This window comes from Kryptolebias marmoratus, linkage group LG6, assembly GCF_001649575.2.
Source record: "Kryptolebias marmoratus isolate JLee-2015 linkage group LG6, ASM164957v2, whole genome shotgun sequence".
Taxonomy (NCBI): Eukaryota; Metazoa; Chordata; class Actinopteri; order Cyprinodontiformes; family Rivulidae; genus Kryptolebias; species Kryptolebias marmoratus.
In genome coordinates this window covers 8148469-8364058 of record NC_051435.1, presented here as the reverse complement: position 1 = coordinate 8364058, position 215590 = coordinate 8148469, and the positions used below count along the sequence as shown (strand labels likewise).

General features: G+C 38.1%; 7 protein-coding genes across 9 annotated transcripts; 2 read left to right on the top strand and 5 right to left on the bottom strand.

Moving 5' to 3' along the window:
• Window positions 1-13142: 13142 nt before the first annotated feature.
• Window positions 13143-28904, bottom strand: asmt (acetylserotonin O-methyltransferase). The gene is made up of 8 exons (XM_017423877.3): window positions 28712-28904; window positions 24858-25032; window positions 24526-24655; window positions 23506-23574; window positions 20616-20734; window positions 17376-17516; window positions 15222-15344; window positions 13143-14598 (listed from the first exon to the last, which is right to left on the bottom strand). The coding sequence occupies exons 1-8, from the start codon at window positions 28808-28810 to the stop codon at window positions 14381-14383; spliced, it is 1074 nt and encodes a 357-aa protein (XP_017279366.1). The 5' UTR covers window positions 28811-28904; the 3' UTR covers window positions 13143-14380.
• A 413-nt stretch (window positions 28905-29317) lies between these two features.
• On the bottom strand, window positions 29318-39108 carry akap17a (A kinase (PRKA) anchor protein 17A). Its single transcript, XM_017423793.3, has 7 exons — window positions 38960-39108; window positions 37989-38337; window positions 37573-37791; window positions 37043-37255; window positions 35770-35918; window positions 35309-35549; window positions 29318-31431 (listed from the first exon to the last, which is right to left on the bottom strand). Exons 2-7 carry the CDS (start codon window positions 38325-38327, stop codon window positions 30571-30573), a joined length of 2022 nt encoding a protein of 673 aa, XP_017279282.1. The 5' UTR covers window positions 38328-38337; window positions 38960-39108; the 3' UTR covers window positions 29318-30570.
• A 1923-nt stretch (window positions 39109-41031) lies between these two features.
• On the bottom strand, window positions 41032-46042 carry sowahca (sosondowah ankyrin repeat domain family Ca). Its single transcript, XM_017423886.3, has 4 exons — window positions 45524-46042; window positions 44618-45006; window positions 44148-44537; window positions 41032-43194 (listed from the first exon to the last, which is right to left on the bottom strand). The coding sequence occupies exons 1-4, from the start codon at window positions 45864-45866 to the stop codon at window positions 42727-42729; spliced, it is 1590 nt and encodes a 529-aa protein (XP_017279375.1). The 5' UTR covers window positions 45867-46042; the 3' UTR covers window positions 41032-42726.
• Window positions 46043-46679: 637 nt separating this feature from the next.
• On the top strand, window positions 46680-54315 carry sept10 (septin 10). The gene is made up of 10 exons (XM_017423887.3): window positions 46680-46835; window positions 47668-47782; window positions 48147-48342; window positions 48468-48654; window positions 51078-51239; window positions 51531-51627; window positions 51711-51879; window positions 51964-52096; window positions 52428-52606; window positions 52786-54315. The coding sequence occupies exons 1-10, from the start codon at window positions 46806-46808 to the stop codon at window positions 52799-52801; spliced, it is 1284 nt and encodes a 427-aa protein (XP_017279376.1). The 5' UTR covers window positions 46680-46805; the 3' UTR covers window positions 52802-54315.
• Window positions 54316-59579: 5264 nt separating this feature from the next.
• On the bottom strand, window positions 59580-143114 carry LOC108240384 (E3 ubiquitin-protein ligase SH3RF3). The gene is made up of 10 exons (XM_017423809.3): window positions 142433-143114; window positions 85679-85954; window positions 82774-82869; window positions 75398-75706; window positions 74318-74433; window positions 71607-71777; window positions 68933-69219; window positions 66577-66902; window positions 61780-62159; window positions 59580-60668 (listed from the first exon to the last, which is right to left on the bottom strand). Exons 1-10 carry the CDS (start codon window positions 142862-142864, stop codon window positions 60500-60502), a joined length of 2562 nt encoding a protein of 853 aa, XP_017279298.1. The 5' UTR covers window positions 142865-143114; the 3' UTR covers window positions 59580-60499.
• Window positions 143115-151950: 8836 nt separating this feature from the next.
• edar (ectodysplasin A receptor) lies at window positions 151951-189032 on the top strand. Its single transcript, XM_017423794.3, has 12 exons — window positions 151951-152154; window positions 164355-164420; window positions 167629-167748; window positions 170008-170189; window positions 173796-173881; window positions 178543-178623; window positions 178741-178866; window positions 178965-179039; window positions 182819-182891; window positions 185556-185883; window positions 185994-186057; window positions 186147-189032. The coding sequence occupies exons 2-12, from the start codon at window positions 164370-164372 to the stop codon at window positions 186530-186532; spliced, it is 1572 nt and encodes a 523-aa protein (XP_017279283.1). The 5' UTR covers window positions 151951-152154; window positions 164355-164369; the 3' UTR covers window positions 186533-189032.
• A 4924-nt stretch (window positions 189033-193956) lies between these two features.
• On the bottom strand, window positions 193957-209442 carry LOC108240392 (coiled-coil domain-containing protein 138). Of its 3 annotated transcripts, none has more exons than XM_017423823.3 (15): window positions 209295-209442; window positions 209053-209089; window positions 208588-208702; window positions 208408-208508; window positions 208065-208225; window positions 207876-207983; window positions 207093-207212; window positions 205383-205460; window positions 205073-205192; window positions 204414-204569; window positions 204162-204278; window positions 202003-202213; window positions 200202-200375; window positions 196772-196910; window positions 193957-195473 (listed from the first exon to the last, which is right to left on the bottom strand). In XM_017423823.3, the coding sequence occupies exons 1-15, from the start codon at window positions 209358-209360 to the stop codon at window positions 195350-195352; spliced, it is 1827 nt and encodes a 608-aa protein (XP_017279312.1). In that variant the 5' UTR covers window positions 209361-209442; the 3' UTR covers window positions 193957-195349. The 3 variants fall into 3 exon arrangements, with proteins under 3 accessions (XP_017279312.1, XP_017279313.1, XP_017279314.1); XM_017423824.3 differs by having other exon boundaries at window positions 204417-204569; XM_017423825.3 differs by lacking the exons at window positions 209053-209089; window positions 209295-209442 and having other exon boundaries at window positions 208427-208508; window positions 208588-208630.
• Window positions 209443-215590: the final 6148 nt, after the last annotated feature.

Below are 215590 nucleotides of genomic sequence, written 5' to 3'. Positions count from 1 at the left end.
ATGATATTCTAATTTTATGACCAGCACCTGTATATATATATATATATATATATATATATATATATATATATATATATATATTGTTTTGGAGTTGCCTTGGAGTTTATTTGAATTTTCAGATGTGTCTTGAAGCAGTCTCGCTATGTGACAAATTTAGATTTCTTTTTGTTGTAATTTTGAAAGTCAAAACTAAACCAAATAAACCAGCATTTCAACTCTGTTTGTCTTTAACTTTGTTCCCATCACTTTGCCTAGCCAAATGTTTTATTATGGTTAAAACTTCATGACGTTTTGACACTTCTGTCTTATTTTTATCTCCTTTTAACTTGCTAAATCCTGCTGCAATGACCCAGTTTCTCCCTGAAGAATGGTACATTTTCCTTGAATCACTTATTGCCCGACTTCCTGCTATGCTCAATCCCTTGCACGTCTTTGTCAGTGTGTTTTGTGATTTTGTGGCATGCAATGCGTCTTCCAACAACCCTGAACTCGCATTGGGAGGCTGAGTTGCCTCGGTTTCATAACCAACTAATGACAAACTCACCAGAGCGCCTGCAATGCATGACTCATAAGGATACGATTTTTGAAATGCTAATGAGGTGAAGATTATACAGAGTGCAAGACTAAGATAGAGAATAAAAGAGCGAGATAGAAACTGTAAGACAGAGGGAGAGATTTTCCATATCTTGCTGGGTGTTTTGCTGGGGTTCGCAGTTGTGAATTTCCGCTCAATGTATTGGATAGGTTTTAATTAATCTCCTTTTACCGGCTTTAGTGTTTCATGACTCTGCGATGAGTCAGAGCAGGAAAGAGTATTTAGGCAGCAGAGCCTGCAGCACTGCGTGAGCACTCGCCTTACTTTTTTCAGTCTTTCTCCCTCTCCTCAATGTGTATTTGTTCATCTCCTGTGCAGTGAATCAGGCTAAACCAGGTTAAGGAGAAGGTCAAATGCACATGGATGCCTTTAATCTAATTTTTGTCATTCCAGGCTGCATAAGATGTTGATCCTCCAGGAGACACTTTCCTTTGTTTGCGGAATACATCTAAGCATCTCTGTTGGTGTCTGCTGCTACGTGAGTAAATTCGGAGTAAATGTATTTGACTCATAAAAGATCAACAGGCCTATTGAGCCCATCAGTGCATGTGCAAAGCGAAGATTTATTCTGAGCATGTTGTTGCACTCATCTTTTTCTCTCCACTCCTAATTCCACTCAGCTTCTGTTTCTTCATTTGTGTCCTCTATTCCCATTTAATTTATTTTTCTCGACATGCTGTCTATTCCATCTCTCTCAACACTTATCCCTTTGTTCATTTACCACATCTCCATCCCTCCTTCATCTCTGTCTGTTCCACTCTGCCTCTGTCTTTCTCTTGTTTCAGCATGTTGAGCCAGTGAAGGTCATTTTAGTGTTAGAGACTATAAGGGGAGGGTTGATGATGCTATAAGCAACTGCTGCAGGATCCAAACAGATGGATGGATGTGTCTTTACATACAAAAGTGCAAATTGGTGCCTTAAACTACCCCTAATTTCAGCAGAGGTTCATCTTGATTGGCTCACCTTTGAATCCTGTTGATTTAAATTACAGTGCCATCATTTTTCTGCGTTACTTCAGTGCGTTAAACCTTTCTTCAAAGAGAGAGCACAGCTTTGCAGTTTTCCCATGCTGCAGACAAGCATAAGAAATGGATTACTTTTTGTTTTTGTCTGATTTATTGTCTCTGCGGCAAATATAAATGGTGCTGACATGCCTGACTGGCCAGTGGTAACAAAGTAATGTCCTTGTCAGATTCACTAGTACAAGCAAACTATAATGTTTTGTCACATTACTTAGGCAAAAGCACCATTCAGGACAAAATCAGTAGATACATTTCACCCCCACTGCAGAGGACACAGGATACAACTCTATTAAAGTTTAGAAGAGCATGAGTGTGTATTTTCTTCTTATTTTAAAAAATAATCCACTGCTGTGATCAACATAATTAAAGTAAACCTTCTTTTATTTCTTTGTCTTTTTTATATGCATTTTTTTGTGTTAATTTATTATTGCCTGCTGGATGTACATCTGCAGTGGATTAACTGTTGAAAATAACTTGATTCAAGATGGTTGCCACAGCTAATCAGATTTAAGAAAACACAGGAAATGACTATAATTCATCCAGTTTGACAGAGATTAGGCTAAAGTTTTGTGTGTTAGTAGCTGAGAGTTATCAACCATACTCTGAAAACTAACAGATCTTTGTTAAAAAAAACGTTGGCTTGTTAAGTGGTGGGAGATATCCTTTCCTTTAGTGAGTTTTTAATATTTATCCAGTTTAATGATCAAGTTTCTTTCAGGGTTAAAGACCTAACAGTTACATATTTTCCAACAAAGTACTTTGGTTTCAAACTGAATGTCTGCTGTGCTGCTCAGGGTGGGAGATTGTGTGGAAGTGAAGATTTGAAGCAATCTGCTGGTTTCCTCAGATAGTCAAATTTTTTACCTGTTGGCATTTTGTAATTTACTGAATGTAGATCTACTGTTCTGAATTGGATTTAGGAGTTGGACTTGTTGGAACATTTTAATCCTGGTGACAGTATTGAGAAATTTATTTAATTATTTAAATTTATTTAATTTCCCTTTGGGATTAATAAAGTATTTTTGAATTGAATTGAATTGAATTGAGAAATGCAACTTTAAAATAGGAAGCATCTTTTTTTTTTTGCTTTTATTTTATATGAAATTAGAGATGAAATAGTCAAAAATCTGCCCACACTGTGAATTGAAATCCATCCATCCATTTTCTCTACCCGCTTCTCCATTCCGGGTCGCAGGGAGCTGGTGCCTATCCCCAGCAGTCTGAATTGAAATATCAGACTGAAAATTCTCAGCCTAAATAAAACCTGCTGTACTTTTTGTTTTTACCAATATGTCAGGACATATTTTTTTTTCATCATTCTGACCAATGTTATGAATAAAACAGGATGCCCAAGGATGCTGATGGAAAATTTTTACCCTCAGACTAAATGTAAAACACAACCATCTTGTTAAGGGAAGGTGGATTCTGTGTTTCATTTAGCTCACATCGCAGTCAGCTCGATGAATGAATTTCTATTTCAGTATGGTTGACAGGCACTTGTGGGACTGCATGCACAGGAAGTATTGAAACAAGGACAAAGATGTCTGGTTTGCTCTGCGAGCTACAAACACTCACACACACAAAGCTTAACAAAAAAGAGGGCAAAAAGAAAACCGAAAGTGTGTGTGGATTTGCCAAAAATGTCAGTTCTCCTGCTGTGTCTTTGACCTAAACTCTGTTTCTTGCCTTTTATTCGTTGTAAAAGCTTGGTAATAAAAAACAAGCTTAAACTGGCTCACTGTTGGTTTTTGAAAAAGCTGACTTTTTTTTTCTTGCCTTAGATGAAAATAAAGTGAGACAGTGCTGCAGCTGAGCCTTAACTCTTCTCCCGCTGCCCAAACCGACACACTAAATCAACAGGAATGAAGACGGCTGATAATCTTGGGAATTAAATGACTCGGAGTCATCTGCCCTTGTGGATGTAACGTGACAGTGTGATACAGATTACTGACATTCAGTACTGAGATAAGAAGAAGAGTATCCCATCCTTTTGCATCTGAGGTTTAGCTCACTGTTCTATGAATAAAAATTAGCTGCTTTCCTCTCTTGTGTCTGTCAGGCAGACAGCTTCACCTGCTCTGATTTCCTGAGAGATAAAAACTGGGGTGACCCTGGCATTTACACTCTAATGAAAACAATCGTAGGAAATATGTTTATCTGCTCAGCTGTGGTCAACTGAAACAAACTGTGCTCTTTTAAAAAGGCCACACGCTCAAGTGAGTAATCACCTCTGGCAATGAACACCATTTAGCTGTAGCCATTACAGCTGTGTGTTTCACCCACGCATCTGCAGCCATAATGGCTCAACTCAGTTTAGAAAAATTGTGTGAATCAGAATGGAGTCAATTATATTTTATATTTAGGAACAAAAACACAAAACAGGTAAAGCTTGCTCATTTTCTTACATACATCTGCACAATGACCCGTTCCTTGTACACTTTGTGGGTTTTTTTTGTGTATATATATATATATATATATATATATATATATATATATATATATATATATATATATATATATATAAATGTGCCAGTCTCTTGAGTCTCTTGTATTCGTTTAAAATGGCTGTGAACAATGTTTTTTCAGCTTCTCTGAAGGTCTTTTCAAAATTTTACATTGGATTTTGGATCTCAAATAAGGGATGATATTTATTTAATTCTTTAGTAATCCAGCAAATTTTTTTGTCACATGTTTTGGGTCTGTTTTATCTCATTTAAATGCTACTTTGTCATATCAGTACAAATGCAGTATTGCCATCTGTTGTGCCTTCCGTTGTCATTATTCACTCTGGTAAGCTAAGCATCAGCAGTGACATGTTTTTAAATAAAATCAACTATTTTCTGTGTACTCTGATGAGGGGAGCAAGTGATGCCAAAACCATGACATGAATATATTCTCTCTGTCCTAATCCTTTTTTTATTGTGAGGGTAGGAGGGGTGGAGGGATGGTGACATCTTGCCAGGAGCAGAAGTGACAACCTTGTGGCTGAAATATGTCTACGACACAGCCACAGCATCCTGATGAATGTGTGCATGTGCGTGTATGTGCATATGTGTGAGACAGATTGTATTTAGTCATGCTGAGGGGCAGGACAGGAATACGCAAAAAAAAAAAAAAAAGCAACAGTAAGTGACAGAGAGCACGGAGGGCAAAAAGGAAGGATTAGTCATTGTCAAGTGGAGAGGGGTGTGTCTCTTACACACACACACACATATACATATATATATATATATATATATATATATATATGTATATGTGTGTGTGTATACATGTGTCCAGTCCTTCAGAATTCACATTCCACCTTTTTCCTTTTCTCATTTGTATTTTACCGCTGTTTGACAGACCTCGTTTGTTACCTTATCCTAGCATGATGCGTGTGTCATAAAAGGTGGTTTTTGAAGACCCAGAATGCAGACAAATGGAAGAGCTAAATGAAAAACATGATGAGTTATGTTTTGTTTATTTGATTTCATATATATATATAGTTTTTTGTTATTTTCTTAAGTTCTTCAGGTTGCATTTTCTCATATATTGTTACCGTAAAAACTCCCTTTTTATGTTTATTTTGTTACTGCTTTATTATAAAATTCTTCTTTATTAGGTGCAATTTCTCTTCCTGTTTGTGTTTCACACTTAGGTTTTGTTACTAATTACCATTCATCAGTATTTTATGTCATCAATATCTTAATATTCTTCCCAGGTGATTGTTGCATGTGGGGACCTGTAATTGTGTCCATGCTGATGTGTGTCCACCCACTGAAAGGTTTCAAACTGTGTTCCTCTACGTACAAGATCTGCTACTGATAGCATAGTGCCAAATCCTTAAACATACCTTCAGCAGTTACTTTGATGGGTCTGTTTTGGCAGCAAAAGGTCATAATGTTATGGCTGACTGGTGGTGTGTACATCAGCATAATATGGATAAAAACAGCAGAGCTTCAATGCCTCTCCAAATGTCTCCACCAACATAGATTCTGTTTCTGGGTTTGTAGCCCATGAACACCTTTGGCCACATTGTTTCTCTGTCTCTTTGAGTGTGTGTAGGTGTGTATAGGTGTGTGTGTGTGTGTGTCTTTAGCCTACAGGGCAGACATCTTTGTCCTCGGTTCAATAGTGCTGTCACCAGCCCATGAATTATGGAAGTGTTTGGAGGTGACAAAATACAGCTTAAAGGCTAGAGACACTTTTATTGAGTTGTGAGACGTGACGGATGTGTGCCACTTTGTGTGTGTGTGTGTGTGTGTGTGTGTTTGTTTGTAACTTTGTATGGGTGAACCCCCTTCGCTGTGGTTCTGATGAAAAGGCACAGATCTCTTTCCTCATCTCCACTTTTCCTCTCAGCCTCTGTTGAGGCAGCACTTTCATCACATCCTCTCTTATTTCTGTCGTTTACTAACGCGCAGCTGCCACAACAAAACAAACTGAGGACTGAGAGTTTGAAGGTTTGAGGTTTCCTCTCTAAAGCAGCGCGCTTTACACACTCATCCTGGTGAAACGGAATCCAGTCAATATTATGTTTATTTTAGCTATCATATTGAATTCTTTGTATGTAGAAAAGTGAGAAACTTTTTTGGAAGATTTTTTACAGCTTTAAAGCTGCTTTTATATCCCAAACAGGTCTGGAACATACATGTTGAAGTCTTATTTTTACTCGAGATCAAACTAACTAAATAGGTCATGTCACATAAGGTAAGCTACATCTTATTTAGTCTGTTTTTAGCTTTTTTTAACTGCAAAACTGAGTAATGTCAGGTTACTATAGCAACGCAGGTAGTTAAAACCCTAAGGAGACTGTTTTAAACATTGATGAGGTGATTTGAGGGGAAAATATGTGGCTGGTATCAAGGACATGAATAATAACAGCACAGAAAAGGCCATTTTTCTGTGTTTATCATGCAAGACCATTGTTACAAAACAGGTTTGTGTCCACTGGTTTGAATGGGTTCAAATTAAAACACATTCTTCATTCAAATGAAAAAAGTGCTCAAAAAAAAGAAAAGAAAAGGAACTTTTAATTTTTTTGTGAGTAAATCTTATTGCTGTTTTGCTTTGCATCCATGATTCTGACTTTTTTTTTTCTTTCTGTAGGTCAGACATAGATTGGAGAACATTAAGACATTCATTTATGATAAACAAACGGAGTCCGACTTATGAAAATGGCTTTCTTCTGATTGAAAAAGATTTGAAAAGAACTGCTCAAAACAGAGAAGGGTGGTTTAAAATAAGAGAAAAAGAGGTCCTAACTTCCTGTTTCCCGTGAAACTTCAAGAGGAAAAGCGGCAGCGGCTCTTGAAAGCACACACACACACCAACACACAAATGTGCGCACACACAGTTTTAGGCATAAACTGTGCTCCCTGTAAAGCCCTGAAGTTGTTATCTTAAAGTGGCATCCTGGAGCTTGAGGGTGGGAGGCTGCGTGACTTGTGGAGCAGATTTCCAGCATCAACAAATGTTGTGATACACCACACACTCACACAAAGGAAATATGAGCACACAGGTGAACACAACAGAATTGGAAAATAAAACTTAATGCAGATGCTGGTGCAAAGAATGGCATTAACACTCTCACATCGAATCACACAAGGCCACAAGTCATACATTTTAATTACTGTTTCACAATTAGGAGATATACTCAGGAGATTTGTATTTTTTATATTTTTTTACTTTCTATCTTATCCTGAAGGGATATGTGCTTCCAAATGAAAATTCAAATAAAAATGCATATCTTATCTTTAAATACTGTCGTCTATAGCTACATTTCTGATAAGCATTAACCTCAGTAACTAACAGGAATAAAATCCCAGAGAGGTGTGTGTTTGTCCCTGTGATCAAATAAATGTCCATTTTTAACCACGTTTCAATTTCTGCTCTATTTTAAGAAGGTGAGCTTTGTCTGGTCAGACTCCTTTGTGGTCAGACTCCAGGAGAAGACGAGTAAAACAAACGCAAATCCTCACTTTCATCTTTATAGCTCACTAACTTCCTAGAAGCATCCATATAAAACCCACTCAGGTTGAACCTGAAGCTGGGACAATAATAGCCTCATGAGAAGGAGCAGTAAATAGAACTGAAAAGTTGAGAGGAGGAGGAATGTATGCACTTTTCTCTGCTGAGGCGGAAAACACTGACCTGGGTCTAAATCATTGAAGAAAAGTGTGTGTGTGTGTGTGTGTGTGTGTGTGTGTGTGTCAAAGAGAGACTGGAAAGGAGAGACTTAAAGAGATATTCATTTTGAATTCCCTCTGATTTTTCAGAGCAATAAAAAACACAGGGATTACTCATAAATGGCTTGGGGGGGGGGGGGGTTCACAAAAGAATTTTTTCATTTATTTATATTTTTACACAATTCCTCCTCATGTAGCTCTTTTTCTATTGTCTCTTCACTGATTTTGTAAATTACCTTTCTCTTTGAAATTACAAGAAAGAGCTTTTTGTTTGTTGACCTGTAACTACTTCAACATATTTCTATTTTACCCCTCATTTATCAAAATGTTCAGCTTGTTCAGAATATTACAGCTATGGCATTTGGTTATTGTAACATTTATACTTTTTGAAATATTGAACTTTATTTACATTCTTTTTCTCATAAAAATGACAAGATAACTCAAATAATTAAAAAACTTTGTGCACTTTAAAAGTCTACTTCAGAAAACTCACCTCAATGTTAGCTTTCAGCTTTGGTTTGACTAATTTTAGTTTTTGTTATGGTTGTTTTAACTTTAACAAGTCAGCTTCAGCTCCTTCACCCAGTCATTTAGTGAAAGCAGACACTCAGTATTCACAATACATTTTCACAGGAAATGACTTTTCTCTAGTTTTCACCCAACTTTTTTCTCTCTAGAGCGTCCTTCAAGTTAAACTCTGACTAAAATGGAGGAAATGTTTGTTTTATTGTCATCTTTGCTGCAGCAGATTGTGTAAACCTGAAGCAGGGATTTTTAGAACAGGTTCAACAAGGTCAGCACCACCGATTCATTCTTATGAGCCTTTTATCTAGTCACTCAAAACTTTAATTCCACGTAAATTAAACCATCAATATTTCATTCAGTTTTTAAATGTCCCCCTAGCCCTTTTTCAGAAGATTCCCAGCTTTCTTTTCCGCGGAGCTCGTTTATATTAGTTTGGTCAAACAGTGAACGGCACACTCTGTAACAAACTTAAGGATGTATTTTATTTGCAAGTTTGAAAACATAATTCTGGTTTGAACAAAAAAAAAGAGATTATTACATAGAAATTATATGATTTATTTTACTTAAAATAATGCAACCATTTCAAAGGAGATGACACTGGGAAAAGTATGTCTGTATTTGTGTGTTAGACAGACAAAGTTACTTATTTTGTATTTACTGGTTTTACCAAATTACAAGTATCTCCTTATTATATCTAACTTTACCTGTGGTTGCACCGGGTAACAAAAGTACTCTTAAAATAAACACAGTTTAATTTATTTCATTTAATGTAATAAATACAGCATCAAAGCTCTGCTCCTTGTTTCTTCTTGCATCATGAAAATGCTCTTTTTTCATTATTTTAAGTATTGCCCAAACAAAAAAGGGAAAGCATGTAACTCCTTCTGCTCCTGTATGTTTTCAATTTTAAAAATCTTTAAAAAGAAAGCAAAATTTTTATCCATTCAGATGGAGTTTTTCATACCACTTATTTACAGTAATGTATTTCAGTATTTTGTGCATGTCACCAAAAACCAACCTTATAAAAGGGTCTTTTCTGAGACAAGCAAAATGTTTTCTTAAAACTAACTGAATGTTAAGAAAATCAATGTGAGTAGGTGCCTATACTCGACCAAAAACCCAGAGAAACAACAGCAAAAGGAAGAATAAAATCCAATAAAGTGTATGTGTAGGAAATCCACTTTCTTTCTCTTTAATGCACCTTTGAAAATTAGTTTCTGTTTCTTACTGAATGCAGCCTCCACTGGCAGAATAAAAGCCAGACCACAAGCCTTGACATGTTTGTCAACCTTATCAAAACACAGAGGAATGGACTGACGGCGAAACTGGGATTTGATCAAATCTATACGACGTGAAGGAATTACTTGGGTATTTCTGACTTGTCTAACGTCTGCTGACTGGTTGTTGCTTCCCCTTATCAGCAGCTCAAGCTGCAGTGCAACATCAAGGGCCTATTCAACATGTTACCCTCACCAGGGCTGTGCTTTAAAACACAGTCAATGTCTGTTGCTGAAAGGTAGAGAAGAGAAATGTAGCCGTCTGAGAATAAAACTGGCAGTTGGGTATTTCTGTCTGTTTCGTGGTTAAAGTATAAGCGTTGTATGTGTTGCATGGTTTCATTCTGTAAGAATGTCCTTCAAGGGTTATTAAGTCTAATTAATGTTTTGCAAAGTAGCACAAAGCTGTATCATTAATCTCAAAAGAGGCCCACCCCTCAGAAGAGAAGGTAAAACCGGCAGTTAATAAAATTTGTGCTTGAGAAGGACATTGTATTACTGTAATCTAAAGGTATTTTGATTTATACGTCAGGGACATTTGAAGTAACACCTCAGGAAATTGTTTCAACTCAGGAAAAAAGTGCACAGTGGGTCTCTTTTAAGTATCAACTTCAAGAACCAAGTAGAGCAAGTTAAGCAGCATGTAATAATGCAGCTATCCTGGTTCTTTCACAGTCGTTCGTTTCCATTAATTAGGGAGACTCGCTGTGTGTCCACATGGATTTGACATCAGTTCTAATTTGTGTCACTCTGAAAGTCTGATTAATTCACAGCTACTGTGGGGAAAAAGAAAGGAATACATTACAGGAGGCAAGGAGAATGATGGAGTCCAAAGAAGAGTTACACAAAAGTGAACAGAGGTTGAGCACCCATCTGAAAGAAACAAAAGGCTCAGACTATTTTTGTTTTTGACAGCTGATAATGATCATTTCATGTGCGAAAGACAGAAGGTAATTTGGTGTGAAACCATCCCTTTTGATGCAAAAATAAATGGTAGTTTAGTATCAATGAAACAGAAAAGAAGTCATGTTATTCAATACTTGTGTAGAATCTAATTTATCCGTCAGATGGAGAGTCTTTCTACTGACAAGCAGTGCAGCTCGATGAATTTTTCCAGCATCACAGTCGGAGCACAATCACAGTCTGAGGTTTGAAAGAAAAGGCCGATGTCTACGTTGTGAGCACAACAAATGCAACACAAAAGAGGCAGAAAGCAAAATTATAGATGGTGGAGAGAGGTTTTGAGCCATTTCCGTCATTACACAAGACACATCTCAAAGACATTTTTGCAAGGTTGTGGAAAAACTGGAGAAGCAACAACTGTTTTACACTGAATGACAAGAAGATAAAATGTTCCTGTTGTTGGCAATGACACTGACAGATTTGTACACTGTCAGAGGTTGGAGAGGTCTATATCTTATTTCTTACAACAAACCTGTGCTTCACAGCCAGCATTTACAGCAGGTTAGGCTGCAAAAAGATTGCTTATATATTCATTTTTTCCTAATTTGTTATTGCCTGCTGGATGTACATCTACAACTGCTTAACTTTCAGAGTCAACCCAGTTCAGGACGGCCACCACAGCTAATTGACATTAGCCAACAAAAAATAGCTGTAACTCAGTCATTTTTACAGATGTTGAGCTAATATTTGATGTGGTAGTAGCTGAGTCATTCACAAAATATACCATAAGCACTAACACATTCAAAGAGATCTTGCAATATTCCATGACATTGAGCATAGTCTTTTACAAAGTTTGACCACAAATGGCTTTAACTCTGTCCCTTTTTATTATAACAGTTTAAAACTCTGGTGATATGCATTCCTTCAAGGATTGATATGCTTTTAATTGTTATAATAGCACAGGTGAAAAAGTGTTTACTACTTTGGTTTAACTGAAAGAAAGTGCTGGACTCAAACTTGCTGGTTGGCTTTTTTTTTCTGTCTTGATTTCGTATGTTCTCTCTGTGTCAAAAGACATGGGTGGTGGGTTATTATAAATTCTCTGTAGGTGTGAGCGTGCAGGCCTGTCTGTCTCTTTGTGTTAGCCCTGTGTGTCTTACCTCTCACCCAGTGTCAGCCGGGACAGGCTGCAGCCCTCAGGCCTCCTCCAGCAGACACAGCTAATGGAAAGTGACAGAATAATGGGCATACAGAAAAGGTAATCAAGGTGTAAATTTGACACAAAAGCTATTTTGATCAAGACACCCACAATCTCTTTGGCAGAGTTAACATTTTTACCGCAGCTGCTCCTGGCATATTTCAGACTCTAATTGTTCGTAGTGACAGGTGATTGCTGTATAACATCTTGGAGTTTGGAAGCGGTGTAAGCTTGACATGAAGAATTTTACGAAACTGATGCAACAAATAAATTATCTTAGTTTTTTTTTACTCATACATACATACACATATATTTACTATTTCTTTCTCTATATTTCCATATTGAGCTTGGGTCTTCCCCAAGTTATCTAAATTCAGTCCTGCAGGTTTATGTTCCTTTTTGTCAGCCATTTTGTCTGGTTACTACCAACCCTGAAAGGCAGACTGAGCTCCATGAAGGTGAAATAAGCAACTAAAAAATTCTATCAGAGCTGAGATTTCCCTCTTTTCCTTCAAGAGTTTTTTTTTGAAGACTTCTGAGGGGATCTCTTCTCCTGACACCCCCAGCCCTCCAATCATCCACTTACTGTAAGTATTTACTTACTGACATCCTCTGCTTAAACTCATCAGGTCTGGCACTTCAAATATATCCCAGTTTTATTATTATTATTTTTTTAATTACTGTATTAAAGTTTAAATATGTTCCTCATTATGGTACCTTTTTAAAACAATACTAGATTCATAAAGGCTTTTAACTGGGTTATTATTTAGTTTGGTAAAAGATAAATAAATGTAGCATTCCTGGGAGGAACACATATTGCCCACTGACCTGCATGCCAAGGTTTTAAGCAAAAAACCCTTGTAATCTGTCAGCACTCAGGGTATGTCAGCATATTACAGTATCTGCTTTAGAGCAGAGCATGTCAGAATCTATGCACCATGCATGGACACAGTCTCCATCTGTGTGTGTGTGTAATGGATGGCAGAAATTTGATGCAATCTGCTGGTTTCCTTAAACAGATACTTCCTACTAATTGCGATTCATAATGTACTGTATGTGACTGTATTGCATTATACCTGAAATAAATTGACTATAATTGGGTTTGATTATAATTATAATATAGTGCCCTGAGACGGCTTCTGTTGTGAATTGGCACTATATAAATACACTGAGCTGAACTGAACTGAACAAGGATCAAACATCAGACTGTACAGAGCAGGTTCTGCAGATATCCAGAGTCATATAAATACATTTTTAAGATAACTATTTGATCTTTAATACTGATGTAATGAGCTATAGGGCACTAATTAATTTTGATGCTCGTAAAGGGCACGTTCTGTTTATCAGTGAAACAATAAACCAGTTTAAATCAGTCTCAAAATAATCAGAAGTAGACGCTTCGTTAATGAGTAACTCTGACCCCGCTCATTGAAAACCAAGAATCATCATTTTACTCAAGTTTAAGAATTTATTACCCAACTCAAAACCATACAATATCAGCAGCAGACATTCTGAATAATGAATCACATGAAATAAGACATTTGACAGTTGAATTTATAGTGAATAGTTATGGTGACTGGAAATAATCAAACAAAATGAAAAGTATCTTTAAATTTATTTTAGACAACTGTTGTTAGTACGTGTAACAAAATCGAATGAAAATACTCTTCAGACTTATTGTAGAAGAATTAACGTGACACAATGTTTGCGTTGGCATTATTGACAGTTCCATAAAGTGATAAAGACCTTTTTTCCTAAATTATCTGGTGTGATGAAAGCAAAGGAGGGGAAGGCCAAATTGAATTATACTAAAAAGTATTTCAATATCAGTATTTCCTTGTCTTTGAGAGGAAAACAAACAAAACAAAAACAATTTTAAACACCCCAAACTAATGAATAAATGATACAAATAAATCTACCACCAACTAATCCCACAGATTATTAAAAAGAACTAAAAGAAGTAACCCTTAAACAAAAATGTGACTACTTGCAACAAACACTATTAAACTATAAGTACCAGCTCCTCATTATAACACTTAGGAGTAAATAAAAAGGAAAAAGGTGACTTTGGGTACCTTGAAAAAGCGCCTCCAAGTAAAATGCATTATTATTTTTGAATGCTAAAGGAATCATTTCAGGAGTTTGACTAATATGAAAATACATCTTTTCTATAAATGTACGTTAAGTGAATACAAGGTCATGAACATAAACCTAAGAAGAAAGAAAACCCAGAAAACATGAAACCATAAAAAGTCATTGGTGATACCTTTAAAAAGTAATCTATAAAGAAAACAGTTCATTAAGCAATAACTTTTAACTTTGTGTTTGTAGACTGTGTATAAGATTAAGATGTTAATATCAGTAGAAAACGTTTGGACATAATTATGGACGTCATTCACCATAGACCACTTGTTTTTTTTTTGTTTTAAGGAGCGTAAGTAACAGCTACATGACACAACTGAATAAGTGCTCAGGGCAACATGCCCGGTCCTGGAGGGGGAAATATGAAAAATACTCCCTGTTTCTGTTTTCTTGTTTTAAGGCATTTATACCATAGGAACAGTATGGCAGGAAAATTTAGTGGTTTTGACACCATTATAACTTGAAACAGTTTATCGCCCCATGCCTAATGCAGACAGTGTGCGTAAACATGTTCCTTATCACAAGTTTCTCTAATGAGAACAGACAGCATTTATTTCTCTTTGCGACCCAGGACAGCGTCGTAGACCTTTCCGGTGTATCGGTGCTGGACGTTGGTGAAGCCGGCAGCCGTTAGCAGGACAGCGTAATGAGACCCTGTCCTCTCTTTGCCCTCTGTCTGCACCAGCATGTTCAGGGAGTGGAGATGGGCCTTCAGTGGGCCAGATCCTTCCTCGTTTAGCAGCATCTCCACCACCAGCACACCGCCTCCTGCAGCAGGAGCAATAAAAAACGTCATTCATTTTGAGCCTCTCTTTATGTCTTTTAGCTTCGTTTTTCTGAGAATGCTTAGATTGCTGGAGAGTTTTTGGCTGAACCTGACTGCAGCAAACCACTTTCAGAACAAGTCTTGAGCAAAGTTGTTGCTCAAAAAACAAAATATAGTCTCATAATAAAATGTATTGGCAATACTGTATGTAAAGTAAAGGTTCGGAGTAAGAAAGTAATGCAATAATATAAACATGATTATGCTACTGAGAAGAACTCTTAAAGTATTTCATAATTTCACACCATTTACCCATAAAATCTATCAATGGATAACACTGGGCTCATTTAAACAACAGACTGTCCAGTAAAAGTAGGACTCTCTTCTTTCATCAATGATTCGGTTTTTTTCCCCTCCTATGGCAGTGTTCTCTTATTTTTTTGTCTGATTTTGTCTGTTGGTCTGACTTTGATCAAAGCCAGAGGAACAGATTTTTCTGGGATCAGCTGCATTGTGGGATACAATCTGCCATCTCATTTCTGGCAGGGAAAAAAAAAGTACTGATCCTTTTTGCACCAAAACACACACATGCACACACACACACACACACACATACACAAACACACACCTGGTTTGCAGGCTTTATAGATTCCACGGAGCAGCTCTATGCATCTTTCATCTGTCCAGTCATGGAGGATTCTGGAGAGGATATAGAGGTCAGCTGGTGGGAGGGAGTCTTTGAAGAAGTCCCCTTAAAACACACAAACAAATACATTGAGTTTCCAGGAAAATAAGTAAGTTTACAATTTTTACATCATTAACCTTAAATGTTAAGCATTCTTTGAATTGTGCTGCCTATCATTCCAGAGTTTTAAACTAAAATGATCTTATGCTGAAAAGGGACAAAGTTATAGCTGTTTTGGTCAAACTGTGTGAATGACATTAAGCTTAATCTCCTGCAATATCGTGGGATCTGTTAGTGCTCAGAAAATGCATTGAGGATGATTCTCAGCTGCTACCACACCAAATTTTAGCTCAAAATCTGCAAAGACAGAAATATTTTAGCCATTTTTGAGACTCTTAAGGTCAGCTGACTGTGGCAGCCATCTTAAATTGTATTGGTTTCACAAGTAAATGAGTTGTAGACCCAATTATTACTTTCTGAGTTCCATTAAAATCCATCCAGTGGTTCATGAGAAACATTTTGCTAACAGGTAGACATAGTTGACTTCAACAGTTAATAGGAAAGTTTTCAAAAAAGATCTTGTGTTATCAGTTAACACTCAGATTCTGTATTGGAAATGACTCTCAGCTACTACCACACTGGATTTTAGCCTTCAGCGGCAGACAATAATGAGGCAGATTAACTTTCATATTAATGCAGTAAGCAATGATATTAACTTCCTCTTCAGTCTCTGTTAGGAATGAACGTGACAGATCTGAATTATTGTCTGAGTAGAAAAAGTCGCAGAACACAACTGGAATAAATGCACCACAGTAATAATAATACAGAGGGTGTGTGCTTGTGTGAGTAATGTGAATGTTGCTAAGGACTCAAGTTGAGCTGCCTTAAAACTGGTTCGCAGGCTTCTCTTTATCTGATTTAATTATTTCACATAATTAATAATTCTGTTGTCAAGCCCTCAACTAATGACATGACTTGATTAGTGGTTTACACGCTTAAACATAATTACCACAAATGGATGATGTCTGCTGTAATCAAATTATTCTAAATGCATGTGACCCACATTGATTACAGCACATTTCCAAGCTCTGTTAAACATTCAGTGTTGATTTTACTGGAAGAAAAACATTCATTCGCCAGTCACTCACTCACTCGCATTTCATTTTGGTCTGAGTGTCATGTCCAGAGTGGACACAAAAGAATACAATCAGACCCCTTAAAAATGTTGTGTTACAGCACTGGTTGCATGCAAACCGCAGGAGGGGAAGGAATTGACATTCGCTGCAGGTTTTTAAGAATACCTGCTGCTGCAGGCTGTTTTCTCACATCAGCAGCTGTGGTGCAGAGGCAAGCCAACGAAAGAAGTGTTGGGTACAAATAGACAGTTTTGTACGCAATGATTTCAGTCCAGCAGCAGTCAGTCAGTGGAACAAAAAGGTTAATGACCGATTGTATCAAAAGTGGAATTTGGTGTTTAAAAGAGCAGATAAGTCATGAGTTATTTTTAAGATCTTACTAATAGAAATGTTAGGTGGTCAGAATTGCTTAGTTAGTGTTGGGATTACGTCCATTTGTAATATAACTCCAGTGGTTTGTGTGTTGACTAAAATTACTGATAGAGACTCAGTTTGTGTTGAAAAAAGATTACATTTTCATTGTTTGTGAATGTCTGTGGGACAGATTTATAAGCTTCAATAAAGTCTGACAACCACACTGCAACTAATGAAAAGGTAAAAGCTAAATAGCAGATGCACCCTTCCTCCTAATAAATTAAACAGGTAACCTAATTCTGCCATCGTTTTCTTTGGCCTGGCATGTGCCAGGAGCTTATATAATTTTAATGAGACTGAGCATACTTATTATTATCACATTCAAACACAAAAAGTCAAACAAACACAGATTACGAACAGATTCATGGACAGAATTAAAAAGAAAAATCAAGACAGCATCAACATGGAAGCCTTGTTTTTGTGTGCGTGTTGTGACATTGTTCCAGTTTCTTATGCATCCTTTTGTTAAGTTTCTGTTTTCTTTTATGTACGCTTGTATTTGTTGCACTTAAACTGTCATTAATGAACACAGTTGTAATGGTGTTACCCTCAATGAAGCTTATCCTCTGTTCAGTCTCGTTGACAAAGTGTTCCCGTGACATGCGCACCACCTTGGGGAGGTCAAAGATCTTCACAGTGCATTCTGGGTAGACTGACGTGCAGAGCTTGGCTAATGCTCCAGTGCAGCCTGGAAGGAAGGACAAAATTACTTTTAGTTATGCTGTATAACCTTCAATGACAAGGTAGAACATCTATTACAGACACACTGCACCCAACCTTGCAACTAACATACAGTCACATGAGCACAGCAGATGCTTTCAAGTTCATAATTTATATCCATGATCTGTATTCAGTCGAATGTTGCTGCTTTGGGATTATGGTTCATCTAACTTCATTATTTAAGATTAGACATCCATTGCCCTAAAAGGTTAGGACATTAAATACCTGATTAGAGCTTGAGTAAGCATGTGGTTTGTGGTTATTATCTCTACAAGCTCAGGTGCAAATAAAAACTTTGTGGGCACTAAATACATGCAATTAGAAACATTTTACATAAATACATAATAAACATTGTCAGCATTCTTTTACTTTCTTAACATATTTTATTGAAGAGTGAGCTGACTAACAACCTTAAAGAGAGAGTTGCTGCTGCTTTCTCTGTGTGTTGACATGAGATTAGTGCTGTTTATAGTATTTTACTGCTCAAGAAAATAGAGCGTGCACTGAAACAACTGAGAAGTCTGCTGCTTTACAGTCTGACATTTATCATTCTCAGCATCAAGACAATCAGCTATTTGCCATCCTACAGATCCTGGCTGTACTACATGAGCCAGCCTTCACCCTTCAGCTGCATTAATAAGTCTCTGGCATGCATCACACTGTCACTAATTCACCAGTTGTCATTCCTTAAACCACTTAGATCCTAACCACTGCATAACAGGGGCACCAGTCAGTACTTTCTGTCATCCAGGCATCTTGTCTAAACTGCTCAGGTTCTGACACCTGCTCATTTTTTTCTAACTTGGTTTTCTTGCTTGGAACTTCAAAATATGACAATTCACTTGCTGCTAAACCCAACCAAACCCTAAGAGGATTATTGACATTACCTATAGGTCTTTAGTCTTTAGACTTGTACTGTTCTTGTGCCTCATATGCTTTCATCCTTATAGGTAATAGATCAGAGGTTGCACATATTTATATGAGTAGAATTTAAGGCACTGACATGTGAATTTAAACATACGCATAAGAGCAAAATCAAAAATTTAATGTGGAAATATAAACCTTGATGCTTTTTTTTTACTATAATTGTCATTCTTTGAGCATGAAGAAGAAAGTGTCAGGTAATTATTGGGAAAAAATGGATTGTGAGTAAGAAAAAGACAGGACTTGAGTGTTGCAGTGAGTCAGAATGGAGCATCAAAGGATCTCACTCTGACAAACGTATAAAGCCACTCAGCTGGGACAGTGTGTGTTTATGTGCGTGCATGCGGGGCAAGCGTTCCTCCAAGCTATCCAGCCAACATGACCTGCTGCTGCTGGATGAGTCTGTATTCTTTCAAAGCTTCTGCTTTTTACGCACAGAGAAGATACCGCATAGCTCTCACATCAAACAGAGGTCGGCAGAGGAGAAAAATCAAAGAGCAACAAGGAGGAGCAAAAGCAAACGTACAACACTGTTCAAGACCAGAAGCTTACCTAGCTGTTTCTGATAATGAGCCTCTGATGAAAGCGTAGAGATTTTCCATAGAAAAGGCTGTTGCAATACTAATGTTGTTTGTGTCTATACCTTTGTTAGGATGGTATTTTTTTTGCTTGTGTGTAATATCATTTCATTGAAATCAAGAATATATTTAGTCACAATAAACATTTTTGGAGAGTCTGCAGGGAAATTGATCTGGGCTTCTCTGCTGCTCACCCATGCATTTTGTAACTGAAGTTCCTCTGCAGCAGATATGCTTTCTGTCAAAAAATGCTGCAGACTGACGCCGTTTTAAAGCATAGAGGGCATTGGATATGATGCAAAAAAACTCCTGTATCTGTATGGATTACTTGGATTTGTTTGCAATGTGAGCAAGTGAGAGGAAAGAAAAATAAGGCAAAAGAGTATAAAGCACTAACACTTATGTGGTCCCTGCAAACGCTTCAGATGATCTATCCTGTTTAGATTTTCATTTGTGATCATATGGAGTTACCACCGTGTAGCTGGGTGAGTAATCACCATAAGACATGCTGTCACAGAATATAATTTACCAAAGTAAAATATCTGAGTACTATCTTTTTTTTGATCTGAAGATGGTCCCAGAAATATAAGGGGGAAAAGGGCCATGATATTCATCAGTCTCAGCTTAAAACCTAGTTTCATTGATCGGTGAGTAACGTGTAGATCCATACTCAAATGCAAAACTCAGGACATCTTGGATCTATGCTGCTTTTAACTTCAACATTTCTTTGTCTTCTGCTAGATTATCCATCAAGGTAACAATCATTATCTGCTGTCAGACATTATTAAGACGAATGTGAAGAAGAACAGACAGATGAATACTCAGACAAACAGATATCGGCTCATAACATATTTACAGTATAGTGCTGATCAGCTAGTTGGCAGAGTTTGACAGAAAGACACATCTTGAGCAGCAGGTGGGCGCAGACAGAACAGATGCTGTGTGAGAGACATGATCTACATGGGACACTGCAGTCACGTCCTTGAGGCTCTTGATGTTCACTTGCTCACACTTTTTGGACATGCAGCTTCATACATAAGCATGAACAGACATCCCCATGTTGAGAAAGTCACAAGGAGCAGGAGAAGCCACAAATGGACAGATTATATGCTTTTAGTGGCTCCACAGCTCCCCTGTGAGGTCAGATGAAGTGGTACACACTGCATGTGGCCCACCTGTGGGCAGCTTGGCACAGAAGTGTTGGTACTGTTTAAATGCTACGGCTCAATTTATTAGGATGGACCACTTCTGAGGCTTCTTACCCATTTTAATACAGAACTGAAAGGCACATATTAATCTGATTTTACTCCAAAATTGTGTCTGACTTAATAGCTAGCTAGTTATTTACTTATTTGTTTTATCACTACATATAGTGTCAACATTCATACTTTGAGATGGTCATTTTAATTATATAGATTGTTGCATTATAATCCTGTCAGTGTATGAGTGGAGTCATCTGGCAGTTCATCTTAAGATGCAGAATAAAGACATGAAAAATAAGAGTATAAGCACCATTTCTTTCCTTTATACACTGCCGTTCTTTGCTTGTGCTTATCAAAACTTACCTCCAATGTCACAGATGTCCTTAAAAGGTGAAAGATCGAAGGCCGTGAACACATCTTTACCACAAATGTTCCAGAAAGAATTCATCAACTCCATGAATTTCATCATCTCCTCATCCGTCCTACACAGACAAGCACACAGAGGACAAAAAAAAAGGTTTCTTTAATTCTTTAATTCCTTTCAGTTATGTCTCTCATCATTTTGTGACATGTCACCTAAGGGTTAAAGCGCAAGGAAAGCACACAAACTTCATAAAGAAAGTTTTTCCCGGTGGCTTCACCGTGGTGTATCTCTCTTTGACAGACAGGGTGCGGCAGAACAGAAGAGCCTGTGGTGAGTGCTGCTGCTCTGAGGAATCTCCACCTCATCAAGCAGAACCACCATGAGGGCTACACATACCCAAACATGCACACACGCACACACACATTCTGCATCTGCGACACCGCTTCCACTTGTAAACTTCACTGTAGCAAAGTGCTCAGTCATCTGATACTCAAACCAACTTCAGAAGACACAATGACATCCAGAGGAACTTTCAAAGTGACTCATTGTTGGCCTCAAACTCTGACTGCAGTGGATGTGAAAAAATAAATAAATAAAATGACTCTGAGGCCAAACAGAAGACTGTCAGCTTCAATTTGAAAACATTTGGGGCAACAGATACAAAACGCCCTCAAATGACAAATTCTGCTTTGTGGTTATTTTATCCTAAAAAAGTGCATTTAATTGTACACTGTATCATATCTCTTTACCGTTACAGTGCAAAACAGGAGTTTAAATGAGAGAACGTTTCAGACGTAAACGGAACGTCTTTAAGTTGAATCTTTACAGGAACCAAGTTTTTTTTTTTTTTGGCTCTTCAGGATGTTTTCGATCAAAAAGATTTCTTTTCTTGTTCTTGTTCTTGTCTTGATACTGTAGGGGGTCACTCTATTATGTATTTTTTTACATTTATGTATTTCTTAATGGGAATTATGCAGTCTGTATTGTGTAAGATTCCTACTATGCTGCTATGCTTTATTTTTATATTACATACATACTTTTTTAAGCAGCTACGAGGACAATACTTAGCCTGAAACAAATTTTCCTGGAGGATAACAAAGGAAAATTAAATTATTGTATTAATTTATTGTACTATATGTTTTATTTATAATATCATATTGTAGTGTATCATATTGTCATATTATAATGTATTGTAATACATTGTATTGCATCTATAATATCAGCCGTATTCATCATTTTTAGCAAATTACTGTGTTGGTTAAGACAGCTGCTCACAGATGATGGCAGAAATCTACACAGTGTCCCATAAATGCATGTATTCATACTGTGGAAGTGACAAATGCTGGTGAAGGCCTTTATTGTGCACAAAACAAACAGGAAGCATAGCCAGAAAAAAAGTGGAGTTGAGACACCCTCAAGGCCTCCGACTAAAACTAACAATTTACAGTCTGTTTGTTAAAAATAATGTAATGATCAAAATGTAAACTGGTGTAATAGCCATGTTGTTTCTTTTCTCAGAAATGTGAAAGATGTAGAAATGTTGTGTTTTTGTCAGTTTATGTCAGATCACATTTATGTATGTTTCATTCTTCTGCCAGGATTCTTTCCAGCAGTTTTCTGCTTTTCTGAGTTTACGAATTGAAGCTGAGATAGAGACCTGGCTGTAAATTATTTAGGTGCTGTACGCGAGCGGTTAAATGGCGAAGGGTAAACAGGAGTCTGACTCATCCATCCAGCTTTGAATCATCTTGCTCCTGCTGCAGTGCTCCAAGAACACACTGAAGGACTTCAGTGGTTGTTTTCCCTTGCTAATTTACCCACAGTATTTCACTGGGGGAATCAGCGGGGAGCAACAACTGCTTCTCCATATTAATTCAATTGTGCACAGGTGCTGAAATTGTTCTTGTATGATTCCAATTTGAATACAATAACCCTAGATTGCAAATTTATGTGCACAATATGTGCTACAATTTGTTTACATGGTTCATAGTTGGCATATTCTTGTTTTGCAAACACATTTATACAATAAAGCAGATTGTATTTAACCATTGACTGATTTCTGAAAAGTATGTTTAAAAAGCCAGAAACTCAAACAATCAGCAAAAGAAAAATGTACTTACTTGATATGTATAAGGCCCCTTTATTCTAATGAATGCATCAGATGGGAATTAATAAAAATGTGAAGAAATCCTTTGTTTTATATTTTTACTGTTACTATGGTTTTGTTTGTGAGGGTTTTCTATGCTAAAGATAGACTAATTCCGAAAAGTGTATTTTATCTTATCCTTTCATATATATGTATAATATAATAAGATTTGTTAACATGTCTGTCAGATCATTTTCCCATTTAGATCTGTTCTTTTGCAAATAGTACCGATGATGAGGAAAATAAGGAAGCATCTTTCACTTTGGATGGATTTGTGTCCTTTAGGGGCTTGTAGTGTTTTAAAGCTTGTGCCCTCAGGCAGACTGATCAAATTCTTTTAGCTAACCAAGTGTGATTTTTTGAGTGTGTGGTGACCCCTGAAAATTGCTGACCAGCAGATCAGTGAAGCATTAAAACTGTGGGCACTGGTATATATAAACACACCAGACCTCTAGGACAATGGAAGATGTTTATCGCTCTCTCTTTCTCTCTCCGCCCCAAGCTTCCTCACATCACTGCCTTCTCATCCTTTTCATTTGGCTCTCTTGATCTTATATTTTCTGCTTTTTAATGAATCCAACAAGGCATTTTTCTTTTGCTAAGTGGGACGGGAGAGCGAGTGAAAGACAGGTTTAAGATGGGGAGACAGGGATGGAATGTAAATGAGGAAGAACACGTGTTACATTTTTGTTACATTTGTGTGCTTGTCACTGTGAGTATTCAGCATAAAGATGGATTCTTACCTGTACACAGCTTGAAACAGATCTTTTGAGTTGACTCCAAAAGGCTTCTCATACTGATTTTTTCCTTCTCTGTGAAGACAACCAAATTATAGTTTAAAAAAACTAAACAAAATGGACAGTTTGTGTGGGTTTTTGATTCCACACACACACAAATCTTTTGTTCCATTTAATTTTTATTTCAGATGGACTTATCTGTGCATTCACAGGAAGTCTAGCTATGTTTCAGTATTTAAAGAAAGGAAGACTAAAGTCCATATTTAACAGGAATACACACTGATTCTGAATTTCTCACAGTCCATCACTGCCCACTTGTGGCTGACTTCATTTTAATAAAATCCTAAATTTGACTCATTGCGACACCTAAACAAGTACACCCAACAAGTAAACTCTGAGCCCCAACAGGAAGGGAACAAAGATGTTTCAACTCTCAGATTTAATCCCAGTCATTCTGCTTTAATCCAATTAAATATAGATCAAAGTTAGTTTAAGCATAATCCAATTGTTTTGAAGTCAATATATTCGAACTTCTAAAATGCCAAATTACAAAAAAAGTTGTTTTGCTGAGAAAAGCAACACGATGCATTAAATACTTAGATTCATGAGCATGCCAAGATCTGAGACAGGAGCAGATCTCCATCAGTCAGACAGACACAGGTTCGTCGCTTCTCTTTTAAGATTTTGCTGTCACTCAGTGCAGCTGTGGTTTAAGCTAAACTGTTGAATTTTATTGTTTTTGAGTATTCTGTTCTGATCACTTGATTGTCATTTATAGTACTAGTAAGTGGTGTTGCCCACCATTTTACCACACTGAATACTATAGATTTTATTTTTTTTTTAAATTAAAAAAATCTATGAACTGATTTAGAAAACAAATCGACTTTCAATATAATCTACAAGTGCCTGTGCTGCATCTATCAGTTCAGTAGGGGAGATACTGTGTGATTACAACAGGACATACATTTTGTTTTAACTCTTTGTAGGATGAATGTTTAGACTCATGTCTGTGCTGAGTGTTCTCACCTGACGGCGTCAGTGAAATATTGCCAATGAACGTATATGGTCTTGGACAAGTACTCGTTGAAATGGCTGAGAGACAGAGGACTGGAGCGAGTGAGGAAGACCCGAGCCTCCTCCGAGTTACTGTATAAAACTGAAACAGGTAGAGGAGGATGGACAGATAAGGTGAGAATGAAATGCAGTTGTGAGTTTGACCTTTTAGGTGTGTGATAGACAAGCAGACAACAGGTGTAAAATCTAAGTGAGACATGCAATGGGGTAAAATAAATCAAAACAGATGATCCCAATTAAAATCTCAATAACTAATTTGAGCTTTTTCCTGTGTGTGTTCTGACCTTGTCCATTGTCCCGGTGTGCATTGAGCAGCTCCAGGACAGCGCAGGCAGCCAGCAGCCTCTCGGTTGAGTCCAGGTTGGCTCCCACTGCCTGACTGACCTCCTCTGCTGAGAGGGGGCGCCCTGCATCCAACAACGCATCAAACACTCCCAGTTCACAGGCGGCGAACATCGTCTAGATCAGACAACAGAGACAAGACATGTGTAGCAGAACAGAGAAGAAAAGAGTCAATCAAGATCAGTCAACAAAAACATACTGGAATGTGCTGACAAGTGGATTTGTTTCAAACCCAAACAGCATGGGAAATTAAATGACAACTGCTAAACTGATGTTTTTTAGTAATCTCGGCTGGAGATTGAATAATGATTGATGTACAGTCAGGATAATAATAATAATAAACAAACATTGTATGGTCTAACCATAGTGTGAGGTAAATATAACCTGAACAGTGTGGGTATTTCACTCTGTCATAAAAGCCAAAAGTATGTAATTTAAGGGACTAACTCGTGTAAACATGGTTGGAAACACCATTAGCAATCCATCTTTATACATTTTAAAAAGTATAAGTTCATAAACAATTTTCTCCAGTTAATTCCTATTATTTATTTGTTTGATTACTTTGATCAACTTCATCCAGATGTTAAGGCCAGGCTATTTGCAGAAACTGGAGTTTTGTGACTTAAAATGTACCGATTCAGTCTGCCAGCGACAGTTTTAAAACACAACCCTGATAAATGACCAGAAGTATAGTACTAAAACATTATCTGTACTTAAAGCATCAGGTTAGATGCATTTATGTTTAAATATAAATTTATATAAAAGTATTGGGGATTGACTATATATTAGAATTAAACTGTATGAACTGGTTCTACAACATGGTAGAACTGTAGCCTGTCAAAACTCTGCCTCATTGGCTATAATAGCAATACATAGAGCTAGGTACATATCTGGTATACACACCTGTTACTTACTGTGCTAGAAGAACAATTTTTGAACATATTTGAACTTAGAACATTATGTCGATTGACCTTGAGGGGTTGAGAAAGAGCTCTCTCTGTTCTTTCCTGCCACACCCTGCTGTTGATCAGTGAATTGCATTAAAAACTGTTTTGTTTGTTTCCCCATTTCGCACTACACCCTGCGCTACCCTAGACAAAAATGTTAATGGTTGTAACAAAAACAGTGTTTTTCTTCTGATCAGTCATTGCCTTATTTCACAACAGTTCTGTCATAACTCGGGAGGTTTTGTCCAGAAGAGCGAAACCAAGACCAAACACGGAGACGGAAGTAAAGGTAAGTGAGTTTATTTACAGGGTGAGACTATATACAGTGGGCGGTATCCGGAGCNGGTCTGCAAGAGAAGGAGAGCTAGGTGAGTCTCNGGTACANAGTCTTGATCCACACAGTAGCAAGAAGGTGGTTATAATGTCTCTTTGTTTGCTTACAGATCCAGAGGGTGAATGCAGCACCGATGAGAGGAGGAGCAATTTCCAGGAGTTCCAGGAGTGACGAGTTAGATCCAGCAAGGTAAGTAGCAGCGTGGTTCCAGGTAAGTGATCCTTAGTATCCGTAGTCGTGGCGTGGCAAGAAAACCTAGGACATAGGCAGCAACAAAGAANGTNGTTAANAACTATATACAGTGGGCGGTATCCGGAGGGGTCTGCAAGAGAAGGAGAGCTAGGTGAGTCTCGGGTACGAGTCTTGGTCCGGGACGGTTGAAAGGTGGTGGTTATAATGTCTTTTTGTTTGCTTACAGATCCAGGAGGTGAATGCAGCGCCGAGGAGAGGAGGAGCAGTTCCAGGAAGTGACGAGCCAGTTCCAGCAAGGTAAGTATCCGAGTGGTTCCAGGTAAGTAGTTCTTAGTATCCGTAGTCGTGGTGTGGCAAAAACCTAGGACGTAGGCAAAAACAAAGAACGTAGTTAACACTAGGCGCAAGAGTTCAGGTTAGACGCTGAGGCGGAGAATCTAACCCAGTAGGTTCGATGCTCCAGCGAAGGTCTGATCACCACCTGCTGCTTAAATCCTGGCTGGTCTCATCAGTGGTATGAGGAACACCTGTGGAACAATGATTAGTGGTGCCGCCCAAAGGGCGGAACCAAAACCCAGATCCTCACAAGTTCTTAATGGAACAGTAAAAACACCCAATGTTTACCTGTGATGAAAAGGTGAGAGCACACAAACGTATTTCACATTGTTCTTGGGATGGAGCCTTATGCAGCTTTATTAACAGGGTCTAAATCCTGCAGGCATTTGCCCGCTGCTCCCCCCTCTCTGGGTGCTTTAGAACAAATGGAAATTTGTAGAAACTTTGGGTTTGATTACCCTTCACATCTTTAGTTGAATGCCGGTTGTCAAATGGCACACCGTTAAGGCATTTTTTACTGCCGAAGCTCAGAAAGTTTACATGACTCAGATTCTTTAAAATGGCAGCACCAGACGAGCAAAACATAATTCATTAATCTGTCCACAGAACACTCCCCCTCCCCCTCCCCTTGACAAGGTGGTCACTAAGTTAAGGGTCTAACTCATGTACACATGGTTGAAACACTGCTAGGGCCATATCAGCAATCTATTGATAAATAATCTATATTGGATTAGCCCATAAGCGATCATCCCTAGCAACGTCTTATGATTACTTTGATCAACTTCGTTCAGATGTTAAAGTCCAGATTTGTGCAGAAACTGGAGTTTTGTGGCTTGGTGGGCAAGTACTAATACATAATACAGCCCAGTACATATTAAGTACATACCTGGTACGTAGCTTACAGGACTGGGTACTTACTTACCTACATGGGACATATCAGGTATGTACCGGCTACATAATGGGCTAGTAGAACAATATTCAAACATCTTTGAATTTAGAACATAATGTTCGCTAACCTCGAGAGGCTCCCTTGTTATGAAAGAGCTCTCTGTTCTTTCCACCCTGCTACACCCTGCTGACACAGCCAATCAGAGTCCAGGCTAATTACCTGCATAAATGCTGCGACCACTCCTTTTCTCCCAGGGTGACTGTGATGCTGGCTGTTCTTTCAGAGTAGCTGTGATAATTGAATCTATTTGCTTCTGAGCTGATCCGTTTTGAATCAAAGCTTGATTTGTGAACATTTTGATTAACTCGTTATTTTATTTTGTCACTTAGTTTTTATTGGTTGTATCTTTTTGCATACATAACAGAACAGGAATATCATCAACAGATAGTTCTGTGAGTTCCGGTGCAGCGTCTCAGTCTGTTAAAATATTTCATGTTATTTTGCAGTAAAAGTTCACCCACAACTGTTAGATACAAAAATCTTAACCTAATAACAAACAAAGAAATCCAAGAGTTCTGGAGCACAATGAGGTTGACTTCCTTAAAAGTCAACTTTTTTGTTAATAAAATGGACACTTTTTTGACAATAGATTTATAATTTTTTTTAATTACACTTTAATCTCAAAACCTAAACAAGCTTTTCTTTTTTTTCTGTGTGGACCTCATACTAAGTCGTTCTTTTGTGTATTTATTTATTTTTTTCATTTTATTTTTTTGTTGTTTGAGGTTTTTTTTATTAGTGTAATATAGGCAGTAGGCAGTATAGGAGCGTGCCAGAGGGCATGGACACAGATGTTCTAAAGTAAATTGTGCATTTTGTTCAGTTTGAGCCTCGTTTTGCTCAATAATAGTACACTCATATCACAAGTTTAAAGTTTAGGAAAATAAAAAGATAAGTTCCAGACAGTGTTGCATTACAACTAACAAATATTTGCTCTACAGTTAGTTAAAACTTTGACTCCAATGTGTTGCCACACTGCAATTATGTCAGATTAAAGTTTTAAAAGCTGAATTAAATTAAAATAACATTATTTTTTACCTTGGAGATAAGGAAGCCGTCCATGTACTCCATGATTTTCTTCGGGTACATGTCAGCAGCAGCTTTCCTCTCAGCAGTCATATCTTGTTGTGCAGCCATGGTTCAAACAGGACTCGTCCAGGAATTCAGAACATCCCGCTTCTCTGAGACCTTATATACGTGTGTACCTTCCCTAAAGGTGGTTCTCAAGACACAGATATTTATGGGAGTAGCAGTGATGACAAACCCAAAGTCCCCACCCAGCTCAGCAGCAGTGGTCTAAGCTACTTACAGCCAGATAAACCAGATTAGAGCACTGGCTCAGTCTGATGAACAAAGAAACAACTCTGTAGAAACACTGCAGCCTTGTTCATTATCTCTCACTCACTTCATTAACATACCAGACCTGCTTTCTGGAGTTTAGAAGAAGCCAAACCATTTGAACCTATAACATCACGTACACCGAGACTCATATTCTATTAAATTTGCAACCATCACTCACAGATTATAGATTTTTTTTAACCTCACATGCGTCACAAACCATTTAGATGTAACATGTAAGGTTTTTAGTTCAGCTATAGTAAAATTTCCCATAAAAAAAGACAAAATTACAACAAAACCACATCATGCATTTGTCAGTTTTCCATTTTGTTTTATTTAATACCACTTGCAAGACATGTAAAAGCAAATACAGGGGGAAAAAATGAATATTGTTGTGACAAGCACTGATAAAAACTTAAATGAACTTTACCAAACTCAAATTTATAGATACAATACCAGCTTTTAACAGTCAATAAAAAGGTGAAAGACATAGCCATTACTGCGCACTAGTTTTCTTTAACTTTTCTTTTAGAGGCCAGTTAAAAAAAAAAAATTCCACAACATAAAAATGTCCTCCTGAAAACTCAGAAATCACTGCTTGTTGAGACATTAAATTATCAGAAGTCCTTCAGCAGCTTACATGTTCCAAAAACAATTCTCTAACCAAAACTAAATATTCAGCACAAATGCAGCAGCTTCTTTAGAAGTGACAGGTCAAATGCAAAAAAAAAAAAGATCAGTTTTTATTCGTTTTTGAACTTATTTCAGCCATAAACACACATGATATCTTTGAATAAAACTGCTGGCATGAATGACATTTTAAATGATTCTTATTTGGGAAACTTTACATTACCTGAACAAAAACATTTGGTTATAGTCTGATAGTATTCGAAACGTAATTGTAAGCTCTAGAACACGTACATCGGCTGCTTGTAAGCTAGGTACATCTAAAGAATTTAAAACTAGTTAAAACATGCCGAGTCTTACAGGTATTTATTTGTAATTGAGCTGAGAAAGACAAAAAGAAAGTTATTTATTTTTCTGTTCTTGTGCGTCTGTTAGTCAAGCTAAAAGCAAGGCAAAATATGAGCTTCGGTCACCAAATTTTGGGCGACATTAACCTTTATTTCAGGTATTCTAGTCACATTCTCATTGCCTAATTTCAGTTATAGGGATCTTTTTAGTGACTGTCATAAACCAAATGGTAATACCCAGTTAAGTTTACTTTTAAAGAGGATAAAATGGTGTCATTCAGGACAAAAACTGACTGTTTATGCAAATTTTAAAGTGTCAAATTTAAGAAAAGAAAGAATAATTATACAGAAGCAACTTTGTTGGATCGACAGCATTAAGTGATTTAAAAACATGCTAAACGTTTTATGTTGTTTCAAGTTAGTCTGTGAATTTAACATTGTTTTCAAGTATTATTTCTTTATACATTTTATTTAAGCTGACCATAAATGTCTAACCTTCTCCTGTAACTTTGCTGAACCTTCAGGTGTGAACATAAAAACTGTGATTACAGTATGTCACTGAATAAAAGAACTACTCTGAGGAGTTTAGCGTCGTCTGGAGTGGCTCCGATCCCTGCTGCTGCTGTGTCTTCGGTATCTCCGGCTGTGGTGACTGTGACTCCTGTGGTTCCTGCTTTTATTGCTGCTCCTGGATCTCCGCCTGCTGCATCTGCGGTGACTGCGCCTGTGGCTCCTCCCCCCGCTGTAGCTCCGCCCACTGCTGCTCCGGCTCCTGTCTCTGCTGGAGCTTGAGCTGCTGCTGCAGTAAGTGCGCCTCCTGCCTGTGCGCTGACTGTCACTCCTCCTGTGATGACTGGGACTCCTTCTGCGGCGACTTGAGCTTCTTCTCCTACTGTAACTTTGAGAGCGCCTCCGTCTCCCCCGACTGCATGAGCTCCTCTCCCTGTGGGAGTGCTCCCTCACTCGTTCTCTGCTCTGATCCAACTCTTCCCTCCTATTATCTCCTCTTCTTCTCTCTTTTGATTTAATTTTCTCCAAAGCTTCAGAGTTCACATTAGACCGGGATGCCTTCTTTTCTTTGCCACTATCCTCTTTAACTCCATTCACCCGACCCAGGACCCCCAGCATCACATCACCAAGATCAGAAGCCTCTTCCCCGGTTAGAGGGCCAACTTGGTCCGGCGTGTCTGTGGCTCCTGAAGTCTTCTTGCTGCTCTTCTTAATAAGGTTGCACAGGAGCCTGTCCCTCAGCTCCTTTTCTCTTCGTTGAAGCTCCAGTGCTCGATGTTTCTCCACTTCCACCCTGCGCAGCTCCTCCTCCTGCTTGCGGCGGCAGGCCTCCAGCTGCTGAAGGCGGGCTAGTTCCTCCTTTTGTCGAGCCTGCTCCTGCCTTTCTCGCTCCCTGTGTTCAGCTCTCTCTTTCTCCAGCTGTTGCTGCTTAAGCGTCTGCGGAAAGTCATCACACAAGAGCGAAGCGAAGATAAACGTTGAATTATTAGATGCATTAAAGTGACAAGTTCCAAATGTTTTTTTGCAAAAAGCACCATTGCAGACAAACCCTAATACAGGTTAGACCGGGGGTCGGCAACCCGCGGCTCTAGAGCCGCATGCGGCTCTTTGGCAGTGCCCTAGCGGCTCCCTGGAGCTTTTTCAAAAATGTTTGAAAATGGAAAAAGATGGGGGAGAGACGCTCATGACGAGTCTGGCCATTCTGGTGTACGTAAAACGTATGACCGGGTTCTCAGACATTTTTTTTGGCTGCGTCTTAGAAAGGATGTGTCGTCTTATGTTAAGATGTGTCATGTCTGTCAGCTCATTGCTAAACCCAATCAGGTTTTAAAACCGTTCCCATTAAGCCCAATTGTTGCCGCATCTGAGCCATTTGAGCATTTAATAATTGACTGCGTGGGCCCGTTACCTCGCTCAAAGGCTGGTTCATTATATCTACTCACTGTAATGTGTCGAACTACACGTTATCCAGCAGCCTATCCATTGCGTACAATAACTGCTAGGTCTGTGGTACGTGCGCTCACCCAGTTCTTTTCAGTGTTTGGCATCCCTAAAGTCATTCAGTCTGATCAAGGAACAAATTTTTCATCACATTTGTTCAGTCAAGTTTTGAAGCAGTTACGGGTGCGATACAGTAAAGCAACAGCGTATCATCCAGAGAGTCAGGGGGCGTTAGAGCGCTTCCACCAGTCTCTGAAATCTCTCCTGCGAGCTTACTGTACAGAACTGGCGGGCGACTGGGAGGAAGGTTTGCCGTGGCTGATGCTGGCTGCCAGGGAGGTAACCCAAGAAAGCACCGGGTTTAGCCCAAACGAACTGGTTTTTGCACACAAAGTGAAGGGTCCGTTAGCTGTGGTGGCAGACGGGCTTAAAGAGTCTGTTCCACCGACAAATATGTTGGATTATGTAAATGGTTTCAGAAGACGCTTGTATCTGGCACGGGAACTTGCTAAAGAGAAGCTAACTGAAGCACAGAGGAAAATGAAAAGCCTGTTTGATCGCCGTGCTGAGGCGCGCTCATTTCTGCCTGGTGATCAAGTGTTGGCTTTGTGCCCAGTCACGACTTCTCCTTTTCAGGCGAGATTCGCTGGTCCATATACAGTTCTGGAGAGGGTTTCCAACCAGAATTACTTAATATCAATGCCAGAGCGGATAAAAAAAAGCCAGTTGTGTCATGTTAACATATTAAAACCATATTATGCTCGTGATGATTTATTTCAGCCACAGTGTAATGGCGTTACCCCGGCGTGTGCTGTAAACAGCCTTGTTGGGGGGAGCGAGACGTTCAGCACCACGGACAGCGCACTGTCACCTGTGGGGAGTGACAGCGGCATGGATGAATTGGACAGCGCTCTGATTCATGGGCGTCTTAAAAACTCTGAAACTTTGGGTAAATTGGACACGTTGTTGGCTCATTTACCTGCAGGTTGTGCTAAACAGTTAGCAGAGTTAATAGGTGAATTTCCTTGTTTGTTTTCGGACACGCCAGGTCGTACGCATCTGATTGAACACGATGTGGATGTGGGAGACGCTAAACCAATAAAACAACGGTTTTACAGGGTGAATCTGGAAAAGCGTAAGCATTTGGATGCAGAAGTAGATTACATGCTTCGTAATGGGATTGCAGAACAGAGTATATCCAGTTGGGCATCTCCATGTATTCTGGTCCCCAAGCCTGATAACACCCTACGTTTCTGCTCTGATTTTCGCAAGCTTAACGCTGTCACAAAACCAGATTGTTTCCCGTTGCCGAGAATGGATGATTGCGTTGACCAGGTGGGTTCTGCTAACTTTGTTAGTAAGTTTGACCTCCTAAAGGGTTACTGGCAGGTGCCTTTGACAAAACACGCACGTGAAGTGTCTGCATTTGTTACTCCTACAGGCTTGTTTTCTTACACGGTGATGCCGTTTGGCCTGAGAAATGCGCCAGCGACGTTTCAAAGATTAATGAACAGAGTGGTTGGTGACATGACTGGGTGTGCGGTCTACTTGGACGACGTGGTGGTGTACTCTGATACGTGGGAAGAGCACGTGGAACGCATCCGGGAGCTTTTCACTCGTTTGGCGGGAGCGAGGTTAACAGTCAACCTGGCCAAATGTGAATTTGGAAGGGCGACTGTTACCTATTTAGGTCGTGTGGTTGGCCAGGGTGAGGTCCGCCCTGTTGCAGCGAAGGTTCAGGCGGTAGAGCAGTTTCCTGTTCCGGCTACAAAAAGGGAACTAATGCGTTTTCTTGGGCTGGTAGGATACTACAGATGTTTTTGCCGAAACTTTTCATCTGTGGTGGCGCCGCTAACAAATTTGCTGCGTAAAGATGTGAAGTTTGAATGGTCTTCCCTTTGTCAGCAGGCTTTTGAGCAGGTGAAAAGACTCCTCTGTGCTGCTCCTGTATTGGCTGCACCACATCTTAACCATCCGTTCCAGCTTTATGTGGACGCCAGTCACGTGGGTGCCGGAGCTGTCCTTACACAGACTGATGATCTGGGTATTGGCAGGCCGGTGAGTTATTTTTCAAAGAAGTTCAATAAGAACCAATTGAACTACTCTGTGATTGAGAAAGAGACATTTGCTTTGATCTTAGCCCTGAAACATTTTGATGTTTATTTAAGTGGTGGCGCTAACGTTGTGGTATTTACAGATCATAATCCAGTGACGTTCTTGTCTTCCCTGAAGTGTCCAAATCAGCGATTGATTCGCTGGTCGTTGTTCCTGCAGTCCTACAATCTGACTATTCAATACATTAAAGGGAAAAACAATGTCGTAGCTGATGCGTTATCTCGCGCTCCAGTTTAGTAGCCTGTTTTGTGCTTGTTTTCCCTCTTTGTTTCCTTTTCCTGTCCTTAAAAGAGCTTCTGAGTGCACCAGTTGCTGGTTTGGAGAGTGGAGTGAGGAGGAGAGAACCTGTGCATTACATGTCAACCTGGCTAAGTACAACTGGTGGTAAAAGCAACATCTTAATGGTGGCTGGGTTTGCTACACATGGTGAGTTAGACAGGAGCAGGGTTCCCTATAGGAACCTGTTTTTATGGGTGGGGGTGTTACGGCCCTGGGCCTTGTTGGGCTTGGGTTGCAGGGTTTGTCTGTTTTTTGTGCTCCTCCCCTTTACAGGTGCTGCTGATTCAATCATTTGGTGCAGAGTACTTTAACCTGGCTGTCTCCGTCTGCTGGGTCGCTGGTTGCCCTCAGCGTCCACTCTGCCGCTGGGATGTTTGGTGGCCAGGCCTCAGTTCCCCTCAGTTGTTTTTGTTAATAAATATTTATTTATATGCACTTTAACCACAGCGTGGTTTCACGTTTTTGTTACGGCCCTGAGCCAGTCGTAACAGTAAGGTTTATATAAGGCTTTTAATTTTTTGTGGCTCCAGACATATTTGTTTTTTTGGTCCAATATGGCTCTTTCAACATTTTGGGTTGCCGACCCCTGGGTTAGACAGAACAGAGCATCACTGTACCAAATCCAAACAGACGATACACAGTACCAGGACATACAGCTACATCCTTACACATAAAGAATACAAAAACTGTAAAAAAACAAACTTTTTTGTTTCATGAAAAAGATTATGTAACTAATTCTTCATTAGCAGAAGAAACTCATTTAATTTTTTTCTTTAGATCAAACAGATGGATTTTTTGTTTGTTTCTAGGCAACAAAAAGCAGTGCAGATATGTAAATTAATACACAACTGATGTCAGACATATGTAATATTACATGTGTTGTATTACCTGTGTCTTTCATTAGAAACTATTATACAATAAATTCATCGTCTCTAAGGTTAATGCTACTGTTCAACAGTTCACTGAATGACTTTCATACCTTTGCTCTGGCGAGCAGCTCAGCGATGAGTCGTATGGATTCCAGATTGCGCTGAGCCAGCAGCAGCCTCCTCTCCTCCATGGCGATCTTCACCTGCAGCTTCTTCTGCTCCTGCTCCTGCTGTCTCCTCACCTTCTTTAGATTCCTCCTCTCCTCTTTCTCCCTCAGCTTCTGCTCTCGCTTCCGCAGTCTCTCCTCCTTCTTCCTCTCCTTCTCCTCCTCCTCCTGTTCCTTCTGTTTCCTGGACAGGTGAAAAAACAAAAATCAGTTTCAGACTATTTTTTAAAACAGTATATAAAGACATAAGAAATGAGAAATACCTAAAATACACAGGATAGTGGCCCGCCAGGACCATGATTGGATACTACTGTTCTATACCAAAATAAAAGTCTAAATATTCTGGTTTAGAGTCTTCCAGATGTCCTGTTTTTTTATAAACTCCCTCACTACTTCCACCGTACCTCTCCTCCGCCTTCCGCTGCTCCTCCTCCTCTTTTTCTCGTCGTTTCTGCTCCTCTCTCTGCCTCTCTAGCTCCTGCAGCTTCTGCCTCTCCAGGCTCCTCCGTTTTATGGACACATCACTGAGGTGTTTGCTGGTGTCAAAGGTCACCTGACAATAACAATAATAAAAATAAAATGGTAGTTGATCATTCAAATAAATAAACACAAGTTCAAGCTGAAACAAGAGCTGCTGATATTTTATCTGTTGCATTTTTTATCAATGGTATTTAGCAACAAAAAGACATCATACACTATCTAATGTTTGAAACATTTATCGATATACAGGCTCTCTTCATTGTTGCTTCCCTCATTTAGATGACACAGCTTTATTCTGTGAACTAGAAGACGTACCTCTCCTAACGTCCATTACCTTGGAAATACTGATGATGCAGCTTCAGTTCTCATTGCCCTAAAAGCTCTTAAAGCTTCTTTGGAACTGAACACAACCTCACTGCTAAACTCAACTTATATCACTACATCAGCTGCAACTCAGAGGTCTAACTCACTTAACGAGGCAAGCAGGTCACTATTACGATCATAAAGAGATTGATTGTTCTTTGCGACGTACTTATAAATACAGTAGTCATAATCAATTTTAATCAATTTGTTCTTAAAATAAACAAAACACAGTGTGGTCTTAGTATCTAAAGGAGTTTACAGATAGGCAAAGCTATTTAAAGCTGAGACTAAAGTCACAAAGCGCACATTTTAACAAAATAAAACAGCATGAGCTATAAAATGTTAACGATCTTAAGGCAAATGTAATGTGGTGAGCTGTTACAATGTGACACTTTTGCATCAAACAGTGCCATGAACTGCACACCTTGCTTCTATACAGAGTAAAACAAACAAACAAAAACCCCTGCTGAATGTTATTTGCATCTAATAGTACTTTTTTAGGTAACTAAGGTAGCATTAATGTTGCATTAGAAGATGTAAATAAATGATTACATTCTATTTTTAAACAAAGAAGTGCTTTTTAAAAGTAGGTAAAATGCTAAAATTTAACTACTTAAATCTACTAAAGTGAGTACAACTGATTGCCTCTGTCTCAAAGTGAAAATATAAAAATAGTAACCCAAAATGCCAGACTTGAGTTACTTAGAAATTTGGAAGAATTTATAAAGTTATCTGCTTATATAATATAAATGCTTGGGGTAAAAATACATTGAAAAAAAAAAAACTATTACAAATCATGATTAAGCTGCTGGTGGACATTGACATGTTTGATACCTTGATGTTGCATGCCACTGCCTTTCCATCATCTCCTTTCAGCATCAGCTTCATGCCACGCAGAGTGTCCATGGACTTAGCGAAGCCACAGTATTCCTGGTACTGGACATAAGCCTCAAAGTTCAAATGACCCCCGAAGCTGAATGTATTGAAGTTTTTATCTAGCATTTCCTCCCTGTACGGGTCCAGCATGGGGATGTCAACATTTCGCACCTAAAAACAAATTAAAACAAACAAATTTAATCTTGGCTCAGTGCCTTAACATCAGTAATAATATGAAAACAATATTTAACAGAGAATCATTTTTATAAAGTGCAGTCTATTTATTTAAAACATGCTCATTTCATCAGATTATTAAACTTTCCAAAACTCCCTATATGATCTATAGAGTAAAGGACAATTTAGCTGTTCTTACAGAATTGTTGGACAATATGTACAATCAAAATTGAAGATAGGAACAACTATTTATAATAGGAATTCCATACAATGCACCTACGTCCGTTTACAAATAAGAACGAAGAATAAGATACCTTGCCAAATGTTTGAAACACAGCAATAAGGGCCTCCTCCGAGGGCCGATCAGGGTACTGGCTATCTTTCTGGCTAAACCAGCGGCAGGGAAGCCCTTCAAGATGGATGGTGTCAGGCCTCTCTCCTGGCAGGGTCTCATTCATGTCCTTGGCATCACGGAAAAAGGAGTCCCAGTCGTGACGCGTGGGGAAATCCATTTTATTTTCTACTGCACGAACCTGGGAAAAGAAAGACATTATTCTACATACAAAATTAGTCTAGGAATCTGTAACTTATTGATTTTTTAAAAATATGCTACCTATATTTGTGCAAAATGTTTCAAGCAGTGATTCACAGCTCAGTTTAACACAAACTACAGTGATAGAAGCAACATGACCCACACAGCAGAGCTTGAAGTAATTTTTGCAAGATTTACCTTCAGTACATCAGTAAATCCACTGAGTTTTATGGTTTTTCCATCCAGTCGACTCAACAGGCTCTTGACCACCGTCTTGTTTTCCACTTCGCCCTCAAAGCGAATAAAGTCTAAAGTGCTTTTGGAGATCCTCAGGGCTGAAAACTGCTCCGGAGCCACCATGGCCTTTACCCTCTCCATTACCTCCCAGTTGGAGATGCTCTTCCCTGGGAGCTTGAGCTGAGGCAAAGCCACACTGATGGTCATTTTGGCAATGGGCTTGAGGTAAAGGTTGTACTCCGCAGACAGGCACACTGCCTCTGATGTGTCATGGACGATGGTGGTCATTGTTGCACACATTTAAGAGGAGCTGCAAACCAAAAGTTAAGTTTTCAGATTAAATGTAGTGACTCCAAATGTTAAGATAAATTCTATGGCAAACGTCCAAAGTTATATTTACAGGCCACATGCCAGAAAAATAAAATAAACCTAACACTGCAATTTTATATTGACACAAAAGCAGCATTTCAAGTTGAGCTGACAATTAATTTATGAAGTTAGTAACTCCTTAAAGTCATAAAGGCTTTGTTTCGTTACACATTCAAGTTTCTGATCTAATATATACAAATAAATTGATTATATGCATTTTAGATGCATGAATGTTTGATTCAAAGCTAACAACACATTTCTAGCTAACAATAAGCTTCGTGACATCAAGTTACTTGCAAACAATAACATTAGCATAAAGTTAATCTTAATATTAACGCAAAGAAACTCGAGGATCGTAAAATGTACAAACAACCAGGTAGCGAATGTGGGTAAAATAAAAAAGTACCGATTTAATTTATTAACTGAGGATATGTGTGGCGAGTCGCGAAAACCACATTTGTAGCTAGCTAGCTTAGCTTTGAGGCGTTTTGAAACAAAGTCCGTTTACATTTATAAAACGGTTTGCTAACGTTAGATATAAAAAAGACGACATCGTGACCTACCAAACATCAGTGAAACTACTTCTGAAAACAGCGCCGAGGCTTTGGAGCGAGCCGAACTCTGGAGAGTAAAAGATCAGCCATACAGGCAAACAAAATACCAAAATGCTACAACATGCTAATTCAGCGAGTGAACTCTGACCTCACGCGGAACCAACGTGTTACGGCGCTGCGAAGGCGGAAATATAAAACAGCGACACCTCCTGGCAGAAAGAAGGGAAACCTCTTCCCCACAAAAAGATACCACAATTTACTCAACACAGTCTAATATAGCTTTCTAAGTAGTCATGAAATAATTAACAAACTAGAGTAGGGGGAATTATCCCTAAAAACAATACTTATCTGTGCTAAAGAGATATGAAATGACCATAAAGAAACATAAACTGAAAACAAAGTGGTGTTGAATGGTCAACAAGAAAAGTTAAATCATTAGGAAGTGACAGAAAGTCACACCTCTGAAATGTATTAACTATTGTGGGACACAATGCAGTTCTGTGCAAAAGTTTTAATGCGCACCTGTTATTTTTATTTTGCTTCAAAATACTATTTACTGTAATATTTAAAGTGGTAGCCAATGTCAACACAAAAACATTGAAAGACATGCAGGAAGCCTGAAGAAATTTTGCTCAGTATTGCATTAAAGGATTTCAAGAAAGTCTGTCTTCTTGGAAACAAAATATGAAAAATAGAGATGATTCAAGGCTTTTGACAAGTGCTTTATATTACACAAACAACACAATAAATAGAAACCTTAGCATAAAATATGCTAAAATTATGACAGATTGGCTACAAAGAGTTCCCAAACCACACAAAAAAATCCCCTAAAAGTTATCAAAAAAGAGGGATAAACACATGTGACACAGACATAGATGCATAGAAGTCAGAGCTTCTATAAATAGTGAAATGCATATATAATATCAACATACCAGTATCTACATTCCATGTTTTAAGGTCCATTTTTTAAAAGTATTTCATTAAACATATTTAAACATTTTCTTTTTTTTTAAATCTGCATCAGAATATATTTCGAAAACTCTGAGTCACTTGCCAGAAATAAAACAACAAACAACAACAACAACAACAGTGTGCATATTTGCTATAATAGCTTGATATGCCTATTGGCATCGCTGATTATATGCTAAGCTTTGTATGAATATCATTGTCACTGTGGTAACTATTTTGGCTGAAAGTGAGAGAAGAGGATGTGCCGGACACGGATTAGTCCAACAAGACCTCGGGCAAAAGAAGTTGGCACAGTTTCCCTGAAAAGATGGCAGAGGAATTTACATAACAGGCATTACTCCCCTCAGTGTGTATGTAGGTCAGTGGCTGCAGTCAGACAGCCTCTCTGTTCAGTCCTGATCAGCAGTCATCAAACAGGCATGCCGCCTGAGGCAACTCTGTTAATGAAAAAAAGGTTTATCATGAAAGATATGGAAGTCTTGTTGGAGGAGATCTGTGAAACAGGAAAAGAGATTCCAGTTTAAAAACACTGACAATGGCTTTAGTATGTAGTCTGTTTGCATGTAATTCTGTTTTTAAATGATTGATTTGATTGAGTAAACCCACCCAAACATCCTTAGATCTAAAGGTTTTTCAGTTTTAAACATAGGGTATGATTGCTGCAAATAAACCATATCTGTCTCATATGCTTTTGAATGTCAGGTCTCTTTGTCTCTCTTTAAATATTTTCCTATCCTCTGTGTTGGAGCTGTTAAGCTCCAAATATGTAAAAAAGAAATATAACTTAAGTAGTTTTGAAAATAGTATAATAAAAAATTAGAAGATCCTTATGAGGCTTTTGTGAAAGTGCTGTGCACAGACACAACCTATGGGTGCCAAGTGAAAGGTTTGAACAGGAAGTTTGAGATTTACTGTAAATGCTGGTCCAAAGCTGGTCATTGGGAGTCACCAGATCAATTATTCAGCCCCACCAGATAAGGACAATCACTGGGAGTCAACAGGATCAGCAGATAATCTAGGTCACGTTATTCAGTCCTGCTGAATCAGAAACATGTCTGTGGACATTTTGTTTTCTACCAAAGGGACGCCTCTTATTAGACTCAAACCCGATCAGCTGTTCCGTTTTAATTTTATTACTCTACACTGGTTAAACTGCAGAAATACAGTTTATATCACTGTTTAATTTCATGCAAACAATTATTGCTTTACTTCACATTCACCAACAAGAGCAAGAAGACAAAATTGGCTCATTAACAATAATTACACAGAATACAATCACAGGATTTCACAAAGAACACTGACACAAAAACAAACTTTTCACAGCATTTACATTTCACGGAGTCACGAAAGGACAACCGTTTAATACATTTCTACATGGAAAGTGTCGTTCATACAATTATACAAAGTCCTAGGATTTAGGTATAAATGCTACGGAATACAAAGGGAACATTCAGGAAGTCTAGGTTGAGTTTTTGAGGTTCACATATTTGGGAAAACCCGTCAGGGAGTCCATCAGTGCTGCTCAGCTCAACATGTAGCAGATTCTGGACATTCTATAATGCAAATATCATAAATGATCAACTGATTACAAATGTTTTGAATGGGCTAAGTTGGATAAAAAATAACTTAGAATCAGTATCACAAGCTGAAGGTTTCTTGAATATCTATTTACTCTAAAACCAATGAAGTGCTGGATATCTATGATCTGAAATCAGCGGATTCTCGGTGCCATTCTTCATCATTTTCATTGCAAATTTTCATAAACAAGAAACCTGTGTCATGTTTAAAGAAAAAAGTTTTAATGAAAACAGTGTTATGCATAAAAATGAACGTTAAAATTAACTTTTTAATTGAAATATATGTAGTGCCAAAAAAGTGTCAAAAAACCTCTCAAAGAGAAACAATGTCAGTAAATCTGAGGGACATTTAAAAAAAAAAAAAAAAATAAAATCATAAACTTTGTGCTTTGTGTGCTTCAACATTGTGAAACTGATCAGTGCTCCATAAAAATAACAAAATATCTCCCCAAATTCATTTTTGCGTGGCAACCTTAGCTTAACATCGACAAAAGGTTTAAAAAAAAACAACAACCCACAATCTAATTAGTACTTTAACTTCCACTAACTTTAAAGTGACAAGTGCAAACAGGCTGACTGTACAGGGCTGATCCTTACAAGAAATCGGAATATTAAATTCTGCTACTTAGAAAATAACCACATTAGTCCATGTTACAGAAATCTACAATAAAAAGTGTCAGCACCATCCAATTGTAGGAACTTGGAATGTAAAAACTGAACTTTATAAATATATCACTTTGTAAACAAAAAAAGTGGTTTTGGCAAAGAGTACAGAATCGATCCAAAGTGCTTTTTAAACGTAATACTATGCTACTGTGAAAACCTGCTCCAACGTTGGATGTTGGTGCGTTTGCATTTGTGTGAGCACCTTTCTACTGCAAAATACCTGATGGAATGGTTTTAGCTGCTCTTCATCAGTTTAGACAAAAAAAATAGTTTTTAGTTTAGTTACCATATTTCCGTTAGAAACAAAATGCTATGTGAACTGTGCCCTCCTCTTTGTGTTCAACAAAAATCTAATTACTAATTAGGAACCAAATAAATTACTTTGAGAAAAACATAAATTTGTGGTTCTTCCTGTAAACTTTTAAAATATAAAACATTTCAGTTATTTCTGTTTCTTATTATATGTATTGATACAATTCTGCGTGACAAATCTGACCTGTCAGATCATAAAGTAAGTAATCTACTAATCTAACTGGTTGACATCTCTACACTGCTGGTTTAACTTCATCCAAACAGGTTGGACAGCGGCCGGGTTCGGAGGGGACTCCTGGGGAGTTCCTCCCCCCGTCCCACCTCCCCCGTGTCCCTGAAGGAGGCGCTGTGGATGATCTGGGCTCGGTGGCGCCCGCGGTGCAGCCGGGCGTTCAGCCGGCTCAGGGACGACTTCCTCTGCAGGCCCCCCTTGGTCTTCTCGGCCCCCGTTGAGTCGTCCGCTGTGTCTGCTGGTGGGTTCAGGAGCCGCAGAGGGTTCAGGTTGCCCTGGAGGACTTTGGGCAGCCTCCAGCTCCACCCTCCGTTGCTGCTGCTGCTGCTGCTGTTCATGTTTTCAGCATCTGACACCGGTGAGGTCACGACGCCCTCTTTCTCCAGATCGGCGGCCAGCGGCGGAGGCAGGTACTGGATGGCTCGCCTGCCGCTGTAATCCCGAACTTCAGGGTCTGCTTCCCAGTCTGACAGGAGCACACGAACCACCTGCCAATCAAAGCACGTCACATCCACATGTCAGACACTCCAGTTTTATTATTACCTGTCACTGAAAGACAGGAGATAGTGTTTTTGTTCATGTGTCTGCCTGTTAGCTAAATATCTCATCAATCACTGGACTAATTTTAATGAAACCTGCAGTGAGTAATCATTGAATATACATGTACAACTGAATAAAAGTTAAAGTCAACCCAATTCAAGATGGCTGCCACAGCCAACTGACTAACCCTTATTCAGTCAGTTTACATATATTGTGCTAAAATTTGGCTGTCATTGTATGAAAGGCAGGGAACACCCTGAACAGCTCACAAGTCCAACGGCTACTATACAACTAATATTTGTTCAATAAAGTCAGTAAAAACCCCACTCAGATAAAAAATAAACAACAATTTTTTTCATGAACCCTATTTAAAAACTTTGTTTTGAGTTTCTGCAGTTGTCTCACTATTTAAGTTGGAATTTTTCAATGCATTTTACTGGTGGATCATGTTTATATTGTTAACTGATGCAGAACATTTCAGCTTTAAAAGCTCAAAGACCACACTAGAGAAAGTTCCTCTGATGAGAAGCGAAACGTCTTCAGCTACAGAATAGAAGTCCAGTGGTTTTTGTTTTTAACTTTTTTTTGGATTTACCATGTCCTGGATGACCGAGAATCTACACCAGCACATTGTTAAGTGAGTTTTACTTTTTATTATTGGATCATTTTGAAGATATTTAACGAGACAGCACTTAGTCTAAAATGAATTTCACTTAAGAGAGAGAAAGTACAGTGCATTGCATTGTATCTTATATCGTAATCTAGATCAATGCATTTTTTTCTAAATTTTTCACCAAATCTACTTTTGTTTTACTTCGAACTGAGCAGATGGAAAGCTGGTAATTATGTTTAGGTTCACGGAGTAAGTGCAACACATGACACCCCACTCCCTGCCACCCACCTGTGTGTGTCCATGCATGGCAGCCAGGTGTAGCGGTGTATATCCAGCACCGGATCTCACGTTTACATTCACAGGTATTGAGTTCTCCTTGGCAAAGGCCAGCAGCTGGGAGAGCAGCTCAGCTTTGCCCTGCTTCGCTGCCCAGTGGAGGCAGGTGAAACCGGTCACAAAATCTCTTTTGGCCACGAGACTCGGCTCGACAGTGAGCAGGGGCTGCAGACTCTCCCACAGGGCGTCTGAGGCACAAAGCATCCACTCGTGCTCCAGCGGGTCCAGGGTTACCGAGGCGCAGTCCTCGTCAGTGGCCGAGGAGAGAAGGGATGTCGAGTCGCCGTCGCTCCTCACAGAGTCTCGGACACGGGAGCCACGGCTGATCAGAGACCTCCGAACCTGCGGGAGGCAGAACATGCAAGAAGTTGTTTTTAGATGTGTTCAAATAGTTTCATTTTATACACATCCACGTGGCCCACCTGAGGAGAACTGCTCATCATAAGTTCTATGAAATTCCTGCGACTCCCTTTTGGCGTGTTTATTTCCCCAATAGCCTCCAGTCCCTCCAGCGCGCTGTCTTCAGAGAGGCAGCTGGTCAGCATGGCCCGCTGGGAGCCCTTAGACACCCTGCGTGCCCCTCTCACCGACTGGTTGTGGGACCCAGCAGAGGGGGCTTGATCCAGGTCTTGTATTGCAATAACCGGGGCTGACTCTCGCCTCCTTCTGTCCCTCAGCCTCACCTCTCCTCCTCCGGCCGGGGTAGAAGGCGCCGTGCTGGTCTTAGGGTGGGAAGAGGCTGTAGGTTGCTCGTTGCCATTTGAATGTTTGTCATCATTGTCCAAGCTGGCCGACGGTGGACCGTTGGCTCCTGCAGAATCATCAACCAGTGCTTCTGTCATTGTTATTAAAGCTACTCACTGTAAAGTCTAATGTACACAAATAATGTGACTTAAGCTTCTATGTGGTTTTCAGCAGATTCAACCAAGGGATTTGTTTACACTGAGTGTGTACCACATTTCAGAATTTATTCAATATATCTGGAAAAGAACTAGAGTAATCACATTCAAATTGCACTATTGGATATAGTTCAGGATAACCTTTATTATGTTTAATTTCATATTTTGAGTACCTTTAAGCTCAGTGCAGTCTGCTACCCATTATCCAGAATTAAACACTGTGTTTACATGCTTCTGTGTAAAGCACAGGTAAGAATAGACGGGATTATTTTGGAATAATTGGAATTTTGGAATGAAAAGGGCCTGCAAAACAAACAATGCTTCATGCATTAAACAAAACCAAGTGGAATAAATTAACAACCAGGCATTTAAATTTAAAATATGTCAGGCAGCAAAAAGAAATCCCCATAATGAGTGGATGTGCCTCACCTGCTCGGCCTGCTGTGCTCTCGGGGTTTCCGTTCACATGTTTGTTGTCCGGCGGCTCCTGGATGTTGCCGTTGCGCTCCGCCTCGTCGTGTCCGTCTGCCTCCGAACGCATCACCGAGTCGGCGTTCAAGCACACGAATTTAACGCCGTCCTCCACCTTCACGAAGCCCACGCTGTCAACAATGCGCTCCAACACCTCCCGATCCAGCCCTCCGTTCGACTGGTCATTGAAGCCACGCAGCGACACGAAGTGATCGATCAGCTCCATCTGTTGGACCCTCCCTCCTTTCTCTCGCAGGAACTCCTGCACGGCTCGCTCCGTGCACTTGGACGCCATCTTCATCCCGGATAATAAAACTACAACTGTCTTTAACCACCAGATTTTCACAACAAACCCACGGCCATGCTCATTAACTGAAGTCTGAGGCTGGGGATGACAGCATCTTCTTCTCCTGCTTCCTCCTCCTCCTCTCCTCCATTTAGGAAAAAAAAAAATCTGTGTCGAGATCTGACCAATAGGGGTCGCCCGCGAGCCTGAAAGAGTTACGTTGCGTTTGCGTAATTCTCGCACACTCGGATTTCTGACAACCAGTAAAAATTGATTACAGAATGAATTAAAATCACAACACTTATCAAACACAAGTTCAACATAGCCAACTAAAAGTTGTAAGTAACTTACTTAACCTTAGTCTGTGAGTAGGAGAAAACTTGTGACTTGATAATTCTGCTCGATTATAAAATAAATGATTAAATCTCAGAATGAGCTGTATAATGATAAAAGCAAAAGTCCTATGTTTCTGTCCTCTGAACAAAACAAGTCAAATAATGTACTTTTGTAAGTACCTCTGACAAAAATCAAAATAAGTTGGAATGTTGTGCTGAAATATGTAAGTAATTATAATTTTTCTGATAGCGGGCAACGTAACACAAGAACTGGGAGCGCCTGGGAAAATTAAACTGGGCTGTACCAACTGTATAAAAAGGGGGGGGTTTAACTATTTTAACACAGCAATTTCCCGTTTGTTAGCTGTAACGTTGTGTAGATATAAGTGGAATAACTTACTAGAAGTTAGCCCATTCATATCTAGAACATATTGTCTAAAATCTACGCTTTTAAACAATTTTACACTCCGCATGTTTACCCTGGATCCCACATTGTTTGAGTGGTCTCGTCTGCCCAGTTGTCGACGGTAGAGCCAAAGGGAAAAAAAGAAGTCGATCTTAGCAAGTTTTGTTGACTTACTTCTGAATCTATAAAGGTTATTACCGTCTATAAAAAAACATGGCCTCCTCGGATGTTGCTCGGCACCCGGTAAGTCTCCTTTTTTCTCTTGTATTTTACAAATAATGACTGTTCTTGACAGCAGAACAGGGAGTGTCCCCGAGGCTATCATGAAGTTAGCTACTTTGAAAAAACTCACTATAACTTCTTCCAAGTTTCAGAAAAAGTCAGTGTCTAAGTCGACAGTGTTGTTTGAATTCACATGGACATGTATGTGTCATTAACATTTGTGTTTACATTTGCTTTAAAGTAGATTCATTTGTTACATCTTCCTTAAAGAATACAGGGAAAGAGCGCTAGCTACTAGCTAGCATAACACTAGATGTTGATAGTGGGCTAATTTATGCAAACACTTGTATGTCAAGGAGAAAGAGTGGCCTGCTGCATTTAATGTGACGAACCGCGTTTTGAAATAAACTAAAGTTTAAGTCTTGTTATGTTAAATTAAAAAGTTATGTAGGTTACGCCTATGATTGAATGATATAATTGATGTGACATGTTACAAATTGCCATTAAACACTTTAAAAATTACAACTCTCTTGCAGCAAATGAAGTGTGCAACACACCTTAATGTATCTGTGTATGTATTTATGTCACAAGTTGTGCCATGCTTTTAGCTAATACACTCTAGGAATAATTTTGTTGGTTGGCACATGACTAATTTATGCCTGTAAAACTGTTAGTATTGTCATTTCCTTTTGTTAGATTCAAGTATAAAAGGAGCAAAAAGCTTTGTTGTGACAGGCAGCTATCAGTGAAATGCAAAATGTGCATATGTGTTGATGTATGTATGTGCTATGTGAATGAACGTACTTGCTACATCCTAATAATGAACTTATTTTCTGTGCAATTTGTTCCACAGGACAAAGGAGCACGGCCCTTGTCTCTAGCTGGCCATGTAGGCTTTGACAGCCTTCCAGATCAGCTTGTTAACAAGTCCATCAGCCAGGGCTTCTGCTTCAATATTTTATGCATTGGTACATTGTCAAACACATTACACAGATTTTTACTAAGATGCACACATTTTGTGACAGCATTTTTTCATATTTAACTTGCTTAGCTACATACACACACAATCCTGTGCGTGATTTACATCTGTCTCATCTGAAAGCTAATTTCCATTTGATTAAATTAAAGTTATCAAGCTGTCGTATGAATGTAAGAACGAATATAGATACATAATAAGTAGAAGCTTTAAATGCCTCACCTACTTTTAAAATTTTCTTAGAAGTTTGAGTAAGATAAGACGTATAAAAGAACACAAACGTTTTTGCAAATTAAGTAAATCTCTTCAACTTCATTTTACAAATGCATGTGTTTTGTGCCTTGTTTTTGCTCCAGGTGAGACGGGTATTGGGAAATCCACCTTGATGGACACCCTATTTAATACAAACTTCGAGAACTTTGAGTCATCCCACTTTGAACCTCAAGTAAAGCTGCGGGCTCAAACCTATGACTTGCAGGAGAGTACTGTCAGGCTACGCCTCACTGTGGTCAACACTGTTGGCTTTGGAGATCAAATGAACAAGCAAGAAAGGTGCGACTAAGATCTGTGAGGCAGCACGGACCATGACCGAGCCAAAGAGCTTTGGAGAGAATTGTTGTGTTGATTTTGTATATAGATCCCAAATTACTGACCAGCATTATATTTATGTCCTGTAGCTATCAGCCGGTGGTGGACTACATTGACAAGCAGTTTGAGAGTTATCTTCAGGAGGAGCTAAAAATCAAGCGCTCTCTGCACAACTACCACGACTCGCGAGTCCACGCCTGCCTTTACTTCATCTCCCCATCGGGGCACTCGCTCAAATCCCTGGACTTGGTTACAATGAAGAAACTGGACAGTAAGGTGAGAGAGAAACCACATCGTTTGGGTTCTCAGTAAGTGTTCAAGTTGGGGTTTATTTGCTGAACAATAAAAGTTCTTAAACATAGGAATTGCAACAGATGGAAAAGATAACTTGTTTTTGTTGTCAGTCTGTTTTTGCTCAAGACACTAGATAATATTCAACTCCAACCCAATAAATAAAAGAAGCAAACATTAATAGACCTCTGTGTGCAAGTTAGGAACAACTTAGTTGTCTGTAAAAAGCTACAAGAACTGTCATCTTAGGCATCAAACCTAGAGCCAAAAATGGAAGATGAGGATTAAGTTTGGATATTATTAATTCTATCATAAGTAGTGGAGACATTTCTATATTTTCTATATATTTTACAATAATGTTGCACCATTTAAAAAAACTAAACTAAACAATAAAACTTGTGGATACATCTTCCTAAAGTCAGTATTGACAACACTCTTTGCAAGATCTGCTGGGAATGTTTTGTTCATAGTCTGAAGATGACAAAAGTAAAACTGCATCACATATTCGCACAGAAACTCAGTTTATCTCTGCCCACCTCATAATTTGTCTTCTGTTGCCACAGGTCCAACCACAACTCCAACTTAACACAATTACATATCATATCACCTGTCATTCAGAAACTCATAGTTTCTGCTTCAGGACACACAGAGCAGGAACAAATAATTGCTATTGAAGCTGCAGGCAAATGCTGACATGCTTTATTTTACAACTTAATGTTAGTAATGGCTGTAGAAGAACTAACAATCAATACCTTTTGTGCTCTGGATAAATAGGAAAACCAATGATCAGCGAAAGAGTTTTTTTGTCTTCAGCAGATGGCAATTACAAAAACTTATACCTGTAAGAATACTATTAAAAAAACTAGATTCATAAGCAGAATTTGAAACAGTTTGAGTAAAATGACTGCGGTGGTCACCTTGAGAGAAAAACATGTTTTACCAGGGGGAAAAAAGAAGTGGGAAAAACTTGAAGACATTTTTTTTTGTAAATTAAAAGCCTTACAAACAAGCTTTCATTTGGAGGTTTTGAGTTTTTCACAGCTGAAACAAATCTTTCTTGATGCACAGATTGAAACAATATTTTGAGGAGTTTTCTGTAGACCAACAAACAAACAAACTTAGAATCAGTTAAGGAAATAACTTGTATTAAGTTGGAGAGCTCTGAAGTAAACATTGCATAAAAACTTATTTGAAATTGATCTGTGTGTGAGGGGTTTGGATTTAGCGCATTAGAAGCTATGTTGTGTTGGTTTTAATGTGTGACAGTCGGGATAGGTTCACTACACCCCCCCCCCCAACACCCTCCATTCCTCTTAAAGTGGTCAGAAACTTTCCCATGCTCTCTGTGTGTAGTGACTTGTGTTTTTTGTGTGTTTGTGCGGTTGGGCTGCTCTCGAGTGGCAGTAACACTGTATTTGCGTGTGAAAAGAGGAGAAAGAGCAGAGGAATTCTGTAATCACCTCACGCGCACTCGTTCGAGTTGTCCTTTTGTGTCACTGTATGGATACACTTGGAAAGATCCAATTGTTGAGCCTGCAGTAGTGATGGACAGTCACTCTCCCTGACAGCTGTTAAAACACATCTCCTCGCATCTTTTTGTTTCCTCTGCCGGGATCAGTGTGTGTTCAGCATGTGTGCACGGCTGTGTGGTCTGGCCCAGAAACTTGCCCAGTGGCAACAACTCATTCCAAGCCCCTCTGTGTTACAGCAAGATGACAGAAAGGAATGTGGGACGAGTTTGGCACCAGATTGAACCGCACAGCCAGAAATAACATCTGAGACATGGTTTATATAACTTGGATCTAAAAACGGGTCGGAAAGCAATTTTAGATATAGAAAGAAAACAAAGGCAACCCAAGTCTTGTTGGTGATTCTATTTTTTTTTTTTTGTTTATACAGTACTGTGCCAAAGTTTTGAATCTCCTTGAAAAGTTTTATATTTTGCTTACAAAGATCCAGACTTTTCGTCATCTTTTAAATTGGCCTTGTTCATTACTGGACTGAAGATGAGTGAAAAAGGAGGCAAAGTCCAAAGAAAACCTTTGAAAGACCTTAAGAAAGCCTGCAGACCTATTGATCAATACCACTGTCAGGTTGTAACTGGACAAAAATGCTAAAACAAAACATAATGATGTAGTTGCTGCCACAGGAAGAGATGACAGATAAAAGTTTGCTTATTTTCTTTCCTCATTGCTACAAAACTGCTCTGAGCAGAGATGTCAGTTTTGTAGATTTAAATGCACTTAGAGCATCTTTAGTTGTTTTCTTTAGTGTGTCATTTTGTTCAGTTAACAAAAATGAAGATCTGTGTTAGAGACCACAACATGTCATAATTTAAGTTTTTTTTTTTATTTTTTATTTTTATTTTTCTGTTGCATAACACAAACGTGCCTCTCATCTCGACGCAGGTAAACATCATCCCGGTCATCGCCAAAGCCGACACGATCAGTAAGAGTGAGCTGCACAAGTTCAAGATCAAAATCATGAGTGAGCTGGTCAGCAACGGAGTGCAGATCTACCAGTTCCCCCTGGATGACGAGACCGTGGCCAAAGTCAACACTACTATGAATGTAAGGATATGCACATTCAACTTCCCAGGATCCAGGAGTTTACGTACAGGTGTCTCAAAGATTTAGTGCTTAACTTGTTAAATATTCATTAAACTGACAGATGTGTTGTTCACATAAGTAAGAAATGTAATATCTGCAGACACATGGTGAGGGTGTTTGTGTCGCATGAGGAAGGATTCATAATTGACCCATAAAAGAGGAAGTGTTTACTGTAACTGTGCATGCTTTATATAGTTTTATTGTTTTAAAATATACTTAATTTACACTTTTGTTTTCTTTTTTTTTTTGTAGGGTCATCTTCCATTTGCTGTTGTAGGCAGCACAGAGGAAGTTTCTGTTGGCAATAAGATGGTGAAAGCTCGTCAGTATCCATGGGGCGTTGTCCAAGGTATCACAGCAGCATGATTGTGTGTTTTTAATCATTGAATTCAGCTCAAAGTGTAACATTTGAATTTGTTTCGTGTCTGCTAGTGGAGAACGAACACCACTGCGACTTTGTGAAGCTGAGGGAGATGCTCATTTGTGTGAACATGGAGGACCTGAGAGAGCAAACTCACACTCGTCACTACGAGCTGTACAGGCGCTGCAAACTGGAGGAAATGGGCTTCAAGGACACAGACTCGGAGTGTAAACCTGTCAGGTAAACTGAGTAAAACCAGCACTTGTATCTATTGAAGACTTCCTGCTCGCTGACGTAAAAGCTAACGTGTGTGTGTGTCCGTAGTTTACAGCAGACGTATGAGGCCAAGCGTCAGGAGTTTCTGGCAGAGCTGCAGAAGAGAGAAGATGAGATGAGGCAAATCTTTGTGCAGAGGGTGAAGGAGAAGGAGGCAGAGCTGAAGGAGGCTGAGAGGGAAGTATGTATAATGCATGGATTTACAATCCTGGACAAAAGAGCCAGACTTTCTTGGATTTAAGCAAAATTTCTTGAAGTTGATCAAAGTTTTTCTTTTTATTGTGTTTTCACTCCAATATATTTCATCATTGCTCAAAGTATATATCCACTCAGTGCTCTTTTGGTGCACTTTCCTAGATAAATGTTTATTAAGTCACCTTGTTTAACACACTCTTATTGAGTAGTATCTATTGTATTTAAAGCAATTTGTTCTTCCTAAATAAACTCTGTTTTTAGTGTGACTGTGACTCAGTTTGTTTGGTGGTAATTGGCGCCGTGGGCTGTTGTTTTAGCTGCAGGGCCGTTTCGAGCAGCTGAAGCGCATGCATGCAGAACAGAAATCGGCTCTGGAGGAAAAGAAGAGGCTTCTGGATGAGGACCAGAGTTCCTTCAATAACAGACGAGCTGCAGCTCAGCTCCTGCAGGCCCAGAGCCTCACCGTCAACGGCAAGAAGGACAAGGACCGCAAGAAGTAAGAGGCCTCTCTAAACACCTCCGCTGCTCCACAAATATTAGTAGTTAGGGTGAAAAACTAAGTGGATTCATGGGTTTAACACACAGCTTTATACGATACCATATTTAGGGAAGTGAATATGATGCAGCACCAGATGACTTGATTCAGTTTCATGTTTCTTGTTTTTTGTTTTTCAGTTCTGGCTTTATGTGAAGGCTTTTGGATCTGCAGTGCCCTTCTTTTGTTACCAGTATAACCAGTGGCATTCTGTCCACCCCCTTTTCACTGGGTCTCCAGCACCAACGAGGAAAACACCCAAAACTGCATCATGTGAGCTCCAGTTGCCAAAGTTTAAAGACTGTTTCCAAAAACCCCATGTAGGCCTTCCTCCACTGTATTTTTAATCTCTCTTGTAGCTTTTTTTTCCTTTTCTTTTTTGGCTTTTGGTGTATCAGTTTTTATATTTATCCTAATTTTTATATAAAACCTTCAGTTTGTTTTTGACTTCCTTTTTTTAATGTTTGCTGAGGAAACCTCACACATGCTACTCACTAGATGTTAATGAATCCCATGAGAGCGGTACAAACGCTGCAGTGTGGTTGACTTTTCCTCACTGATTTACACTGCTGTGTTTTTAGGATTGTTCTTTAACTTCACATAGAAGCCTTGTAGACTTGTAGAACAAATCAGCTTCACCACTTACATACACTTATCAAAATCTGAAGTCTAACCAGTTGGTTTAATGTTAATCTGACAACACTGAAATCTAAGTTGGATACCGTCTTTGTTGACACTACAGCAGCAGCAGGTTATGTTTGTGGTTAATTTTAAAAAAGGAAGCAAAATGTCATTTATTCAACGAGACTTACAATGGTTATGGAGGTTATTGTTGTGTGGCAAACTCACACCCAAAACCACTTGGAAACCATAATAAGAAGGCAATCAGTCTTCGAATTTCCAGCTTTCATTTGCACAAAAATCGAGCAAAACGCTCCAGAAAAATTACCAACTTGTGGCTGTATTTGTTAAACCACTTCACTTCAAGGTAATTAAACAGTTTGCACTGAACCTCTTTTTAATATCTTTAAAACGTTTGTTTGAAAAGGGTTTATACTGTATCTGTTTTGTTTTTTGAAAGCTGGTTAAGTGCACTCAGCAGTAAGAATTGTTCACAGTTAAAGGGCATTATGCTTCTTCATTGTTTCACTGACTTTTGTACAAAAACCTGCAGCAGCCATATTGATCCTCCTGTGGACTCATTTCTGAACGTTTTATCTCCCCAGTGCATTTACAGTAACACCGCCGTGTTGGGCCTAATTTGGGATTAGGAGCAGGTTACAGAATATATTTATATACATATCTTTGTTTCACTCCCTCATATTTTTTGTACTGACTCAGGATATTTGTAGTCCTCTCTGTCAGAAAAGAGCTGAATCATCACTAAACTATGCATCATATCGGATCATTTCTTTAGGGAGCAAAAGAACAGAAGGATATCTGTGTAACTTTGTATTTTTGCATATATATATATTTGTATTCACTTTTTTCTCTACTGTACAACTGCAAGGTGTAAATCAAAACACTGTGGTGCTGGTTTCCAAAAATGTGTGGTTTAAAAGACAACATTAACTCAATTTTACTACTTTTACTACACTTATTAAGGAATAAACAGTATTATTTGGGAGCTTTGTTTTTCCTTTTAAAATAAATCTTTGTATTTTTGTCATGATGATGTGCCTGTCTGGTTCTTCTAAGTAAGCAGATGAAGTGTGGGTTGTAAACCAGTCTAAACTACAGCCACACTAAACTTTTATTTTTAAAGTTGACTGAGATGGAGCCATTTTTTGTGTTGGCTAAGGTCAGTTAGCTGCGGTGGCCATCTTGAATTAGGTTGACTTCAAAAGTGAATCTGTAGCAGATGTAAATCCAGTGAAACTTTCATTAGAACTTGTCTGATGGTTCATGAGATGTTTTGCTTACAGACAGGGTTAATGCAAATAGCTAACGTTTAAGCTAAGTTTTAAGCAAAAAATAATGCTCAATGTGCAGCTCTCTATATGTATGTGTTGAGGATGATCATCAGCTACTACCACACCAAAGTTTAACTTAATATGTGAAAATGAGCTTTTTGTTGTTGTTATTGACCGATAACTTGAAAGAAAGATAAGCAGACACACAAAAAATAAATTATTTCACTGTTTGTTTCAAAGGATGGAAAAGAACGTGTTTTTTTTTTTTTTTAAACAACCTTATTTCACATTTGAATCTGTTGTTTCAGTACAAGGTGTTATCAAATAAAAATATTGATAAGCAAAACAAAAAAACCAAAAACAAAACTGATGTATGTCCTCTGCAGTCTTGTGTTCGTGCCTGCATTTCTTTCACAAGAATAATATTTGGCTTTCCTTTCTGCCCACCTCCTGCTTTTCCTCCGAGCGCACACACTCACAAAGAGCCTGTGTTGTAGGTTTTTGTACCCCGCAGTGTCTCACCCTCCGGCTCCGTTGCCCTTCAAGTGACTTAAACGCTGGCACACAGACAGGTGGACAGACAGGTTCTGGCTTAAAGCCGAGGAGCGCTGATTGATTTCCTGCAGGAGCCTGCAGCACCTCGCTATTATTATTATTAGGTAGGGAAGAGGACACCCAGAGGAGAACCATTTCTCTGAGGCAGAACACAGATAAAGCATGTTTGTGTGTGAGCATACATGTTCAGCTGCTCTCTGGGTGATTTCGCTAAAATCCATGGAAAAGCTGAACACTATCTCAGCTTTGCAGAGAGCTAACAAAAAAAAAAAAAGAAAACCCTAAATGGGCTGCCTGTTCACCTCAAATATAGCAGTTTGAGTGTTAAAAGTCAAGTTTTTCTGAATGGGCGTAAATCCGATAGCTGTCACACTTTTGCACACACACACACCCTCCTCGCCACCTTTTGCCAGTCACTCTAAATGCAAATGGAGGCGATCATTGTAGACAGGCCTGACTTCTGGAGAGATGAGGTTGTCATTTAAGGGGAGTGCAGGCGACGCTCTGAAATTACCAATTACACACCTCATCCATGTCAGTGTTTGGCTGGAGAGCTAAGAGGCCGATAAGAACGGAGGAGGATAAAGGAGAGAGGAGAAGATGCCAGTAGGGATGAAAACAGACATCCATCACCAACATGTCTGCAGTAATAAAAACAATAACACTCAGTGAAGACAACTAGACCTGGAGCGCTGCTCATAAGGCTTCATAAGCCTTTAATGAGCTGGCTGAGAGTGAAGATGATTATAATTAGAGCAGGATACGACTCCCAGGTTGAAACCTCTACGGGACCAAATCCAAACGGGCTCTACAGGTAACGTGTTTGTTTTGTGTCGGGGCACATAAATGTGTTTTGCTTCTCATCATTTTGTGTTTAACTGGTCTTTGAAAGCACAAACGCGCACACACAAAGGAAGTTTATTTGAAAACAAAGGCATTTATTGCGAAAAATGCACTTGACATGAAAAAAACAATCATATCAACCACGGGTCATCAGTACAAGACGATGTATAATGATCACATGGTAGAGAGCGCTGGACACGGCCAGCCCAGAGCATGACTTCAATGGCACAAAAGGCCTATAAATATTCTGCACAATATATATATGTTTATATATATTCTCTTTTTTTGTCCTCTGTTTCACTCAACTGTTTTTAACTCAGTCCTGATGAGGCATGAGGGTCCATGCTGCACCAAGGGTTTCATAAAGTTTTTTTTTCTTGTGTGTGTGTAAAGAGCTACATACAGATGCCTCTCCTCTTCCTCATTCAAGAACTCACACACTCAAGTATCCATAAGAACAAATATGGCTGACATTTACTTCAAAATGGCAAAGTGAGGAGTCAGACTTCCTGGAAGGTGGACTGCCAGAACAAGACTTAATACGCAAACACTTTGGCCTCAATCAGCCCGACTGGGTAATTATTAGAAGTCCAGTTCAAATTTGAGCTTTAAACCAGTATGAAGTGGCATTTTTTTGATCACATTTTCAAGCTGTTAAAAGTTTTTAAGTGGTGTTTATTCAACCAGGAAGCTGAGGCGAATGACAAACTTAGGTCACGTGAATAAAATACATAAATTTCTTTTTTTTGAAAAACTGGCGCTTCAAGTTATTTTATCTAAAGTGACCACCGTGCAGTGGTTTTATTCCTGACATTTTGACTGTTGTAAACTTTTTTTTTTTACCCAGAACATCAACCCCATAAAAAAAATGAAACTAAAGTAAAGATCAGCTGATCTTCAACGCAAACTTAAATTTGTGCTTAAATTAGACAATATAAGTGTGAGTTCTTGATGAAAGCAGGCCTAAAAACCCAATGAAAACAAAGAAATTCTGCTCAGGGTGGTGCAGAGCTGTTCTGGGATCTGCTGGTATTTGTCATCGGGCCTAAAAGAATTGGGTGGACTGAAAAACAATCAGCCGGCTTGTTGTACTGTCAAACATGCAACAAAAAGGGGGGGAAAGAGGGACCTGGTCTGCCTGAATTAAACTGTATGTTTACATTTGTAGGCACTAAGGCTTGACTGACAGGTTTTAAAGGCCAATGAGGATATGTTTAGCCTAAAATTCCCAAATAACTAATATCCAAAATCCTACACTGAAAATCAGTTTTGCTATTTCCAAGAGAACGAAGCTGCACTTCCATCTGACTGAACCAAAACGCCTCACAGAAACTCACACATATTCTGATTTTAAAAACTGATTAAAACTCGAAACCTGTTCTAAAACCCAACTGTCTGCTCACATTTATGTGATACTAATGGAAAAACCTGACTGTGGCTCTTTTTATGAGCTTTGACTTGCAGCAGGAAAAAGAATCCAACCTGCAGAATGTTTTTTTTTTTCTTTTTGGTTTCCTGTCTCTCTCTCTACTGGCCAGGAGATTATTTAACAAGACAGGTCATTTCCCCTTCAGAGTCCAGGAAGAACATCTATACAAATCATTTCCTCTTGCTTGCTTTTATTGTGCTTTATTATAGAATGTGCCAGTTTTGATTTATTATCTGTGCTGCCTTTTTTTTCCTGTTCTGTGCTTGTTTTCTGAATGATTTGAAGTCACCAAACTGATTAAATTCTTCAGAGTTTAGTCAATACATAGAAGCTTTTCACTGATGAAATGTGCCAGAACAGATTCTAAAATGACTAGATGCCATTTTCTGTCATCTTCTTAATGTGATATAAATGCAGAAAAACCAAAAAGGCTCAACGTAAGCCAATAACAAACCACAATATGTTTAGAATCAGGTCTCAGCTAGTTATTTGTGCGCTTGCCTTATTCTTTGTTGTGCCTAGTCTGTGTGCACATTGCCATTTAGCTGTTTGTGCTTCAGTTAGAATAAAACAAGAACTCTCCCTCTGTAGTCCACAGTCAGGCTCTGAGAGTGTTGCTGTGCTTCTGTCTTTACAAACCAGGACAAAAGGTAAATCATTCTCACAAAATAATGTAAACTAGATTGGATTCAAGGCCCAAGATCGAAAAAGGAAAGACTGGCAGTCGCATTTTTTAACCACGGACTGGCATGTATGCCGCTCAAGGGGNTTTTCTCTTACAATGTTTGTACAGTCAAACAAAGAAAAAATATATAGGAAACAGGGCTTTCTGTTGGCAACATTTGTGGTAGAAATCACAGGATTTCCAGTAGTAAATTTCCAATCAGCTCCTCTTTGTTGGTTTGAAACTGAAAAAAGAAGTTGGGATCTCTCATTCTGCCCCACTAGTTTGTGCCTGCTCACAGAAAGATCTTGTTAAAACAGGAAAAAAGGAAACAAGCAGCAGTAAAAAGAAAGACCTTTGACAGGTAAAATACATGTTTTAAATACTGTATATGCAGACAAAGAAGCAGGTTGTAACAAATATTGCCAAGTGCATTTGTTGTGTCTTATCTCATACCAAAGTTCCAAAAACAACTTCATAAAAACAGATTCTGTAAGTTTTGGTGTGACCTTCTGCTTCTGTTTACATTCAACAAGCCAGTTAATTCAGTTTAATCAGGGTTTGTATGAAAGTCAAATTTAGTAAAAGTTAAACATGTTCGACAAGTAAGACATAAATATAAAAAAATGGATGACCTAATTCAGACTTCTTTAAATTAAACCTTTTTTCTTTTTGGTGACAGATCATCACAGCAGGACAACACAAACACCTATTACAACATATTAAAAAAACAATAATAATGCTACATGCATTGTTAACATATACGGGGGCTGAAACGAAACGTGTGCTCGTTGTCACATTGTAGACGAGGAGATGTGCTTCCAAAACATCCGGGACTGGAGTTCCCACACACTTCCCTCCTCACCTGGCTGTAAAATGTTCACTTCTCTAGTAAAGAAAGCACCTGGATTCAAGTTCTGAGGTCTCAGTGGAAAAAACAAAACAAAAACAGAGCTAATCATTTTTGTGCTAGTGTGTTTGCTGGTGGACGACGCCCAGGAGAACTGGGAGGCGCGGCTCATCTCTCTGAGTCCGGGCCTTCAGTAGTCAACGCCGCGGCTCTGAAACGCGAGCGAGTGGTGAACCCCACACTGCTTACTGAAGCTGGAACTAGCTTTCCCAAAGAGCAAAGAAAAATATATGTCTGCCTGTGTGTATATTAGTGGACTCATATGGATTTCTGACTTAGCAGAAATAATGTCTCGTGTCTGCTTCAGATCTTTTAGTATTGCTTGACATGTTAAAGAGAGGAAAAATAATTCTTCAAGACCAACATGTGACAGTCCAACGCCAATTCTGACAAAGCTGGGACATTGTGTAAAGTGTAAATAAAAACAGAATACAATGATTAGCAAATCTCATAAACCTGGATTTTGTCCACAGTGGAACATAGTAAACATATCAAATGCTGAAACTAATAAATTGTACAGTTTTGTTGGAAAACAAAAAGGTAAATTAGATTTTTATAGCAGCAACACATCTCAAAAAGTTGGGAGAGGGGCAACAAAAAACTGTAAAAGTGGTACAAATGAACAGCTGGAGGAGCATTTTGACTCTGTTCTGGACATCAGGAACACTTCCACAGATCATTGTCTGTCAACACAGTTCACTGTGCCGTCCACAAATGCTGCTTAAAGCTCTATCAGGCAGAGAAAAACCCATATGTGAACAAAGATATTGTCTTCTCTGAACCAAAGCTTATTTAAAATGGACTGAGGCAAAGAGGAGAACTGTTTGAAATGTGAAGTTTGTTTTGGAAACCCTGGACGTCACGTCCTCCATACTAAAGAGAAGAGGGACCGTCCAGCCTGCCTCTCTGATGGTATGGGGGTGCATTAGTGCCTTTGGCATGGGCAGCTTACACATCTGGAAAAGCTTCATCAATGCAGAAAAGTAAATACAGGTTTTACAGCAACATCTGCTTCCATCCAGCAAAACAAAACATAGCAAAGAAGATCCAGGACTGCTGAACAACTAGAATCCTTTATCAGACAAGAATGGGTCAACATTCCCCTCCAAAACCTTCAGCAGCTGGTCTGCTTCGTTCCTAGATACTTCAGTGGTAAACACGGCCCTGCATTTTCTCTGTTTCAGCATTTGATACGTTTACTATGTTCCATTGTGAATAATATATGGATTTACGAGACTTGCAAATCATTGTGTTCTGTGTTTATTGATAATTTACACATTGTCCCAACATTTTCAAAAATTAGGGTTGTACATTATTCTCTGAAATCCAATAAAATCTATTTTTCTTGAAGGGTTAGCAGCTTTTAAGGCAGGTTGTAAAATGTATTTATAAATTGGTAAATCTTTTATTGAGCAAATAAAAAGAGGAAAACTTGGAAACCAATATTACCCCAGCCTTGTTGCGGTTGTTGCATGTGTTCGTGGAGCTTGGGTTTGAATGACTCAGAAATGGGGGGGAAAAAAAGCTCTTTTCTCGCAGCTCAAAAGCTTTCGACAAAACTGCCAGGAAACAAACCAGTCTGACCCGTCCTCTGCAGGGTGCCTTTGTACCAACCGTCCTCCCTCTTCTTATGGACAAACACCACGTCCCCTTCCCGCAGTTCGATCTCCGCCTCGCTCTGAGGAGGGTACGGAACCACCACACGGAACCTGCCGAGCAGAAAGAGACACACGGCGGCTGCTCAGTGACATTATTAACAACATATCTAAAAGAACTGAATTTGTGCAGAATGTTGTGTTTTGTTTCTTTTATATATTAAACAAAAAAGAAAGAGAAAATTGTTCAGCTTCGAGCTACAACAAAATCTAAAACCTGCTGTAACTTTCCTAATTTCTATGCTTGATAAAATTCCTGATAAAAACCTATACTGGCCCTTTAATCTTCATTGGAAAAGGATCCGATTCATGGCTGATTTATCTGCGGTGGGGCTGAGGTAAACACATAACTCTAAGGTGGACATTTCAGCTTCCATGGAATCTGCTGTACTTTGAGCTGCACAAGTGAACGCAGCCCTGAAATCGATTTTCACTCCTCCTCCACGGGGTCTGAAATTTACCAATGTATTGGTCACACATTTGATTCCTTTCTCTGCTTGCCTCTGAGGCACACATAAGAGATGAAGCAGTGTGCATCTTTTTTTCACTGCTAACCAACTAAGTAACTCAGTCCAGCAGCTTACTGCTGACAGTAATGATACATGCTACCATTAAATGCTTCATTCCGCCTTAATGTCCTGTGACAGAACCAAAGGGTGTGTCTGGCTTTGGGTTTTCTCCAGAGGGGATAAAGTTTGTGCATGTTTCAGAGCAAAAACTTAGATCTAACAGGAAAAAGAACAAACTAGACACATTACATTCCAGATAGATGTTGCGTAAGGATGTTTAGGTCACAAGTATTATCAGTGTGGACTTTAGAAGCCTTAAATGCCCGGTTCCATGTTGAAAACCATCATGTCCAGAAAAGCACAGTCCAACCTTCACTCCCAGCTGTAGTGATTTATTGCTTCTGAAAGAACCTCTGGGTGGTTCTGACTGTTTTCATCCACTTTCTGCTTAAGCTTTTGTTATGACTGACTCTCCCAGGACCACATTAGATCCTGTGGTTGAACTGCCCTCACCTCAAACTCCACACACTTGTCAGGAAATATTTGCTGTTATTTGGACGATTGTGCTCACGTGCGAGCTTTGAAAGCGTGTTTGCTATGCTTTAATGAGTCGTCGTAATGCTGGTATTGTGTGTGTGTTTGAGCTTTGGACTCACCTCTCTCTTGACAAAGGTTTGGGTTCAGGCCGGAGGACCAGAAGAGCACTGCCGGCTCGTGTAGCCGGGGGCGACAAGGGGAAGTTTGTGTCCAGGGATCCAGACTTCCTGTGCAGAGGCTCCAGCCCTATTGCCCCCGCCATGTCGCTCTCGATCGGACAGGAGCCGGCTCGGCCCTGCGACGCCATTGGACAGGAGCCGGAGCGGGCGTGGTGGTGATGGTGGTGAGGATGATGGGTTGGGTCGGCGGGTCCGGCACCTTGGCCAGCCAGCGAGGGGCCGTGGGTGGGTGGGGAGGAGGGGGGAGAGCGAGGTTTCTTTTTGGCTGCGGCCCCCGACAAGAGCTTCAACAAACCTGCAGCTTTCCTCTCCTTCTGAGGCTGGAGGGATATAAAAAAAAGATAAATAAGCTTTTCATATAGAGAATTTAGGTAGATTTTGTTGTTATTCTTGTTGTTGTTGCATAGGAACTGTGATATCCTTTCTCTCAACAGACACCAAAATAAAAATATTGAAATCTTGATTCTTAATAATATTTAACCCAGCTGAAAATATTAGTCATCTGAAGAATTATTAAAAAGTCAGAGTTAAAGAGTTCAGAGTGACTTCAGCTCCAGTGTATTTTAAACAGAGTTGTAACTGAGTGATGTGGCTGGAGAACTATTCCTCTATAACTACACGTGCAGCTAAAGAGGCCGTATTGACTAAAGACAAAGTGTTTCTCTAAAGCACCTGTTAAAGCAGATTGATGCTTTTCAAACAGGCATTTTTTTATGTGTGGTGCTTTTAAAAGGGGGCCATAGAATCCCACCTATTCAGTCAAACTCTGGCAGCTCGATGGGATTTTATGTTTTCAATCAAAACAATGTGGATCAATACGGAGCAGACCTGGGTGTGTGACAATACACACAGCTTTCACATAACCTCTATTGTGCTTTCGCTCCAACACACAGACTGCAGGCTCTGGCAGCACATGTTGGATCTTTAGAAACTGATACTGAACATATTTGACACTTGAATGAACATTTGTTTTAATCACTGATGAATGTTAAACCTTCAGTGTAATTACACTTTATTTGAGAAGTGCCACATCTCCAATCTAGACTTCAGAAGAAACTTAATAATGTTTGCATCACCTTTTATAAACCATTTTACATCAGAAGCAACAAGAACAAGATTTGACCTTCTTCTCAGGTATTTGTTTCTATAAATCAGAGTTCCCCTTTCAGAGATTTACACAAAGATATCTTCTTTGTGTTACATTACACAACAAAAATATATATATATTTATTGGTTTTGGATTATTTTGAGTTAACTTGTTTTATTTAATCTGAAATAACTTCAGCACAGCAATTGGCTGTTGCTGAACGAGCAAACCAGAATGTACCTGGAGATAATAACAATCTATATTTATAGTACAAATAATAATTATCTAATAGAATTTACACTTCAGATAATATTCAATTAAAATTCAAGGATTTCTACTAGGATGCACCACTGCTTACTGCTCACACTACATTGAAAAGCATTACTAGATGACATTATGATACTACAAATGCTTTAATAAAGCGAAATAATCAGTAGTAATGGGAAATGGTCAGGGTATTCATTTGTTGGACAGTAATCCAGAACACAAAACCCTGGAAGTTACACAACACAAACTTTATTCCATAAGTAGTTTCTTTTTTTTTTCTTGTGTCAAAACAGCCATATTAATCAGATCTACTCTTATTGATCAGTAACTCTATGTGGATGATTTAAGAAATCGTCAAAATATCTTCTTCTAGAATGACCGTAAAGCTGAAAAATGTTTGCAAAGGCAAAACACAGAACATTTTTTTCCACCGTCAGGAGAACTTCTGCAGAAACATTACTGCTACCAAACAGTATTTGATAGATAGGCGTAAAAAAAAAATCTGCAGATTAATCAGTCCTGTAAAATAATTGTCAGTTGCACGCAGCTCTTTATCAGCAGCTAAATTCAGGGAATAAACAAACACACAGCGATCTTAAACCAAAATGTGTCCCCCAAGCACTGGTGTTGTGACAACCTGCTCCAGCATTCTTCCCTGGTTCTTGTTTAACAACCTTCACAGCATAAAGGAAGATAAAGAGTGCTGGGAACAATTCACATTCCTCAAGAGCAGGTTACAGAGGAGTGACAGCACAGAAACAAGCGCTTCACAAGAACTCAGACAAACATTCTGACTCAGCAGACCCGCAGCAGGAAATTCACTGCACCCCCTACACTTTTCCTTTTTATATAGACCCTTTAGGATTTCCTACCTGTTGTATCTTTGTCACATATATCATTACTCACTACTTACACAACACATAGTTGTTTTAAGTGCACTTTGGCACGGTGCTAAAAGACTCCCCTCAGATTTTCTTCCTGTAGTGCAAACACACTAACGCAGAAATCTAATTTTGGAGATGGAGGAGAGAGCAGAAGTAAATAATGCTGAACAAACAAAGAAAAAAAAAAAGATGAAGGAATGAAAAAATAAAGGAAGGTCTGAAGAAAACGAACAAGATGAGGTGGGAAGACAGTGGAGGAAAAAATAACTGAGTGGTGGAGGCAGAAGGAGAGAAAAAAGGAGGGAGGGGGATTGAAAATGGCACAAAAAGTGAATAATCACTGCCTTCCTTCTTTCATCTGCAGGCTTAAAGGCTTAATTTGCCTCCTGTGAGTCTGCGTGCTCGTCTGTGTGTCTGTTCATAGCATGCCAGTCCGGTGTTGTTCTTTAATTAACCACCAGAGGGCAGCAGTCCCCCACATTTCACTCCGGACTTTGAGTGCAAGTCAAGACTCGTTTTGCGTCATCTGTTTGTGTTTCTGAGCTCTTGTCTTTAATCCAACATGTAAGAAACGCAACATTTAAAAAGGATACACATTATGTGAGGAAATCTGGGCTCGTTTCTCCCTGAATCCCTAACAGGATTTTAACTGTCGAACAGGAGACTGCTCAGCGGTGATACAATTAGTGCAGGCCATTCTTTTTACAGAGCAGAAATCCAATAAACTGCAGCCATGAACTGCAACTAATGATGAAGATTTTTATGCTTCAATAGTTAAAAAAAACCTTTGTCTAAAAATACAATAAAACACCTCAAGGAGTAAATTTTGCTCTGAACTTGCAAACAGGTACTTATTATGAACAACAAAAAACAGAACACAAATAAGTTCAAATTAACTCTAAGGCCTTAAAATCCCAACTCAAGTTCTTCAATATGTTTCTTGGCATTTTTTAAAAACTTTTCTGGACTTGCTGACATCCTGTAAGCACTCCTGACAGCTTTTTCTTGGCAGATTCAGCGTGAAGACAGACTTTCTGGAAACTGGTGTGCAGCATAACTCAGTGTCCGCACCAATATGATCTGTAACGCCAGCTGTGCTCCAGACAACGTGTCAAACACAGATTATCCCAATGTGAGACAGCAGAGCTGCTTTGTCATTTCCTCTGTAGCAGTGTGTGTGACTGTGTGACTGTGTGAGGCCACATTCCCCCCCGACTCCAGACCTGATGTTTCTGCTGTGCTGGACTCAAAGCAATGAAAGCATCTGCTGAACATAAAAGTTAGACTAAACACTTATTCTATTAAAAGCCCAGCGTTCTTTGAAAGAATGAATTTCGCCCACTGTCATTCATGCCAAAGCTTTAAACTAAGGAGTCATTTCCTTTTTGAAAAAAAAGGATGTCTCCAAAAGTGAAAGAGTTTATCTAGGGACTCTTTTCTGAAAGTTTCATTAGGTTCCATCAAGTAGTTTATGAGATATTTTGCTAATAGAAAAACAATTAATGGAAAATTTCCTCTCAAAAATCTGTTGCTGTGCATGGAATATGTGTTGTGGAAGTCTCTCAGCTACTACCACATCAAATTTTTGGTCAACATTTGGAAAATTAGATGGCAAACAAACAAAAAAAAACCCACTTAAAGTGGTGTTACAAATGAAGGAAAAAAAAAGTTATTTCTTTTCTTTTATTGGGTCTGATCAGGAAGGTAAAATTTTCTAACCCAACCTGATTAGTCCACATTTACAAAACAAGTCGCATCTTGCAGCAAAAGCTTATAACCGGATCAATATGCAGGATCCAGTCCTGCATGTGGCCTTTAAAATGTGAGTCGCAGCCATCTAGGATATGAATAAAGCTTCTGCACGCTGTTCAATAGCCAGTGAGCGGTTTGTCAGCCAGCCATGTAGTTAGATTAGTTGTTCCAGACGCTGAGGCCAACAGCGAAACAAATGGAGCTGAGACAAATGCAAGCTTTCTGTGCCATCTTTCACTGTTGGTGCAAGATGGCTCATTGAGCAGCTGCACCAGACCCCTGAGTGAATGACACTTGCTGAGGCGGATGAAGTCTACAGGCACAACACATGCACACTTTCACAGATATATATTTTAGATTATAGATCCAAAGATAAGGATCTATAATCGCTTGGCATGATGTTATTAAATCATAAGAGGGAAGTATTTACAGAAAAAACAGAAATATCTGGAGTCAAGAACAATCAAAGCAGCTCACTGTGCTGCCTTTTTCCTTTAACTTATTATCTGTGCTCATTAGTGTATTCTGAAAGGAAGGATTTCAGGCTGATTTGAAGTGTAGACCGAAACACTCATCAAAAGGTAGGTTTTGCAATTTCCCCGCTGAAAATAAAGTATTATTCTGGATTATATTCCGTCAGTGCTGGCAGACAGATTTATAGTTCAAACAGGTACATGATTACACAACTGGGTGATGAATCATTCAAAATTTTTAGTAGTTCTGTTTTTTTAGTAGCTCAGTTCTCACCTTCTCGGGTTTGGGAGCGAGAACGCCCTGGGTGACAATGTGGGAGGGGCCAGGTGACGGCGGCTGCAGTGGGCTGCCCGGCTCGCCGTTGAGGAATATGGCTGACACGTTCGGAGGTGTGAGACAGGAGAGAGGGGAGGAGAGGGGGAGGATGGGACGCGAAGCTGGGGATGAGAGGGGGGAGGGGCCTAAGCTGGGTCCCGGAGACACCATGGAGAGGGGACGACCTGACTGGCCCGGGCAGCGTGACGGAGACGAGCACTGAGGACGCAGGGGGGAGATGGCCACAGTGGGGCGCTCCGGGCTCCCAGCAGGGGGACTGTGGACTAAAACACAAACAAACACATGTGTTGGGTTGTATATTAGAGGGAGCTCTCCAAGAAAAGCAACACAAAATTAAAAACTTCACTCCAAGCTAAACTCATTCGGAAGCAGCTGCACTATGAAATGCCTTGACTTTGAAAAATGTGTTAAAAAATGCACAAAATTTAACAACCTCAAAAAGATACAGACATGCACGTGTTTGTAGCCACAGACATGAACCCACTCTACCCACCTGCTCTGCTACACTGCAGTACTCAGACAAAATCCTTAAAGAGGTGAACTGGTCATGTGATAAAACCACTAAATGCCAAAACTATGCACATACATTTTTTTTTGTTGTAATTGAGACCAGATGTGTGTATTTGTGTGTATGTGACAGACACAAAGCAACAAGCGTACAGAGAGAAAAAAGTGGCAAGAAGTGGGGAGAAAAACGAGAAGCCCTGTCATTACGCCTCCATAAAACAAAAAGCACAATGATGTCATTCGGCTGCGTGCTTGTCAGCCAGTGTGTTCACTTGCGTGTGAGTGTGTGCGCGTGCGTGGGAGTGCACATGTCTGTATGTGTGTTATTCTTGGCGGTCCTCTCTGAGTGTGTACTCTCCAGCCTCCCCAAAGAGACCTTCACCATTATTTTCTCAGAGGAAGAAAGAATGAATACAAAGAAAAGGAGAGAAAGGGGTACTGAAGAGATGAATAGACTCTGAGTGGAAAGCAAGGCTGATATGATCTAGACCTTGTACTGGCACAAGTGTGTCTGTGTGTGTGAGACTGCTTGTAGCACAAATAGTACCACTAAAGGATCAGAGCACAGTAGCGTCTGTGTGTTCTGTCGATGTGTGCACAGCCCGTATGCAAGTGTGAATTGAGTAACTGTGCTGTTGCTAGTTTCAAAAGATTATGTCATGTTCAGAATTTATCTAAAGTTTATACTGTATTCTGCAAAGATGGATTTAAATAGGACTCATGAGTAGAAATGTTGCCATTACACATTTTTTGGAAACCATGGATGCATATAGTCCTTAGGTTTCACTGCCCAAACACCTGCCAGGTTTATTTCATATTGTTTTACAGCCTAAACCGACAGAATTATTCTAATCTTAACAAAGTAGTTTTGATTCTCCAACACCCCATCTAAACTCAGCCTGAAGAATCTCTGCTGAGAAATGATAATATATTAAACATTCCTATGACGTTAACAGAGATAAATAAGGACAGTGAGAGACATTGGCATTCATCAAAAATGTATATTAGCTACTTTTTATATTCAAAAGTAAAGCGTTCCAACTGGAGGATAAAACATTCAAGTTCACATCCAGTTTCATTCAAGATTCACCACTTCAGTGCAGTGTTCTTTAAATAACTGGTTATTTGCATTTTGTAAATACAATCTTCTGTTTTGTTGTTTTTTTATGTCTATGCTTTTTGGTTTGCTTTACTGAAGCAAAAACAAAACGAGTGCACATGAAAAAGAGCACCAGTTGTTAAATAGGCTTCCTGCAGAACTGCACATGAATTAATGACTGTTCAATATTCCATTATTCTGTAATCAGGGGCTTAGGGGCCAAAATGCTGCAAGGTCCCAGATGATACGGACTCTGCTCCTTACAGCCAGTGGCCATGACAGTAACAGAGCACAGCATGACCGAGAAGACAACAGATGTAGCATCTCCGGGTTATCCGTTTTATTTCTTTATTAAGCTGAATATTTGACTTGCCTTTTCTTTGACTAAATATATTTTAAGACAGTTTAATTTATCAGTTTCAGCTGCAAAACAATTTTTTTTTTATCATGTTCGTCTCAGTTTATGAAGGAACAACTTCTCATTGCTGTCCTCCTAATGTGTCAAAGATAATATGCTTCCTGTAAATATCCTGTTATGGTTTGGTCATGATAAGCAAGTGTTTGTGACACGTTATGACTGGTCCAAACTACAACCAGATGCTTTCGAGGTTTTTAATGAATCAAATATAAACATGCAGAATTCGAAGCATGTTAACGAGCATTTTTGTGTGCAGGTTCTCCACTCACCCAGCTGCATTGAGGTGCGCGCCTGGTTAACCGTGTGCTGGCTGGAGCGCAGGCAGTTCTTCAGCTGGGCGGCGGCAGTTTGTGGCGAGGAGGCGGGGCTGACGCCGTTACCAGAGTTTGCCGACGTCATGAGCGGGGTGGCGGGACGAGACGAAGAGGGGCCCGGGGATCCCGGAGACGAAGGGTCTGAGATTTTACCCGCCACTTGAGTGCTCCCACTTCCTCCTCCTCCATTAACTGGGCTGGACAAACACGAGCCACGAGAGGCACTAAGTCCAAAAGGAGCCCTTTGAAGAAAACAACAGGGGGGCATAATTATTTACATTTGATTTGAAGAACTGATACACTGAAATTTTCTGAGCATGATCACTTTCGAGTTTTTATTCTTTTTTACTTCAACTACAAACAAATCAAGAGACAGCATGGTGCAGTTTTTCCCAAACGGTATCAGAATTGAGCTCAATGCACCAAATTTTATGTGCATGTATACAGCCTCGTTGAGCTGCTAGCATAGCTGCAGGGAACCTTAGGCTTGTTAAGCAAAAATTATTTATGTTGGTGCAGTTTTTCTTTCTTTGTAATAGCAGAGCGGAGGCTGCAAACAGTACTATAAAGCTCTGTCAACGTGAGTAATGTCAGAACTATTATCTGACTGGTGGATCGGCACGGCGTAGTGTCCCTGCTGCATCATATATGTTGCTGCAGGCTGCTCATGTTTCCGTCTGCAGAGTGCTGAATGGCAGAACAGTGAACTGAACATTATCGACGCAGCGGTATTCACACTCTTATGGCTGCCCATCGACTTCCCGTCAGACACATACGGAGTTATGGCTCTTTGCACGCGTGTGTGTTTCTGCTGAAAGACACAGCAAAGTTATTCACACGTTTGATTTGGAGGATTTCTGCAGAAATTCTGTATAGTATATTTCTTTTTTTTTGTGCATGTTTAACACTGATGCTTCTACAGATATTTCTGGTAAGAGTTTGAGATTTAAAGATTTCATACAGTTTAAAGATGAGAAAATTCTCATGAGATCCAGAAGTGCATTTATGCCAACGTGGCAAAGCAACCCTAAATCAGATTTATTTTTCTGGATAACATCCTGGCTAATAATCATTCAAACACTCTCATGGACTGTTTGAGTAAATCCTATCTATCTGCCATTCAAACAAATATGAGTCTCAGTCTGTTGATGTGTGTGTGCATGTGTGTGTGCATGTTTGGAAGCCTTTCATTATCATATAGAGAAATTTCTAAGCTGCACTGCAGACAAAGGAGGGGGGAGTAGTAAGGAAAGGGGGAGTGGGGGAAGAAAGAGACAGTATGCTTGCGTAAAAATAACAAATTGCTCTCATTTGATTATACGCTCATCCTGCCTTTCTCTCTCTCCCTCTCTGAGATTGCATAAGCGCAGGATGTGAAGCAGCCATTCATATCCACTAGAGAAGGAAACCTGCTGTTTTTGCAGCAATTTTATTTATTTGTAACATTTCTTTTGCTTTTTCTTCCTTCTTTATGCTTCATCCACTCTCTGTTGCTCTCTTTTATTTCTCCACTACACACATCATCTGCAACAATTCTCTCCATTCTTCACTTCTTTCTCTCCTCTTGTCTACGAGTGTCTGCATCTTAGATTGTTTATTTAACATTAGCCCACCATGCTGTCCATATCTTTTTTGACCTTGTGTTTTACATTTTTCTGATACTCCAATAATGTGGTCAAGGCTTTTAGTTTCCAGTTATCTCACTCAGTTTTCTTGACTACATTTAATGGAATGTGAGAGAAATATATGAGGAAGAATACAGATTAAATGAACCGAGACGGCAAATGTTTTATTGCACTCTAAAAAAATGAAGGTAAATAAATTGTAAGATATCCAAGTACATTTTTATTTATAACAGCTATGAGAAACAGTACTGTTATATAATTTTATATCCTTCTTTTAAATAAATTTATTCAAAAAAATCCAACAGCTATACACTGATAAATAGTTTTTTCCTCTATTTTGCATTTATAGCTTTTCAGAATTTGTCTCCATCAAGTCTAACAATGTGAGCAATTAACTGTGGCAGTTTTAATTCTCACAATGCAAAGTTTATAGCTATTAAAACAAAACTGACTAGAACTCAGCTAATTTCACAGATATTGTGCTAACATTTGGAGTGGTAGTAGCTCAGAGTCATTCACAAAATTCACTCCAAGTGCTAACACATCTCATGACATTGTGTAAGATTGCTCAACACATTATTTTCAAGGTCTGACTAAACCAACTACAACTTTGGACTTTTCTAACATAATAATATCTTAGTGTAAAAATCTGACATTAATGGCAGTGGATGATTTATATTCCATCAAGCAATGCTAGGTCTTTAATTCTGATCTGTATTTGGGCTGATTTTGAGCCTAAAATGACCCTGAAACAATAAATTACAACCACTTTCTTTCGTGGCTTTGTGTGAGATCAAAATTTAGGGTGCCACTTTTTTGCATTACACTGCTGTCAGGGCCTGATTCAAATTTATCGGGTGATAAAATGGAGCAAAAGGATTACACTTGACTGCAGACTCTTTATCAGACTACTTCAACCCATCACGGATGAAATAATAAGGCTGCTACTTTTTTATTGAACTGTGGAAATTATTTCACAGGTGTACCCTCAAACCTCCACAGACCTGGACACAGGGGTGACGTAGTTTCCCGGGAAGACACCAGAGGCAGCGGTTCTCAGCGAGGTGCCTTTGAACCATCCGTCCTGACACTTCTCTGTCACCCGGTACATCTCTCCTTTCCTTAGCTCCAGCTCGTCAGCTTTCTGAGGCTTGTAGGCGTATAGGGCCAAATATCTAAGTAACAAACAGTAAGAATGTGGGTAAAAACGTTAAACTTTACCAAACTCAGATTACTTCCCAGTTGGCATCTGAAATCATGCATGTACCAATAATGACTTGTTCAGTTTGTCAACTAACTTCAGTAAGTGAATAAACTAAATTAGAGATTAACATTAGAAATTTGAAGCATAACATATTTTTCTTGTTGTTTCATGAACATAGCTAAAGAATGGAGAACAAGAAGGATTATGATTCAAAACCTACTGTAAGTTGTTTCCAAAAGTAAAAAAAAAAGTGGTGAATAATAAGTATCTCAACATTTTCCCCCACTACTGTTTACTGAAGAGCTCAAAGAGTCAAATGATAAAAACCCTCATGTCAGTGAAGCTCCACCAACTCATTCACAAAGAACCTACAAGAGGATCTTTGTCAGCGAGTAAAGACAAACACTTCTGTTTGGGTCTCCCACCATTTATCATCCATTTTCCCACAGTGCTTCGTGTCTGTTTCCTAAATGTTTAAAAGTCTGCTCATACCAGCCTCTTTTGGGAAACAGGACATAACCGACATAAGTATTATGAATATATGTGATAACTATATTAGAAAAATATCTGTACTTGTTGAATTTATTGTTGTAGCATGTAAATTCCAAATTTATTAGACAACAGAAGGTTGTTTTTTTGTTTTTTAACATAAGAACAGAAGCAAAGTTTTCACCTATAGACTGTTTAAGTCATTAATATCACTTTAAGTCAGTAACATCACTCTGTGTGACCAATATGACCACTTGAGGCTTACTGAATGATACTCACTTCTAAATAGTTTGACATTCTATAAATGGGTGCCCCAATCAATAAGTCCTTGTTTACCTGCTTATAAAAAGAAGGTGGTATACTGTATATCCTTGTTATGGACTATATTTGACTGTGTGATGATTATTCTGCTTGTGTAAACACCTCCTGTCGAGGAGAGACATTCATATTATGTAGCACAAGACTGGATAAGAGCGCAGAGTAAACAAGCCCTATATGTGCTACCTCCCCGTTACCATGGTAACAGATGTGGGGACTGTCTCCCATCTCCCCATGGCAACAGGAATAGTTGCCAGGTCAAGATGAAAACGTCGGACCTCATCAGTGGGACAAAGCCATTTTGTGTTGGTAAGTGTGTGTGTGTGTGAGTGTGTGGTTGTGTACCTGTTAAGCTACTTGGAAGGTGATATTATTAGGGTTGACAATGCTGCTGTATTTGACTCACATCCTGCCAGAAGGACGGCGATTAATAGAGAATACACACACATTTGAAAATCTAACCTAGTGGGGACTTTTAGTGATTTAAACCACAAATCTAATTCTAACCTTGGACAGAATAACAGCTGAATACAAAGATGGAAGTTTAGGACCACAATTAAACTTCAAACTTTTTCTTTCCTCCATCCCTCACAGTTACTTAGTAAAACAAGCAGTAAAAGTGCCAAGGTCAGATTTGGCCAATCAGGATTAGGGATGCACAAATACTTTGGGCATGCACCCTTACTCGTAAAAATGTTCCAGTACCAATTTAAACCAGTGTTATTTTCACTGGTCATTAAGCTATTACTGAGCAGTCAGATGGTAGAGGAGAAGCAATGTCAGCTGTGTGGAAGTAATTTTTTTTCTTTTGAGTTGGCTGTCCTGATCCACACTCCTTACAAGTTGCCGACTGAGCAGAGAATCCTGAGAATATACAGATCTGAGTCCAAGCTTCCCAACAACCTCACAGCTCAGGCCCTGGCAGGAAAATTGTTTTTATTTTATTTTACTTTTTTTTTTTTTTTCATTTTTTTCATAAAAAAAGTGCTCAAAATACACATTTTCAACATACATATCCCTTGGAACAGATTAAATTTATAATTCAAGGTTTTACTAAATGTAAGCAGTAATAGATTTGTTAGTACTGGTATCAGTATTTAGTACTAGCAAGTACTCAAATGTAAGTACTTGTACTCAGGATGTAATTTTTGTATTCACAATTATATAATAATATCATTTGTTTGAGCCATTCATGCAAAGTTCATGAAGTCAAAAGTTAAAGCTTCCACCTGCAGTATTTGCAAGTTCTTTGTACAATCTATGTATATTGACTTCTTTCTAATATCTGCATGTAATGTTGTTTTTTTTCCCCTCACGTTTAAAGTAAAACATGACAACATCTTGCTGCCAGATTTCTTGGTGTCTTAATTCTTTCAGGTTGTCAGGTTTGTTATGAAACCGGAGCCTCACACAAATTTAGTGAACTGTATTTTTCCTCTCTGAAGGGGATTTCATCCTTGACTGGTGAAGGAGTAAATATGGTTGCAGAGGTGGTGGAACATGGCCAACATCTCTGGGCACAAAAGGAGCCAATATGTCTAACGCTGTCAGAAGGGAGTTTTGTGAAATCTCGCTTGAATCTCACATGTATTCACTCTGTTGGTGGAGAGAGTGGGCAGGTGGAAAGAGGCCTTCACAAAGAAAGAACGAAAAAAAAAAAAAAAATCACAGCTGGATAAGCTGACAGCACAGAAGGGTACTCACATGTTGAGTGGTAGCTGCACCTTGGCATGGGCCAGCAGCTCTGAGGTTAGAGATGCCACTTTGGGAGGGAGAGGCACCCCTGCAGAAGAGGGGGAGGGACCTGGAGGAGATGCATCCTAAAAACATGTAAACAAAAAAACTGAGTGGTTTGCATTAAAAAAAAGAAAAAGAAAAGCCTAAAACATTTGCTGGCAGTCCTTTCAGCATAAATGGTATTATTCAGAAACAGTAAGAACACTCTGGCCCACGTATAAATGGAACCATCAGCCTGGACTGTAAAAGCAACATGTCTCCTGCTGGCAGATATCAAAAAGAGAAATGACTTTATTTGTATCAAATTGGCAGAGAACATTATTTAGAGCAATAAAGAAACTAATGTTCCCTAGGCACCACTGTGAATACCTCCACCTGAGAATATTTATTGTATCTTTTGTTTATTTATTTATCTCACGGCTGATCCCCAACAGGAATTCTGAGCATTGATAGATTATACAAGATCTTCGTTTAATATGTTGCCATTAACTATTTGCATTCAACTCTATCTCTCTATTAACAAGTATTTCATGAACCACTGAACAAATTTTAATGACTCTTTCGGGAAATAATTATTGGATGTACATCTACTACTGATTAACCTTTTGGAGTCAACCCAATTTAAGACAGCAGCTACAGGCAAATGACCTTTACAATACAAAACATTACTATAATTCAGTCATTTTTACAGAGATTGTGCTAATTTGGTGTGGTTGTAGCTGAGAGTCATTCGCAACACATACTCTGAGCAATATAGCGTTATTTTCAAAGTTTGACTAAAACTGTCATATCTGCACACAGAATTATTTTAGCCTAAAACTTTGGCGTCAGAGTCAGCGAGTTACATGCATTCCTAAAGGAATGCTAAACTTTAATACATTCAAAATATAAGTAATAATCTCTGTTTCCATTGAACTACTGCTGAACATATTATGTTAAAAGCGTTGGAACTTCTTCTAGCCTGCTAAATTAAAATAATGAAAATAAAAGTATCTGAATCCCCAAACTGTCTGATTTAATAATCACAGCGTGTTTGTGTGGAGGCACCTGAATGCGTGCGGCGGCTCTGGGGTCCGAGGAGCTGATGAGGACTGGGTGGGAGATCTCCATGCTGTGTCTGTTGTTGAGCTGGGCGGCTCTCTGGCTCACAGATAGTGCAGAAAACGAATGCCGCTTCTTTGCGTTTTTCTTGCCCTCGCCTCTCCTGTGGCCGGAGCCATTTCCATTAGACGGGGAGGCAATGGGAGAGGGCCCGGGAGAGCAGGGGCCCAGAGGGGCTGGCTCAGAGCTGGGACCTGGTGCATTAGCTGGCATTGGTTTGTCAATCTCCATCAGCTGCTTTGCTGTTTCATTTAACTGAGGGGAGCAGAGGGCAGAGAGGAGAGAAGGAGATGGGGGAAGGAAGGACAAGAGAAAAGTAGTTCAGATGTTAGATGTCAGAACTGAGTGGTTTATGTACATCTGCTACATACACAAATGTGTAAGTGTGACCTTTTCTGGCTTGTTCTTGTTGGCAGCAGCTTAAACCTGCAACAAAACAATCATCACTTACAGCAGCTGCATCATGTAATGATCTCACTGTTTCACACACACACACACACAGGTAAGCAACCACCTCACTTATCTAATTCATTATACTCACATGATTTACCACAGCAGCAAAGCTACTGCTGATTGTGCCATTATTTACAGAAAACATATGACACGGCTGTGAAAGCTGTTCTCAGAGGAGGCGCCTCTGGGAGCAGAAAGTATGCGGTGAAAAGGAAAGAATTTGCTCATGTTAATTTATCTGGAATGATGAAGGGACTAATTATCAGAACAAAATGAAATCAAGCAAGATAATTATGAACATAACGAAGCATACATTTACAAAGAAATTACATAAGAAAGAGAATTTGAAGAAAAAAAAACACCCTCAAAAGTTGCTACAGCAAGAGATCTTGTAACTTGTGTATTATTCCTATAATATTTTATAGCTATGTGTTTCACCTATAGTATGTCTGGATTTAAAGATAATAAAAAAAAAGAGTTAAAAAAATGTTTTTTATTGCCAGGAGGCTCACTTGGCACCTATGCAGAGGTTTCTGCTCTGGACAGGCTTGTATTCATGTACCTTTTTTTAAAGATAGAAATCTTTTTCAGCCTTTTTAAGAAGCTGAGAATTAAGGAAACAATAATGATAGAAGACAGGATGTGTAACAATACATGTATTTGTAACAAAGATTTTCAGCGTGGGCCTTTTGGTTTGGCATGCAGGTGTATTGAACAAATGCATCTATGTTTTAAACCTGTACATGTGAAGATGTTTATGCGTCGAACTCTACGTTCTGGCATAATCTTTTTAAAAGGTAGCACAGGAATCAACACCACAAAGAAAGTGCAGGAAGAAAACAACCAGACCAGAGTGTAGGACCTCCCCGCTACCATTAAAGTCTTCTGTTTGGGAACACTGTGGTTTCCCAGTCAACTACTGTGACGGCAGAGAAAGAAAGGTGGATCGAAGGAAAGCTTTACGTCGGCATTGTTCAGCAGTGATAGAGTATGTGGCTGGGTCCACATAGAACTTAATTACTTGGAACTGCATCACCTGAATGTAACTGGCAGGGAGAAAAAAAAAAACTAACCAAAGTGCAAAGCCAGCTACCTGTAGCTTTCAAACAGCCCTCTGCAAACAGTTTAGACAGGACCAAAGCCAGAACAACAACCAAAGGAGTTTTCAGAACAGCATACATGCTACAATACTTTGTCAAATTTTAAACATGCTGAAAGTTAATGGGAGCTGTTTCATCAGCATTTTAGCCACAAAATTCTAGGCAAGAAACTGATTTGTCAGTTTTACAGTAAGACGCGGTGAAAGCTTCTGTCTTTCTTTAACAGTGGGAAAAAAAAAAGAAAAACTAAATAACAACAGTAACAACGCTACATTAAGGCAGCACAGCTCACACAGTTATTTTGATTTGACTGGTCTTAATGAGAAATGTGATTTATTGATGGTTGGTAATTAAGTTTTAAAACATTTGACACAAGGCAACATGGATCAGTTTGCATATGAATAGAAAAAAAAACAACAAATCTTTTTAAAAGGGTTAGGAAGTTAATAATCTGGGTGTGCAGCTTCTCATGTACCAAGTTCCCTTAGCTCTAAAAGACATATGACTTATTGGATCTAGCTTCGGGGGCTGTGTAATGGCGCAGTCATTAACACCACCGCCTTGCAGCAACAACACTCTTGGGGTTTGAGACTTTTTCCTCAATACCTGCAACAAAAAGATTTCTTGATGGAGTCTGAATGACTTCTGTCATAAACCTTGGCTGTCATTTCACAGTCATTTCATGAACATTTACCAGAGGAAACATTGATTGCAAAAAAACCCCAGCATGTGCCATTCAAATTTAATAAACCAGGAAGTTGCATTATTATGCTTAATTGTATTGTGTGCTTTGTGGCTGTAAGCACTTTGTTAATTGCACCTAAACAATTTGTTAACTTGGATGTTTTATTTTGAAGAGTTTCGGCAATCATGACAGTTTTTCTATATATTCCTCTTTTACAAGCAAACACAAATATGGAAAGCTTTAATTGTTTTTTAAATTAATGTTCATACTACGCTATCTGCTACTTATATCTCACATCCCACATTCCCAGAAAATAAAATATTACACAAACTCTATTGGAAGAAAAAAATAATAATTTTTTTTTACATTAGTATGACGTCTTTCACACCTTCTTCTGTAAAGGTCTCTGTTTATCTTAGCGCCTTTTTTCCTCCAGTGTAAATTGGATATTATATCTGCTTTACTTGAGTGTTAACTGTATGCTAAAGTTCAGTTTTGGAGTGACAGTTGTGACTTGTTGCACATTTTTTATCACAAGTATGTATATATATATATATATATATATACATATAGCAACAATTTGAGGCAAAAAAAAAGCGATAGCTAACAGCCACCACTGGCTTCAGTACCTCAAAAATTCTACATTGCAATCATATCTGCTTAGTAAAACCTCAAACCCCTGAAAGATCCCTAGAGAAAGCCAAGATTTCATTTCATTTCTTTTTTTCTGTTAATGTCTTTCTGTGTCTTTTAATGTGCATGTGCGTGTGTGTGTGTGTGTGTGTGTGTGTGAAACAGTGTATAGGGCTGCCTCGTCTGGGTTCAGTGTTGGTGATGTTGTATTTCCATATTAATATATATGCTAATTAAAGCCAAATCATATGCTAATGAGCATGATGGATTGATGCTGCAGATATAATTCAGTTCTAAACTCTCAAGAGGCTGACAAAAAGATATACATAAACAAATACACACACACATATGTTAAAAAGGTCAGTGAGGCAACACACACTCATACTGGGTCACCTAAGCACAGACGTTCCAGTTAAGTTCATGAATGCATCTAGAAGATTCATGTCACACAATACTCCCACAAACCGTACACTCTCACACACAAGTTCGCACTAATCACTACTGTCTCAGTTTCTCTACTACTATTAAATGTGCCTGATCATGCTGCAAAGGACATGAGAGGGTGTGTGTGTGTGTGTGAGAGTTCTTCACTTAGTGCCTTCTCCTGAACAAATTATCCAAGGTATTCTGTTATTGAATGAGGCGAGCTAACAGTGCTCCCAGTCTCATTTTCTTCCCAGATGTCTGTTTTTTTTGTTATTTTTCTCACTGACAGTGTCCAGCTGAAACAAGCATGTCCAAAGCTAATCTTCAAGCAGCATGAAACAAATTCTGATCTACTCAAAAGCCACAGGCACTGAACACAAACCCACCTACACTGACCTCCCTTCCTCCCAGAACTCCTAAACTTAAACAACATGAATCCAAACTACTTGCTCCACCCGCCCAAACATGCGCCCATCAGAGGCTAGATGAGATGTATTTGAACCCAACAAACACAGCTGCACCTTCACACGGGACACCATGAACCCAGCTCGCACCAAGTTCACACTCAATAAATCCACCTACACTCATAACTAAATTAAAGTAATCTCAAATTCAATTGTGGATTGCCTGCAGCTAGACAATTTGATTTATTATTTTCCTCTTATCTTTATTCTTTTCCTTCTGTCTGCAGTGAAGATGAAGAGGAAAAATGCTCTTGCAACATCTTCCAAAGGCTTTTAAAGCTGCATATGTGTCTTAGGTGCGATAACAAAAAGTATAGTTATAATGTATAATTTTAGCATTGATTATATGTATCATTTGAGGAAAACCAGACTTCCATCCAGCTGTGCAGTTGTCTGAGGATTCTCATATTTCAAAAAAGCTTTGCACCTATTAAGATGCTCAAAAGAAATCTGTTTTATTGCAGTGCAAGCTCAGCATGGTCAAAAACAGGAAGAAAAAAAAACACTGCAAAAACCCAATGGAACTAAATGCAACAACAACCAACAACAGGAAAAAAGCAACAAAATGTACAGATTTGTTGTAAAACCTGTATGAACACAAGGTGAAAAGAACTGTTTTAGTTCTTTACCCAAAGAATTCTTGGGAAATTAAGGAGTTTTTCTTTCAGTTCAGTTTCACAGAATTTTGTTGAGTTAAAAAAGAATAACTGACAATATATAAACGTACCTTTAAAACCCCTAAGTCATAAACTAAACTAAAGGTGATCGATAATATTCCTTCCTGGCAGGAAAGTTCAATGTTTGACTCCCAGCTGGAGCCTTACAGAACCAAGCCTGCACGTTCTCTCTGGGCCTGTGTGGGTTTTCTCCAGGTAGTTTAGATTCCTTCCACAGTACAAAAACCATGCATGTACGGTTATTTTGAGATCTTAATCTGACTATAGATGTGAGAGTTCAATGGGTACAGTTCTGTGTCAGAACATGAAGCTATATTTGTGTCAAAAATAGTGAAGAACTTTTCTTTTAAAGCTGTAGACAAAACAGTGCAAAAATGTACCAGATTTCAACATCCAGTTCTGCTCTTGGAGAACTTAGATGGAGTGACAATGTATTTTTAGCTTTTTCGGGACCAATGAGGGTTAATTTTATAGTGTATAGGATAAACAGACATTCATTGTAACAACTTCCACACCGGCAAGAATCCCTCACAAAGTTGTAAATCTGCTGTGGCATCTTTTCCCTGTCTTCTGAAGCGTCTACCCTGTAACACACATCCTTATTTTTTGTTTCCTAGAACTATTCTGAGAATGACACAGCTCAGCATATAGTCTCCAAATTGCCGCTCACCTCACTAACATCCCTTGTCATTTTGCCAAGGCTGTAAAATATTAACATGAGCATTAACAGGGTATTTTGTATCCACACACACACACACACACACACACAATCATACAGATCAGCAGCGGTTCCAGCTGGGTTCCCTCATTAGCTTCTTGTTGCAAACACACACACATGCATATACTCACACAGACCCCTGTACCCCTGCTGTGTCAGAGTGATGGAGAGGTTTAAATTATTGATATATCTTCATCTAATGGGATCCCCTGTGTGTCTGTGTGTTTGTCCCAACCTTGCTGAGTCTACTGCTTAATCATGACGCCTACTAAGAGAGTGGTTTGGTCAAAGAGCTAATGTCAGAGATCCATGATTGGGTGGCCTAGATTCCCAGTCTGAGTAGGCTGAAAGCCCAGACAGATTGAGAAAATGAGTTTGGTGAGAGGACTGTGAGATTAAAGGATCTTTGTGCCTGTATGTGGAGTTTCACATATTGTACAAGTAAGATTCTGCTGCTGAAAAAACATTGTACAGGTAATAAATGAACAAAGAAAACCTCCTATTATCACAAATGTTTCTCACCTGATCTTGACATCAAACAGAGTGGAAGTGTAGTCTTATAATGATTAGGGTTTGGAAGGTCAATTTGGCTGATAATAACACAGCTCGGGTTATTATTGTTTCACTTGACATCAATTTTACGAACAAAACAATGAATCGACAAAAATAGAGCAAGAATGCTGAATCAGAAGTCAGTGAGAACAATGTATTTAAGGAACTGAAGAGATTTCAGTGTATTTCCATGGGGATTAAAGTCACAAAAGCCAAATGTCATAGCACCCATCTCCTGAATGTGCTGAACATTTTCAAATATTTTTAAAACAAGCAAAAAACAACATTATTATGGTGTGAATCAGGATTCACACAATAATACTAGCACCATGGTTCAGATTGCTGCACCTGATTGGTGACCTGACAGTTGATCTCAAACTTCACTGTGACCTCACAGATGATGGGATGTACGCACCAGCAGGATTGTGCAGCCAGGTTATAAAAATTAGGACATGCACAAACAGATAAAGTAGCACCAAAGCACATCTTAGGGTTGCTGTAGTGGTGAGCCGTTTGCCTCGTGCTCCTATAAGTTAGAAACAAAAATATAAGATAAACTAAGCTCATATCCTAATAAATTATTTTAAGCTGCAGCAGAACTCACATTTCACCTCGTGCACCAGAATGACTCAATGTAATCCTTATGGAATCAGACACCCTGAAACATTTTTCACTTCGACTGAGTTTTCTTTCACTTCTGAAGGTTTTATTTCTTTTTTCTGACAGGGCCATAAATGAATCAGTAGGCTCACATATTTGTGTTGATGGGGAGAGAAAAAAAGCAAACATCTTTTCGCTAGTGCCTTTATTAATACTGTCTAAGAGCCTTAAATGTGATCCTGCTTAAACTGTGCATAATAATTCTTCACTTGCACATGGATTAAAGTAAACTATGCTTCACGTTTGACAGGCAGGGCATGATGAGAGAAGGTAAAATATTTAGGGTGTTCTAACTTTTTTTTTTTATCCCTTTACTGAAAAGACATACGCTTAATTATCAAACAGCATTGCTCATAGTTTTGGCACTTCTTGAGCTAATTATGTTCAGCTGAATTTATATGATGTTTTAGCTTTCGATGCCACATTTTCACAGCCTAATAAAGAAGAGTCATGAGGAACTTTGATGTAATTCAGCATATTCATGAACTCACTATAGGCCTACTACTCCACTGTTCCAACCTTAGAAATATCATAAATATGAGAGATTTTGTTCTCATTATATGTGAAGTGCAAATTACAGAAGATTATAGAAGAAGCAGCCGCTCCTCTGGTAACGTGCAGTACTGGAAAAGAATTACATTTAGTTCATTTACATGAGGGAACATTTTCTGTTGACAGTGTTTAATTAATCATTGATGGATTTGGTGCTAAAACCGTTTTGGTCAAACAAATTTGAATTAGTGAGCTTCCATTTCTACGAATCACAAGAAAATCTAACCGAGCTTGACTCATTTGATTGATGAGACGAGAGCACAAGAAAATCCTGATAAGATAAGACAAAGAGGATGTTTATATTTTCCTCTATCAAGACAGCAAAAAGAATAACGGATAATAAATGTATTGCTGAAACATTACAGTTGCCTTAGCAGCTCTTTTGTTGGTGTGTCAGTTTACCTCTACATAGAGAATAGGGAAGATGCCAATCTTGTCTCCCAGCATGCCTTCTGCCCAGTTCTCATCTACTCGCCTGATTACTGTCAGCACCTCATCCTGGAAAGAGAGGAAATGAGTGAAACCACACGTATCTGTACACACAGACACACTTTTCCCTGCAGGAATACTGCATTTCCACAAATAATAGACAGCTCAGTTATGTTTTGAGTCGCTGCAAGGAGATGTCTTATCTAATCTGGGTGTAAAATAAATATAAGCAATTTATAAAAGAATTCATACAATAAAATGTAATATTTTTAATAGATTGTACTGATTATTATATATATATATATATATAGCTCTACAAGTACATTTTAGATGTCCAACAAACGTTTCAGTTTGCTAAATTATGTAAATTATGTTCTGAAAAGGTCAGATGTTATAGTTGGAACCAAGTAATAACATTAACACATAATAGATTAAAAACCTGCAGCACTTTATAACACACATTTATGCTAGATTTATCCAAATTTTCCACATTTGGCATTGCTATAGGTACCAAAGACACTGTACTCTGCCCATAAGAGCACAGTCTGATTGACATAAAGTCTCTAAATAGAAGAACCTTTCCTGCTTTCTTTACATCGAGGTGATACAAATGAAAACTTAGAAAAGTATCTGTGTCCATTTAAAATTTAGGACATCGTCTCAAGTTGGAATAAAAGCTTGTATTGTTCCACACAAAGATGGGCACCTTGACAAAATAAGATGAGAGGAGCTTCAGAACCCACAGAATATGCCAGTGCTGTTCTTTTCCACGGTTATATATTTCTGTTTAAGAAAATAACTTACTAAAATGTTTTAAACTCTTTTATGCATCAATGGTCTGAGTAAATTTCAGCATTTAAAAAGAAATCAATTAAGCAAGTTTTTTTGTGCTTTTATGAGGTCAAGTGGTCAATGATAAATGCTTTTTTCAGGGGTTTATGAAAGCTGTTGACAATGTTAGAGAATTTAAGTCTTTAAAACCAGGACTTTTGTTTGGTGAGCGTAGCAAGACAACAAGAGGGAGAAGGATTACCGGGGGACAATGCTAAAGTAAATACCGATTTGTCCATTTTAGTCTTTACCTTTTTAAAGGCTCTTAATTAAAAGCAGTTTTTTATGAGCCGCTATTTACTTGAGATATCAATCCCATAGGTAACATCAAAAGTTAAAGGTATAAATTATCTTGCCTTAATGCTTACTCAGGACAAGAGTATTTTGTTGTTCACAACACACCCACATACTGCTACTTCTCTCCTCATATCAAGGTCTGAGTTTAGGCCATTACAGGATGGCAGCTATAATGCTGTTAAATGGTTGTATATTAGTCATACTGAGTAATTACCTCTCACACTGAGAAAACAATATCACACTCACTGGTTCTGCATGACAACACAAATAAAGCACACCATGTGTCTCTGTGTGTGCTTACAGCTTAATGCAATCTCCGATCATAGACTTGTTGATTAGCTTAACCCAAAGATGGGAAATAATGTGATATATTGATCATTATCATTATCTTGTTCATTTGGATCTGACTTGTCCTGGGAAGACTGCAATGGAGTCAATAGTTCAGAAAAATTTAATAACCTTTCTCTTTCTGTCACTGCAGGAAATATTTAGACAGTAAGAATGACGATCTCGAGCCCTCGGTTCAGCACAGATGAGTCAGTTTAAAGAGCTAAAACAAATGATAACCAGCACAAACAATATAAATGCACTTGGATATGTTTTGCTGAAGGACAGAATGCTGGGTTTTAATAGTTTTTCCCTTTCTGTTTGAGTCTTAATTTCAGAGATACAAATGGGGACTAATTTAAAACACAGGCTTCCGTCATTTTCTGCTTCAACATCCAAAATTATCACTGTATTATATGCTGAAGGTCTTCAGCACAGAAACATATTATCAACACTTGCATGAATTGCTTCTGAAAAAAAACAGAGAAAACATTCAACTTGAAAACCCAAAAAATTGTCTTTCGTGAGAATAATGAATTCAAATGCTGAGCGCTGGCAGCAGGGTGATATTCCACCAATTAAAGCAGCTGTGGTCAAAAGAGCAGACGTATTTTACCTTTTTCTTGGACTTTTCACAGCCTTTCTTTTTCTAACATTTGACAAACACTCATAAAACACTTTGGTTTCTTGCTTGAGGTCTCATTAACAGGACAGTCTTTAAGTAGTGGCCTCTCCTTGACCTTTGTTATAATAATAAAAAATACATGTAATGTAACTTTTACATCCAACCAGAGAAACTCAATGGAAGGGTTTTAATCTTCTGTTCTGCAGCAGTTAAAAAATAAAAAAATAAAATCTGCATCTCTCTTAAAATCAGCTTCAGCCAAATTCTCATGGAGAGCGGTAATGAGCAGCTGACTGCTAAGTGATTTTATCTCCACACTTGGAATACATCACATCAAACACATACACTGTTGAAAAATTCATTTTACACCGTCACGCTGGTTTAAAAACAAAATAACATGATACAAGCAGGCAGCTGTCAAAGAAGCTATATATAACTCATCACATTTCTGTGTGGCAAAATAATAAATCTTACTATTTCATAATTAACAGTTTGAATTAAGCTAAATAATTTTGATTTAGCGGCGACAAGATGCAGTATACAGATTCAAAATCCATCTTGCAGCATAGAGTCAGGTGTGATAAATTATTATTAAAAAAATGCAAGCCATTAGCCTTGTTTAACATGACAGGTAGGTGTGTTTCTTCTACTAAATTATTTATATTCTTGCACATCAATCCATTAAATCTCCCCAATGATTCACCATTGTAGCCTGTTTGGATCTTATTTAATGACAGTCTTTCAGGTTTTGTGTGCACAGTGTGTGTATGTGTGTGTGTGTGTGTGTGTGTGTGTTACCTTGCTGAAGGCCAGACAGTCTTTGTCCTGGTCTTTGTCTTTCACCTCAAAGTCGTACAGTGCTTTGCCCTGGGGCGGCGTTTGACTCAGGGGTCGCAGCAGCTGGATGTAACTTGCTGGCAGGAAACCATGGCAACCATTGAGCTCGCCATGGTACCAGTTGTCGTCCACCTTGCGTCGCAGGATGATGATGTCACCCTTGGAAAACTGAAGGTCCCCCGGCTCCTTGCCCTCGTACGAGTAGAGCGCTTTACCACAAGGCAGCGCTGGGATGTTCTGTAAAGCAAACACACAAACACATCATTCAGTGTTGTACGGACGCTTCCTCGAGTAAGCTCTTAAAGCAGAATCAATACAAGGCAGTAAACTTGTCTTTAATGCTGCTTATGGTAGTGAGGGCCAACATGTTGCTTCACAGCACTCCATGCTTTTGCCAGCAGCAGCCTGAAGACACAGACTTAGATCTACATTTCAGCAGATCTTGGTAAAGTTGTAATTTTACTGGAAACAAAACTGCACTGTAGTTATAAAAAAATGTATTTCACATGACTGTACAAACTTATTTAGAGGTAGAACATAACAGAAATTGCTACACTCGAGCTATCTCTGTTGCTGTTTTAAAGGCGCTTTTTATTTTGCTCATAAATTTCAACTTGAAAGCGGAAACCCATGGGAACTGGGTGATTTATTTACACTATTGTGGCCTGACAGTTATTAATTAAAAGATTAGCTGACAGGTGTGTCTTTAACATAAAAGTCTTGCTTAAAGCCACTTTACAGTAAGTGTGTTTTGAGGCCCCTGCAGATCATTAAAAGATTTGATGCCTATTATTAATGCCACAGTGGTAAAATGATGAGATAACTACCCCCCACAATCCTTGGCCTTGAAAGTTTAAGCTGTAATGTGGTTTTATGAGAGGCTGAAAACTGAGCCTTTCTAACATGTTTTGAACTGCTATGGGACTGAAAAAGTAATATTTGACATTTAACCTTCATTGTAATTACTGTGACACATTAAAAGAAGAGAAATTATAAGGTAGTGACCTGGCAGTTATTAGTAAATTAGCAAAAGGAAGAAAAAAAATAAAAAGGGGAAGAAAACAAGTTAAAGAAATACAGCTATAAATCCAAATGTGTTTCAATGTGTTGGCCCTTGAGAGTAATTTGTAGAGCATGGGTAACTGGATATTCCCCTCAGCAGTATGTGAGATATGGCTGGTTATTAAAATGTTTGCCAGGTAATTGCTGCTCCTACAGTGGGCCAAACATAGTAATTTTAAAAATGCCAGAGCTGTGTGAAGCATGACTCCCTGGAGTTTCATCAAAATCGGGTCTGTGGTGTCTCACTTATCACATGTCAGTGACAGACATGTACGGGTCCATTTACCCGCACCCTGAACAGATATATGACATTATGAGTACAAATAAATAAATAAATGCTGCAGTGAATTTTGTGAACCTCCATGTGTGGATTTTCTCAATTCTCTGCACTTTTCTCTCTATCGAATTAATCTCAATCCTTATTAATGATGGTCAAAACACATATTGCATAACTGTCCACAGTACTTAGACATGGGAAAGTCTAATTAATATAAATTTGAATTTTTTTATCAACCTAACAGAACATGAAGTCTGTGAGGCTTGTAAATCCACTCTGTGTTGTGATATATCCCAAAAGTCATAAACCACCATCAGATCTGCTCAAATTCTGCTTAAAAAACAAAACGTTCTTGTAAATCTTTTCAAGCAGTTCTATGCACTTTCCACCTTTGACTCATTTTTTTGTTGTTGTTGTTTAGTCCTTGAGCCATTTTTAGATGAATGTTTTGAATAATGGATGAACGTTCAGCCATTTGACACTGACCTATGGAAGACATCTAACTCAACAGATGATACACTGTTGTATCTACACATAACAGGCAACCTAAAAACACCAAATGTATCATTAGACACTTTGTTTTCTAGCAGCCTTCCACTGGTTGCCATCACTCCACTTGCATCTAACAGAAAAGCTAAAGATGACAGTTTGACAGACAGAAAACCAACATGATTCCCAAAGGCTTTTGGCTGAAAACTTTTCATACAGCAGAAGGATCAGCTGAAGGATGATGCAGCTCTCAGGTTGGCTGTCAGGTCTTTGCTGTTTTCTTTTTCCTATTTCTTAAAGCCAATCCCCCTCAAGTATTGTTTACTGCTGTGTACATTTTCGGCTGGCAACTGCTTTTGTCTTTCGCATGTCCAGTTTTTACACCGCAGACAAAGTTATGCTGTTCTTAGAGAGAACACCTTGGCTTCTTTTGTTGCACAAAAAAAAAATGCTTGTCAAGTTGTTTGCAGTGGAACTAACTAAATAAATTGTTTTCTGTAATGTGTAGAATCAACCTGGTTCATCCCTTGGGTTTTGTCCCCTTCATACTCAAATGTTTGATAGATATGAGTTAGGTGGATTAAAAAACAAAAACCCTGATCTGAAAATTGCCAGAGTTAAAGACTTGACTGAAGGAAGTGAAGAAGCAGCCAGTGCCTAATGGGAACCATTGAAAGATTACAATAAAAGGTCGGAGATGTCACAGTTTAGTGCTGGATGGACCTAAAAAGCAGATGGATAGAAGCAGCTCAAAGAAAACTGACTTATTTAATATAAAAAAGCAAAACAAAGAGATACCATGGAAGGCAACAAAAACTTACACAAAGCGCTATCAGGAAAACCCCAGGATAGCACATGATAGCAACAATGAACCACTGACAAGGAGATGAGCAAGACTGAATTTAAAGGCAGCTGACGAGGAAGTGGAAGCAGGTGAGTGATTACAAATTAGGGACAGGTGCAGATGGGTGCGGCCGGCTGATGAGGGAAACTACTGAGCTGAAGGCATGTGAATAATGACACAGAGGACAGAAGGAGCAAAACTACACAGGAACTAACAATATCAAACACAGGGAATAAACTAAACACAGGGATAACAGGACTCTGGGAACACAAGTAGAAACATGACTATAAAACTAAAATGAAGATTACTCAAAAATTAATTCAAATCCTGACAGGAGAATAAATTCTTAAATTATTTTATCAGATACACGTCTCACTCAGAAGTGGCAAATCTGAAGGTCTGCTTCTGATCTCACACATCAAAGATGTCAGATTATAACCACTGAACGTGAGATCCAGCTTTGTTGACGCTACAACGGCTGTGACAGAAGGCACGGCAGTAATGTTATTTGTGTCACAGATGGAACAACTGGTAGGCATCATGAAGATGAGACAGGAAGCTTTGAAACTGTAAGCCTGCCTTTGTTGACATCTGTGTGAAATCAAGGACCCATTGTTTCAAGAAATGTATTGAATTTGAGCGGCAAACCTCTCCCTGCTGTCGCAGTCAGGCGTATGTAGCAGTGAGCCAAGCTAGGTGACAGTAACTATGGGAGATGGTGAAACAAAAAAACTATAAAATCAATACTTAAAAACTTCTGATGTGGGATTCTGTTAAAAATGAAATGAAAACAATGCCGTTATTTTCAATAAAACAAACTTTGGCCACAAGTTGAGTTTTTGACAACTCTTTAATTGGCCATTCATTAACAGAAATAGATGTGAAGGGTGACCAATAATGTTGGTTCATGCAAAAACATGAAAATAATGAAAAAATGGAGATACTAGATTTTTGCCCCACAGCAACGAAAAACAAAGTTGACGGTGGTATAAAAATTAAAAAGCAGAATTTGCATGAACAGCTATGAACTTTTTCAAGATTAGAGTTGTCATGAGATGGCCGAAATCTGTTATTGTCTTGGCCTTGCTCAGACTAGTCATTAGCTCATCAATCCAGTTAAAGTTATACTCTGTTTCGCCAATTAAAGCGCCTTCTACAGCAAGTGAGATACTAATTGTTTATAACTTTTCACAGAACCTCACTTCAAAAGATTTGAACTGTTTAAGAATTAATGCAACTCACAAGTTTTCAAGTCTCCCTATTTAACTGCTCAGAAGTAAAAGGGTTAAAATTAAGATTATAGATAAATTGACTGAATCAAGTATTTGACAGAAAACAGACAAGACTGATTTTTTTTTTAAATTAATTCCGGACTAAATAAATAAATAAATTAGTTTTATCTTGCTACATTTCTCTTGAGTCACCGACGCACAGATTTTCATCACAATACAACTCAATCTCCAGATAAACCCAAACTAAGCAGAAGAGCAACACACACTACATTTATTGTGCATGTTTTTGAAGGCAGCTGGCGCTGAAAGCCCGTTTATCATAAATAAGAACCAGGTAAACAAACAACTGTAACAAAAAAAAAAAAACAGAAAGAAGGCTAAAAGAGAAAAACGGTTTCTTCTTTTTATGCAACACACATCTTCACACACACTCTTGTCATACACTCCCATATAGAGTGATTCTCCCCAGATGCTACACTGCAGAGAACAGCCCGAGGTCCCACTGTCTGAGTGAGATCTGTGTTGATGCAATAAGAGGAAACAGACTTAAAAACATCAAGAAAACACAGAATTAATGCTGCTTTTGATGTTACTACCACTTCCCCAGCTAGCACTGTTCCAAGTTACTAAGACTTGTCTGCCATGAGATCTTACACCACATCACACACTCAAAGGAATGTGAGCTAAGTGTGTGAACACCTGCACACTCCATCCAAGAGCCTGAACTCTGCTCCTTAATCCCACATTACGGCTTCCATTCTTTTGCTTTCAGGCTCTCCAGAAGATTTTTAGGTCAGGCACTGATGCTGGGTGGTAAGGTTCATAGTCTCAATGTAAACCCATCCCAAAGGTGTACACTGGATTAAGGCTTTATGCAGTTCCTTCAAACAAAGCTCGGAAAATCGTTCCTATGGAGACATCTCTTTGTGGAATGGGGATTTTGTTTCATGTCGTAACAGGAAAGAGCATTTCCTGAGCGTCTGTGACAAAACATTGGAAGTGCTGAGAGCAGGAGACGTTCTGTCTGTGTCTGCACATGGTGCATCAGATTCCTGCCCCTGTGCTTGAGAAGGGTTGTGAAAATCATACACAACCAATTAGACAATGAACCGAGTTAACTGTGAAATAGATTAGACTAGTTTTTACATTTTAGGTTGCACATGTGATAGTTATGGTTAACAAGCTTATAAAAAATGTTCAAAAATAAGAATAGTTTGTAGGTGTAAATAAAGCTTTACCACTCTGCAAAATTAAATCTGCCTGAACAAGTGACAGAAAACAAATTATGAGTTCATCAGCTGTGATTTTAACTTCCAACTAAAACCTCTGGAATCATTTGTGAAGATTAATTTTACAAGCTCAAAGTTTATTGACCGGTACTTCAGCCAACTGAGCGATGCAGCTGAAACACTTCACTGCTGGGGGGAAAAAAACACACAAACAGCACAATACATACAACCTCAGGTCACCAGTAATACAACTGCCAACTCTGAAGTACTGAGGATACAAATGATATCACAGTGCTTTTGAAGATGTTGCCTAGCAACAGAGCAACTTAGGCCCAGCCTAACTTTGACCCGCAGAACAGAAACAGATCCCTAAAATGCTCATATGTGTGCCTGTCTGTTACTGAAATACCTCATGAGCCACTGGACAAATTTTAGGAAAACTTCCAGAAAGTAATCATTGGATGTACATCTTCAGGATTGCTGCCATAGCCACTTAACCTTAACCTTAAAATTTGCAGCAATTGATTATTTTCCTTAAAATTTCACTAAAACTCAAGGTTTTAGTAAAATTTAAGGAAAATAATCGATTGACACGCCTTAAAAACTGATAAGGCTTTGGAGCCAACTCAATTTAAGATGGTCATCACAGCCAAATGGGTTTAGAAAAGACAAAAAATGTTATAATTTAATCAATCTGAACAGAAATTGTATTGAAATTTGTTGTGGTAGTAGCTGAGAATCATTTACAACACACACTTTGAGCATGCTAGGCCTTTAACTCTACAAGCTCATTGGTGAGATGAAATGTAAAAGCAAAGGCAGATCCCTGGATGTGTTGATCAGAACATTTTAAGAGTTTATAGCAGGATAAAGCTAAAAGTAAGTAATAAATCTTTACCACTGACTGTTCACCAAGCTGAAGCTCTTCCTTGATAAAAAAGACTGTAGTGAAATTAAAAACATAGGAAGTGGCAGGTGCTGTTAGTGATGGAGTGACTATAAAGGTGAGCAAAGAAAAAAAAAACAAGGAGAGAAAAGCAAAGCTGAACGCCTCCTCCTCAGTCTTCATTTCTTCTTGCAAGTCTCAATTCTTTCTTGCGTTTTCTCAGCTGCGCTCCTTCTTTCACCATTTCTTATGCCTTTAATCCTTTCTCACTCTCCAGTTATTTCCACCTTTTGTTTCCATCATCCCTCCTTTACTTTCATCTATCTTTATTTTCTTTATGTCTTCTCCCCTAAGCTGAAATAGCGGGGTGGTAGAGGCTCCTTGAGGGCCTCATCAGGGAACTGCTCTGTTTGCTGCTTGATGCTGGGAAAAAGGAGGTCGCTGTGCTCTCTCTGCTGTTAAGGACCATCTAAAACTAGAGGTAGGCTGCTGTGCTTCTCCTCACTGAGCCGGAGGCAGGAAGGTCGTGCTGCGTGTATGAGCTCTAGATTTTATAACAGGAAAGATCCCACCTGAGTCTAAACAATGGAGAAGTCCTGTTTCATATCATTTTATTCGAGCTGTCATTCTTCTTTCTCAGTGTGTGTCCTTTTAGACTTGTGGGATATCAATAGTCACAAATGGTAAACATTTTGCACCTGCATATCATCTATTCTTCTTCTGAAGGGTCTACAAAACAGCTTAGAATTCAGTTTTTTCACATCATTCATGCATTCATCCATTCACCCATTTACCCCATCACTGTTTATGCACTCCAGATTTGGTATCTTCTCTAGTCAGACACTGTTAATTATACTGAGGGAAACGTGGGGTTGATATTTGTCCTAGGACTGCCATTACACTGTTTTATTTCTATTTAATTATTGCTTTTCTTAATTCTAACTATGTTGATTTAAATTATGTTGTTAGTACACCCAGTTTTGAGCCAGTCTAAAATATTTGACAATTGCTCTGCTGTGAGGGGCACTTGTCTTAGTACATACAGTACATATTGTGAATTTATGTGGCTTTTCAATTGACTAATCAATCTTTAAACCTTCTGTCTACATCATCTGTTGTAAGGATTGTTAAAAGAGGCAAGCAATATTTTGTTACAAGACTTTCCTAAAGACAAACTCATGAAAAAAATCTTTGCAGGCTTTAGCTTGTGGTCATTTCACAAGTTTTCAGCTTTTACTGTAAAACCACTTAGTTTTGTGCCGCTTTGAAAAAAACTGTACTTTAATACTTGTTTCTTTTTTTCCCCCAAATGTCATGATTTCTTTAAACTGTTCCATCTTTTGCTCTAACTCCATTTGTGCTGCCTGCTGTGCTGCTGGTGTAATTTTAACCACACTGGTGCTTTGCTTAGTTTCTCTGCAGTGCTGCAAAAGCCATTTGACACATGGACTGCACTGTGCAAATGTAAGTTTCTTCATTTTCCAAGGACAGGGTAACATTTCTGCAACTCTGCCTTTGGAGCTAAAACACTGAAATCGACAAGTAATTCTTTCTCAGTTTACACATGTAATTATTTTTTCCAAGATAAACAGTTCATACAAATTTATAGCAGGCCAGTAAAGTAAAGTTTAATATACATTGCCCTTTTTCATTTAAAAGAAAGTTTGCCTCTAGTTTAGATTTCATAAAACAGGTCTTAAATTGACCAAGCATCTAATTAACATTTTATAAACCAAAAATAACAAAAAAAATATATTTTTACAAAAAATATTAAAGGAAGAACTTTATAGCTTACTCGTGAACATTATAACAGCAGGACAGAGGATAAATAATCTTGGCAATCAACCTCACACAACTGCATGTGATAAAGAAAAACAATCAAATTCGGTGGTACTTCATTAATATTTTACAGCAAACAATGCAAATCCAGAGAAAAGTGCTCTACTTTAAGGTTTACTCACAAAAGAGTACAACAGGAAAAAACAGTGAAGCTAAATTAAAATGCTGTGTATTGTGTATATTATCAGTCTGCTTTTGATAAACAACAAAAATGTAAATTCATGACAAAATAATATAAAATTGATGCCTAAAGATCATTGTGAAATAAGTAAGTACCCTTTGTTTATTGGTCATTAGTGTATTAGACCCAGTCTAACTATTGTATAAAAAATAAGATAAAAGATGTATATATATACATTCTTTCATTTCATGTGTGGAAAGAGTACAACAGTGGGCTGTCAAAAACAAGCCAGAATAGCAGGATCACATGCCTCACACCTCTCTAGTGTGTGTTTTTTCAGAATATTATCATTAGTCAAAGTGTGTACACACAAACACCCATTTCTTCTGTCCATTACATAAATCAACAAGCGGTAATTACTGCACCATAGGAGTAAGAGTGTGTTCTCTGTGTGTGAGCTGCCCTTGGGGAAATATTCTAAATGCACATGTCTTTCCATCACCGACTGCTGAGAGTCCCATCTGTCAAGTGTGTGTCTTCAGTACCCATAAGGTACTGGGAGGTGACTGGTCCAACATGGAACCGGCTGCCCCATTCAACCAGACCCCCGTGGGACCCAAACACACACACTCATAGATGCACACACACACACACACAACATACTGGCTAAGCATGTCCAGTTAATGGCTCAATGGGTTCCCTCGTTCTTTTTAAATTTACACTTCTAATGAACTAATTATCTGTTTTGGTGGTCTACATGAAAAATAAAAAAGGCAATTAACTTTTTTTTCTTATACTTAGTGCTCCACATTTAGAAAAAAAAAAAAAAGCTAAATAGTGTTAAACGTAAAACATTGGAATAAAATGTGGTTTGATATGTACAAATTCTGATGTAAAATCATAAAGTATAAAACAAAATAATCCCATAAAATATCAGTTCTGCCTAATTATGTCAACGCTTGTAGTTTTTATAAGCTACATGCCTGACAGTCCAATTTAAACAAGCATGTTTATCTTAATATTTACCAGCTTTTTGCCAAGTACGGTTGCAAGTCATCAGTTTAATCCATTAAAAACAACCAAAACTGACAAATTTAGTCAAACAAAATGTTAAAATACAACAAAAAAACTATAAAATATAAAACATATTAAAGATTTTCTGCTCTGCTTGAATGAAAAGCCAGTGAAATCCTTAGCAGAGACTGGACAGTGTCATTAAAAGGTAAAATGTTTTATAGATTTGGAGCAGCAAGTTTTAGTCTGATGAAAATAAGCTTTATTTTGATAATTTCCTTTTAAGTCTTGCCTTTGTACTTTTGGTTGCAATTGTATTTAAAAACTACTTTAAAAGTTGTTGAAGTTAGGAACCCTGCTACCCAAAAGGTTCTTGAATGATAGTTTTTTTTTATTTGAAAAAGCATTAGTCATTAGTTATTACTGTGTAAAACTTAAAAATGCAGCTGAAGTGAAAGACAAACCACATACTGTTTTCAAAAGTAAATAAAAGCAATAAAATAATACAATCAAATACACGAGAACCTGACAGGACTAACCTTCAGAAGGATAATCACAACAATCATGGTCATTATCACACTGCAAGCTTTAATTTCTCTGTTTTGATGTGATAACAATCAGATTAAAGGTGCAATATGATGCAAACATTTACTTTGCCGCTGTAACACGTTCCCCATTGACTCAGTCTGTTTTAGCATAACTGAATAAATCAGACAAATTGCAAATTCGGTCTAACTTAATTAAGGAACTGGAGTGAGGAATTAGAAAAAGAAACATTTATTTGTTTACATTTGACTCTGTAATTTAAAAAAAAAGACTATACACATATTTTGAACCTCTTGAGGATCCATTCTTTTCTAAATAAATTAAACAGATGACAGTGACCATAGCCTTATGTTAAATGTATTACAACAGCGTTAGAACATAAATCTCACATTAGCAGACACAATCACTGGAGTTGAGCTGCAGTGAGAAAGACTTAATGTCACACATGAGAGCCATAATCTTTATATAGCTTCTACAGTCACTATGTGCCCCGTGGGACTCTCATTACAGAGACAATAACTTTGAGGCATGGATTTTGTTTACCGTAACTAACTTTTATCTATTTGTTTTGTTCCTTAGGAGTCATCTGATTAAATGTCAGGTCACATTCAGCTGTGTAAATAACAAAAGTACATCTGCATATTTTCAGTCTCTTGGGGGTTCCTTCTTGGCTGAAGAAATTTACGAGTAGATTTAAATAACTGCATTACAGGAAACTTGATGCAACAACATTAAGACAAAATAAACTGAACAACATCCTTTTGGCAAAAAGAAAAGAGTTAATTTCACTCAAGAGCCACAATCTTTACATTGCAGCTACTAAACATTGAAGAACACAATAAAAAAAACACCACTTGCCCTCATTAGTTGGAAACATTAAGTCTAAGCTTTACAAAATGGTTCCACCAGAAGACAGATTGAATTACAACTTTAAAAACTTGAATGCTTTTGTCAAAGCAAACCGTGGTTTAAAGACAGCAGCAACTGGCACCCCTGCATTCACACATATAATGTTATGACTGATTGTCTTTTTCTGCTTCCACTCGATGGAGAACTTCTTAACCTCTGCTGAGACACTAAAGCACTTCTATGCATCCAGCAATACATTCACAACAAATAAAATGTACAAAGAATCAGTTGCTCAAACTAATTTACGAAACCCTCTGAATACTGACTCATTTGATCATTTGCAAAAACCCAAAGAAAAACCAAACTGTTATTGAGGCTGGTGTTTTGTTGGTGAGTATTTAATGGCATTTAGCCTTTAATGTCAGGCCAAAGGAACAGAGTGAGTAACAGTAGAAATTAGAGCTGTTCATCTCTGATGTGTGGCCAGTAGAACATGCATCCCAGTACACTGCCAACAATTAGATTCATTGAAGATGCACAAATGGGGAAAACCAATATAACACAATTTGATTCAGACCTTAATCAAGATGCGGTGGCACGCAGAGAAAAAATACAGAATTGCAAAGACAAAAACAGGTCAGTAAAACTGAAAATTGACTTTACAAAACAAAAGGTGCTGCAGGGCAGGAAATCCCCCCACAAAATAAACAAAGGTCACCAATCCAGCAAAATACAAGCACAGATGATCAACCAAATGGGACTCAGATGGGAATATTAAACTCAAACAGGAAGGCAAAACCACCTGGAATGTACAGAGGACATTGCACTGCAAAGTAAAACAGGTAGCCAGATTCAAGACAGCATGATCAGTATTGAAAGAAAAAATCTATAGAAGTAGAAATAAGGCAAAAACAAATTAATCAACAAACTTAAAAAAAAAAAAAAAAACTTAAACTATCACAAATATGCTGCAATTCAAGGGGTTTGATTCAACACCAGGAGATTCTATGTGCTACAAAATGACAAAGAAAAGGAATGATTCTAATTAAATTGTTAAAACTAATTCCTTTGCTGCCCCACAAACAGGTCTGTTTTAAGTTTATGACACACTTTCACAAAACACAAGAAATGAGGCAAAACTAGAAACCCTGTCAAGCAGCAGATGTGCTAAACACTGTTTTAGTAACAAAGAAGTGAGCTGCAAAATGGACTCTTTATAATATATGTATATAAAAAAAGAATAAATGTACCTTTACTCTCCTTGGAATATTAACTGATCCCTATGATCAGGGTGAAGCACACTTTCAGCATTTGTTGCCGTTTATATTGGTGCCGCTGCAGGTCTTTTAGGCATCAATAATGAGGAAAAAATAAATAAAAAATATCGCTTAACAGCAGAAATTACAGAAAATTTGGGTCTACAGGAAATATATTCTCCAAACACAAACATAACTTCACTCCTTCAACTTTTTTCTGTTTTAGATTGAATGACAAAACAAACCTGCGTGCAGACTTTTTATTGAATATTTAAATGTAATGGATTTCATCGGAGCAAAGACATTAAAACCTGATGTGTTTAGATTTAATCCCCAAACTGCATCTAGAGACCGCTCTGTCAATGCAATCACATCCTGCACGTCTGTGTATTGGTATGAATCGATTAATCTTCATATCTCTAGTAAAAAATATTCTTAGTGTCAGCACATCACAGCATAAATCCTCCTGAGTCACAGCTCCAACCTTTATGTATTCTTAAAACACATTAGGTTTGCCTCGCTTTTGAAACGTTTCTCCTTTATCTCTTTGAGTTCAGTCTTCTTTATATTTGTCCTTGTAAGTTAATTAAAAAGAGACAGCTGGGCTATCTGATAAAACAGAATAAGTATGTTTTGATATTAAAACTGGCAACACGAGGCATGAAACAGTGCAGTCAAATCTGCAGTGCAGTTGCCTCTGGAGGGGTGTCAGCAGTAGCTGGAGCGCCCTGCTTTAACAAGCATCGGACTGCTATAACTGGAAACTGCCTCGTCGTTGGTGCCGTTCCTCAGAGGAAAAGAGATACATATCTGAGGAACGATAAGCTGGTGCAGTGAACCGGATGAACTTGAACACCATATTACATACTTCACCTACTTTACAAGTAGTTACTTCTGCCTTGTTTTTGCTGGATAAACATTGTTTTGGCCTCGCAGCAGCACACATTCAGTATTTAGGAGAATATTTGTTTCATTTTGACTACTCTGGCAAAAGAAATGCTGATGCTTTGGATACACAACTCACTGAAGATTTTAAGTTTATGGTACTTTATCTTAGAAGTCATTATGAACAAAAGTGCGAAGCAAAAAAAGTAGCCGACTTGTTTCTGCTATTTCACCACAAGTCTCAAAAGGCATTTATCTGACACTGCTTCAGTAGGTTTCATTACCTCAGTGCAAGCGTAAGTGTGCAGAAAGTTATGAATAAGACCTCATTAATATAAGAATTAGTGACTTGAACTCTAACACAGACATGTTAGCATTTGAAGAAGTGGATTAGGTGACATCATTATCAGGTCACCATGATATCATCCTTAAGGCGGCAAATCAAAATATTTGGATTGATAAGTTCTGTGAGCTCACAAAGAAGGTCACATATGATGCCACCGTGTCTTCTTTGATGTTGCCAAGCAACAAGGCAGGCTGAGATTATCCTGTAAACCTCACCAACAAAGCAGGATTGTCTTTTTAAAGTCAGCAGTTAAAGGGCTACAGGTAACTGGGTTTTCTCCACACACAGATTAGAAAATATCACACTGAGCCTCTCAAAAAAAGCCAAATACTATATAATTTTCTATATTTACTTTGGTAATATAAAGTTGTTAAATGTGATTCACAAGTTGTTGCTACATCACTTAAATTAACACTGCAATATGCTACTTAGTTACAGAAAAAGAAAAAAAGGCTCGAGTAATTCCATATTACTTTATATTTTGCTTCCAAGAAGACAGATTTTCTGTAATCTTTGAAGGTGATCTTGATCAATATTTTACAGGGCTTTCTAAAAGTTTTCCAAAGTTTTTTTTTTACAAAGTAATGCTGTGGTAACGGGTGCAGTAGGCAGCTTAGCATTGTCTTGCTGAAATATGCAAATTCGTCTCTAAAAAAAGATACAGTTTGGATGGAAGCCTTGGTTATTCTAAAACCTTTATAAACATACATCTTCAGGCACTTTATTAGCAACATCCTGTCACAAACATTATTTACTTGCATGTTTATTTAAAAAACAAACAAACAAATAAAAAAATAGAATTTCAGCACTAACGAGGTGATTCCCTCAGAGATATTAGCTGAAAACTTGGCATTCAGTCAATAAATGACTTATATGAGTCCTTCAGGGACTATAAGTTTTTTATTAATATTATTTATATAGCACATTTCAAAACCAAGGTCATAAAGTGCTTTACATTAAAAAAAAATCCTAAACAACAACAAAAAACAGGCAGAGAAATAGGTAAAAACAACAATATTATAAAATTAAAACAATAATACTATGGAAAACAAAAGCAGGTGAATTGTAGTAAATAATTTTCCACAGTGCTGCATATATATATATATATATATATATATATATATATATATATATATATATATATATATATATATATATAATAACAAAACTAATAAATAAATAAAAATGCAGTGCCCCTCTTTTTACCTGTGTTAAAATTAGCACTGAACTTAGTCCATTTACAGCAAATGTTCCCAGCTGGAGGTTATCATCTGCTTCTACATTATATGATGCAGTAAAGTGCAGATGGTGGACGCTCAGTGATGTGAATTGTGCTCTTAAGAGGTTATGCTTAAAAAACCTGCACTAGGCAGAACTCCCATCTTTTAGCAACACTCTACAACCAAACCTGTTCAGTTAAATGGCTTCACAGCAATATACCCGAGAGATATCGATGAGTTTGGACAAAATGTTTCAGAGAAATGGCATTAAGTAGAACTAAAGAGACTCAATTGTTTCTTTAGGAAGATGGGTGTTTTCACTTTCCACTATTTGTGACTGTTTTGGATCCAAACAGAGAGGCTTTCCAAGAGAAAATTATTGACCTGGGAAATGTAGCGTTGCAGCTGTGAACCTACAGGAGCCCAGTGTGATGCCAATAATATTGTCTTTAATAAAGTCAAATTAATTCTTCCAGTTTGTAGACATATTGGAAAGCTGACAGCAATTAAGTGATTTTAGAGAAACACAGCAGAGTTTAATATGCAGTCACAGGAATGTGAAGCGGATCAATGCAGCTGTAAAGACAGAACTGAAAATTAAAGCCCAATAAAACCCATGTTTCAGTTCTCTCACTGATAAGTGGCACAGGTGAAGAGAGCAACTCGGCTTTATGGTGCACTTTGAACTGTATGACTATTATCACTATTACGTCAACATTTGAAACACAATATATCCACTAAAAGCTGTTACATGTACTTCTTAGAATAGGGTGTTACCAATGAAAAAAGCATTATCACCTTTCTTCTCAGCAGCAGACAATAGCAACTATAGAACAAAGTTCTTTGGATTTTATAAATACAACATACTGAGGAATATTGAAAGATGAAAAAACCATACATACCTTTTTTAAGCTTTTGCATAGCTACAATGTGTATACTGATGTACTAAAGAATTATCTTTTGAAGTTTCCCTTCAGTGGTAACATTTGCATATTGTCTAAGAAGAAAGGCTTCAGATTAAGCAAGCTTTGAAAGTAATAAGAATTTAAAGCAAATAAATGTTCTTGTTCTGAGCTCTGAAACACATTCTGTATTCTGAATTCACTCATCTGTCTCCTCTATTGCTCAGCAACACTAACATTCCCACGCTGAGCCGGTGTGTGAAGGATGGTATATGGGACAGGATGTTCCACTCTCCTCATAACCTCATCCATTTTTCCAGCACCGAACCATTCTACGTCCCCTGTAGTGCATTCATTCACCTCCCCAAAGACACACACACACACGCTCTTTAAGTGTGATTACTCTGCCCGGTCCTCTCCTGCTCACCCGTCCTTGGAGGAGCACTGGACCATTACAACTTTTTCCCCATGCACTCTGTGTGTGTACATGCAAGAAATTGTATAGGTGTGTGTGGTAATATCATAGTAAATCTACAGAGGTGTTTTTCCCACTCTGCTGTGAGCACAGCCTTGTGTCTTGCGATGCTGTTTTGTTGGAGCAGACAGTCAAAAGCACAATACACACACACACACATTCTTACTAAGATAAAGGGGCGTGAACTTTATGTTTAGGCATTAATTTGTTGACAAATCAGACATGGGAAATTAAACACCCAGCGTCCTTGTAGGAATACATATTGCCAGCCACCTTTCATGCCAGAGGTTTAGACTAAACTCGTCTTGTGTTGAGAAATGATGGATCTCATGCGTTATCGTAGGATGTCACACGTGTAATTTGAATCACTCTCAGCTCTCCCATCAAATGTTCACTCAGTACGTGTACATAACAAAGAATATTATAGACATTAACAAGTAAAAAAAACTAGAGTTGTGGGAGAAGTTGTGGGTAATTTTTAACAATACAGAATATAAGGTACAACATGCAACCATACAAATGCAAACACTAGAACACACTCTCTCTCTCTCTCTCTCTCTCTCTCTCTCTCTCTCTCTCTCTCTCTCTCACACACACACACACACACACATACACACAAAGCAGTACAGAGTTCTTAAGCGCCTTATTGATTCACTTTCCATTTATAATTCATGAAACAACACGCACCTCAGGTTAAGAGGAGACGCTCATACAAACCAGCAGTTTCTGAGCAGGAAGATGAGAAACACAACACTGCTTACTCACTATGTAGGAATCTACACACCCCAGTCACAGCACGTACACACACACACACACACACACACAACAAAAGTGCGATACACACCAGTCCGGCCAGGAGAGTTCATTCATCACAACCTTGTCTTTACCTCCCCATTACGCCCTCATTTCTCCTCTTTCTTTACAATCTCTCAGGACGCCACATTGCTCGTGTGCCATACTTTTTAAGCCCCTCTTATCCGGCCTTCACTTTTTCATCTCGCCCCCATTTAATCTAAAGAGAAAGCATCGGTGTCCAAAATAAAAAAGATTATAATAACTCTAATCCTGAACATTTGCTTGTTGATACTGACATCAAAACAGCTCATTGCCTATAGTCCATCTCCTCAGTAAGACTGAATGAACAAAAAAAGTCTCAGTGTAGACTCTTCTGGAAACTTCCAGAAGGCTTTAAAGCATGTACTGTACGTCCTGACTGATTAAAACTGTTTGAGTGGCAAATGAGGGTTCTGCTTATTAAAAGTCAGGCGATTGCGATCTAATGGCAAACAGGTGTAGAATATATACATAAAATTGTATTAATAAGGAGACTGTCAATGGCTGTCCATTTGTTATAAAAATACTGAGGGAAATTTTATGAAACTTGAGTTGAGAGCTGGAGCCTGGGCAAAGGAATCCATCAAATTTTGATTCAGATCAAGACCCCTTTCATCAAAGCTGAAAAAAGACAGCCTTGGCACTGGAGCTTTATCTGAGTGGTTTTCTTTTAGTATTTAAATAAGGTAAAATATCAGATCATCCAAGAAAGATGAGCAGTAACACAAAACACTAACTATTAAACCCTTATAGAGTTTCATGTATCTTCACACACACCCCAGCATTCAGTTGTCTTCTGTCTGTCCACAGACATTTGTAATATGTCATACAAACTTTCATCTCCACATTGAATATTCTTTGTGAATGTCATCCATGACTTCAAGTCAGGCTCCTACATGGAGGTTATTTGACTGAGTGAAGGACTGAGAAAAAAACAATGACAGAATAAAAGAGACAGCGCTGACGACGAGAAGCAGAAGAGACAGTAAGGTTTAATACAGAGAGCTCAGGGACTGCATGCATATTCATCCAACTCATTTTCATCTGAGACGTGGGAGCAAAAGACACCATCTAAAAGAACACATACACTCACAGCAGAGCCTTTTAACTATGCAGGCTGTGCCCGTGGAGTCGTAAAGTGGATGGATGTCCCATCTGATCAAGTATCCAAAGTGTTAAAGTCAGTGATATTAAGGAAGACAATGGAAGCAGAGGAAAAAAAGTTTTATTACCACTATTTGTTGAGACAATTTATTTAGGCACAGAAATGCTATATTTGCCTTTTAGGCTCTACTTGTTAGGCTGTATGTCAGTGGTCTGCAACCTTTACAATCAAAAGAGCCAATTCTGCCCCTTTTCTTACGAAATAAAATTTGTTCAGAGACACAATATCTGTTTGAAGCTTAAAATAAAGATAACACAGAACCAGCTATTGTTTGTTACATTGTGAAATTAAAGCTCTATATTCAATTGTTGATATGTCTTGTTTGTTTTAAAAGCTTGGAAAAACAATAAAAAGAAAACTCTTGTAATGAATGGAGAAAAAAATCTTGTTCATATCTCCTTTATACTGATATATTGTTATATGAGTCCTGTCTTTATTTGTAGAACGTTAATCATATACTTCAAAATAAAATGTTACGGTTAATCCAAAAATTAGGCCAGTTTGTTGGATATTTATTTGCAACTTACTCTGTGTATGCAAAAATTCCTTTTTTTTTCCCCTCTCAGCAACTCTCATCAAATGTGTTCAAAATGGTATTATTTTCTGATGGATTTCAAAGAAAGCTCACACTGTGTGGCTGGAAGTTGGAATAATGAAGTGGCAAGCAGGCTAACAAATTACTGGTGCAAACTGATCAATCCATTTTGGTCCTTATATTATTAGACTCATTCTGTTACAGAACTTTCATTCACATATTTGCATGAAATTGGAAAGGAAAACTGCTAAAATTTGGTTATGAATATAAATATGACTGATTTCCATGTTATTTTTGGTCAAATATACAAAGAGCCATTCCAAAAGGACCAGAGAGTCGAAAGTGGCCCCAGAGATTGCAGATCCCTGGTCTATGTAACACAAATCCTGCAGCTGAGTGAGTGATTTGTGTTCTATTTATGGATGCAATCTGTGTATGCAGAATAGATTACCAATCTTTTTCACAGATGTAAAAATAGATGTATTTAAAACATGTTCTGCTACATCTTGTTTGATTTGCTATGACACAGAAAGCTTAGATTTTGGGATATGGAGACTGCAAGGAGAATGTTTCTGTTTGAAATGAACATGACATATTGATCAAATAAATATATACTTATTAAAGTAAGTATAGGCTGCACTGTGACTAACAAACCGAAGTGTGAAGTATATCAAGTTAAGCACAAACACACACAAAAAAAGATCCAGACTTGACACAAAGCAAGCATGGTGTCATTCGAGAAAAACAATATGACAATTCGATTTGTTTAATGATACATTTTATTGGCAGTTGTTTTGTCTTCATTAGAAACCCATTTAGAAGTGAAATATCTTGTTTATGGTCTTGATGATGAATGATAATTATTCTAATTGAGTCATCATATTAAATTTATCCATGCTTCTTACTAAAAGCATACTTTAAAAGAGAGACAGAGTGAAATGTCTTGTTAATTGCTGTGAATTCTCACTGAACAACCTCTTCCTGCCGCTTTGTCGTTGCCACTGCCAGTTAACTCACTCTAACATTTGACCTTTCATCACAAAACAGATCAGCCCACGGGGTCACAGGTGGAGCAGGAAGATGTGGTTAACAGCCTTGTTAGGATCCTCTGTCATTAGCAATAAGGACTCCTGTTGTGTTTTAATAATGAAGCTGCTCTTTTCTACAGCTTACTGCTGGGGCTTAAGTAGCTGATCTTATTTTGGCAATGCTCGAAGATGACTCACCCATTTAGTGCAAGAAAATATATGCATGGGTGCTAAGATACATTTCTGAAGGGCCAATAACATAAGTGTGGTTTTAAATTAAGCTCCTGGGAAAGGGTAATAGAATTAAATTAGCTTTAAGGAGAGAAAGATTTGCCGGGAGGTCTGGTGAGGTTGCTAGGAGTGACGGGTTGTCATGGATGTGCACGTTGTATTGGACCCCTCCCTTCTCTAGACCTCCGTTACTCTTTCGACAGGGGGCCGTGAGTGACAGATGGTTGCTGAGGTGTGTCAGTGGTTGTTAGGGGCACTGAATGTGTCAATCATGGTCACAGATAAAGAGAGCTGAAAGGATACAGCCCTGGCCAAGGAAACCCAAACCACAGAGAGGGAGAGTGCAGAATACCAACTTGAACACTTCTAATAAAATCTGAAGATTTTACCCTCCAATGGTAAGATGGGGTAAACAGGTTTGGGGCGTTTGTGAACATTTCCTGTCATTGTAAGTGTTGTATTTATGTTAGCAGACAATTAATATTAATATTTGAAAGGGATAAGATTGTTTACTGCAAACTTCTAAGCCACAATGCTAAACTTACTTGTAGAATAAAAAGAAATTGTGTTTAATAGAAAGAGCATCTCTACAACACTCTGGTGGATCGACCGCGCTTTTGGATTCTGTTACAGCCAGTGGCAAAAGGAACACTTCACTGAGAAAAAGAGAAAAAGGGATTCAATTATATGCCAGCAATTTTGGGAAACATCCAGCTGTAAATGGCTCTTGATGAAAAGATGATGGAAGAATAATGAAACTGAACACACCTCAAAATCCGTGGAATATTTTGGGTGGTTACAGCTTTCTTCTTTTTTTTCAGTTTTTGACAAAAAAAAAAATAAAATAAAAATGCTGGATAAAACTCAAGAGCAGTGCATCTAATTTTTTAAGAACTCAAAGAGTTTTATCACTACAACTAGACCTAGTTTTAAAAAGCTTGTGCAGATTTCTACTTTAAATTAGATTTACCATCACTTTTACTTCACTGTGATGTCCGTACCATGTGATCTCTGGACTATTTCTGGCCTAATACTTTCTGTTTTTGTCAAACGTTCAGGTAATTTTGAGGTCTGTGAATGGTTTCACAGATAAACATAAAAAAACAGTGCAGACTAAAAAAGCTTGAATCTCACATTTTTCATAATGGCTGTTTGTTTTGTCGTTTCCAACAACCTAGGAAAGGTTTTAGTTCTTGTCAGAAAATAATCCTTTGTGGGAGTAATAATGTCACTGAAATCATTAAGAGAAATGTGGGAGAGTGAAGAAAATTGGTGCAGCGATCCAAATGATGCATCTAAGGAGGAACTATAGAAACCGTGGATTCCTCCATATGATGCACCGCAGGAAGAACCATGGAAACCATAAAATTCAGTATATATCACAACAGTGTTACAGCTTTACAGCAATCATAACTTTTATTTTGTTCAAGTTCATAATATTGTTTTCTACTGTTTTGCTGCTAAAATGCAGTTAATCTTTTAAATCTAAATGTATTTATTCTCAAAAATACAGATGATCATTTTCATGTAATCAGCTACTCTGCTGGGCATACGTTAGCCATTTATCACTCATTAGACTTGTGTAACTTTTCTTATCAAGAATCAAACTTTCAATGATTAAAGAAAACTATCCACTGGATAGTTTTTTTAAACACTAAAACAGACACAGTCTCTATTTTTAACACTCAGTTAAGCTTTTTTATGTATTTGTGTTATTTATGCATATTATAGAAGATACCAGAAACAAATTCTACATGAATAACAATGTTAATGAATAACAATTACATTTAATATCTTTTCTAACTATTGCAGAAAATGATGTGCCATGTTATTATGATATTGATTAGTCCATATTTATACATCAATACTCACCAGGAACACCAAAGTTAAAGGTAAAACAGATTCATTCCTCACAGGCTCTACTGAATAGTTATTGAAAGTGAGATTCTTCCATCATATTGTCAATCTTTCACAAACACACACACACATACACTTTAACATAAAAGAAGATTGGAGGAAAGCTCTTGACAACCACCAATCAGTTGATGAGAACACCAGAATAAGAAATTCTGGGCTCATCTTGGAGCATCAAACATGTTTGTTATTTCTCAAAGGAGTCTTAAAATGAGTGTGCAAATGAACTGTCTGATGTCTTCATAAATAACTTCAACAAGTCTGTATTACAATCTAATGTCCCTCACTTCTTGAAGTCATCAATAATTATCCCAATGCCAAAGAAGACTCCCATTAATTGTTGCATTGACTATAGATCAGTGGTGTTGACACCAGCTATCATGAAGTGCTTTGAGAAGCTGGTTTGGCAGCAAATAAACCCTCTTCCTGACACATTCTACTCACACCAGCTTACCTACAGTGGAAACAGATCTACTTAAGATCTGTTACAACCCTCCTTACCACTCTGACACATCTGAAACATGCGGAGAATTATGTGAGGTTACTCTTAGTAGATTTCAGCATTCAACACAATAATCCCTCGCAGTCTGGTCAGTAAATGACTGGACTTGAGTTGTTGTACCAGCCATCTGTGACTGGATTATAGACTTCCAACTGGTCACTCTCAAAAAGTGAAAATTGGTCCCCACCTCTCATCAGCAATCACTCTCAACACCGGCCCTCTTTGTTCTGCAGGAGCATCAAGGAAATCTCCAGTCAAAGCCGCTGAACAGTAGAAAAAGGCAGATCCTTTCAAAGAATATTTAGCAGATGACTGGATGAATCTTCTGTTTATTAATGTGCACAAGTGAACTGTAATCAATCAGATAAACCCATCAAATCCACACAAAACCATTCTGTGAAAACAAAGCACTATTGTTGCTTGCCATCACATAAAAACAGCCTCTAGCCACTGGTCTTTCTGGTTATTTCTGCCACAAATGGACAACTTGAAGCATGGGAAAAAGGAATTATATTATGATTGTGATGTTGCAAGCTTCATTAAAAAGCTTCATTGAAGGATAACTAACCTAACCTGGTTTTCACAACAAACTTACGACAGTGTTGAAAAACAAATCACCATTCAATAAATCACCCAGCTGGATAAGGCAGATAGCTTCCCTCTACGAGTGTGTTTCTTCTGGAAGTCCCTTAAAGGGAGGTTTTTTTTCTCCCTACTGTGCAAGATCAAAAGGAATTGTTGAGTTTCTCTCTGAGATTGCCTTGTTGATATTTAGAATTGTATATATATATATATATATATATATCAAATAAAATTGAGCAGAATAAAAAAAGGAGAATTATAACTTGTCTGATCTGTAGAGGTGAAGTGCTTTGAAGCTGCTTTGGTATTCCAGAGTCATAGGGAAGGAGGTAAATTCAGTATTACCACAGATAGACAGTTGTTGAGATCAGAAAATGTTTCATTTTCCCTTGTAACATGATTTCTGAACAAATGTCTACTTCAGTTAAAGTACTGTTACCTTCATGCCTTTACATTTGTTTTACAAATATGAACTTTGTATCAGTCAGGTAAATAGACTCTGGACATAGAAAAAAACACACTAAGAGTTATTTACACTCAGTGAGGTTTAATCAAGTAAAACATTTAACTCAGCATCATTGTACACAATCACATGGCTGATAAACAACAGTGATTATTGCGGGCATAGACAAGGTATTTCATAAAAAGGGGCAATGATTTTTTAAATTCGGACTTGTGGGTTTACTCCATGTACTCCAGATTCCGCCCACAGACAAAAACCATGTAGGCTATGTTAGGGTAACTGGTATTTCTAAATTGTTCCTAGGCATGAGTGAGATTGTGGATGGTTGTGTGCCTCGTTTGTCTCTATGTGGCCCTGTGATGGACTTGCAACCTGTCCGGAGTGTGTCCTGTCTCTCACACAGTGACTGCTGGAGATAGGCAGCAGCTCCCTCCGACTCGGAAAGGAGTAAGCGGGTAAAGAAGATGGATGGACGGATGGGGGAAGGCAAAGAATTAATACGACAGTGACAAGCACCTTTTTTTTTGACACCGGCACCTGGTAGTGACACACCAAGTTGTTTCCTAAAGGTGCTTTTCAAGTTTGGGTGATTTTTTTCAATGCAACACTGACCTCTTCCCCCAAACACAAACAAAAAAAACATTCAAACCCATCTTCCTGCCATTGTGGTTTACTTTGAAATTATTATAATGGAAACAATCATTATGAGTGAGCTCAGCTTTACTGTCAGAATACATTCATCCCGCTCCATGTCAATCCCCTCCTGGAATATAAAGATCCCCAGCTAGCAATATTAGCAGCAGCACATGTCTCTGTACTCAAAGCCTGTTTCATTAGATGGGTCCTAATATAGGGCTGGGGAAAAACTGTTTGAAAGTGAAAGTGTTGTGGTTGGAAATAAAAAAAATGAATGAATTATTCCAATAATGACAAATTTGAAAAGTAGTTTTACTTAAAATGTCCATCACTAGTATTTAGTAACAAGGAGCTGAACTGGAACCATTCATGAGTGTGATAAATATTCAACAATGGTGTGGTTCTATCAGTGCTAATCCATACAGTTTGTCAGGAAAAGAAAAATCAATTTTCATTAAAAGCTATTGAATTTCAAACAGAGTCAGCTGCTCCTCTAGTTGGTGTAACATCTGTTATGTTTAAAGAAAATTTGGCATAAAAAATGGTTGGGACCACCATAATAAATTAAGTCACCAGAGGATTTGTATTAAGGAGTCCGCTGCAGACCTCTTCAGCTCGTGCTTGTTTGTTGACACTTGTCTAGAATGCATCTAATTTAGGCTGAGATCGGATGAGTCACTTGGTTGGCTAAAGATATTTCCCATCTTCACTCTCTGGTGGCTTTGAATGCACGATTGGAATGCTGTCTTTCTGAATCGTAAAATGTGAGTGAATGAGTTTTTATGCATTGTGGCTAAATCTGAGCACAATGACTATTCCTCTAAACAGCTGCATTTTATGCTGTTACTGATGAACTCATGAACCAATGTCATTAAGTCTGTGCCACTAGCATCCACTCAATCCATAACAGAAAAGCCACCATGTTTGTCAGACGACACTTTGCTTTGAGCCATCGACTGTCATCTCTTTTTATTTCTGAAAGGGATTTGTTTATGGCTAATTGTTCATACAGCTCTGGAAACAAACCAGAGTCAGTACATCTTAGAAAAAAAAGGGGAATTTCTGAAGACAATTTCTATCTGGACCGTTTAAGCAATATTCTCAAGCCATGTATTTGTGAAATCTTGCCTGAAGCAGAATATTTAACTCATTACAATTCATTAGAAAAACATAAAAAAGAGAACTGAATGAATAATGCAGCATATGGAAATGATTTATTTAGATGATTTTATTAGATAAAGACAGCTATATCAAGCAATACACAAAGCACAGATTCATTAGGGGAAGAAATCTCTGCAAACGTTTAAACATCAGCATGACTCCAGTGCAAGCTAAGCCACTAAGTAGTCAATATCATTCCTTGGTCTACTGATTTGCTGTCATACCTGATCTATTTTTTTAATGTTAACATCTTGTTGATTTAACTAAAATCATTCTCCTTCAAGATTCTCTTGTACATTTTTATCTATTTGCACAATTAAACAGATGTTGTCCAGCCTACTAGTCTAAGCATGATATGCTTATATTTACTTTAAACAGCTATTCATTTGCGAGTCCATAGATTTTCGCAAGAGAATCCTCATTGCCTGTTCAAAGCAAAATGTTTTTGGCTGATCCAAAATTGTTTTGAACCAATCAGTTCTGCAAATGAGATTCATTTGAGATGACTAGTGGTGCCTGAAGCGCAAAGTGTAGTTGCACTATAGCATCAGTTACATCAGAACAGGAGAATATTTCTTCATTGCAAGAGGAGTACAGACACTATGGTGGCTTTTCTCTGTGGAAAATGATTTCCATCCCCCCCCTCCGCCCCCACCCAAGTACACAATGTTAATCTGAATAGTTGAAGCTCACATGACAGTTAAATAGTTTAATCTGTCTAAAACTTATATTATTTCATAATATGGGCACTTTGTATTAAGGTTTAAAGTAAAAAGTTTCAAAATAGGTGCATAAATTTAACAAATGAGGAAAACAAAATTTTAAAGGGACTTTTAAAAATAATTTCCTGCAAACAATATTTATTTGATAATAAAGCTGACCAACATCTTGAAAATAGTGGCAACAAAAATCAATTTTTTTCTCCCTCCAGTTGGTCAACGGACCATCACTAAGTGGCTAATTTACCCTCACAACATCTTTGGATGTTTTTATTGAGCGGAGAAAACTCAGAGTTACCAATTAGTCATATCTGTGCTGAATTTTAGAATAAACTCTGAGGAAACACAAGAAGTGTAAGAGGCTCTTAAAGGAAACTGGATTTTCTACAGGCATCTGTATGCTGCTCACTTAAACTGGTGACATATTCGATTGCTGCACTTCAGTGTTTTGTTGTGTGCAGAAAAAATGGAAAGGAGCTGCAATCTTTTTTTATATATGAATACTGGTTCATTTTCAGTTTTATTCGAACAGAAACATCTGTCCAATAACCTGGAGGATTATTATTTACATTATTTGTATATTTTCAGTGACGGACAGAAAAAACGGAAACGTGGGGCTGTTTTGGAGAAATTGTAGACATGTTATCATAAACACACAGTCAGATTTTAGTTCAATCTGAAATAAGAAAAAAAATGTTGTCAAATATAGATCAAAAGAGAAATCGAAATAGACTAAAACTGAAACTGGCAGGTCGGAGCTTTACAAAAAATCAGTTATCTGAACTGGCCTACAAAAACTATGACTGCTGCATCTCTAAACAAAACATCTAAAAACAACTGCCTACTAACAGAAAACCCTGCTTTATGACTTTGATTTACTATGCATGACAATAAAATTAATTAAATTTATTAGGACTGTACAGTGTGCTGTTTTCTTGCTATATAAATTTACTTTGAAAATCATCTTTAATTAATGAGGACTGATGTGTTTTGAAATTCTGTGAGTATAGCTCTAACACTTGTAATGATTTATTTCAGTTTGTTAGCTCTGCATACTTGATTTCCTCCCAAACATCACATGAATGTATACAGACTTGCGGCTGATGAAGTCCTAGGCCATTCCAACAACATGAATCATGGCTTTAAAAACAATCAAAGGGGATCACAAACAAATTTGCAGCAGGCCTCAGATCTCAGATACTTTTTTCCCACTTTGAATTTACCCAGCTGACACTGGAGTCACTGGAAATAAGTGCCAATGAAGTGTCCAATCAGAAGAGAGGTGGATATGACTATTTGGTTTTAGATTTAAGACCCAATTATCAGAAAAAAACAGATGGGGGATTGTTTTAGAGATTTGTTGAGAGGCAAAGAGCAAATTAGCATGAAAGTAAAACTTTATGCAAAGTACTGCAAATTATTATAAATATTAGCAATAAATAGGTATCGGCAATGAACTGAAATAACAATCAGTTCTCCTTCTATGGTTTTAGTGAGTGTGTGAACAGTAGGAATGACAAAAGTGATTCCCAGTCTTCTTTTGTGGTGGAAAATTAAACAGTATTTTTCTAGTCTTTATGCAAATTTCCATTTCAAAGTGCACAAAATGCATAATTTTGTGGCTTCTTGCACCTTGTTACTTTGAAATGCTAATGATGGCTGTAGTTCATGCTTATAACGTGTGTGTGTATGTGAGAAACAGAGAGCATCTGTGGTACAGAGCATGTCTGGCTCACATAGTATTGATGTTGACTGAATGCCATATTCATTTCTCATTTATTCCATTTGCTTTCATTTGTTACACATACAAAACCAAATTTCAGAGGGAGAAAAAAAAAAATAGTATTTCTCACACCCAAAGACACATTCACAGAAACACAGACTTTGCACTGCCCTGTATCTAGCTTTATGTACATGGAAGGTGAGCGCCCCTCAAGCCATTACTCTTTATATTTGCAGTTTCAGACGATGCCACCTCCCTTGCTATTACACTCATATATCTTACACACCCACAGACACACAGCAGGCATCACTGCAGCTACTTAGGAAAAGGTCATGACCCATGCAGGTTGCATTAATTATGCATGAACGTCGCGGATGGTATGTTCACATTTAACAAGGGACAGAGACTGACCTTTGTAACGTGGTGCCGATGGAAAGGGAGGGATGGAGGGGATGTTGAGCCTTTCAGTAAAAAGTGGCTACGTGTACTACAACTGAAATAAAATGCATGTTTTTTTAGGCTATGCTGTGTTAAGGCTTAATGGAAAAATGGGAAAATATAAACAACAGATATGATTTGAACAGAACAGAATACAATCTTGGGAATCGTAGCCTCTGGGGGTAATAATGCTTCAGATCTTCCGGTGTAGCCAGATCATATCTACATAATGGATAAAAGATATCCATGCTACAATTTCCTGTTTTGTATTCTTGTCATTGTTTGGATGCAGATATAAGTTAAAAAAAAAAAAACATGTTAAACTGTCCTTGGATTATAGCTGATAGGCTTTGTTGTCTTTTTTGTACTGTTGACTCTTTTTCTCTTAGTCTACATTTATGATGATTTGGTGCTTTTTCAAGCAACAGCTCTCCTGCACCATCTGTCTCACTTTAACAGCTCCTTTGCTCTGAGTTCAACTCTTCCCTCTCTGTATTCTTGTCTGTGTTAACATTTATACATTCAGTTTAAGGACTTTTCAGAGCAGTGTGTGGTCGTGTCTGTGTGTACAGTATGTGTGTGTGTTTGGGACCCTTCTTGGCAGTCAGATAAAGGGGGAGCACCACAGGAGATGACAGTGAATCGTAAAAAAAGGGGAGGAAGGATAGATGTAGCAGTTGGGAAAACATGGCAGTTCATCTACGGAATATGCATCCTTAGGGAAAGAGGTGGTGAAGTTGAAAAAAAAACAAAATCTGATTGGAAAATGTTTTCTAAGAAATGCAGAGCGAGGACAAAAATAATGAGCATAAAAAAAGATATCCCACATTATATAGCTAATTTATAAACACTTGTGTTGTGCTAAAAATTAAACTGGGATTTTAGCCAGCTTTCAGAGAGTTTGATCATGACTGAGCTCCCAAAAGAAATAAGCAGTAAAACAAAACAAAATGTGCTATTGAATTTTCTGTCACAGTTCAATTCTATACATATTAAATTACTTCAGTAATTACATTCACTCTGACCTGATCATTTTTTAGTTTGGGTTTTTGTTCGTTTGATTGTCTCTATTCCTAAATTCTAAGAAATGGCATGCAGCTAATGAAGTATGGTTTACAAAGGAAAAATCAGTTGTTTCATTTTTTGTTGTTCTATTACAATACACACAACTCAGATAACACTTTTAGCATTTTGATTCTAGGAATCTCACAAAGAATTATTATTTGTACAAACACAATTTAGCTTTTGACAGTCAGACTGAAGCTCCTGTTGGCTGACTAAATAAACACAGCTGGCAATACACGATGGACCACAGGTAGACTATTACAGTCATGTTGCTTAGCAACTCCCATTATCCCATAGCCAAATTCTCACAGGCTCCTGCAGAGACAGGCATTTATCACAAACAGTTGTTCTGCTAATTTTGCCGGTAATTTTCACAGAATAGGTGGGGAAAGTTTTGGGATGCTGCAGAGAAAGATGTTGTTTACAAAAAGCACAAAAAAACACTGCAGAGAATTTTAGAGTGAGATGAATTGGTAGCCATATTCTGATGCCCAAAAAACAGCAGCACATCACATTTTGTCCAGTTGTTGGTTTAAAAAAAAAAAAGTTAAATAATTTTCTTTAAAATGAAACAATAAAGCAGGAGTTGTGAATCAGCTCCATGCAACGCTGAATAGGAACAAGCTGGTACAGAAAATGAATGGACGTTTGACTTCATGAATTCAGTGTTTTAAAACAGAAATTAAACAGACGACTTTGACTTCTGCTTCAAAGTTCGATACCATTACAGTTCAACACACAGATAGTTTATGGAGTGCACACAACAGAGACACCAGAGGCACATAAAAGAGATGGAAGACCAATACATACAGCACCTTTTAAACTGAAACCAAGTGTTTAGAAGTGCTTCGGCTTCTCTGAAGTTAAAGGGAAAAATGACGAGAGCTATACTATATGCAAATGGTGTACATGCTTCCACCTGGAAGAGGAAGAACTGAAAAACAGCCGGCGGCAGCTGCTAGTTGACCCTGCTAACAGGAGGAGCAGCCAGCGAGTACCGTCAAAGTTTCAACCTAACTCAGAGAAGGTGAAGCTAATTACAAAGTCCACTCCAACTTTTATTGTGGAGGATTTGAAATCATTTTCAGTGACTGAAAACTAGGACTTGTGCGCTGTTTCACACTTTAAAGCCACTGTAGAACATGATCTGCACAGCCATTCCCACATTTCACAACAGGACCAGAAACAAAGTTGTGGAAGCACTGAAGAAAGTGAAGATAGCTTTAAAATGCTTCCTACAGTGACATAAGATGCATCACATTATGCATAGATAAGTGTTTTATAAGCACACCTCTAATTACAGTACATAAATATGTATATATATATATATATATATATATATATATATATATATATATATATATACAGAAACGATGTGAGTAAGAAAAGACCCTTGCACCAACTTCTTATGCCAGTCTGCAACGAGAACAAGTGATTATTGACACTATTCCACAGTAACACCTCGTGGTGTTATTGTGGAATAGTCTATTGTGTGTGTGTAACTGTGCTGTGGGTTTGAACAGCTTTGAGACCCCCAGGGAACTGAGAAGGAGACATAGAAAGATTGAGTAGTAGATTATAATGAGTTTAGGGCAAAACAGGTTTGCTGGATCATGTGGCTTACTTGGTGGGTGGGCCTCTAGTCTGCAGTGGGCACACGTGAATGCATATACGCATTTAAAAACAACAGAGGCAAAACTCACACATGTACATTATGCATGCATACTAACAGATAGAAGGCACAAGGTCAAACAGGACCGTCTATCACTCAGATACACTGTGAAAGTGTAGATAATCTTGAATGAAAACTGTTTTTTCTCCATGTTCTCTTCTGACCCAGTAATAACCCTATCCATTAGCAGACTGTGTTAGCGTGTGTGTGTTTATGTATGTATGCTCCTATACTCAGCTGTTCCGCTCATTCAGTTCTACCAACTGTTTAGCTGCTTGACTGAGCTGACGTCTCTAGCATCCTCGCAGCTTCATCTCAGTCAGTTGTTTGGTCTTTAGATCACACTTTCCAACAGCTTAAAGTTTCATTAAAAATCCCTTCTTGAAGTTTGCTGTTAAAACGGGATAAATGCAATGTACGAAACATCTTGAGAAAAATGTATAAAAACTGAGGAGAAAGGCTTTTGAGATTATTGACAGTATGAGTAGATGATTAATTAGAAAGCCCTGTCTTGCTCCCAAAAATGAAACCTATACACACATACACACACGTATAATACAAGCTGTCGCTCTGTCATCGGAGATGAGAAAGCAGGCTATCAGTAACAAAGACAAGTATCCACAAAATCCTACTAGACAATGAATAATTCATCACATAGGGATTTGAATTATATATATTATTCATAAAATATTTAGAGTATTTGCCTTTTTCAAGAACAGGAGCTGGATATAGTCATTTTCAGCATTGGCTCAATGTGTTGGAGAAAGAAAAAAAAAACGAGGAGCCAAAGGATTTTAGTTTCATAGGGATGCTGGGCAGGATGATAGAAAAACAAGATTGAGTTTGATGCTTTTCCTCTTTCCTCTGCTCATAAATAAATCTTCAGATCATGTTGAAACATGTTGATTTACATCTTGTTTTATGTTTTTACTCTCTGTGTTACTGGACCTCTTCTCTAATAACACAGAGAGCAATGTGTGTTAGTTTGTTAGGTTTTATGCACCAAAACAGTGTTTTGTTTTGATGTAAAATGAGATAGTTTTATTGTCTGAGATGAACAAGTTTGCTGAAGTTCTCAGAGGGCTGGTCGCATCTTATAATCTGGGAAACGGGGGATAAGGGTGTTATCAACAAGTGAGAAATCTTTATAAGCTGCCACATATGCACCCATTCGTCAGTGTGAGGCACACAGATGTGCTTGATCCCTTCAGATTTCCAACCAAAAAAAATATGAGTAGGCAATGAGAGATGCAGTTGGAAATTAATTTCACTCCAGTTCAACAACCTTGAATTGACAACCTTTCAGGAGAGCAATATCACATCAGCTAATATGTTCAGTTTAGTCCATCCCTACTAAAATTGCCCAAATGAATGATAGATTTATTTCTCCCAAATAGATGGATTTTGAGAGGATAAGACAGAGAGATTACTTGTGTCTGCATGCGAGTGTGCCCAGGTTATAATGCTCAATAAAGGAGATTAAACCCTTATTTTGTCAAACATTCAGAAATGATCCTTTTGACATACACACTCATGGTGTGGGGGGCGGGATTGGAAAGTGGGCCACATGAGAGGCATAGAGGAAAAACACCTTCTGGGAAGAAAGAGTTGGAGCAAAAACGATAGATGTTGGTAGGAGGCCATGGTGGGTCAGATAACGTGTCAATGATGGAAGAAGATACAGAAAGAAACTGGATCCTCTGATACTTCTAAGCTCCTTTTTTTACCCCCACAGTCATGGTTATTATTAATTTAAATTTAAATGTATAAAAAATATTCTGGTCATCTCTGGGTCATAAAGTAAAGTGAATATGGTGAAACATAGATGAACTACAAAATACTGCATATTGTCATGACATCAGTTATTAATTTAACAAAAAACTGAACCAAACCCATCCATCCATCCATCCATCCATCCATCCATCCATCCATCCATCCATCCATCCATCCATCCATCCATCCATTCAGCAGTCACTGTGGGAGAGGCGGAGGACACCCTACACAGGTCGCAAGTCCATCACAGGGCCTGATCAGGTCATGCAGGAGAAAATTACTTAGTTATTGCACAAAATACTGAATCATGGGGTGTGTGTATTTTTCCACAAACTGCTTCTGCATTTTGGAATGGTGTTTTTTTTAAATAAATAATTACACAATGTAATATACTGTATATTTACTGAACTGAAGAAGTGGCAAAGACCAAATGATTTTATTATTAAACCTTGAAATTGAAAGTAACGTATGTTTCCTTTTTACTTTGACTGAATGTTCCTAGCTCCTTCCTTCTGTTTATTAAGCTGCTGAAGCATGCAGTCGTCAGACGCCTTGCGGCAGGTCAGCAATACCCAAGCCCCCATTCACAAAGAAAATATTTCACATATTAGGGGTTCATATTCACTTCAACATGTTCAAAGCTGCTCATGTCTCTCTCTGTCTCTGTTTTTTGCCTTTTTCACAGCCAGTCACTTCATGTAGCCTCGGGAGGGTGCAACTATCACTGGTGGGAGCAACTTTACCAGTGTAGTCAATAATCCCTGCTCAAATGCAGCCTGTACACTCTGAAACAGAGCAGGCACAAAGACAGGCAGAAGCACATTTGAAGGAGCTATTACAGCAGGGCCTGAACCTCAGGGGCTGAAGGCTGCAGATCTGCGATAGTCTCTATCTGTCATTTTTACTGGAAGGAACCCCGATGCCAGGAAATAGATTAGAGTCATAGCTAATGAAATAAATTTGATAAGAGTTTATAATAAAGGAACCTGATCAGTTATAAAGAAAAAAAGAATTGAGAAGCAGTATAAAAGGAACTAGATAAGAGGCGTTCATGAATGAGAAAAGAAAGGAGAGGATTAAAGTGTTGATGGTTGGATACAGCCACAGTCACGTTACTTCAGAGTGCTTCACAGGGCTTGTGTAAGTGAACGATGAATGGTTCCCCATTTTGTTTCTTTTATGCACAAAAAACACCTGACACTAAACATTACATAATCAGCTTTGAGAGGACTGTAATCCTGTTACAGAAATGTTGAATTCAATCCTATCTATTTATATAAAAATACACCTAAAGCAAACTGCTGGATTTAAAAAAAAACAAACTAAAATTTAATTGTTACTGGCTTTTGTTTGATTTAACTGTACATTTTTATTGTAGTGATGATACATTTTCAATGTATTGTGCAGCCCTAGAGTTAACCAACTCCATTATTGCACAGTTGTATATTCTTTATTTTACATTGGTTACAAACACTAAATGGCAAACAGATTAATTTTTTACTTATGTTTTAATTTATGTTTTTATGTCTTAAAAGTTAATGTCCACAAATTCCTCTTGTACTTAAAAGTGTGAATGTTTATTGTCTCATAAATGTACCAGGTTTAAAGTGGCTTAAAATGAACTGAAAAGTCAATGAATAATTATCCGTAGTGATTTGTTCAACGTAATTACCTGCTAAAATGTCATGATATTGACAGCTTTATGCGCACTGCCCTATCAGTGTATCACACTTTAGATTCCAATTAAAAATAAGAATTTTTTTTTCTTTGGACGTTGGGACTTTGTAGCTTAATACAGCACATTTACAAATAATTATAGAGTTTTAGAGTTAATAGAGTTTCGCAGAAATATAAGTTATTTTGTCGCTCTTACGAACTTTATTGCTGGATTCAAAGATTTGAGAAAAAGACATTACCTAATATAATGTTGCATTAGATCAACACCCAGATGGAGGTTGGAAGGCTACATTTGCTGTATTCCCTGATTTCACAGTGGGAAATATAAAACGAGGCTCAGAACCTTTTTCATCCCCCATTACCTCAGTAATGGTCAGAAAAAAGCTAATGAGAAAATGTTTTTTTCTTCATGGGAAACTAAAATTAAGTGCATCTGGTATGGAATGAAAGTAACATTATGAACACACTGTAGTGCGGGACAAGAAACAAACATTTTAACAAAAGGGAACATTTCAAAAGTGACAGAGTGTCATGAGAAACGGGGGGATGGGGAGTACAAATAAGGAACAAAGTCTATTTTAAAAGGAATAGAAAAGGAAGGAGCAAGCTGTGGTGTCAGATGGAAAGGCAGATGGTTGGAGGGTGCACTTCCAATCAGCCTGGTAGCAGAGATAGATCTTCAAAGACTAAATCCAGAGAAATCCGTACAATCACAACACACACACATTCTCACTAAAAACCAGGCTGAATGTTACAGTACCCCTCCTCCGCCGTCCTAAAAGTCTGAAATTGAATTGGTCTCAAATAGATCACAGCCGTACTGTTTCTGTCACTGGTTTTTATTACCTTTCTTGTTTTCCTCCATTGTGATTTCAATGTTTTTCCTTTTGAGCTGTGCTTCCACCAAACTGGCATGTGGCGTTAAAGTAAACACCTGAAATTGTATTACCCTGCTTAAAGCAAATACATGAAACCAAGAGGTGTCTTCATAAAGTGACAATTTAAGTTATACTGTGCATGGTCTTAAACCCACTAATGCCAGATAATGGGTGGATTTTTTTAATCTGCTGACCTGCTGAAGTCTATCCTCACATGTTTCCATTAGAAATTTTCTGGATTTTAATTTAGACTTTTCTTTTACTCTGACCATTTAAATACTCCTGTATGAGATGTTAGTTCGCTCACCTTTTTAATTAACCCTTTTTGTTAACCTTAAAAGGATACTGCAAGGCTTTTTCATGTGGGAGACCTGGTTTTAGATCCTGGGCTGATTTTCACTTTATTTTGTTATTAAACAAACTGTGGCAAAATGCTGACATGTAACCAGCAGCAGACATTTACTTTTAGGTCACATTTAGTCCCAAATTCATCTAGATGTCTGTTGATGTCCAGCAGACATAACTTTAAGTGATGTGCAACAATTACAACAAAATTAATTTTTATATGAAACGAGTTTACTAAGACACAAGTGCCCTGTTTTTTCAGCTGACGTCCTCGATTTGTTAAAATGAAGACACACAGTATGGAGCAGGTGCCTAGGAATGAGCTGCCATCTACAAATGAATAACTTTTGCAATCAAAACAATTCTAGATGATAATTCAAGATTAGAAAGTAAAAAACAACAACAAATGTCCAGAAACTAGGGTACAATACGTCTTTATAGTCATCTTATATCATTACAGGAATCAATGTTTCATTATTTGGCAGCGTGTATTCATCAAGGCCACTACTGACATGTCTGACAGGAACAGATTAGAAGAGGATGCAACGTTCTTTGAAAGGTAAGCTGAATGAGAATGCATTGTACAAACTGGAAAAAAATAAGCTGTTTATGTTTTTTTAAAGCTAATGATTGTTCCACATCTTTCATTAACTTATCTCATTGGTAAAATGTCATCAGATTACAATAACAGTATCAGAATGATGGTCAGTCAGTTGTGACACAGCAGTGTAATAACTTAATGCCTACATACAATCCATGACTCTTTGTTTAAGCTGACTTGTTGCACTTAAGAGACATGACAGGGCTGGTAAATATTAATAAATATGAGTAAGTGGGTGTGTGAGGGCGGGTTGTCAGAGTCGTCAACAGGCTGCAGCTGCTTGTTGACATCATTAACGCAGGACAGCTGAGAGCAGCTGCGAGTCTTCAGAGACAGAGGGAAGCTTAGGTCATCAAACTTAACCGCCAAGTTCTTGGTCACTTGTATTTCTCTCTTGTTTTGTTCATCTGAGTCTCCCTGGAGCAATAAGTCTTTTCTCTGAACAAACTTTAACACGAATTCTGAGAAGTTCCAGCATCCAAGACTTACACGCTTGCTGCCAAAAATGAAGTACTGGCAGTAAATTGTAGCTATAAATGCGGTTAGGTCACGCTGAGGTGCAGGTAATTTACAAGGGCTGCTTTTTAATACTTCTTTCATATGCTCACATAAATGAGCATCATACAGCACGCTATATATTTACAATACATGCACAAATACAGTAATGTAGATAAAACGGATGCATTTTTTTTCTTTTTTGAACTTAAAAATATTTTAGTCAAACTGATGGGAAGCTCCTATTTAGCAGGTCAATGTGACATATTTAATCACATCTCAGTATGAACGCTTGATTTTCAGTAAAGGCAAGCATAGATAAGGTAAAGACAGTAAATGTGTGTGAAAAAGAAGTCTGGCAAAAACCACAAGGCCAGAGGAAGCTACTGCTGGTACAGACGGACACATGCGGACACTCACAAATCCTCCTCCATCTGTCTACTTTATGGGTCAATCGTAACTGCATTCATGCAAAGAAAGATGGAGAGACAGGATCAAGTCTCAAACTGCGACCAAAAAACACATTCGCTCTCAGTGTGAACCGAGCTGCCACAGACCAGATAATACCAGACTGAAATGGGATTATACTCTACTGAACTGGATCATGTGGGTCTAAAACTGCTTATGCTGAATTAGTAGGTTATTTGGAACTGGATTAAACTAAACAGATGAAGGCTGTGGAGAAGGGAGTGGAAATGAATACCAGTGAATTAAAGTAGACCAAGTAAGATTTTACAGAATTGAACCTAATTCCACAGCACTGTTCTGAATTACAGGGGAGGTGTAGTTAGAAAATGAATGGTTTGAAATGGATTGAACTGAAGCATCATTAAGGCACATTAGCTCAACTACACATATGTTGGAGGTTGTTCCAATTTCTTTGAATTCAATGCTGTCTAAATCTGATATGTTCATCTGCAGTGAAGTAACTATAGCATGAAACTCAAATCTTATTAATTTTCTAAATATAACCAATGAAAACATTATATTTTGTGGACATAAATAGGCAACAAATTAGGATAACTAAATAAATGACAAGTTCATAAATGACAAGGCATATAGTATGAACTAGGCAATTTTTATCCAAGGACCTACTGTATTGTGTCTTCAGCACAAAACCACTCTGTTCATTACAACACAGCAACTAAAAGACTTTTGTGTAAAACAAACCTGCTACACATGTTTCATATTATGCAAAAGCTCAAATTTAACTACATATGTAGCTGTTAAATGCTTCCTGGCTGCCTGTTTGCTGTTTGTTCAGGTAAAATAAAAACTGGAAGTGGTTTATTGTGTGCCTACTTATTAAAAGTTGTCATTCACATTAACATTACATTACATTGTTTCTCAATACAACCTGGAGCACAGGTCCTGCAGCTTAGAAGGAAATCAGATGCACGGTAAACATTACATTATTACATGTTTACACTAGCTGAGTTCTCGTGGTTGTGTCAATATGTGCACATACAGTAAAAAGTACAGAGGCGGTGGAGTTTTCATTGACAGTAGTATGTTTCATTAACAAAACAAAAGAAAGAAAAGCAGATGGAATGAGGTAACTTCTAACTTGTGTTGTTCAAATCTAATCTCAAAAAAATATGGGACCAGGGTCAGAAATAATAAAAGCCAAATAATGATCTCACATGGTCCCACATGACAAGAACAGTGCTTTTCTGAGTTTTCCCTGTCTTTTTGTTTTGTTCTTATCTGATACAGCACTGATTTCCCAGTCTTAGTCCACTGTTGTGCTTGATGACAAGCTTCTGAGGTAAATCAGGTTGAACCAAGTGTGTCGAGTCAGAGACATGTCTAAAACATGCAGGACAGCATGCCCTGAGCACAGATAATATGACCCACTATCATACAGTACTAGGACATGTGCACACTGTCACACATATTTTATCTCAAACAATGAACTCATGTTTAAGAATCAAATTTCTAGTTAAAGCCCAGTAAATCTAACTTGTTTGAGCTCTGCACTATTTGAGAAACAAATACACCCATAATTTCTGCCCTCGTAACTGTTCAGGAGTGGGATCATTAACCTGAGTTTTTTTCTTATTCCTGACCTCTACAAAGCTCAGAAGTTCCCCACAGAGACAAACAAAGGAGCTAATTATTTTCTGACATTCATTAGTGCAGGTTATTACGTGTTCTCTTTGAGCAGTTCTGTGAAATTCCTCATTCAGACTGTAGGTCAGAGATAATCAAGACGACAAACATCCACACACACACACACACACACACACACACACACACACACACACACACACTAAAACACATGTGGCTCAGATACCAAATATAGGGAAGCCTGAGCCCTGTAAGTGCAGAGCATACTGGCTCCAAACGTCTCTCACTCTAACACACACCCAGGCGCGGAGATGTCTGTGTGCCACCAGCGAGGCACCAGACTGCCCCACCTGCCCACTGACGGACCACCAGCAGCTAATGGATCAGTGTCTGTCAGTGTGTTTTAGACTAAAACATGAAGCCCCCATGGAACTGAATACACAATTCTTTTAATCTGTATCTGTGTGTGTGTGTTGCTCTGTCCCACGAGCCGTTCGCCAGTCATGAGATTCAATTATGAAAAACAAGAGATCTTTATTTACAACTGACAACAGCGACACACAAACATCTGCAGGGTTTAAAACCATCTGTTCCAGTCTCCTCTGTCAGCCTGGTATGTGTGTGTGTATGTGAAAGTTGCATACCTTCGAGTTAAACCAGTCTTCTGAATGTGTGTGTGATGCATGTGCAGTTTTGAGGCTTCACATTTGTGAAAAATAATGGCAGTCAGCAAAAAATTTTGAATGTATGCACAGCGTTTTGACCCAAATTCTCTTCAAAATCATAGATCTGCTGTGACAGACAAAGGCAGACTCCTGGAGAGATTTCAGCACTTGTCAGAGAAGCACTGCTTCAATGACAAAAGTTGACATTCACCTTTAAATGAAGGTGTCTCTTTTCTGATAAACTTTTTATAGATTTTACAAAGCAGATTTGACAGAACAGACAGCAGGATCAGAGGCTCGTGTCACACTAAGACAGAAAGACACTGTGAAATGTCTCACAGTTTATCTTGACTGCTTCAAATAACACAAAAATTCTGATCATTATGAAATAAAGTAGACAAAAATTGCAGATATTTTTATGTATTATCAAGCAAAATTTGTTAAGAAGCACTAACCAATAAAATTATGACAATTAGCTTGTTTTAGCATCCAAAAAAAGGAGGTGTTCCTTACAATATGCAAAATGCATGTAATTATCATTACCATCTGTGTAAAGAAACATATATTTGTGTATTTAAATATGAAGAAATTCAAGCTGGTAAATGTATCTTATGTATACTGCTGGTTTAGATGTCTATGCAGTCCATGTTGCTAGGTAAAAATCCCCCGTGAAGCTGTGGCATTGTGGTGCACTCACAGCCTCAGATCACACGCCTCTGACTGTGAATATCATCACTAGATAAGCTCAAACCAGAGCTGTGCCGTCATATCAGCTGCAAATAATATCAAATATACTTTAATGTCCCCTTGTGGAAATTTGTCTTGAGCCAAATTGTGGCAGAGATCTAGTAACAACCAGCAAGAATACCAGAAGACAGATGAGGCATACATAAAATATAAGAATATAGTAACTGTGCTGCTTTTATTCTGCTTAGATGTTAGTAATTAAGACATATTGTCTGACTGACTCATTTTAGTGTTCCTGGTGGTCTGGAATTAAAATGCTGATCACAGTGTTTTCCAGTCGGGGTGGCAGAAGGCAGAAATGTCTGCTACAACTCCAACAACAAGAGGAGGTGTGGACATTTTGTCTAGTGTTTCTATGTACAGCCAACGTTTCTGATAGGAAGCAGCAAGAGACAGATTATTTTTTCCAAAATGGTCTTTCATTACAGAGGTGTGGGTCAGTATCCAATTTTCATTCATAAAAATATCCACTGAAAATATTTTTCCTCCTTTTTTTGTGCATTGCTAACCTTCAAGTAACAAGTTTCTTCTTAACAAGAGTCAAGATATTTGAGTTAACCGAAAACTTCATGTTAGCAGTAAAAAGGTCAAGCTAAATTTTACGCACTCCTGGGTAAAAGGTAGAATTTGAGGTAGTAAAAATAAGTTTGAATCTCATCTCTTATGTGCTATTACTTTATTCCATTCAGAATGTGCCAGATTGTACCAAATTACACTTTTTTCTTTTTTTCTGGGGTGCCTGGGACCCCCTTGCTGGAACACCTTCTGCTTGAAGCTAATAGCCTTTTATTATTCTGGAGGGGGAAATCACTTTTCTCATAAAGAAAGACTGTCTGCTTACACTGCAACAAAAACTTTCCTAATGACAGCCTTTGTTGTAAGACGTCTCGTCCACTTTCCTTATTTGTCTTCACTCTCTCTTCTGACATAAAGAATTAGATGTCAAAGTATGTCTGTGTGTTTGGATGGATGTGCTTGTATGTATTAAGCATTAAATAGCCCAAATGTTTGTAAGTGTAATAAAGTTAAAGTTATATTTATTTTTTGCATTGTATGGAATAAGTGTAACTCTGTTATGAGAAGCTGTCAAACTCTAAAAAGAATAAAAACAACTCCTTCTGCTTTTTGGATAAAAAACAACAACTTTGTAGACATTAAATATCAACTATTGGAAATTACCAACAAGCAGCCTTGTTGGTGTGTGCATTTTTACGAGTGTGTCTCTGTGTACATGCACTGAGGGACTTGAGTGACTTATCTGGGACAGGGACATCACAGGAAACAACAGGGGTAGAAATTCAATTTTCTGGTGGCAATAGAAGAGGGAGTGAGAGCGCGACTAAATAGGTGTGACTGCAGAGGTTTTCCTTTAATGCATCCAAGATCATACAATACACAGAACAGGCCGCCAGGAAAAGCCTTCCTGCTGACATTGTTTTATGTCTTTAAAAGTGCGTGAGAGTGTGTGTGCGTAAAGCTGCAGCAGCTGAATTCAGCAGATATAAAGGAGGACTGTAGTGTCACTCAAAACCAGAGGGAAAGGAGATAGAGAGCAAAGGAGTGCAGAGAAGAAAGAGGAAATAAATCAAAGAGGGAACACCAGAACTGAAGGGCGGACATTTGTCAACTAGAGAATAGCTCCTATGTTGCCGCGTGTTTGATATTTCCTTTAAAAAAAATTTAACAAGGTAAATTATTATGTATTCAGCTAAACGTACTCTGGAAGTGAATCATAAGACTCTATTCTGAAGCATAAAAGCTTTCAAACCAAAGCTGGACTGCTTACTAATAGGTAAAACTGTACATTTAGGATCACTAACGACACAGAGACAAGCACTGCTTGACGTTTAAGTTTATCAGGAGGGCTGTGAAAGGAAACAGACTGCCAGTTTAAATGGCCTAAGTAGAAATCTATGAGCCAATTATATAAAGTCAAAGATGGCAGTTATATGACATGTTTCCAGCCCTCTGCTTTTATTTTGTTAGTTAAGTGTCAAACAGAGAAAAATATCAAGAATGAAAGGGGAGGACGCTCTGAAATGAGCTGTTCATGAAGTTGCTGACAAAAAAGAAAAAAACATGCACATGCATGGCAGTGACATAATGTGCAACTTCTACTAGTGACCATAGAAAATACAGTTATGCGTCTATCCCAGTGATCTAGATGGACAGCTGGCAATGTTAGTCCATAAAGCAATTCCAGGATGGCTGCCAAGTGGTAAGCCTTGCCTCTGCAGGGATTTGGACGTAGCACCAATGATGACACGGACATGAGTGCAGGGTTGGGCTTTCTTTAGAAGTTCACTAAACAAAGCACATGGAATCCCACAGGACTATGAGTAAAGTCTATCCTTGCCCACTGTGCAAAATGTTCAACATGAAGACTCCAAACGTATTTAAACTTTCAAGACTCCAAAATCATCAGATACGGTATGTCTATTAGCTTTTTAAAAATCACACGCCAATATTCCCAACATTCTTTAAATATGTAAACTGTCATAAAATTTATATTTGTCCCTGGCAGGAAGGGTTTGCCAGAGCCATAAATCTAACAAAGAGTTTGAACTCCATCCAATATAACTTGTACTCCAAATAATAGCACATCACAACTAATTTTTGTATGATACAGAAGGAAAATTTAAGACAACATAATTATAACAAGCCCCACCTTCAAATGCCAGCAAATTAGTGTAAGTCATATAAACAGTTTTTTTTGTATTATGATGAGTTTAGAGGTTTTTTCTTGAATTTATTGGTTGAGTTAACTTACATGTGTGTCAAAACACCCAATGTTCATGACTTACTTCATACTCAGACAAAGCAAAAACCAAATGACCCAGTGTGAAGTATTCTGATACATCACTTTAACCACTATTGGAGTTTCCAAAGTATCCGGCGGGTCACACTGCTGCTTAACTCTCGGCTTCAGCAGTCAAGAGCAGAACAGGATGGCTGCAGGAGATAAAGAAGTATTTGTGGTGAAGAAGAAACCCAAGTGAAGCTCAGTGTTTAATGGATATGGATTTCATAAAAGCTCTGGATGACTGCAAACATCACAGTGGTGCCAGGGGACATAGTGTGTAATGTGATTAATATTACTGACAAGACAATGTTCTGCCATTTGAAAATGAGAATATGAATGAACTGTTCCTTGTGCACTCATCTAACTGCATAGGCAGAATTCTTTTTTATTAAAAAATGAGGGTTGGTGTGCTTGGAAACATAATTATGTTAGTCTTTTGGAGGTTTCCTTATCCCTATTTTCAATATGGTAAACTTAATTTATTTGAATGCAATAATAGGATGTCTCATATGTGATATCTGCTGTTAGGTCAGCTTTTGTTTGCTTATTTTACACATAGTATTGAGTTTTTTGGTTAATTTGATAGATATTGCTTTTTATTTCTTTCTAGTTCTGCTATTTCTAGTCTTTGCACTTTTGCTTTTTCTGTACATATATAGTAACAGCAAGATTTGAGCTAGTTTAACTTTAACAGCAGTAACAGTGTGTCTTGAAAACGACTTGTTTTGATCAACCAAGAGGAGTCCTGTCCTTCACCAGTCTGAGTTTGTAGAACAAGCAGCAGCTCTTCATAGTTTCTTATCAGCAGCTGCTACAATAGACAAATCGCCTTCCACAGCATCTAGTCTCACTTGTTCCCTGATAGCTTTGTATCCACAAAACAGCTCAAACTACTACTTGATGCCAACAATACGCAGCCCAGTATTTCTAGTCCCAGTGCACAAAACAACAACAACAAAACAAAAACCCTCTATTGTGCAGGTATAGTCAGATTGTGCTGCTAGCCTGGAACACACAGGAACAGAAATGTAGCCTGCTTGCTATGGGGCTGCAATTCTGCAAGCTTAATGATGTCTTTATGATCATATCAATCAAATCTCTCTGTATATGTCAGTAAAATATGATGCAACGGCACCAGAAGCTCTCCAGGATGGAAGTTTGCTGCAAGACAGATCCACACCACTGGCTGTGTCAACTGAACATTAAGAAAATTTATTCTAGTAAATGTGCAACTGGCTTTACTGCATTACCAATAATAATAATAGCAATAAAAAATAATAATACAAACGGAAAAAGTGCGTAACTTTGACACAACGACCCGAACGATGACTTCGTTCTAGAAATATGAAAGAAGCTACAGTACTGAAGTAAAAGTTTTGATACTGTCAGGCTAGAACACAGGACAGAAATGATCCTCACAGCAAATATTCACTTTCTAAATGCATTCAATTTTATAGCATGATTTTATTCGATTTGCTCCACTGTCATATTACATAATATTGTTTTAGTGTCTTACAGCCCACAGTTTTTTAAATTACTTGTGAAGCTGCCTGTGCCTTTTCTATCTTCTGTCAATGTAACACTTTTTTAATCCAATCCTAAGGGTCTGCCAATACAGTTTGCAATTAGCACTTTAGCAGAAAGTGACGTTACCAAGCAGCCCAACTAAGTGGAGCTGAGCCTTGGCACTGGGAGGACTGGAGAAATTATAAAAATGGAGATATAAAAGAGGGCGTGAAAGAAAGGGAGAAAGTGTTGATGAGGAGGGAAATGGGGTTAATGTATGAAAGAATGTTTTCAGTGAAGGAAAAGAGAAAGCCGTGGCTGCAGGGTCTGACACTGCCCCAGTTTTTGCTCAGTGCCAGTTTCTCCTGTGGCTCTCCAGCACATTTCCACCCAGTTGATTAATGCTGCCATCACAACCACTGCCATTCTCTTTGAAGACTGGGAAACACAAACAATGATCCACATACAACTTCTGTTTTTTTTTTTATTATTCTCAGTTTCAGCCTACTTTCAGCCATGATTGTTTTGAGATGAAAAAGTTCTGGGACACAGTGTTATAGTGATGGAACTGTGCTGTGCTAGCTGCTTGTGCAGTTCAGGATGGTGTGGAACAAACTTTATACCAGAAGCAAGAATTTTTGAAAAGCGTTGCGCGAACAATTACTTCAGATACTGTTACAGCTTTTGAAACTTAAAATTGAAGGCCTGGCATTCCTAGAAGGAATGATTACTGCCCACCACCTTTCATACCAGACTTTTAAAAGAAGAGCAACATATGTTGAGATATGAATTGTAACCATTTTGGTCAAACCTTGAAAGTAATATGTGCAATCTCACAAGATGTCATGCTCAGAGGATCCGTGGTCAATGACTGTCAGCTACTGCAACATCAAATTTAACTAAATATCCTTAAAACTAATGAAGTTTTAGCCATTTTTGAGTTGGCTAATGTTGATTAGGTATATGAAAAGGTATTCAGTTGTAGAGTTACATCCAATGATTACTTTAATAAAGTTGCATTAAAATCTGTCTAGTGGTTCATAAGATATTTTATTAACAATCAGAGTTGACTCCAACAGGTAATGCTAACATTTTAAGCAAAGGTTTTGCACAATGTGTAGCACTTGAAGCATGTGTTGTGAATGACTCTCAGCTACTACAAAATCTACTTTTAGCACAAATCTGCAAAACTGACTGAACTATAGCCATTTTTGTGTTTGTTAAGGTCAATTGGCTGTGGTGGCCATTTTAAAATAGATTGTAGAACTATTTCCAATGATTATTTTCTGAAAGTCACATTAAAATCCATCCAGTTGTTTCTGCGATACTTTGCTAACAGGCCGGATTAAATCCAAATAGTTAATGGTAAAATTTTAAATAAAATGATTGTGCAATCTGTTAGTGCTCAGAATTTGAGTTGTGGATCAGTTTCAGCTACTACCACACCGAAACCAAATTCATTATCTGTAACACTGACTGAGTTATTGACGTTTTTTAAATTTAATTAAATTTTTTTAAGGCTAGTTGGCTGTGACAACGATCTTGAAATGGTTTAATTCCAAAAATTACTTAGTTATAATTACTGTCTGCAAGATTTATAAAAATCAGTCCAGCGGTAAATGGGAAATTTTGCTAACAGATACGAACACAAAGAGATGGGCACAGATAAATATAATATGGCCAAAGTAAACAGCCGTTTCAGCAACAGAAAGCTGATACTGAACACCAAGTTATTTCTCAATGACAGCAACATGCAGCTTTTTGCCAAAGAGCCACATCAAGACCTGTGGAGTTTTAATAGAGCTGGCCAGACTGAGCAAAGGCAGCCAGAGATGAGTATGGATTCGGGCCAGACTCTCCGAGGAAGCCTGAGGAGAATGAATAGTGAGCAGAGAGGAGAAGTGGCTGCAAACATTCTCTGGAAGTCTCTTTCCAGGAGGATAAACATCAGTAAAAGACAAAGCTTGGAGTAATGAAAGAGTTCAAGCAGAGAAAGGAGAAAATGAAACGTAGGAGACCTGACAGTGATAAACAGTGGCAGAGCAGGACATGGGGGACTTCAGCACTCAGATAGAACAATAACTTTCAATTTAAAGACTGTCAATATTTATCCCAAAGGTTCACATTATCACTGTACAGACAGAAAAAGAATAGACGTAAAGAATTCATGAGTTTATCTCACAAAATTAGCGTCTACTTCTAGTGGTCGCTGATAGATATACACACTTTATAAAATTGGGTTTATAAATAATTCAGCACATAACAATATTTCACTTGCCAAGTACTTTGTGACTAATTAATAACTATGTGATTTATTCAAGTTCCTCTCCAGGCAATGATAGCCCTAGTTCTGCACAACGGACTTGGTAGTTGCTGTGCACGGGGTGAAAGATTTATTTCACAGATACGACACAGAGGACTCCCACAGCAGCCACTGGCCATGCAGAAGTTGGAGAAATGAAAAAGGAGCGGACTAGAATGCCATTGTTCTCCTGATTGAACAGATTATAATCACATATACAAAATCAGAAATGTATTTTAAAAAGAAAAATCTCTTCAGTAGATTAACAGATTAAATGTAATAGTGTGTATTGAAACTTTGGATTTTCATATAAAAACTGATTTTTGTGTATGTACGATTGCCTCAAGCATATTTATATTGAAAACCTTCTGCTGATAAATCTTTGTGAGGCAAAAGACGAACAAGGATGGGAGCCAAATAACGTTTATTGCAGAAGGGATTTACAAAAGGGCAATAACTGCAGCTGCTTTATCTGTCCCTCTGGGGATAAGGTGTAGAGTGAGGATGAAGTTTTTCCAAGACGAGATAAACATGCAAGAGCACAAACAGAGAAGTGCTAAATAAATAAATTACCAAATGCATTCAGACAAACCCAAAAGATAAAGCTATTGTTAAAGTTTGTGTCTGTTATTTTCAACAGTTTGGTCATGGAAGTCAGGGCTCAATGTGACCTAAAAATTTTAAATAAACCCATTAAAACCAACAATACAGTAGAGCTTAACCAGTTTGTTCATCATCGCTTACTTTGCAATCTTCAAATGACTAACCTCACTGAGTTTGGAATACTTAATGCAGTGAGAAGAATTATTCTCTCAGATAAAAAAAAAAGAATGACTCTGCTTATTTTCCCTGAGCGTGAGCTTATTGTAAAAAATGTCTGACTCACACAGAACAAACAACTGAACCCTGTTGTGCTGATGTTTTTCATGTCGTAGCATGCTTATACATCCCAGAAAACTTGTAATTTTCCCTTTGCTGCAGAGTTTTACATATTCTGACACCACATTTGGGCTAAAGAACATGGCCGGAATCAATATCACAACAAAAATAGCTTTTTGCAGCAAAGCAAATCTATTGTTCAGCATGATAAAGGATGAGTCACTACCAGCCAGTGATAGTGTAACGTGTCCAATCTTTTTTAAAACCAGCGCCAGTGAAAATCTACCACAGAGCCAGTGTTTAGTTGTGCTGTTGTAGTAAAGCCCACACATAATCACTTGACAATAAAACGCTTCCAGCAGGTGGAATTGATGAACGACTTACAGTAAGAGCTAGATAAATCCACCCTCTCCTCCTCACCTTGGGCTATTTTTTCTGCGCTTCCCATTGAGAATCTAACACATCCTTTTTTGCATTCTTTCATTTTGGTACAGCCAGAAACTTAACAGGCACCTTGAGAAAATAAATGCCAAGCTGTCACCGAATACGAATGGCACTGAAACTGTTATATTTCAGCCTGCGCAGTCAGTTTTATGTAGGCAATCTGTTAGAAATCCCACAGAAATTTCATAAAGTTTTCTGTGCCTAAAATGTCAAGGTGTCCTTCACGAAGACAAGCTCAAACACGAGAACAACCCCTGCCTCATTTTTCAAGAAGACGCTACATTTATATAAAAGTGATGTAAATTTGAGCTCCACACTGGTCTGTGCATGTTGCCATGGTAACATGTCTCTGTTGATATGTCACATATTCTTTCTCGTCTTTTCTGTCTTTCTCTGCTTAATCAAGTGACACTAATGTAAGAATACGCAGGTCAAACGTCAGATCTGGGAGGCCGTAAATAATAATAATACTTTCCACTGTCTGAAGAAAGACTGCGAGTGTGAAGGCTGTCATATTTTTAAGGAGCAGAGGAGTTTGTTCTTACTAGTGCTTCCATTGTTTCCAATAGGAGGGGGTATTTGACCTCACTTTTCTCTGCTTACATAATCCCTGTCCTGAAGGGAGAAAATTACCAGATCCCCTTTACACACAGGCACACACAAACACTCCCGTAGAAGACCTAAAGCCAAAAAATTCACCACATAAATTAACCACATGAATGCAATTATGCCTTCATGATTTCTTTCCATGGAATGGTATGTTTTCTTGATAAAGAGAAATTTACACACACACTCGCTCCATGAGAGAAACGTACACATTCACTACACATATTGAGTACCACTAAACACCACACGTGCAGACATATATATGCCAGTTCAAATATGAACATGTAGTAAACACACACACACACACATATGTCAAAGGGGAAAGCTGATCACAGCTGTGCTGCAGCCACAAACACACTGGATCAGTGTGTCCTGAAATAACCGCAGATGTTTTTATACGACCCCCTGGATAATTGATCTGCACGCAGCGTGCATCTGAGAAAAATATCACCATTCATCCCCAGCTGAGAAAAGAAATTGAAAGTAGAACTTAATACGACACAACTCCCTGCAGTAATCCTGTTATAACCTTGTGTTTTTTTTAAACATCTTTACTGCTTCATTCAGTGAATAATTATATGATACATTATGACTTTCTAATGCATTGCATCATTATTTTAGCAGCTTGCATAAGAAATTAAACTGGGCTTGCTTTGGTTTAGGGCAGTGGTCCACAGTTAGAGTTAAATAGTTTTTTTTCTCTAGATTTATATATATATATACACACACATATATGTGTGTGTGTGCACGGAATGGAAGGCATTAAAATTTTCATTTAGTGACAACCATGCTAGTATTCTTCATGCACCATATTGTCTTTTCAGGACTGTATCTCTACGTGGGCTGACAGCTTCTCTTTGCAGAGAGAAGCAAAAGAAGACGACGGGCCAGACAGGCGAATTACCGTAAATACAGAAAAAGTTGCGCTGCCTTAACTGATTAACCATAAACCGTAGAAAAGCAACGCCATTAAAAAAAAAAATACCATAAATACATGAAAAACTGTGAGGCCTAAAATAAATCACTACAAATATGGGAAAATGTGCGCAAGGCAACAACTAATCTGGATCCAGATAAGACTTCATTTGGGCCCGGATCTGGACCGCGGTCCAACCTTTGGGGACACCGAGTTCAGTGGTTTGTGTTTTGTGTTTAAGTGGGGTAAGTTTTTTAAAACAACATTCCTTTTTTTCAGAAGAATAGATATGATTTCACATAGAGTCACAGACACAACAGGTGATGAACTGAAGTCCAGAGCAGAGTGTGAAAAGCTGGCTGATAAAAAAAGAAGAGCCGTATTCGCTGCCATGTTGTAATTCCCTTCAGATGTGTTTGTGTGTGGGAGTGTGTGCACGCTCTGATATCTCCACTCGGCTGTAGCCAAGAGTCTGCTTCCTGCCAAATCTAAAGTGGGTGCATTTCAACATCTCTTCATAGCAGAGAAAGATGAGGAGGAGGCGGAGGAGGCATTTCTTTAATATGAAAGGAAGAAATTGAAATATATTACCACATAAGTGTATGTCTGCACAAATTTACACACACACACACACACACACACAAACACAAAGCTGCATCGTCTGACACCTGGAGAACCACCTTGTGTCTCCATGAATCTCTTCTCCCAGGAGAACCGTTCCACTTCTTCAAGCACATCACAAGTAGAACTTCATCTGGTATTATACACACATTGCACTGAATGTTTCTTTAGGAGTCGCAAGAGTCTTTCCAGCATGAAAAAAACTACCTGTAGTCACAATCTATAACTTATAACATCTTAAAGACTGTTTTTAAACAGCTTGAGGCAATTTAACACACTGACAGTCAACGGCAGCATGAGGTGACTGATTTGGTTTTATCATTCACAGTTTTAGGAGCAAAAAGCCATGGAATGTGTGCTTTTCTGTTGCTTAAGTGGGAATTTTAGATGATGCAGTTGTGAAGCTGTTGTCACACACAAGAAGAGACACATTGTTGGCTTTTCTTTCCGTCTACAAGAAGCTCTCCTAAGAGCGCACAATTAACTTCTGAAAATAAATGCATCATCTTTTAGTGTAATAAATGCCGACTCGACCGCTGGTCAGTGACTTCTCACCCCCGTCGTCATGGTAACCCAAAGACCATGAGTGAGGGGGGTTAACCCTTAACCTAATGTGTACGTGTGTGCTCATGTGTGTATTTGTGCAAATGGGTGCACCCGTGGGAATAGCAGTCAAGCTCGAAAGCTTGTTTAGACTTTAACACCTATTGTGCACCAACCCCCAAGACTAAACATGCACACACACACACACACACACACACACACACACACCAAGTCATTACACCTTCTCCCAGACTATGAGCTGTCCTGATCCACCACCCCACCTCCATCCATCAATCCATTATCTGATTCACCTCACTCCTGCATCTTATCTGTGTTAGTCGGACAACGGATGTGAGATGAATTCACACAGATTTATCCTGAAATAAACAAATGGACAACACTGTCACACACAGAGAGACTGTATGATGAGGAAGAACTTTAGTTGTCAGGAGATTAAAGATTGATGGAATAGTCAAAACTGTCTTATGTCTGTACATAAATACCAGGAGAGTCACTTTATGATGAACTAATCCACTTTTTTTTCTGGTAGTTTTTCTACAGTTAATGTCAGATTTTCACATCACTGCAAAAAGAACTTGCAAAGAAAATAAAAACATTTATTTGACTTTGATTTTATTCTTTTATGTCATTCAAGTAGAGGCTAAATATTGTTGCTGGTCATCTTCATTGTACTGATAAAAATCCAATTATCCAGGGCATTGTGGTAACAGATGAATATGAACTAAATGTAACAAACTCCCATTTTTATTCAAACTCATGCATGCACACACATACAAACAGGGAAACAACAGTTCTAAAATGTCCCAGGAGTCACAGAGCAGCACACATAAACATTGTGTACGTGTGTGTGTGTGTGTGTGGGAGAGTGTGACGTGAATTGGGGGTTCATTATGTGGTCACATGAAAATTAAACCCATTTTTTTTCACATGGGAAAAAAGTGGGAGGATGAGAAAAAAAAAAGTCAAGATAAACAGACGGGAAAAAATGCAAGTGTGCGTGCTAATTTAACAGTTTGTGTGTATCATTTTGCACACATACGCACGCAACAGGCTAAAAAAAGTGTCTAAAAAAAGGAACTTCTAAACTCAAAATGAACTTTTTTGTTGTGTGTGAACTATCGTACAGCATACATGTGTTCAATAGTTGTAAAGTGATGAGATAATGCAAAGGTTATGACTAGGAGCTGGGTGTTTGCTGCAGGGATCAACAGTTTGCAACAATAATGAAAGTGTATGAATGTGAATTCACATTTTTCTACAAAAATTTGTATTTTTGTCTAAAAAGCCATTAAGCAGTTGTCAGGATTTCAGGAAAGTAAGGATGTTCAGCTCAAATTTATTTAATCATATGGCAGCTTCTGCTTAAAAACACCTTGTTGTTATTGGGGTAGAGTTAGGTCTAGGTTAAGGTTAGGCTTTATTTTGTTTCTATGTTGTATCTTGTGCACAATAACACAAAGACCCAGACCCAAAGGTTTCTCAATGAGACTCGCAGCAGACTGTTTCTGTTGTGCAACCCCTGCCTATTCATTGGGAATGACAGTGCAAAGCAACGTCTCATTCTGGAGATGAAAGCAGGTGGCGTCATTGCAGCATCGTGCTGCCATAGTAACCCGGGGCGTTGCCATATCAACCCCAGGTAAATACAGGTATGGGTGAAGATCAAGGGTTGGGATCTTTATGAGACACAGCTTTAAAGTGAACCAGCTGTAACCAGCTGGAAATTATGCAACACAACTTGGTGTCTGATGGAGTTAAACTGTGTTTAAAATTTAATAACTAATCGCTCTATTCCCTAACAAGTTGCTGGAATATATATGTAATAATTAGTGAAATCTAATTAGATTGTTTGTAAATAGTCTCACGTTTTTTTATTGTCACATGTCTTGTGAAGAACGTGTTGGATTCATTACTGCATCATCTGCTAAAAGCATCAAATGTTTAAGACACAATCCAAATTTACTCCTCTCTCAGATAATTGTATACTTGAAGGAGTGTACACATAAAGAGATGATCTTCATGAATACCGAACAGGGATCTGAGATTGTAACAGAGGTATAAAAAATGAACAGCCTAATCCTTAAATCTCCTGCACTAAAGAAACAATACACTCCACAAGGACATATATACTCACTGAAAACAACCTGCCAGTTAAAAGCCCCCTCTGTCTTTGCAATTGTTGTCTTAACGGCATTTCAATCCAGCAGTTACATAAAGTCTTGAATATGTGTCTGTTTTCAAACTTGCTTTGATCAACTGGCTCTTTATCAAAGAGACTTCTGTTTCTGCAGGAATAGCGGTGTAGTTTTCCTATTGTGTGGAGATTTTGTTAGTCACAGTGCTGGGATATGTACTCCAACACATCACTCTAAAATAAGCTCTGATCCATCCTGTACTGGGAAAAAGTTAGACCAGCACTGTATAAACTGTTTCTATAAATGTATTTGCTCTGTATCTGGCTCTTTTATCCAAGGCCAGGATGACAGCTCACTTTGAAGTATCTTAGTGTGTGTGCGTGTGTGCGCGTGTGACCACAGAAACAAAAGCATGAACTGGCAAGTGGTTTGAATGTAGCAGCCTCCACCTAGGGGCTGTTAGTCACAGAAATGAGTTATGTCAGAGCTACTTTGTGAGAAAACAGAACCTTATCCAAAATAAATTTATTTTGGGACCTTGGCCTATTACTCAACTGATTTCCACTGAAATCTGGTAACACATTTTTGGGACAACCAGCTAACAAATAAGCAAACACACAGGCCATGATTACTAAAAGCAAAATGCAGTGTCTGTCAGAGAAGCTCAATCTCATAATTGCTCTTTTAGAAAAGTCACAGTGAGTCATAATAAAACTGACCAAACTGATCAAACCTATGTGACAGATTGATTATTAGGTAAATGTTTCTGTGCATTTAACTAGTTTATGTGGGACTGTTCTTTAAACTGGAAGTCGTCGGATAGTTTTTTTCTATGCCCAATGCTGATCTTTAGAAATCAGGGCAGCCAATGGCCAATATACAATCTTTACTTTTTTGCATCTTCATCTTCCTAAGTAGTTATCAGTTAAATATAGAAAGGCATAGTGGATTGACAATTTTTTTCAAAAGTGGCAAATATTGGCCAATTAAATTGGTCGACCAATTAGTCAGTCTACCTTGACTTCAAACTGACTGCTGGTTGTTTGCTACCATCAATACATCCTCAGATGTGAACCTGCAAGATGCTGCTTAGTGTTTTGGCCTTTTGCCACAACAGGCTTTTGTCCAAGGAAAGCCCACAGCAGGCGAATCAGAAGTGTGCATCTCTAGATAGGGACCTGGCTGCTCAGATCTATTCTGGTAGCTAATATTTTTTCAACCAGTAGTTGTGATTGTTTTCCTGCAGAACTGCTCTCTGCTTTATTGCACTTGTAATTTCCTGCCTCAAGTTTCATCTGCAAGGTTGTTGTACTGCAGTCTTCTGTTGGTGTAGCTCCGTCATCCAAGACATGGTGAATCTTAAGAGTTTAAAAACAAAGAAACTAGACTTTTATTCTGGAGCTGAAGATGTTTTGCCAGCATCTTGTGCAGTTTAAACCCTGAAATGCTGCACTCTTCAGCTTTTACCTAAAAAGTTCCCCAGATGGGAAGCAAAATATCTTGAACTACAAAACAGAAGTCCAGTTGCTTTGCTTCTAAACTCTTAGGATTGTAGTCTTTTTAGCTCACATGCCTCATACTCTGCTCCCTCCCAGGGGACTGACATTTGACAAGGCTGCTTAACACGAAGGTAACGGCAGAATACGTTTCATTAATTTTTTTTTCTACTCATATGTGAGTTATTAGTATGAGGAGTGTTTAAGAAAAAGAATTATCAGCATCACAATCCAAACTGATCGTGTAAAAACAGTGACATAACGGAGCTGCACTGGGATGTAAAAATGATTGTCTCTGTTCAAAGATAGCACAAACTGCAATAAACACATTTTCTGATTCACTGAACAATAAAAACAAGCTTCTGTACAACCGACGGACTTCAGATATGACGTGCAAATATTTGACTTTTCAGCTTTCAATTACGAACAAAAACTAAACTAAGACGAGCATGAAGCGTAACTGATTGAGTACTAAATCTGAAAATGTAAGAAATCTACCTTTAATAATGCCAAGTCATATTATTGTTAGGACTATTGTTCTTCATTATTGTTACTGGTAGGTTTTATTTTACACTTTGCAAGAATAGAAAGAATTATCAGCTTTGATAACCTCTAACTGGTTGTGGCACAAAGTCAGCAACAGAGGCTAAAGGAGCACAGCAGGAGGAATAGCTGGTCTTGCTGCTGACTCAGCATGCATTCCTCTGCTTCCCTTTCCATGGCAACACATTCATCCTCATCTACAAGCCTTAATTCTTGACACAGAGTGCTTTGTTTTACCCATACGACTCCTTCAGTAACTGTGCTTGTATTTTTTGTAGTACATCATTTACTCAAAGGCAGAGTTTACTCTTTTGCAGGACCTCTGCTCTTTGCGTGCAGAAGGGTCTGCAACCAGAATGCACACACATGTGCAGCCACATGAGTGTGTACCTCAGAGTTGGGAGATTAATTTCTGCGTTTATCACAGAGCCTCGGTCCCAACAGTGCCTGGAGGAGTCAAAGTGTCTGCAGTGAGTTGCAGGGAAGGTAGCGGGTTAAAGGCATGTGTGTACACTTAAGGGTGAGAATGTGTGGCTATAAAAGCTAAGTACACAGTGGAGTGTCTCCCCATGAGACCCTAAAACAAGAACAGAGTGGACACAACAAAACACCGGTGCACATTATGTATTATCGTTATTGTTTAGACCTCTTTCACACAACTTTCAGAAATTCCACTTAAAGTATTAAAGTAGTCATTTACTGAATTAACATAATATATACTTAACATTTTCTGACTTCCTGCTGTTAAAGTGTAAATCAAAATGCCACTTTATGCTGCACACCTAAACATCTCTGACAGGGTTTAGTAATTCATAATCAAAGGGCATGTAATTGGCTTTTCTAGTGTTTCAGTTTTAAAATATTTTGATAATAGAAGCCTAATTCCCCAGTTTATGTTGTATTGTTTCTTCTGGAAGTGGAAATTTCACTCATGTTTTGGATTTCAGTTTATTGCCATGAATGAATGGCTGCATATTGCTGCTGCACCTCATCACACTAAAGCGCTACACTTCTTCAATCAATAGTCAGCTTGCCAGACAAGCCAGCTCCTGAACACGGGAGGGGGGGTTAGCAGTACCAGTGACAACGCTTTTATATGCTAGAAAATGTCCTGCATCCCGCTCATAGCATCACGACTGAACTCAATGCGCTTTCAGGACTGCTGTAGGTCTAATAAAATTTAAAGGTTGGGGCATTTCTAATCACAGAACAGTGTGGTGTATTTGATGATTTAATTCTCCTATAAACACCTTTTTTTTAGCCAGAGGCCATGACTGAGTCACTGACAAATAATTCAAATAAAAAACAGCACTTTGAAAAACAGCTGATAGCTATTTATCAGTTTGTACAGCGAGCAGAAAAAATAATAATTACGGCCTTGTTGCTGAACCACACAATACAACCAATACATACAATACATTCCTGCTTCCTCACAAGTTGTTTTTCATCATCTTTGAGATTTCAGTTGAAGGCAAAAAAAAGAAAAAAAGCCATTCAACATTTTTGAACCTCAGTGTTGCTGCTGATATAACATCACAGTCACGTTCTTTAACACAACAGACAATGCAATGGACGGCACAGGAAGTAAACAAGCCTCCATTCTGCTCCCGCTGAGAGGAAGATATGAAACCCCACACTGCAGCAACTGGACTCAAACGATGAAGGTGACTGTAACACTCACCTTTTCAGCCCGTCCCAAAGAAGTCCCTTTTCCCTTCTCTTTCAGCTCAGTTAAACATACCTCATTAAAGAAACTTATTATGAGCAATCTTTATCCCAAATCATGAAACAGCAGCAGGTAGGGCTGCACAGTATATTAAAAATTTATCAGCTCCTCAGTATTAGTGAGCGCAATATCAAAACTGCTAAGAATTGCAATAAATCAAAGGCTTAATATTTACGATCATAGCTACTACATACTGAGCACAGGTATTATTTATTATCACAGACTGCAATAAATTATAGACATATTTCAAGCGCCATGCTTTCATGTCCTGCATGATAATAGTATATTTGGTCAATCCAACAGACTCTCACTGGCCTTGAAGACCACATCTGGTTTAGATGAGAAGTGAGGACAATATAGGTTTATCACAACTGATATTGTTATTGCAATATTAAACAATAATATTGCACATTATGAGTTTACCTAATATTGTGTAGCCCTCCCAGCAGGTCATCTGTAACACTTTTGTAGAACATGTTTTCCATGCACTTAAACATGATTTGTTCAATTTATTTTTTAATTTATTTTTAATATATTTTTCTTTCTTCATCCATGTGCTGGATTACTGTCACATATATTTTATAGACCTCGTAAACATGCAGCCATCAGCTGGATTGGTGTAAAAACTTTTCTTAGAGAGGATTTTTTTTTCTTCTTTTTCAGAAGTCCTCAAAACTTTCTTCAACTAAATTCTGCAATGTGACTGAGCAGCAGGGACTAAACGTAAAGTTGTGTGGAGCAGTTTCTCAGAGGTGTAAGGTGGGTGAGCAGAAAGTGGCCAACCTTGACAGGGGAGCTCCTGGTGGCGACGGGCAGCTCTCTGACTGCAGTACCCGGAGGGGAGGCACACATCCCGGCTGCGTACCCCTGCAGCGACCCTCCGGCCAGGGACTGTCTGCCTCCTCCTCCTCCTCCTCCTCCTCCACCTCCTCCTCCGCCGCTTCCTCGCTGCGGCCGCTGCTTGATGCCGTCCAGGAGCCGGACCAGGAGGATGTTGGCCGGCAGGTCGTCCACCCCGCAGTCCACCAGGATGCGGCACTCCGGGCAGCGGAGCTCGTTCCGGGAGCTGACGATGTTCTCCAGGCAGCGGCGGCAGAAGGTGTGCTGGCACGGCAGAACCTTGGCCGTGGTGTCCAGGCGCTCCAGGCACACCGAGCACTCCAGCAGATCCAGCAGCGACGAGGAGTCGTCCATGTCGGCGGAGAGGGTGAGCATCTGGGCTTCAGTGTCCGTGGAGACGCCGCGGGGACTTTTTCTTCTTGTAGCGTGGAAGCGATCCGGGAGCGCAGAACATTCTGGTGGGGGGTGAACCAGCGGGAAGGTGCCCACCACGGACGCCCCACGACGGCGTCCCCCCCTTTTCCCCACCCCGGTGTTCCGGCTGTTCTCCGCGGCTCTGGAGCTCTCCGTGTCTCCCTCGGTGTGTTTCTGGTTCTCCCCCCGGCTCTCCGAGCGTCTCCTCCTCTCTCCAGCAGCTGTGCAGAAAGCGGTGAGGTCACGCTCTCATCATCATCTTCCGCGCGCCCATCACAATTGCGGCGCGCGCGCTCACGCACCCAGAGAGAGACCAGAAATCCCTTCCAACCACCACATGCATGCAGCACGCAGCTCCTGGCCTCCCAGCAATTACCACCAACCAGTTTTTTTTTTCTCATAAACTGGACAGAACAGAACCACTTGTTCACCTGCTCACATCTTTATTCTACCGACCAGAACCAGAACATTCTGAGGATGCCTACTCTCTGAACACGAGCATACAGCCTTTAAAACAAAAGTTCATTCACCTCAAGTTTGCCCACTTTACTTTAGTTTATATTAAATATAATTAGGCTAATGAGCACAAAAAGGGTTAAAATAAATATATTTGTGTCATCTTATCTATAGTGTGTCTTTCTGACAGGAGCTGACATGATCCTTTTGATTGCCGTAGTAACCGCGTCCAGCCGACGAGTTTGTAAAAATGTGGTTTATGGCGAGACCTGGTGGACATTCTTGCTTTGTTTTTGGTTTTTTTTCTAAATTGAATTTAGAACTCGATTTATTTCTCTAAAAAATCGATTGCATTGTTATAATCATCAGTTATACGAATGGAAAAGGATTTAACCAGCTAATAAAAATGGAAAAGCAAAGGATCGATTCATAAAACACTTGAAACATCATGTAAACATGAAAAATAAAGTGAAGTGCACACCTAAAAGGAAGATTGTTCTGGAATTTTCAGGAATTGAGTAATAGTATTAAAAATAGCCTGTTGCAATAACTTTAAAACACACATTTGGTCTTAAAAGGAGACAACAGAGCTGGTATATTTTTTATGTACAAAGATATATTGGACAGACTATTCTGCCCTCCTTATCTGTGCTGAGTTTTAACGTCTTCAAACACCTGTTCTGATGTATTTGTTGCGGTTCATAGCTTGCTCTTTTTTGAGTTCCCAGGATTTTTCCTTAACGTGTTTGAAAAGCTTCTCCTATTTGTTGCACTTTTGTCATGAAAAATAAAAAACAAAAAAAATCAGACCAAACTAATGCTGAACTCAAAGCCCTGAGAGAGCTTTCTGTTACTGAATTAGTGCAACTTCCGTTCTCTAACTGGGAGAAGCAGGTAAAACAATGATATTTGGTTTTATTTTGTTTATCTATTTTGATGTTAATTTGAATTTTTAGCTTGTGACTTTGCAGTGGTGTGCCGTCTCCTTTGAAAAAGAGAGTTCAACAGAGTTCCTGGTTAAGTAAAGGTGAAATGAATTAAAAACATGTTTGTAAACCACAAAAGTTTTTTTGCATTTTTCTGCAAATTATGATCTAAAATATTCAGTGTATACCCAACTCTTAAAACGTGATGAGAGAATTAGTTTTTAAACTGTCTCTTTTTTAAATGAGAATAAAACAAACAAGAAATAAATATTCTAATTGGCCATTTAATTGTTGTTGAAAAAGATATTTTTATGTGAGCAGGGGCAGTTGATTAGCAGTTCATTTGAAAGTGAAATTAGAATCCTAGGTCTTCAGTAAATGGGATGACAATTTGATGAGTGGGTGTTTATTTTGTATATTTTAAAAAAAAAACACTGTTCAGAAAAAAGTGTGAATGTCTCAACACTAGCGTATGGTGACATGAATAAATAAGTTTAGTAGAGTTTTCAGCTATCCAGGCTGAAAATGGTTACAGATCTTTTTGTAAAGTGTTTGGACTCCATCAGGCTGCAGCCAACCAGTATTCAAATGGAGGAAATTAAAAACAAATTCTTCCTGTTCCCAGAAATGATAAACCAACAAAAATCCCTCTAAGAGCAAAATGTGTATCAGTGTTCAGTGTCATAAATCTACTCAGTGTAACAGCAACTAAAGATCTCTGTCTTATAACGTTAATGTTCATGAATCTGCAGTTTATCAACAATCATATGTACCAAGATTAGACAAAATAATTAAATGAAGTTTCATGGTTTGAGAAACCAAACCCCACAGGCTGGAGATTTCTCCTGGATGTTTCCCTCCTCACGTTTGACACCAGTGATGAGTTGAATGGGTCGAAGGAAAAAATTCACAAACTTTTTGTTAGTCACAGATTTAGATGATTTTTCTCAATAAATAAATGACTAATGACTATCCCTGTTACGAGGATAAAATGACAATGCAGTTGTGTATAACCTGTAAATTATAATGTAAGTACTGTTTAAACTGCCACATCATAAAGCCACATAACTTAAAACTTTGTAATTTACATTAAAGGTTTTGTTTTGTTGACGGTGAGGTCAAGGTGGCTGTTAGAGCTGAGATTAGGCAAGTGTTGTTGGCAAATGTTAAGAGTGATCAGTGGAATGTCTTTTGAATTGTTGAGAAGACGACTCTGTGTGTGTGTGTGTGTGTGTGTGTGTGTGTGTGTGTGTGTGTTGTTTAACAGCCAAGACTAAAGTTTTGCTTTGCTTGCCCACCTGTTCAGACCTGCTCTACTCCCACATTTAGGAGGGGTAGGGAATAATTAAGGCAAATGTCTGTGTGTGTTTTTTCATGTGTGTGACTGAAGTGACGCCTTCCTGGTTGAGGGCTGGACCCATAATTTACCACCCACCTTGACAAACCCAGGTTGTACTGCTTACAAATACAATAACAGAAAAAAAAAAAGTGTGGGTGAGTGCTGATTAGTCATTGTCTAGTACGTAATAAATGGCACATAGTGTATTATTTGTTTTTGGTATAAACATGCTTGCAGACACTGACTTAACTTTGAGTTCCTAATTCAACTGACTAAAGGCTTCCATAATTAAAGCCTGGAAATGCTTGAAGGAATGCATATCGCCCGCTGCCTTTCATGCCACAGCGTTAAATCTTATGATGAGAAGGGACAGAGTTATAGCTGTTTTGGTCAAACTTTGTAAATGATTTCACACAGTTTCATGCTAATCTGCTAGTTGTATAATTTTAGAATCAGCTACTACCATACCAAACTTTAGCTTGTTAGCTCTAAAACCAGCTGAGTTATAGTCATTTTTCTGTTTGATAAGGTCACTCAGGCAAAAAACATGATCACCCTTTTGCTTTTCGTAGCTGGCGATAATTATGATGCTTTCTTACAGCACACATTTAGCAATCAAAGAGAATTCTAAAGAAATGCTGGCTCATTTATTAGATCAAAGTACCTGAATGTAAGTCTCAATAGACCCACAGAGGAAATAACAAAAACTTTTTTTCTTTACTTATAACTATAAAGAAAACAAAAGTCCAAATAAATCAGTGTAAAGTGCTTTGAGCATTAGTGTGGTAACTTGAATACGTGCAGCACATTCTCTCCTTGCATTCCATCTGCAGAAACTTGTCAATTCTCATAAGTCTATTTCCATCCCCGTGGCTGCAGAACATTGCAATGCCACGGCAAATCAGTCTCTAAAAACCTGAGCGCTTTTGTTGTTGTCAGGCTCTGATTTTGAATGCCTCACTGGTGCAGTGGCCCACGGTGGCTGGCAATAAGCCTACATTCATGAAGCATGTGTGTGTGCGTGTGTGTATGTGTGTGTGTGAGCATGGCTCTCTTTCTTTCTCCGTCTTTATCAAAGCCACTCATGTCTTCCACCCAGTGTGCTTCGTCTGTTTAACACAATTCTCCTCAGCCAGTGATTCAGAATTAGAGCGGAACTAGAGGAAGTGAACAAAAATAATTATTGGATGAAAAATCCCCTTGATCCATTTAAGCAGGGTAGGCAAGGCTCCCTGTGGGATGCTGCTCTGTTAGCAAGAGGCAAAGGTGGATGCTGTTTGACCGGTACACGTGTCAGTTAGGAACTACAACCAACTAGTTGCTCTGTGTATGTGAAGTGTCTGTATCATACATAACATAGCCTACAATCAAATGTGAGAATTTTACCATTATTATATTTAAACAGTGTGAGAATTAACCTTGTTGGCTGAAGTTCTAACTTTTTCTCCCATGTAAGGCCTAAATAGTGGCTTGTTAGTGGTACCAAAGTTCATCAAGACTTGGCAAGAAAAGTCTGGTAATATCCCATGAGCATTTAGGGTTGTGCTGCAAATTATGCAGTGGACTGCAGCAAATTGATTGTTTCCACAACTGCAGTGTAGTTATTTATGGAACGCATGTTGTCCTTTGAGAAATCCTTGTTAAAAAGCTATGGGAATAAACAAGAACTTTCTTGACCTGGCTTGAAGTTAATTTTACTTCTCTCACTGTTTTGTTTTCCTCCACTGCTGATGGTCAGCATGTCTGTTTTACACAAAAGTTCACCAACGTTGTGCCTCTGTGTTCCTGTAATGGACCGGCGACCTGTCAGGTGTACCCCAGCTGACCCCTACAAAGGACAAAGTGGACACTGAAAATGAATGGAAGGAAGGCTTACCAAAGTTTTACATTCTTATTTCACCCTCTTCAGCCTGAAATGTCACCATATAATCAATATGTGAGGTGTGTGTGTGCGTGTGTGTGTGTGAAAGGCAAGTAGAGGGGTTGGGGGTAACACCTCCAGGTAACTATAACATGCACCTCTCTTTTTCCCATCAGCCAATGTCTTTCATTCACGCAAAAGTAGGTTAGCTGACCTGGCAGTTTCCATGGCAACCACTTTTTTGCTTCCATGTTGAAGGGTAGTTAGAGGCTTTGTGTGTGTGTGTGTGTGTGTTTTCACAGACAGGGTGACCGAGACATGAAGGGGTAATAACAAGGTCATACAGTCTGTTAGGTTTTTGTTTTTTTATGTTGGAAAAGATGTAGTTTTAAATGCAAATATATATATATATATATATATATATATATATATATATATATATATATATATTTTTTTTTTTTTTTTGTGTGAAACAACTAATTTAGAGAGAATAAATATGAACACTGTATCAGTAATGTTTGATTTACCCTCTACTTGTGTTGTCATTAATGCTCATGTTTATCTTTTTGTTGTTGTTTTTGGGTAAACATAAGGACATTTTTTTGATGATTTATTGCAATTTAAAGTCTTCATACAATACAATACAAATCACCAGTGTAGACCTAAGATTACTGCTGTTTTTCTTGGAGTAATTAAATTGGGCCTGAGACGGATTAGGAACAGAATACCGAATCTGAAGCAGCTGCTGTACTCCTCTGCATATTTAAAATCCTGGTACAGCACAGTAATATACAGTATGTAACCTCAAGACTGTGAAAGCACTCTGAATATAACACACAAGTGATAAGATGTTCAACAAGTAATCATAAATACAAACAGAATTTTGTTAGCATGGTTGATTTTTTAAAAAAAAGCTCCATAAATTATTAATATATGGAAAGAAGAAGTTTGTCCTGTGATGTTATGCCTCCCTCCCACCCTGTGACAGATGGACCAGGTTACAGCCACACAATCACCTTGAACAACAAGAAGTGAGCAAAGAAAATGGATGAATTCATGGAAATCAGGGAGACAAAATATACAGTTAATACTTTTAGTTGAATAAGCAAGTACAACCTAAATAGCAGTACTGTGCTTTTTTATTTCTTTTCTTGTGGTCTTTTAAAGTGGTTATGGTTCTTCAGGCTTTTTGAAGGTGTTTTTAATCTTATTATACGATTTGTCCTTGTACATAACCATGGGAATGTTATATGGTGTGAAGAATGAGGAATATGAACAAAATAATAATAAAAAACAAGCTGAAGAACAGTAGCTGAAAGTCATGACTTTAGGAAATAGGGAAATAAATCTTGCAGAGCTCTGAAAAAGACTTAATGTTCCAGCTGTCATCTACTATATGCCAAGTTTTGAATTAATAACTCATAAAAAATACCTTGTTGGTGTTAAAAAACACATTTTTTTGTCTGTCAAATTGTGATGTTTTTTTTTTTATAGGTGTCTTTTTCACCGGCTGCTAAAAGAGTTTTATGCTAATTTATCTGGTATGTGTAGACACAGTACCTGTTCATGGTTTGAGTTTAGAACCCTTTTTATGCCTCGATGATTCATAGGTCAGAGTTAAGCAGCTTAGTAAACAAAAATAAAAAATAAACAAATAAATAAAGCACCATCTTCTGACAATGGTCAGGTTCTAAAACAAATAAAAAAAACACCTTATGTTCAAATAAAAACTTTAATAGCTCTCTAGAAGGCCTTTAAAAAACATTGCTTGAAGCCACTTTTAAAAGAGAACAAGAAAGTCTAGCTCTTTGGAAGCGTACTATAAAAAAATTGCGCAAAACTGCATGTCATGCTCTTCCATGTTAGCACTATTATTAATGTTTAAGGAAATGTTTAGACTTTATTTACTGATGAGACGCCAGTGAAGTGGAGTGAAAATGCATCTGAGGACCATCTGAGCAACCGGTCTTTAGAAAACCAAGTCCTAAACTAACATGTCCTGCAGTGGAATTAGGGTTCCATCATTAATACCATGGTTCTTTGTTCTGTTTTCAGTGACACAAGACTCGGATGTGAAGCTGATCCCACATGGCTCAATCTGTCAGATCTAATAAATGACTGAAAACACCTAATCATCTAAAGAAAAAACACTCAAGATCGGATCAAAATATCAAGATAATGAGCTTTTGTTTAAGCATTATATACAGTATATTACATAGGATTACTCTATATAGGTCCCACACCATTTAATATGCTATAATAAGACGTAATAAAAAAACGTTTCATCATCTATTTGTCTCATTGAGTGTTTTTTTATTTCAATTCAAAGTCCTTGTGTTTCACATTCTTTCGCAGAGCCCAACATAAATTAGTTTTTTGTACCAGCCATCATAATAAATAAAAAGGTTTTCCTTAACATATGTTTCTGTCTTGCCTGTGACACAGCTGCCATCATTCTCTTTGCAGAAACTCATCATTCTTGTCATCCCCTCCTCATCCTCTCGTTATCCTCTTTTCTCATGTAATCTCTTATCTCTTTAGCCCCTTTTTTTCAGTCGGGAAGCCTTGGATTGACATCAGTGGGGCTCTGCGGGGTGAAGGGAAGACAGGAAAGACAAGAGGATGGAGAGAGAGAGGGAGAGAGAGTACCGGACTGAAAGTGGGCTTGAGAAAGTAAAAAACCCCAGAAAGTTATTGAGTTTGGAAATAACAACAAAAAAAAAATGTCAGTAAAAGACCAGAAAGAGAAGAGCACAGACAGAGAGGGGGAAAAAAGTAATTATAGGACTCCCAGTGTTTTCAAAGCCCTTCTTTTATCTAATTCTTCCTGTGGCTGAGAAAAAGGGGAAGCAGTGAAAAGAGAAAGGAGGAGGAGAAGAGGAAGACTAAAGTCCAAGCTTTAGTCTGATTCAGACTCCAGGCACCAGTCGGCTTCATCAAAGACTCACTCAAACTAATTCATGTCTTCTGTTTCAAAGACCCTCATCATCTAAAGCCAAATGTTTTGGTGGCAGAAGGAATAAAGGTAAACAAAGCGGGGTTCATGTAAAGTACTGGTATTCTAAAATCGAATATTATGGTTATTATTTATTGTGAAACACCTTATCGGGCTGCTGATGACGTGCTGTTATGGTTTAGTGAGTAAAACCAGTAATAAAAAGAGCTTTTATTGTTTTTGATTATGATACAAAATGAAATTTACAGAACGTTTGGCGTGGATCATCTAATATTTTATGAACTCTTGAGGAACACATATATGAAAAACTCCTCCAAGCTTTAAATAGTTTAGTTATTTGATCACATATTTGTTGTTTTTTTTTCAGCTCTTTGCTCTTTAGAGATTAAGCTTTCAATTTATTTATTTATTTATTCATTCATTCATTTATTGAACCGCCTGATAAGATTGTAACAGCATTATTCTTTTTTTCTCAGCTCATCTGCAACACTGAATTATTCAAGCAAAAAACCCAGAAAAACGTTGTTGCCATTGAATGATATAAAATACAAGCATTCGTGTGATTGTGCATATATTCAGAGACATGACCCTCGCCAAAACAAAACAGACAAAAAAAAAGTAAAATTTGTTAAACATGTGCTAATAAATAGACTGAAATATCTGAAAGACTTCTATGCTCAAACAAAGCAGCACACAGACATTTGGGATTGTGTGTGTATCTTTCTTTTTTATAAAACATGGTTTAATTACATTTGTGACATTGCTGCTGAAGTGCAAGATATAACTGAGGTTAATAATTATGCTTGTCATGGAAAATATTATATATATATATTATCTGAGATGTCCTCATTAGGAAGCAGATTCCTTGTCCTGTATAATACCTGTCTGATGTTTAGTCGTGCTGCCGTCTAAATGATCCAGTTATGATGAAACTGGTGGACTTCTCATGTCTTATTGATAAGCTTTGCTCAAAAGAGACGAAAATGAAAATCTTAGGTCAGGCCGTTTCTGCTGCTTGGATCTGTCTCATCCCTCAGATTTTCTGCTTGGCATTTCTTTGTAATAAACTGATAAAACTTCAACAAGCTTCCTGTTTCATTCATCTTTTTGCCATGACATTGGTCACTATTAATGTTGGATGATGAAAAGTTTTGAACTGCCTACTTTTATTGCAATAAATCATGTTTAAATTATCATCGCAAAAGATACACTGAAAATGCGCATTCACAGCTGGACAAACAAATATTCTAAATGTTCACATATTTAATTTGTAATCTCTTATTATCACGTGGAATGAGGCAGTATGTTTGTACTTCAGGCATTGCAGGGATTGCCACTACACGCCCGTGAACACTAGATGGCGCAGTCGAGTTGTAACCTGCAGCCTCCTAATTGTCCTCACCAACAGTGGGTCTACCTGGTGCGTTAATCGGTTTCTGTTTCAGGGGTCACAAACTTTCTTTCTTCTCCCTCCCTCCCTCCCTCTCTCTCACCTAGGAGGAGCCTGCAGACACACCGACATGCACCAACGTGGAGGCTGAGACACAAGTCGGGCTGTGCGGAGTGAGACCTCTGAACTCAGCCGGTCCGTCTGCGATGCGCTCCTCCTGACACCAGGCAGGAGACTCGACCGATCACCGAACTCCAGAACCGATCTCAGGTCCGCCGATTCTGCAGAGCCGCCGGGAAGGAAGCAAACATTCAGAGCTCCAGGTAAGAACTCCAGGAACTCAGGAATGCTAAAAACAGATTGCTGCAAGACTTTGGGGAAATTCCTAAGCAACACTTTTTTTTTGAGCCAGACTAATGTGTTTTACTGTAATGTTACCTCATTGAAAACAATAAGCGTGATTTGTTTATTATGTTTGCATTGTGTACGATGACATTTGACAGAATCATCTCATCATTTGTGTTTCATTACTGTCAGCATTTTCACAAGAGTCTCAAAACAGCAAGAAGTTTCAAATTAAAACATTTATTTAAACTCCTGAAAACTCCATCTGGCCTTTTTAAATAGACAGATCCAGACCTGTTTGTTGTGAAGTTCATGATCAGTGTAAATATGCATTGACAAAAAAGAATTCTTGAACAGTATAAAGGAAAATTATAACTAAGAATGTGGAGAATAGTGTGCATGTTGGTGCAATGGTTTTAGTCCAGGGAGGTGGACTAAATTTTTCACTAGTTTCACTGTTTAAACATCAGTAATTGGTGAAAACAATGTGATTTAAAATCGTAAACAAGGAGATCGAAACATGGAATTTAGTTTGTAGTTTAAAGGTACTCGTCACGATGTCATGACGATCGGTCAAAAAATAAATAAATCATAAAGTAAGAAACAAAATCAGCACTTCTTTCATATTGATGGTTAGCGTGTCCTTAAATGAAAACTTGTAAGCAAAATTTGTGGATGTCATTCATTTGTTTACCAACAAAAACAACCAAAGTGACTGAAAATAGGGCAACATTGTCAAAGTCCACGAAAGCCATTTAGGATTGAGAAGTTTGACAGTTTTGATATATTGGTGCATATTTACACTCTTCTTGAGTAAAGTATGCAAATAAGCTTTCACCTGGTTTCAGCCAAGTGCTTTGTTTACATGTAATGCATACCCGCATTTCAGAATTGCATATTAACATATCTGGAAAAACGAATGGAGTAAACACTTTAAAACTGCACCATTTTATATAGTTCATTATAACCTTTTTTAATATTTGTTGTTATAGTTTTCAAAGGGTGTCTTTAAGTGTGTTGGAATAAAATAACAGTTTTTTTATGATGATGTTTTAAAAACTATAACAAGTCACATTATGCTTAAATCATAAATAAGTTAGTTTGTTGTGTATGCTTTTAAAGCCGTGTTTGTTGAGGATTTAGTGCATTTGTGGCCCATGCACACCTTCCTTATCTGTCTGGATAATTGTTTTCTTGGTGCCGCCTGGCTGTCCCGGGCCCCAGGGCCCCCCAGGGAAAGTCCTGCCCGCAGACAGGCAGTTCAGCCCGGCTGGGGACATGTCAGGTCCTGCCGTGCCTCTGTAGTCTCCTCACCGGCTTTGAACTGAAGCTGCTGCAGGAGGAAATCAATCCGTCTCTATCCTCTGTCTCTCTCTCTGACTCCCCCTGCAGCCCCCCAGCGCAGCCCGGCGCTGCTGCTGCCACAAAAAAATCTTTCATGTTCACAGGTAGAGAGGCAGAGAAGAAACAGGAGGGAGCGTAACTCATCTTCAAAAGACACTAATATGGTTTCTGGGGATTAAAGGGATGAAGGTGGAACAACTAACAAAGCCGGTGCCTGTAGTCATAATCATCCAATATGAGACTGAAGTGAACAGATAATTTGTTTACTTACTCGCTGCGCTGTCACTTCAAGCTGCTTGGTACTGGAATCCACACAATAGCTCTATTTATTTTGGAGTGATATCATAGGAAGGAGAGGGGATTCTTGTGTGTTTTTCTTGTGAAAGTTACTGCTGAGATTTATGTTGGATCACAGCTGATTTTAATCCAATCCAGCGTGTCCATTTACCCCGTGGAGAAATTTATAGAGCTCAGGAGGCCTTCTGGGGTTGATCGTTTTGGAATGCTCCACACATCTAAGAGGAAATTTCAGCTTAACGCGTCATACAAAGTTTACTTATGGAAGTTATTTTGACACGTTATATTGCTCCGAAGGGTAATTTATTGCTACTTTTACTGTTTGGTGGAGGCTTGTGCCCACACGGCCAAACTACCATCAGGACCATCTGCTTTATTAGCTTCATTCCCACAGGCACATGGGCACTGGAATCATTTTTATTACATTTGAAAGAAGCATAAAAAGAGTTAATATCAGTATGTTTAATTTAGTTAGATTTAAACTAAACAGAAATTAGATTTATATACTTTAGACACAAAAAGACACTAAAGGTTGAATGAGTATTATAAGCTCTCCCTTTTAAATAAAATCTGTAGAGATGATGCTTACATTATAAGCTTACATACATTCAACTTGAGGCACATTTTAAGCCCATTCAAATATTTAATAAAACCCCAAATTAACTTATTCTGATAATCTATGAAACTTTTCTGTTGCTTCATTTTTCCCGTGCTGAACAGTGTTTGTATACATTAGCCTCATCTGTCTCAACTCGTCATCCTCAACTCTGCTTAAACACTATTTAGATTCAGTATGCTTGCCATCATCTTATAATGTGGCGTTACTGTTAATTTGTGTCCGGTTGCAAGTTCAGACAAGCTTCCCCCCATATGCACTGAAAAAAGGTTGTTTTAATGAAACTCTGAGTCTCTGATTCTGAGCCTGTTGGTCGTAACCTTCAGGTCTGTGTATTTTGAGGACCATCCTAAACTTCCTAATGAGACTGGTTTTGCTTTGACGTTGGGGCTGCACAATAGATGAAAAATGTATCATTGTTGCAGTATGACTGTGCACAGACTCAAAATCCCAGGACAATAATATATTTGGGAAGCAGTTGGAGCCCTTTAAATGAGTACAGTCATTGTAAATCATAGTGGCTGAAATTCTAAAGGTCAAGGGTGTTCAAGGAGTGTTGTGAGCATCGTGATGGAAGAAGAAAAAGTGAGGAGTGAGGAAAATGTGAGTTATTAGCAGCTGATGTTTAACAGTATCACAGCTGCATGTTTTTTTTTCTAATGTTAAACAGTCATTCTTGACACCTTGTTTGGTTCCACGATTTCATTTTGTACTCAGTCCCTGAGGGTCACTGTGTGTTAGCATTAGAGCATTTCTGGCCTCAATAAGCTCAACAATTTTTATAAAATGATTAAAAGCCTGTTATTCCATTAAGGAATACATATTGCCCACCAACTGTAAATCCAGAGTTTTAGATGCAGTTTTGTTTAGCTTGTTGTTTTGGTCAAACCTTGCACATTCAGGTGCTCAGAGTATATGTGGAGAATTACTCTCACCTACTACCACATCAATTTTTGTGTTGGATAATGTTGATTAGCTGTGGGAGCCACCTTGAATTAGACTAACTCAAAATGTTTATCAATTGTAGATTATTATTTATTACTTACAGTTATTACTTTCTGAAAGTTTCACGAAAATCTGTGCAGTGATGCTTTGCTGACAGACAGACACACAAACACAAGCACACAGACATGAGCAAAAACAAGTTTTCATTCACTGACAAAAGGCGATAATAACATGCCAAACACAGTCGCAGTTTGATGCTACAAAAAATGTGCATGTGCCAGAAAAAAACACCTGTAAAAGGCTCTTCAAAGTCACACAGATTAAAGAGGACTTTTTCTGCTGGATCACGTTGTAACAACAACAACAACAACAACCATAATAACAATAATAACAACAACAACAATAATAATAATAATAATAATAATAATAATAATAATAATAATAATAATAAAAACGAAAGATGAAAGACTACAATTCAAACTATATTGTGTACAAACAGAGGCAGAAGTTTAAGATGTGACTGTGAAATCAGTAAATAATGTTAGTCACATCACTGTGAATCACTTTTCCTGTCACTAAAATAAACAACACTGGAGTTCCTTCTTTTAAGATAAACAAATAAATAAAATAAACCCCAGGACATGGTACACTATACTTTGAGTTTTGTGTCTTTTCAGGATTTTTGGATACTTGCGTTTCAACAACACAAACAGCGTATCATGGGAATGTATTTTGTTACTGTGGGTTAGATTGCTCTGCACTGATCCAACAAACTAAGAAAGCAGTCATTTGCTTTGCGACAGGTTCACGTCATGTATTTTTTTTTTTTGCTGTGAGTGGACCCGCAGGCTTTAAAGAGTTTTTGGTTCGGCACTGGATGATATTTCATGCGGTGAATCAAACTGCTCTGCCTTTTGTGGCAGTGTTTTCAGGGCATGTTTTTCAGATAACCAGTTTTTGTTCAAAGTTTTCCTGCGGAATCTGAGCCACTGCCAGATAATAAATCCAGTGCTGTTTTTCTTTGAAACCAAGTTGTTTGTCTATTCTTAAATTACCGCCTCTGCACGTTCATTAACTCGCTTTTTAATTTATTTTTGCTTTTGCATGCTCTCATTCCTCTGTCTGAAGTTTTCCAAATGTGCAGGGCAGTCTGCTGTGAGTTGGGCGTTTGGAGAGTGTGAGAGAAACTTAAACTCTCTGTGATTAAGACAAACAAAACATTGCCACGATTATTTATACGTGATCATTGCATTTCTGAGATATTGTTCATCCTTTTCCTCACCCTCCTCCCTCTCTATTTATTATCTGAATAGAGCGTCAACGTCAGCGCTTAATTCCCTTTTATTGTTGGCTTGATATCTCTGTCAGATCTTTGCGATGTCCTCAACTCTCTCCAAAAAGTTGTACAGTCCAATTAAAACTTGCAATGTACAGCTCAACAAGTATTATCTAGATTTCAAAATCTCCAGTTCGCACAGTCTGGCAATATCACTTGTTTATAATGGCCAAAAAAAGCACAGTGTGAGCCTGGCTTTAGATGGAATTATGGGAAAACTAAAAAAAAAACAGGTTTAAGTCTGGGAATTGTATTATAAGGGAGTTTGATGCTTAAGACAAAGATAAAACAGTTTTGTGCTGGTTGTGGTGAGACAGTTGTTGGGTGGGAAGTAAATGACGGATTAAGTCATTCTTACGTCTAGTCTTTGCAGATGTGTGTAGGATCTGGGCTGGTAGCATAATGGGTTTTATGTCTTCCTGATTAAGCTCCTGGTGGCAGGTGAAACAATGCAGAGGTAAGCAAGATGCTTCTGATGATTTGCAGTGACCTCAGAGTCAGTACTTAAATTCTTAAGTCTTTACCTTTTGCATGGATTTGCTTGGATTTTAGCTTTGAAGTTTCTCCTTCCCTTGCAACTAAATCTGCATCTTGACTGCTCAGAAGACTTAAATTATACCCCCCAGTGACAGTCAGAAAACCCAAAGATGTGCTTTTCGAGGTGGGAAAATGCACAACTTTTGTTCCTAATTGTAAAACCTGACAAAACAGAAGCAAACAAAACTGATTGCAAGTTGATTTATTTTGCTCAACTGTTTAAAAGAATCACCGTCTTGAGTACATTCAAAGAAACATCTTAAAGAAGACGTGATCAAAAAATATTATTTTAGTTGAAAGATCTGCATTATTCTCAAAATTGTTAGACGCCTACAGCTAGGGAGAAGCAATCATGAATACAGATGGATTCCAGGTTCCAGATTAGGCTTCCCACCTACAGTCAGTGCTAAACAAACAGAGACAGACGCTGAGACAGGGAGAGAGACGTTCTGCCCCAGCTGAGTTAAAGAGGGGAACAAGGGATCAAGGAAAGGAGACGATGAAAGACGGATCACCGGCAGGCAGAGAATCAAAGTGCCTCCTGACTGACTGGAACTGCCATCAGTGTGTGTGATACAAGTGAGAGGGCGCATCTGCGTAGGCATTTGTACTACTTCTTTTCATGCGCCCTAAGAGTTTGTTTTTTTTCTAAGCACTGAGTGAGAAGCTGATGGTAAGTCTGTAATTAAAGCAATCAAAAGATGAATGAAGAGATGAAGAAAAGCATTGCACGCACATGTGCAAAAACACATTTCACTGAGAGCACTAAAATTCTTATAGGTGGTATTTTGCCAATGTTTTAAAAAAAAGCTCTACTTCACCGTGAAAGAATATAGTATTTAAAAAATTTGCCCTTTTCTTTCAAGACTGATTTGCTAGTAAAAATTAAAGTGGTTGCACCAATCAGTTCGCTCTGATAAACCATTGTTAGGAAGTTTGATGGGTTCTGGAGCAAATTGATATTCAGCCAGAAGACGAGCCCCAGCTGTTGTTTGAGGTTTGGGTCTGTCTCCAGCGATGGAAATCTTTTTAGTTATGGGTTTATTTTCCCATCAAACTTCATGAAACAAATCAGATGTATATATTTCCAGCTCATTTAGCTCCTCATAAGTTAACCTCGGTGGCTACTTTGTTCGGTGAGTTGCACTTCCTGTGGGACTGATAAAGACTTTGAAACACAGAAGGGCACGTTGCATAAACACACACAGGCCTGCCTCTTCTTAGATCCTTTTCCAATCAGCAAGCTCCATTAGGGGAGCTTTTTGAGGCTCGCTTGTGGTTTAACTTAGCAGAAGGTGAAAACGGTTGGTCTGATTTGACTGACAGGCTTTCTGCTGCTGTATTTACTCTCTAGCCCCTAAATCATAGATGGGGGGGAATGCCAGCAGCACATTCCTCCTTTACATTAAAAAAAAGACAGCAAGGGCACTGTAAATGACACCGGACTGAACAAAATCTTCAGTTCAGTGGATAATATGCAAAATATTTGAGATGTTTTAGGTGTTTGGGAGGATGGGTGTGATTATGAGCATGGCACTGGTAATGACATAGTATTAAACTGAATACAATAGTTAGACTATAGACTGGTAGTTAAAGTTATTCTTCCTTAACATTAATCTGTCTACATTCATTTTGAGTATCTAGTGGCTATATTTCATTCAGGTTGTTCATAAATCCTCCTGTGTGGAAGACCTGCTCCTCTATTTGCATCAGAACAATCAGAAAAAAGCACATTTGCTCAGTCTGAATATAAAAAAAAAGAAGAAGCTGTTTTTTCTTCTTTTTAGAGCGAGTTGTTTACCCGAACTGGTGAGGTTTAGATGATAGACTACAAAAACTTGACAGAGGGGAAATCCGTAAAGTTTGTGGTTTTCTCCTTCTACAAACCAACTCTATTGAAGTTTTATTACCAGTGAAAATTTTGATAATTAGCTTCAGTTTATTTTTTTTTTACTTTGACAAGTTTGTGCCAGGTTTAACTTGAATGAATTTGGAATGTATTCAACCAAACACTGCACAGTAAATATACATTTTTTTTATTTATGTCAAAGGCTCAATGAAAGTCAGTTTAATATGCGTTTGGTTGTGTTGTGCATGCACAAATGGGGAAAAAAATCTGGGTTTGTAGCTTGTCAAACTGTGTAACATCTGTTTGAGATCTTGTGCAGATTTGGCAGGTTGAGCCCTGGTCTGTAAAGGAATAAAGTAATTGCCATTTTAGGGTTTGAGCTCCTTACCCGTTCTCTGATTAACTTCGGAACTTTTGCACGGCTGGAATGGATTATACCTCCAAGTGTGTAATATTGTATTTATGGAAGGTTAGACATATCTTGACCTGCCAAAGTAAAACAAGCAAAATGTTTCTTTTAATAGGACATAAAATTGGCAGCTCTAACCTCCTTAAGAACAGTGGTTATGGTGAGTGACTATTTAATTACATATATAGCATATAAATCAATAAACACTGCTATTTACTGTGAGAACATTTTAACCTGAACTTCTTCTGATATTAGGAGAACTTAAATATTTTGAAATGCCACTCTGATCGGTATTATTAGAGGATTGATATTGTGACAGTATTGGTACTTCCTGTAAATATACGTGAAACTTTTGTTTTTATATATGTTTCATGCAAAAAATCTCAGATTGTGGCAAACAATATTGCTATCTTTTGTTCAACCCTACCATGTGCAGTTTTTATTTTCTTTCCATATTGCAAGTTGTGTTACAAGTAAGTCATTTTGAATGTTAAGTGTAAAATCGGTGAAGTAGAAGAGAAACAAAGATAGAAAGTGTTTAAATGGAAAGCAGATATTTCCCTTCAGACATGCCAAAATCAAGAATGATTAAAATACCCTGACTCTTTATGCTGCTAATGGGATTGTCATCAGAAATTAAGTGCTTTTCAAGAGACCACAAACCATCCTCTAACCTCATTCTTCATTGTCTACTTTGCTTTGCTCCTTGGCCAGGTTCCCTGGCTGCTAATTTGCCTAATACTTAATCGAGCTGTCATTATGAGAACCGGTAATAAATATCCTTTACTGAGTTAAACGATGATGGTAAAAAGCCATTTCCCACACAACCCATCTGTAACGATGCCTGATGATATATAGGTGGTGTGTGGAGGGCGCACTTCCCACAGCAAATGAAGAACTGAATTAAGTCTCGGAAACATAGAGAAAGACACAGAACATCAGAAAGGGCAGAGAAAATTTGTGATAGTTTGACTTTTAGCATCAAAATTTAAATACGTTCGGAATAAAATTCAAATTAATTGATGCAATAAAGTCAGTATAAAATTTTTTTTTAAATTTCAAAAATGTTGAACAACAGCAACCAAAAATAGAAGTGCATACAGTAAAATAAAAAATTTACTGTATGTACAAACTAAATAACATTAATTCCAAGCCATACAGATGCAGTTTCAGGTGTACAAAGATTTGGATCAACAATTGACAAGTTATACTAACAGGCCAACTGTCTCCACTTTTACTTGTTATTGGGAATTGTAGTCAGCAGGAATCATTTTATGGAAGATGCAATGGTTTTGGAACTACGTTTTAATTTTAGAACCAGAGTCTGTGCACTAGAGGTGTGGGGCTTTAAGTCCTGCCTACTCTCCTGCACAAAATCATGGTGTCACGTGAGCTTTCTCTTAAGCAACTAATTACATCTAAACATGTTTGATGTATATTTGAGCATACAACAACAAGGTAAGAACTACATGAATCAACAAGAGCCAACACCTGAAAAGGTTTTCTGAAGTGTATATTTATTTTTTAACAAGGTCAATGTCCTGTTTGTTTACATGAAGGGGGTGGGAATTAAAACTTGTCATGAAACCAGCTGACAGGGAAGCTGGTCCTGTTCCGGCTTCAACTTCTAGGTCTTTGGGGTGAACCGATCAAGACCATAAAGACTTCACATGGATCATTTTCAACCAATACAAATATTGGATTAACCCAACAGCTGTCTCCCCTTGCTTTTATTGTATGTATTTAAATTAACTTGTCACTTATGGTAGCCGTTGTTGGTTTGCTGCAAGATTGTCATCAGGTAAAAAGAAGACCTGATGAAACCATGCTCATTCTGGTAGTACACCTCGGATAGCAGCCCCTCTTAAGTTTATTGACAGAATCATTTATTGGAAAAATATCTGAATTGTTTTTACACAGTTCAAAGCGCTCTTTGTAAAGCAGCATGCTTAAAAGACAAAATCTAAAAAATCAAGTATAAATACACTAAAAAGTAGATGGTTCTGTTAGAGGAATGTAGTTCTAAAACTTAAAAAGGAAAAGAAGAGGCAGCCTTTGAAAGAAGAAAGACAGTACACACCTACGTCTGTGTCAAGTTTCTGCACTGGTTACTTTTCCTGGCAAAAAATACTCTAATCTATGTTTTGCTGATGTGCCTTGCATGCATTTTTGAGGTTGACAGGTTGTGACTGTGTATTTTTTTTTAAAGAAAGAGTAAATTTTCCTCTCGTTGCTTTGTAGCATTCGATACTGGATTTTTCCTGCTTACGGAAAAAGCAATCAAACTAAACCAAATAAAAAACAGAAATGAAGACAAAGCTAATGAGGAGAAGGAGGTTCCCAAAACTGCTCAGACTTTATTTGGTTCAACAAAAGTTGCAAAACAAAAACAGTCTTCGGAAAAACGTCAACCGAATCAATTCACATTGGCGGTGCTCCGGTGGTGCCGTTTCAAGCGACACACACAAACTTGTTAAAGACACAGCTCAAGACAGACGGGTTATTTATCAGAGATTATACAATCGTTAGAAGATTAATACCCCTGGGGAGCCTAAAAGACTCAGCGCTGACTTTCATCTCAGACCTGCCTCAACAGAGAGAGCTGAGGTTAGAGAGACAGGGTTGAAAGAGGTAAAGCAGACTGTCAGAAGACACTAGGAGTCTTCAAACGCAGCCGTACTGCTGTGTGTGTGTGTGTTCATCGCTTTAACCCCATAATGAGTAGCCTTGAGGGGGTCCATAGCCATTTGGCAGTTCTTCATTTCCTGATTCTAAAAAAAAAGAACCATCAAGCCTTTTATCTCTTCAGCACTGACACAAAAATACATACAGAGGCACTCACTCACTCACACACACACACACACACACACACACACAACGCATACCGGTTGTGGTCTTACCACAAGGTTTTGCGCAATTAAGCTTACTTTGCTCTCAGAAGTGAATGCTGTGTGCATTTTCAAGCCAGATATTTATATGTTAATGTGTGCATGTGTGTGTGTGTGTTTTTATGTGTGGATGCTGTAATTAACCCAGATCAAACCGCTGGAGTTGGAGAATTAGCCATCACCGAAGATCTGAATTATGCGACATGGAAGAGTGAAACTCAGGGTTTGGAGCCAGACAGCCAGATTTTGACCTCAGATTGCAAATAATTGCGGCTTCCTCCTTTTTGTGTCTCAAACACACACGCACATGCACACACCCAACTTTAAATGGATTTAAAAGTTCAGCTGCTAATGTGAACTGAATTTGACTTCAGGGTATGTTAATGAAAATAATAACACTTTTTTTATGCCACACTGTCAGCTTATACCTTTCCACCTTTTTGATTTTTGACAGCTAAAACATTTTATAAATGTTAGGCAAACGCTACATATAGGTAATGACAGTCAGTACTGATGTTCATACATGACTGTTTTGTCTAAAATTACATATTCATGACACTCCAGCTAATTTGAACCGCAGATTAAAGGGTTTCACAGAAGAACATTAGTTTTTCAAACAGTTTGTTTGTTTTTTGAACCATGACATTAAAAATTCAGAAGTGAGCTGTTAGCTGTACATTGACAGAAATACATTTTTATCCTGTGAGATAAATGTTGTAAAGGTTTTCTGTTGGGTTATCTACTCACAGTTTATCAGACTCTATATTTTCTAGACTTCTTGCACAAATAGATGCAATGCCAAGGTGTTGACTGTTTGGTTCATAAGTCATTTGCATTGTTAAAATTGTCTTAATGTCCTTCATAAACAGCCAGAAACAATAGGTTGTGCAAAAAATCTAAGCAAAGCAAGCTGTTTTGGAAAATAAAGCAACCACAAAAGTGCTTCATGACAGTTAATGAACCTAAGAATGACAGCATATTTTGCAGCGTGAGCATAAAAATGAGGAAAGTAACAAGAGGAAAACATCCAGAACAGAACTGCAGAGATTTATCATCATTCAGTTGGTGATCTACTATATGCCAAAAGTCTTCAGCTAATAGTGTTTGAAATCACCTTGCTTGTGCTAAAACATTGTTTTATATCTGTCAAACTGTGTTATTTATTGTATTTTTCATAGATTTAACTCAAGAATTTGGAATAAATTAAATCTTTAAGACTAGCTGCTTTTAAAGTGCCAAGTTAGCTGTTATTTGTCTATGCAATACTGATTCATATATTGAGTTTAGGAGCCTTTTTATGTTTGGATGAGTCAAAGGTGAGAGTTAAGTGGTTTATTAAATGTAAAGAAAAGCTGTCTCTTTAAAAATGGTCAGGTACTAGACAGAATATTAGGTTAAGAGCAGCCAAAGTCCCAATAAAAAACTTTGAACGACCTTTAAAAAGCCTTACAATTCAACACCACTTTACAAGATTACAATAAAGTCTGGTTCTTTGAAAACTCAAGACTTTTGTACAATACTGTGTGTATGAAAAAAAATAAGTCAAATCTTTAGGTCTTTAAGCTGCAGTCCCACTCCTCATTTCTGTCCTTTCAGCTAAATTATAGCATGTTTAAATGTTGTTAAGTGATATCGCCAACCTTCAAAAAAGCAGAGATTAGTCAGCAGTAAGCTGTGCTCATAGTTATGAGTCAAAAGAATGCCGTAGGCTGTTCTACTGCTATTACTTGTTTATTGGCTATGATGTGATGCTAGCAAGCCACTGAATGAATATGGGCCACACACATTTGCACCATTCCCACTGACAGCACTACGGTTGGCAGGAATGCTGAGATTCCTTACCTCACAGACTGACAATTTAAGTTTACTGCAGGTGGCTGAAGGTTGTAAAAGTGGATATGATTTTAGTTACAAGAATGAGGATTTTCTTTTATTGTATATCTCTCTGCACTCTCAGGAAGAAGACGCAACAATGTCAAAGAAGAGAGGTCAGAAGAAGGTTGACGTTTTGTCCTTGTTATTGGTAAGTTGTCCTTCCCAGTCTCATTTACAGTCCAACCCTCTTCTTTACCATCATCTGATCCCACTCAGCTCATTTCATCACGTTCGATTTTATCTACATCCTGTGCTTTTCTGGTTACATGTTCTGCACATTCCCATGCATCTTGGCCTTTGTGGTATTTTGCCCTTGGAAAATTTGTTGATCCAGCAGAAAAGATTGCAACAACAGTTGATTCCACAAGTGGCATCATTCAAACTTTGCACAACTCAGCACTTATACCAATTAGTAAAAGTTAGGGTTTTGCAGAAAGCAGATTTCTTTAAAATCCGAAGGCCCCCAGGCCCTCACCCTCTCTGCCTCCTCTCTTGTTGCAGGTTACGACTGGAGCTGTTGGTCAAAAACCAAGAAATCTCAATGACCTTGTCAACTACAAACCACAGGATGTGTCATGCTCATATTGAAATATGCACTTTATCTTATGCTGCCTTATTGAATTTCTTCCAAAGTATTGTAACACAGTCAGCTTTTTACAGTTGGCATGATGAACTGGTGTGATAGGAAGCTTCCAGCTGCGGATGAGCAAAAAGAAAATTAGATAAAGTAAACAGTATGTAAACACTATGTCCCAACAACAGATTGCTTGATTACTAAAGTGACCCGTAAATGGGTTGCCATGCCAAAAACAAACAACAAAACAAACAAACAAAAAAAGAATGGCGTAATATGTCTTTAATATCTCAAAGAAAGTAAAAGAAAGTTTGTTTCTTTGTTTGTTTTCTGACACAACTGCTGCATATTTCAAACTGAAGGCAAAGATGAAGCTGTATTGGTTTTGGGACAAAAAAATCCAAATGTTATTCTGGGGGGTTGGCAATTTTTCCACCATTTTTTTATCACCCTGATTTGATATGAAAGCTTGCAATAGACCACAGTTCCAGAGTTGTTTGCAGGAACCTGATGGACCAAATTCAGGGAAGTTAACAAAAGGTGAAAGATCTTTGCTGAGTAAAATACTATTCAGTTTGATTGTGATTTACTAAAATCTACTACAAAAGCCATTCCAGAGCATAATACAAAAAAATAAAAGACAAACAAGTTCATCTTGATCCAGTTCAGTTAAATATAGTTTTATTCAGTCTAGTTTCATTTTAATAAAGTCAAATGTAATTATAGTTGCTTAAATTCTAATTAAACCAATTCTACAGAGTCTTTTTAATGATGTAATGACAACACAAACAGCCTCAACTATCATTCTACTATTTTGATCTATTTCTGACTATTGTGCTTTTTTATCTCTTGTAACAAATGTGACAAGAAAATGGGTGTTAATTATTTTTTCCCAAAGTCAACTTCTGGAGATATTCTAAAAAATCCCCCTTATCTCCACTGAGGATTCCCAACCCTAACCTAGAGAAGAACTGAGTTAGAGCTTTAGATAAAAGGTGTAGAAATTTAAATTCAATTCTGGATCTTAAACTTGGCTCATGCAAAGAAACTACAATCGGAGCGATATGATCTTTACTGGTTATTCTTTTCAGAACTCTATGTACAGCATTTTAGATCAGATGGCATCTTTTCAGAGGACCTAATTAATAGCAGTAGTCCAGTCTTGATGTAAAAAAATGAAGGACAAGATTTTCTGCCTCACACTGAGACAAGATGTTCCTATTTTTTGTGTACTGCACACATAAAAGAATAGATAGATAGAAGACATTAACATGCTTTATGTTGTTGAGTGGGTCATGTGTACACCACCCATCTCTCTGTCATGAAAATGACTACTAACCTTTGACTGTTTTTCCACTTTTTTAGTCACTAGACTCTCTTTATTTAAAAGGATGGTGATGTGAAGGATACTCAATCATTTGCAGTTTGCAACCTTAGCACTAGATGCCACTATATCTCACATTACACGAACTCTATCAAATTGTTGATCTGTATTTACTTCAACTGTACTTCAGGCATGTAAACTAAGGGTCAGCCTGTTTTTGGGTCTGGTTTGTTTTGTTATCAGGTCATCTAGCCAGAGAAGAACAGGCTCATGTACATAAATGAACACTTGTTCAAACTCCGCCTTGTGTCTGCCGACAGGAGGTGGTTAGGAAGAACAGGAAAGAAAGAGAGAGATGTTATTAAAACAACAGAATGAAGATGGAGGGACTTAGTCATGCAATCATTTATTTTCTCTTCATCATTTTCTGGACTGCAGATGATTGTTAAAAGTCAGTTAGTTTGTTTGGAGAAGGACAAAGTATGCTGGAAAAGCTATAAATACCAGCTGCTACTTATTACATTAGGCCACAATGACACAATGCACATACACACAAAGCCATACACAAACACACACACACACACATGCTCAGTCATGTTTCCATCACTGCAGGGGACATTACATTAACTTCAATTTTCTGAAAATGTACCCCAAACCACAACTCGCCTAAATTTAAAGTTACCACAACTTTAACCCCAAACCCAACTTTTTAATACAGTCTTCACATAAAAAATTAATGGTTGTTGTTTTGGGGGATTTTTGTCTCTAAAAGTGAGGTGTCTTATTTCCACTCAGTGATTGTGTAAACACATTGAAGCCCCGACAACATGAGTAAAACAAGAACACAAATGCCACATGAGCAAATGCTGGTATTGTGCAACCTTCTTGTAAAGGACATGCACATCTAACAATTGTTTCACAGACAAAGAAGTCAAGATGTGATAGTTGGGTTTTTCTGCAGCTTGGTTTATGCCACTTAAAATAATCCTTAGCTACCTGGTTAGAGTTATGGATTAATAAATGTAACATGCAGTGCAGTTAGGGACCTATTTTTGTTACAGATTGGCATCATAATCACCTAGGGAAAGTCCTTAAATTTGACTCACTATAGAAACAAATTTTGTTTTCTCTTTACACACAGATAGACTACATCACACTCACAATGACCCAATTTCTATCCTTTGCCTTGAAAACCAAAGGTGGATAATAATGTTTTTTTGTGTGTATTTCAATTAACTACATATTTTTTACCATTGTTTAGGTGTAGCAGGTTAAGCACTGATTTAATCCTTTTTGATTTTAGCCTCAGGTGGATCTTGTCGGTTTCCGATCGGAGCAGTCCGTCAGAGAGTGATTGCATTAGTTCTGACTGTGCACGTTTTTGTTTTCACAACTGTTGTTCAGCATTTGTCTCCACTCACCGTGTTCTCCACCTGCCTGTCTCTCTGTCCCCCCCAGGTGTGTTGTGTGCTCGCTGGTGCCGAGTACTCCAGCTGTGGAGAGTATGAGTTCTTCAACCAGACCAGCAATAGCTGCCAGGCCTGTCCTCAGTGCCAGCCGGGGCAAGAACCACATATGGTGAGAGTATATACAAATACACACACACACACACACACAGAGGAAACACACATGAAAACCATTAATTTAGGACACAGTCCTGTTTGTTGCTGTATTTAAAATAGTCTTCTTTGTGTGTTTACATCCTTTGAATTCATTTTAAACCAAGTGTTTTTTTAATTAACTAAAGGAAGAACACTAATTAAACAGGACTGTTTAAAACTGATAAATAGCATAAGAAATTAGGATTTTGATGTGTGTCAGGGTTTGCTCAGACCACCCACAACACTCACACACACACACACACACACACACTAGACAAAATCAATGAACGCAGATGCAGCTGCACAGTGAAGGGTGCCTTAATTCAAATGAACAATTTCTTTACGTTGTTTTTGCTCTCACGGAGATCAGTTTGAAGGCACGCATTACACTGAATGATTTGTAGCAGTCACACTGTGATTTAGCATTCGTCAGTCAGTCTGCAGACAGCCAAAGTAAACACGGAGTAGGTAAACGCTTCAGCAGGCACCCCAGGATGACACACCCTCCTTAAAGAGGGTGTGGCAGGAGTGAACAGGGTGAACTACAGAAACCTTCTGAATAAAAATAACTGCAATTGATAAGTGATGTAATGCTGCTGTTTTACTAAGTGAAAAATAGACTCTCCCCCGGCTACCCTGCAAGCATGCAGGTACAGTATGTAAGGAAACTTCCCTGCCCCAAACCAGAAAACAAAAACAGCTATCATCACACATAGTGGGTTTTTTTTAACTTTGCTTTTCTCTGCATGTATTAGAAGGCATCCCCCATATTGCGCTGAGTTTAAACTTATAAAAGGGATTCACTTGTTTCTTTTCACAACACAAAAGCTTAATCTGTTATGCACAAAACATAAATAGCCATTCATGAGTAAAACTTTCCTTAAAACACGTTTAACTGGTGAGATGAGACATTCCTCTGCACTTTCTCCGGCCCGTCTGATTCCCCTGTGTGCCGCAGCCTGTAATTCTCATGTTCGTCTATTTCCCTCAGGTTTTTTTTTGTGGGCGAGTGTGTGTTTTGACACGCTTTTAATCAAAGAATAACCATGCTCACATCAGGAACTTCAGAAAGTACATGCCCACACACACTTTGATACATCACATAATCAAAAAGGCATTGAAGCTCCCTTTCAGAGGAGTTGTTTCCAAATTTCCCTTTTTGTTTACTTGAATGTAAACTCGTGTAAGTCAGTCTTAAACTTCCAGTTTTTGAATTTTGTTGACTAACAAAAATCAGTTTGCCTTTTAAAAAGAAAGCTGCTCAGCGTCAAGATTACATTACCTGGTGGCTTGAGAATTATGTAACATATAATTCTTCCTGGGATTTTTGTTTCAACTCATCATCCCTCCACTTTCCTTCTGCTTTTCTTTTTCTGACTGTCTTCTAAAAAAAAGAAGAACAGACAAAGATTAGAAAAAATACTTTCTGCTTATTGTGTTTCATCCACTTCTCTCCCGCAAACATCAAGTACATCACAAGGATGATTCAGAATGACAACAAATTTGCTTTGAAAAGGAAGAGGATTTCAGTCACTGGAGGCGGTTTAAGGCTCTGAACAGAAGCAGAGTCACAGAAAGATCCAAGATAAGCTTTAACCCAAAGTGACATGATCCCGCTGATAGCTCAGTGCGCTTTTCTATGAAATAATTGCACCAGAGCTTACGGACGTCAAACAGAAGGGCAAGAATATTGGATTTCTTAAAGAGCCAGTTTACTGTAGCCTAGAGCGATGCGGCACAGGCGTGTTTAATAGACAGATGAAAGAAAGAGGGAAATTAAAGATGAAAGAGGGAGTCAAAAAGAGAGAAAAAGTATGTTTTTGTAAATGTGAGCATGTGTGATTTTGTGTGTGGCCCGTTTCTGCCTCCTCACTGAGAGGAAGCACCATTTGAAGAAGATCGATGCGAGAAAACAGAACGACGAGTTGGTCAACCTAAACACTACCATGCATGGAGAGCTGCGCGCACACATCCTCTGTGACCAATCACATTTCTCCCTTGTCATCTCGGAAGAGTAAAGCCAGATTTTTACTAGGGACAATTCTAGAAACAGATGTGTGTTTTCAAGTGTGTGCAGTGTGTGTTTTTGTGTTTGTGTGTCCACACTGTAGTAATGCATCATCTCATTCATATGAGAAGCACACGTTAAACGTCGTTTTAATGAACTTTGTGTTTGATATTAAGCATAATTTGGGATGTATTTGATGAATTTCAACTATGTGTGAATGTTTTGCAGAACTGTGGTTATGGTGTGAAGGACGAGGACTTTGCCTGTGTGCCGTGCCCACAGGGGAAATACTCTAAAGGAAAGTATGAGATCTGCAGACGCCACAAGGACTGCGATGCCCTTTACAAGGCTACCGTTCGAGTAGCAGGAACTCCAGAACGGGATGCAGAATGTGGACCATGTTTACCAGGGTAAAGTACACAGAGATGCACTTTGCAACACTAACAATATATATCACACAATACTCAGCATGAGAATAAATATACTCATTACTTTAGTGTAGAAAAAGAACAAGAACTGAAGCTGCTCCCAGCCTTAATCATCAAAGGAATCACACACAATAATAAAGATACACATAAAAGCAGAAATATACTGATCAGAGTTTCAACTTTAATTTTGTTTTTTCATTTTTGTAAGCTAAATTTTAGCTGATCTCTCTCTCTCTCTGACCAGTAATTATCAACCTAAAATGGACTGATTTTGATCACTAACTGAATAATTTATGCATTTCCCTTGTTGTTTAAATGTTTTTTTTTTCCAAGTTCATAATCGCTATATAGATTTAAGAGTGAAGTTAATTTTGCAAAATATTACCATTTTTTAATAATCTAATCTGAGCAGAAAGTATCAAGGCAAAAGCAGCCACAAAAACACTTGCTCTTAGTCATAATTTCCATAATTATTTAGTGCTCATGACATTTTATTTGTTTCTCTCATTTACTCACTAAAATCAGTAGACGCCTCTCTTATGTTTCCTTGCTGTGGTTCTTGGTGAATTGCCACAACCTTAGATCACTGGTTTCCTGTAGAATCACTGTAGTAAACATCTATCTAGTCACAAGGTTATGTGTCACAAAACAAGAGATTCATAAATAAAATTGTGCCTTAGCTTTAAAAAACATGTTTAGCTCTACCTTTTGTTGCGAAGAACTAAGCGTTTGCATGAGCATTACAAAAAATGACCACAAAAAATGTCCTGCTTACATTCTTTTTAGAAATTATCAGTGGGATCTGTTTTGATCTGCTCACTTTGAATAACAAAAAAAAGTCATGGCGCCACTATTGATGCAGAATCCTCTGAACACTTCCCCTCAGGGCTACAGTTACAGTAGCAGGAGTTGCTTCAGTAATGAATTGCAAATAAGATAACGAGGCCAAAAGACTTCTGAACTGGAAGCATTTTTCATAGAATGTGCATATATGCAAACATCTTCCTGAGCTAACGTGCAAGTAAGCCACCCTGCTCGGGTGGTTTTATTGTTGTGGCTTGTTGTTGTTTGGGGAAAAAAATTACAAAATATATAATAAAGTAGGTGATGAAGAGCGTGTCATGGAAATGAGAGATTTATGCTCCGAAGACATTTTAGATCCCTCCCACACCATGAGAGGCGTTCATTGATAAAATCTCCTCCTGTCATCATTCGGGGCGCAGTTTCGTCTCTCTTTTTTTTGGCTCTGGGTCTCATTTTGCCGGATGTTTTTGCTTTTGATTAATGTGATTCTTACATGAGGGAGTGTGCAGATGCTCGGTTTGATCATGTCTGTATCCGTGTGTTCTGTATATGAATGTGCCTGAACACTTTCACAGAACTCAGTTAGAACCTGCGGCTGCTTAGTAGAAAAGGAATAAAGGTTTTACAGTTCTGTCTTACTCTACCTATTAAAACTGTGTAAAGTCTATTTATATTGCATTCTGATTTATTGACAGTGTTAGAACTAGATATATAGAAATATGAAATCAACAAAATTTTAGATTATTTATAATAAAAATAGTTGTTACAAATTGCAATTATCTCATTTTCTGCATCCATATGGCTCAGAAAAGGTTGAAAATCTATTCAGATCTTTAAAAAAATCTTTCATCATAAATGTTTTCTATTTTTTTAGATTATTGCAGTTTTATATTGAAAAAAATCATGCCCTACTAAACAAAAATTTATTAATTTCCTTGGTTGTTGTATCTTATTTTTAATTCTTTAGCAATAAATAATTTACTCATATTATCAATAAAAAGGTACTATAGAAAAACTATTAATACAGGTCTTCAAAAAAATGAAACAACTTTTAAAACAAGCGAACCAAACTGAGCATATATATGATCTAAAACTAATCTAGCTGCATAAACACAAGATCAATATTTTAAAGTGCACTGACATGTTTACTAGTCATTAAACTCCAATAAATAATAAATAAACAATGGCCTTTATTACATCAAGGCTGTGCACATGTTTGCAATTTTATGAAAAGCAAGATTTATAATAGATGATCATCCATAAACATGGCTTTATAGATCTGTTGTAAATAATATACACAGTATCAACATCTTTTTTTTTTTTCTCTCTGTGCGCTCCCAGTTTTAGCTGTGAATTTGCAAAGATTTTATTGTTTTGAAAAGTTTCTGGATGAAGTCCTGCATCATTTTGTGTAACTTTATTAAGGAGTCATGCTGAAAAACGTTCTCAAGAGCACTGAAAAATGAGATCACCGGGTGTTAAAAAACATTAAAATGAGTGAAATCTAACATTTTGCAGCAGTACTTAGAAGGAATAGCATCAGCAATAATAACACTATTAGAAGCAGGAGTGGCCTTCAGTGGTTGTAGGTCTCAGGGATGTTACTTTTGTGAACAACGTTTATAAAGCCGGTGAGCAAGTGATGGAACAGAAAGTTTCTTTACGACCTTTGTCAAAGTGAAGACACAGCATAATCCTAATGTCTAATCCTAATCACTTTCAAGACAAAAAAATGCTTGCTCTTCAATGCAGAAATGCAGGAATAAAGATAAAATAAAAAATAGCCAAATCAGGGATGTCAGGAGCACATTCTTCAAATCTGTTTGAATCACTTTAGCTTCAGATCATCTCTGGGGTTGAGGAGTTCCACCAAAATACCAGAGAGAAGACATCTTCTGATGTTCAGAAACTTGGCAGAGAAAAAACTAAAATTCTGCTTGATAATGATTAAAACACACACCCCCACACACAATCAAATAGGATTTGATTGATTCTAATAGCAAAAAAAACTGGACACCTGACTGAATCCAGCACCTTGAAATAATTTAAAGGAAATGGAACAAAGTAGAAATGAGCAATATACTTCCTCTTAGCGTCCTGTTCTTATTGTTACAATTTTAATTTAGAGTAATGCAGTTTTTGTTGGCTGATCAGTTTTGTTTTATTTAAGTTATATTAAACAAGATTGTGTTCCTATTTTATCCATCTGCTGCACCTGCATGGAAGCCCTGATTACCTGCAGGCTGTATGCATTCAGTTCTCAAATATCCTCCTAATGCCATTCAGCCTAAACGATCCAAAACCGTCCATCTGTTCAGAGCCTTGGCACCTTTCATACCTCGCTTCCTTTTTTCTCCTCTTAAATCCAATTCATGACTGAAGGCGATATCTGTACCAAGCTATTTCTGGTGCCTCCAGGGTTTCAATTATGTACATTTCTATAGAAAGTCAAACTTTTCATCTTTGCTTCTTTCCCAAACTTATACACTGTATAAGCAGAAAGTGTAGAAAAAAAGGTCCCTGACACACCCACCACACCTGCTGACCGTATTTTCTTGCTGTTGTAAAAGCTGTTTTCATTTATACATATAGTATTTGGATTTTAATGAATAACCAATGTTTTGTTCTATCTTTTTGATGTTCCAAAGCATAATAAAAGGCTGAGAGAGACACATGATTTACATTAAAAGCAAAGAATCTGTCAGGCTTCATCACTTCAAGTAAACCCCAGATACAGTGTATCAAGTTGCTGCTTTAAAGGTGTGCATTTTTTATATTTTGCAGGTATTATATGTTGGAGAACAAACCCAGAAACCTCTACGGGATGGTTTGCCACTCCTGCCAGAATGCACCACGCAACACCAAAGAATGTAAGACTAACGTTTTGGTTCTTATTTGTATTTGTCACTTCTCTTCCTTTGCTTTGTTGCAAATTGATTTTGATTAATAGTTCTGTCCTATACATTTACTAACAATTATTAGCTATTTACATGGGTTTTAGTTGATTAGAAGCTGCCAAAAATGTTTTGTGCCTAAACGAACGGAAATAAAAGCTGACAGGCTGTGCAGAAGCAGATGATGAAAGCCTGGACTCGGTTTGAGGAAACAGCTGGAGGTCAGAGGTTGAGCTAAGCTTTTCTCAGACCCTTTGATCATTGTCCTCTCTTATGAGCCAGCATCACTGATACAAACAGACAGGTTGCATTCTCGCTCGCCTTTCCTTCTTGGATCACTGCTTTCGCTGCTTTCCTTGCTCCTACTGGTTGTTGTGCTGCTCATCGATAACATCACGCACCATCCTGCGTACCTGACACCGTGATTGTTCGTAGACATTTCTTCACGCTTGCAGAACGGTGGGAATGTGCTTGAAGCAGCTTTTCTTGGGTTTGCAGATGCGTCTCAAATTTCCAGTGGCAGTTCCTAACATTGTGTTCATCTTATAATTGCTGTGATCATACAAAAAGAAAAAAAAGAAATGCTACCAATTTCCCCCTTTACACTTGAGTTTCTATTTAATTAAGTCACCACAGTTTCTCCTGTGAAATGTACTGCATGTTTAAACTTGCTCTAACTGTGATCAGTAGTAATGTGTCTCCAGGGGGGAAAAAAACTTAGACTCCGCACATGCTGTAGGTTCAAATTCATGCCTTCTGGGGGGGAAAGAGAGACAAAAGATTTATAACTATGTATGCGTATATATATATATATATATATATATATATATATATATATATGTGTGTGTATGTATATATGTATATGTAGATAGATAGATATTGTTGCCCTTTTGCTTTCAGTGCGCAATAAGCATTGGAAGGTATAGAAGCTGAAAAATATGACGGAAAAAAAAAATTACAAGTCCAAATACTTCCAATGAAGATTAAAAAAATAATAAAACTTGTGTTGTTCCTTTGTGCTCCCTCTAGATGACAGATATATTATATATGATATATAAAATGAGGGTTCATCGACAGGATCTGAATGACATTTCTGCCCTTATGTGTCTAATGCTGCAATAGGAATCATATTTATGTGCCCATAATTACTTAAAATCCCCTCTGAGCATAATTAAAGAACCCTTACACTAATGTTATTGTTATTGTGTCATATTAAATTAATGAGTGTGTTTTGAAAGATGGAAACCCCAAAAAGCAGCCTGGGCCTGCAAAAAAGTGTTGCTGGGAAGTAGAACATACACATCATACACACACACTCACACACAAAGACAAGTGTAGCAAGATTTATGATTTTTAAATATGTGTTGTACTAATGTTTTTAAAAGTATGCTGGAACTGATTTTGCACTCAGAACCTGTTTGTATTAAACGTTTTAATATCGCCAAAGCTCCACAGCGTAGTGTCAAATAAATCTGACATTTCATTTAATTCATAGAACATTCTTTTGTAAGATTTTAACCATTTTCACTTTGATATGTGCAAGGATGACATTGCTTACCATCGTGTTTCTTTCAAACTGAAATCCTCTTAACGAGGAAAGAAAAATAATGTTCAACAAACATAAAATCTAAGAAAGAAGCTAAAGCTGGGAGTTTTATTTGCTTAAGGTGAAGACAGGCTGACACTTGCCATGTAATCTGTAAATTACTCTGGCTCTTGCCTAGCTCTGTGTGTGTGTGTGTGTGATAATTAAAATTGTGGCGGGTATGAGAAAGATGGATGATTAGCATGTTTGTGCTTGTGCTGATGCTACTCTTTGGCAGGTTGTGATATGGACCTGTAGGCATCGCTCAATTACCACTATGTCCTTCTGGTTTTTGACTTTTGTTGGCAGTTTTCTGAGCTTTTTCACTATTAAAATGGGATACCTATTAAGTTTAAATGAATCTGTGCTTCAGAGTTACTAAAACTCTCACCTTTGGCTTTTTAGGAGTTCCTCGCCTCTCTCGTCTGGTCCTTTCAGTTTGTTTGGGCCAAAGATTGGTCGGCACATTTGTCATTTTGCCATGTGTGTTCAGCCTGATTAGGAGATTAAACCGCAAGACACTAAACAGAATTCCAGTTCAGACTCATGTCCTCATCCAGAGGAGTGTAAACACATACTGAGGGTTGATGTCTGCAGCCACAGGTGCTGGTTTGTGTGTGTATATGTGGTGACACGAGACCCTGAGACCAAGGGAAGCAGCGAGGCACATGCCAGAGTATATCAACTCGATGAAATGAAAGACTGATTAAAAGATGTGATTTATGTGCTGCCGGGAGTTTACAGCTCCATTAGGCAAGAGGAAGGAGAGTTGATGAAAAAGCCAGAAGGGGAGGACTGGAAGCAATAGATCGACAGATGGAGGGAAATGCAGACAGGGAGCCACACTGCTTTGTATCCATGCTGCCCGATAAAACAACTTTTGTACTGCAGGAGTCAAACTTTGTCTGCTGTCTGGGATGATAATTTGCTTTTGTGGAATATTGTTTGCAAAACTGAACTAGTTGCAAGTACTAAGACAATGACCATTAAATGTAAGGCTGAAGTTAACAGTTCATCCTCAGAGAGTGGCACCATATCAACTCAGGATTTGGTGAAACTTAATAATAATAATTTTATTCTTGTCAGTAAAACACTACTTTATATTGTCAAATCTGCTGGCCGTGCCTCTAACATACACCAATTCAGGCAAGACAGTGGCAGGGCTGATTCTGAGTGACTGCACAGTCTTTATGTTTTGAAACATTTTTTTTCCTTGCACAAGTCACAGGCCATCACAATCTTATCGACTGAATTTTCTGCATGATCAAAAAATTTGGAAAACAAATTTACTGGGTGTCTCAATTTAGTTGCTGTACTTTGAGAGTGCTAGATCTGTATTTGTTGTAAATGACTACTTTTTTGCCTGCAAATTTGCTGTTGTTTTATTTGAAAGTAATGCAAAGTTTAAGAAGAATTAAATACAACAGAAATGCAATGATATGTTTGATTAAATACATTTTTCTCAAACTGTTATTTTTAGATGTTATTTTAACTTTTGAGAAAGTCTACAAACAAATATAAATATATACCTGTGTGAAAATAGCTAAAGCTATCCACAAGTGCCTCTCAAACTCACCAAAGCCCCCATTTCAGCCAAAGTAGCTCATAGCAATTAATTAATTTTCTAGCAGCTGTTTCATTTAAAAAAAAACATTTTCAACCCAGAGACTGATTCAAGAATGGCACCAAAATTATATTAAAAAACCTAAAGAGTAAAGAACAAAATGTTGCACTGAATCTAATTGATAAATAGGAAATTAAAAGAACAAAGGAGCAGTGTAAAGTCAACAACGTTGCTCTTCCCTTGTGTTCAAAATCACCAGTTATAATTTAGAAATGTTACCAACAGCAGGCAGTGTTTGTAAATGTCATTTGCAATGCTGTCTGCCATTCATTTTTACTATTGCAAATCAGTTTTATTAATGTCATTGCATAAAGTCTTTATAAAGGCCAGCTGTTGGTAACGAAACATTGAACAGCATTTACGAATGCAGTTGCAAATGTTTGTAAACACATCTGTAAAATGAAGACAGAGCTGGAGAATAAGATTGTTCTCTGACCCATATTTTCTGGCCACCAAGAGACCCAAATCCCACATCCTGCTTTCATTTCACAACCTTCTAGATTTATGACTTAGCCACAATCACCTATCTACTGCCAATTTGAAGGTATTTGATCAAAGCCATTTTCTGTTTGTCAGCAAGGCTGTAGAAAAACTTCTGAGCTAAGTAAAGAAGATTATTATTCTTTGTTGACATACAGAATTGTCTCTGGTATTCATTAAAAGAGTCATAATGTTGCAGATCTTTTTACAAGTTCTCACCATTTCCTGAGGGCATAATTAAATCTTTGTGACATGCACTGGTTAAGACACAACAGGAATACATGACAAGAGCAATAGTTTGTCTTTAAAAAGATTTTCTTTGCAGCCTGTGAGACATTTAACTCCAGTTCAGCATAGATCTTAGCTTACTGTTTAAAAAACACTATCATTTCTAAATATTCTGCTATTTCATTGTGTGCAGTTTGGCCTTGGATAGTTGCTAGTGATCCATTTTTATTCACAATCTCATAGTAAAGTGACCCAGGTCATTAAAATAGCACCGGAGACAGAAACATAAAAGGTAAACTGCAACCTGATGGTTTATACAGCCACACTGTAAGTCTTTTATTAAATTCCACTTCATAAACCCCAGACTTTACTGTTGGTCCACTTCTGTGCAAAATGGTTTTAATTTGTGTGTGTCTCTTTCAATCAATACTAAGAACCTTTGCTTAAATAGATAGATTTTTTTTAAAGCAATAACTGACTATTTTAATGGTCCCTTTGATTTTGAACAGAAAATAATACTTTCTGACTTCCTGGTCTGCATGTGAAACAAATGATTGTTACTGTGTTGTTCATGTCAAATAAACATTGGTTCCAATTTGAGTTATCCATCCTAAAGTAGCACTCAACAGCATCTTATCAAAACCAAACTATTTTAAATGGTACATCAACAGATATTGACTTAGAAGTGTAAGAAAAAATGTCTGCATGTGTGTTTTACAGGCATGCTACCAATCAAGCCAATAGGAAAACGTCCAATTAACCCCAGCAGCACAACAGCATTCCCTAACCCTTCACATAAAGGTACAATCACAATCGCAAGTTTCATTTGTCTTTCTCCATCCATCACATTTTTTGTGTGTTCCATCCCACAAACCTACTCACACTTTCTTACTTTTCATCATGGTCTCCATTTTTCAGGTTCACCAGATCAGAGTCACCTAGCAACAGCCCTTATTATTGCCATGTCAACCATTTTTATCATGGCCATGGCTATTGTTCTCATCATAATGTTTTACATCCTGAAAGCCAAACCTAATGGCCAAGGTGAGGCCCACAAAAAACCACACCAGACGTGCAGTTTCCCATTAAAGGTTGTGATTTGTGTTTCATGGAGTTCTCTTTCTGTGTGTTCTTGTTGGCAGCTTGTTGTACTGGACAGGTTGTGAAAGCAGTGGAGGCTCAGACCAACAAACAGGAAGACAAAAAAGACATCCCTGGTGAGACAAGCTACACAAACGCACTCATAAATGAAGTACATACTATGTTTTTTGTTGTCTTTCCTGCTTTTCCCACTGTCGCAATCAGAAGTCCGTCGTATTATTATTATTTTTTAAATAATCGTTTGTCTACTTCATACCGGTACTGTGGTTAAACCTCATCCTGGCTTTGATTTTACTTTGTCATGTTTACATGAAACACAAGTTATCCTATTATTTACTTGTGAACATGATTTTAATTTTGTCCACATTTCTGGCCACATGCTTAGACACAGGCTCATATTTGAGGATGCTATCTTGCCTGTTCTTTTCTTTTTTACTTCCCCAAAACTTGAATAGGAGCTTTGATTCAAGTTTTTGAAAAAACTCAAAGTAAATAAATAGAAGCCAAATGGACCTCACGTCTTGTTTCTCGAAGCTGTTTTGCCTCACAACTGAAAGGCTTCTTCACTTCTGATCGGTGGGGAATTCCAGGTTTATAAGTCATTTTTGGGACAATCTCATTAATAGTGTCAATAAAGTCACATGAGTTACTGATCTATTCTTCTGTCCTGCTCATTATGCTCAGCTCAGTGTAGTTCATAACGTCAAACTGACACATATCCTCTTGATAACAGAAAGGAAGTAAAATGGATCACAAACATATCAAAGCTCTTCAAACTGTGGATAAACTACATTAAACAGCGGCTGTGGCCTATCTAGTATGCACATTTCAACTTTGACTCTCCTCCCTAGGTGGTTTCACAACTGTTTACATATTGAAACATGTGACTGCCAAATGTCCTCATAATGCAAGTAAAGAAATCCAGGTTTTGTAGGACTGCCATCTTTTGCAATACTGAGAATGTACACATATTTTCTAAAAAATGTTTCACTGAACTAAACAGAAACCTAACTGGAAAAAGGTGGACTGCTCCCTCCAGACTGGGGCTGAGTCCCTGATCCAAATGGAGGAGGTCAAGTATCTGGGAGTCCTGAGTGATGGTAGGATGGAGTGGGAGATGGATCAATGAATCGGGGCCTCATCTGCAGCAATGAGGGCATTGCTCTGGTTTGTTATGGTTTAGGTGCTGAGCCAAAAGGCAAAGCTCTCCAATTTACTGATCCGTCTACATTCCAACCCTTATCTATCACCATGAGGTGTGAATCACACCCAAAAGAACAAGATACCAGACACAAGCGGCTGAAATGGGCTTTTTTGTCGAGCGGTTGGTCTCAGCCTTAGAGATAATTATTATCAATATGGAGCTTGGAGTAGAGCTGCTGCTCCTCCATATTGAAAGGAGTCAGCTTAGGTGGTTCACGCATCTGATTAAGATGTCTCCTGGGCTCCTCCCTCTGGAGATTTTCCAGACTCCCCACTGGAAGGAGATGCCAGAGTAGACCCATAACCTGCTTGAGGGATTATATATCATGTCCACCTTAGGAGCCTCCAGGAGGAGCTGGAGAGTGTCACTGTGGAGAGGGTTGTCTGGATTTCCCTCCTGAACCTGTTACCTCCACAATCCAGAACATGGATGGGTTAATTGATGTTTCACTGATAATTGAAAACATTATTTTTGTTTGTGTGCGTGTGTGAGAGTGTGATAAAAATCATCAGCAAATTAAAAGCACCAGGAGGTGATGAAGGTTCAGCTCTGAGTAGTTGCTTTGTTATGATCTTCCAAAGCACATACTTCAAATTCTTTCTAATTAAAAAAAATAACTATAAAGGTAATTTAAGAGATTTTTTTTAAACTTTGAATAACTGAAGCTCAAAAAAACATGAATATACAGGGAATTAATTTAGAACATCAAAGATTGTTTCTGTACTTAACATCCGTTTGATTTTTTTACATCTCTCAAATCAGCAAAAATAAACATGACAACTGGTCATTACAGTGTTTCCAATAACTCGTCTCAAATGATGCAGTTTTGAAAGCTGAGCCCACAAAATTTACACTCCAAAATGTGATGCACTCTAAACAGCAGCTGAGGTCAAATCCCACTCGAAAAAATGCACTACAAAGACACACAAAGCTAAACAAGAACAAGACAAACTATAATTAGCTTCCTTCCCACTTTTAACTTTGAGTATGAAAAAAACAAATCTAAATATTCACAGCAACAGTGTGTGTAACAATAAACTGAAGCTTGAACAGATGCCACCCAGCAATTTTTACCTAAGTATGTAATTTTCACCAATTCCTTCATCAAAATACTTTAAAACTTTTATTCAGGTAATCTAATGGCAGGTTGATTTCTTTCATCTTGTGTACAGTCTGACATCCATAATCCAAAACTTTCCTGTAGTTCTCTAAGCTGATAATAACTTTTCTGGGTTTTTTTCAGCTAAGGTCTGTACATGTTTTTGGAGTCAATTCACAGTGACCTTTCTTCTTTTTTTTTTGTCAATATTTCTTCTTTATCGGAGCAGATTCTTTTAGAGCAGTGTGAATTATGTGGCAAAAGATATGCCCTACAGCCACTGCAGTGCTGACTGTTAACCACTGGACTGAATGAACATTGCCTCATCTGATCTGACTGAGACACATTAAAATGTTAACACCGTTTTGTATTGGATGTGCAAATTGGTCATTTGTAGTATAGTGTATGTAAATAAATGTGTGTACAAAAGCACGTTTGTGTGTGTGTGTGTGTACTGTAGGCTGACAGAAACGCAGAGTGATGAGTGTATCGTGATGGAATGTGAAGTTTCCAAAGCTGAAGCCATATGTTGCTTTAGGCGCCATTTCTCCTCACAATGATGCTCTGTTCAATTTTACTCCCAGACTGACTGACTAAACACTCACATGTGCCGTGAATGAGAACAGGAACATATCCATGCTAATTAGTGCAGCTACAGACACATTATAAATTAAAAGTGGAATAGCTGAAAAAAAAAGCATCATAGCGTGTTTAGAGGAATTTAAAGACTAAATGTCTGCATTGTTAGTTAACATTGTATTATCATAAAAGGCTGCATGTGTGTGTGTGTGAATGCATTTGAATGACTGGTGTGTGTACGTGAGAGAACAGCCCATTGCTTGGAGCTCTACCGGAGCTAGCTGTCACTCATGTAGACACTGACAATAATAAAGCTGTGAGATGAAAGAAGCAGGCACTTTACCTCAACCTAACACACACTCATCCACATACACTCACACACCATTTGTTTCTTTCAGGAGTTCACTCGTTAGGCTGTCTATTCCTATCAGTAGCCATGATGTCAGTGTAATTTCACATCCTACTCAGGATAATCATTTTAAACACTAATCCAACTTCAGTTCAAACATTTTAGCTTCAAGAAACTAGTCTTCTTTGTGTTGCAAGTCATGCAAGTATAGATTTATAATTTAAGATGAAACTTATTTTTGTTTAGTGATAAAATATTCAAGAGCAACATTTATCGTTAATTTTCAATTTACTATGCACATATTCTGACACAAAGTAATTGACAATTTGAAAAACTTTTGTTTTTATTTGTGTGTGAGAAATTTTAGTATATTTTATTGTCTTATTTCTTTCACAATGCATATACATTCACCAATAACTAAAACTATATTTGACATGTTTCATTGGGAGTAGCATTTAAGACTAAAGAGAATCATAAACAATGAAGAAAAATCATCTATGTTACTCTCTCATCAATTCTTCTTATGATCACATTGCTTACAGTTCTGCAGTTTCACAATATTTTATATTTTGTGATTAGTGATACTCCAGTTTTTTGTTGTATTTTGAATTAGTGAGGCATATCTTTAAACCTGTGTTTTGTTTTTTATTTGTTTATCTTACAGACAATGTGGTGATATTCTCGGAGAAAGACGAGTACGACAAACTGAAAGCTCCTCCTCAAAAAACAGTGAAAAGGTGAGAGAAGCCTCAAATTTAGCTGGACTACAGCAATTATGTCTAATAAAAATAATGAAAGCTATAAAGATTCTCAGCTTAAAGATTGTTGCTGCACACAGCAAACAACCACGTTATAGGAACAGACATGCAGCCTGCATGTTTGTAGCTTTGCACTGAAAAACCAGGAGTACAAACAACATTAAAATAAGATGAAACAAGACTCCTAATGGAAGATAATGCTCCTTTAATATCCTGTTTACCAGAAGATGTGTACATGGAGGTTAACAGTGAGGTTTAAAAAAAAAAGATATGTGAAGCTTTGAAATTTTGAAGTTTGACACATGATTAAGAACTTTGTTTCTGTTTACTAACCACTCAACATATTTAATTAGTGAGTTTTCTCAACCCAATTAAAGAAGCAATAGTCCTCGAATCTTTGACATCTGAATTTACAAACAAAACCATCATATAGTGATTTGACCAAATTTGTTGTGGTACCAGATATACCAAGTTGATAGATAAAAGCATTTCTGAGACATGCAGTAACCATGTTTCATGTTTTACAACCTCATCATTTATTTTTGATTGGCTTTGATGAAGTTTTAGTGATATAAACTGTGACACATGATTCATGCAATTACCTGCCAAGTTGTGTCTTAGAGTGCCTGCGAGTTCAAAATAGTTTTCCTGCAGAACCTTCACAAGACTCTGTATAAACCATGTGTAGCAGGTCAGTTCTGAACACTGAACATGGCTGTTTTGGCAGCCCACTGCGATGTCCTCAGATGTTACTGTTTAAATAGAAGTTTTATTAAACTTTCACCCTTTTCACATCGTAAAGAACAAACAAAAAAGAATCATAAACTGTAATGGCTAATGCTGCATTTATTAACTCTGAGTATTGTGAATGGGTTGGAATCATGTCTCACAAAGACTCCACACAACATTATCCTTTATAATTTTCTCACAATCTGCCCATAATTAAATCACCACAGAACAAGCCATTGCAGTATCGCTGCCTCTGGCCATTTTTTTGTGTTTCCACGCATACACTCTATGTGTGTGGTTAAATGATATCAGTTGACTTTTTTTTTTCTAAATGTAGTAATAAAGCAAATAGCCCATTATGTGGCTTTGGAGCAGGCAGAGAGGTGGGTTTGGACGGGCTATGAGGTAAGGAAGCACATTTGAGCCCTGGAGCCTAAACATCCAGACAGAGGGACAGGGCGGGTAGTTATCAGGGTGGATGGGGGTATTTATTCCAAGCTTCACATAAAACCACCGCCAAGTGAAAGCCTGGCCAGCAGGCAACAAAAGAATGATGGTTTTCTCACTTTTCCTTCTGCATACACCTCATCCCTCATGTAAGGACAATGCTGCTTTGAGTGAGTCTTCAAACGATAGTTAGGAAACATTTGAAAACATGCAGCACATAAACATACAAAAAAAAATTCCCTATGCTTAAATTATACTTTCATTGCACTGTACATGATTTGTTTGGTATAATTTTAGAATTTATAAAAGGGATGTAAATAAAAATAAAAAGATTAGATGAGACAAGCACACACTCAGTAATGCTTATCCAAACACACACACACTCCTTAGCATCAATAACAGTCAAAAGTGTGGCAAAGATGCATGCCAGAAGATGTCCTAACTCACTGCATTAGTTGCCAGTGTAGGTGTAAGATGTCTAGGGAAACAATGACATTTTGTGAGCAGGCTTATGTTTGGAGAAAAAAAAAGCGTGGGACATAGAAACATCTTTGTCAACAAGGTGCTTTTACAAGAAAATCCAAAGCAGACAGAGAGGGGAAGACAAGAATGGGTGGTAAAATTATAACACATAGTATCATGTTGTACAAAGCTGGGTTGTTTCGGTCTGTCGTAGGGACTGCTGGAACATCAGCAGACTTGGCAACAAAACAGCATATTTCTCCAGTTTGTTTTTGAAAAAAACAGTCTTTGTATATTAGCTTCCTCCAGTTACATAAATAGTGTAACAGTACTAAGGCCAACGCTGCAGGGTTGTACTGATTACAAGAACAATAACTGTTGCTTGTGCACCTGAGTACAGCATCAAAATCTGTGAAAAGTAACATTTTGGGTATATGCTAAATTATTTGGCACTTGTAGCTAAACATTAATACAGCACAATCTTACCCCAGTCTGGCCTGGCATGTTGTGCAGTGAGTTAGTTGTTAGGTCTGTACAAAAAAAATTAAAATTTTCAGCCTGTCATTTACCATAAAGGGTAAAAATGTTAAAACTGCCAGCTTTGTCTAGAGGAAACAAAATGAATAAACTATAACCGCAGAGCCACTGCATCTATCCAAGTTGCTTGACATCCTGTAAAACAATCCAAAGTTTTTGTACAGCTTTAACAAACAAGACAGAGTTTTAATTAGTGTGATATATAGATGGCTGTTGTCTAACAAACTGCTGGCAGGAGCTTTGTCTATTGATCTGCTCCACTAGCAGTAAGGCTAATTACTGCACTGTATACTGTTAGAAGCGCCATAATTGTGTTGTATAGAAGCTGTGTGTAATTTGAGAAACTGCAGCTAACAAATATCTTGGCAAAATGAGCGAGCTATAATAATCACAGTATTATTTGTAGTTTTTTCAGAATACAATCTGATAAACTCACCTCCATGAATATTTATGTGTGGGTTTGTGCAGTGAAAACGACGCGTCGTCAGAGAACGAGCAGCTGCTGAGCCGCAGCATTGACAGCGACGAGGAGCCGACATCGGATAAACAAGGTTCAACAGAGACCACAAACACCAACCCCAGCCCGTGCCTTGTCGACCTGGGGAACAAACCCGACCTCTCCCTGCTCTCTCTGGGACTCTTGGACCGCAGTCGCACATGCAACGGCACCTCTGCTGTAGTGGCCAGCCATGCCAATGGCTTTCCAAGTCCCAACCACATGAATGGCATCAACCACATGTCCTCTAGCAACCACATCAGCGGTGTGAATGGGATCAACAACAACAAAGCCCTGGGGGTAGGAAGCTAAGCTGAAGTTTTTTAAATATTACTGTGCAGAAAATAAATATAAAACAATCCACAAATCAGCATCAGTTGAAAATTGCATATTTTTTTCCCTCTACACAGATGCTACAGAGTCGGAGGAAAAAGATATTAGATCTTTATGCTAGAGCCTGCAATGTGACTGAAGGTAAGTGTTAATACAATATACACTTTGACAAAAGTTAACAATTGATGAAATAAAACCTTTTAATTCCTACATTCCTGCAACCATTCCAGGCCTGAGCCCCACAGAGCTTCCCTTTGACTGCCTGGAGAAAGCAAGCCGCATGCTGAGCTCCTCCTACAGCAGCGAGGCGGCCGTGGTCAAGACGTGGAGACACCTGGCAGAGAGCTTCGGTCTGAAGCGCGACGAGATCGGAGGCATGAGTGACGGTCTTCAGCTCTTTGAGAGAGTGAGCACAGCCGGTTACAGCATCCCTGACCTCCTCACGCGCCTGGTGCAGATCGAGAGGCTGGACGCCGTGGAGTCGCTCTGCGCCGATGTGCTGGGAAGCGGCGAGGTGGCAGCGGTGGCTGGACGGCAGAGCATCAACAGTTTTCACAGCCAGTTAGTCTGTCCCTCCCCATGCACATCTCCATCCCAGCGCTGCGCCAGCGTCTGAATATTGGGTGGAGCAGAGACTCAAAAGACTTGGAAGTTTTCCAGTACACGTATATGTAAGGACAGATGTTGTTCTGACAATGGTAACTGTGCATATGGAGTGTACACATTACCCCCCTCACATGAAGAATGTCAGTGGGCTTTCTGTCCACGGTCCTTTATCTGTCAAAAGCTAACAGTCTGAAAGTTTTTCCAAGTGCTGCAATGTTTAAAGATGATGAAAAACAATTCAATCAGTGCTTCCTTTATCAAAAGTGACAACATATTTCAATAAGTTTACAATTTCAGCTTCTTGTCTGTGAGAATATAATTATCAGACTTTTTATTAGCATGTTTTCTTCTTCAAATGCCATAGAATTGTATAAAAAAAAAAAAGCTGGAAGGCCTTTGCGCTGGACGCATCTTAACATTTCTTTTTTTTTGTTTTTTAAGCTTAAATTTAAATTTTGTTTTAGCATTTTTAACAAACCTCTTTCACATTTATTGTAGCTCTATTTTGAAGGACCTGTAACCAGTTGTGGGCATTAGGATCAGGCCTTAGGTTGACTCTCCATGAAGGAGAAATGGAACTCAGATCTCCTGCAGTTCATCAAACAGACACTTGTGTCTGTACAAAGAAAGGGACCTGCTTTGACGCAGCATTAGTTAACATTCATAACTGCTCCTTTGACTGGGCTGTCATCACACAGGGAAGCCAGCAGATATAAGCTCCCTACTTAGAATCCAATCATCATGGCCAGATGGAAATGCTAAAAACATCATTCAGCTCAGCTTTCATCTCGTAAAAACGCCTGTGAGCTTTGGGTATATGTCGACACTCCCCCATCTTTTGCTGAATCCTAATTTCACCAAATAACATTCACAAAGAGACAAGAATAGATTATTTTCATTTGTAGGGCACTGCAAGGATTGCATTCTGTAAATTTTGACTTTACTCTGCAATCGTGTTTACATTAAAACAGCACCGTAGATTTAGGCATTGACTGATAAATATTAGGTGTGTTAGGCAGACTGATGGCACACAGATGCAGTGAATGTAAAAGTTCAACGACCCACCTCACATAAGAAGAAAAACACAAAAAGAAACTCCAAAACACACAGATTCAGCTTAGGTGCTTCGCATTCAAATGTTTGTGCCAAATACTGGATGAACAGAGTGTTCTGCCTGAGACCAGATCCCCTCAATCCACTGTCGACAACTTTAACACACAAATTCAGGTATTCTTCAACTACAGCTACCTCCTCAGCAGTGACCCAGTCTGTGACCACCTCGCCCCATAACTCTGCCAGTAACTCCCCTTATACCCCAATCTTGTGGTCCAGTGCTGCCGCCATCCCTAATTATTTGGCATGTGGCTCCCTATGGCCCTAATAGGCTGAAGTGTTGTGGTTTACAGAGCGGGTGCAAAGTGCCTGTGATTTCCAGCACCTAATTAAGCATTTAGGGCCACTTAACCACTGAAAGACCAGTAGAAAAGCTATAAAAATCCCCTGCATCAAAACAGATCGATGCCAGGGCAGATGAATGACTAACTGGCCCCAGGGTTCCTGCACTGTGAATGGTGCAAGAATACTGCCGTTGTGGTGGAGGTAGTGCCGTATTTGACCTATAACGTCTGCTCTTTTTCAGGTTTTGTGGTTGGCTTAGTCATGCTCAGGCAGGATTTTAGTTCCCCTCACCCCTATGGGACCAATAGACTAAATGAGAACAATATGCGGTTGTGTGAGTTCTGAGAAGCAGCTGAAGCTGGTTAGGTGTGTGCACAAGATTCAGAAACTGTTCCTCTGATAAGCATCAAGCTAAACATCATGAGGAGTGTCTTGTTGACGTTCACTGTAACTATTAATATTCACTGTAGGTCAAGTCTGCTAATTTCTGCAGCAATTATCCATCACAACTCGACAAAATTCTCAGAATTCCAAGCAATGTCAAGAGTTGCTTTGATTTCACTACTTGGAAACAGGACTGATCTTAATCTGATGCCTAATGTTGCCTGCATAATTTCCCAGGTCTGCTCTGCACAAAGTTTTTCTTTCCTGACACTTTTTTTTTGTCATGTCTTCCATTGCAATCTGGGGCGGGACTCCTGTGCCTTAAATTAATTCACATACTTGGTTACCAAGTATGTATCAGTAATTCCTTTTTGTGTTTAATCTAAAGCTTCCTCATAAATATATTGCCCTCTCAGAACACCTATGTTAACGATTCAGTTACAGTTTGAAATTACTTTTCCATGTTTTATATGAATATTGTGAAAATAATTCTGTTGAACTGAAATGAAATGGACCAAACCTTCACAAATAGAAAAAGTTTGACTAATATATATTATGCTGGTATGATAAAATACAGAAGCCATACATAAATAAATTACTTACCTCAGTAGCACAAACACTATAACACAACTTGTAGAAATACAAACTCATCACAGAACCAAAATGTAACTGTATATATAAGTTATTATTGTACATAAAGTATACCTAAATAAAGATGTATGATGGAATCTGCCTTGTGTTCTAATTTAAGGAATGCAGTAACTGACTGGTTATTGTGAAAACTTTTTATCACCTGCTACCGAAAGGCAAAGGTGGATGATAAGGTTTGTGTGTCTATCTGTTACAAAAATGTCTCATTGATTACAAGAGATATTTTAATGAAACTCCCAGAAAGTAATTATTGAATGTACATTTACAACTTATTAGCTTTTAAAGTCAACCCAATTCAAGATGGCTGCCACAGCTAATCCACATTAGCCAACACAAAAATATAACTTGGTCAATTTTACAGATAGTGAGCTAAAATTTGATGTGGTGGAAGCTGAGAGTCATGCACAAGACTGAGTGTGTTTTCTCGCAATATCACAAGATTGTACATCACATTATTTTCAAGGTTTGATCAAAACTGCTCAACATTTTATGGTTTTAGTCTGAAACTCTGGCATGAAAGGTGGTGGGTGATATGCATTCCTTCAAGGAATGCCAGGCCTTTTTTATTTTTATTATTTAGGTACATCTTGCCTGATGTGATAAAATAATTTCTTAGATTTTTTTTTTCTTTTTGTTTTGAACTACTTGACTTAAGTTAGCAGATACATAATCTTTAACATGAGTCTGCTTGTGATGCTCATGCACTTTTAATAAAGTTGCTTTGTACAATTTGGACCGGTGTGACACTGGTTAATAAAACAGGAATTTAGTAAGCCACAACCACGTAATGTTGGGCAGAGCTTAATAAACCTCAAAATGGTGATACCCTTATGCCAGTCAGAGCTTATAAATTTTATTTATTACATTCATCAAACTGGGGGAAGTTGCATTATTTACATTTTTTTATAAACTTCTTTGGTTTCTACATTACCTAACATTTTAAACTGAATAAAATTTCCCAACATTTGCTATGTGAACCTCGCCTCCTGCGCCTTTGAATCTTTTTACCAAAGGCTTATTCTTCATGTGCTCCTACAGCGGCAGATGCTACCTCTGGACACCTCTTTGTCATCAGGCCTTTCATTGTGTGAGTGTATAGTTATGCCAGAACACCAAAGGCCTTAGCTAAACAATGAGGTGCTGGCTAGGGATCTTAAGGTTGCTTTAGAAAAGGTCTGTCTGGCAGTGGAGACGTTCACTGCAAGGCATCAGGGCTGCATTTGGTCTCATCACATTTCAAATGCTCAAAATGGCCCACAAGAAGTCCTTGTTTGAAAAGCCTTATTAAATCCCTGCCTGCACACACACATGCATACACTTTATATACAAATGCACGTCTCTAGGATATCTTTTTGCATCTTAAGAATCTGACTTGGCTTTCTTTTATACAAGGAGAATAAAGGCACAGACAGCTTCTTCGGGGCAAGGAGTGCCAACCAGAATACCGATTAAAGCTCTGCCAGTTAGCAACACCTTCACAACCAAACACCTACTTTCACACGCATCAAACAGCAGCACGCACGTAGTGTCCACACCGCAGTAAGCTGGATTTTGGACAACTTCCTTGAGCATTAACTTGTGTCTGTCTGGCGTGCAAAGATAAAATGTGTTTGAGATCTGTTTTATAATTGCTTTCACCAGCACGTAAATGCAACACAACTGTGCAACTAGTGTCAATGCTGGCAACATGAGAAAGAATGTCATACTTGTTTTAAAATAAGTATTCCTAAAAAATACTTAATGCATTAACACAGAAGAAAAACAAGCCTGGCACCCTGGAGAGTTCATACTGTACAAGTTAAAACTTTTGGAACAGCACAATAAAGAGTTGAGTAATGGGTTTAAAATCAAACTAATATTGGCATCCCAGGCTGATGTAGGCAAACAAATCTGGTGTTCACAAGGACACACATCAAGCATATACAGAATAAGGATATCCTGTTTAAAATCAAATCTGACACCTAAGTTTTACAAATACAAACCAGAAACACAGGAAAAAAAACAAACTTGAAGAAGGAAGCTGTTGTGATCCCAGCCTTTCTACCATATAAAACCCCCGACAGCTGGTTCCACTTAACTCCATCATACAATTGCTCACAAACAGCCAGGTATTTTCGCAGACCCTCTACGTGCTTATTGCATTACTCAAGTGGTGTATTTATGCATAATGTGGCTGGTGAAAATAATATACAATTGGTATTCACCCACATGGAATTACTGATTGACTGTGGTTTCGCTAAACTGGAATTGCTGATGTTGGCCTCTGTCAGCCTGCTCCCACCTACCTAAAAACATTTTAATAAGGTTTACCAGCCAGACCAGAGCAGGGCGACCCTTTAGGGTAACTTTTTAAATATTTGGTCAATTTAAATACCTCAAACCTAAACTGAGATTAGTATATTACATTCTGTGGTGGTGGTGATGCCGGCCAGAGTCTAGTGGCAGAAATCAGACAATTAGGAACTGTATACCAGACATCTACATGTAGACTAAAATCTCAACACAAGTCATGAAGTAAATAAATCAGCTGTTGTCATTTCCTGTAGGTAACAGGGCCACATTAAAATGATAATCCACAGAAAAGTCTAGTTCAAAGAACTACTGGGCATGTATAATTACACCATAAGTGCAGGACGGGTCACTTGATTATCTTTTAATCAAGAGAACTTGATTATAGGCACTGGTTGCTACTGATTCCTTTTGAAACTTTACTAGGTGTTTAGTTTTTCCACACACCGATTCTGCATTTTGGCTTTTATTTTGTAGTGCTGTTGTTCATCTGAAGTTGTATTTGCTTCATTTTCTTCATGTCTTCATGTGACCGGAGGACAAACGTTCTATGAAAGAGTTTTACCACAATCCAAGCTGTCTTCTTCTCACCCAAACACAAAGGCTCAAACCAATTAGTGTTTATTGCTGGCAGATTTAGGCAGACTTTAGGTGTGATGACAGCCACCAGTGGCGGCACATATTTATCTTGTCATTTCCATACAAAAGGGATTATAAGCAGAATTTCATTTCAAGGCCCTCTTTTATTTAAGCCCATCGCCCACAACACCACTAACATCTATTTATATTGTCCATGCTTGATTGTTTATGCATTGTGCATTTAAAACAGTTATTTTTATGCAGTAAGTCAACAATGAACTGAATGTCAGAATGTATTCTTCTTTTTTGAACATAAATATCAAACTAAGTACATTTTATTTTGCATGATTACAACTAATGTAAAACAGACCATGTATCAACCTGTCTTATGTGGGTATTAAGATGTTCTTGGGGGCCCTGCTGGCCTGGGCACTAAGCAGCTGCTTAGACTAAAAAAAAGCACTATACAAGTGCAGGCCATTTACCATTTCTTGGACCAGCTGTGTTATAGACAATTTCCAGATTGCAAGATGCATATTCAGGGAGGAAAAAAAGAAGGTTCAGTATTTAAAAACTACCCAAAGATGTCCTTTTTTCCCCACAAACTGACACAATTTCTTAATAATTTGTTTCTGACATGCTTTGGTCAAAATGACACAATGAATTGCCTCAGCTCCACCTCAATACTGACAGAACAAATAATCCAAACATGGCTCAATCAATAAGGGGGGCCTCTTAGGACTGTAACGGTTAAAATGAGCCACTAACTGTGTATCATTTTTAAGTCATCAGAGAAGGCACAGCAAGGCAGTGGTTAAAGCTGTTATGTCACAGAGGTTTGCATGTTCTCCACATTCATATACATCTTTTCAGTCCTCCCACAGACTTAAAACATGCATGAACAGATGTTTGGATGCAAGTTGATAGTAATAAATGGCTTCACAATCGTAACTTTTCATTTCAGAATGGACTACAGTTAATGTAGGACTTTATAGTACAAAATATGTACAAGTTCTATATCTCACAGTAATGAGCTTCTCAGATATGACTGCAGTGTTGACCAGGCACACCAACACCTGAAAAGTTTAAAAGTGCCCATCTCTATCCCCTGAAACACAACTACCTGATTTGGACTAAATCCAAAAGCTTGCTTGATATGCTTTATGTGAGAAGAGGAAGATGATTACAACATTAAAGAAAAAGAAAAATCCTAACAGAAGGATGTTATTAATCACACAGCAGTGGCCGTTCTGTACATGACAATTATTTTGAGTTTCATGGGCTCTTTTTGAAATGCTTCTGAATATGGTTTGGCTGCACTTATCAGCAACTGTCAAGAGGGGCAAACAAATGAATAAAAGTAGTCTGGATTTATATACTCATTATGAGTGTTTGCTTTGTTGCCACATATGGCACACTGTATTCCAAAGTTTGTTTTAAAACCAGACGCTTCATTTTGAAATGATCCAGTTAAACTCAGAAGAATCAGCTCTGACGTTCTCCTGGCAAAACTTTCTTTATCTTTAATTAAATCAACTCTGCTAAAGTTTCTTTTACAGCTGGTGAAGCAGCGAATCAGATGAGGTAAGATTTTCAGATTAGACATCATCTGGGAGTTTTTACTGGGATGGACACAAATTTCCTTCTTTACTGTGGCAATTACTAAATGAAGAATAAAATAATGTTTATTTACAGAAGTAGTATTTTTTTAGAGAATTAAAATATTTTCAAGTCATTCTGTATTTGAATGGAAACTTTCTGCATCTTTTCCACATGTTTCTGTGTCTGCCACTTAAGAGACCGTCAACCAAAGTGATTTACAGTAAAATCATTTCATATTAAATTGACTAAAATTAGATACAGCTTAATCCTTAACTAAGACCTTATTGGCTGCTGGATCAAAAGAAACAGAGAGAGAGAGAGAGAAAAAAAACATAATTTCCTCTTAAGTAAATAAATAAAATGCACTGTATTAATTCTATTTAAAGAGATGTATAATAGTATAGCCTACAAAAACACATCAAAGTCTTCTTTTCTTCTCACAGACATTTTATTTGCATACGCAGTTTCCAAATGTCTGGCATCGCTTAGGAAACACATTTAAGTCAAATATTTTATTCATTCTGGCTGAATTTCATTTCATACATCTTTTTTGTTAAGCAGGTGGTTCAAATTCCCAATAATAATATTATAATTTCATATTTCATTCATTGTAAAAATGTCAAATTATGATAAGCAAACCTCTGATCTCAAATCAGATGATAAAAGTTCTGTCTTCATAAGAAAATTAAATTATACTCATGTCAAATTGGAATATATAATAATTGGAATAACTTTGTCATTCAAAATTCAAAGAAATGTTTACCTTTTTTTGGCCTGTTTTAGAAACAGACAAAATCAACAACTTAATTTCACTCATTTATAAAGAAGATTATTGGATAAGTGAGGTTTAGTTTTATTATTCTGCACGTTGCAGTCAGGGGTGGGAAAACAGACATCTTAAAATTGGGTAATTCCTGCCTTATAAAGTTAATTTGATCATATTTATTAACTCTAAATAAAGATTTAGAAATAAAAAAAAATGATGTTTTATGATGGATATGGAAGTACTGTCATAGTTCCACATCTACAGTAAAACCTTTTTAATGATTCAAGTTACTTCTATGTGCTCATTGTGTGAGGATGAGATACTATCATGGATGCTCCATGTAATAAGCTTTCAGAGCAGTTTAAAAATTAAGTGATGTGTTTCATACAGCCTACACAAGTCTCACCTGTATATGTTGTATTTATTAAACATCAAGGAATCTGTCATCAAGCTCCCCATCCTCAAACCCTGAGGTTTGCTGACATCTAAAGTTTGGGGAAGAATTAGTTTGCTGTGGAGACCTTAAGAAACCTGGAAGAGTTACTTTGAAATTCATACCAAGCCAAATGGTTTTCAGCAAGTACATTTTAAATATCAGCCGCAATTATTCCAACCTCTCTAAACCCCTTTCTTGACCAGCAGCGCGTCTCATACTGAGAGAATTACTGTCATCAACTGCGCTCTGGAGCAAATAAATAAAAAAGGTTTCTCTTATAAAAAACATGGATTTCAGCACTTCATATGCAACCCAAACTTACTGTACTTCACTTTTTTTTTCTGTTTTGGCTTTGAAAAAATTTGATCAGTCACAACTGCTCATTCTGCAAGAAGGGATACGTCTTTATTTTTTTTCTTAAAAAAATTAGATTTTAATCACAGATAATCGGTGCGGAAGATAAAAATATGAGTTGTCAAGAGCAAAACAAAAACATACTACTCATATACATAAAGCAAACAAAACAAAATTCATTCAGTTAATGAAGAATGTGTGTGCAAACCTTATTTGAGGTCAAGTAGAAGGGTGTTTCTACCTTAGTAATTAGTTCATATACTCATTAAAATAGCATTTACATTACAAAAAGTAATTTTACAAAATGAAAACGTGTGCGTTTAGAGACCATAAAGTCCCTCTAACGGAGAGAAATGTGTGGTTTTACTTTATTTAAGGTTGTGAAGGATGGATCTGATGTTGAGGTGGAGGAAAGTGCGTTCTGGGTCGGTTCTGTAAAGGTCTTGTAGTTGGAGGTGGAGGGACGAGCGTTCAAACAGGGAACGGTTTTTCCTGGACAAAATTATAAAGACAAGCAAACAAAAACCCCCAATGTGTCAGTAACCATTTAATCATGCAGTCAAGAATCAATCACAGGTTGCATTTGCACACTACAACTCCATAAATGTAACTAGTATGTTTATGGCCGGACCCAAAACAGGTCAGTAGCAGATTGTTGTTTTCTTGTCTTTAAAATGACTGAGTGCTCAATTGTCTTAGCAAAAACATAAATAAAGTTGAAGATCAAGTCTAATGTTATACTGTTAGGAAATGAACAAATTTGAGACACAATGAAGCAACAAAAATTAAATATATAAAACAATCTAAACACAATTTAACCTTTGAAAATGACTTGAAATTACAATAAAACTTGGCTGTTCTGAATTCCACCTGAATTTTGTTTGCATAATCAGTCTGTAAAGACATATAAAGTTTAATACAAGTGCACGGGCAACCACCAGTCATAACATAATGACTACCAGACTAGTACTGAGTAAGCCCTGTGGCTGTCAAAGAAGCCCCGATACTTGTAGTCCTTTTAACATCTGCTGTCACTCGCAGATCCTTTAAAATGTTTGTGTTCCAGGATCAGACTTGTTTCCCATCACATCTAAGAGATGCACATTTGGATTAGGATTTGGAGCATTTTGAGACCATGTGTATTCACAATATGTGTTGCGTTTCCTAAACAGTTTTCAAACCACTTATGCAGTATGGCGGGGCATATTATCCTGTAGCAAAAAGGCCACCAGTGAATACAGTTTACATGGAGGGCTTTACTCAGTCAGCAGCAGTGTTTAGGTATGTGGTTTTCCTGGCAAAACATTGCCCCTGCCAGCTTTCCTTCTTCCTGTAGTCCATGTCTTCCCCAGGTACAAATGTATGGTGATAATTTAGTCTCAAAAGCAGTTATACAAGCGCACAAGATTTGCATGCGTACAATAAGATCCACAAGCAATCATTTTAGGTGGTTTATTCCAACCGCACAGTTCACAAAATTAACATTTTTGGATTCCTGTCTGTTCATTTGAGGCAGGTCCAGACCTCTGCAGACCAGCTGTGATACCACGACCCGGGCTTTCACCAATCACAAAATGCCCCTTGATGAAGTTGCTCAAATCTTTACTTTTCAGTGTTTTTGTTAATTATTATTATTCTAACCTACTGCCCAATTTATCCATCTAGTCATAATGTTGTGACAGACTGGAGTAGAGTTGTAAATCTCTAAGCAGGAAGGAAGCTTTTCTTTTTTTGTAGTTTTTTTATATCATTGTTGAGTATGAGATTATTACTGAAATGACTGTTTTCACCTGATGCTGGAGAGCTTCTGCAGAAGGATGGAAAACTTCTCAAGAGACGGCAGCTCCATGTGAGGGTTCTTAAGGAGCTGAGAAGCTGTTCTGAAAAACTCCTCACAGCTGCATGCCTCCAGAAACGAATTCAAGTAGCCTACAAGCGGAGAAAAAGAGAGCACAGTTTTATGAAACTCATTTTGCTAGTCACATCACTTCCAGAGTTCAGCTTCAGAAATGAAAACCATTAGATTCATTTTCCCATCCTTTTTAGATTTTCTCAGGAATGAAAACTGCTTGGACACAGAAACAAACCATGAAAACACTAATGATCAAACTGAGTTGAGGCAGGGCCACAGATGCTGGTCCGAGTGGCTCTGTGATGATTGGATTTGGAAGTGGTTCCATACTGTCACTTTTAACTTTGACCTTCCTATCATCAAAGCACCAACTCAAACACTCGCACACACAGGGAGATAAAACAGAGAGGACATCATCATTCCACACAGATGGTAGCTGCACATTTTTTTAATTATTAACAGCAAAAGTTGACCTCATGAAGTCTTCAAATGAAAGTTGGTTACTAGTAAATAAACATTTGTTTCTACTAAAGTCACATTCTTGTTTTTTTTTTTTCCAGATAGTGATCGCTTTCTTAAACCAGGCATGAGGGGGATAAAAACAATCTGAACACAGAGGACTTTTTGGTGCCATTCTGCTGGAATCCCATCAATGGAGAAGATGAACAGGTTCATGTTCAAATATAAAACAATTCTGACTGGAAGTTATTTTTATTTAAGTTAGATGTTTGATGGAGCCATAAAAATGCACACGATTTCTCAAAGCTTAAAAGTTCAACATCATTAATCATGGGTACGGTTATAACTTAACAAAAAAGAAATTATTATTTTGGTGTTAAATCCTTTTTTTAAAAACACCCAAATACAAAAACATGTACACTAAAAAAATGCAACTTCAATTAACAACTTCTCTTTACTGGAAAATGTAAAAACTGGACATTGGACCTAATATTTATTATGGTGATGTAAGATTTCTGTGTTCAGCAAAACACAGACAAATTTCTTCATTTGCTAGTCAGATTTATCTAAAATGGTCTTTTACTGTCAATGAGTTTCAATTATTTTCTGTTAAAGCACATATTTGCTACATGTGTAGCTGGACTGAACCTTCATGTGTGCTACATTCTCCACATCTGTGGCTATGTGGATGCCTATTGTGATAGAGGCACACAAGTACAGTAATTCAAGTGCATATTTCCTAAGTTTGACAGCTAACAAAATAGGATGTGGTGGAGACATAAAATAATAAAAAAAAGAAGGTTGCATTTGATTCAGTCAGGGAGGTCTGCAACAAAATCAAAACAAACCAAAGACTTCTCTACAGTTGCAAACTTGGAAAGAATGCAAACACACACACACACACACACACAGGCAGGTTTAATTGACCACAGAAGTTAAATCTACAGCATGAAGCATTTTCACAATTAATGTACCCACTATTTACCAGGAATCAGTCAAAGCCACTGAGACACTTTTAGGCATGTTTGTTCCCTGTCCTTTTGTGACGTTTGAATGTTGTATGCACAAGACGTGTTGTGTGACTACTTTGTGACTGAAGTTAATAAAAGTAGCGAAGCTGTGGTAGTTTGAGCTCAGACACCATATGAATGCATTTTTGTACAAGTAGGCTTTGTTTTTATAGGAAACCTTTAGGTGTGAACATTTATTCCTGTTACTCAACCCTTTCTATCTCACCTCATTAGAACTCGTTAAAAAAAACAAAAACAATTAGCAAGTGTTGCTTGAAGTCCCCTGTAAAGACAGCTCAGGCCTCACTCCCTTCGGCCATATGGTTTTGTTTTACATTAACATATAACGGTTAAAATGATACGGTGATTAAACTCGCAGCTGTTATCTCAGCCTCGTCCACCTTTATTTGTATTTTAACAAAACGGCCAGAAGGACGTAGAAGTTCAAGGTTTTAGGACATTCATTTTCAAATCCTATTGTCTGACCAGTGCCTATGAATGATGTGAGCTCAGACACACCATTCTAATTCACATGTGGTTTTCATGTGGGACTGACATGGAATGAAACAGCGAGAAGCTGGTATTAATCAAAGTAAATAGTGATAGTCAGGACAGTCTATAAATCTGGGTTTTAAAAGTGAACACAGCCGCTATATCAATCATAAACTAATTTCCCAAGCAGAGTGAATCATGCCATGCAGCGGCCAGGTTACATCTCTGGCACAAACTAATGTGGGAACAATATTACTCCAACATTTTTGGAAATGGGATGAAAACAGTATTAAAACAATCTAAGGTCCCTTCCACTGGTGTCCTGCTATCTATTACTGTGAGGATAACACAGTGTGACTGTGAATTACCCACCTGATGCTTTTTTGTCATGGAAATTGGACTAAATTGGCACATGGCTAAACTGTGGCAGTGACTGAATTTTATAAAATGATCAGCTGTTTAAAGGAAGCTGAGAGAACTCGATGTTATTCTCCTTTTATTGTTTTATCTACAATAATTAACAACCAAAACTTGACATTTTTTCCACAGCATTTGAGCCAAAGAGGAGAAAAGCTATCTTAAAAAGATTCTGAGCTGCAGACAAACGTCTCCTCTCGGTTAGTCTGTACGTCAAAATTTTCCACTGCTGTTTTTGTTTTTCACAATGTTGTGTGTTTGCTAGGGTGATTTGAAATATTATAAAATAAAAGTAGTGACAGTGAGCTGTCGGTATTTTTCAGTGTAATAAAATATGTCTGTCTCAACTATACAACAGAAGTGCCATTTAATCCTGACCTCAGGCTGAAAAATGAAAAGACCTACTCCTCCCGACATGATATGATCGTAGTTTATAAAGTAAAAATACTGCGAGAAAGCGATACTTTGGGTTTCATAAAGTGCAATGACAGGTTGATATATTAACTGCGGGTGGAGAGCTCGACAAACCGAACAGCGGTGAGTACAGCAGCAGCGTTTCAAAGTAGGAATCAGCTAATCCATAAAAGACAGCACTCAAGTACAAAAAAGAAAATAAAAAACTAATTTTTCAAGTCTTATCCTCTTCTGCGGGTTACGTAGGTGTTAGGGCAGAGCCTTTCAGTGCTGATGTAATTCTCCATCCACTCTGAGTTGGTGCCTCAGAGTTTTAACATGTTTTCTTTGGCACCATTCTGTCACATCTTGAAGACGATCACGAGAGAACAGACTTGCAGTCACCACATCATTCGTCTCCCATATCAGGCTGCCATAATAGATTGAACGCTGCAGAACTGGTAATCACAAATATAGCAAGTGCAAACAGAACAGCCAGAAACACAACAGACTCTCATTGTGAATCCTGGGCTGCGTGGGTTGAAAGCCAAACAGACTTAACGATGGATACATGTGTTACAAAACACTCTTACTTACGAGACGGTTCAGTAAGTTGCATCAGGAGCTCTATAGGTGTGTGAAGGCTGACAGGATTTGACCTAAGCACTGAAAGGAGCACATGTACTCCTCCATAATGAATGTAGAGGCCTCGACTCTCCTCACGTTTAAGTTCAGCACAAAGACTGTCAGCTGCCTGGGCCAGCACATCAGCTGTGGACACAGAGGAAATGCCGTCAAGAACGCTCAATCCTTGATTCCCTTTTTCACCACTTCAGTTCTGTGTGTTTGGAGGCTCCTTGCTTTGTACCCCAGCACATTATTTTGCTGGTGATATGCCCGTTAAAGCACATTTTACTAAGTTTATAAATTGTGATGCATTAGGTGTATAACGTTTTCACCACATAATTGAATATAGGCCGCTGCAAAGTGCTCGCCCGTTTATTCTGTTGTTACCCTTATACTTCTCTGTACTTCTCTAATCCCTGCAATTCTGCTACAGTCTCCATTTTAAGTCCAAAACACATTCTGTTACTCATAAGTCTGAAAATCATAAATGCTCACAGGGCTTGGGCTTAAACCAAATGTAATATTTTAAAGCCATTTTGAATTTCAGTCCGAGTTTAAATCCATCTCAGAATGATACCTGGCATAAATAACACTTTAGCAAGTACGAGAGAGAAGAGATATCTCTCAATTATAATCAATTTGGTTTCTCATCAATCTAGAGAAGAACAGAAAGACAACCTGGCAAACAGATTGGGAGAAAATGGTCTGTATGCTGTAGATATATCAAGGGAGCTATTACAAGCAGATGGGATATTATTTCAGTGAGGGGGATTTCCTAAAATGTTAGGAGATTCAGGGTGAACCAAGTTAGTCCACGGAGATCCATAATGCAGACAGGCATGGAGCAAAATATGGTTAAAACCATGAGTTGTTTATTCTTTTGAAATTTCTGCATCGGAGCAAGACTCAGAAATTAAACTCGAGCAGACAGCTGTGCAACATTTTAGGGCTGATTGTGAATGAAACCTAATGTTGCCAGGTTCACTTATTATGACTGACTTCGGGTTTGTTTCTTTTTAATTTTTTCTCAAAAGTTAATAAAAATTGGCAGTTGTGGGTTGCGTTATTTGCACTACCGAGTTTCCAAACGGTAATTTTGATCATCCATGGTCAGTGTGTAAACACTGTGGCGGTTCAATGGTGAGGGTTCCAACAACATGCTCCCAATTACAGCGTCAGCATGCTGATGTTTAACAGGTGTGTTTACCATGATCATGTCCTTAGTTAAGCTTTGTTTACCAACCTGTCTGCACAAATTTCATGACAATCATACATTTCAGTCTGGACCTTCCAGCAAATTGACTGACAGAACAGCAAAATACTTAAGAACCATTAAGCCACACAAATCATGTTGGTCCAGATAAGCAGTGCATATTACCATTCTTCTTAACAGATGGAAGTGCACAGACTGCAGTGTAATACAGAAAATTCATTTTTGGTCAATTATATTCTATACTTCAACTGAGAAGGAGAGAAAGAAACTTGCAAGTTGCTTTGTTTTAACTCACAACTTGTGATTTAATTGTTAAATAATTGTTTTAATTGTTTTAAATATCTAAAAAAACCAATATAAAACAGGCACCAGTCTGGCTAGCTATTTGCCGGATTCCTGTAGAATTTCTTCCTCTTTCTGCGTACTCTATTCTCTATGACTGATATAAGTAGTACCTTATCTGCAGTGACAACTATTTAACACAACATCACTTCTAAAAAGTTATACTATCCCTTTAACTAAAATCCAAAGGGTACAGTTTTTTAAAATTCATAATACCTTGTGTGATGGTACGAAGAATAATGAGGTTGGAAAGAATCAGTGTGTGAGAACAAGGGCTTGGAGGAAAGGGCAGACTCCTGAATGGTGCAGTTGTATCGATGCTGGATACAGGCAGGTCTGGATTTCTGGACTGCAGCGCTGTCGACTGGGCAGAGAGCTTCAACACTGCCTCTCCAATACGCCGCAGAGTGGCCGAAGGCGACACGCGCTGTGAAAAATTCAGACACTGCCACTTAAATACATTGGTTACAGCAGGAAAAAATGGTGCCTGTGCTCTCATCATTGTTACAAAACTCAGTAAAGGGAAAAACATTCCAACAATCATCAAATGCTGCAAAAAATTAAAATCATCAACGAGGAGCCAGTAATTGTTTCACCAAATGAACTGACAGAACTAACAAAACAATGCACTAAACCACAGCTACTATCAAATAGTCCTGCATTTCCAAAGCAATGAAGAGCTGGTGGGTTTTAGACAAACTGTCTACAATCTCCTTAATCCCAATGGGTGAACTAAGACTTCTTGACCTCTTCACTCTGTTCATGCATTGTGGCTCAGTGCAGGTTTGTTTTCATCATTAAAATGAGCAAATGAACTGAAGAGGAAGGAAGTTAGAAAAATAGAAGCTGTGGCTTGGGGGTGTGGATGAAGACTGAAGCCTTGAAACTAGAAGGTTGAACAACAAACACAACATACAGAAACATCAGAGTAACCCCACACACTGGAATTGGGCAACAGTGTGGTGATGTCTCTTAAAATGCTGATGTGCAGTGGTCTCATGAAGGACACATCTTTATTAAAACCACAAAAACAGGAAGGGTCTGTTCCAATTTCTAAACTTCCTTCAACACAGAAACAAGCGGGGAACTTCAACAAACCAAACTTCCCACAAGAACTGAAAACTGAACTTGTCGGGACCTTTACACGTGAAGGCCTGTGATGCTGCACGAGACGTTCACATCAGAGATGCACCGATTCAGCAGGAGGTAAGCAAACCAGACCCATTTTCTTTTTCTTTTGTTGTTCCGTTTAATTTTGCTGCTTTTACTGTTGATCAGTCAGAGAACGCACCAAAACAAATTGCAAACTTCTGCTAGTACACAATGTTTTTGGTGTCTTTTTATAGAGTGGAGAAATGCTAAAGTTACCTGAATTAAAAATCTGTAAGACATTAGACAAAGTCATAGTAAACACAAAACGTGTGAATTGTGATTGATCAGTGACACCAAAGTGAAGACAGATACCACAAATCTTACAAACGAAATATAATATTTATGATCTTGTAAAGTTTGCAGTCAGAGTGACATATTTCTCTTTACTGGCTGTCCCTTCAAACCCCTGCTGAAAGCTGGATATATAATGGATAAAATGTGTGATCAGATGTTATCTTTGTCCTACAGTTGTTGAACACTGCTGAAATGGATCTTAATTCAAGTTTTCAATTAAACCAAAACTATAAAAACAAACAAATAAAGAACATTTTTGGCATGTGCATAAAAGTTATCACCTAAAGTTCTTAAGAGAAAATCAAAAACACCTGAAATCAAAAGTGGCAGATCAGAGCTTTAAAAATAAATATTTAAAAACAGCCTGCCTAGAAAACATGTCTAGCATTAATAAAGCCGCGATGCCTTGTTTAAAATGAATGTGTACTTTCATACGCAAGTGTTAAAGTAACCCAGGCTGCCTTTTTTGGACAGTGAAACTCACCTCTTGCATAACGGCACAGATCCTGTTAAAATATTTTATTCTAAGCTTTTTGCTCTTTTGGCTCCCTGCACCCACGATATGAGAGCCAAACTGTTTTCAAACAATGGCAGATGGCATAAACATTATGTACAAGGTTTCTTTGTTCAACTATAAATTTGTTAATATTCTTTTTGAGCATTGTATGTCAGGACATGTGGCCTGCTTGCACAGCAATACCATAAAAGGTTCAGTTAAACTTGGTTGTGCTGATCTTAAACAGATTCAAATTACATGATGCAAACTGGCAGCCATCTTGTTCAACAAAGGAAATGGTTACGAAACAAACATTTTCTCAACATAAAACAATTCGACTGCTGATTTTGTTTAAAATCAAGAATGCAAGCTAACACATGCTGCCAAACAATCTCCTTTTACCAACAAATTACAAACAAGACCTGATTTTTACCTGTGTCCTGCTGTCCAAGTGTCTTAAAGCCCAGTGAATAAAGCGGAGAAGGCTGAGCAGCAGGGTAGGCTCTGACAGAGGAGTAGAACGAAGCTGGTCACTTAATAACGGCAGCACCTAAGGAAATAAAAACAAGCCTGCTGTATAATCTCAGTCACTGACTCATCATCTGCAGCTCTTCTTTAATCAGGGGCAACAAACTGCATTTTGAAATACAGCTGTAGGAAAACCTGAAGATCAAAGTGAACACACCACCTTGAGACATTTTTCATTTAGCAGAACCTCCGGGGGCAAACACTGGCCTAAAGGGTTCACTTCATTTCCTGCCACTGATGAAAACATCTGTCCATCAAGCACCCATTCCAATAGATGCTCCAGGAGCTTTAACTGGATGGGAAGTGAGCTGGCCTGAAAGAAAAAAAAACATAAAAATGACTAAAGTCACCAACTGTAACAGTCTTTACCAAACAATAGGTTCGCCGTTTGTTATACTGGACCTTTCTGTGGATAGATATTAACACTTTACAGACATGTTTCAGAAACATTTCATGTGAGGGCTGTGGGCGTTCATTTTCTTTCAAATGTACTAAAGTTAATGTTCAAAGTAAGCTCAGTATATTCATCTTCATCTGCAGCTGTGGTGATAACTTAAAGTCCCAAACTGTGATTTATCATTTTAGTTGTCAGTGTGACTGTGGTTTGTGGAGAAGTACTGTTGTACAATTCCCAGTCTAGATGTGTAAATCAGTGTGTTAGTGCTTCTCTAAACATGTTAAATGAGGGTTTGTTTTTTTTAACAGTAAACACTTTAATTATAGATTAAGTTAATGCATCTACAATTAGAGTAAATCCCGAAATCCTGCTGATTGGTGGTTCATTTAAATGGAAAACAAACAGAGTTGTTGCAGTACCTTGTTACTGGATTTTCCACATTCAGCAGTTTTCTCCTTAATGTGAGGTTTTATACATTCTGCTCTGTTAACACTTCCTTTCTGACAGCCTCTTAATGTTGTGCAATGCTCGTATTTTTTCTAAAAGACAAAAGTAATTATAAAAAAAATTACATATTGGATTAAACCCAACAATAAATTATGGTCAGAGACCATCACTGCGTGCTATTTGTTGAACTAAAAGTCATTATCTGATGCTGTTAATATGAAAAGTTACTAATTTTCACTGAAGACAACATGATAATGTGATAATTGATAAATATGTTGTTACCTGCAGGTTCTCGAGACGAGCTTGTAGCCTCTTAGACTGGGTCTCTAGCTTCCTGTTCTGTTCACTGAGCTCATTCAGCTGGTAATGGAAAAAACAGTGGATGTCAATCTTACACAGACCCGTGGTTATAAAATCAATCTCCTTGTTTCCATCTACATAAATCTGTAGGTTTAGTTTTTTAAAAAGTCTGCAACAGATTCATTCAGCAGAGTTCAAAAGTCAGAAAGCTCCCAACAGACTCATAAACAAAGAAAAGACGCCTTGATTCAGCCGTAGACTTGCAGTACATATGGAAAAATGTCTGAACTTATACAAAGATTTCCTTATTATATATTTCAGACTCAGTCTTCAAAATGAACTGAGTTTTAGTCTTGTAAATCAATGATTTTCTTCTATTTTCCTGGGAGTTCCTGACGAATGCACTCTCCTGAAAATAAGTCTTTGACACTCAATCAGCTTGAAGGCAGCAGAGTTCAAACATCACAGCTGAGGAATTCTGTGTCCTTGATGTTGGAAATGTTGGGCCCCAAACACTTGTGATATATTTCATAAGTCCTTGTGGTTATTGGTAAAACAGAGCAATTCCCAGCAGAAACCTTCGGTAATTCAGTGTGTAAAGATGTGTGCACAAGGCCACTGGACTGTTTTATCAATCAATAATGTTACAGGCGTTGTTCGGTTTGTTGATTTTTTTGGAAATCTGTTTCAAAAAGTGAAAGAACAATATATTAAATAAACAATGTAACAGCCTACTGTTTGCAGTAATGTTGTTGATTCATTTTTTAAATTATTTTTCACTGTTCCATTCAACAATCAACGTAGCTCTGTGTGTAACAGAAGCCAACCTTCATGCAGATTTTTGATCATTCATAAAATATCTAAAAACTACACAAAGGTGAACTTAAATAAACTGTGTGACATCTTAGCGTGCACATAATAGACACACCAGATCCTAGTTTAAAAAATAAAGAGAATTAATACATACACAGGTTGTAGATCTGTTACATTAAAGTATCTGAAATTCTGAAGCATAAATGTTTATTTCAAGGTTATGATGCAACAAAATCAGAGAAAATGATAAAATTTCTGATTACTTTCATTCGACTCTTTATAATGTGACACCACATGTAGACAAGCTTCTCTAACCATGTCAAGTGGATTTTTTTGTGTATCATTTGGACTTCTGAAAGTTATAGAACCATCTTAAAAATCATTAACAGAACTAAGACGCATCAATGCTCTGCTGTAATAAAAATGATATTTCATTGCTTCATGAATAAAAGGAAAATGCATATTCCCATGTTAGTAGTTGTGTGCTCAGTTGGGTTTCGTTGATGAAAAGAAAATACGAGTCAATGTTGAGACCAAACTTAAACTGAGCAGAATGTGGGACTCTTTAAATGTTTTGTATGCGCTGTATTCAAATCTCATAAAACAAAGAGTATTGTGTTGTAGTGCCCTCCTCTGGACCACGTCAGCATTGGCAGGTCTCAAGATACAATATTGTGAAACTTCAAATATTAATCTTGTGTTTCAAAGGCAAAAGGAAGTGATTTTTAAAACAGCAGAGTTCTAACAGGACAAGTTATTCCTTATTTTATACATTACAATCAAATCTCCTCATTATTAAAGATCTAAGTTTCACAATAGACTGTTTTTTTAAAGCCTGCACATTTAGAAAACAGACAGTTATATTTGAGAACTTCTAACCTGTTTCCTCATGTTGTCATTGAGCTCCTTGATGGTGCTGAAGTTGGATTTGAACCTTTTGTTCTCTTTGCTCTTCTCTCGAAGCAGATCCTGCAGCTGGCTCAGTTCTTGCTGTCGTTTCTACTGAGATGTGCACAATAACGCATGATGAAGACGGAGGCATCCTCAGTTTGTCAGAATGACTTTGGGCTAAATTAGGCTTGTACCTAAAATCATGTCAGAACTTGTCTCTTTTACAATCACAAACAACATATTAGTTTCATTTTATACGGGAATAATATCTGAAAGTGTTTAAACATAAATAACTGAAATAAAACTACCTCACCCCTGGATTCTTGCCAGATTTGTAAAATCTAAAATCCTGACAGAATCCATTATGTCAGGCTTATAGCGAATTTGTGGTTGAGGATAGTTTTGTCAGATTATTTCGCAGCTAAAGCTGGCAGCTAAAAGAGGTGATGGAAATCAGCAATGCCAGCTCCTAAACAGGCTGACCTAAATATCACCAGCATCAGTTCTGTCAGAAATTGAGAACATATGACTTTAACAAAAAACTGGTGTAACATCAGCCCGATTAGAACTAGCCTTTGACAGAATGACATCTTTTTAGTTTACGTTTGAAGGCGCACATAGATTCCATCAAAGACAGATGATTCTGTGTAATAAATCATCTTGAGCATCAGAGTTGGAGGTAGAAGGAACATAAAACGCAGCCCTTCTTTTGGGTTTGACTGGATGATGGATTAGTCTGACCTTCTCAATATCCAGAATCTGAGCACTGACCATGTCTTCTGCCCCTGCCAGCCCCTCAAAAGCCTCCTCTCGCCGTTTCAGCCTCCTTTCTCGCTCTTGCAGCTCCCGTTCCCATTGTTGCTGACCGTTTCGTTCTGCCTGAAGACGTGCACAAACCGATGGTAACCTGGCAGCCTTTTTTACATTTTCATTCTAAAACTATATTCACATCACTCTTACCTTTAGCTGTGCGTACACGCTCATCATTTCTTGGTAAACCTTCACAAACGAGGAAGAGGAGTCACGTGAATCAGGACATCGTCCAGCCCACTTCAACTCTCTATGTTTGTCCATTTCCTGGAATTCAAAACTACCACCCAGGTGGGAAGGCAATGTCACATCTGGATGGAAAGAAGTTTAAAAAATGGAAAAAAAGCCCCCCAGAATTATCTAATGTGTTTTAAGATAAATCTGAGTGCAATAAGCTTCAGCAAGCATTTCCTTGTTTCAGTTTTAGAAGTAAGGTTTGAGGAATTGGGACGTCACAAAGTTCTAAAAAAAAATACTAAATTAAAATCTGCACCTGTTTCTGTGAACAGCACCTGAGAGTCCTGAAGTGGTTCTTCTGTGGAGGTCAGACTCAGGTCACTGTTGCTCCTGTGCAGACTGCAGTCACTGTCGAACCTTCAAGAACAGAGCACCTTATCAGATCAAGCCATTACAGCGACAAACCTCAGACACTCTGATAATTACAGGGGCTTACTGGTCCGGATGCTCAGTAACAGCTTTGAAGAGCTCGTGTAAAGCTTCATGGTAGATTCTCAACTCATTCTTTGGCTGTTTGGGCCTGTGGGCCAAAATGATCCTTTGTTGTGCTTCTGAAAATAAATAAAATAAAAATAAAGATAACAATATTAGCCTCCAACTTGTCTTAGCATCACTTTGAGCCAGCTCTGGTTAAATTTAAATGATATCACATGGCTAGGAATGTATGGTATCGGTGACTAACTTCTCTGAAAATTCTCAGCTTAGTTTAGAAACAATAATTAACACTAAATAAAAACAAATTACATCCACCCACTGAGCATCAAGTCTTCCAATACCAAACGCTGCTAAACTGTGTTTTTTCTCATGAAACAATGCCAACAAAGGTCTATTATTATATTCTTTTCTTCCACACCAGATAATTAAAAGTGTGCAGCAGGAAGGTACCACAGAGTAAACTTACCATCAGAGGCCCCTGAATTGTCCTCTGAATGTGGCCCCTAGAAGTAAAGACGACTTATTTAGTCAAAAACGGATATTTGCGTAAAGTTTCACAACAAAAACAACTATTTTAGTATATATTTAGCATTAATTGTAACACTGTTTACAGACAAACGTGCATGTTACCAAAACTATGTTTTGCCAAGTCAGGGCTGTGTTTACAGTCTGCAGCTGATTAGTTTTAAGTAGTTATTAAACTCCAACCTGTTTTCTCCTCTCCAGATATTTCTGCGTGAGTATTTCCGCCGTGCTGCTGAACCGCTGCTCCATAGCTGCTGTTTACAAGCAAAAGTACAGATTTACAAATTACTCGGATTTGATTGTTTCCGCCTTCAGTCCGCAGCGTTAAAAGTGTTAAATGTTTTTAAAAAAAACAAAGTGAAGTTCCGATTGAGCCTTTCAAAATAAATGTCCGGTTTTTGAGGAGCTCAGCCGCTGACTATAGAGGGGCCGCGGAAGCTCGCGCATAGAAAGTGTATTATTTTTTAAACCGTAATCGTTTCATTTCCGAGGTGACTTGAATGCAACACCGTTTGTTCGGCGATAAGAAACAAACGATTCAAACTTGGCGGATTAGTACGGATCCCCATGAGGGACATGCCCTGAAAAAAACATTATTGCGTTCCCTTCGCAAAAACCTTGACAAACACAGTGATAATAATGTTGGTTGAAGCTGTTTAAAAAGTTCAAGCCTTCACAAATGTAAACAGGTAAATGTTAATCCTCTGAGCTCCTGAAAGCCAATATGACCACTGAAGTATTATTATATATTATATATGACCCTTATTATAATAAGGGTTTTGTCTTAAGATAGTAGAAGCTGAACATGCCAAACATACCCTAAAGGTGGCAGCATTGGACTAGAAACGCAACAGGAAGCACGCCACTGATTTGTTTTCTAACAAAATTGTAAACAAATCACTGTAGGATGCATCTGTGAAGCATTCACACAATAAAGACAAACACAATCTCAACAGAGTGCCTGCCTTCAGCTAGCGCACAACGACACACATGCCTCAAGTAAAACATGCCTTATCATAAACACTTTTTTATTAGAAACAAAGAAACATGCAGCTGCAGGCATTGGCATGATCAATACACAAGAAGCATTTCTTTACGTCAGATGTCAGACGTGAATACCTGATTTCAAACATATTAAATACATACACACAGACACATGTTCATTCATTTCCAGATTGATGAACATGTGAGGTCTTTTCTTTAAAGCGAGAAGCGCCCCCTAGCGAAAAAAAGCATAACCCAAACAACATAGGATTTACTTGTCAGGTCTCTGTATTAAAAACTAAAGTATGCAAAATAGGACAAAATGTGATTACTATTCCAAAGAGCAAAAATAAAGGTACAAAATAAATGTAAATAAATGTCTGACAAAGGCCTGTGACTCCTGCATGTGTCTCTCACTGAATACAGTGTCATACACAGGTGAGAGACATTGTCCAGGAGGACTCGTGAAAGCTTTGTTTGTGTCCTCCTGTCCCTCAGTACCTGCACTGGATCCAGAGAGCACGACGCCAGCAACTAACTCTCATTTCTCCTCTAAATTCGCCAAATTTTTATTTTTATTTTTCTCAGAGAATGATAAGTCGCAAAGGTATTTAATTTTTTTATTTTGGACATAGATGATTCATTGATATTATTCAATCTAGCCCTTTAATATGGTCATTTTTGAGGGAATATATTGTGTTGTTTTTTAAGCTGCTTAGCTGTGAACGATGAATTTAAGCACAAAAATGGCACATAAAACGCTCCTCTGCGCTACAGTGTAGTTACACATATCAACCAGTTAGTGTCAGTGTTTTACTAAACACAACAAGAGGCCTCAAGGCTCAGGCTTGGTGTTTTGTCAGCTTGACATTGACTTCATTGACTTCATGCCAATGAAGTTGGAGCATCTTAGTCAAATATTCCGTGGTCATAAAAAAGAGTTAGCTTCTTGTTTTATTTTCTAGCTGCAAAATGTGTGAACAAGTTGCTTTTCAAAAGATGATTACCTGCAAATAAAATGATAACGATAAAATAATAACAATAATAATACAAGCATCTGTTAAATTTTACAGAAATGAATGGAAATTCCAAAACACAAACATGGGCGATTTAAAGAACCCCAATGTCACAATAAACTTGAAATAGATGCAAATAAGCTACCAGACTCTGAGGTGCCACAGGGCTCCAATAAAGAGCAAATCTTTGTGAAATTTATCAAAAGATTAACCTTGTGGCTCCTAGAGTCTGTCTCTAACCCCCAACTTATCATTTAGCCATTAGGTTTGCCACACAGTGCCAAGTTTACTTTATACCTGCATACAGTCCACGACCAGAATTAAAGATTAATGTCCCATTTCCCTGTTTGGTTAATTAGCAGCTAAAGCCATTAATTTATATTCTACAAATTCAATCACTTTGTCCCTGCAGGCTTTTGCTTGACACTGAGAGAAATTAGCCAGCAAGCAGAATAGCACATATCTTCATAGATGGAATCTTTCTTTTGTCCACATTGTGTGGAAATTAATACTTAGTTATAGTAACTGGTAATAGAAGTTTCCTATTTAGAGCTATTACTTCTTTTAAGCCCAAAGGAGACTGTTTAACCATCAGATTGGGGTTAAAGATGTGCTTAAAGTTGTGTCAGAGGTTTGGATTAAGAAGTAAGTCAAACACCTAAGTTGTAATGTAATAAAGTTCAACTAATTTTTACTACAAGGGAATATGTCATTTGTCTACCAGGCAAGTTTATCGTGTAGCAGTTAAAGGTCTAGCATTTACCTTCAGCCTTTCATACTAGAGCATTAAACTGAAATCATCTTACATAGAGAGTTGTAGCTGTTTTGGTCAAACCTTGAAAACAACATTATGTGCAGTCTCGTGCGACATTTCAAAGATCTTGTGTGAAATATCATGATCTGTTAGCACTTGTGTTGTGAATAACTGTCAGCTACAGCCATACCAAATTTAGTTCAACATCCATTGCTGTGCAGGCAAAGGTTGATTAGTTGTGGCAGCCATCTTAAATTGGGCTGGCTCTGAAAATGAATTAGTTGTAGACGTACATCCAGCGATTATGTTCTGTGAGTTTTATTATAATTTGTTTCGTGGTTCTTGAGATATTTTGCCACCAGACAGAGTTGCTTCTAATAGTTAACGGCAAAGTTTCAAACACACATCTTGCACGAATGATTAGCCCAAAGCGTGTGTTGTGAATGAGTCTCAGCTACAAAATGCACCAAATTTTAGATCAATATTTGTAAAAACTTACAGCTATTTTTGTGTTCACTAAGATCGCTTTACTGACAAGTGTTCATAAAAAACGTGCCATTCTTGGCTTTGCCATATTTCTGTTTTCCACTTTTTGACAAAAGCAATTCAAGCAAGATAAGATAATTGAGTCTGATTGTCACAAAACAGTGGGACATTAATACAAAGTGGAATTCTGCTCTTTATTGTTGCACAGTTTATGGGCCCTCGAGGCCATTGTTTTAGCATGTAGCTCAAGCAATTATTGCAGTGCACATTTCTCTGTGCTCTCCCTGTGTACTGTACTGTGTGTGTGTGTGTGGAGAATGTTAATAGACACACCACTAACAGTCTAAAGGGAGGGGGCCAGCAGTTAGTGTCTGCACATTCTGTTTTCTGACAAACAGCGCAAACACGTGTGTGCCCATGGGATCCACCCAGACAATAGTAATCGGCTCCAATCATTGAATTAACAGCATATTGCGACATTGTATTGCACAACCAATTATCTCCTGTCTCATGATACAAATCCGCACTTTCGAGTGCTCTCACACTCAATTAAAGTGGCGATGGCGCAGCTCTGCTGTGAAAATGATTGCATTTCAATTGGCTTGACTCTTTGAATCCACTGAGCAGTATTATGTATGCTAATGCGAGCTGTAAAGATGGATCTGCAGTTTGGGGGGGGTTGGCCTCTGAGCCATTACAATACCTTTGAGCCCCAGACAAGATACGGCGTCTCTGGGTATGGGAAGCAATTTTACGAGCTCTTACAAATTAAAAAATATATTTTTTGAATCTTCATCTGGTAAAAAATAGAAAAGCCCAAGTTACCTGAGAGTTTAAATTGCACATGTGGGACATAAGTGATCATTTATTGAATAATCCTGTGACGTAGGAATGAAAATCTTGTTTTAATTTGTGGATAATTCAGGTTCAGTGGGAGTCAGAAGGGAGCAATGCCACACTAAGATATATTGCTGGGCATGACAAGATCGGCACTCTGTCCAACATGTTCTTATGAATGTTGAACTAGCCTGGAAAACTTTCAAATAATGTTCACTTGAAATATGCTAAGACAAGACCCGAGACATCATGTTTTTATCTTTACTTTAACATGCACTTGTTTTTTCCCCTCAGTGTTTATGACTCATGGCTCTGTGGCTGGTGATATTTCTGTGTCTAGTCATTTGATAATCTGAACCCTAAACTGGTCGCTACAGATGTTTGGAACCAGATTATTCCCATTTTGGTAAACAATTGTCACAGTTTATGGCACCAACTACCAAACAATGGCAGCTCTGACCTCAGGCAAGATTTTTGTCTCCAACATGACAGAGAGTTGACTCTGTTCCTCTTATTAAAACACAATTATCACCTTAGCAGTGGTACATAAACACATCTTAAACTGGTTTTTAGTTCATACACCTTACAGTCACAGTAAAATATAAAACATCATAAGAAATGGTTTAAAGTTTAAAGGCCTGGTATGTCTTGAAGGACTGCATATCATCCGCTGCCTTTCCTGACAGAATTTACTTGTGACCTGCTAAAGCTAAAGCTAAACACTTGTTCATACTTTATCTTACCTAAACTAAAAGGTTCTGTATTTTTTCTCTCTCCAGAACCAAAGGTTTGCATTAGTCAAATTCATTCTGCATGGCCACTAAAGCCCTGAAGGATTTATCCTCATAATGACTCCTCCTGTTTAAGAGCCTGTAATAGCTTTGTCAAATTATATTTATTAGATTAATTTCTTCAGGTTTAATTGATACATTAATATTTTAATGTTTACCTCGTATCCTACTGTAAAAGGCTTTTGGTGCTGAGGGAATTTGGAGGAGAAGAAGTAAAGTGAAAGAACTTCAGTGGAAGCTCTTTGAAATGCTCTTTTTCTGTAATGGAAATGTGTAAAAATGTTTGAATTATTCAGCTGATTCATAGTTAATATAGACTTTTAAATCTATCACTGGAATACAAAAAAAGATTTTGTGATTATAGGTGGGAATAACTCTGGGTAAAAAGTAGAAAAGTGTCAAGAAAATATAATTGTTCTCATAGAAATATTATTTAACTTCATACTCTGGTAAGGCAAATACTTTAATATGTCCCTCTCTTTTAGGATAATGTTTCTCTTTCCAGAAACAGATTTACATTTTTATACAAAGCCGTATGCATGTGTGTAAAAAGCTGCTGGTATGATTAAATAAAAAGCACATAAACCTGATATTCAAAAAAAAAAACATTTATATTATATATGTAGAAAATAAAAACACCGGGATATATTTTATGTTGAAATGTATACTTTTAATGAAACAACTTCATGCTTACATTAGTGAAAGAAAGCTAAGCTAAAGCATTTTTTTTAGAAATAGAACCTTAATAATGCTTTAAGCAGTATGTGATGTTTTCATTATTCAGATGGGTTTAGAAATAAAATAATACAGATTGATCAAAGCAAATTACTGTGTTGTCTCCTTGAGGAGAATTTTTCTTGTTGAGGAAATATTTTCTAATATTAAAACATTTTTTTAAGAAAATTAACATGCAGTGACCCTAAAGAGTGTTTTGAGGATAAGATTGAAAAACATAAAACATTAATACTTAAAAAAGAAGAACGACAACAAACAGTTTTCCTTATGAAAATGAATCTATATTTATGTTTTTGTGAGGATCTGGGGTTGGCTCCGCCTTCTGGGCAGTGCCACTAATCATTCCTCCACAGGTGTTCCAGTTTCCACTGACAAGACCAGCTGGTATTTAAGCAGCAGGCTAGGATCAGATCTTCGCTGGAGCATCAAACCTTCTGGGTTAGATTCTCCGCCACAGCATCTAACCTAACCTAACTTGTGCTCTCGAGCTAATCGTATTCTTTGTCTTGTGCCTACGACTCAGGTTTTTGCCTCGTCACGACCACGGGTCGAAGAAGACTACTTACCTGGATACTCACGGACACGTACCTCGCTGCCACCTGGCTCGTCTTGAGGAACCTCTGGAACTACTTTACTCCACCTCAACACCTCTACCTCCCGCTGGTACCTGTAAGCAAATAAGAGACGTTATAACCTTCGCAACCATTGTGGAAGCCAACCTGTACTCGAGACTCACCCAGTTTCCCCTTCCCTTGCAGACCCCCACTGGAAAGGATCCTTGTACATAACCTCACTTGTAAATAAACGCACTTACCTTAATCCTGGTTCACCGTGTTTGGTCTTGGTATTGCTCTATGGACGGATTCCCTCGGGTTT

What these genes read in the sequence shown, in the direction of transcription:
- asmt (XM_017423877.3), bottom strand. Translation starts at nt 28,810, where the DNA reads ATGGCTGCACAACAAGATATGACTGCTGAGAGGAAAGCTGCTGCTGAC. An exon ending in ACGGCTTCCTTATCTCCAAG is followed by an intron (nt 25,033 to 28,711) that starts GTAAAAAATAAT and finishes TGTCTGATCTAG; the next exon opens with ACGATGTTCGCCGCCTGTGA. An exon ending in GAGGATAAGCTTCATTGAGG is followed by an intron (nt 15,345 to 17,375) that starts GTAACACCATTA and finishes GTGTGTTTTAAG; the next exon opens with GGGACTTCTTCAAAGACTCC.
- akap17a (XM_017423793.3), bottom strand. Translation starts at nt 38,327, where the DNA reads ATGTGTGCAACAATGACCACCATCGTCCATGACACATCAGAGGCAGTG. An exon ending in TGTTTCAAACATTTGGCAAG is followed by an intron (nt 37,256 to 37,572) that starts GTATCTTATTCT and finishes ATTTGTTTTTAG; the next exon opens with GTGCGAAATGTTGACATCCC. An exon ending in AGCTGCTCGCCAGAGCAAAG is followed by an intron (nt 31,432 to 35,308) that starts GTATGAAAGTCA and finishes GACTTTCCGCAG; the next exon opens with ACGCTTAAGCAGCAACAGCT.
- sowahca (XM_017423886.3), bottom strand. Translation starts at nt 45,866, where the DNA reads ATGAAGATGGCGTCCAAGTGCACGGAGCGAGCCGTGCAGGAGTTCCTG. An exon ending in TGATGAGCAGTTCTCCTCAG is followed by an intron (nt 44,538 to 44,617) that starts GTGGGCCACGTG and finishes TGCCTCCCGCAG; the next exon opens with GTTCGGAGGTCTCTGATCAG. An exon ending in CCATGCATGGACACACACAG is followed by an intron (nt 43,195 to 44,147) that starts GTGGGTGGCAGG and finishes TTTGATTGGCAG; the next exon opens with GTGGTTCGTGTGCTCCTGTC.
- sept10 (XM_017423887.3), top strand. Translation starts at nt 46,806, where the DNA reads ATGGCCTCCTCGGATGTTGCTCGGCACCCG. An exon ending in CAAATGAACAAGCAAGAAAG is followed by an intron (nt 48,343 to 48,467) that starts GTGCGACTAAGA and finishes TATGTCCTGTAG; the next exon opens with CTATCAGCCGGTGGTGGACT. An exon ending in TCCATGGGGCGTTGTCCAAG is followed by an intron (nt 51,628 to 51,710) that starts GTATCACAGCAG and finishes CGTGTCTGCTAG; the next exon opens with TGGAGAACGAACACCACTGC.
- LOC108240384 (XM_017423809.3), bottom strand. Translation starts at nt 142,864, where the DNA reads ATGCTCACCCTCTCCGCCGACATGGACGACTCCTCGTCGCTGCTGGAT. An exon ending in TCCCTATTCTCTATGTAGAG is followed by an intron (nt 75,707 to 82,773) that starts GTAAACTGACAC and finishes TGCTCCCCTCAG; the next exon opens with TTAAATGAAACAGCAAAGCA. An exon ending in TACGTCACCCCTGTGTCCAG is followed by an intron (nt 69,220 to 71,606) that starts GTCTGTGGAGGT and finishes TTTTCTTCAAAG; the next exon opens with GGCTCCTTTTGGACTTAGTG.
- edar (XM_017423794.3), top strand. Translation starts at nt 164,370, where the DNA reads ATGTCAAAGAAGAGAGGTCAGAAGAAGGTTGACGTTTTGTCCTTGTTA. An exon ending in ACCACGCAACACCAAAGAAT is followed by an intron (nt 173,882 to 178,542) that starts GTAAGACTAACG and finishes TGTGTTTTACAG; the next exon opens with GCATGCTACCAATCAAGCCA. An exon ending in CCCTAACCCTTCACATAAAG is followed by an intron (nt 178,624 to 178,740) that starts GTACAATCACAA and finishes TCCATTTTTCAG; the next exon opens with GTTCACCAGATCAGAGTCAC.
- LOC108240392 (XM_017423823.3), bottom strand. Translation starts at nt 209,360, where the DNA reads ATGGAGCAGCGGTTCAGCAGCACGGCGGAAATACTCACGCAGAAATAT. An exon ending in GTTACTGAGCATCCGGACCA is followed by an intron (nt 208,509 to 208,587) that starts GTAAGCCCCTGT and finishes CTGTTCTTGAAG; the next exon opens with GTTCGACAGTGACTGCAGTC. An exon ending in GTGGAAAATCCAGTAACAAG is followed by an intron (nt 204,570 to 205,072) that starts GTACTGCAACAA and finishes TTTTTCTTTCAG; the next exon opens with GCCAGCTCACTTCCCATCCA.